At 40.7% G+C, this 238,874-nt stretch overlaps 4 protein-coding genes across 18 annotated transcripts; 2 read left to right on the top strand and 2 right to left on the bottom strand.

Annotated features, from left to right (window-relative positions):
- Positions 1 to 4,613: 4,613 nt before the first annotated feature.
- On the top strand, positions 4,614 to 71,494 carry APBB1IP (amyloid beta precursor protein binding family B member 1 interacting protein). 2 transcript variants are annotated; one of them, XM_076331727.1, is made up of 14 exons: positions 4,614 to 4,695; positions 21,769 to 21,840; positions 25,119 to 25,206; positions 27,046 to 27,332; positions 33,068 to 33,145; positions 35,973 to 36,132; positions 36,832 to 36,953; positions 45,218 to 45,292; positions 46,633 to 46,776; positions 50,244 to 50,354; positions 62,413 to 62,511; positions 63,488 to 63,605; positions 67,548 to 67,645; positions 70,038 to 71,494. In XM_076331727.1, the coding sequence occupies exons 2-14, from the start codon at positions 21,769 to 21,771 to the stop codon at positions 70,563 to 70,565; spliced, it is 1,980 nt and encodes a 659-aa protein (XP_076187842.1). In that variant the 5' UTR covers positions 4,614 to 4,695; the 3' UTR covers positions 70,566 to 71,494. The 2 variants fall into 2 exon arrangements, with proteins under 2 accessions (XP_076187842.1, XP_076187843.1); XM_076331728.1 differs by having other exon boundaries at positions 67,548 to 67,639.
- A 12,434-nt stretch (positions 71,495 to 83,928) lies between these two features.
- Positions 83,929 to 111,316, bottom strand: LOC143157145 (protein nucleotidyltransferase YdiU-like). Its single transcript, XM_076331729.1, has 19 exons — positions 111,112 to 111,316; positions 109,778 to 109,896; positions 109,404 to 109,532; positions 108,588 to 108,652; positions 108,428 to 108,484; positions 108,230 to 108,328; positions 103,387 to 103,454; positions 102,593 to 102,680; positions 100,719 to 100,788; positions 100,017 to 100,089; positions 99,185 to 99,268; positions 96,984 to 97,113; positions 96,276 to 96,320; positions 96,107 to 96,188; positions 95,924 to 96,016; positions 92,846 to 92,925; positions 91,920 to 91,963; positions 84,573 to 84,652; positions 83,929 to 84,234 (listed from the first exon to the last, which is right to left on the bottom strand). Exons 1-19 carry the CDS (start codon positions 111,314 to 111,316, stop codon positions 84,112 to 84,114), a joined length of 1,734 nt encoding a protein of 577 aa, XP_076187844.1. The 3' UTR covers positions 83,929 to 84,111.
- Positions 111,317 to 111,777: 461 nt separating this feature from the next.
- PDSS1 (decaprenyl diphosphate synthase subunit 1) lies at positions 111,778 to 134,672 on the top strand. 3 transcript variants are annotated; one of them, XM_076331743.1, is made up of 11 exons: positions 111,778 to 111,906; positions 113,017 to 113,081; positions 113,965 to 114,088; positions 114,461 to 114,591; positions 121,495 to 121,636; positions 122,444 to 122,555; positions 122,644 to 122,753; positions 129,451 to 129,531; positions 129,718 to 129,831; positions 133,377 to 133,457; positions 134,215 to 134,672. In XM_076331743.1, exons 1-11 carry the CDS (start codon positions 111,778 to 111,780, stop codon positions 134,353 to 134,355), a joined length of 1,230 nt encoding a protein of 409 aa, XP_076187858.1. In that variant the 3' UTR covers positions 134,356 to 134,672. The 3 variants fall into 3 exon arrangements, with proteins under 3 accessions (XP_076187858.1, XP_076187859.1, XP_076187860.1); XM_076331744.1 differs by lacking the exons at positions 111,778 to 111,906; positions 113,017 to 113,081; positions 113,965 to 114,088 and adding an exon at positions 119,857 to 119,951 and having other exon boundaries at positions 114,536 to 114,591; XM_076331745.1 differs by lacking the exons at positions 111,778 to 111,906; positions 113,017 to 113,081; positions 113,965 to 114,088 and adding an exon at positions 119,854 to 119,951 and having other exon boundaries at positions 114,576 to 114,591.
- A 775-nt stretch (positions 134,673 to 135,447) lies between these two features.
- ABI1 (abl interactor 1) lies at positions 135,448 to 218,589 on the bottom strand. 12 transcript variants are annotated; one of them, XM_076331730.1, is made up of 12 exons: positions 218,297 to 218,502; positions 194,827 to 194,994; positions 165,357 to 165,533; positions 155,389 to 155,403; positions 154,558 to 154,658; positions 150,956 to 151,096; positions 148,635 to 148,735; positions 147,385 to 147,465; positions 145,564 to 145,740; positions 142,601 to 142,687; positions 138,200 to 138,385; positions 135,448 to 136,499 (listed from the first exon to the last, which is right to left on the bottom strand). In XM_076331730.1, exons 1-12 carry the CDS (start codon positions 218,411 to 218,413, stop codon positions 136,324 to 136,326), a joined length of 1,527 nt encoding a protein of 508 aa, XP_076187845.1. In that variant the 5' UTR covers positions 218,414 to 218,502; the 3' UTR covers positions 135,448 to 136,323. The 12 variants fall into 12 exon arrangements, with proteins under 12 accessions (XP_076187845.1, XP_076187846.1, XP_076187847.1 ...); XM_076331731.1 differs by lacking the exon at positions 155,389 to 155,403; XM_076331732.1 differs by lacking the exon at positions 147,385 to 147,465.
- Between the last annotated feature and the right edge of the window lie 20,285 nt (positions 218,590 to 238,874).

Below are 238,874 nucleotides of genomic sequence, written 5' to 3' on the forward strand. Positions count from 1 at the left end.
AAACAAGATATGGTGGTCAGGCTTTTCCTACCTCAGCTGCAATTTGTGTTAGATGCTGGGCTCTCACAGTGAAGAAGTGGGCTGACTTGAACAGATGTTTTCGAAGAACATAAAGGGATATATATCTGCTATGTATAAACAGTCACAAGAAATATGGATGTACACAGAATGGTATTTATATGAGAGCTGAAAAACTTAGGCTCTGATCTAAAATTCATTGAACCCAGGGAAAAAGGTTCCCTCAGGCATCTCTGGCTTTTGAATCAAGGCCTTTAAAATTTTAACAGTGTAAAGCCTGGACATGTAAATTTTTGCCTGAACATATTCTATATGTAGAAATGGAAGCCATTGACTAACCTGAGGCCTTAGCAGAAACAGAGAAAAAAAAGTGGAAATCCATCTTCAAATCATCATAGTGGGCAGAACTCTAGTAACTAAGCTTTGATTATAAACTTTCCAGAAGTATTTCTGTCCTAATTTCCTGCAGTTAAAAGTGTGAATTTGCTAGCTTCACTGGCTGACATTTTCAGATAGACTTCGAACCTCTTCTTCAGCTTTTCATCCAGGTTGAGGTTTTGTTTTGCTTTTGGTTTTTCACTGTAAGAACCAATGCAAATAAGATTTCCTATGAATAGTTATGGAGAGAGAATTATATTCTCAGTTCTGAGTCGCTGAAAGATGCCATCAAAAGGATGGAAGGACAGATGGGCAGAAAGAAATTGATCTGACCATATACCTGCTCTTTAGCACATTGCATTTTAGCTTCTTCATTTGTTCTAATTTTAAAGAAATATACGTGATGTGCTTGTTAACTAGCCTCTGTATTCAATGCAGTTGTACTTAAATTCGGTTTTCTGTGATCTTTCAAAAGCTCTTTTTGGTAATTTCTCCCATATAAACTCTCAAATGAGAGCCTTCAATCTTTCTCATAGGAAGTTTTACAGTTTACAGGTCTTCCACAGTATTGCACAATCACAAAGGAATATAAAAAAACCCCCAACCTTAAATAGAATTAATTCTTATTGGAAGAACATAAGACCTATAGTCGCTACTTGCTTATCCCTATACTTCCTGCGTTTGGCCTTATCATCTAGGAAGATGCCAAACAGAGATACAAATTTTTCCAGAATGCTCTGACATCACAGTCTGATGTGGTGCTGTGATTCACTTCACACTAATTGCAACCTCTTTAAGGTTTCTGGAAAAAACAGTGTCTTAGTGAAAGAAATTATCTGGTGTACCCCAAAGGATCATCCAGTCACTGTACCAAAGATTTTCAGTGTCTGTGGAGTACTACTTGAAAAGAGGATACTCCGTCCTTTAGATATCACTTGCCTTAAACTGATACTTTTTTATCCTATTTTGTAGCTTGTATCTATGCATTTGCCCTCTATGATCAAAACCTTCATTCTTCCATCATTCTGAAAGTTGTTTTGTTTAAATAACAACAAAACAAACAAACCTTTCAATTGTTTTTTATGTGTTTTGCTATGGCAAAAGATCTAATTAATGACTAATTAATATTTATTTTCCGTTTTTTTTACTGTTGGCCAGTGGCATAATGGCTTGGCAATATTTTACACATTTGCAGCCTTTCCATTTGTAACACTGAGGGCTATGGGCTGATCCTGCATTACTCTGGGCAGGTAAGATCCTAGTCAGCACGGTGTCACATTTACCCTGTAGAGAAAATGAAGGTCAGTCTCTAAAGTCATGTCATTATCAGTGTATAAAGTGATGTCAATGAAACTTAAGGGAGTGCATATATGGTAAAACATTACTTTTTTGCCAATGAAGTGCTGGTTTCCTGACACTAGAAACATTTCTAGTTTCTAGGGAACATTTTGTTCCCTTTCAAAAACAGATGTTCTGCTTTAACTCTAAATTATCTGCTGCTTTATAGAAACTTACATTACAATTAAATGCAATCCACAAGGAGTGTGGAGGTTAATAACGCTCCCCCTCCCACCCCCACCCCGAGCTGAGGATGTATAATGACAGCATATCTACCCAGTGATCTACTCTCCCATGATAAGAAAAGGAAAAGAACAATTTGTAATTGCATGCGTTAGAACTTGAATCATACAACTGCTGTGAAACACACAATCGTAATGTGGGTGGGACGTGTGTCTCTTCTTTCCATTAGAAAACGAAAAGCTTTTAGAGAAGAGCAGAATGGAGGGCTGGAATTCAGGGGAATGATTCTGCTGCACATTCATTTTAGCTGAGAGAGGAGAAAACAAATTAAGAAGCATTACATATTTCCACCTGCTGTTGCCACAAACTTAGCCTCTCTCTAACATTAGGACACACACTGTTAATCAAGTCTGTATCTGCCACAGCACTTCCCTCACCACATTTCTTCCTTATGAATACATGATGGCCTCCACCCATCCCACTGGAGCACAATGCTCATGCTCCTGAATGCAGCCCAAAAACTTCTCAGATAGCACTCAAGATTTTCTGGGATTTCTATGATTTTTTCCTTGCTTTCTAGAGATGTGCCCTTCTCATCTCCACTGTTCCTCTTAGAGAGAATGATGCCTATCTGTTACAGCCAGGTATAAGGAGAGCTGGAAAATACTGCCATTCAACTTTCTCAGCCTTATTTCAGGATACTTGGAGAGGACAGGAACAAATCTAGACACAGAGAAAACAAAGGCTCATTTGTACAAGCAGAATAGATGTTTTCTACATTATCATAACAAATATCTTGGTCATGTATTTCAACAACAGCAAAGTAAGTGCGAAACCACTAGTGTAATCAGGGTGTGGCTATGTTACTGATAGGTCACATATAGAAGTGAAATAACAATTATTTCAATAACAATTATAACAATAATTTTTGACAACAAAATGCACCATCAAATATTCTTTTAATACATGCAAAGTGTCCACTGCAAAGGGCTGATTTCAAAATTGACTTTGGGATAATTAAAAAAAAATATTAATTGCCAATCGATCTTTTGAAATTATCTCTTTCCTTGGCACCATGATGATCCCAAAAGCCAAAAGGAGCAACTACAAAGAAAGTCGGCAAAAAGAATATGCAGTATCCATGGAATCTCAGACTCGCAAGCTGCTGAACTAATAACTGTTTATTAACTATGTGCATGATTTTTCAAATGCTAAGAAGTTTGCCAAATTTACATGTATTTTCACGTGCCTGGCCAAAGATGCAGTTCTGACCTCAGCAAAGTCTCTGGTAAATTTTAGCCAGCTTCTCAGTGAAATAACTTTGGGGTTTTTAAATACATGAGCAGAACAACGTACTATTCCCTAAATGCATTCTTAAATATGGCTGAGCTGTCTCAGCTGGAATTTTTCAAAGCAATTACCCTTTAAAGCATTGAAACATATTTGCTGTACAAAACATGGTGGCAATTTAACATGCTGCCATCCTTCTGCTATAATTATTTTATCTCCAGCAGTGTTGGAGGAAAGAAACATGGGATTTCTTGGCTGCTTTGAAGCAAAACCTGGTGGTTTAATATAAATTGCCTGTAAACACAAGATTAAGCTAAACTACCTGATGACTTTTCTAAACTGAAGTAACAGAAGTAGGAGATGATGACATCTTCACCTTTGTTCACTAACACTTCACTGTCTGTCAGTGCCTTAGATACGTAAGAAAAAATCAGCTAAAAGCATTGGTTTGGCAAAGTTATGGACAATGAAAACAGGATTTTATATCAAAAGAGGGGTCTCTTTGCATGCCACCTGCAGCACTTAGAATCTCATCTTTTTAACTTGACATTAACCCCGCCAAGGTTGCACTGAATTTTCTAACTGATGTTTGCCTTTTTTTCAGATAGAAATCTCTTTTTTTTTTCCCTCCCCATCTTTTTATGGAATTTAACGTGTTACAAAATTATTTCTACTCAGTGAATAAAATCTAAGTACGCTTCAAAGCAGCACTTTGCAATGCTACAAAATGATGTAAAAATGCCATAAAAGCAATTTGCTGCCTTGCGGCAGCTTTATCTAAAAGAGATGTAGAGTCACTATATGGAGCGGGGAAAGAAACCCATTTCTGTCTGAAAACCAGAGAGCATCTGACAGCGCTGCCCAGCCGAAAGCCACCCGTCCCGGCTGAGGCGCTCCAGGAGAGGCTGCAGGAGAGGAGTGGAGGAGGCAGGGCTGGGCTGTCCAGGCCCGTCCAGGGCTACCCCCCCGGGGCTACAGCCTCTCTGCCTGGGCCTCCAGCCTCGCAAGCTTTCGCAGGGCGAGCCTCAGGCTCCGTTTTGTGGGCAGCCCGGGTGCCCCCAAGGCTCCGGGGAGCAGGAGGCCTCTCCACAGCGCGGAGGGGACGCGTCCGCCCCGGCTCTCCACAGCCCTCGGGTCGGCCTCGAGCGGCGAGTCCCCGCGAGGGGAATACGTCGCAGGGAGCGGGCCCGGCTCCTCCTGCCTCCGCAGAAGGGCTCTCACGGCCCGGGGAGCGGGTCGCCCGCCCAGGCTCTGCGTGGCGGCTGTCCCCGGGCCGAAGGAGGAGGGCGGCGCTGCGCTCATCCCGGGGCGGCTCCCGCGGAGGCGGCCGCTCCGGGGCGCCCGGCAGCCCGCGGGGCGGCCCCACTTCCCCACAGGCGGAGGGCGAGCTCCCGCCGTGCACGGGTGCCGCAGAGCAGCCCCGCTGCCCGGCGCCTCCCGCTCGCAGCGCCTCCGGGAACCGGTGGACCGCGCCGCCCGCCCGCCAAGGTAAGACGGGCAGGGAGGGATTAGCCGGACCTCCAAGAGCTCCCAGCGCCAAACCGGGACCCCGACGGGGCGGGAGGGCGGAGGTGCGGCCGCCGCGGCAAGTGCGAGGCGCCCGGCTGTGGCGTGGCGGGGGGCGCGGGGTGTCCTACTCGCTGTGGTGAGAAATCATGCCGGCAAATACCAGTGTTCGGGGTGGGGAGTTGCGGCAATCCCCGCTCTGGGCATGCCTTGTGGTGCCCCTGGAGGCGGTAGCCCGGGGTGGGCAGCGCGGGTGCCCGCAGAGGGGAGCCCGCCAGCCCCCGCCGTGCCACTTCGCCGCCTGGGAAGCCTGTGGCGAGAGCCACCTCACACACAGGCCTCCCCCCTCGGGACAGGGAGCCTTCCGACGGCAAACGTGGCCCCGGTGGGCTGAAATGGGATAATGGGATTTAGTGCTGCGGTGCTGGGTCCCGGTGTTGGTTGTTCTCTTCGGTAGGGTTAACCTGGGTCAGACCTTCACTGTGCCCAGACCCTGAGGGGGCGAGTAGGTGATTGATCATTTGCAAGGCAGGATTGCAAAAGCTTCCCTGCAGCCTTGTGAGGCAGGTGGGATCCCAGGGGACGCACAGTGCCCTGTTTTAGGTGGCTGCGTTAGGAAAGTGAAGGCAGGCGGGAGAAACTGCACACCGAGCGGCCTGGCACGAGTGGCCAAAAAATACGCCGTGTGAATGTGCTAATCTATAAATCTTAAGCTAAGCATGTAAGAAGGTGGTGTGGTTATGGCAAAACAGCCAGTACAGACTTCCAAGGAACGCAATTTACATCTCTCTGCTGGTGGTGTATTTGGCCACGTGGTTTAGGGAAGAAATAGATGTGTCTCCTGACTTTGAGAAGGCCCATCCTGCATGATGCCCTCATCTGAATACCGTGGAGAAGTAACATGAATACAGTCTCCACACGGTTGGTGTGGTTTTTCAATCCCTTGTGCACCAAAAGAGAAGTTATTAAATCCATTCATTGTCACACTGGGAAGATGTATCTGGTAGGGTCTTTTAGGCAGCGTATCATCCAGCCTGTCTTAACTGTCATTAAAAATTTGGGTGCAGGAATACAGCCTACAAACAAAATATGCAGGGTGCCACCAAACTGGGACAGACAGCTTAACTTTTTGAGGTCCCTTCCTGCCCCAGATTACTCTGATTCTGTGATTAGCATGGCTCCAGCTTGACTACCCCTCAAAACTTCTGTTTGCAGGATTTTGGCAGTCATTTTTCCTCTTTGGTTCTAGTTCCCCTTTGTGAATTACATGACATGCATGTTTTGTCATCTGTTCCTGACTTGCTTCTAAAAAATACTTATTTCACATATGACTCTGTTGATGTCACTGTTAATTAATTACTCTGCTGCTGCACAACAGTGGTGTAAATGTGGTGTTTCCAGGACTCGATTTAGTACATCTGTTTCATTAGAGACAAATAGGTAAGCCCTAGTGCTTTAGAGGGCTATACTAGATGATCTGCTCCACTTGTGTAGGCCCCTACTCGTTTGTCTTCACTAACTTCACAAAGTTTTTGTCTAGAACCTTTGTAAAGAATGTGAATTTAGGTTAAAACTTTACGTTTAAACCAGAATGTTTAACTTTTTGCTGAACCTTGTTCAGTTCTGTTTTCCCCTGTGGGCTTTCTAAGGAGACTATTACATTTAATTGTACTTCATGCTTTGCGCAAGCATTGCTTAAAAATGGAGATAATTTGGTTTGAAATATGGATTACAAATGTCTTTGGGAGGTTTAATCAATGGAGCATTGCATATAGCTGAGTGACCCTTGTTTTATATTCTCAGAGAATTCTGATCCATCTGGGAGCACGTATAACTGGAAAAATGTACTGTCTCTGAAAGGGTACTTTTAATCATTCCCTGTGTCTTCTCTTTCTTCTTTAAATACCTCCTGTGGGTACTACAGACTCTTCTGGTGTTTGGAGGCAAATATGACTGAAGGCTCAAAGTAATTATTGAGTAAATTGTGTTTTAATTGTTCATGCTGGAATTTGTGATTATTTGATGTGCAGTATCTTCAAGCAGGGTATGATGCCTTTAAAGTGCTGGTTTATTTTGTTATAAAATGTATTTGTTCCAGCTAAGTTTGATTTTTACAGATCAAAAGTCTGATTCTCACTACACTTGAGCAGTGTCTGCTAGATCACACACTATAACTCATGCACCTGTGAATCAGGATGTAAACTTGATTTTTTTTCAATTTATAAAGCTTTAGAGACTAACACATTTGGGAGGGTAACAATTTGCACAAAGTGGGCAACAGTATGAACAGAGGGGCCTGCTGGATGTTGTAACAGCTTAACTCAGTACTGCAGCCCATGATTTCTTAGGTAGTAAAGAATTTACCCAACCCACTAAGATTTTGCTTTTTCTGTGTTTCACCTTTCCTGTTAGAAGAAATGTCTTAACAGCAATGAGAGGAACAGAGGCAGAAAGCTTTCCTTCTCTTGCTCTGCAGTATGTGGTGAAGGGAGAGGTAGGACTTGGGTAACCTGTGGATGGAGGGATCAGCTATTGCATCTCTTCAGCCCTACAAATTGTCTGAGAAAACTACCGGTCTGGAGTACTGCTGGAGCTGAGAGGAGGGGTTGCCTTGTTCAAGAAAGGACCTGTCTTGTTTGCAGATTCGTGAACATCTGTCCTTTGAGAAGAAGATCCGGGAATGTGGATTTTCTTGAAAGAGTGTTTATGTTTCAGGGGTGGCTTTACAGGAATGTAGCTGAATTTGGTTGTCCTGCATATCGTTCAGATATCAAGGCCCCTATCCTTTCGTGCTCTCTCTACAAACTACAGGTGTTTTTCTTTCCCACAGACCTTTTTTTCCGTCTTTCCTTTCAGTATGTCTTGACTTGTTTTGTTGTAGGCCCATCTGACCTGTTGTGATGATGACTTCATGTGCTCAGGTGCTGATCTGGGGTGAAAGTGAAAATAAGACCTCTTATTTGCCTGCAGCAATATAGAAGCTTTAGCTTGTTTGTTTTGGAAGGTCTCTAGTGACAATGGTAACTTGCATCCATGCAGACCTTCCAAAGCACTTCTTGGACTTTATAGGCAGGATCCTCCTCACCCAACTTTAGACATTAGCATTTTAGTTAGTCATCTGAGGTTCTGAGTCACCTTTACAGTCAACAGAGAAAGATAGATACTGCTAAAACTTGGTTCAGCTGCCCGGTTTTAGACAGCTACCGTGAATCATGCTCTATAAAACTGCCTTTCCTTCCCTTGATTGACTAAAAAGAGCCTGGGATGACCAGGTCAGATGCAGATGTCATAGAAACTCCACCATATGTCTTTTCATGATTAGGAGTGATCCATGATACAGTAAAACAGCTCTTGGAAAAGCAGGCACTTTAGGCAGCTTTCCTTATCATCCAGCCTATTGATTCATGGCTACCCGAGATAGTAACAGTATAGCTGCCAGTCTAGAAGATAGTATGTTGCATTGTGAAAGAAAGAAGCTAGGGTGCCATGTTCTTCTTAAGTTTCTGTAGGAGACTTTTGAGCATCTACATGAGGATGCATGAACATGTATTCCTCACCACCCCTCAATATTAATTTATAGCATTGCTCCTGGGCTGTGAATGAAAAGGAAACACAAATTACTTTGATCTGACTTACAACTTTAATGTGGGAATTCACAAACTAGTTTGATAATGACTGTTTAAAAAGTTTAAGTCTGTCATTAGTTTCAAAGGCTTTTTTCCAATAAAGTGACCTTTTAGATCTGTGGCTAGCTAACTGCTCTCATAATTTTTGCTACCAGAAGCTATGTCAGCCTGCACATAGCACTGTTTCTTCTTGTCGAGCATTGATCCAGCATGCCATGAGTTTAGGCTCAAATAAATTAGGGCTACAGTTATTAGGAGTATTAGGAATATTTTGGGGAGTGGATATGTTATGAATCCTAGAAGAAAAAGAAGGTTCAGTATGTATGAACCAAATTTTTCTATGATACTCTGTTTAGAAATGCATACAGAGACATTTCTGATAGAAGTTTTGCACTGGATGCATCTCCTCTGTCCATTTCCATTTTTACTTTCACTCTGTATTTGCTTGTAATCTAAAGCAGCGGATGTAAAAGTGTGGCATGTAACACTAATGTTAAAGGATGAAACTCCCTGTGTATCTGCTCTCAGTGATGGGCAGACCCTGCGTGGCTGATATCACTAACAATGGAAAGTTCTCAGTTGTCCTCAGACAATCCAACTGATATAATAAAAATTTTGGTGAAAATCTTGTCATTGTACCTACGCCTGTCGGGGAGAGTGGGGATGTATGGGGAGCAAATCTGCTTCTAGCAGCATTGCTAGTCCATGAAGCAGAGAGAACAGCTAGGAGCCAAAATCATAGAGGCACTCACCAGATGCTTTTGCTGATAAAAATTGCAAATGACCTTCTGAGTCCCCAGTTTTAGGCAAAATAATGTCTCTGCCTAGAAGGCAGCTCACCAAGAGAGTGGGCAAGCTCTACAGAATTGTCACTTACCTGCTGGCATCAAGTCCATACAGGCAGTATATGAAAACTTGCTCCTCAGTGGCCTTGGTTGATCTGTTTTGGTACTCTCACTGCATCTTCAGCAAGCCCAGACTGCAGACATGATTACTTTTCTTCCGCTTCAGAGCAAGATTTTGATGTACTTTTGAAGATTTTCTAGTACTTTTTAACAGTACTAGAAGACCCCATTCTCTCACTTGCTATGGGAATTTCATTGAAGCACAGAAATAAGAAGGTTGTATCAGCCCAAAAAGCGTTTTTGGAAGTTGATGTGTTTTTTGTCTCTGATTGCAAATTTTTAAAAATAATCATTTAAATAACAGTCAAGTCCACATTACTGTTCTCTGTGCTTTTTGATGAAATCTTCTATTTGGAAGATCTGCTGTACATGTGGCTTTGAGGGCCTAAGTTGCTGAGATAACCCTGAGCAAGTGAGAATACATGCTAAAAACATGAACACAGATAACATTCCCAAATACTTGTGGTTACAGCTTAGTTTTGTACTTTGGTGACCACATCTTCATGACTGAGGGGAAGCTGGCAGACCTAATGTTTGAGAGAGGAAATACAAATGAGCCAGTGGTTTTGGGTGCCAGTCCTAGGAAGGGTTTCAGCATAAACTTAACTGCAGTTTTGTCCCATGGGGGCCATGTTCTTCCATGAAATTCAACAAAGTCTTTCATATCTGTCACTAGATTGACCTCCTTTGTCTCCCCTGTGTCATGCTAGAGTTGCTATCTCTGACCAGATCAGTTGTTCCATCCCTCCTCCACTTGGTAAGGAAAAAAGAGACGGGGGCAGTGGCATTTCCTTCTCATGGAAAACCTTACAGAAATGGAAGAATCACACTGGAAATGTCACAAGGTTCTTCTCCTCTTGCTGCGTTTTCTTCCCATAACTGTTTTCCTTTGTGCTGTTCAGGGCTTGCTGGGCTGTGGCAAAGCAGCCACAGCCATACCAATATAACATCCCATCTGTGGTGACTCCAGGCTTCCACCTTCCTTACAGATGTTCATCTGAAACCCACTGCTTATAGCTGTTTGTGATCACTGTGCATTATATAGACTGAAAGAAACAGTTTTTCTAGGTGGAAAGTTAATAATGCACCTTGAAATTGTACCTGACTCTTCAGTCAGTAGTAAATCTGAGAAAAAGGTATAGAAAAAAATCTTAATTTAATTTTTCTACCACTCACTGTAGTGCTGAGCACTGTACTCAGGTGGAATATCTATAAATTCATATTAAAGCATTACTTGCTTCATTTGATTTTAATACACGAACTGTGTATGAAACAGATGGGTTCAATAAAATTTTTACAGATTTGTTTTCACCATTTTGCTTCACTCTTATCTGTTAGAGCATTTTATGCTAGTATCTTTTCCTCTTTCAGTCTTCCTTTCCCATACCATGTGTGCTCTCCCTTAAACATTTCTGGCAATAATAAGAACATGTGATTATAAGAGATAAGATGGTGACTTAGAGCTTTTGCCAATGACTAGGGCCTAGGAATAAGTTATTTGTATGGGTAGGCAGTTCTGTCATGGGCCCTTATAGCATATCTTGCACTTACCTGTAATGGCTCATTGTGGGAGGGAATGAACATAGGAAAAGATGAGCCATTGATTCAGTGTAGCAGGTCTTGCACTTAAATTTTGTACTGTAACTTTTCATTCATTTTTTCCTCTTCCTAAGTTTGTGCTATTATTTTCATTATTCCACACTTAACATCTCTTTATTCTATAGGGAATTGGGGAGGGGAAGGATTTTCCCCCATTGTGGATCCCTGTATGCGTTCATCTCTCATCTGTGGGCTTCCTCATCTACCATTTTCTGCTCGTTAGCCAATCTATTCATGTGGGGTCAGCCTACCTGATGGATTGTGAAGCTAAATATCAAAATCTTCATTTAGTAGAGAGCCACAAGACACACTTCCCATAGCTCAGTGACCTGCGGATAAGGGAATTCTGGGAATAGTTCAAAAGTAGCAAATGGGAATGAAATGCTTGTAGCCCATCTGTTCCATTCCAGGGTGGAGTTAGGCTGAGCATTCTGCTGGATCAAAAAATTATTAATAATTGCACTATTCTCATTTGCTGGCAATTTTTTAAAGTAAAAGACAGTCTCTTCTTGTCATGTAAGTTCCGTACAGCAATGTTGGGTAACTGGAAAAAAACAGGAAGGAAAACATTACACCAACATCAGACTACAGATTATGGGAAATAATGTGGAAACAGAACAAATTTGTGCTACTCAGACTTACATTACTTTTTCACTGTTCTGCTCTCCCATCAAGGCAGGGAATGGGAGGAACCTAGAACTGAGATTCATATTTTCTGGTAACTTGTATGTCTGCAGTTGTTTATACCTGAGTAGAGCTGAAGTAGACATGTTATCAACACAAGACAGACGAGCCTAGATCAGCTGGTGGTTCATGAGCTGAATGTAGCTCAGGGGACACACTTCCATCCAGCTTTCTGCCTTTCCCAGGAGAAGATAAGTTGGGGGAACGGAGATCTTGTCCCTGTGTGCCAGTAATCTGGCACAGAATAGGGAATTGTTTCTTCTACCAATCTGTGTGAAGACGTAGGGCTGGAAATATGTCTTCTCCTACCATTTCATTCTACACAGAGAGTTTGTGCTGCCTGTATGGCTCATGGGGAGAAAGTCCCCAAACTGGACCGTTCTGCAGTAAATAATTCTGTGACAAAGGAAAAAGAGGATGACCGAGTCTGTAGCCGTACAGTATTTCTGTAATGTTCTTAGACTCACAGGCCAGACTGAAGCACATTGTCTGCTGGGAGGATAGTATATAAACATGAACAGAAGTGGCACTGCTTTTGAGCTCTATAAAAGCAGTCCTCTTTGTGAGTTGACAGGAGTCTACAAAGTGAAGTTCTAGTACATAGAAATTGCTCCCCGGCTTTCTCCCCCCTGAGTTTGTACTTTACACTGGGGTTTCTTTTTCACCTTGCATAAGGTGCTTTTAACTCACAGTCCCCGGCTGCTCGAGTACATTTGGGATACATTTTCTGCAGCCCAGGATCCAGACTCTGTGTCTGTGCCTGAGAGTGATTCTGGAGAGGAGCTTGGTGAATGAGCTGTCTTGCACCCAGCCTGCATGCCATACCCCTCTACACTCCTTTTCCGTAGCCATAGCCATAGCATATGCTGCCTGTCACTGGTTAAATGTTCTTCCTGTCCTCTTTCATCTTAGCACGAGAGCCCTTTGCTAACCCCCTCCTCTGGCCTTGAGCAACTTCCTCCTGACATACTGTGGATAAGCTTTTATGTAGTCCCTTGTTCCTCTCAGCCTCTCTTAGCCGAGCCTCTGGGACCATTCAATAATCTTGCCGTCCCACTGCACCCTAAGAACAGGACCCACAGCTGCTTCTCCCAAACACCACTCTTGGCAAGTGGGATAAAGAAGAGAGTATGCGTTTGGGGCAGTGCATGGGGGAGAGGGGAAGGCTGGGGAGCACAGAGGTGATGGATGCTGAGGCAGCGTCACCTGAAGGACAGCCTCAGACTCAGTGTCCCATGGTGCTTTACAAACGTACTAAAACTCTTTCTCTCTCTCTCTTTCACCAATGGAAAATGAAGTACTCAAATATGTTTCACTGAAAAAGATGGTGCTCAGTTGGTGAACTCATGCATAGGAGTTCCTGTGGTGTTTAAATTATCATTATCATCTTGGCAAAATAAGGGTAAAATACAACTGCTGTCATCATTAAAGTGCAGCAGTGTAGCTTTCAGGTCTGTGAAATCTGGGTCTTTTGGACTAATAAAGACTTCTTCCTAACTGCAGGCTTGTTCCTGTAATACAAGTGAGTTAACTGAATTTCCAAAACCGTAAAAAAGGGAACACGCTTTCAAGAGGTTTAATTGTGTAAATGGTACGGTTACAATTTCTGTGAAACAGAAGTAGGATCTGTGAGTTTGGGGTGCTCTTATCTAAAGATGTTTGTGCTTACATCTGGGTGGATGATTCTGGAGTTAGTAGAGTATGAGTTACAAACTTAATTATCAGGTGTGCCTTTAGTCTTGCTAGAGTCAGTTTGAGCAATGTGATACAACATAACAAGGCAACTGGAGTCAAAATTGGTTCCACAGTGTGTGTAAAAATGTGTCTGGAGCAATCAATGGAAAATGCTAGAAGTATTTTTTGTGGCATGATCACCTGAAGATGCTCTAGTGCCCCAGGTTAACATTAGAAAAGGATTTTCTCACATGATTATATTTATCTGCCATTTTTATTTTAATCCAAAGCCAAATGTGACTTACTTTTAAACCAGGAAGGATACTTTGCAGTTGTATCAGTCTTCCTGCAGCTCCTACTGTTTTAATGTGTCGCTTTTATTCCATCATGAGCAGAGTTACGACATGTCACACCCATCCCTGAGATAAAGATGCAATGTAATTTCAGCTGAAGATAAACCTACAGTCATTGGCATACCAGATTTCCCAGAAGAATAGGTGATATGAGTAATAAACTGCTTTCAGAGTTATCTATGTGTGCAAGCTTTTTCTTGGAAAATGCCATGTGTATCAATGTTAGGTAAGTGCAGTGCTGGAAGTCTAATTGCTTTTGATCCATCCTTTTCAAATATGAGTTAGTATTAAAACAGAAGAGAGTTACAGGGTCATGTTATGTAGGTAAGAAAGAGAAAAGTCAACATGCTAGTTGCCAAATCTGATTGTGATTTTGAAAGCTTGGGGGCAGCTGCCATTTCTACTTTATCACTCCAAAACTTCAATTTCATTTCTTAGTATCTACTAGAATTATTAACTAATTGGATTATTCTTCTAGGCTGAATTCTGCAGAGATGGATATTCTCTCATATTCTACTTCATAAAAATTGACCTAAATGTCTGTTAGGGACTTTTTACTAGACATAATGCAATAGCTGGTTAAGGAACTTCCATCCTGCCTCACTTAAGCATATAAGAGACATTTGAGCAGTCAGAGTTTTTCTTGACACCTAACTGTAAAATCATGGTAAGAAACCTAGTTAGATCAAACTCAGACCTGCAGTCAATTTGGCCAGCAAGTTGTCTCCAACAGTGGCTAGCATCACGTGCTTCAGACGGAGATACAAGAAATCCTGTGCTGGAAGGTATGGTGTAACCTGTCTATCATGAAAGCTTTACTCTGATTCCAAATTGGAGGAGCCTTTGTTTTAGGTCTTGAAACATGAGGTTCATCATCCTTGCCTGAAATTCTCTGAAATACTAACTCTTCTAGCTATAACTGCTTGTAGAGAAAACCAACTCCTCAGCTTGCTAACTCACCAGTTTTGATGATGAGTTTCACAATTACACTGTGCACGTTTCCCTGGAACAGCTGTGCAGAATTTCAGTTTCATTTACTATCCCATTGATTTTGTGTTATAAGCCAGGACAAAATGATGCCTCAGTAACTTTCCTCTAGGTTTTGATGCATTTTTTTTATCTCACTACTTTCACATCTGTTTCCTGTGACAATCAGTTACCCTCTTTCAGCTTTGCTCTTTATGGTGGTGCTTCTGTCACTTTTCATGATTCTTCCCTAATTCTCTTCTTTTTTTCTGTCTGATATGGGATGATCTACTTTGCATAGTCTGCCATAGGTAAGGGTGAATCTGATTTGAGTGATTTAATCATTGGGCTACTGGTGGGTCTCTCTGAAACGTTAAAGATTTCTTCATTCCACTCTAGAAAGCATTTAAGCATTAAGCGTTAGCAGGAAGTTACAATGCTGGTAGCGGTCATTTGGACAGTCAAACAGCTAGTGTTCATTTTGGTGGACTTGGTACTCCAACGCTTACACACTGTAGTGCAAGGATGAGGAGGTGAAGGTGTGCTTTTGATCTTTCTGTGTGACTTGTAAAAATATACTTCATGTATTTTTATCCTTGCTATTTGCATATGTAACAGTTTAAGAATAACAACAGTGCTTTGAATTCAATGAATGTGTCTGTAACTGTTCACCAGATCACTAAGTGGACTGGTTCCTAATACTGTTTGTAGCATGAATACGCTGTATGTCTTTGTTCTACTGATACCATGCCGTTCCTCTTTCCTTTTTTGTTTGTAGCCCTTAGGTTGATTAAACTGCATCAACTCAACTGAGACTGAGTTGCAGAGATGGTAATCTCGTGTGCGATACCGTTGGTGTTTCCTGTTCGGTATTGCACAAGGGCTTTGAGCTTGTTTTCAGATTGCGAGTGCAGAAGCCTTTATACCATGTGACTTAAACCACTCTTCCTGTTGAAAGGGACTGGCTTTCAGTAATTCTCAGAGCTATCAGATCCTAACAGTTCAAACTCTGCTTAGTATAGTACCATGCCTGGTTTTTTTGAGCTACACCATATGATCACCATGTCAGCTTTCATGATATTTTTCAATAGTTTCTTTTTTAAGCAGGGTGAGTTTTGTGCCATTGTTTTACTACTCATTCTGTTAGCTTCCTGCCAAGTGATAATGATTCTATCAAACAATTCCATTTCCTGTGTATTGTTCATAGACATAGTGCTGTTGTCTTATGTAAATATGCAAATCACAAAACTTTCTTAATTCTTAAAAAAATAAAGTTGTTTTATTATTCTCTTTAGTATCTTAACAAATCAAAATGTATGCAACCATGCAGAAATCATATCCTGATTTTAATTACAAAGTTCATATTATAGACCAGGAAAGGCAGTTCCTGCTCCACCTGTCAGTGCATGACACTAAATAACATAGGTGAGGTTCTACTTAACCCACGTAAGATTGTGCACCTTGAGACTGAGCACAAAGACTGCTTCTCCATTCTTGCATCTAAGCAAGAAATTTCTCAGTCAGTGTTTTTCTTTGGTGCCCTTGAATACTGGACCATCCCCATGGGAAGACAGTGGTGTTCACTGTCAGCAAAGTACATTGCTCATGCAAGCGCAACAAGTTGGACCAGGGAGTGTTTCCCATCCATCTCTGTGGGCTAGCTTTCTTTCTGTGCATCTGCTAAATTTCTCTGGTGTTAGAAGTGAGATAACTTAATTCCAACTTCCTAGCCCATAGCTCAAAAAACATAGAAATTTACATCTCAATTTCAAAATACGGGTATATATATGGAGTGGATATTTAGGAGAGGGAAGAAGTTTTGTGTGGGTCTGTTGCCAAGTTTAGAAATACAGTGCACAGGAGTATTGTATTGTCATCCAGGGCAGCAGGGCTGGTTCTTGTGAAAAGGAAATGGTTGGAGGCCCCCTCACAGGGGCACCTGAATGGATGCAAGTAGGTCTTTGGAAATGGCAACAAAGCATGTGACGGAGAAAAGACAGACACTACAAAAGACAGACGCTAACAGGTAAGGAGAAGTAGGAACAAATACACAGAAACCATATTTTTTCATTGGGTGAGCTGAAATACAAAGATGCTAGAAGTGCGAAGAGTACAATAAAATACAAGAGTTTTGTTATTCACGTCTCTTAATTTAGATTTAAATTATTTTTATCAGCAAAGAGGCTGCTAAATCTGAAATTGGGAAGGTAAAAAAATAATAGGTCTAGCAGGTCTGGGGGTCTTCTGGTAAATGGTGGGGTGAATAAATGTATTGATGAGTCGAAATACAATGAGTCGATATTTATATATTATATAAACCTGTGAGAGTTTAACATGCATAAACTAAATAGCGAGACTTGGTGGTTAGAATAGCAAGCTGAAGAAAAAATGCCCCAACCCCTTAGATACACAGTATGAGAAATGTGGGAGTATTTAAAAAAAAAAAAAAAAAAAAAAAAAAGGAGGTTTTCATGAGAGCTCAATGAAGATTTGAGAATGTGAAATTTGGGGGAAATAAAAGACAAGGAATACCTTTGCCTGTATGCTTGGTGTTACTTCAAAAAGCGGTCTAGAAGACATCAATTTGAAAATCCATCCCTTTAAAAATAGGTTAGGTTTCACATGTATGCCTTCCCACAAGCCCCTCCTTAGCATGTTTATTCTTGACAACCGCAATTTCCTCTTTTTATTTTAATTCTTATTTTTTCTCTGCTTGAAATCTTATGCATAATATGGGAAACTTACTGTAAAAGTACTGTCTTTTTTTTCTCTTCAGTTTGTTGTGGTTGATAGTGATTTTAAGAGTTACTAGTAATAGTACTATATACAGAAAAACCTGACAGAAAAGTTACTGTTTAGTGGATATAGAGGAGGACTGAGCATGAAACTCAGTATTCTTCTGGGCACTTTGGTAAATCTTTTCCCCTTTTTTGTTAATAATAGCTCATACACCTGCAGGTTTCACTTTGAGTTTCTGGTTTGAATAAGTTCAAGGCTATTTATAAAAGTCAAAAGAATTTGCTGGTCCAAAATGAAGCAACATTTTCCTTGAATGGGATAGTTCCCAAATCTGCATATTGTTTTGTCTGTTTGTTCCTACTGTGGCAATCAAATAAAAGAAAGGGAAATGATTGTGGAGAGGAGTCAAAGAGGAGGAGAGTGAATGGACACTCCTTTGCAGTTCCACGTTTTGGGGACTCATTTTACTATCTTTTGCTTTTCTAGCTCTTGACAAAATCGCTGATGAATTTGGAGAGCTCTTATATCAGTTTAAGAGATCATTCAGTGTGTTTTAACATAAAAATATTTTCAGGGTATTCAGTGATTATGATGTTAATTTTGTCTTCCTAAACCCAATCAATAAAAATTCAGGAGAAAAAAAAGATACCAGTAGGGGCAATGGCTTGGTGACAACATGGCTTTATCGGTCTGGTGATGATGACGGATGTCTGTTCATTGAAAGTCACACTTGAAAGGGACACTGATGTATTTCCTTCTCAAAATATATGTTCAGGCCTTCTCCCTTCCCCCATGTGCTTAAGGTCAAAAAAACCCCTAGTATTAAATGTCATTTATTTGAATTGATAAGGAAGAGTCATCAGTGACTTACTCAGCTCCAATTTACAGTGAAAATTCTTACAGAACTCTTTGCACATTGCTTTTTCATAGGATTACATTATTTCCTTATGAATCAAATATGTCTGAAGATTCAGAAAATTATATAATTGCAAAGAAAGAAGCTCTAAATTTACTAGAACCTGTAAAAATCCCGTAATTTGGTGAAAGTGTTGTATAATCCAGTATTTGGTTCTCTTGCCTTTTTTTGTTGTTGTTGTTAACTACTGAAGAGGGTTCTTAGGGGTGTTTTTTTCCTTTTTAGACAGTTCTTACTCCTCCTCTTGATAAGGTCTCCTGGTTGTAACCCAAGAGTAATTTTTTTGCCATTTTGATATTTCTATTCTGGAAAAATATAGCAAAGCAGAATTTCAGTTTGTCAAAGGAACCAGTATGAACACTTTTTCCTGAAAGTAGATCTAGCCAGTGCTTAAAAACACCACACAAAACAAATGGCTAGAGCTGACAAGACTCCCCCAGCAGATATTTTGTTCTCCTAAATCAGAAAACAGGAAAACATAAAATTACTCAGTATTATTTAAGCACTGATGAGATACTTGTCAGTATCCTGAACTGCAGCTCCATTTTTGTCACATAACAAATCTGACTTCACTCTGCCTGATTAAAGAAGTGCCATTTTATCTATCCTTTTTATGAAAATTGATTCTCCAAGTGCCAGGTGGGTAGGAAGCTACACAGCTGTTGATTCAAATAAATGACTTAAGATTCAGTACTCATTTACCTAAACAGTATACTGCTGAATCTACAGAAATGGAATTTTGTGTAGAAAGCTCTGTATGATAACTATGATATGTACAAAGAGAGTGAGCCATCCAGTGTGGGTTTGTCAGCTGGAAGTGAAGCAGATAAGATGACTTTAGCTCTCCATTCGCTCAGTCATGTGTGACGTGTGTTCCCTGTTACATGGGCATAGCTGTGCCGTCTCCACCATCAGGCTAGGGTTACCCTCAGCCCTGCCAACCACATCCTACTAAAACATCTTTAACAGCATCCAGTTCCCAAATCTTTAAGTCTTTGATTTCTGGGATCGGAGAGAACTGTGGAAGTTCAAAGTCCAGTGCCTGGTTGCCTGTGCCTTGTTTAGTTACAGCAGCTACAAAAAAAGTCTAAAGCGGGTAGAATATGCCCCAAGCCTGACTGATGAAAGTGGTCAGGCCTACTCCTAATGAGTTCTGGTGTCGGGGATAACACAGGTGGTAAGAGGACAAGTGGAAATTAGGCTGGTCTTGCTTATGTAGATGCCAGAAAGACCAAGTCCAAAGGAGGCAGAGCATCTCAGATTGCTTAATACACAGTATTAACTATCATATTCAAGACGTGCTACCAAGTAATTCTCAAACAACAGATATTGACTTAGTGGTTCAGCGGCCTTTATCATTTAACTGCGGAATAGTTATGTGACTCAAGATGCTCTATTAAAGGAAAAGCATTAAGATTGAAGAAGAGGATACTTGCTGGTCTTCTTGCCAGTCTTTATAGTCATTAGAGTTCCTGTCCTCAGTTGATTGCTTTCTTGCATCGGGTTGGTCCTCATGCTGTAAGGTGCTGTGGTGGGTTGACCTTGGCTGGCCACCAGGTGCCCACCAAGCCACTCTATCACTCCCCCTCCTCAGCAGAACAGGGGGAGAAAATACAATGGAAAAGCTCATGGGTTGAGATAAGGACAGGGAGATCACTCACCTATTACCATCACGGGCAAAACAGACTCAACATAAGGAAATTAATTTTATTTATTGCCAATTAATAAGACAGTAGGATAATGAGAAATAAGAAAAAAAATAAAAAAATCTTCACCCCACCCCTCCCTTCTTCCCAGGCTCAGCTTCACTCCCAATTCTTCTACCTCTTCCCCCTCAAGCGGCACAGAGGGATGGGGAATGGAGATTGCGGTCAGTTCATAACGCTTTGTCTCTGCCGCTCCTTCCTCCTCACACTGTTTCCCCGCTCCAGCGTGGGGGCCCTCCCATGGGAGACAGTCCTTCACAAACTTCTCCAACATGGGACCATCCCACAGGCTGCAGTTCTTCAAGAACTGCTCCAGCATGGGTCCTTTCTACGAGGTACAGTCCTTCAGGAACAGACTGCTCCAGCGTGGGTCCCCTATGGCGTCACAGATCCTGCCAGAAAACCTGCTCTGTGTGGGCTCCTCTCCACGGGCTGCAGTTCCCACCAGGAGCCTGTTCCAGCGTGGGCACACCCACGGGCTGCAGCTTCCTTCAGGGCATGTCCACCTGCTCCAGCGCAGGGTCCTTCATGGACTGCAGTGTGGATATCTGCTCCGGCGTGGGCCTCCATCGGCTGCAGGGGAACAACCTGCTTCACCATCGGCTTCACCATGGGCTGCAGGGGAATCTCTGCTCCAGCACCTGGAGTAACTCCTCCACCTCCTTCTTCACTGACCTTGGTGTCTGCAGGGCTATTTCTCTCACATTTTCTCACTCTTCTCTTACAGCTGCTGCGCAGCATTTTTTACCCTTTCTTAAATATGTTGTTGCAGAGGTCCTACCAGCATCGCTGATGGACTCAGCTTTGGCCAGCACCAAGTCCATCTGGGAGCCAGCTGGGACTGGCTCTGTCCAACATGAGGAGCAGCTTCTGGTGTCTTCTCACAAAAGCCACCCCTGCAGGTCCCCGTGTCGTCGTCCCCCCGCCCCAAAACCTTGCCACGTAAACCCAATACAGGTGCACACAAACCCAGTGAACCAGTAGGACTACTTATATGTTTAAAGTTTGACCCTAGTTTGAATCCTAGTTTTATGCAATCAGTACCAGAGTTCTCAATCCCCTGCAGGCTTGAGCCTCTTAAGAAAGTGATGTTTATAGTTCTTGTCTCTGGCAGTGTTCCATGTCAGACACCTTTTACGCTACTTCTCTCCCTGCAAAGGAACAAATTTATGAGAAAGAGGATTATTATAGAAGCTGTATCTCCCCAGTATCTCAGCACCACCAGTGTGTGGTGCTGTCCTCACACCCCCCTCTTGCAACAAGAGCCACCGTTTACTGTCATGCAGCATGTACCCATTTTCCTTGTCTCAGTGCTCTCCCTCAGATGTCTTGAGGTTAGGTAAGACTGGAGTTCTCTCAGTGCACTAGTATTTGAAAGAAAATAGGGAGAAATAGTGAGACAAAAAGTTGGTCATGTACCTAACCATAACCAGGTCCTGCACTAGATAACACCTAATAAACTCTTGTTGTATTAGTCATGTAAGCCAAGGAAAGCAAGCTTTCAAGATGAAGCATTCAGGAATTTCTCAACCTCAAAGTTTGTTTCCCTCTCCATCTCTCATTAGCTACATTTCTTTGATGTTTAAGATACAACCATGGTTTATTAGCTAGTGACTTCCTATGAAATGTAAATAATACAAGGAGGTTGTTGGAACTCCTAATGAGTGTAGAGCCCAAGTGTGTGTTTAAGCATACAGGATTGAGATTCTGATCTGTTAGTAGTTATTTCTAAACTATGGATAGAGGTTTTTGCAAGTCATGAACAGTTGTTTCAAAGTTAATTGGGAACGCAATATAAAAGAATGTTGCATATCCTCTGTTTTTGACCATTGCTGGCTTTGAAATGAACTTGTGATGATTCCTTGTCTGTGGATTTTTTTCTTTCAGATGGAGCAAACATGTGATGATATAGATGAAATGTTCAGCAATTTACTTGGGGAGATGGACATGCTGACCCAGGTAAATCTTTTTTTCCATGAAGATTAGAAAAATAGCTATTATGTGTTAGAGAAAAGAGGCAACTTTTCTACGTTTTTCATGTACCTCCTCTCTGAATAAATACCGATACATTATTTTGAAAAACCTTCAACTAAATTTCTCTGCTTGACATTTAAAACAAGTGGACTGAAGAATAAGGTAATATCAGTGCAGGCTAGATTGTTAAAGAGAGTTAACTGCTTATGAAAGATGCCTTCTCCAAAAAAACAAATAAGCAATTTAAATTCCTCTGGACTCGATCCCAAGAAATTGAAAGATTCTGTCAAAACAGGAAGAGTTTGAGTCAGAAATTTCAGGTTTGAGTGCTTTGCATACATGGGTAAATGGGATGTAGCCTGAGTGTCAAATGTAAACTGTGGAAATGAAAGCAACATTTTGAATATGTGCATAAGAGTAATCTTTAGATATGGCAAAATACTAAGTTACAGCTAGGGTGGCATTCAAGAATTTATAGAGACATTATTGCCAGTGCAGAATACACTTTTGAGAGGAAACTATAAAACAGCATGAGCCTATTTCTAGACCTATAGTCACGGAATACGTCCTGCAAAACCTGATGAAAGGAGCAATTTTATTTTTAACAAAAACCCACAAAGTCAATAAATTTGTTGTATTTTAATAAATGCATGCTTGAAAACACTTAAGCTGTCATCTTGGATTCTGTGTGAGTTTGATTGCTTACAGCCTCTGTTTTGAAGGGTCTTTCCTCCTGGTGAGTCCCAGTGCTTGCCAAATTAAATACCAATAATTCTGAGCCACAGAATAAGAATTATGCTTAAACTGTGTGAAAGCCAAGATTTCACATGACGTTCTTAGCTGTCAAATCACAATACTTAGCCCCTTGGTAGCCTTTCTGCTTTTTAAGGGCTTTTTATAACCATGCATATTTATTTTTTATATATATATGTATATAAAGAGGGGTTTTTTTAGGGTAATTTCATTTCATTATTATACCTTGAAAAATAACAAAAGACTGCTTGTGATAAATTTTACCTCCTCAGATTGGACACAGCACTGTAACGAGTGCAGGTGATGGGAAGAGAGTAAGAGAGAGAGCCTCTTCTCTTTCCGCTCATCGGTGCAGTACTGGGTGTGATGGGACATGTTCCTGAGACGGAGACTGACTCCTCCTCCTCTCTAAAGTGCTGGCATCACCTCTTACCTGCACATTGTGTGGGAGAAGGAGACAGGCATGTGTGAAAGCCTGAAGACTTTCAGTTAACAGACTTGCATCTGTTAATTCCTTTAGACTCTTAATTTCCAAAATGAGACTGTAGATAGTTTATCACCCTTTTTCACCAATCTGTTTGTCTGTTCCTAAAGTAAGCGTAAATGATAGAAGCACACAGAGATGCCTTCACATTGCATAACAAGGCTGAAAAATAAATGCAAATTCAGAACTGGGCTTTTCTGCTATTTCTATGTACTTAATTTTAAACTTTTTTTAGCATTTTGATTGTTTTCTCTTTAATTTCCCTTTGCATATACTTTCATTTTTTTTCCTGCACTTTTATGGTCATTGTGAGATGTTACAACTTCTTGTTAGAATAGTAATGAAAATATTTCCTTTATGCTCTTACAGTCTGTTTCATCAATACATTTTGTGCCCTCCCTGTTTCTCTTTTTTTTTTTTCCTCGGGCACTGTAAAACTATATCATGTGCTTCATTTCTCCCTCTTCCCCTATTTATACCGTGTCTATTTTTATGAGAGTGAGTATTAACACAGAAACAGTGTTTAAAGTTATCACTGCTTTGGTTTCCAACTCTGTATAACTTCAGAAGAAATCAACATGTCCTGGTGGGAAATAGGTGAAAAGAACTGCCAAGAAAAACATTTGCATTAATTTTCATGGAAAATGTCTGTCAGTTTCAGCCAACTCTAAGAAATGTAAATGCCTCTGGTACAAACAGAGTATGAGCACCACTAGACAAACCTCACAGGGATGTATGAACAAGGGTATGGTTTGTGGGATATATGAAGTAATCCTTCCATTCTGCGCAGCATTGGTAAGACCTCAACAGGGCAACTGTGACCAGTGTTAGCACTGCATTTTGAGGAGAAGGATGGTCAACTGGAGAAAATCCAGAGGAAAGCAATGGGAATGATGAGAAGGAAAAGAAACATGACCTATAAGAAAAGATTGCACGAGGTTGTTTAGTCTAGAGAAGAGGAGACTGATAATCTTAAAATACATAAAAGGCAGCATCAGAGCAGAAAGAAGTACTTGGTTCCTCATGTCCATGGAGAGTAGGACAACAGCGAATGGTGTTCAGCTGCAGGAAAGGAAGTTTAGGATGAGCATCACAAGAAAGGTGTGGTGGCAGGAATAGTGATCTCAATAGTGAAGCAGTGGAACAGGTTGCCAGAGGGGATGATTTATCTAATAGGAAGCTTTTTGAATCAGGTTAGGTATACCTTTTTCAGGTATGACCCAGCTATAACTTAGAACAGGTGCATGGTCTAGACAGACCCTTGAAATTCCTTCCAGTCTTGTCTACAGTGTTTGCTTATTAGAGCTATCACCTTCCTCACTGTGGAAGGGAGAATTTATCCTTTTCTATCTCCACTGTATGCACTTTTCCTAACTTGTGAAGCACTGGTTCCCCGCCTGCTTCCTAAACAACAAGCCACAGACTAGGAATTCTCTATTTAACTATGCAGATTTGCAGTTTACATTGCAAACAGCAGCTTGTTTTGTTGTTTGTTGTGTTTGGTTGGTTTTTTTTTCAAACAGCATGAGAAAGGAACAGCTAGGTTACATTTATATTAGTAAATAAAACACTCTGGAGCAAATGGCACTGCATAGCTCAAATGTGTACACAGCTAAACTCTTTCAACACCCTCCCCGTGCCCCCCTTCAAAAAAACCACCAAAGACTAAAAATCAGTTTGGCTTTATCCACTGTCTTTATTAGAAACAGCCCTAGCCTCTGCTGTTCCCCACACCAAGCCTGGGTGTTGCCTGACAAGAGTTGCAGTTGGCATGAGTCAACATTGTATTGAGAGGCATGCAAACCATTAAACACTTGGCATGATTGTGAAACAGTGCTTGAACCCTTATCCTGGCCCTATTTAGTTTACCAGTCTAAGCATAATCCCAGAAACTAGTGTGTGTCATTCTGTTCCTTGAATTAGAATCGATTTTATTAGACAAATTCAGGTAATTGATTTACAAATGTTAATGTCTGTAATAGTGATTACGTCATCAGATACCTGTTTTTTTCTTCTACCATAACAGAGTTTAGGAGTGGAGACTGTGCAACCTCCATCCCCCAAAGTGTCCAACAATGAATTTAGCTTTACAGTTGGTTTTAAAGATTTAAACGGTAAGTAGCTGAATGGACTCTTTTCATGCTATTTATGCTTATTGAAAATAACTCACAGCAACAGATGAGAAGAAAAACTTCAAACACCCTTGATCAAAAAAAAAAAACAATGCGAAACAAAAAAAAAACGGTTTTGCTGGAGGGGGAGGTATATTTGTGTGTCTCAATTTAGGAAACTTCAAAGGGGCCAATTTTTTTTTAAAGGGACATCGCTTAGTCTTATATAGGAGTCGGACTTTTTAAAATGTCTGAGTGTAGAGGAAAACAAAAATGAGAAGTCTCCCAAATTACTTTCTAAAATGCAACCTTTTTTAGATTTAACTTAATAGAAGACCAAGTTCCTCAGTATGAGGTCAGAGATGCATAAGCATTTTTGTCCAGTGGAAGTATCAGCTTCAACTGCTTCTGCTTTACATTGCTTGTTCTCATTCTGGTTTGCACTGTCATTTTTGCATGTACAGCTGCTTGTTGAGTCTGTATGACGAACCAAATGAGGGAGTTTATCTGATTTTAAAAAAAGAACCCTCCCTTTGGTTTTGTTTGTGTTTTGGTTTTTTTTTTTCTTTTTACTGGGGGCTGGTTGTTTGCATTTGCCTGAGTTGGTTTTAACCTGTGTTTTTGTCCCAGAATCAGTTCATTATTAAGCTACCTAATGCCTCTACCAGCAAAACGGGTAGAGGTATGTAAATAGAGAGGATCATAAGCCAACTTTCCCACTGAAAAGAAAAGCTTATGAAAATACTCTGTTAGCATAACAGGTAAAGCAGAGTAAACTGAGATGGTCTAGTGACATGTTCACACTTAGTCTGATGAATGATCTATTCTTTGTTGGACTATATCAGCATTTTTGAGTATCTAGTTCAGCGCTCTCCATCTCTTTCCAAAATCCCACTTAAAGCTTTCCCAATTTGTGATTTTTTTTTTTTTTTTAACTAGACTCTTCAAAGAGATTTAAACCACTGAATCTTTTGGTTCTTAAAGAACCCTTCTCTTCTAGAAATCTAAATCATCCTATGGGATATTATTCCACAGGATCTCTTATACCATGGCTAGTTCAAACAACCAAAGAAGAAATTGTGTATGAAGTTCCAGTATAGGATTTTATCTTATACTCTGACAGAGTAGAAGACAGAAAGCAAAAGTTACAGTATGTCTATCTGGTTGATAAGATGCTTTTGAAAAGAGACTGTCTTGTTTGTTCTTTGCTTAAAAGATTCTCAAAACCCTGCATATTGCATGAGGTATGTCACAGATGTTGATCACATTACTGATGTGCTACAAATGATATCGTACCAGGCACAATTTCTTGTGTCTTAGAACTCTCTGATTCTACTTCATGTTAATTTTAGAGTTGTAGAATTGTAGTAATATATGAAGTTATTCTTGATCTATGCCTCAGTTACACGCTTTGTTGTGTGCTATACCAAAACTTGCTAAGCATTTATGTATGTACTTAACTTAAGATAAGTAAATAGTCTAATGGGAGCTACTGGAATTTCTTGCATCCATATCACTAAGCATGTGCCCAGAAACCTTGCTGGATTAGGGCCAGGTTTCATAACATCTTAAGGGCCTGAGACTGTATCACTGAAAGTGAAGCTTCCTGTCCTGTTTAATTTGTATTCATAGAGTTCCTTGTACTCTGAACTTCAGTATGACCAGATTAATGGCTATTCCTAAAACACGTTTGTTTTCTTGAACCCATTTAAAATGTTGTTTCCTTTCCCATAACCCTTATATCTTACAGTAACCATGTCTTCTGCAATTTAATCTCCACTGAACTGGAAACAGAGCGTTTTGCATTGCACTCTCTGACACATTTTGTGGTTTTCTCTACAGAATCCCTAAGTGCCCTAGAGGACAAAGACCTGGATGCTTTAATGGCTGATCTTGTAGCAGACTTAAATGATGTTGAACAGAGAACTTTACAAGCCCAGAAGGCTTCTGGCAACCAGCAAAGTACAGTCACTCAGCCTTCAACAGGCTTGGATAGTGACATTTATTCTAAATCAAGCCCCTATGTTACCATTACCGGACGGTTTGAGGATGACTTGCCCCCTCCACCTCCAGACCCTGATTTAGACCTTCCACCACCACCACCACCTCCTCCTGAGCCACTCACACAGGTAAGCCTGGGTGGAACCTTGTTCTAAGCGTTCAATAGATCTTGTAATTTTTCAAGTGGCATTTGGCATTGGAACAACAGTAGATATTCCAGGTAGAAACATCTTGGGAAGGTTCTGCAATGATGAAACATGCATGAACTGTAGAGTGAGAGTTTTCTGTTATTGTGGGCTCAGCAGTTTCTGCCTGTTCCTTGACCTATTGCCCATTCCTTCACCTTTCTAATCATCATTTTGATAGCCCAATAAGTCATTGCAAATGGTTTACTGTAATGGAAAACTTGTCATGGAATTTTTTTAATAAGCGCTGATCAGTTAATACCTTCTCATAGAGAACTTGGCTTTGGCATCAGTGCAACGCATGGCTAAAGATCCCACCATTTTGTGAAGATGTCACTGTGTTTGTTCGTGGCAGTCTGTGCTATTGGTACTGATGAGATGGTTCTGTAGACGTTTCCCAGATCCATCCCTGGCCTAACTGATTTCTTGCAATAGGAAAAGCTGTTCAGCTGTGTAAAACTCAACATTTGCTAGGAGACTGTGTGTAAGGCTGAGCACAAGAAGTACCTCTCCTAATCCCAACACAGAACCACTCTGTTCTTCTTGGTCTTGTCTTTGAAGGGAAGTATTGAAGGCCATCTGCGATATGGGACAAATGCTCTTTACTTAGGAGGTGTCGAAGTTATCAGTAGGTACTATTTATAAACAATTGGCTTACCTGTACACTAAAATTTCAGACTTACCACAACCTCCTCGATGTTTGTGTTTCTTGCAGAGCTGTTTTAACAACTGAAATCAAACATGATATTTCTAGTAGAAGCATTAGAAGTTCATTTCTTTGACATGAGGTTGTGGAGAGGGAGATAATGTAAGAATTCTGTCCTGTCACAGCCCTGTGGGGAGAGTACGTGCATTAGAGGAGTGATGCAGCCCCAAAAACATGAATCTGAAATCATGAAAGATCTAAAAGTATCTCTTTTGGTATTCATACACATAATAACTATGACAGAGAGAAGATGATTACATTTAGGGAATAGAAAGATTTTAAGGAACATGAAAAGTGCTCTGTCAGCCCATGTAGAACTGTACTGGTCAGTTTTGCTTAAAACCATGGGCAATTCATTGCAGTTTAAAAGTCCACGCAAACTGAATATGAATCACCTCAACATCACTGCTGCCTCTGTGTTTAGCATCATACAGCAAACATATTTAGCAAAAGGAACAGAAAATTTGGTAGGAAGAGGACCTTTCTGATTGTTCAAAAAGTGATTCACTGGATAAAGCTTCATTTGCTGCATAGGACCTTTCAGTGCTGTTTGAAGAGTGAAAGTTGTAAACAAGTGGGAGGAACTTTGCCATTTTTCTGTATCTCAAAGATAATAGTTAACTTCCTATCTTAAAGGAATATCAACATTTGCAAAAACAGCAACTAGACACCTTCAGAAGCTGACATCTTTTATTTAACTAGTATAATTGATACAGAAAAGATGCTATCAAGATAAGTTCTATCCATTGTTCTACAAACATCTTGATTTAGACTCATGACCTTTAAGGAAGTACCAAGCTTCTAAATAGTCTGGTTTGGAAGCTGAGGAATTATGGTTTGGAAGGGTAGTTGGTTAGGTGGGCTGAGATTGGCCAAACTGCCAGACTCAAGGGGTAGTAATCAATGGTATGCTGGCTGGTAACAAGTGGGTTCAACACTGGGGCTTGAATTCTTTAACATTTTCATCTGTGACCTGAGCGATGACATAAAAAATCATCTGCAGATGGGCTGCAGATGCTTTTAATTAAGGGCACTGACTGACAAGATGAATGGCAGAACTTCAGTGCAGGGGGACCTTGAGAAACATGAGGACTGGGCCAGCAAAACCCTCAGAAACCCAGCAAGGTACAAGGTCCTGTACCTGGGGTGGAATAGCCTCATGCATTTGTACAGTCTGGGAGGTGACAGGCTGAGCAGCAGCCCTGCTGGAAAGGAGACGGCATCCTGGTGGATGCCACATTGAATAAGATCCATGAGTGTAAGGTCATCTCAATATGGGAAACTTGTCTGTGTTGGGAGGAGCACGGCCAGCAGACTGAGGGAGCCATTATTCCTTTCTCCTGGCACTGGTGAGGCCACACCTGGAATACTGCAGCCCGTTCTGGATGTGGAGATACTGGAGAGTGTCCAAAAGAGAGCTACTGGGATGGCCAGGGGCATGGAGTGATCAGGGGCCAGTGAGGACAGGCTGAGGGAGCTGGGCTTCTTTAGTCTGACAAAGGAGGCTGGGGAGTGATCTAATGACAGCCTAAAAATACCTGAAGGGTAGCTACAAAGCTGGTGGAGCCAAATTCTTCCATGGTAGTGTTAGGTCATATAACAAGGGGCGACAGCTACATGTTGTAGCTTTGTAGTTTCAGACAGGACATTAGGAAAACCTCTTCCATTTCAGGTGGTGGTGTAGCACTGGAACAGGTGACCCAGAGAGATCACATATTCTCTTTCTTTGGAGGTTTTCCAAACTTTGCCAGGCAAAATCATGGCTGACCTGATCTAGTGTTGGTGATAGTCCTTCTTTGGGCAGAGAGCCAGACTACGGACCTCCAGACCTCTCTTCCAACCAGCAATTTTATGATGCTGTGATCTAAAGCTCACTGAAATCAACAGTGCTGCACAGTTCATTCCCTTGAGTCTTGTACTGAGCTAGTTCTCTATTAGCTGGCATCCTGCATTACCTGAGGGTCAAACAAGATTTCAGAGCAAAAAGAGGATATACTTGCTAAACACAATTGGAATTCTATATGCAAAAACGTAGCTGGAAGTCACTTCTGTCTCCCTCAAAGTGTTCCTCTGAGATTACGTGCTGAGTTAAATCTCTAGTAGTGTTTTCTGGTCTCTTTCCAGATACAGGGAGAGGACAGAGAAGGATGGGAACAGGAGGTAGAGGCATTTCTAAGGAATCTGTCTGCAGTAGTTGATTTCCTCATTAAGGCACTGGTTCTGCTTTCTCCTGCAGCCCTTGCCTCATTTTCTGATACAGGCTGTATTCAAATACTGATGGCATACCCATTGTGTGGCTTACTGTCCAAAATTGCCTATAGGGCTATTACACAAGTTTCAGTGTGAATGATGTGGGTAATAACCATTTAAAATTAATATGGAAAGAACTGATTTCAAATTAGTATTTACTGTTTTGGTTGGTATTTGCTTTTACATGACATTTCTGCTCAGTAGAATGAATTGCAGCTGTAAATGGAATGTATTTTGTTTCATCAAAATCCATGTTCCTGTTAGCCAGGATTCTTGATAAGTGATTCTTGAGCCAATCAAGGCTGATGTTTTGTTTAACACTTCTGCTTGTCTGTAGTCAAATAAGAATACTGTTAATTATTCCCAATGCACCTGTGATACTAAGTCTCAATTCTCTAACCTTTAAGTGTGCCAAAATTAAGAAGTACAGCCTTTCTTTCAGGGAAGCATAGACCTGCCTCATAGGTTTCCATCAACTCTGACGTTTCTTTTTAAAACTGTCCTTAAGCTAAATAAGACTTCTACATTTTCTATGACATTATGTGGATGACTTTTATGTGCTTCTGTTTGAAGATCCAGAAAACATGGTGATGATACTGTAGTGCGAAAACAAACTTTTTTGCCTGTCAAAGCATTTCTTTAACAGTGCTAAAATTTTGCATCTGATAGCTTATTTACTTTGCATCACTTCCTTTTTCTACATGAAGGCAGACAAAGGTTATGAAAACATGAAGGTACAATGTGTGAACTCTGTTCAACACAGGTCGCATGCAGGTGAAGCCTGAGTTATACCTGCCTAAAATTTTCAGCAGAAAGCCTGCCCACACCACAGTCAACCACTTTGGTTAAGATGCTTTTCCTGCTTCCTGCAGGGAGGTGTTTTGAGATGGTAAGGGAAGTGCCATAGTGTGCGAGGCTGCATGATCTTCCCTCTGTAGAACAGTCAGCCTTACTGCGAAAGCCACTTTTGTCCAACAGCATCCGTTCAACTACAGAAGCTATTTTTGGATTCTCGAAGTTAAGCATCTCTGAGCTGTAGCAATGCAAATTTCCATACCTGTGGAGAAAAAAAAAAGACATTTTTTAATTGATTGCCTGGTATTTGGAGAATTTGACAACAGCAAACATGCTTGAAGCCATCTCTTTCAGGTTGCACACCTCACTTTGTATTTTTGACATCCTAAAGGATGCTGCTAGTATCCAGGGGAAGCAGTGATAAAACAAAAGATGTTTAGTTCAGTGAGAGGGATGTCAGTCAGGAGTACTTTAGTTATGGTTGAACCTGCCTCAAAGTTTGGGATGAATAAGATAACCTTCTTAGCTCTTTTTTTGCTATTATTCTATGATATCTCTGTAAGAAGGAAGTGGTGGCAGTGCTTAGTTAGGCCTGGTTCCTTGCAAGTGCATCTCCCATGAGTTACAGCCATTCTGGGTTTCTCTTAGTCTGAAGACCACTAAAATTACAACTTTAGGATAGAAAATGGAGGCTGAAGGTAACACAGAGAAAAATCTTGTTGTGGAAGCAGGGCAGGAAATTTCTCCCACAGTCATTGACTGGAAGTTGGGTGTGCCTGTGAGTACCGTAGCACAAAATCTTACCCCTTTAAAACAAAGGAAACTGCAAAAGAGAGAGCGCGCAACAGGGACAGTAAAAATCAGCAAAGAGGCAAGAAAGCAAAGACAAGACAGTTTTCAATAGGGGGAGCAGGGATTTAAAGTTGGAAAGAAACCAAACCCTCCAGTAGTACTAACAGTCCAAGGCAGCCCCAGGAACCACAGTTACTTGCTGTCCAAAATGTACTCTTCCAACTCTGTATGTGACTGGGGGAAACTACTGGAAGATAGATGGCAAAAAAGAAACAGTCACATCTATACACCAGTCACAGAGGCAACAGTAGGCACTGGTATCTGGTACGTGTACCTAAAACTCTCAGCAGCTGGGGATCCAGAGTCTTCTTGGATCACAAACCTCACCGATGTTGAGAGAGGCATGATATTGATACAGCTGCTTTGTAAAAGAAGAGCCGGGTGATACTGAGATTTTTAGGAATCTTACTGTGGCATTCAGCAAAAACTGGAATGAATTTGAGTGCGCTGTCTAACTGTGTCTGTGTTAATATAAATAGGTCCATTACTAGAATAAAAAGCCATGATATCATCCAATTTAAGGAGGTGTTCCTCTCAGTAAGTATGCGTGCAATAAGAGCTCATATGTGGCAAGTGAAAGAATTCAAGTAAATTAATGTACTTAACAGAAAGTGTAAAATTGTAAGTGGTATAATTGCAAGCCAAGTTTTCAGTAAGATCCTAAAAACTCTAGTTCTCTTAACCCTATTGAGAGGCGAGTTTTCTTCCAAGTGGCTGCATCCACATGGCTGTTTCATTCGGGCTAGATCTTCCTTCATCTTCTCTTTTGTATCAGCTGTAACCCATATGGAAACATAGAAGAGTCCAGTTTTCAGGCATTCCTGGAGCATTTGAGGAATAGATCATGTAAGAGCTGCATGACTGGGCAACAAAAGGAAGTGCTGGACTTGTAAATCAAAGCTTTGTCTGGAGGATATTAGCTCAAGGAAGGCTGGGGATTCCCTCTAACTATGAAGCTTCCCATGAAAAGCCTTATGTTCTGGATATTAAAAAAAAGGAACAAGTCTTTTCAAGTAAACATAAATTGCTGGCCTTACTTAACAAGAAGTATACCAAATATCTTGTGTCTTTTCAGGAAGAACAAGAGGCACAGGCTAAAGCTGACAAGATTAAACTTGCACTGGAGAAACTGAAGGAAGCCAAAGTTAAAAAGGTGAGCCTTAAAATAGTGAAATGCTACCCTAAGAGCTACCAGCTAAGTATCTATTATCATTCTTCTCATTAATAAAGTTCTTAATAAAATCGCTAGGCTTTTTCATATTTTGTCTGTAACTTGAGACGTCTAAAGATATTCTGTGGAGCTGTCTTGTCATCCACCTGAAGAGAAGTCTCTGGGAGAATGCTACCTCTGAGGGACTTATTTTTAAGAGGACTTGGAAGGCTCTGCCTCTTTTTTTCCCAATGTTGGGGCAAAGCCCACTGTTCTGATAGGTTGCTTTAGAGAAAGTGGAATGTACCTTAAAATGTTGCTTACTTATGCTGTGCTGATTCCAGAAGTATTAAACTTTTCTTCTACAGTGGATGTGGATTTAGCTAATCCCAATTAAATTAATGAGGGTCTTCTTGCTAAATCTTTTCACAGCCGTATAGTGATGTACAAGGATAATAGAAATTATTTTAGACCAACAAATTAGAAAGCTTCCAGCCAGTGTCTACACAGTGTGTCATGTAATTATGTCCACTCATGCTAAGCTAGTGTTCCAGCTGAACTTAACAGAAGCTGCAGATGTTCAGTAACTCTGAAAAATGGATGTGAAGAAAAAACAGTCATGACCTTTCAGTCTTGCTCAAATAGGAGATGGGAAGGGCTGGAGATCAGAGCCTGCAGGGCTTCCAAGAAGAATTGAAGCTTCCAATAAATTTGGGAGTGTCCAGACTTGAGATGGTTCCCACAGAACACTTTACATTCATGTACAAATGCTACTTCTGAGAGAATGTGTTGGGAGGATTTCACCAATGTTGTCTTTGGAAAGCTCTATAACTAAACTTATGACTGCTCATTGGTCACCCTCTTTTCCTTGCAATGTTAGCAATTCTCCTTTGGGAGGAAGCATTTATTTTGAAGACTTTTTTTTTTTTTCCACTTTTTTTTTTTCCACCCTGAATATTTGGAACCATAGGGTAGAAGTAAGGCTTAATCTTCTTGTGGCTATGTCACTCTAATGAAATTACTATGTCATTCTTGAATTCTAAATTGACTAAATAATTGTCAAGAAAACTGGTCTTCTTTTACCGAAAGTGGAGGGCAGAAGCCAGGGAGGATGGTGAAAAGCAAGCTCACAGCCCTGGACTTCAGGAGAGCAGACTTTGGCTTCTTCAAAGATCTGCTTGGAAGAGTCCCATGGGATAAGACCCTGGAGGGAAGAGGGGCCCGAGAAAGCTGGTTAATATTCAAGGATCACCTCCTCCAAGCTCAAGAGAGTTCCATCCCAATGAATGAAGGGCCACGAAGATGATTAAGGAACAGGAGCATCTTTCCTATGAGGAAAGGCTGAGACAGCTGGGACTGCGTAGCCTAGAGAAGGCTCCAGGGGGATCTTGTCGATCTATAGAAATACCTGAAGGGAGGGTGCAAAGAGGATGGAGCCAGGCTCTTTTCAGTGGTGCCCAGTGACAGGACCAGAGGCAATGGGCACAAACTGAAACACAGGAGATTCTGTCTGAACATCAGGAAACACTTTTTCACTGTGAGGGTGACTGAGCGCTGGCACAGGTTTCCCAGGGAGGTTGTAGAGTCTCCCTCCTTGGAGACACTTAAAAGCCGTCTGGACAGGGTCCTGGACAATGGGCTTCAGCAGGGGGTTGGGACCAGGTGACCTGCAGAGGTGCCTTCCAATCTCAACCATTCTGTGATTCTGTGCAGTTGGAAGCTGCATGCATGTTTCTGAGCAGTCAACTATAACCAGACAAAAATACCCTTTTTTTTCCCCAGATATGTTGTAGATTATGCACGTACAACATTTCTTTTTCTCTATAATCTGCACTGAGGCTCAGTTGCTTATTTTAGAGAGGAATATACTTACAAGGGTTGGAATCAAAGCAGGATCACATTTTTTGTTACATTTGCTTTTACTTTTCAGAGATAGTGTAGATTTTCTCTTGGGGATGATCACTCTCTGCTTCTACCTGATCTTTAACAGAGATTGTCTCTATAGTACCAAAGCTTCTTACGCACACATTTTAAAATAAGGACTATACGGTTAAAACCAAGACTATATGGAGAAGTCCTCCCAACTCACCAGTTTAGTTGCAGTTTCCATGTACAGATCCTTAGACAATTTTTCTTCTGTTTTCAGTACTAATGGAGCATTTTAAATACTTTCCTTATAATGTATTTGCAGTTCTTTATCACATTTTATGTACTTCAGCATTTTCTTGCATTGTTCCTCTCTGGAAAAAAGTGCACGCTGTTTCTCATTTAACAAATACTTCACAATATGAAGAAATAATGAGTATCTTACGTTAATTTGGTCAATATAAGTAACTCATCTGTTTGCTTATTGATGGGTGTTGGACTGCTGCCCATCTTAGTACAATCTGATTTCAGGTTAGTCTGTTGGCATGGCAAGATTCTTCCATTCTTTTTCTCATTTAAAAGTAAACTTTCTGCATTTCTAGCTTGCATTAAGGACACTGTCCTTTTGTACTTGCTTTCCCTACAAGCATTTTCCTTAATTGCACATCTAGTAGATTTAGAGAGGAGATTAACTTCTGCTTTTTCTCCATAGCAAGTTCGCCTTTCCTGAAGTCATGTACAGGACAAAGTTCAATTTCCTTTTTTGAGAAAAGGTGTTTATTTTGGTTGCAATATAACGTGAAAGCTTCCAAGCTGTTTTATTCCCTGAGCTCACTGTGGGACAGGGTGCCTTTGAATCAGTAATAACCTTCAGCCTTAATCTTTCTTATCTGTGTTAGCAGATTCAGACTAGCCTTTTACTTGCTTCTGAAATTAACTGACTCTTCTGTGACTCTGTATTCAGCTTGTTGTCAAGGTGCACATGTACGATAACAGCACAAAGTCACTAATGGTGGATGAGCGTCAGGTGACACGGGATGTTTTAGACAACCTCTTTGAGAAAACCCATTGCGACTGCAACGTCGACTGGTGTCTCTATGAAATGTACCCAGAGCTGCAGATCGGTAAGTGGCGTAGTGACAGAGCATATAGCAAATAGATATAGTGCATCCTATGCTATTGGTAATCTTGAAAACTTAATTAATAACATTTCTCTTGCCCATGTGTCCACTGGTGTTGAAACATCGCAGTCTCTTAAGCTGAGGGATGCTGCAGGAATATACTTGGGCTGTTCTTGCTGTAGAAGTGGGTCTCCCATTCGTCTTGTGCTTTGAGCTGCAGAAGGCTCCTTGCGTACCACCATTTCCATTATTCTATTTTACACAAAATGAAGGAGCCATGTGAATTTCACTATGTTTGTCAAGGCAGTGACAGATCCAAAAAATTAGTGTTAAATAACTAGTGTTACAACCTGAGAATTATTTTACGGCTAACCTGGACTATAAGATACTGTTTACCCTTCAAACTGTTACTTGGGTTTTATATAGCGCTTTGTAGCGCTCTGGGCAACAGCACAGAGATGCAGGAGGAATCCAGGAGCATGCCAGGGCTACATAAGGCATCTTCTGTAGCTGGTTTGCCCTTCCACATGACACTATTTTCATGTGGTTTTGCTCCCTTCTGTGCAGGGGAAAAGAGTGCTGGGCTGTCCAGCTTCAAGTGAACATCAGATAATGATTACATTCTTACACAGGAATTTCTGCAGCCTCGGGAGAGGGGAGAGAGAGTTTGAGTGTCTTACATTACCTTTTCTGTCTCTCCAGAAAGGTTTTTTGAAGACCATGAAAATGTTGTTGAAGTGTTATCAGACTGGACTCGAGACACAGAGAATAAGATTCTGTTTTTGGAAAAAAGTGAAAAATATGCTTTATTTAAAAATCCCCAGGTAAGCCAACATGGTATTTGGATAAGAGTCTAAAATTATGTCACTTAGTCTGTATGCTGCCTATTGCATTATTAATTTGCTTTCAACTCTGTCAGTTTGGAATTAGAGAAAACAAAACTTGTACTTTCAACAAAAAAACGCCACAATGTTGAATGCAAGGATTTGAAAATTAGTGCTTTCTATTCTTTTGTGATACTATTTTAAAGTCCCATCTGCAGTGGTAAAAAATGAAGCATGTAGTTCTCCGCTGGTACAAGCTGTTGCTTAGGCACAGGTCTCAGAACTGGGGTGAGATGGCACAGCCGTAAAAACCTGGCCTTTGTCATTACTACAGTTTCTCCACTATTTCTACTGATGAAAATCAACATTTCCTTGAAGGTTGTTATTGCCAGTTGTATGTGAAACTTCATAAAGAGTATGCTGAGTACTACAGAGAGTTTATCTGGATTTCATTTAGACTGGGGAGAAGAATTGGGTGAACAGTAACTTGTGCACACTAACTTTGTAAAAAGAGGGTCTGCAGACTGAATTGCGTCAAATTATTCAGGATAGGTGTATACACAAATGATTTATTTCTTGTGATATGTGGTCAAAACCGTATTTACAAACACCCTAGCACATATAGTTGATGGATTCTGGGGCACTGGATCTTTTCCCCTTGTCAGCGGTCTGTTAGCTCACTGAGCATCTGGTTTGTTCCTGAGGGCAGCAAGAGAAAAATGAGCAATTCAGCATTGCCGAAAAAATTAGTTAAATATATAATTTGGCAGCAAATCTCACCAAGCTGCTCATTAGGAAGTTTTTTTTTTTTTTAGAATGAGCCAGTGTTTCAATAAAACCTGCAGAGAGGAAGTTTCCTTCATTAACATAACAAGTATCCACAGTCAGGGAAAGAAAACTTATCCTGCAGTGTACGTGGATTGATGTTGATTTTTAATATGAAACAGCAAAGCCAAGTTTGGAAGTAAAACACACGTGATGGCTCAAGATGTCATACTTTCTAATGCACATAAACATACGTAGCAGCAGAGGTTCGATTGTACATTTGATTCGTACACTAGTAGTGTTATTTGGGCAAGTGGCTTAGGGCAAGGCTGTGAACCTCCCATAGGATGTAAATCTTTGATGAAGATTCTGGGCATTTTGATTGCAATGAACTTTAGAAATAAACATGACCTAAACCAAAACCAGAATAAGAGTGTAGCTCTGTCCTCCCATCTCAGGACATGCTGAGCTTTATCTGAACATGTCTGCAGTCCTTGAGCTTCAGCCCCTCTGTGATAAACTCTAAAATGAACAGCCTAAGGAAACTGGATCAGTTGCGGCTATCACATTATTGAAATATTTTGCCAGCAATAAAGTCTAGCCATCTGTCAGGCTTAGTAAATTCAAACATTTTGAGACAGCCAGAATAGTACAGTCATATCATCCATTTCTCTTTTTGGCAGAAAATAATCAGTATTGTATAGAGAGAGTTCACACTAGATAATGAAACATGGTAAAATACGTGATCTGGAGTGAGTCCCTGAAAAGATAAACTAAGCGGAAATGCTGAGTTGGTGGCGGGCAAGGTGTATGATTACCTAACTAACTACTTATGGAAATTATGGTGTAACCAATGGGAAACTGAAATCCAGTGTTCTGATACTGTATTTTCAGGATATTCAGCCTCCTCCTCCTAGCTCAGTCAAGGTTGCCTCGTAAACTCATTTTGTGAGTACAGAAATTGCAGAATGCTTTTTTTGACATAGCCAGTGGCGGTAATGCAGCAGCAGTTGGATTCCGTGTTGGTCTTACTTAGTGCTCATTCTGTCGGAGGTTGTCTGTGGAGATCTCACAGTTTTGTAACTTGCAGATATTTTTCTGGAAAAAAAGAGCCAAATTCCAAAGGTGGCCAGGTGCCTACAATTTATTCTTAGACAAATTAGTGATACAAAATTTTCATTACAGAGGTTTGACACAATTAAATGCTTTAAAAAAATCTTATTATAAAGATGTCCAGATGCATTGATAAAACAAGTGGACCTCTGGAGAAGGTCTATGACCTGTGCCAATATTCATTGTTTCTTTCTGTGAACTAGTTATGTACCTGGTATACATTAAACAGCAATTAATTGAACGTGTTTCATTTTCTAAGGAGGAACTGAGGTTTTGAAATGCAGGATTTATCCTCTATGTCTGTGCTAGCAACATGCTGCTCAGCTAACGCCAGTGGCTTTTTTTGAAGATTGTCACTCTTGTCATGCAGTAGTCTCTAATATTTTTCTGCAGCTTTGTTTCTGAAAACAAATTTTTAAAGTATTTGGAATACATTTTAGAAAAAGCATCTGCAAAATCCTCAGATGTCTCCCTCTTCACGAAGATAGGCACATGTTTGCCCTTTCCTCACCGTGATATAATTTAACCTGCAGGGAACTCACAGTAAAAGACCTTCCCATGAATGGCATCAGTGATTCACCTACAGAGATGGAGTGTCACAAGTCTATGACTAAAGAGTGAAACAAAAATACATATTGGTACATGAGCAAATGAAGAAAACTTTTATAACTTAGAAAGGTGATGCTTTGTCATGCAGTTGAGTGATGCTGTGCTTGACTCTGGAAAGGAAAGGTTGTCAGGTCGCAACACCTCTTTTCAAAAAGCTCAAAGAATAATTCTTAGCTAAAAGAGACTCTAAAAAAAAGCAAAATATAGGAAATGCTTTTGCTTCATTTAAACAGGGTTATTTGTAAGGGGCAGCTGAATATAAACTCCTGACTGTAAATGCTGGTCATGCTCTTAGAACACTATATTTTACTTTTGTTTACATGGATTTTGATTTCCTATGTTTTTCTTTTGCTGATACAAGCAGACAGGATAAATTCAAACAGTGCAGGTGACACCACGTGCATGTGGGTTTTTTTGTTTTTTATTATTTTTGGACAGTATTTATGAAAAATAATGAAAATCTATACAGTGGGTACTTTATGCTTCTGCTCCCTCATATGTAAGCCAAAAGTGAGAGCTATACCCTCCAATGGAGACCCCATATACTGAATTGACATTTTATTTCTTTGGAAAAGCAAGAATACTAAACAACGTGAGAAGGAGGTGGAGTAAGAATTTGTAATGTCTTTCATAACAGGACAGCTGTAGTGAGTGTCACGCTTGAATATTTATTTTGAAGTCAGTGAAATTGGGCTAGTATCCACCAGGTGATACTTTTGGTTTTCACCACTTTGGCCACCTTTATGAATCAAGGCTTTTCTTTTGTCTCCACTGTTACCCAGTGAAGGAAACATAGAAGGGTGGCAGGGAACCTGATTATTGAGTGTGCTGGCAAATGCGCAAAGAAACAGAAGTGAGAAAAGGGAAGTGTTTTTCACTGTACTCCCACTGTTTAGTAATCTTAATTTCTCTCTCTATTAGTGTATCTCAGACCATGGTATAGTTTCAAGTTGAAGATGCTAGTTCAATAGATATTTTTCTTTTTCTGCCTTGGAACTGTAATACAGAAACAGTCTTTACACATTTGAACCATTTTGCAGGTGACTTTTAATCAGCCTATTAAGTGCTTTGCTGTTAGCTACATCCTCGCTTATGTACGTCTTTCATTTGTTCCATGTTCCTCCCTCTTTGATGATGAAGACCATCATCCTTAAGGCATGAAAGTCAGCTGTAGTAATTTCATCAAACATTATAAAATCAAGTAAACAGTTGAAAATCAATTTTTGGGGGCTTCAAAGGAGCTTTGCCTTTAGCTTCATTTATTTATTTACATTTGTGATCTTCAGAGCAATTATACGTATCTTCTAATATTTTTAATGTGCATTTTTTAGGGGACACATCATGATACAAGTTGCAGATATGACTGTGTTCTGTTTTATTTTTTCTGCACAAACCGTGCTGCATTCAGTACGCAGTTGAAATGGGCTGAAATGGGATGTGAGCTGGCCAGTTCTTTCCTCATTCTGGGTGCAGTTTGGATGAGCGTAAACAAGCAGCTCATAGCACAAAGAAGATAGTCATGAGTATGGAGTAGCTGCCTTGTTTGCTGCACGCTATCTGTTCTGTGCTGTTGCAGACCTTGCAGATCTTCTGGAAAAACAGTTTCAATAGCTTGAAAGCAAAAATACAACCTAAGTGGAAGGGCAAGCAGAGCAAGGATGCTGCCTTGAACACCTACTTTTTGCTATGTACTGACAAATAGCTGCTGCATTCCAGCTTGGATGGGGCTGTGTATGATAAAAGATTAAAGATATGAGAGAGGTGCTGTTTCACTTAGGAAGTTCTTTTTTACGAGTATAGAGACATGGAACACTGATCAGAGAGTTTGGCAGTGCAGTAAAGGCTACTGTTTCTACCATGATCCAAGTTTGTTTGCTTGCGTGCCACCAGAGATGTTCTTTGAAACTATTGAAAACACCTTCTGTCTTCCACTGTTTGAGGGTTACACAGCACAGAGAGATACAGCCTGAATTTTTTTACCAGCCTTTCCACAAAAAAGGAGACGGCTGTATCCGTAAGTGGAAAGGTTGTATGCATAGACTACTGGTACTTTACTGTACAAAGCACAAAATTAACTTAAGCTGGCTATAAAATCTTTACAGTATTTTTTTTTTGTGCATATGGAATTTCCTGCTAATGTAAAGCCATAGATGGGTCATCAGCTAGTTTTGCCACTGTCCTGCATAAGCACGGGGGAAATGCTGGCATAATGTCTCTTAAGGATGTCGTACCTGGCTAGCAGTACATGTCAAAACTGCCACTGTAGCTCTGCATTAGTCTGAGTCAGGCAGAATGGCCTGGGAGAGCAACTGGCTTTGTGTCAGCTTCAGCTGGTCTGGGGTGTGTAGGCACAGGGAATAATTCAGCAAAACCACTCGACTGCTCATCTCTGCAGCAAATAACCCAAACAGTGCAAACAAAGCAAACTCAATGACAAAGTGTGCCAGCATTCTTTGTTTGTTAAAATAACCCTTTATGTTTGCTTTCTTATGTTACCAGCCCAAGAGGATGAATCCATCCTGTTAAGTAAGCTCAGCTCTCTATCAAGAGAAAGACATTGTCCTTTGAACGTAAAAAATAGTTAACTCTCAAATCTGTAGACATATGCAGAGCGCTGCCCTGTAGCCACATCTTGTCCCATTAATGACCTGACATCCCAAACTAAACATACGTTTCCCAGTGGTGTCCTCAGACAGGAAAGAGCTTGCCTTTTATCATGACCTTTGACTACTGGACTTGGAATGACCTCTTGTGGACACATGTGGTTTGCCTCCTATAGGGTGAATGCTTCTGACCAAAAATAGGAGACCACACAGTGATAAAACAAGTACAGTGTACAGTCTGCTCCCCAGGTTTTTAGCCACTGACAAATAATAAGTACCATGTACTTCCAGATTTCAGGGCAGAGACATAAAGGAGGTAATCAGTAATAAATGAAATGTGTGTTGACAGGTGAAAGATGACAGTGTACATCTGTGTAACATTGGTTTAGGTGACAGAGCCCTGTTTCCCTAATGAAAAAGCTGCGTTGTTAGAGATCCAGCATGGATATCATTACAAACTTTCTCTCTTTACCATTGATTATGTCAGTACAGGGTGGTCTGTGTTTCTGTTAAATAAATGCCAGATGCCTGAATGTGAATCGGTTGTAATCAGAGGAGCTTTGTTTTCTTATTATCAGTGCACTGAAGGCTGACTGAGCCAGATGAATGCTCTCCCCGCTGGTAGTAAAGCTGATGAGCCAAGCCTTGTTGAGACAGTGATAAGGTGTACTTAACTTGATAAATCTTCATTGTGTATTTTAGGGGTTGTACTGTGTCTTTATAATGATCTATAGAAGAAGAAGGCTTAAAGCTTGCATGTCTCTCTACTTTCCAAATCTGTCCCAAAGTCTGGAGGCCCAACCCAGCCTAACAGTGCCCTCTGAGGTTTCTCTTCATACCTTCATCAATGCAAAAGTGGGTGTGCCAACATCAAGCCAGCAGTGCTGTGATAGTGCTCCCTGTCAAGAAGAGCTGTTGCACATGTATAGAGGACTTGGCTGCAGCTGCCTAGAACAGTATCTTTTTTTCCAGTGGGATGAGTGGAGCAATGTCAGTCAGACCTATGGTTTTGGACTGCATAGGCAGGCATCGCTATATGGGTTGTACTGAGAACACACTTTTGAGTTGGTTTGGGTTTTTTTTGCTATGAACACTGTCTTCAGATACAGTCACGAAGCTGTGGTCCTTAGTGTTTGCTTACCTTTATCCATGGACTAAAAATGTGCCTAGGCAGTCTGGAGCCAGTTATGTGCTGCTGCATATCCTAGAGAAGAACATTGCTGTATTTCCTAGCATAACTGTCTATTGTATTGAATGTTCAAGTTTCTTTTCTTATATTCATACCACAGATATGGCATCAGCATAGGCCAAATTGCAGGTGGCTGTGTTTCTGATGTCCCCTGTCTGATTTAATGTGAACTTTTAAGAAAGCAGTTTTTAAAGAACTGGTTTTGAGACCATCCACACCTCTTCCCCTTTCTCTCCTGGTGCCCCTCCAAAAACCGTCTGCTATGAGGCTTGTGTTCTGGCAGACAGCTGTTCACAGCACTGCTTGAAAAAGATGTGGTTGCGTGGAAGAGCAGGGTTTCACTTCAGATAAACCTCGTTGCTGCAAACATGGTATGCTGGCAGGGCAGATTTGCTGCTTGTTTGTTTCTTTCTTATACTGTAGCAACAGCATGTTCCTTCATTTACACACTTCTCATTTGTCTTTTGGTAATGTTTGCATTTGTGTTGCAGTTTAGTCCTTGTGGAGTTCTAGGCATGCAAATATGTTGCCACATTCTTATAGTCTTGAGACATGAAAAAATGGAGAGAGATGAAAAGTCAGATAAACTCTTAGTTTTCTTCCTACAGAATTGCTGAAGAATTACAGAATTAGGAGTAATTTTTAAGTAGATAGCTTTCAAAATTTGTCGGGTTTTTACAATTTTGTCTTTTTCCTAGACAATGGTGTGTGTTTGTTTTATGCCCTTTGTTCTGCAAACTTAACTTTTTCACTAATTCCAGGGAAATCAGTAAGACTGTCCCATGCATCAGGTATTTTCCAAACCCAAGCTCCTCTTCTACATGTACTTCTGTTTAGAAAATGATAAAACACGAGAACTTTGTGTGTTATCATTCTGGCCTCAAGCCCATAGATCCAAATGCTCCTTGATGCATGGCATAGCTCTGTGATCTACCTGCTTCCTTCATGCCTAGCTGCCTTACTGTCTGCAGGCAGCCAGGCTCTGCTATCTGGCCATGCTTGCTGTTGAGCAAAGCCACCTGCACATGCTCCAGCACACAAGTCCTAGCATGCTCCTGAGCTACCTTCCCACTGCCTGAATTTGCACATATGTCCAAGTGCTGTCCTTTTGTCTATCCCTACAATGCAGATGGATGCAAAATTGTTTTTGCTGTTTAACAGTGGGTGAATTTATTTTTACTGTTAACTGTGTGCATGAGGTGCTTCCTTGTTTGCAGGGGCAGACAGGCACTGGGTCCTCTGAGGGCGGCTGCAGCTTCACAGCCCTCTGTCACAGAAGCGGAGGGTCATTTCAAAGTATAGGCTTTTGTTTCAGTAGGCTGGAGCACGTGCCAAGATATCATGGTGATCATTTCTTCTGATTTCTTCTAGATCTTTGAATACCTTCTTCATTGCATAAAAATACTTTGCAGAACATGAGCAGGGGTTTAAAAGTAGAAAGTAGTAACTTTGGATAAAGGCTTTGGCATATAAGCACTTTTATTAAAAATTAAGAGCTGAGTTATAGACAGAGTGCCAGATAGGAAGCGTGCAAATTACCAAATTGGGTTGTTAGGAAAAATGCTTTCTAGCTTTTTGATACTGCATTGTGTTCATCGTATATCAGCATGCAATAAAATGTTATGTTCTCTACTGCCTGTAATAATATAGGAAGCGGTGAAAATTGGAATGATAAAATCAAACCCATTGATCCAGAAAAAACAGCCAAAAACATAAGCCAGTGTTTTTAAAATTTTGGAAGGCTGTGTATACATAGGCAAAAGTAATTTTGTATTACTTTTGAATTATATTCAAAATAAAGAATTAAAATTCATGAGCAGGCAGCTCTTCTGTAAGAAGAGTCCATAAGCATCTGCCTCTTGCATCTGCTGGCTTGGGTACTCAATATTGAAAGACTGAGTAACTATTGAATGGGTTTGTAGTGATCTAGTTACTTGTATTGCTGTCTTTATAATGAACATCAATTTCTTTTGTGTCTTAATTAGAATTTCTACCTGGCAAACAAAGGGAAGAATGAAAGCAAAGAAATGAATGATAAAAACAAAGAGGCTTTACTGGAGGTAAGCCAACTTTCTAGGTTGAGGATGCAAATGTCACCAAAACTCTGCCACCATCTGCATCTGCTCTGCAACGACAGCGTTTAGTTCTTTGTGGGCAAATGCGTAACACCAGGAAGTTCTGTGATGGTTGGTGTCTTTGTGTCTAAGGTTTAATATGTGGATTTTCCTCTGCATCTGTTGCTCACCATTAAAAATGCATATTATATCTCCTATTAGAGAAATTAAACGATGGAGAATTATTTTGTTGTTACAGACCCCAATGCCATGAAATGTTTTTACTTAGTGTTTCTATGAAGAGTAATGCCATGATAACAATAAAAGCAGTGTTATACAAATATGAATAACAGAAACAACTGTGCCACACCCTTAGGCCAGCCCTTGTGACTTTATATTGTTAGTAAGGTTGATCAGTAGCAAACAATTATCTTTTGGGTTAGAAGTAGATGCACTTCTCGCTACCTCAAATTATTAGCTATACTACAACAGAAAAAGAACTTTTGCACTTTTCCAGAAAGTCTGTTTAGCCTCTTTGCCTTTCCTGCTGAAGTTCTACTTCAGTTGTATGTTTGAGAGAGAAAAATCCAGAGCTATATGAAAAGAGAAGATTATCACAGTTCTCCAAGCATTTTGACTTTCGTAAAAGTTCACAAAGGAAATGCTGTTCTCGGGTGGCTGAGGATTCCCATTTCAAAATTAGTGCATCTCATGAAGGCACCAGATGTCAACCAGCAGAAGTCCTGGTAAATTCTAAATGAAAACATTAGGTGATAAGTGTGTTGGCATTAAAAATTACCCAACAGTAGGTCCTTCAAGCAAACAATGAAGTATATTTGTTTAAACAGTGTTGTAAATGCTAGCATATATTTCAAAGTGAAAGCAGAGATTGAGGGGGATTTTTTTCTTTAGCTGTAGCTCTAAGCAGTCTCTAAATAGAATCTCTCTACAGAAGTATTTCTCTACAGAACCTATAGATACAGCAATAGAGAAAAACCAACAGCAGTAGCACCAACCATTCTGTTTTATTGCCTTCACTGAGCACATCTATGTCTAGTTAAAACCTTTTGTAGGTTTTTCTTGACCCTTTAGAGAATGGAGGTTTTGCGAGCTTTCTTTTCCAGTGTGAGCACCCAGCTTGCACGGCCGAGTTACCACATTAGCTTGGAAAAGTTTCCTTTGCCTGTCTAAGGTGTTCATCTTCCTGCTTACGGCATTCCTCATGTTCATATGTTCACTGTCACAGGAGATGTCTTTATTTTTTAAAGGGAGCATTTTTATGCTATTTGTTAATAGGGTTGTGCTTGAATCAATTTATTTTGTGTATTATTATTTCTGTTGCACAGGAAAGCTTCTGTGGGACATCTGTCATTGTGCCAGAGCTTGAAGGGGCCCTTTATTTAAAAGAAGATGGAAAAAAGTCCTGGAAGAGACGTTATTTTCTTCTGCGAGCTTCTGGAATTTATTATGTACCCAAAGGAAAAACCAAGGTCAGGAAGCCAAATAATCCTTTTAGCAATAAAACAATTCATGGAGGTGAAAGTGAAGAACTCCCAAGGTGACATTTTAAGAGCACTGTCTGGTGCATCTGAGCGGGTTGGGGTTTTTTTCATTTAACTTTGACTACACCACTTGTGCAAATATTAGAATGTAGTCACTGAATCCTGTCACATTTCTCTCCTTTTGATTTCTATGGATAGATAAAAGCATTAATGAAATAGCACTCCTCCGGAAGTCAGTAGGGGAAAGAAAAACAGCACAGCACCCTTCAGCTGGTATTACGCTGCCAAAATGCTTCACTGTTGTATGGGTTCCCCGTGGAAGAATATATAAAAAGTTCTCAAGTAAACTGATTTCTTATCACAAAAAAGGTGGAATTTTACTTTGTTTGATACTGACTTTCTGCACTAGTAACCAGCATGCAGAAATGCTGTACCTTTTTTCCTACATTCTCTTTACCTAGAGAATGCGTTGTGCCTTTTAAGGCTTTTTAAGACTGCTCTTTGTGTAGAAAGAAGTGAGACAGAAGCATCCACCTGACCGAATCAAAGGCACTGACATTTAGCATTGCAAAATATTTAAAGTGTCTGAATTGCCAGCACTGGAGAAGCAAAGGGGTCCTGGACATGTTGCGCATAAGGGTGGCTGGCTTCTCATTTCTGCAGTGATAAGGTAGAATGATGGCTTCTGGGACTGGTGGTATTTTTTTTTTTTTTAATTCTGAAAACCACTTCTGTTAGCACTTACAGCTCTGCTAATGCTTCATATTTGAAAATTCTGGTGCTGCTGATGGAGCTTTACTGCTATGATTTGTGCTGTGAAACTTAACTGTTCTGCTATTCCAACTAATTACAAAGGAGAAAAAAAAATTGATAGCTTGTAAAGGAATGCCATGCTGCTGCTCCAGTGACCTGTGTTTATAACCAAATCTCAGTGAAACAGAGACCTAGATTACCTTGCTGCTTTCACGGCAATTTATTTTGACTTTACCTGACCCTGAGGTAACAGCTTTCCGTCCTCAAATCATGTTGCACATACACAACATCCTATCAATTAGGAACTAGAATGCTATTTGGAAGGCACTTAAGGTGGAAAGAGTATAAGAATAGTCAAACGAAAAGTCCATCTTTGACATTTCCTTGTAGCCTGCCTCCAACGATGGCCAGTAGCACAGCGCCAAAGCAGGGCAAACATATACTGAGTTATCCAGCCTTTTTTCATCATCCAGTGATATCCATTTCAGTGACTTTCTATCATAGTGCAAATGAGGAAAGTGCTTTCTTTTTTCAGGTGATGGACTGCAAACATAGGCTCAGGATGGAGCCATGCCATCACTTTGTAACAGCTGTTTTAGTTTAATACTTTATTGCCTGTTAGTCATTACAGCCTGTATACCACCCTGCCTATAACTGAGCCATTTTAAGGAACTGTGTGAGTGCTTCAAACTCACTATATTGCCAGCTCAGCCACTCACAGGGATTGAGGACCTTGAATCTAGCTTTTTAAGATGGTACCACAATCAACTGTTTGCTCCTGCTCCTGTAACAGCCTTCAGCAAAAGGATGCATATGTCCATGCTTCAGCCATTCCAGCGAAAGTAAAGTCTCTTAGCTCAAATCTGTGTTTAATGATGATTTAAGTTAGTTACTGGACTCTGTATTGGAACAGCTGTGGCTCAGGTACACGTCTTTTGTGGAGACAGTAATCTCTGGTGGATGAGCAGGGTGCAGTGAGGGTGCTAAATATCTTAAAGCACTGGAGCAGAATTCAGTAGAGCTCTTCAGTCAAAGCCCTTAAATTATGAGACTTCATCCCATGTCAGGGTGGTATGAAGAGTGCACATGCGCCTTGCTGCAGTCATTCAGTTGTGGGTAGAGTGATCTTTCATTGAGGTACGGAAACACACAGTTGGTGGCCAATAATATCTTCAGCTGCTGCAGCTGTTTTGAAATTCATCATGTAATCATGTCTTCACTTGTTATAAAAAAGCAAAGAAGTCTGGCATACCTTTGGCACTGCACGTTGGCCGTAAAATACATTGCAAACGTGAAAATACAGGGACACGTTCAGATAATTTTACACACATGCCTTTGGCGTTTTTTGTTGTTTGGGGTTTTTTTGTTAACAAACCAGGCACCAGTCAGCACTGCTGTCTTAATTTCTTTCTTCAGTGTTACTCTACTTCTATCCCATTCAAAAACATGCTGTTAATGGACAGGGTCACAAAACAACAGAATCAGAATTGCAGATACAATTTTAAAATTTGTTTCTGTTAATTGTGTTGCTTTGTCATGTTAACATTGCAGAAATACTAGCAATAAGTGCCTTTGTCCCTTGCATAAAAATTTGTTCCTTACTTAGAAGAAAATAACAACTGCATTCATATTGGTCTTAGTTGCCATTACCTGGTTCGTAAAGGAAAGGAACAACTCATTATACTGCATGGATTTGAGCACGTTTAGGAACTTAGAGTGTTGGAAAATCCTAGGTCCACATAGTCAATGACAAAATCCCTGACATCAGCTTCAGGGGAGACAGGGGGGAGAGAGAAGCCCTGTCTACATACAGTATGGAGTGTTCCCTCTCCCCACAAATCTTACTTGCAAATTCAATTTGTAAATAAACCCAACTCAAGGGCGTATTGTAATGGAAGTATCAGTAAGAATGAGAACAGCATAGAAGAACCATCATATGCAGAAATATAACACCATTCTTAGGGGTAGAGAGGGTTTGTGGTTTGTTATTTGCTTTTTTCTTTTTTTCACAATTTCCTGATTTCTCAGTTTATCCAACAGTGACCATGTGACACAGCCATTTTTGCATTTCCACTCAAAGGATTGCAAAAGTTATGCTTTGTATGCAGAATTCTGCACTAAGTGTGCCGGCAACAGAAACCTTGTTACTTTAGCAACATACTGTGAAAAAGCAAATATTATGATAAACAGAAAAGGAACGACGCCAGGAAATTTGAGAAAATTCAAAGCAAAACAGATGAAATTGTGCTTATTTCCTGCTGAGAGTTTGTTTGTTACATATGCCAAAGAAAAACAAGCTCCCAAAGCAATTTAGAACCCCAAACCTTCTTTCTCCACTCAGAATTGTAAGGATGTGGTTGCAAGGCCTATATCTATTTTACTAAAGTTGTTTCTTACTATGGTGTTCTATTTGGTCTTATTAGCCATAAGCCAAAATCTCCACACAAAGCAATAAAGCATGGCAAAACCAGAACAACAGCAAAATGTTGCAGTGTGTTATATACTATTCCTAATATGTACTGACCCTCTTCCAATTGTTAGTTTAAGAATGCACATACTTAAAATTCATCTTTCTTCAGTCAACTTTATGACAAAAAAATAAAAAGCATTGGCATTCATACACTTGAAAAAGGTTCTATTAATGAGTTTCACGTCAAAATTCAATTTGTTCTAACAATGATGTGCTTGGTTTTCATTTGTAGACATCACGGGATCTGGCATGCTTCATTCAATTTGAGAATATGAACGTTTATTATGGTTCTCAACACAAAGTGAAATATAAGGCACCTACAGATCACTGCTTTGTCTTAAAGGTAATGTACAAGAAAAATAAGTTCTGCAAATGTCACACACAGTTTCTTTTATATGTAAACATGTTTAAGTTTGAAGCTGCAGGGACCCTGATGAGATAGAATACCTCCTGCAAAATCATGTCTATTTTCTTCTTCGGTTCATTGTTGATCAGAACATACCTTTAGAACCTTAATTTTAAGGACTGGTAGTCCTATGGTGTATGTCTAGACTGCATCTATAAAGTTGTCTTCAAAACAAGGCTGAATATGCTTCCAGTGACTGACTGTTCAGGTGACTGGACACATCTGGACAAATGGCACGCAAGGCAGATGTATGATGAGAAGACTGCAGTCCCTAATGTTGATGTTATGAGCACTGTGGGCTATCTACTAAAAAGTATGTCTACTTTTTATTTGCAGTGTAGTCATACCTGTTGAGTGGTTTGTTGAACTGAGATGCAAAATCTTGCAGGAATAGACATCTCAGATGGCATATTTTATTGCACAACTATTTGTGCCAGGAGGGCAAAAGACATTGTTCACCCACTCATGAAAATCATTGCTTGCTGTTGAAGTATCTCATTGCTGCCTCTCCAGGTAATAGCACTGCAAATAGGCTGGGAATTCTGCATTCCTCTCAGGAAAGGAAAAGAAGCCCACGCTTTTCACATAGTTCAGATAGCAGAAATGAAGCTTTGAGGTTGCAGTTATTAGGCCTTGCTTGCTATCTGTCATTAATACAGATTTTAGAGTACAGTGGGATTACTGTGTACAAGACAAGATAATCTTGTTGCTGCTTCTCTATTTAAAGGCCTGCAGTGCAAACAAGATATTAGAAAACACAGTATCTTGCCATCTCAGGAAAAAAGTATGGGAAACATTCACATCAGAGGTCACTTATAATACCACATTTCTGGCTGTAGCTGCACACTTACAGCACTTTTTTATTCAGTTTCAAAATGTCTGCTAGCCTAATTTACACATGGCCAAGCAGAAGCGGTTTATAGACCCAGACTTATTTTCTGAAGCAGATGTATCTAATTAACACAGATGAGCAGTTTTAATACTATAGTTCTCCACAAAATGCTCTGCAAAAAACACTTTATCCTTTTTCGTAGAACAGGGGTGAGCCTTCTGAAGTTGACAGGTAAGCATTATTTCTGAAAAATACAACTTGTAGTGAGAGAAAAAAAAGGAAAAGGGGAGCTGATTTAAAATATAAGGGGAAATTTATTTTCTAAACAGACGACTGGTCAAAGAAGTGTCTGACTAATTTAATAACAGTTATTCACATTCCGTTCAGGTGAAAATAAAAGCATGATTTTTGAAGTGTATGCATCAATATGTTTAACTGTTCACAATGATTAGGAAAACTTTCTGGACTTAACTGCCATCTTTTGTGAAAAGACGTATGCTATAAATAAGAACTTACACTAAAAAAAAGTCACAACTCGACTAAAATACTTGCTTTATTGGACGTGTGATGTTAGCACTGTACCCTCAATGTGAAATGTGAAGAACAAGATCAAAAGCTCACTAGGGAAAGCCTTATGTGTAATAGGCTTATAAACGTATGAAACTTACTTAGGAAAACTATTTGCTCTGATGCTTCTAAAATGTGTTTGCAGTATACTAGAATAAACATCATATTGGTAAGATCATTATATCTGAGCAACACTACTTACCGATGAATAGATTATGTTACAGTGATTGTTCTTCATTTTAATTCCCACAAATCAGCATTTGGTAGATTCCTGACTGGCTCAGTTTCAGACTTGGCTTCTTTTAACAGTTGTCTCTTGCAGTGACTGGAGTTGGTCAGGAAGTATGGGCAAGTATTGATATCTTCAAATCTTCTGTTATTTCAGAAGTGGAAGCCTCCCACTTAGGGTGGCTTTCTGAGGGTGATGCAATGGAGAGTTTCATATTTATTATAATTTCTGTACATTAATTTGAATTCTATATATACCTTTTTGAAGGCATGCAGCTGAAATGAGTTCTGTTGTATCCTCTTACCTTTGGAGGTTGGAGCTGAGGATGTAATACATCTTGAGATCTCTGGGCTGAGGGAAAGAGCAAAGTTAAATGTTGGTCTCTCTGATTGGATGCTTGGTGACACAAAAGTGTGTGGACAGCAACATAGAGCCATTTATTACACTTAGTCGCATTTTGTTCCTGTCTGTTTTTATATGGAAGTCTCCCAGAAGAAAATATCTCTCTTGCTGGGAGACACTTGTCCTGAGATGTCAAAGGAAAACAAACCATCATCCTTGAGATATTTCTCATCCTGCCATATTTTGAGAATAAAGTCCTCAAGGTGAAATGACAGTACTTTTGCTGGCAGGTGCAGTGAGCAAAAGGCAATAGATTTAACAGGTAGACATTTGTCTTTATTATACTGGCAACCTAGTAATTTTGAAGGAATTTGGATGCCCAGCTCAGTCCAAGCCAGATGGAAATTTCTCCACAGCCAAGGCTGCACTATAAAGTGCAAGCTGGTCTCTTGCCTCTGAGCTGGGCAGTTTCTTTTGTTAAGTTTGAAACACAGCAGAGCAAGTAACTTGGCTGATGACTGCTCACTGTTTTGAGACAGCAGTTCCTAAGGGGGTCCTCAGAAAGCAACAATTCTTTAAAAAAATGTAGTGGTATGCTGTTATTCAAAAACTTTCCAAGTGGCGTTACAGCTTGCTGGAGCTAATAAAGGCTGCAGACTAATCTATTTTCCAAAATGTGAAAATCTCCTTTGATTTACAGTGAATAGCTAGCAATGGCTATGGCTGCTACTCTTCCAATTACTTTCCCCCATTTGCTTTAAAGACAGATAATCTTCTCCTGCAGCCAACACAAACAAGTAACTGGAAGAGAACCTCTGCAGAGCGCACTGTCCCGAGACACACACAGGGGAATGGAAGACCTGTGAAGATCATGCACATCATGGGCAGGTTGCTTTGATACTTAGCCAGAAGCTGGGGTAGGTTTTGCAGCCTGTGATGTTGGAGCTGCACCTAGACTAGCTATTTTATACTAGCTCAAATATAAATGTTCTTGGCTGCAGATCCATCCTGTAGGATGTTCCTCTTACAGCTAGAGAAGCTTGATGTGTTGTGAGTGCTCCTTGCCTATCATATCTTCCCATTACATCAGCACCCCATTGTATATACTGTAGCTCAGATCAAAAATGGGGAGTTTTTTGCTTATTTGTTAACCATCAAAACACTGAGGAGATAATGGGGAAAAGGGCGGTGTGCCAGAAACAGTTCAAAAGCACATCACAGTGTCTAGCAGCAAAAGAGAGAGCACTTTGCTGAGCTTACTCAGGAGTTTTCTTTCAGGATGATTCAGGAGGCAACTGCAGTAACTGAACAAAGCAGCTGCTTCCTCGTATCAGCTCCTCTCAGGCAGCAGAAAGCCCAGCTGGGACCAACCGAAAAGAGCACAGCTTGCTGGTCGGTGTCAGACAGCAGGGTCACCTTTAGCTGTCCCTGTGCAGCAAACCAGAACCGATGTGGCTGGGTCCTGAGGATGAGAGTGCAGCCTGGCACAGAGGCTCCGATGCAGTTGGCTTTCAGGAATCCTTAGGCTTTGGGGCAACTATAAAGCTTGAAGAACTGTTTGATTTCCCAGTAGCTACTTGGTCTGTGCTGAGCTATAACCTTAAATTGAATTGTTCTACATCAGTGCTAAACAAGCCTTCCTCCCTCAAAGGAAATCCCACATTTGAAAAACAAAAAACAACACAAAGAACCCTCCACATATTAAATATAGAGCCTCTGAATAAAATAAATACTTTTGGGGCATCTGCTCTTGTAAACATGCAGATTCTTCCTGTTTTCTACTCAGCCTAAATGTAATGCTTACAAAAATGTAAAGATCCCACCCTTCACTTTGACATCAGATAAAGTGAGTCGTTTCTTAATAGAGACCTCCATATGCAGAAAAGAGGAAAGGAAGGGGCAGCCAAGTGTGAACGAAGACCCTCACTCAAACCTGCATCTGTCAAGGTCAGATCTGTCCCTCTGTTCCAGGCAGAGGAGGCGGGAGAGGGTAGCAACACAGCTCTCTCCGCCACCCTGTGGATAGTGCTGGCCACTCCTGGGAGAGGAACGGCAAGGGAATAAAAATCTCTCCACAGAAAAAGTAGTTTCACACACCATACACAGCAAGTGTGCAAGTTGGAGTGGTTTGGTTCCTCACAGTTGCCTTTGCATTTACAAATGCGAATTTTTATGCATAGATTCCCTGTAGATCTTCTCTTTCACCATCTACGTTACATGGGGAATGCTGTGGAAATGGATGAGACCTTTTGTCATTTATTTCATATTCCGAAGCTGAAAGCCCTCAAAACCAAGAGATTCCACCACGGAGGAAAGGGTCTGTTCATCATGCTAGCAACAGCATCTGTTGCACTGAGCAGAAATTGTGAATGTAATGGGTTTTTTGTGCATTAAAAGTGTGTGTGTGTGCGCGCGCATGTGCGCGCACACACTAATCCAGGAGCTGGTTTTGTCACACCATGTTGAAAAATCTTTCAAAGCAGACAAATAGCAAGGTAATCTATATGCAAATTTGCTGGTTTAGTCAGTCTGATGTGCCTGTGACAAAGAGTGGATTTAATTATAGTTTATTGGTGCTGGTTGTGCCTGAGTAATCTGGATGTAATGGTGCATAATGCTGAATTAATCTACAATGAAAAAAAAATGGTTTCCTGGGGATAAACTGAGACAAAGGCAAATCATCCTCTATTTCCACAGCTGGGTACATTTTCCCGTGCAGTTCTAAACAGCTAAGTTTTCCTGGTGTGATTTGGAAACTACGATTTTTTTAAAAAAATTCAAATGATCCAAAGAATTTTGGAAGTAAATTTTCAAGAATAGCTTCTGTTTGCAACAGCGGTGTCATTCTAGCAGGTAATTTGATATTTAGTCACTCTGCTCCTGATTCCCTCCTCCCTCACACCCAGTATGCTCTGTCGCAGACCGAGTCATATACATAATGCATTCAACACAATGACAGTTAAGAATGTAGAAGGTGAGAATTAGCAGTGCTTGAGATAGAAAATGGTAGGAAAAAGAGAAAAATGGCTAGTGCAGGAAACGAGGATAGAAAACAGGAGATTTTCTATTTCTTTATGTGAAAGATTTGAAAACTGTTAGCATGAATGCTTCAGATAAATATTTCAGAGTAAAATTCATTGCTAGATAAACTGAAAAAGCAAAAGTAGAAATACTCTTTATTACAGAACACTTTTGGATATGTGGGATTATAGTCATAGTACATGCACACAGTTGTGCAAGATTAATGCTTAAACAATGGGGGGAATAAGGACAGAGAATGGACAGTGAGAAATGGAATATAATAGCTTTGGAAAATATTTGCTGCATAAAGCAGTCCTCTTCGGTTACAATGGCTATTACATATATTTTTAATGACCTAAAAATTTTGCCTCAGTCATTAGAGAAATGTAGGTCAAAAGAATAATTTCCTTACAATAGGACAGTTACTGTTTTATCTGTACAGTTCACACATGTCTTCAAAATATCAGTTAAGCCTGGTCACCTTAATGCAAGAAGTGCATAGCGTCAGAATTTGACCACGTTTAATAGTAGACGGCAAATTTGAACCACTTTAGTGTGATTTTTGAAAGGTGCTGAGTATTAATTCTACTTGCAGTCATAGGAGCCAAAAGAGTCTCAGCTTTTCTGAGAAGCTAGCTCAACATAGCACAAGTTCATCAGTAGAATATAAGGTATCCAAAAACATTGACCATTTTGTGAAAATTTGGCCTAAAGCCAAAGCTTTTGATCCAAAGTTAGTCACTTTTTTTATGCTTCTGGCTATTGTTTCTGCCTCAGAGACTGAGCAATGATCCATATATTTTGGGGCAAGGAATCCAATGAGATGCCTGAATAACTTCAGTTTACTTTTCATCTTCAGTGTTGGAAGAAGGCAAAGCAAAAGAACATTTTATTGGGATAATCTCTAATTTCATGCACACATGGCCTTTAGTCATTTGTTTTGGCACAAACCATAGAAACCACATCGTTCAGTTCCCATTTCTTCTGGTTTTCAATGTGTTCTATCTCTTTTTTCCTTAGGCAAAGAGTTTACTTTATATCTGAAAATGTAATCTGTGCACAAATATTTTTTTTAAACCTCTGCAGAAAATAAGCTCTCTATATTCAAGTGCTTCTGCGTTCTTTATCTCTAGACAGTTGATACTTGTAGAGGAGACAGTGGGTCAGAGGAGAACACTAGATTCTGTTCCAAACCTTTTCAGTGCTTTTCCAGGTGGAACATGGCACATCCTTTTGCAGCTGGACATTTGAGGTGCTCAGGCCTTAATAAGTAACTGGACAGGTGTCCAACAGTTCCAAAAATCAGGCCTGATGATGCTACTAATTCATCATTATTAAGAGTTTTTACATTGACAGAGAAAAAAGTTCACTGTAGTCAAATTATGTTGCATTTTAATACACTATTATTTTCAAAGCACTATTTCATGGGAATTTTTTTTCTGTGAGAAAAATTCTGGAGTCCCTGTCTACTTGCATATTACCACTTTTCAACTATGAATTCTGGGGTGGTTGCTTTTTAAACAGTTGTCTTTCATAATTCATTTTGGTGCTGCATGTTTCAGAGGCAAAGGTGATAAACCTTTCTAGAGGAAATGTTTTCACTTTGCTGTCAGACAGTATTAATGACCTTTTCAGGACACGGTATGCACCATGTAACAAAATAATTTATCTGTCTCTACGTGTGAGATGTGTAAGTCGTGGCTTACTGAGGTTAGTGTTACTTTGCCTAAAAATACAGTATTTCTCACGACTGTCATGACTGATATTGTTATAACCTCTGTTAGTCTTACAGAGAGTTTATTACAGGGACTGTGAATCTAGTTTAGCAAAAACAGACTTGCGTAGTGACTACAGCTCCTTATGTCTGTGGGCCAGACTAAACAGCTATCCTGAGATGCAGGAGCTGTGAAAGGAGGAAATTGGTTCACGTGGATCTTCACACCGACTCATCATTTCCAGGGACTTTCAGCTGTCCAGATTCTTCTCTGAATTTATTATCCTGAGTCAGGATTTTTATGTACTTTCTAATAGATTTTGCATGTGACCTGAAGTTTTTAGTGGAGGGTCAAGCTTGTAAAGGTCACCGTTGACAGCAGAGACTTCTGCCATTTGTACTGCCAAAGTAATTTCACTACGGTACAGTTCTTCCCAAGTGAGCAAGCTGCTGGGGTGGGGTGTGACAGTTCTTGGCTGAAACATTATACTTTCCTATCCAAAGTAGTGTGCTTCATGCATCTAAAAACCACAGGAAGCCAAATGCCTCCATCTGAGCCACTTTCTAATAATCTTTTACAAGCATAAACCTTCAGTATTAAGCTTGGTGCTGCTGGTGCTTGGTCCCATGGTCTGGCCTTGCACACAGCTGCAGTAGGCAGCCTCTGCACTGGCAGTATGCAACGGTCCTCCTTAGACCTGATCCGAAGCCCAGAAAAGGTAATGGGGATCTTTCCAGTCAACCTCAGTGGGCTATGGGTCCAGTACTAAGTTACATTTATGTGTCACTGGTAAAGTTACACATAAAAAGAGAGCCAGCGCTGCTGCTGCTTCTTGGAAAGTGAGAGACAATACAGTTCTTGGCTGTTACGAAGCGAAGATACAGACTGCCTGCACGGCTTTGAGGTGTTTAACCTTCTTCATGAGAGCTGGGTGACTAGCAGCTTGCTAGTTTGGACCCTAATTGACAGAATATACTTGTGACTCTGCATTTAATCATGGTTGCTGATTGGAGTAATTTAATCAAGGAACTGATTAGGATAATTTGGAATGGGCCCCACTGGTGAATGTCAGTAGTTAAGATGGATTGCCCAGTGGAGACAATAGCTAGTAAAAGATAGGGTAGAGGGTAAGCAGTAAATAACTCCCATGTTGTCCGGCACAGGACACTCTAGACTTGTTCACTGAGAGTTCCCTCTCAACTTCTCAGGATGGTGAGAACCCCGCAGTCTCAAAATATTCAGACAGGGTAAGCAGTGAGGTGAGGAAGCTTGCCGATGATGCTGCATTATTCAGATCATTGAGGAAAGGGCAGGCTGAAGAATTCTGGAAGGGCCTTGTGAGGCTGAGGTTCTGGACAATAAAATTGTAAATAACATACAGTCTAGGTATACACACAGTAATGTGCATAGGGACAAAAGTGACCAGAACTTCACTGGTGAAATTACTAACTTTGAGCTGACCTATACCATTCAAGAGCAGGGTGCTGATATGGTATATAACTTGATGAAAGCATCGTTTCAGTGCTCAGTAGTGGTCAGATATGTAAATCAAGCATTAGAAATGATTAGGAAAGGCATAGATGATAAAACAGCAAACATTGCCATACTGTGGCGCAAGTCCATGGTTTTCTCTCACCTGTGCAGTTCTGGTCCTCTCATCTCAAAGAGGATATAATAAACATTATTATATGTTTATAATATATAAATTATAGCAATTTATTTTTAATTAAATAAAATTAAATTTTATTTATTATTTAATAAATAATATTAAATTTATTTTATTATTTTAATAACTAATAGAGGAGCAACAAGGATAAGCAAAGGTAAGGAATGACTTTGACTTGAAGAATGACTGCAGAGACTAGAAGCCTGTAGGCAGGAAAAGAGACAGCTTGCCAGGAATATGATGCAGTTCTCTAGGCTCAGGAGTGGCATGGAGAGGTGTGGATAGGGGTCAGCCATTCAGTGTCTTTTCCAAAACAATAACATTATAAACAAAGCCAGTAGCAGTCAGGCTCAGAGCAAAAGGAGGTGGTTCTTCATAGAGTGTGTAGCAGACCTGGGAAAATTGTTGCTAAAAGATGTTGTGGATGCCAGAACTCTCTCTGGGCTCAAGAAAAAACTGAAGAAATACCTGGAGGAGAAATCCACTGAAGAAGCTAAATACGGAGAAACCCTATCCGGCTCAGAAAATCCCCTGACCTGAAAATAGTTGCAGACAGGGAGAGTACAGAGAAGGAAGTATCATATATGCTTGTCTTGTTCTTTCTCTTCCCTCAGTATCCATTTGTGACCACTATCAAAGTCCAGGTACTGGGCTCAGGGACCTTTGATCTGACACAGTACAGGTGTTCTTGTGAAACTGGTATTTCTGTAGGGTGCCCCAGAGGAGAGGTCTGCAGCAGCCCCTCTGAGCTCCCCAGCAGCAGATCCCTGTGGCAGGGCTGTGTCTAAGTGCAGCACCATTACCTAGCTTGCTCTATGCCATGGCCGCCTCTGCCTTGTTTATGCAGTGTGCACTTTCTTCCAAATGTTTGCATGAATTATCTGTTAAATTATAGAACTCTTTTTTTTCTCTTGTAATAAAGAACTGGTGGTAGGTGTGGTATTTGAAAATGAGGGTAGATACAGGAGAAAAAGAAAATTTTTTTTTTTCATTTTTGAAAGCTTTGGGTGCCATCTGCTGGGTTCAGTAGGACCTTACACACGGGAGCAAAATTGGAGTTGCTGGTTGAAAAGTGCTTGAAGAATTTAATTTACCCAGGGTTGTAGTGTCTTTGTTTGCACCTCCTGGTTCTCTTGACTCTGTTGGTGATAATGTCACCGAGGTCCATGGGCTGTACTGTGCCACACAGAGAAGTGCCTGCTTACGGTTTCCTTTTAATGATACCAGACTGAATTCTCTAATGGTTTTCACTGTGTTTGGTCGCATAATGGAGAAAGGGTGGAAGGAAAGGAGTGTCTGGCATTGTGTCCTGGCCATGTATTGCAGTAGCGGAGCCCGCTCTGAGGAGCATTCAGGCTGTCCAAGGCTGCCGGAGACAGGGACAGGCAGATGCTGGGGAGCTGGAGAAGGCTGCTTGTCCAGGGGCCCTGGTTACTGCCTCTGTCTGATACATGGCACAGGTGTATAGCAGCAAGGTACGGCTCTGTATGTTGAACTGTGTGAAGTGGTGGTGTGTGAGTGTACCAGGTAGGAGAGGCACAGGTCCATGGGATAGGCATGGTGCCTGCTCTGCAGTTAAGGCACCTGGTGACAGTGAGCTGGCATCTCTGGGCTTGCAATGTGAGATGTCCCTAGCTCTCACCTTGGGAGTGCCCAAGAGCAAGGTAATCAAATAAGGTAGGCATGGGCCCTTCCAGAGGGCTGAAGCAGGCTTTGCGTATTCGTAGTCCAGGGGAGATGGCCAGCTATGTGTTTGCAAAAAAATGCGAACGGTATGACCTGTGTGAGCAGCTGAGTTCAAACACGCAGCGAGCTGTAACACAGTTATGCACAGCACCGCCTTGGGACACATCTGTCACTGTGAGACCCCTCGAGAGTAACATCCCTTTGTGTTTTTCTTCCTCACAGTTATGTCCCTGGTGTGTTCACTCTCACTCTGTAATTTGATGATACAGGGCTTTGGCAGCAATACTGGCTTGCACGGTCCCATCCTCTCATCCATCCCTTGCTACTTGTTCTCTCCCCAAGCCACAGTGCCCCTTATCCCCACGCGTACGTGAGGCCATGCTGTGTGCTGCTGGGTTTAAAAAAAATAAACCAAAACTACAGCATGATGAAATGGGTTATATTCAACCCAGACCAGTTCCTTTTTTCGAATCACAATGTGGCCTCATAAACAGTTGGGTCAGCACAAGCAAGGGAAGCTTGGTGTCTTGCAGCGCTGAGGGGGGAGCAGGGGCATGTGGCTGAGGAGCAAGACCTCTGTATTCAGCTATGCTTTTGAACCCCTGGATCACCCAGCTATGGCCAGGGTTTGGCCTTTGCGCCGGGGATGTCCCAGCCACCAGCAGGCGTCTGCAAGGAGACATCTGGTGCCTTCATTAGTCCTGGGCTGGCAGGCTGCTCACAGCTCTCTGCACTGGAAGGGATCCTGCTGAGTTCCCCAAGTCCAGCACTGCTCTGCTCTGGGGGCTTAACGATATGTATAAAACCAGGGTCGTTGCTGCTGCTAGGTGGAGGTATGCTTTGAATTTTCAGCTGCACAGGCTGAAAAGAGAGTGGTTTGACAATAGTGAATCCTTGGAGCACATTTGGCTGCTCTTTTGTGTGTTCACAATATTTCACTAACTGTGCACCTATAATTTATAAGAATATAAATAGAAATGAACACATAAATGAGGGATAAAGAAACCTTTTCCTTTGGTTTCATTCTTTTCCTTGCGTATCAAGAGATGGCAGTATATTATTCCATCCAAGCTAGTAAAGACTTACAGACTTCTCTGCTGTAGCAAGGGAACCAAATTCTTTCAGAGCTTAGAGAGGATGTTCAGTCTCAAGTAAGTAGGCAGCCTGGCATTTTGGTGATCTGAGTTGCAATGGTATGTCACCGCATACCAGTACTACGTTGATCCATAAGGGTAAGAGATCCTAAATTTTGTCCAAAAGAACAGAAAAGGTTTAAAAATTGTAAAGGTTTCTGGTACAAACAAATGAAAAAGATTACTTCTGATGGTGTTGCATTTTGAATGATCCTCTATCTAGAACGTGGCAGTTTTACATAACTGTTGGCAAACAACAGCAAGAGAAAAGCAGAGTAAAAATGTATAGGAAGAAAGCTAGAACTCGGCCCAAAGAAAGGCAGTCTGTTAGAAGGAAAAATCTGTTTCAGCTGAGAGTTTATGCTTAAACAAATTTAACATACTCTTTGAAAGCTAATTATGTTCAGCGTTCAGTCTGGATGCCTTACATATGACAAACCACAATGAGAAACAGACTTCCTTCCAGTGTTTATACATTGAGTGTTAGAACTTGAACCATAGCATTTGTAGACTTCATTGAACTCTAGATCACTATTAGATTTCTGTAGCGCTTGAATTCATATTACAATGCATTAAAATTATTTCAAGCAAATGCTGCCAGTGGCAACTCATGTATAGTTCATAATTACCATCTTTTTTATATTTTCTTATACTCTGTTTTTGCTGCTGCTTTTTTTTTTTAAATCACCTTCATGTTAACATGGTGCCAGTGTTCTCACTGAGGTCACTGTGCAGTGCCTTCATACTTTTGTATAGTGATTTGATTTCTGTGTTTGTCTTATTTTATGAATTAATATATTTCAGCACCCCCAGATTCAAAAGGAGTCACAATATATCAAGTACTTATGCTGCGATGATCAAGCAACCCTGCATCAGTGGGTAACAGGAATAAGAATTGCCAAGGTGAGATTAAAAGTAAATTTAGTTAAATATGTTTTCTGTAAGGTCCTGTCTTCCTCAGGTTACTGACTGTCATCACCTCAACTGGAAATATTGTGACAAGAATGGACATTCATGCTAATCTTACTGTAGAAAGAAAGAGCAGAAGGGCAGGACCAGGATGGATTTGCTGAATGTTCCTGTACCCTAGTTATCAGTGTGGTTTTTTCATTAACATGGGGGTGAATTCTGTAGCTATAAAACTCATGTACTCGTAAAACTTACTCCACAGTTATCTGGCACAATAATAATACACTGTAGCTGAAGATGTGCAAGCTCTGGTCAGACCAGCTGTGACATTTTTCAGACAGTTCTGCCCAAATTGTCTGCCTCACTCTCTTCAAAAAGATCCTAATTCACAGCCCATTTTGTTTTGCAAAAAACATTAAGGGAGATGGATTTATACATAGCCTAGTATACTGGCTGTACCTGGCTATACAGACCTGCTCCTGTTAGGTATATATTCTTTTCTGCCAGTTCTGCTGCAGGGTGACATCCAACAAAGGTGTGGGGTGAACATCAAATTATTTTGTCTTACACTGACAGAGCTGTTTGCTCTGGAGCCCAGAATTCAGTGTCCCACGTCTCCAGTCTGAAAATGTAATACTTGGAAAGTATTGGAAAAAGATTTTTATTGAGAACAGTTGGTTTTAAAGCCAAGTTTCAAGATGTTTACAGATACTGAAATGAACATAAAATGTGAGAATGATAGCAGTAGGACTGTGTTTGGTGGCGGGCGTTCATGTTTTATTGTGCTGTTATGGAGATGCTTTCCACCTAGCCCTATAAAGAAATAGGCACACCACTTGTAGAAAGCTACTTTTTAACAAAACTGGGTAGGAAGGAATGGGGTCAGAAAAGTTGTCCGAGAGCAAAATGAATGCTTGGTCTATGTCAAGCTTAACACCATGCTTATTGTATTGTTTTGATTGTTTTGCAGTATGGCAAGACGCTATATGGTAATTACAAATGTGCAGTGAAGAAAGCTGGCTTGTCCTCTCGGTGGGCAAATCAAGGAACGGTGGAACCAGCTGCCCCTGCAGGATCCTTATCAGCAGGTACTGATGCTGTCACAGCAGTTGAAATCACCTTTATTGCCCTCTTCTGTCATCATCAGTGTTGCACATAGTTTTTGTTCAGAAAACTATCCCATTGATTCAGGCAGATATCGTCCTAGACAGCCCAGTGTAGCTCTGATCTATAAGCTAGCAGCAGATCTAAGTTAGAACTTGAAGAATAGAAACATAGCCCACCACAGGTCAGTTTAAATCTGCATAATTTAAGAAGGTATTTTTCTGTTGGCATCTGAATACAAATCCTTTATCTTCCCTCTACATTTTATGGACTGATGGTCCATGTCTTGAAGTTTTCTGTTTGTCCATCTCTACACTGGCTGTATCAGAGCTTTTCTTCCAGTGAGTAAAAGGGATGACTGGGGTATTCTGAGAATGATCATTTCAGAAAGAGATTATTATAGGGTGAGCCACTCTCTTTCCTAGGCTTTCACTCATTTGCGTGATAATGTGGATGTTAGGAGGACGCAGGGGAAGAAAGGATTGGGTTATTTTCTAACTTTACTTTTCCAGTAGCTTCATCATACTGCTGTTACCTGTTTTATCATTGTACAGATACAACGGTGCATGATACTAGCTGTAACTTGCATGAATGTTTTTAGTTTGGAGATGCTTAAGATATGCTTTATTTATTTGGAAGGACATGCTGGCCAAGTACTTACCATCATAAGACAGGCAAAGTCAAAATCAGTGTTGGCAGTTAATATTCTGACTTCTCATGTAGACAACTCAAAATCCTCCAAACACCTTTCCAAGGCTTCAGTTTGCCTTTTCTCAGTACCTGTGAGAAAAGGGTGGTCTTTCTACTAGTCCTTGGAGTCAAATCATGGTAATAAATGCACATTTGGGGTGGGGAGACCCAGTAACAGACTGTTCCAAGATGAGGGGATTTTCTGATGGTTGTGCATGGGGTTACTTTAGCGCTGGTGGAGGGGGCAGTCGTGGAGCATTTTGTGTTCTGGTGTTGATGGCAGTAGAGAGGTGGCTGGCCAGTGGGGCTCCATGCTGGTGCTGCAGTCTCTACTGGATATGGTCAGGATCGAGGCCTTATAAAGTATATATACATCTGTATAACTTCAGCTCCTGACTAGAATCCAGGAACACTGCATCTGATCATAAAATATACTGTTAATCTTAACTAATGGATCCCATTAAATGGTTAAGTAGCCTGGAAAGATTTTAGTCATGTATATTGTCTCTATGGAAATATCTCTGAAGGATCATTAGCATTCTAATTGAGGCAAGTCACTGTGATTCTTGCTGTCTTACAGTTATCATTACTACCCTATATAAAACCTGGGGCCCGACTGTAATACTGTAACCTGAACTGCCTGACTGTGAGCAGTTACTGGCTCGTGTTTTGGAAATGGAACAAAGTATGTTTTCTTCTGTTCTGTTTTCAGATGGCTGTATAGCTGTTTGTATGGACTGATAGCCATATGTACAGGCTAAAATCTGCTATAGAAAACTACAGTCCTGTGTGATCTTAGAAGGGGACTGTATTAACTTCAGTGGCAGCCAAAAGCAATGCTGAGGAAGGCAGGTGGAACTTCTGTTCTCACATCTCATGCAGCCTGTATTCCCTGGTCACGCTGCTGTAGCCTGCATTTGTGTGTTCGCGTATACCCCAAACTATATAGTCTGTTGTTCTGAAGTGTCCCAAGTGCCAGGTGCATCTCAGGCAAAATATGTTGTTTGCCTCTCTGCCTCACTACGTGTGTCTTTGGACACTAAAAAAACAGTGTATGTTGTATGCCAGCACAGTATCATGATGTTTGAAAGATGAAGGATGTTGCTTTATTAGATGTTCCGTATCACTACAAGATTCAATATTTTGCATTGTATGTTTTGGGTATCTGTATTTTGCATTATACTTGGACTGCTTTTTTTTTTTTACTTAAATATTAATTCAACATAAAATTTTGGAAAAATTGACTTGCAAAGAATACTATAACATTGAAATTAAAAATACATCTTGAGAATAGAATGCATGAACTCACATATTGGATTGACTGGGGGTCCTTTAGCTGGCTGACTTTGTGTATAGCGTATGTGCAGTTACGTGGCAGGAGTTGATACATCAAATGTTGCTTTCAAGTCTTGCATAGTTTACAAAATCCATTAACAGAAGAAGAAACAGATTACCATTTAGCCATGTCCAAACTTTCTGGTATATCATATTTGCCAAGTAGACCACTATACCTTGCACTATATAGAGTGGATATCTCTTTGCTCTCTTTCATTTAGTTAAATCTCAGCATGACTTAGGGCAGCAATGTCTTTGAGCAGGGTGAAGCCCAAACTCCTGCTCTGCTATTGACAGCAGACAAAGTGAGGAGAGACAGTAACTTGCTCCACTTGAGGGCGTGGCCACAGAACCCAGGGATTTACATCTCGCTCCACTGAGCACTTACAGCCACAAGATTGGTTTTATCTCTTTATTGAACTTCCACGTTAGTCCTTCAACAAACACAGACTGTAGTTTGAATGATCAAAATGGTACTTCGGATTAAATATGCTGAACGACATGCAGGCACAAGCATAAAACTCAAGGACTTCAGACCATCTTCTGTCATCCCTTGAAGCCTAAATAGCCCTAGTAAATTCAGTACACTGCAGAGTTTGTCTTACTTCTCTGTTAGTGGTGTGATTTGCAGGCATGGCAATAAAAATAATTTATTCTATTTGTTATCATCTTCATGGAATCTCTTTGCTAATCAGAAAAGTACATGTTAAGATTAAAACCATTGTTGTCCTTAGACTTATATGGTAGACCGCTAAGGGTTCACTAGAAGTACATGAGTGTAACTTTACTGGATCTCAGAACTGTAAATTATAATAGAGTTAAGGCAGTCATTAAGGTTTACGAATGTATGTATGTAGGCACCAAACACTACCTGCTACTTTGACATGTACAACTTCCAAAAATCCTAGACTAAACTGGAGAGTTTATTTAATCCTCATCAGACTATACAGGGGCTGGGGATTTTTTCCTAATTAAACCCACAAATTTGTCCTTTGGTCTGACATTCATTTACTCCATTTGACAGTACTGGGTTATTTATGTATATCCCTTACAAACACAGTAATGGTGGGCAAACGTTTTGCAGAGCTTTAACTTAGCCGGCTAGCAGATCTTCACTAATCTGAGAATACAGTGAGGTTCACAAATCTTCTGTGATTCCAGATGGGGGAGAAGTTTCAGAGCTGTTAGCTCATTTACTAAAGAAAATGGATCAGCCCCTCTGTAGGATTTCAAACCTTCAGTTCTTATGACTGTTACTGATTTGAGACTATGGCACTTTTAGTCTTTAGGCTAAAGGGAAAAAACATGCAATAAAAACTGAGAATGCAGTAATACTACAGCACACTACAAACTTCAAAACGCTGTTATGAAAGACAGGTATTTAAACAACGGAAGGCTGGAGGGTGGGCTTAACTATGCCAGTTTGATTTCTGCTTAGCTCCCCTTCCAAAGCCAGCTCCCCATCTCTATTCCCATGTCAACCTTAACAGTCCCCTTCTGTAATCACCATTTACAATAGTCAGAAGAAAAAGCTCTTCGTTTGTCACCACCTTTACACACTGATGATTTCTGTCATATGTCTTCATAATTCTGCCGCTTGCACTTCCTGTAAGATTGTCAGCTACAACCATGGAGGCAGGTATTAGTTTTAACATAAGGTATTATGTTTGTTTTCCTTATGTAATGAACTGAATATGAAAAGTCACAAAATAAGCCTGAAGTAGAAAACAGACATCCTCATGGATTTTACTAAATTATGTGTAAAACCTGTAACGAGTGGTTCCTTGGGGGAAGTTGTAAAGACGTTTTTATAGCCTTATTCTTAGTTTGCTATTCCCTGATCTGGTTAATATCACAAAAATGTAACACTCTTTTCCCTCTGTCTCCTCTCTTTGTCACAGGTGCCGTTCAGGCAAATGGACAGATTCCCCAAATTGATTGTCGTTCCGGTGCAGAATTTCCAGAGACTCAGAAGAAAGTGGATACATCAGAGGTACAGGTCAGCAGTTACTATCAGTGCACTTGTTAAATGTTACCTGTGAACCAGTTCTCCAAGTTTGTTTTTCTTCACCCACTGTCTTCCCCTCTCAAAGTGCCAGTGTACTGCTGTGACAAGGATTTGGGTCCTGGGCAAAGTGCCTGGTTCCTTGTTGCCACTCCTTATGCTTTACACACTGCAAACAGTGTGCCCGTTGCACAGAAGCAAGGAGCCACCAATGGGAGGTGAAGGCACAGCCATCCGCCACTTTCGTTCTTCAGAACAAATAGGTGTGAGTTCACATAGCAGAAATAGGAGCGTGCCTACTGGGACAGTCTCAAAGAGTCTGTGCTGCCAGAACCTCGGTGCCGTTTTCTGTCTCTGCCAGAAAACAGGTCTTGCCTTAGTAACACAAAGGATACAGTAGTGTTTTCGGCAGGGAACACTGTGCACAGCTGAAGATGAGTGTGTAAGAAAGGAGAAAGTGTGAAGAAGTAAGGGAAAACATTACATGTTTTCATTAGGCTCTAAATGCATTCCTTGCTTAAGCTTCAAATTTTGTCTACTTGCTCCATCTCTGGCTGTAAAACTATCAGTAGGGTACAGTATGAGGACTTCAAAAACATCCTACAGAAAAAAAACCCCTGCATTTGTTTGCAGTTCATTATTCAATCCCTCCATCATGCATAAAGTGCACAGGACAAGTGACATGACATTCCTAGGATTTTTCTGTCACCTGCATTACATGTCCTACGCTTCTTGTTTCTGTCTTTGAGTTCCTCCTTTAAAAAGATCTGTTTCTCTGTTCTGAACCTCACTTCCTCTGAACAGATCACGTTCTCAGAACTCAGCCAGTGGTTCCCTCCTCCTATGTCTCGTTTGCTTCCATCTTTGTAGGCAAGAAGAGTGAGGAAGAGAAGGCAAGCATGTTATACTTAGCTAATGCCAGAATTAGTACTGCTGACTGCAGGTTGCAGAGCACTTTTCTCTAGCAGAAGCAAACGTGTTGCCTTCTTCATCTCACAGCTTCTACAAGCCTGGGACCAAAGGATCAAGCTGAAGTCTTTCAGGGTGCGCTGTGCTACAGTTAGAGCACTAAGCTAGCTAAATCTAAACTGATAAATTAGCATAACTAGAAATGAATGTGTAACAAAACTTTGTTTTCAGGACAGCAGACTTCTCCACAGGTTTACAAGAATAGGTAGCATGTTTGTGTAGTAATTGTCAACAGCTACCAGTTGCTACCCAAAAAAAAAAAAAAGGGGGCAAATTATATTCCGATATCACCAGTGGGCTTTATTTATCTTCAGAGTGTCAACTAGCAAATACAATTTAAAAGAAAAGCCACCTAAAATTTTGTCAAAATAAACATCTACATAACGAACTGCTATCCTACATTTTATTTTTCTTAACTTGTATGATGGATGCTTTGATTCATTTTTCCTTCAAAAAAGTTGTCAGAGGGTTTGAACGTCTCGAGACCTTGCAAACATGGCTAGAACTTAGTGGCTTTTTGTTGCACTGTTGATTTGAACATGGAGGAGGCGTGTGCCTGTGCCTTGCCCAGCAAGCAGAAGACACCCTTCCCCAGGCTTATCAGTGGCCCGTGGCAGGTCACCGGTGGAGTATCTTTCCTTTGCTGTGCACCGCACTGAATCATGACAGACGGCTTTCCCAAGTGCCTCTCTTCACAATGCTTTGCAGTGCTCTCCCTCCCGTACAGAGGGGGCCCAGTGCACTACCCTGCGGGTGAATGCATGTCACACCATGCTGCAGAGTGCTGGGGACAGCGAATCCAGACATAGACACTTTAAATTCCCAAATCTCTCCACCTTCTTCCCAGTTCACTGCTGTTGTGTCTAATGAGTTTGGCAGAGATAGCTGACTTCATTATTTTAGCTTTATCCAGAGATCCAGCAGTCACAGCTAGAACGGGAGATGGAGATACAATGGGGACGAGAGCCATAACTACATCTGCTTTTTATGTTCTCAAATCTTGCTCAGTATTTTTGGATGTAAAAACACAGCACAGATTTTTTTTTTTTTTTTTTTAAGTCTTCATGTTCTCAGGGAATGAACAGCAGCGTGGAACATCAAGAAAGTACCTTTATATATCTTACTAACTGCAATTCTTTGAAATTTTAAAAGCACTCATTTTCTGAGGCCAGCACTCGAAGAAGCACTATGAATACTGTCAACAGGGAGGTTTCTGCTGTCAAAGCTCTGTGGGCAGCTCCAGAAAGAAAACAAAATACTATTTGCACTCTTCAGGCAAAATGTACTCTACTTCATTTCACTGTCTACTGTACTCTTCTCACATATTTTCACATCTTTTCACTGTTCTTAAGCAGTGGCATTAGTTTACATGTGCACTGACTGTGTCTTGTCCTTTTATTCCTTCTGCTTATTAAAGGCTAAGTCAAATAACGTCAGTGCACCTGGCCTGGCACAGTCAGTGTTGAGGCCACAGAAATACCAGAGTAAGAGGAACTCACTGCAGCCTCCTCCTCCACCTGAAAGGCGGTCATCTGCTATTGCTGTTTCACCAATTCTACCCTCCAAAGCCAAACGAGGCAGCAGCATTTTCCTAACAGATCCAGACAGCTTTCCAGCACCGCCACCTACATTGAAGATTGATTTTCCACCACCACCGTCTGATTTCTGTGAATCTCCTCCTGATTTTGTGCCTCCACCACCACCAGCCTCCAGCAGCGGTAATGGAGACCTGCCATTACCCCCTCCACCTCCACCTTCCTCCAGTAAGCCATCACCTCCGACAAAGAAACCTGTGCCACTTCCTTCAAAAAGGCTAGAAAACACAGGACAAGCTGGAGAGCTGCAGCCAGCTGGGCCACCTCCGATTGGGGGTGGAGGCAGGCAAGCAGATTTCATGTCTGACCTAATGAAAGCTCTTGAGAAGAAAAGGGGCAGCAGCTCCTGAACTCTGGGAACAGGTGGACTTCAAGCTATAGCTGTTTTTGTGAGGCATCATGGAAGGTCATGCTGGATCAGGCCCCACCAGGAGGAATTCTCCTTCAGAGTTCCTCCTGGGGGTCCCAAGAAGTAAAGCGGGGTGCCCTCTGTCCCACATGTTGTCTCTACAACCTGCTCCTTCCCCCCCCCCACCCCCCATTAACTACCCTTCCAGCACCAGGCTGAGGTAAGAAATGAGCTGTAGAGTCTTGCATCGCTCCATCAGGACAGCCAGGGATGGTGGAGCAGCGCTCGCAGAGCCAGCCAGCGAGTGAAATGCATCTTCTGTGGCTGCCTCTCTAGTAGAATTGGAGCTGAAGGAAAAAATACAATGTTCTCGTGAATTTTGAGAAGTGGGAAGATCCCTTTTCACCAAATTCCCCTTAAAGGTTCTTTATCAGAAACCCCCAAATTGTGGTTTTTTTTTTTAATAAAAGGACCCCATTTTTTTCCAAAAGTAGCCTGTCTTAAAAAGTAAAACCTCAGCTAGGTTATTCTGAGATGCAAGGCAGGACCAGGGCCATTTCCAGACAGTGTCACCCCAAATGTTACACACTCCTGTTTCCATATGCAACTCCAGTCATACCTGTCAGCACTCAGAGTTGCTGCCTTTAAATCTCATTTCTTTGGTTAATCTTAGACAAAGAAAAAATTTTATTTCAAAATGTTGTATGCTTCCCTTGGTAAGCAGGGATTTTTTTTTCTGTTGGTTAACATTTGTCTTCAAACTGTACCTAGAAACAGTCTGTCTTCTGAAAGACTTCGTAATTATCTTGTACCTGATATGAATGTCTCCTCCTACATTTTTTTTCATTTGTTCTCCCATTTTAATTCTCCGTTGTTCATTTAGGCAGCATTCATTATTTGTTCTCAAATAAAAATAGCTTCTATTTTATATCTGCACAAGGTGTCACAGTTAATGAACAGGCATTTTACTGGCAATTGGTACCACTGCAAGTATTTTAAAGTTTTTGCCTCTACCTTCTAAATTCTTTATTTTTATTTCTTCCAGTCTTTGTCTCTTCTCATGCACGCAATCTTCTGAGATTCCATAAATAATATATTTCTGTATTTTATGCAGGAATGGACAGCAGTGCTGGCTGGCCCCTCTCTCATTTGTTCAGATGGTTCCTACTATATTTGCACATTTCAGTGGCTGCATGAGCGTATTCCTCCACAAGACAGCAAAGAGCAGGACTTTGCTATGAAAAAGCACAAGCCACGAGCACTCAGTATCGGGGGCCAGACCCCTGACAAGTTGGAGCAATGCAAAGCAAAACGTGCCTGTGTTAGCACTAGGAGGAGCGGGCAGTACCCGGTCGAAGCAGTGGGAGTGAAGGGACAGGCTCTTGGAAGGAGCCAGCGCGGAGAGTGATGGACACAACAGGAACTTGGGGATGCACAGAAGGTGTTTCAGAAAAGGGATGTTTAGCCAGGGAAGTGCCAGATGAGTCACTAAAAAAACTTTATGTGACATCCCGCAACTTAATCTGTTTTCAGTTGAGACAAGCTGAAGCTAAGGGATGTTTTTCCTGCAGTAATCCCCAGTTACTCACGTATAGCCATGGGACAGCCGCTCCCTGTTTCCTCCTTCCTTTCTTTGCTATGTCGGCAGTGTAAGCATTGGAAGAGCAAGTAAAGCTCACATCAGGGGATGGGGGGATGTCTTACGACTGCTGTTAACCATTTCTTTGCTCTGCAGCCTATGGTTGAGGAGCTAGAGTTGCTAGCAAGATGCTAGAGCTAGTACACCTGTGTCTCTACTGCTAAATAAAAGAGGACGAGGATGCAAGCTTGAGCGCTGGCCTAGTGCTCACCCATACTGCCAAAGTGAGCCTAAGCACAGTCCCAGGCGCAACTCAAGGAACTGCCCAGGCCAGGCACCATTCCCAGAAGACAACACAGATGAGTTTAAAAGCAGGTTTCACTCCCTGTGCAGACATCCCCTGTGGTGCGGATATAGCCAGTTAGGGTACTAGTTCATGGGCCGAGGAACTAGTTCCTGGCCCTCTTACTTACCAGTATAGACAGAGCCCATGCAACTCTTACTGGTCTTCTAGCTCCCTTGCTTTCACTGAACTGAGCAAAAAGCTCTCACCAAGAGAAGCACGTTCACCAATAACACAAACGTTACCTAGAAGTTTTGAATCGTATCTCATTATCTCCAAACGGCCAAACTGAGAAATGCTGTCGAGACCAGTGCGAGGCTCATAAGCTTAGTACAAGCTTTAGTTCCAAGTGCAGGAGGAAAAATACTAACTAGCTAAAAGTAGGAGGGTTAAAACTAGGGGTTAAAAAAAAAAAAGGATTAATGTTTCCCAGTTGCTTTCCATATGTAACTGAGGTAAGCATTATGCAGAATCATTGAATGCTAAAGAGCTGGGTGTCATTTTCTGATGAGGTATTGGGAGTGCACATCTTTGACACACTTAGGTGACAACAGCTGTCTGCTATCCAACTACTTTTAAATCAAATGAATTTTCTTTTATGAAATGTACACCCAGCATCAAAATAAAGCAGAACACGTCCTTAGAAAAATGTTGCACAACAAGCTAGTTTCTCTGAATTCACAAAGTGCTAAGACTTCCACACGGCTTTCCTAGCATTCACTCTTCTCACCAGAACGCTCAGCCTCCTGCCCTATTTCCTCCCTTCTCTTCTGTTACAGCACAATAAACTCAATTTTATACATTTTACATCTGCAGTCAATCATCACTCATGCACTTAATCTTACACAAAAGAAAAGTTGAGCTTTCTTCGAAACACAAAGAATCAAAGCCTACAGAAAACTCCAGAAATCAATTCAAATGCTGTGATGATTAGACTTCTATCAACTATTTTGTGTATGTACATGGTTGCATTGAATTTCTGAAATGTAAGTATTCAAACTCTCCATTCAAAGAACGGAGCTACCATCTTAATGATACACAATTATCTGTCTTTATTTGGTACAAAAAAGATGCTGCAAAATACAAAAAGATCTTCCTTCCAAGACTGTAAATCAAAGCATTTGTAAAAAATAGAAATTAATCTTTCCACCTCTCTCTAACCTATTGCCATATGAAATTGTCTTAGTCCTGTAGATCATGGTAGTATGTACATTACTAGAGATTACAGTATTTTAGTCTGAAAAGATGTGAAATTGCAGTATGTTATTTTTAACCTTTCTCCATGCCTCAAATGGAAGCAGTCTCGGCAGCTGTCATCTTCTTTGGGCTCTTACATCACTGGTACGGAAGAAGGACTCACTTCAAGCGATCACTTTTCCATCAGTCCTTAGGATTAGAAAGGTTAGAGTCATGTGGAAAAGTCCACGTATGGGGGACCACCACTGCAGACCCTCATAACTGTCCTCTGCTACAGAAAGAGGTACAAATAAACACCTGTTTGATTACCAGCCACAGTATTTTTACTCCCCATCTGCTCTTGCATCACTGCTATGTTTATGTACCGTGAAGGAAAAGGCAGCTCCGGAACCGCAGGTGGAAGCCAAGAATTTTAGGGAATATATCATGAAACATGGTATTAATGCTTACGTTGTCATAATAAACCATAATGATTAAAATCTAGAAGTGGAAAGGGAGGTGGTACAAGACGCTGAGCATGATGTGGGCTCATTTCTCTGCTTTTACAAAACATAGTTAAAAGGTAGTGTTGAGATAACTGTATTCTTCGTGTGTTTTTCACACACTCTTTGTCAGGCACTTTGAGAGTGGAAAAGTAGAAACTTAAATACATCGTGGCAAAACTGTAGGACAGGACTGTTATTTATGGGTTATCATTGACAGTCTCACAGTAACTGGGAAACATGCATCCCTGTTTGAGGGAGACACGCAGAACAGAAGAGATTCAGTATTGTTAAGACTTACGAATTCTTACGGTCTTGCAGAATACTCTAAGGCAGGTTGATTGCCACTAACAGTCAGTACTGACTATTATGAAACGAGAATACTCAAGATGATTACTTGAAACAGGTAATTGCATAAAAACAGGTTATGTAAACTGCATGGTAAAACTGGGCAGGGGGCAGGAAAGGAGATTTGCTTTCACCATAAGTCAAGGAAAGAGGACATGGCTGAGTCTGTGAATGAACTGGAGAAGTAGGGGACCTAAGGCTCTCCGCAGCCAGAAAAATAAGCGAAACCAATTTTCAGGGCTCGCTTAGCCTTTCAGATGTTTTTCAAGAACCTGAGAAAAGCCTGACAAGAACACAGTGGCCAGTATGTACATATCACTGCTTATAAAATAGCTCCCATTTGGGATGTTCCATTTTTATATCGTGATGCTGGAGGCTTTCTTTACCTGCAACTACAGGTGAAGCAGAGGTCCACTCACTACTGTTACTAATAGGATTTAACATTTGTAAAACACTTGGAAGAAGAAAGCAGCATAAAAATGCTTTGCATTTATGCAATTATCCCATGAGGTAAAGAAGTACAGGCAGCCGTGTTTGGGCCCCACACGATAGAAACTTATCAGATGTTTGGTTCAACATAAATTAGCGTTCTTCGCTTTCACCTATGTCGTGGTTTAATCTCAGTCGGCAACTAAGCACCACGCAGCTGCTCGCTCACTCCCCCCTGCCCCGGTGGGATGGGGGAGAGAATTGGAAGAGCACAAGTGAGAAAAACTCGTGGGTTGAGATAAAAACAGTTTAATAATTGAAATAAAATGATTATAATAATAATAATATAATAATAATAATAATAATAATACACAAAGCAAGTGATGCACAGTACAATTGCTCACCACCCGCCGACCAATGCCCAGCCAGCCCCCAAGCAGCGGCCCCCCCGGCCAGCTTTCCCCAGGTTATGTACTGAGCATGACGTCACATGGTATGGAATGTCCCTTTGGCCAGTTTGGGTCAGCTGCCCTGGCTGTGCCCCCTCCCAGCTTCTTGTGCACCTCCAGCCTTCTCAGTCGGTAGAGCATGGGAAACTGAAAAGTCCTTGGTTAGTGTAAGCATTACCTAGCAACAACTAAAACATCGGTGTGTTATCAACTTTGTTCTCATCCTAAATCCAAAACACTGTACCAGCTACTAGAAAGGAAATTAACTCTATCCCTGCCGAAACCAGGACAATATCCACCCCTTATTCTATACCATCTGCGTCATGCTCAAGTCTCATATTTTCCAGTACATTTTCATTAATCACCACCCCTCTTTTTTTATATACACACACACACACACACACACACACACACACACACATCATTCCCTTCGTCTGTGGGCCATCCCTCTAAAATGTTCGGTGAGTTCATTTAGTCCATGACTTCGGGCTCCATCTGTCATAATAATCTTTCAGGGCAGGAAAAATGGAGATGGTATGTGGTGTTGGATTGTTTCATGTTGAAGTCAGTTCTGGTACCATCATCACTGTGCTTTGCTTGGTTTCACTGAAGTTATTCTTCATTAGTCTGGGTGATTCTTATTGTAATAACATTAGTATGGCATATAATATTATTAGTGTGATTAGTATATCTGTGTATTATTAGTATAACTATTATAACTATAATTAGTACTTAACATCACATAATTCAGATCATTGGCTATTCTCACCCAAAATCAAATCCCCTTGAGGTACACATCGGACTTCCCCATCCTTCCGCATTATCCACCAAGTGCACCCAGGTCCTTGAGCAAAAGCAATCCCACAGATGGGTTTGCCTTTGCCCAAGGCAGGAATAACCCAAACTGTTTTCCCCAACATATTTTTTATGTGCACTACAGGGACTTTATTCCCATCTACAGTACGTAAAAGTTCTGACTGGGCAGGGCCAGCTCGATTGGCAGATCCCCTCGTGTTGACTAACCAGGTGGCCTTTGCTAAATGCGTATCCCAATGTTTGAACGTCCTGCCACCCATTGCTCTCAGCGTAGTCTTTAACAGTCCATTGTATCGTTCCATTTTCCCAGAGGCTGGTGCATGACAGGGGATGTGATACACCCACTCAGTGCCGTGCTCTTTGGCCCAGGTGTCTATGAGGTTGTTTCGGAAATGAGTCCCATTGTCTGACTCAATTCTTTCTGGGGTGCCATGTCGCCATAGGACTTGCTTTTCAAGGCCCAGGATAGTGTTCCGGGCAGTGGCATGGGGCACGGGATATGTTTCCAGCCATCCGGTGGTTGCCTCCACCATTGTAAGCACGTGGCGCTTGCCTTGGCGGGTTTGTGGGAGTGTGATATAATCGATCTGCCAGGCCTCCCCATATTTATATGTCAGCCATCGTCCTCCATACCAAAAAGGTTTTAACCGCTTGGCTTGCTTGATTGCAGCGCATGTTTCGCATTCATGGATAACCTGCGCAATAGTGTCCATGGTCAAGTCCACCCTTCGATCACGAGCCCATCTGTATGTTGCATCTCTTCCTTGACAGCCTGAGGTGTCATGGGCCCACTGAGCTATAAATAATTCACCCTTCTGCTGCCAGTCCAGATCCACCTGAGCCACTTCAATCTTAGCAGCCTGATCCACCTGCTGGTTGTTTTGATGTTCTTCAGTGGCCCGACTCTTGGGTACGTGAGCATCTACGTGACGGACTTTTACAACCAAGTTCTCCACCCGGGCAGCAATATCTTGCCACAATGCGGCAGCCCAGATGGGTTTGCCTCTGCGCTGCCAGTTGCTCTGCTTCCATTGCTGCAACCACCCCCACAGGGCATTTGCCACCATCCATGAATCAGTATAGAGATAGAGCACTGGCCACTTTTCTCGGTCAGCAATGTCTAAAGCCAGCTGGATGGCCTTTACTTCTGCAAATTGGCTCGATTCACCTTCTCCTTCAGCCGTTTCTACAACTTGTCGCATAGGACTCCATACAGCAGCTTTCCACCTCCGATGCTTTCCCACAAGACGACAGGACCCATCAGTGAACAGGGCATATTGCTTCTCATTTTCTGGTAGTTCATTATACATTGGGGCCTCCTCAGCACGTGTCACCTCCTCCTCTGGCGATAATCCAAAATCTTTGCCTTCTGGCCAATCCATGATCACTTCTAGGATTCCTGGGCGACTGGGGTTTCCTATTCGAGCCTGTTGTGTGATCAGTGCGACCCACTTACTCCACGTAGCATCAGTTGCATGATGTGTACAGGGGACCCTCCCTCTGAACATCCAGCCCAGCACCGGCAGTCGGGGTGCCAGGAGGAGCTGTGCTTCAGTGCCGATCACTTCTGAAGCAGCTCGAACCCCTTCATATGCTGCTAATATCTCTTTTTCAGTTGGAGTATAGCGGGCCTCGGATCCTCTGTATCCCCGACTCCAAAACCCTACGAGTCGACCTCGAGTCTCCCCTGGTGCTTTCTGCCAGAGGCTCCAGGTTGGGCCATTCTCCCCGGCTGCGGTATAGAGTACATTTTTTACCTCTTGCCCTGCCCGAACTGGCCCCAGGGCTACTGCATGAACTATCTCCCGTTTAATTTGTTCAAAAGCTTGTCGTTGCTCAGGGCCCCATTTGAAATCGTTCTTCTTTCAGGTCACTTGATAGAGAGGGTTTACAATCAGACTGTAATTTGGAATGTGCATTCTCCAAAAACCCACGACGCCTAAGAAAGCTTGTGTTTCCTTTTTGCTAGTTGGTGGAGACATGGCTGTTATTTTGTTGATCACATCCATTGGGATCTGACGACATCCATCTTGCCATTTTATTCCTAAAAACTGGATCTCCTGTGCAGGTCCCTTGACTTTACTTTGTTTTATGGCAAAACCAGCCTTCAGCAGGATTTGGACTATTTCCTTCCCTTTTTCAAAAACTTCTCCTGCTGTGTTGCCCCACATGATGATGTCATCAATGTATTGCAGGTGTTCTGGAGCCTCACCCTGTTCTAGTGCAGTCTGGATCAGTCCATGGCAAATGGTGGGGCTGTGTTTCCACCCCTGGGGCAGTCAGTTCTAGGTGTACTGGACGCCCCTCCAAGTGAAAGCAAACTGTGGCCTGCACTCCGCTGCCAAAGGGATTGAGAAAAACGCATTAGCAATATCAATTGTGGCATACCACTTGGCTGCCTTTGATTCCAATTTGTATTGAAGTTCTAGCATGTCTGGCACAGCAGCACTCAGCGGTGGCGTGACTTCATTTAGGCCACGATAGTCTACTGTCAGTCTCCACTCTCCATTAGACTTCCGCACTGGCCATATGGGACTGTTAAAGGGTGAGCGAGTCTTGCTGATCACTCCTTGGCTCTCCAGTCGACGAATCAGCTCATGAATGGGAATCAGGGAGTCTCGGTTGGTGTGATATTGCTGCCGGTGCACCGTGGTGGTGGCGATTGGCACTTGTTGGTCTTCGACCTTCAGCAACCCCACAACAGAGGGGTCCTCCAAGAGACCAGGCAAGGTGGACAGCTGTTTAATTTCCTCCGTCTCCAAGGCAGCTATACCAAAAGCCCACCGGTACCCTTTTGGGTCCTTGAAATACCCTCTCCTGAGGTAGTCTATGCCAAGGATGCACGGAGCCTGTGGGCCTCTGGGCCACTCACTCCTTCTGCCACCCATTCCCAGTTAGACTCACTTTGGCTTCCAATACAGATAGCTGTTGGGATCCCCCCGTCACCCCAGAAATACAGATGGGTTCTGCCCCTATATAGCTTGATGGCATTAGGGTACACTGTGCACCGGTGTCTACTAGAGCCTTATACTCCTGTGGGTCTGATGTGCCAGGCCACCGAATCCACACAGTCCAGTAAACCCGGTTGTCCCTTTCCTCCCCCTGGCTGGAGGCAGGACCCCTCTAATCCTCATCACAGTATTCATTTCTCATTTCTTGTACGTACGAGTCAGAAGTTTCTTCATTAAGATCAGGAGTAAGATCAGCCCTTCTACTCTCTCTGGGGAACTGCCCACTGGAAACTGGAGCAGCAATTTTCCTGGAAGAACCTCTTTCTGTGATTGTTTTCCCTTGCAATTCACGTACCTGTGCCCCTAGGGCTGAGGTAGGTTTTCCATCCCACTTCCTCATGTCCTCTCCATGGTCACGCAGATAAAACCATAGGGTGCCCCGTGGTGTGTACCCTTTATGTTCTCTCTCTTGAGCAAAAGAACGCTTACTTCTAATAGCCGAGATACTGGTCCGTACAGGTGAGGAGTAGGACCTATCCTCTCTGAGTTGCTGGATCTCCCGGGACAGTTTTTCGGACAGTTTCTCCACAGCCGAGATGAGGGAGGAAGAAAGACTTTCCTCATATTGCCGGAGTTGACCAGCCAATTCATCCACTGTTTGTTCCTCTCCATCTTTCCAGGTCATCACTGCCAATGAGTTGGCGTATGACAATGGTGAGCTCCTTATAAACTTCCGCCACATGGGTTGTGTGCACTTGACTTCGTCTGGATCTTTGGATAGTTGTTCATTGTTCAGGTCATCATAAATCACCTCCAGCACAGCTAATTCTCTCAGGAACTGGATACCCTTCTCCATGGTGGCCCACTTGCTTGGGCGACATATGACATCTTCCTTAAAGGGATACCTTTCCTTCACGCTTGACAAGAGTCGCCTCCAAAGGCTGAGGACTCGTGTCCCTTTTCCAATTGCTTTGTCAATGCCCCCTTCCCTGGAAAGGGATCCCAGCTGCTTGGCTTCCCTACCCTCTAATTCCAGGCTACTGGCCCCATTATCCCAGCATCGGAGCAGCCAGGTGACAATATGCTCACCTGGATGGCGGCTGAAATCTTTTCGTATATCTCGCAGCTCACTCAGGGATAGAGATCGGGTGGTCACTGCCTCGTTTATGAGTTCTTCCTCTTCTTCCTCCCTGATCAGCGGCCGGCTCTCCTCCTGCTGTTCTCGTGATGGCCCTTCTCTAGGGTCATCTGTCTCGTACACTTCTTCCTCCAGCCCCCTTTTAGAAGAAGCTTCTTCCTCCCTTACTAAACGAGCCGACTTCCGCTTCCAAGATTTCTTCTTGTGTACAGGGGCGACCGCTACCGGCACAGGCTGGTTCTTTGGTTCAGCCACAGGGCGTGTCGCTGGGGTCTGAGTGGCCGCAGTGCATGTCACCGGAGTCTGAGTGGCCGCAGGGCCTGTCGCCGGGGTCTGAGTGGCCACAGTGCATGTCGCCGGGGTCTGAGTGGCCGCAAGGCCTGTCACTGGGGTTGGAGTGGCCGCAGTGCGTGTTGCCTGGGTCTGAGTGGCCGCAGGGCCTGTTGCCGGAGTCTGAGTAGCTGCAGTGCATGTTGCTGGGGTCGGAGTGGCTGCAGGGCCTGTCGCCGGGGTCTGAGTGGCTGCACGGCGTGTCGCTGGGGTTGGAGTGGCCGCAGGGCGCGTTGCCCGGGTCCGAGTGGCCACAGTGCGTGTCATTTTACTGTCAGAGCCAGAGACCTTCTCTTCCCTTTGAGGGCACTGAATGGTGTTGAACAGGGCTCGGTAGGCATGGGCCAGGCCCCAGCACGTTGCAATGATCTGCATCTCTCTGGAGTTGCCAGGGTGACTGCATACTTTTTCCAAATATTCTACTAACTTTTCAGGATTCTGCACTTGCTCAGGGGTGAAGTTCCAAAACACTGGGGGTGCCCATTGGCCTAGGTACTTGCCCATCTTGTCCCACACACCCTGCCACTCATAATTATTCAGCCTTGGGGCAGATCTCTGGATGATATTCTTAAATTGCTTACCAACTTTAGACAAAACCGAAACAATATTCCCAAGAAGTATTAATAGAAGTATCTTAACTGCCCAAGGATGTTCAAAATACTGAAAAGTTACTGTAATGAAGGAGGAAACATCATAGAAGAAGGTAGTGACACTGCCATTCTGTATTTCCTCCATAAAAAACCTCTCAGAAAAGTTACTGTAATTGCTAGTTGTCTCCACAAAATGGTATCCATGGTACAGTAACGGCTTCATTGCGAAACTTACATACCACACTAACGTCAAGGTCAATGTTCTAAAAACAAACCTCACAAGCAAGACATCATTATTCACTGCAGACCACAGCAAACTGCAAAAACCAACACCAATCTTTAACATGTACAGCAAAGAAAAGAGCACAATCCAGATTATACAAATCAATATCGAGAACAGAGAAACCAACATTGTGACCCACAACTATTAACAGATATAAGTTCCTTAATACACTCCGGTTAATCTGTTATTATCTCAAACCCTTCGAGCCCCACGTTGGGCGCCAAAAAGGACTGTCATGGTTTAACTTCAGTTGGCAACTAAGCACCACGCAGCCGCTTGCTCACTCCCCCCCGCTCCGGTGGGATGGGGGAGAGAATTGGAAGAGCACAAGTGAGAAAACCTCGTGGGTTGAGATAAAAATAGTTTAATAATTGAAATAAAATGATAATAATAATATGATAATAATAATAATAATACACAAAGCAAGTGATGCACAGTACAATTGCTCACCACCCGCCAACCGATGCCCAGCCGGTCCCCAAGCAGCAGCCCCCCGGCCAGCTTTCCCCAGGTTATGTACTGAGCACGACATCACATGGCATGGAATGTCCCTTTGGCCAGTTTGGCTGTGCCCCCTCCCAGCTTCTTGTGCACCTCCAGCCTTCTCAGTCGGTAGAGCATGGGAAGCTGAAAAGTCCTTGGTTAGTGTAAGCATTACCTAGCAACAACTAAAACATCGGTGCGTTATCAACTTTGTTCTCATCCTAAATCCAAAACACAGTACCAGCTACTAGAAAGGAAATTAACTCCATCCCTGCCGAAACCAGGACAACCTAATTGGAGACCAGGGCCCAAGTTGCAGTGCTGCTGTATTTACCCTGTAGGCACAGGTATGTTCATCTTCATATTGTCACTTACTTGCAGTGTAACTCATTTCACTGCAGTTGGTAATGCTGATGTTCACACATTTCATCACAACATGCTATTTTGCTTGCAATTATCCGAGAAGAGACATCAACGCCAATGTTTCAATAGGTTGGGAATGTAGCCCACTGCTGAAGGGCTTCTACAGACCCCCCAGCAGCCCACTCCTTTTACCTGGAGGTGTTGGAGGTGTCGCCAGCTCAAATGCTAATCCCAATGGCTGCAGAAGAGCACTTACTACCTGCCCAAGGAATGTTAACCCAGGCTGACTTGTGCAAGTTGCTTGAACTTCAGACTGGACTTTCAGAAAACTGTAGTTAAATATCTATATTGTGCCTCACGTTATGATACCACTATTTACATTTGAACAACTGTATTTATATTTGAACAGCTGTATATCCGGGGGAAACCATCCTGAATAATTGTGTTGATTATTATTAAGAAGTAAAGGCATTCAAATCTTTTTTTAGTCACTGAAAGATTTCTAATAATATCTTTCTTCCCCCACTAATTATATTTCTAGAAATAAATTTGTGAAATGCTAATTATACCCCTTAATAACCTCTATTTCAGAATCAAGTGGCACTCAAGAAATTTGAAGATTCTAAACCAATCCATTTTGGATTTGGGAAGAGACGAGGTAGCATCAAGAAGTAACAAAGCCCCCAGAGAAGTGATTTTTGCTGTAAATTTTCTAGCATAACATTGCACCTGATTGCTTATGTGTTAATTTTGGCTTAATTACACACTAAGTTTTGTGATGTGGAATGGGAGTATCCAACAAGGATAAATAACAGGACCGAGGACTCTGAGACTAGCCTCTCTCTGTTACTCAAAGGACTTTTATGTAACAGCTTCAGCTGAATTTTAAGTACCTTCCCTGCAAGATTTTTGTTAGTCCCTTACAGCATCAGGTGGCTGGATACAAAAGGTATATTGACCTGACTACATACACAGTGAGATACTTCCAAGAAAGTCCTTTTCCATGTCCAACCAGTGAAAATTTCCTGAGGCATTATATCCATGCACCAACAGTCTTTCTACTACTATCCAAAGACACCTTTAAAAGAGCAGTGGGCCAGGCTTGATAGCCACCTGACACCAGCAGACACCAACATTTATTTTTGGGCAAGTCACTCCCAAGACGGACATCTTTGCTCCCTATTTAATTGAATTTCCTTTAAATCTTTGTTGGTAGTCTAATGGGACAAAACAAGGTCAAAAAGAGAAAAGGTGGCAGGGTCTAGGCGTAAGATGATCCTCTGTTCCAACTCTGCAAAAGACTTCAGAATATTTTTGTCTTCAGAATACAATTATATTTGAACAGTGTGTAACAGCCAGGAGAACATTCATCAAAATACTGTATGATTAAAACTAGCTTAGATGGATTTTAAATTGACCAGCCATTAAAACTTATTGAGACCCACCTGATCAGCCATGAGTTCGGAGAGGTTAAGTGTGACAGTTTGGCAGAACTTAAATATTGGGACTCAAATTAATGCACAGCTGAACATGAAGGGCAGAATTATAAACACCAATATAATTTGCTGATGCAACCATACATAGTGGTCCACTTCTTTAATTTTTAGACTTTATAAAGTTGGTCAAGACCTTGTCTCGTCTAGCAGAGTAGCAGATTCCAGTCCACAAAGCACAAGGGAGAGAAGCTCTTGTGGCTTGATCCATTAATCCTGTTTGAAGGCCTGAGCTTTGACCTTCATCATTTTTCCCGCTTGTTCAAATTTCTCTCAGGACGAACAGCTTACTTGAAGATCCTTGGCCCAAGCCGGGGGGCGCAGGGAGTAGCCTGCTTTCTCTGCAGCCTGCTGTCTCTGAAAGGGATGTTGTAAAATCTGCTGTAGCAGATGAACCTGGAAGCAATTAAAACGGGTAAGGTTTTATACAAAATGTTTTCCTGCAAACAAGAAGAGTCTCTGCCACTTCATATTATGCACCCTCCTGGCTCCAGAAACTACTCCATGAGTTGCTTACTATTATTACTACTACTATTAATACATTCACTACTCTTTATATTATAATTAACACTATTAACAGTTTTGTTAATATTTTTAATAGTAATTGGTATTAGATAGTACAGTGTTGGTCAAAGTGTAATAATATAGGTTCAAAGTGTAAATGCAACAACTCTTTCATTAACAATTATGCCAATTATTAATAAATATGTCAAGAAAGAAAGAAATAATTTCACCTCTGAGAAATTATTCAAATTAACTTTTTGCACTGCTGATTCTGCCATCCAATTCCTAAGTATGTATCTAGGATTAACAGCTGAAACAAAAAGTAAATCATGTTAAATTTAGTTAGACATATACAACAAAAGCAAAACACAGTCATTGAAACGTGTCATTGAAATCTTCAAGAAGGCTTAATTTGCAGACCAAGAAAAAAATGCGTAAAAGGGAAAAGGAATGAATCAATCTATTTATTTTTATGAGTTGCTAAAAGGATTTTTTTTAACTTGCACAATCAGTAATGCCAAAGTGCCAAACAAAAATTCGAACAGTATAGAACAGCACATTGATACACAAAGGGTTTCCTGTTGTGAACACAAGCAGACTTTTCAAGTGAGATTAGTTTACCATGACCTAGGTCCCTGCTAGATTGTTGGAAAGTATATTTCAATGTTGTCAATACATTCCTGGAGATCATAAAAATTAATATTATATTATGTAATGTAAAAAGGAATTATTGATATATTCATTCAAGTATATGTACTTAGATATTCCTTCTTCTATATCATATATCAAAAGTTCGGCCATAAAAGCCTTTAATGTTGGATTTCAGCTGTATTTTTCAGAAACTACTTTTTCAACTTTGTCAGTCCTTTTAGTTTCATGGGAGGGCGGGGTCCACAGTTTTTTCTACAACTGTTTGCTCTATCTTCTTGGAAACACCCATGACAGTTGCACTGCTTCTCTGGCATGTTCCTGGCTGATTGTGGCTAATTAGCGGTAGGGAGATTGTAGGGACATTGAAAATGAAACTGCTGAATTAGTAACCCAGGCTGTATCTTACAGCATGGCAACTAACAACTCATAAGAGGAGTTCTGTCAAACTGTATGCCGAGGACAATTCTCATCAGCACACATGGCGTTTCTTATCAATTTTTTAGCAGGTAACATCAACACAACTCTTATTTTTGCTCTGCAATTAAAGCCTAGGATTCTGCTTCAGAAAGTTTTCCCTTTAATTAACGAATAAAACAATGTTACAGATTAATTGTAACAAACATTTCAAGCTTGCATTGTAAGTCTTAATTTGACACTGGTCTGCATATTTTCCCAAATTCAGTAGCTGATACTACATGAAGAGATCAATTAGTGATACCAGAGGCATTTCACCCATGGACTTGAACCCAAAAGTCTGTGATTTATGGACAAACTTCATCTGTTCCTTCTCTTTTCACTGGTGTCCCAGCAGGTTTTATATGAATACACATTCTTCAACCCTCACGTTTTATATATTTCTTTCAAAAAATCTGTGTAGCTTTATAAAATATTCTTTTAAATACCCTTACAGCATATTTGAAAAAGGCTATTAGAAAAAGCAGAGTATTCATCAAAACCACCATCCCAAAATTCCCTCTACTCAATTCCTCTAATCAATTTGTTATAATCTTATCTTATTTACAAATAATAAATTATATTAGGAGGGGGACAATCAGAAACAGTATTTTGGATAAAAAGATTAAACTTGATCTTGTTCCATTTCCCAATTCACTCTGTTCTTGCACCTCCTTGTACTGCTTCTTCAGCTTGCAAACATAACTTGTTTATCCTAGTTGATCACCAAGACAATTGATGTCTTTGAGAAAAGCTATGACTGGCTCCTCCTAAGGTTTTGTGGTCAATCGCAGGACTTTATTCATATTTAAAAGCTCCCCGGACAGAATGCGTCTAGCACAGTGAACAGACTTCTCTGTAATAAGCACTGCTTCTAAAAAGCACCATTTAACCAGCTAACAAACTAGAATTTACTGAAGCTATGTAATCAGTGAAACAACACTTGCATGATTATTTTAGGTATCACAATACAATTAAATTCTTTATGTTTGAAACTCAGCGATAGCCATTTTAAGCCACAAGATTTGACATGCAGCAGCATTACACAAAGGGTCTTTACGTTATTTAGAAAAGGACAAAAAAAAAAAAAAAAAAAATCACTCTCTGCTCTAAGGGCTGAACTCTGACCGCTCATGTTCCTGCCAGAAGAGAGAAGGTGAAGCCCTCTTACAAAATCAGAACATGCGCTGAAACCAGAAGCATGTCAGGTGGCACTGCCACTCCCTCCTTTATAAAAGCTGCCCGGGTAACAGAACAACATTCCGACACAATGTCCAGGTGCTGACTTCCACGAGAATGAAGACTGAGATGCCATCCACCCAGATACAGACATTCTTCTTTTTCACATTACCGTTGTTCTGTATGTACTTACATATATTAAACAAAAGCCAATAAATACAACTAGCTATTTGGAACCCTGATAACCTCTACATAGTCATAACAACACCCTGCCCTAACTCCTAAAAAAACAGTGTTTTCCCACTCGGCAAAATAATTTGCTCTGGCCAAGTATTTGATTTAATCCAGTAAATGGGTTTTCAACAGTAAAGTGTGATAACAATATAAAAAGAGTATTTAAAAGGTGGAGAATTTAACATATGACTCATACAAAAAATGATAATTCACATTAAACCATGACTCATATTAGCAGGAGAATATTTGTCCCAGAAATATATTCTTAACAATTGCAAATTGATAAGTTTCACAGTGGCATTAAAAATACCTGTAATTAACACAAGTGACAAGATAATTATGAAAGAGTAAGACAAGCCAGATAAGAATAGGACAAAGCAGAAGAAATTTTGTGCCCTTATGAGCATTTTATGATCTGGTCTACAATTTTTTTTTTCACATTTTTCTTATGTAAATAAATACAATTATAGACTTGTATTGGGATTTGGATTGTCAAAACTTTTTGATCAACTCCTAAGAAACTAAGTTTAGGCAGTACAAGATAAAGTGCTACCAGGAACTAAAAACTAAATGAAGAGAGGAAAAAAAAAGATAATGAGTAAGTGATCAACTTCAAATGCTTCAAGATGATGTACTTTGAGAAGTGAGATATTCTACTATGCTTACTAATGATGAGGGAAAGGTGATGAATAATGGCGATATATTCAAGGTCAGTCAATACTAAAGACAGCAATACAAAATTTAGTGGGACTTACCAACCCATATAAAAATCTAGAGAGCCACGACAGTTTTATCTTTAACATGAAATGCTGGGTAAAAATGCACTGTTGACTGAGTTGAGCCAGATTTCTGCTGCAAGTTGTAGTGACAAGGGACAGCTGTTACAAGCAAATACTTAAACAAAAAAACCCCAATTTTAAAGAGATCACAAGGGGCATCTAAGAGATCTATTGAAATGTATAGATGTAAAAGAGAACAACAACAACAAAACTCTGTAAGAAACTTCAGTCACACTGTAATATGGAGCAGCTAGCAAAAATGTAACAAGATTTGTTGATTTTAAAAGGAAAATTAAATTTTAAATAAAACAATAGCAAATTAACATCGGTAGCCTGTTACAAATTTCTGCAGCTCTGCTGTATGAATATAGAGTGATGACCGATTATATGGAAGAAAACTTAACTAACTTAACCATGAATCTTTGCATATCAAGTTTTGGACTGCTACCAACACTGAGACCACTAGCACAAGTGTGATCCTGGAGGCAAAACCTTTTCCTTGTTTCGTCTGTCTCCTGTACTATAAGAACCTCTGAGGTGCATGCGGAAAAACACGATGCTGGTTTGCAGAAGATCATCCCCAAACTAGGATCCTTTCTGATTTGGAATAAAAACTCAGAATGTCATGATTTTCTCTAAAAGCAGACTCAAAAAACATAGAAAAATAAGAAGCGTGTTTAGACAGTTTTCAGCATTAAATTTTAGCTGAGGAAAACAGAGGCGCTTGAAACCTCAAAATAGTAGTTGAGCTAAGAGCCTCAGAGTCCCACAGTTGAAACTTCTTAACCCTACCAAAATACAAATAATAAAACAAACCTTTCTTCTTGGTAACTGTTTTCATATTAACTTTCTAAAAATACATGTAAAATTGTAAGAAGTGTTCTCAAATAGAGCCTTGGTTAGAAAATGTAGATGCAAACTTGAAGGTCCATGTGATGATAAATTGTGCCCTATGTAGTTTTTCCTATCTTATTACTGAAAGTCAGTGCTATCTCCTGCCGTTTTCCTACTAAATCAATTAAAGCTTTCGAACACAATCAATATCTAACAAGAGTACAGCCATTTCCATTAGAAATGAGAATAAAACGCCCTGCAAAGCAGCGTAACATTGAAGCTTATAATACCTCTTGTGCAGAATTTGATCAGATCCTACATTTCCTTCATTCCCTTTTGGCCAGAGATTTTCAGTTGCTCATTGTCTTTTATAGGCAAATTTCACAAATTTACCACAGCTTACTGCAGATCCAAAAAAATCTCTTCCTGAACAATTCTTAGAATTTCATATCCACTGTTTCTGCTGTAATAGACAGCTAAATGCAGTACCTCTACCATTTTGTATTTAGAATAACTTGGAGAATCAAAGTACCTTCCTTTGACTTCCATGACTAGATAGTCCTTTCACAAGTAAGGGTATTTTTCTCCAGTTGCAGGAAAAAAAAGTGGGTGCCTATCAGAAACCCGAATTCTTTATAATGTGTAGAAAGGATCTGGACATATTTGAACACTCAGACAAATCTTAGTCTATTCAGCCAGTACAGGATGCCTACCAGAATCTTTCCTGGTATTATCAAATGTTCATTGTCGGAGAAGAACAATGTTCTTCGGAGCAATGCAAACTGACACATTCACAGACTGCTGAAGGAAGGAAGTACAGATCAAGGAAAAGATGTTGCTTGCACTCAGGAAAAGCAGATACAGCAGAAGAGGAAGGGCATCTGTCACAAGGAAATCAAATCCTACAGGCCCTTTCAGGGAGCACCCTACTTTGCAATGAAGAGTTACAACTTGGGGAGCAGCCAGAGCACGTCCACCATTTCAAGACACTAAGGTGAAGCCCCATTTGAGACATGACAAGATACAGTCAAACATGCTCCCACGGGCCAATAATTCTTAAGTTCTTAGAATCACAGAATCATAGAATCATTAAGGTTGGAAAAGACCTCTAAGATCATCAAGTCCAACCGTCAACCCAACACCACCATGCCCACTAAAACATGTCCCTAAGCGCCTCATCTACACGTCTTTTAAATACTTCCAGGGATGGTGACTCAACCACTTCCCTGGGCAGCCCGGTCCAATGTTTAACCACTCTTTCAGTAAAGAAACTTTTCCTCATGTCCAATCTAAACCTCCCCTGGCGCAACTTGAGGCCATTTCCTCTCGTCCTATCGCTTGTTACTTGGGAGAAGAGACTGACACCCACCTCGCTACAACCTCCTTTCAGGTAGTTGTAGAGAGCGATGAGGTCTCCCCTCAGCCTCCTCTTCTCCAAGCTAAACAACCCCAGTTCCCTCAGCCACTCCTCATAAGACTTGTTCTCCAGACCCTTCACCAGCCTCGTTGCCCTTCTCTGGACACGCTCCAGCACTTCAACGTCCTTCTTGTAGTGAGGGGCCCAGAACTCAACACAGTATTCGAGGTGCGGCCTCACCAGTGCCGAGTACAGGGGCACGATCACTTCCCTACTCCTGCTGGCCACACTATTTCTGATACAGGCCAGGATGCCATTGGCCTTCTTGGCCGCCTGGGCACACTGCCAGCTTACGTTCAGCCGGCTGTCGACCAACACCCCCAGGTCCTTTTCCGACAGGCAGCTTTCCAGCCACTCTTCCCCAAGCCTGTAGTGTTGCATGGGGTTGTTGTGGCCGAAGTGTGGGACCTGGCACTTGGCCTTGGCCCATGGATCCAGCCTGTCCAGGTCCCTCTGCAGAGCCTTCCTACCCTTGAGCAGATCAACACTCCCGCCCAACTTGGTGTCATCTGCAAACTTACTGAGGGTGCACTGGATCCCCTCATCTAGATCATTGATAAAGATATTGAACAAGACCGGCCCCAGTACTGAGCCCTGGGGAACACCGCTCGTGACCGGCCGCCAACTGCATTTAACTCCATTCACCACAACTCTCTGGGCCCGGCTGTCCAGCCAGTTTTTGACCCAGCGCAGGGTACACCTGTCTAAGCCGTGAGCCACCAGCTTCTCTAGGAGAATGCTGTGGGAGATGGTGTCAAAGGCCTTGCTGAAGTCCAGGTAGACCACATCCACAGCCTTTCCCTCATCCACTAGGCGGGTCACCTGGTCATAGAAGGAGATCAGGTTGGTCAAGCAGGACCTGCCTTTCATGAATCCGTGCTGGCTGGGCCTGATCCCCTGCTTGTCCCGTAAACGCCTTGTGAGCACCCTCAAGATGAACCGCTCCATAATCTTCCCTGGTACCGAGGTCAGGCTGACAGGCCTGTAGTTCCCTGGATCCTCCCTCCAGCCCTTCTTGTAGATGGGCGTCACATTGGCAAGCCTCCAGTCGTCCGGGACCTCGCCCGTTAACCAGGACTGCTGATAAATGATGGAGAGTGGATTGGCAAGCTCCTCCAGATTAAAGGGAATCAAAAGGGGAAAAAAAATGAATCAAGTCCACGAGCACCAAAGCATGGAACAAACTGTAGGCCTGACATCTCCTGAACCCCCAAATGGAAATTGTAAAACAGCGTGTAAAAAAAATTAAGAGAAAAAAGAAGTATGAAAAGGTAAGCAAAAAAAAAAAGGAAAGAAAAATAAACAAGTAGGTAAATGAGGATTGATATGGAATAGACCAGAGCTGGACAGCTGAGTTGGATTGCTTCAATGTCTATATTCACATATGGTGTGACACAGGTCAGAGCAGCCTTTGTGGATTCTGATAGGAAAAGCCTTCTTCATGAGGTCTTCATCACTTCTGATTTCAGTCACCCGAAATATGAACAGACATGTGCTCTGTCATTCCAAACCAGCAGAATCTAGAGAAGAGCAACTTGGACTAGTAGTTGCGGTGCATTTCCGTGATCTCACACTCTTAGGCCTCAGTCAACTGATATGACTACGACTGTATTCACAACAGAAGGGGTTTAGGCCAGACCAATTTCTTCAAAAATGCAGACAATTAAATGAAGGATTTATTATTTTTTTTAAGGAGGGGAAAGGGAGGATCCCTAAGGAGGAAGTGAGCCTCACTGTAGCCAAGGAACTTCTTGATCATTTAGCTTATGTAAAAAATACATATATATTCACAGGTCTAGCCATACACACGTGGCTAGATTCTAATCACAAGAGTGGGTGAAACCAGCCATAGCCACAGTGAATGTATAGTATTACAAGATTTGCAGCAGTGTAATAAGAGCTTCTCCTCTTCAGAAAAACAGTACATTTTAGTTCTCCTCAAAAGGAAAAATAACTAATGCTAAAGAAACCTATGTAAATAGATAGTTGCCATCTCCAAGCATATGATTCCTTTGGATTGTTTTACTCACTTGTCATTCTTGTTCTTCTCTTTGTGTCTGAATCACCCTTGTTACTATACATGAAAAACAAACCAGAAGAAGAAAAAAGAAAGTGCTTTAGCTAATGAGGTTTATGCTTATTTATTTTTAGAAATATTTCATTTGACTTTCATTAAAATCATTTAAGTGTTCTGCTTTTGTGTTCAGTGGAAGCAGGTGTGAATCTCTAAGAATGATTAGACTTGGAAAAAACTGCATACTTTCTTGTAGGTTTTGTATCTTGTATTGATTTTTTCCCTAAGAATTGTATTTACTGACTAAAATTTCCAAGTACCTGATATGTACTTCTTTTCACTACTATCAGCCATGCATACCATATATGACTAAGAAAAACACGTTACATTCTTTATTGATTTAAGAATTGGTAGGAAGTTCTAACATGCATGTCCCTATCTATGCAACACCAGCAGTTCCAAACACAGTCTGTGTATTCACAACTGTTCAACTTCCACCCCATCATCCTAAAGCAATATTATTACATAGTAAAAAATATGTAGAAGTGAAAGCATATCTAGTAATGAAACACTATTTACTCCTATGTATTTGCAAAGCCTGTTTGTGATTCTTGGACTGAATCTGTAGGACTGGTATTTTAACAAAAATTATTAACCAAAGAAATCTAATTGGTTGCTTATTAGTGAAGGACAAAAAATACAGACCACTCCTCCCATATCATTTTTATGTACCTGTGTGTCAAAACAGAACTACAATAGTTACTATTATGGAATCTAGCATAATCTAGAACCATAAAGACAAAAAAGGCATATGAAACCATGTTTGGGCCAGTTTACCAGACTTGCTAAAGATTACGGAAAATCATTGAAGATTAAAGGTGCCTGCTTCTGGCGAATACACATCTGGTGTTATTTTTACACTTGAAACCGCATCAGACTTACCGATTTAATCTCAAGAGGTACATAGTAACCCATTCTGAAAATAACTTGTGTTTACCCAGATCCTGGAGAGCCCAGAACTCCTAAAGAGAAAGAAACAGTTAATGGCAGGTAATCAGAATTTTGTTCCTGTTAAGCAAAAACCAAAGCAAGCAAACGAATATTAAAAGGATTTAAGAGGGAAACATATGATGACCCTTCAAGGAATTTTCTCCCCAAAAATTCTACTAGTATTCCTCTGTATTTGAATTATTCCTTTTTGCTAGCACGATACATCCATATTAATCCATCTCTATTATGGCAAATTCTACCTAAACACCTCCAGCACTTCACCCCTATTTTTCCTTGGCTTATTGTCTGACCTATTTTATTTTTTAGGCTACATAACTACAGGTTTTAGTCTCTCCTGAGTTTTGTACGTGGATCAGATCTATTTGTAGAGACTTTTTTTTTCCCCAAAATCGTAGAATAAGGAAACTATATTGATAAAGAAAGACAAGGTGTGGAGAAAAAGGGAAACTTAAGGCTACAGGGATAGGAGAAGACTGAGGAGGAGAATAGAGACAGTAGGAGAGGAAGAGGGGAGAGGAGACACAACCTGGAAAAGGCAAACAGAGAGAAACCAGAGCTTGGGGTTACTGCCTCCAGTGTTGGACAACAACCACAAACTAGGCTTCCCTGGCTAACTACACTGAGCTAACAGCTGCTTCATAATTGCTCGGTTGAGAGAAAGTAGCCAAAGCTCACAGACAAAAAATGAACTTCAGAGAAAGAACAGGTTAGAAAGAAATGGACATAGATAAAAGGAGGTAAACAGCAGATATACAAGAAAAAAAATGGGCAAAAGTTAAGTAAGGGAAATTAAAAGCAAGAACAAAACAAAGTTTTGATCACATCTGGTTTTTTTAAAGGAATGGGAGTCAAAAAAATATAATGAAAACCACATTTGAGTATAAAAATGAGTTAAAATTACAGAAGTGACTAAGAGCTGGGGGTCAGGCAGGTGGATAACAGGTGAGTCTGGGAGTCAAGCATTTGTTCAAAGATGTGCAGGGTTAGGCTGCTTTAGGAGGAATTTCGGAATGTTTCCAGTTAATACTAAATGTAAGGACTCCTGCAGTGTTCCCAAAGGATTCTGGCATTTTTAGGTCAATTTTGGTGTGCAGCTGAAAAAAACTTAAGTGACCTACAAACCGATACGAGAACTTATTTTGCTACTGACAAAGTACTAGTGTCTGAATAAACAGCAGGTGAAATTACTTTAATATAAAAAAAAATTCTTTAAAAAATTAAAACTTTTTACCAGCGTAAAATTGTACCTGCTTTACCACATCAGTTTTGGGACTCAGAACTTGTGGGCTAAATAATTTCATTGTGTGAAAAAAAAGGTCAGCTGCTACCAAGTGAAGGCTGGAAATGACCCTCGGTGTAGTAGCAGGGTCACAACTACACCACGACCATTAGTTCCTCATCCTGCACCTTCAAAGAAGGGGAGATGGGGTTGCCATAAATGCCACTACTGCAGTAGTCTGGGAGTGGCTCCATACTGCACAAGGGTGGCTTCCGTTCTTCCTACCGCACGTAGGCCCCTAAGAAATGGAAAAGTCCCTTGTATTCTATGACAAAAATACCTTCTCTTACAAACACACCCATCCTCTTCGCCCATCCTCTTATCACCCCCTCTGTACAAATGATTAATTCCAAAGCTACAGCTCTTTCTGGTTTTGTTGCTTACCACTAGAAAATCTCAACTTTTTAATTATTAGTGGCTTCAAGCTCATAGAAAAGGTCAGGTTAGACCTCTTACTTAACAGAAGAGAACAAGGAAAACCAGAGAATTTTGTCAAAATCACTTAATTATCTAGGACATAACTGGAAAAAGAAACAGTAACTCCTCATTTTCATTCTGTGCTTTACATACAGTCATTCTGCTCCCTAAAACAACCTCCCAATTCCACCTGCTCTCATTTTAAATTAGATTCAAAGACAAAAAAAAGTAAGTCAGAAGTTAGGGAAAGGCAATGAAGTTTCCCAGGCACAGTGAACAATATTCCTCACATGGAAAAGGCATTGTATTAAAGAAAAAAATTAAAAAATAATTTTGGCTCTTGCAAAAAGGCTTCCTATTTTTCTTTCCAGATTAGGTACTTAGAAGCTTTCTTTTTAGAATTTCCCCTCTGCATTTTTATCCAATTATTACTTGCCTAGCATCTCACTCCAGTTCAAACATTTCAGCTATATTTCCATGTCTAAAGATTGCACTATATCCAGGTAAGAAGTGTATCTCTTTTAGTTTAATACTCTCATCTCTTTTATGGTTATACTTGGTCCTGAAGAGTAAGTTTAGACTGAGTTAGCAGCGACACAGGATGGGGTAGCAGGCTGAGCAGGACACGGTAACAAAATGTATTCTTGCTTTAAGCTACGTTTAGAACCAATCTTGTGCCCAAGGAAGGGCAGAGGCCACTATGGGCTGAGGTTCTAGCAAGAGTTTATGACAAGATGGGATCTCACTTATCATTAGATACCGAGACAAGCTGATGGGCCTGAGAGCAGAGGTTTAGGCCACCTAGTAAACCCGTGTTAGGAATAGTTTGATTGACCCGAGGTTGAAATTTTCCTTATGAGCCCTGTTCAACTTCACTTGTGTCTTACGAAATACTATCAGAAGGTATTCTTAAGCAAAACAAAAAAAAACAAACCTGGGAGGGGAGGAAAGTTCTTCCTAGCAGACCCATCTTAAGTGTGAAGAAAATCACATTCACACCTGTGTATGAATATTTATGACCTCTCATATTGGACCTGTACCAGAGGCTGAAAGTCTGACTTCAGCACTCTTCATTAATGTATCTTTCATTAGCACTCTTCATTAATGTATCCATCATTACTAGACACAGGCTTACCATGGGGTGGTAGCATGACACAGATATATTAGTCTCTCTGTCCCTTAATAATGCTACAGTGACACATTTCCCTGACAAATCATGGCTTGAGACACCCTCTATTATATCAGGGTTATGTCCAACTTGATTTACGCATTTTATATTAAGTATTCCTAAAATTGGGTGCTTGTATTAATACCTCAGGAATATGGAGCTCCTTTAACTGGTCTTCAGTAATTTCACTGAGCTGTCGAAATGTCATTGTAAAATCAGCCTTTGTATCTTCCATAAGCTAGTGAAATAAAGATACTTCTATCAGAGTTTTTAAAGTATGGGGTATCAGTTCAGATGTTTGCCAACAAAATTAGCAAAGCAAACTCACTTTTAGGAGGAAAGCAATCAGATAGTTATCATCCTCATTCTCCCCAAGAAGACCCAATTTCATTTTGAATAGTTCTATGAAGCTGAAAATAGTAACAAAGTAAAGAAATTGTTACATAATATAATTTATAGTATTGTGACTAGAAGGTTTGAGTTCTGGAACTGCATACCGGATGTAATAGCGCTCACCATACCCCTCCAAAATCTGGGAAGCTCTGCAAAAACAAAAGAAATGTCAAATTCTATGGAACTAGAATACTATTGTGGGTACAATCCTACTGTACACTAAACAATTCAAACTTCTGTCTGAAATCTCACGAACATTGATATTCTGAATCAACTGGGATCTGTAATGGGAAAAAGACTGAGGGGAAACATTTTAACAGGCTTCAAATACATAAATAGCTGCTGCAAAGAAGAAAAATACACTGTTCTTCGTTTTCATACTGAGTAAGAAGTTATGAGTTTAAACCACACAAAGAAGATTCATATTAGGAGTCTTTACAATAGGGTATTAAAATACTACCTCCTTACTTCAGAAGGATGTATGGTCTTCATAAGTAAGCATCTTAAAGAACAAGCTAGACAAACTTAGAGTAGAAAACTACAGGCAAAGGTCCTACCTTAGTGAAAGGAGAATGGACCACACAACATCTAGGACCGCCTTCCAGTCATATTTTGCTATTATTTATGACCAATGAAAACCTTTCTCCCCTCCCTCCAACCTTATTCTGCCCAATAATTAATTCAGAATCAATTTCCACTTAGAAAAAAAGATTTTAAAAGCTAATCCCTTTCTTTCCTATGCATATGGTGATTAGAGGGTCTCACATCTCACTAGTTCTTTTAAGCATTAAGATATTTTAAGGATTACTTACAGCTGCTTTTGCCTGGGATCCAATAAAGGTTTTAGAGCTTGTAACAGCTTGCTCAGATTAAACAGCCCAACATTTGCCTGGTTTCCTATTTTATACCTCCTTTCATCATCAGATGTATTTGGAACAAAATCTGTTTCAAACAAAACATTACTTTTCCATAACAGAGTAGTTACAATAAAGAATCAATGTTAAAAATTGAAGTGCATTCATTTTTATACTTACGCAGCAAACTAACAAAATCCCTAAAGTTACTAAATATTTAAAATCAGATCACAAGGATACTTATTTACAGTGAATTAACTCAAGATCTATTATTTGCAAATCTAAGGAATACATCCTTCACGGACAAGTTCCCATGTGTCACAAGTGACATTTTCCTACTTGAAGATACAAAATAAATTCAGATGTTTAAACAGAAAAAGACCATTTTTACACTAAAAACAATGTCTTTTTCAACGTTTTTACTACATATAGCGCTACTATTTAGCACACAGACTAAGCAAACAACCGTGCAACCAGATTCAGGATTTATAAGTGTTTTTGGAGAAGTAAAATGTATAAACATGTATTTAAATAAATAGGCCACCTAAGCAAGATTCGTTTCAGTTGTACAAGCAAGCTTTATGCATTCACATAAAAATTAGGGCTACCGTATTCCAGTATGCAAATCCATTATTTGGGAGATAATAAATATCTGCTATGCAAGTTACAGGTATCCAGAAGTAAAATGTATGCATATCTACAGCACCAGTCTCTGAATGGATGCAGTATGAACCCCTTGCTCAGATCAAATGCAGATAAGCTCATCAATGCGCACAGCACTGCCTGAGTCCTCAGAGGACATTAATAACTAATGGAGCATTAAGGAGGAGACCTGTGACACATCTGTCAGATCTGGTGATTGGTTCAAATCTGAACTTTAACTCTAAAGCATTTCATCTGGTTCTAGGGTGTACTGTCTCTGGCTGGGACAGAGTTAATTTTCTTCATAGCAGCCTGTATGGTGCTGTGTTTTAGACTTGTGACTAAAACAGCGTTGATAACACACCAATGTTTTAGCTATTGCTGAGCAGTGCTTGCAACACATCAAGGCCTTCTCTGTTCTCGCTCTGCAACCCCAGCAAGTTAGGCTAGGGATGGGCAAGGGACTGGGAGGGGACACAGCTGGTGCAGCTGACCCCAACTGACCAAAGGGATATTCCATACCATACAACATCATGTTCAGCAGTAAAAACTGGGGGTAGTTTTTCCAAGGCAGTTGTTGCCTGGGGACTGACTTGGCATCAGTCTGGTGGTGGGAGGTGGTGAGTGATTGCCTTTGCATCACTTGTTGGTCGCCCCCACCCCTTTTTTTTCCCTTCACTTATTCAACTGTCGTTATCTTGACCCATGAGCTTTTTCTCATCTTTGCTCTTTCAAGTCTCTCCCCCAACCCGCAGCAGGGAGGACTGAACGAGTGGCTGGTGGGTCCTTAATTGCTGGCTGGGGTCAACCCACCATATAGAGAAAGATCTAAAGCCAGAAAAGCCCTGTTTTTTCAATACAATGGAAACAGTATGACATTTATTCCATGAGATTTCCTTAATTTGAGGCTGCAGTCTCATGAAAACAGACAGAGAGATAACCACGGCTGGTTCTGAAGCTTCCTCAGTGCAACCTCTAAACAATAATCTAATAAGATGCATTTATGTACATACTGAACCTATATCTATCAATCCCAGACTGGCTGAGTTCATACTTTCAAAGAAAGGTTGCCATGACTGGGTAGGTTTGATTTCTTTTCTTCCAACATATAACTAGCTGCTGTGACTATAAAGCTAGAGCATGATGCATGCAAAGTTACTGTATACCACTTTCGCTTTTGGCTGCTTACAGCAATAGGCAATTTTTAGTTTTCTAGGTTTCTGTTGTAGCATCTATTCAATTGATGAAGTTCAACTGGAAACATTCTCATGAAAACGGGTTTAACAGTAATATTTCATTAACAAGACTTATAGCACTTGAAATGCAACCTGTATAGTGTATCATAAAACTGGGCTCTGATAAAATTTTTTCCCCTAAAATTCTTCAAACAATACACATGCTTGGGATTTTTCTGCTAATAATGTTAGGAGTTTTCATGCACACAGAAACTACATAAATTAATATAAAACATTTCTTTTAAGTAAAAAATTATATTTAAAAACAGGTGCTACACTCACTCGGGTCATAGGAGTCCATAAATCCAAATGGACCATAATCTATTGTTATGGATAATAAACTGAAGTTATCTGTATTGCACACACCTACAATTAAACAACAAGGAGAAACAAAAGTTAAAATTCCACCTGAACCCTGTAGTCTCTAGAAAATTTACTGTGAAATAGATCCACTGAATCTAGAGAACTTTGTAGCAGTTGCCTTTCAGAAATCAGACTCTGGAAAATAAACTTGTCTCTCTTACTCTTGACCTGGCATGCATTTTAAGTATGAAAATGAGAAACTGTTCGCTACATTATCTTGCATCTGGTTTCTATACCTAGGTGGCACTGTTTCCTTTTCCATTCAGTGCTACACAGGATTGAAACTGCATCTTGCAAACTGGTCATTAGCTGCTTCCTTGCAAGTTGACTGGGTGCTGTATTAGCAAGACAATGCTATTTGATTTTTCATAATATAAATCTGAAACAAAGGTGGACAGCACTGTATCCTATACACTACAAAAGGCCAGGTTTTTATGTAGATGCATCAAATTCAGAGCAATTAAACTTATATACAACATCAATACATGGTCTTTGTACATCAGACTATTACAACAATTCTGAGAATTCTTGCTCCCATATTCTTGCTTTTGTCAGATACAGTCATGCTTTGAAAGATCTGAAAGTGCTCCTAACTCTGTTACGAAAAAACTTGTATATTAATGCATAAGAGATAACTGCTGTAGGCGAAGACATCAGAACTGAAGAACCAAGTGACAAATAAAAGCCATCTTTAAGTATATGACTATGAAGAGTCACTCCTGTAAAGCCAATGCCATCTACTGCAGCTTACCATGTGCAAACCCCACAGACATCCACAATGCAATCAGATTTGCAGTCTCTGATACGACTGTAGAGAAAAATTCCTAAAATCAAATACATCTTTTACTTCAAGTCCTCTGAATCAAAAAGATGGTACACAATAAATAACATAAACATTTGATTCACTTTAGAAATATGTCATACATTCTATTTTTAAATGTATATCTCTGTCAGAACTTTTCATTCACATTCTAAATGATGTGATGCACAATAACCTTACCCAGCAGAGACTATAGCTAAATAAGTACATACAGATACCCTAAAAGAAATTAAAAAGTCAAAAAAAGAAGCAAAGACACTATATATACTAGCGTATATACTAGTATATACCATATATACCACATTTATACTAGAAAAAGCATAATTCATCACTTCACGACCACTGCTTACTTAAAATTTGAGCAGTAAGAGAACAAAAAATAACAGAAAATGGAAGCTTCCCAATAAAAATTTCCATAATGAAAAGTGGTGAAGAAGGTTCATATCTGACTTCGAGAAAAAAAACTTCAAGAAGCAGGTTTTTACTGAAGAGAATTAACAAACTTTCGCTAATAAAACCTTGAAGCTTACTTCAAATTTTAAAACCTTTTAAAACTTGAAACTTTGAAAAGCTTTGTATAATTTTTGTTCACATGCTTGTGGAAAATAAAAATTATTTTAAAAAAAGACTTACCAGATATCTATTTGAATTATTCATGGCTATTGATGGAAAATGTTCCTGGATGATAAAGTCTAGCAATCTTCTGTAAAAGGAGAGGCAGAATTGTTTAAACAAAACTGGTACTTTTAGAACTGATTATTCAAAATTCTTGTTTTCAAACAGCTAAATGCTGACCTACAGGTTGCTGCAAACAGTTATTAGAAAACTCGGTCTATGTATTCCAATGAGTCTTGGATTAAGCCCTTGCAAATGCTTAGAGATAAAACCTAAGGTTCCAGTCATAAATATGACTGGAGACTGCCACATAGAGTTAAAATTATTCCCACGTGTTAAACTTACAGAGCACACCAGGATCTGGTTTCACATGGAGTAATATCAATTTTTTAGGAAAAAAAAAATTTTGCGTATCCAAAAAATAGTATATGATTACAAGGAATAATTCTACATCAGAATTCTCACAAAGCAATTTTTATGGCTGAATTCTTATGAAGTAGAGTTACTTGCCATAGTAACTGGCCATTCCCAAAACAGGGCTGCATAGTCCTACAAGACAGGCTCAGGAAATTGGGATACATGCGTTAAAAATTGCAATGCTTGTCAGATGCGTATCTTTGCAGACCTAAAGCTTTAAAGCAGAGCAGCTGCCGTTTAGTACATTTAGGAGCTCCCTGTAGGACCCTCTTGTGGTCAGAGCCAGCCAGGGCCACTGGCACAGGAACCATCTACACGTGGGGTAGGCAGCCTGGGCAAGGGTTGGACCTGGGCAAGGGTTGTGCGGCTGCGCACACAAATATCTAGATTTTACCTTCTAATCAGGTTGTTGGAGCAAATCACTGAACTCTCCTCAAACTGTGATGATTTTATGGGAGTACCTAGCAACCTGACCTTTAGAAGGGTGTCCAACCTATTGCCTCTGAATTTTAGCTGGTTGCTCCAGGACATCCTCTTTCAGGAGGACCTCCTCTGAGGAGGAAGCACAGGCAGTGACACTACCCTTGGCCTCCTCTTGGCCACTCTTTCTGAGGCCTCCTTCAAAGCACGCAGGAAGGAGTCATCTATTTTGCATGAGTACACATGATCTTTACATGCTCCTTAAATCCAATGGGTCACAAATACTTTAACCAAAAAAAACCAAAACAAAACTTAGAAATCAGTTCCTTAATTCAGTCTTTCAGTTTTAAAACTAAAATCTGCTGTGAGATTTCAAAAAAAGGAAAGACAGACAGCGCAGAGTGATGCGGGAAGTTAAACTGAATTATCAGTTACTACAATGTACAATTGCTGCTATGAGCTCTTGCTCATTTTTAAGCACCCAGAACAACTTCAATTGCTCCTGAGGAGAGATGACCAACTTTTAAATATTTACAGTAGACCTAAAAATTTGTCATACTAATTGCTTGACATACAAATTAATATTGCTAAGAGGCTTAAAACCGTGCAATAGTTTCTTATATAGTATACTTCTCTGGTTCTGCATGTTTCTGGAGAGCGTACTTTATACAACATACTTATGCTAGTGATTTATTTCATATTTCTGTTAATTTAGCTTCACAGACAAGTATGAGAAATGCAGGAACTTACACTTTAAATTTACAAATCTTTCCAAAACAAACAACTTCTCCCTAGTGCTTAGTTACCAGAACTATTTCAGCTATAAAACCTGTCTCATTTTGTAAGATCCAGGCCTTCAAAAACATCTAGGGGGTTTTACCCTTATGAGGTAAGATCTTTTGTATGCTTGTATAAAAATAGCGGGTTATCTTTCTAAATATGCAGTCTTCCTTTCTAAATAATTTATGTCTAAATTCCAACTGTATATATGCATTCTAATATATATTTGATTGTTAAGAAAACTAATATAGTTACTATGAAGATTAAATTCAAACCTTTGTAAGTCCAGTTCCCCAGAATGAGCTAAGATTTCTAAGGATCCTATACGAAACCATGATGTGGCAAGACGTAGCACTATTGCACCTTAAATATAGACATGTGTTTAAATGTAAACAGAGTATCAGCAAAATAAAATAGTTCCATATTAAAAGCTGTTGTGTTATTTCTATAGATGGAGAATTTATATATGCATAGTTAAACTGCTATTTTTGTAAGTATGCTCAATGCATAACAGATGAAAATGTATAATATTACTTTACTACACATACATTTTAATGATAAAACTTAATTTGCTATACCAGCAAACACAGGCAAAATTCCAGTACTGCGTTAATACTAGAATTACTCCAGAGATGCTAGCAACAAAGAAAGAACCAGCATAAATAGATTTTTCCCCATGCTGTGCCATCCCATGCTTTTTCAGAGCAGGTGTAGATGATGTAGCAGTGGCACAGCCACAGTAGCGTTCCCACCATCCTAGTATTGCTATCGGAACAATGGAAAATTTCCCTAGTTTTCAGTATCATTTTTGTAATGGCAAGTGAAAACAAAAATTATACCCCTACAACACACATGCCACAATCATAGCAGACCTGTTCATAGGGCTTCATTTCTTTAACTAGGATATGTTTCAGACTGATTTTCTCAGGAGAGGTTTTATATCTTAATAAATGAAATTAAGCCTATTTAGTACTTTTTATTACACATATATGACATATTAAAATTCATTTTTGCAATGGAGAATTAAGTGACAGTGTTGCAACATATTATTTTGAAATGTGTTCATTACCTCTTTCTTTCTTAATATTTCCATTGTAAAATTGGTCTCTCCACACGTCATCATCACTTACAACTAAGCTGTAACAAACAAGAAATGAACATGAAAAAGTTATCTCAGGAAAAATAATTTACAATGAAGATCAAGTCATATTTTATATAACTTCATTTCTTTCCTAAAAAGAAAGATCTTTTTGCTCACATAGCTTTGTATTTACAAATGACACAGGCAAACAGTAAGCCGAGGCTTACCAAGCTCCATTAGCAAGATGCCTTTATTTTGTATTTATACAATGTTGTCCAGTCTCCATTACTTACACTGTTCTTGGGGAGGGGATTGCATTCTAAAAAAGTACTGCATTCATTTGGAACCTCAGTGACTGATTAGTGTGATGATAACACTAAGTAAGTCACAATTTCCCTGAGGACAACAGCAAAATTAGAAGGACAGAGAAACTGGAAACCAAATTGTTGCATTAGATGGAGGTTTGCCCTTTATGTGAGCCAAAACTGTTGTCTCAGGAACTTCAGGGACAGATCTGGGACCCTTAGCAATCAGGATCTCTTCAAATAGTATCAACACACACAAAAAAGCATAATTTTGATGATACATTATCATTATCCCTTTCTTCTTCACTGCTACTTGTACTTGGATTTTTAAAACAATCTCTTCCTTTCATTTGCCTTAAAATTCTGCGCATCCTATAAATTTTCATGTTTATCCAAATATTGAGATTTGTGAGTGCTTGGAACAACTTTGCTTGCTCTAAAATATTTCACAAGTTACATTCATTTTACGAAATAAAATACATAATTTTACTGCATTTTCTGTTATATCAGGAAAAATAAAATGGAATCAATCCTCACAAACTATGCAACGGCATCATATTCCCCTAAGGTTAATGTGTAGGAGTTTTCTCTCCAAAGCGACTGGGATTACACTGACAATCCAGCAGAAGTAATGCTTGGTGCTATCTTCTGAAAGAGGTGGTGTCCCCTCAATAGGCACAGAAGACTTCTTGTTCAAGAGTCTAGCAGCAGTAAAATTTAGCTCATTTTGTATAATTCTTCTTTATCTTAGCTTGCTGATAACTGGAAAACATTCTTCTATTCAGGAGAGACATGGACCTGTTGGAGCAGGTCCAGAGGAGGGCCACAAAAACAATCAGAGGGATGGAACACCTCTCCTATGAAGAAAGGCTGAGAGAGTTGGGGTTGTTCAGCCTGGAGAAGAAGGCTCCAGGGAGACCTTATTGCAGCCTATCAGTACTTAAAGGGGGCTTATAAAAAAGATGGCAGCAAACTTTTTAGCAGGGCCTGTTGCGACAGGACAAGGGATAAGGGTTTTAAACTGAAAGAGGGCAGATTCAGACTAGATATAAGGAAGAAATTGTTTACGCTGAGGGTGGTGAAGCACTGGAACAGGTTGCCCAGAGAGGTGGTGGATGCCCCATCCCTGGAAATATTCAAGGTCAGGCTGGATGGGGCTCTATTCTATGATTCAAAATAGTTGGGTGGCATGCTATTTGAAATTTAATGCAGCTAAATTTTACTGCTGCTAGACTCTTGAACAAGAAGTCTTCTGTGCCTATTGAGGGGACACCACCTCTTTCAGATGTCCCTGCTCATTGCAGGGCGGTTGGACCAGATGACCTTTAGAGGTCTCTTCCAGCCCAAACTATTCTATGATTCAAAATAGTTGGGTGGCATGCTATTTGAAATTTAATGCAGCTACTTATAGCTGCTATCTATTAGGTAGTTGAAGATTGCACAGAAGACAGAACCAAACCTTCCTTGGAGGTACACAGAAAAGGACAAGAGGCAAACCTAATATTCCATTCATAAATATCACTGAAGACAATCACAGAGTTAAAACAACTCTCACGTGTTAAATTTTGAGAGTACATTAGATTCTGGTTTTACATACTTTAGCATAAAAATTTTAGAAAGAATTTAGTCGGACCAAAAATGTGGGGTATGCATATAAACATAAGTATCTACAAAAAATTATGAAAAGAAATGATTTGTCTGAATTCTTACACAATGCAGTTGCTTGCAACAGTAACTGTGGCTTTGAAACTAAATAATAATAATAATAATAATAATAATAATAATAATAATAATAATAATAATAATAATTATTATTATTATTATTATTATTATTATTATTATATTCGGTATTTTTGAAGGTATCTAGTAGCTATCCAAACTGAATGTTCTCTGTTAACTGCAAAGAACAGGCAGTGAATTGTTCCAGAAGGAGGGAAAAAGTATCTAGAAATCAGTCTGCTCCCGTTACTGGAGCTGTACTGATACAAGCAACGTTAGGGAATTTTTTCAAAAAAAGACTCTTTCGGAAACAATCATATATGATTGGTATGTCTGTAGGATTAACTACAACAAGTGCTGACATAAATGAGATGGAAGAAGAAAATCTTAATCCTTCAAGAAAAACAAAAACTTTCAAAAACAGGGAATGAACCCCAGACACTAAGAAAATATTGTGTGCATCAGAGCACTAGGGGACAGGAGTCATAATAATAATGCTACTAAATTTTACTGTTTTGAACAGACCTCTGCCAGAAGGGTTGTTTCTTTTTGGCTATGTAACTCTTAGCAGGCTCTCTGCAAAATTCCTGCAGAATACCAGCACTTCTCTTATTACTGACAAAAAATCCATGGGGGTGTCAACGTTTGGTTAGTTACTAATACAAGTTAATGGATGTGCCACACTTAAGAGCTGGCCAGATAGCTGAGCAGCCACATAAAGATACCTACATTCCCACTATAAAAATAGTTTTCAAATGGCCCCTATAGTTGGTAAGTACCATCACTTGAGAGAAGGCAGCAGGAGACCAGACGTACACTCAACCACAGAAAACAGAGCACTCACAGAAGGACGGACAGATCATATCCCTCCCTACCCCTGGCTCTAGCTTAAGGGCTGGACTTTACACTCCCAAGTGCTCTGCTTGCTGTTTTGCATGAACATCAAGCCCTGTGCAAGTAAGGGCCGCTCTGAAAACTATGCATATTGGCTCACTTTTCTGACCTAATGCGTAACACTGTTCAGTGGTAGTCACAGTATGTGACTAAAATTGTACCATATGAAGAAGTGTTCTTTATCTGGCAGTACAGTCATAAACTGTAGCACCCCAATGGGAACACAGTACTTAAAATTAACAGAGCAAACCAACCTGCTGGGTGTTCTGGGATAAGCTGTTAAGGCTTTTCCCCACGCTTCTGCCAAGACTTGACAAGACCTCTGTAAGTGCATCCCACCAGCCTCAGTAAAACAGCTCCCGATTGGGAAGAATATGGGTATCAGCTGGGATTTTTCCAAATGAAGTCTTGCAAACAGTCTGGAGAGCTTGTACAGCAGTTAAGAGAGCCAGGCATTTAACCAATTTGCCAGCAGAGATCTAAAGTACACTGTGTACTCAATAGAATTTGTGCACAGTTAAGGAGTAATTTCATATTGGTTTTACACTGAACAATTTGTTGAGACGACAGCAAAGAAAGGCTATAACCTTGCCAGATGCTTTCCTGCTGATATTCAGACAGATTTAAAGTTTTGCATTAACAGCCAACAGCAGAGGGTCTCAAGGTGAAGCCAGTGAATAAACCACCAAAAATGTCATTTACAAACACTGCGCTTCAACAGAGCAAATGTGTTAGAATTAATGCTAGAGATTTGCAGACACTTTGCAAATACAGACACCTAGCCATGTGGCAGCTGAGTACAGGCCTTTTCTGCAGAACATTTACTTTCTTTAAAGCCTGAAATGCTGGAGTACAGACATGAGACTACTTGGAACACAAACTGAACTTTACATTTTAAACACAATCATCTGAAAAATTCAGTTTACTTAATTCTGAGAAAATCATCCAAATGAGTGAATGTATTAGTCGTCTTTGGTTCAAAAGGAATTAGTTTTAATTTTTTTATGAAATCTTCCTCTTTGCTCAAAGGGTGTTTGCACAAATAAGGAATTGAGAGCAATTACCTACATTCAGTGCTACCTGCAATATTAACGTCTATTCACCTGACTGACAATTTTTCCTACCAATCTTAAAAATTGCAACTAGGTGACTATGACAATACAGAAATAGCCACTTTCAACATTTTCCTACTTGGCCTGATTCTAGAAAAATTCATCCAAATGTTTAACTTTAGTGTAATAAAAGACTCATTTATTAACCATGTAAAATGTATTAATAGACTTATTGATTATCCACATATACTAAAGGTATTATTATTATTTACAGGTTAGGAATCTAGTCCTGCTGTTTTTGCAAGTCTTTTGGTGAGCAACAAGGGAGAGAACAATTTTATTTTTTTTAAAGAGAAGAAACTCTTGATTGCAGTATCATAAATGCTGGAGAGGGGAGGTAGTGTCAGATATAATCACTCAATTTAACTTCCACTTTTTACTTTCTTTTCAAAATGAACCAGATTTCAAATTAAGGTAATTCAGTTAAGACAGTCTTACAAGCAAACAATAGCTGTTCACCGCAAGACACGGACAGTACACAACATCATATTTAAAGAAAGTAGTACTTTAAAGCATACCAAAGACAAAAGTGAATGGATTAATTGCTGGAGCTCATTATTACTGGAAAGTTTTATCCAAAAATCTGTGAAACTGGAGGGATATATTTTGTTCTGACGACACATACGAAAAGAATGCAAATACAGACACCTAGCCATGTGGCAGCTGAGTACAGGCCTTTTCTGCAGAACATTTAGATCTATCCTCTTGGAAACTAACTGTCCTGCTTTATTGATGTTCAGTGAAACTCAGTCACAAAATTACCTGTAAATTAGGATGCTGTGAGAAAGAAAAGAAAAATACCTAGCAGCTCTGCTTGTAGGAATTCCAAGATAGTGCATGGCCTCACTACACAAAAATTCTCGCACAGAAGAGCGAAGCACAGCTCTTCCATCGCCATTCCTATGGAGAACAGAGAAATAAGAAATAGGTCATAAAATCACAGTGAATTTCAAAAAGAAAACATGCAGTTTTGGTGTACACAGATTAACTGCAACTTACCTGGAGTATGGAGTCTTTCCTGACCCTTTTAACTGTAGTTCCCACCTCTCACCATGCCTGCAAAAATACCATTAGCATTTCTAACAGTACACCTCGGGCTATACATGAGTCAGCTAAACAGAATACAGAGCTGAATCAGTCACTTAAAAAAATGTCACACCTGTTTGTATATACTCCGATCAAGTGGGCTCTTCCATCACCCAGCTGACCTGCCCAGCTACCAAACTGACAAAAATGAAAATCAAGTTATTGTCTTCTATCATTTATAGCAGTTATACTTGAAACAGTACAAATTACATGTGGGTTCTCTGTGATCTACACAATATAATGACACATTTGCTCAGGTAGTCATTAAGATATTGATCCCTAAAGCTGCATTTCCACACTCACACCAATAATGAATCAGAAAACCACAGAAAAAGAATAATGCCAGTAATCCCCATTTTTTTTCTCTACCTTCCAGCTATGATGTACAGCTACAGCCCTGTCTCTTTTGTATAATGAGCCTTTAAAATGACACAGCTTGTAATTTTTTTTTTTAAATTGGAAATTACATCAAATTCTACCATTCTTTTCCATGAACAATCATACCCATTTCAATGAAACTTAACTCTTAGTAACCACGGTATTGCAGTGAGGCTCTGTCCTTCACTCCTCTGACCTGATAATACCTATCATAAATCAGAGCTTGTCAGGCTGCAGGGGTGCTAAGCAGACTCCGCAGCTAACCCAAGTTAAAAAGATAATTTGCTTCTGGCATAAATAGAAGCAGAGAAAGCAGACATGGTACCATGAAAGAATATTATAGTTCTCTTCCATCTGTAGCCCCTTACGAAGAACAAATCTGCAATCAAAATGTTTGTAAGTTTTCATATACTTACAGGCATATACTCATATACTTACAGGTATTATCAAGGTATAATTCACATGAAAAGACCTAAACAATTCCACCTGGAAGAACGAGTGCCATAGTTACCTGATGACCCCCATACCTATGGGCCAATGGAACAGACCCGAGTATCACTTTCCCACCACTGACAAACTGAAGAAAATCAGATGTTCCTTTGACAGATATATCGAGATCCAAAATATTTTCAAGAACTTCCTGGAGAAAAAAAAAAATACAGATGGTACCTGAATATGATCAAATTTTCAGTGGTAATGAATGTGTTCTCTCTACAGATTTTGTTATTAAAAGACATCTCACAATGTTTTAAATGTTCTATTTGTTTAAAGTATGTATTGGTAAGATGCTTTCACCATAAATAGCATATGAATATTAAAATATATTTTAGTACATGTATTAACAATCGCTACTAATTAGAGAGGAACAAAGTAATAATAGCCAACCTTTGAAACAGCTACAAGACGAACTCTAGATTTAAAAGGTATAGGATAGACAACTGAAAAAATGCAGTTTTTCACATTACGGACATAATTTTCCTGGATCACATCAATTGGAAAAGGGTCTGTAATCATGAAACAGACAAGAAATGTTTTTAAAAAACAATTAATCATATTATTCTTAATACCTTTCCTCTTAAATCCAATCAAAATACTTCAGAAACAATTAAAACCCAACTCTTTACCATAATGTATATTAAGGCTGCATGAAAAGCAAGCCCAAACAAATTCAGGCTTTTATTCTGTTTGGGATTTTTGAAAAGAAGGATTGAATTCTGCAGTTAAAGAAACTGGTAGGGCATGCTAGTTTTATGATCTAAAACATATTTATGCGTAGATTCAATTAACTGTGATTCGAACAGTCTCAGGGAAGTTTTATATTGCACTCAATTATATGCAACCCTAAAAGATCTTTGCATAAGACAGAAAAGTTCAGCTGCCCCCACAGCTGAATGATGTAGCACAACAGATTAAGTCACTGTGCACCAGTAACTGTGGTATACAGTCTATATGCAGTGAAGATGACCAAGTAACCTAGGAAGCCAGCTTGAAGTCTTCTCTGAGTAACGTAAACAGCGAACAAAAGTGTCAGAAGACGCAGTTCTTGCTGTAGCATAACATATGTACTCAAAAGACGTGCTTCACTCTTCCTTCAGACTTACTCCACGCCCTGATCCATGGTAACAGAGGACAAATATTGTTTCAAAACACTGGCCTAATACTGTGTAACATCTTTATAGATTTTTGCTTGCAACAATCTTATGATTCCATGTTAATTATAAAATCCCAGTACTTCATAGTCACCGTTTTGTAAAAATTGTTAGTTAGCATCTCTGAAGACTTGCTGTTAGCCATGCTTCTCAATACCTCTAATGACAAATCCTGTTATAGCCAGCTGCCACAAGACTTATCACTGATTATTTATTAATGTTCACAAGTAATTGTATCGCTCGAAGAAATTATTTCTGTAATGTTATCATATAAATTATCTTTATTATTACAAGCAATTCTGTATGCCTGAGAGCTATACAGCTTTGTGTACTTCAAATCAGGTGTCAGGTTATCAATTTTGCATTAATGCGTAATTGGGACTTCAGTGTCCCTCCATTACAATAAATTGCCAATTAAAAAAAAGAAAAAAAAAGCTCCTCATGGCCAACCTAGCTTTAATTTTGAAAGTAGTAAGTATTCGACTGCGTATGCAAGATCTTCACTTAGTAGCAGCATTAGTAGCTGCCACAACCCACCAAGCAAAAGCACCAGGGCGGAGCAGAGCGTACCTAGGAGGCTTTCGGAGGAGAGGGGCCATGCGCAGAGGTCAGCCGCCCCCCGCTGCCGCGGGCAGTGACCCGGCTCAGGGTGCGAGGCGTTCAGGCCGAGAGGAGCCCGGCAGAGCCCGCGGGAGGCGCACAGCGGGGCCGGGCGCGCCGCCCCGGCCCCACAGGCCCACGCCAGCCAGGCGGCCAGCCAGGGGGGCCACCACATGTCCCCCGGCCCTCGCCTTCACCAAATCACGTGAGAAACCGGCTCGAAGTCTCCCTCCCCTCAAAAAAAGCCTTCCTCTCGTATCTCTTCACAGAGATTTCAGGGGAGAGCTGGTGCCTCCTCCGAGCTGGAAGGACAGCGCGGCTGTCGCTGAAGCCGCTCTCCCTGCACTGACTGGGCCGGGGCCAGCCTGCCTGTCGGGCGTGCGGTGGCCGGGCCGTGCCCTGCCAGGTGGCGCCTTTCCTCCGCCCGGCCCTTAGCCGCGCTCGGCGCCCCGAGGGAGCGGCGGGAGGCGACGTGAGGAACAGCGAGACGAAGGGTGCTCCCCCGTCTTCCCGGATGTCCTCCCAGCACCTCCTGCTAGAGGGTGGTGGCGGCGGCGGGCTTCCGCGTCCGGGTCGCGGCGGTGCCGGAAGGCGGTGCCGGAAGGCGGTGCCGGCGCGGCGGGGCTGGGGGACACCATGGCCTTGCGCTGGTGGTGGCGGTGGGGCGCCTCCTCCCGCCGGGCGCCGCCGCTCGGCTCCCTGCCGCGCCTCCACCCGCCGGGGCCCGGCTCCCGCACCCCGCCGCCGCCGGCCCCTAGCGCGGCGGTGAGTGCGGCGCGGCGGCGGGCGCCTGGAGGTCACCGGGAATGAATGGGGCGGTGGGGGGGCCCGAGCGGGGCGTAGGGGTCGGGCGGTCACAGCTGCCCCGTGTCGGGGCCGCCGCTCCTTCGGCCTTTCTCAGCCCACGTCTTCCCTCCCGCTCGGGAAGCGCGAACGCCCGAAGGCGGTTCCGATGTGCGAGGGCCGGCGGCGGGCAGGCGGGCAGCTCCCTGCCCGGGGGGGGGGGGGGGGGGGGGGGGGGGGGGGGGGGGGGGGGGGGCCGCCGGGCCTTGCAGGGGGCAGGAGCGCTCTCGGTGCAAGGTTAAATGCTGGCTGAAGGGTTTTCAGGGAAGGATTGGTTACTGTTGTGGGGAAGAACCTCTCGGACTCTTCTCTAGGTGGGAGCAGGGAAAGCGATGGTCATTGGTGTGAGATTTTCAACGTGTTTGTGCATAACTTAGCATTATGAGTTGTAATGGGAGGCAGTTCTCTCACTGCATTCGTTTACACCTTCCTCACAAGCCAAGCTACTGTTCTGACCTGCAGTAAAGTGTGCTGGCTGTGATGTGTCCAGCGTCGTGCATGACCCAGTCTTACAGTGTTAAGCAGCAGTGTAAAGGAGAGAGTCTGCCTGTGCCCTCACTGAAGGAAGAATAGGAAGAGATCAGCTTCAGGGGAAAACAAGGGCATGTTCTTCTGTTAGTGTGGTAGTTTACGGAAACAGCTCTTGTCCTTTTCTGTGTGCCTTGACTGGTGCAGTCCAGATTTATCTGCAAGACAGGGAATGTTTGAAAATTGCACCTTCCACAAGTGCAAAAGCAAGGTTTCGTTAGAGCAGTTCTGGGAAGTTAACTGATACGCCTTCTGGGCTGGTCCTACGAGGGGAGAAAGTCCAACACTCCTGAGCAGAACAGTCAATTTGAGTCAGAAGCTAATGTACGTATTGGCAGTTAGTCTCATGTGATATGGAAGGAGATTATGAGACTCCCTTTGCTGCTGCGTTGTTAAAATGGAGAAGTAGAGCAGTGCTGATGAACAGACACTTGTTTTTTGTAATCAAATGTTTTCTGTTAGTTTAAAGTTCTATTAAATGAACCCTGATTTTTCTTTGTGCAGATATGTCACTTTACCCAAAGACGTTCAACTTTGTCATTTCCAAAAATATGTAATGTATTTTGGCGGTAAGTTGGAGATTCATATTGTTGTGTAATGGGTAAAGACATAGTTATTGGGTGAACTGGGTAGTTACACCTGCGAGCTGTAAACTTTGAAAATAAGGTTATTCACTCCAGTACATAGTTGGATAATTCTGTGTAGACTGCTGCTATGGTGCTGAGTCTGAATCTAAGTCCTCCATCCTGGAGAGCAACAGGCAAAGCAAGAATGCCCCAAGAAAACCCATATGGTTCACTTTGAAAAAGGAGACATAATAAGAGGCATAAACTTCAACTCCAGGGAACATAAAAAAAATCAGGCCTAAGCTTAATGCATCTTAATGCATCCAGGTGGAGCTTTCACCCTTTACTGATGAACTTTCATAGCATCGTCATGCTCCCTGGAAGTATTGATTTAATTTATAATGTAGCTGGGTGTGCAAAGGAGAATTTTCAAATCCAAGTCAGGAATATTTTTCCAGGAGGATACAGGAGAGGGAAGAAAGTAACAGGATAATTGTGTTACTGGAAGATGAAGGCTCCATCTCCAAATGTACGCTATACTATCAATAGTGTATTCAGAAGGAATACACTGAGAGCAATGTAGCTTTATGTGTCTCAGAAGATTTCTATAATCCGGTAAGGGCAGGGGTGTGTGTTATTGTTTGCCAAATGCTGCACTTTGCCAGCTCCTAAAAGTCTACGATCATCAATATGTAGCTGTGCTGTCCTTGCACCTTACTAGCTGGCTGAAAAGGGTGTTTTGATGCCTTCTGTTTATATTTTAGACATTTGGTTAAATTTTGTGTGAGGAGAAAGGAGGAGGAAAAGCTTTTAAATGTTTCTGTTTGGGGAGTCAGGGAAAGTTTGCTTTTAACAATGTTACTCTCTTGAAAAACACTGTCACCAGGTTTCATCATACAAGTATATCCCACTTGTTCAGCTGCAGTAAGACAGTTAGTGATGAAAAATACCAAGACCCTTTTCAACTTGGTAGAAAAGACTTGAAGAATCTCTATGAAGATATTAAAAAGGTAAGAGATTTTGGTGACTATTCTGGGATGTTGTGATGATTCTGGTTTTAATAGCAACCATCGCTTTGGAGGATAGTTATTGAAAGACTATTCCCTATGTTTATGAACAGCTGTCTGAAACTGAAACTGAAGGCAAAGAGAGCATTTCTACATATCTTATAGAACCAGAATGCATTTTTTTTTCTCCTGATTTACACTGCTGGAATGCATCATTTATGTTTCAGGTTACTCATAGTAATTTTGAAAACAACTTCAGCTTACATTGGGTGGAATGAATACAGACAATAACCTTATAAAAGCATACTGTTTTGCTTACACTAAACAGATTGGCTTTGTGACTTTTATGCTGATATGTTCTTTTCCTTTTTATAGGAATTACTTGTATCTACAGCAGAACTTAAGGAAATGTGTGATTATTACTTTGATGGGAAAGGAAAGGCCTTTCGACCAATGATTGTGGTGCTAATGGCAAGGGCTTGCAACATTCATCATAATAATTCCAGGTGAGTTGGTCACTTTTAGATATATGGACACATATCGTACTTGAAATTTATCATTCTTGTGTTCCCGAAAAATGTTTCTAGTAACTTCATGAAAATAAAAAGCTCCTTGGTAAAACCTGAATTTAAGTTCCATCGTGAAGCTGTATTTTTGTAGTTAGCAGTGCAAAAGGAACTACTGAGTTTATTACGTGCTTCCACGTGTAAAGTTGTGGACTATACTGCAGTTGTAACTGGTGATGGATAAATAATGTTGCCAAATTCTGATATTTGTAAGGCTTTTAGTCAATTTTACATAAATGCTTTATTAGAACCTGTAATACTCCTTGAAACTATATGAACTTAATTAAAAGTATTTTTCATTTGTAACCACTCCTGTAGCTATTAAACTCTTGTCACAGGTAGGAACTTTGCTGCAAGAAGAGACTTTCATAGCTTTTTTTGTAATTATGCAGAAAAGCCGTTAAGCAGGTGGTATGATTATATTCAAAGCTGTGAGACATTCAAAACAATCAGAGATTTCGCCACACCTCCAGGAGCAAGTTTCTATGCTTTAATGTAAGATTCTAAGCTTAGAGCTGATGTAATCCTGATGTTCTTCGAGTTACTTGTCTTTTGAAAGCAGTTTTAACTGTGCAGAACATCATCATGCTCACCCTGTACTCTCTATCACTCCTTGCTCTGGCTGATTGGAAATGCTTCTCTCCACGCATTCCTGTAAGTTCTTAAGTTTGCATTTTGAGGAAAGATGTTGGCTAGAGTGTTCTCTGCCTTCCAGCTACACCTCCAGTCTTCCTTCGTATGGAATTTCAAATATGAAATCTTTGGTCCCTTGCCAGAAGTGTTTCTAGACTGATTTATCAGTCTTAAGGGATTTCTCTCAGCTCTCACATCATTTTTTCCTTAGCGGTAGGTTAATGCCTTGTTGGACTTGATTTCTACCTCAGACCATGGCATATATTTTGCCGCTTGATATGGCACCTCTCCCAGTATACCCACTCCTATGTGAATATAATTTAGAAGGAGAAGGCAAAACCGAGTTGGCACTGTCCTGTCCTGTGTGTGCCAATTCCTCTTGTTTTAGGAAAACATTGTCCAGGATTGATGAACTTCACTCCAGCCTGATGCTGTTCTCCATTCAGTACTGCTCCTTGTCATTGTCTTAGAGGTAGCAAAAGGAACAATAGCAGTTGTGAAACTCCTCAAGGATGTCCTTTGTCACAGCACTGATTGACTTAATATTTTCATGAGTGATCTTGTAATGAAAAACAGGAGCTTGATGGTGGCACTTTTTGATGACAAAATCATTCTTGATGACTGGCCATCCACAGGGGAATGAAAGGAAGTACAATAAAACAAAAATTTCTGCTTGAGCTTGGAGGCTTATGAGTGTCCCATTAGGGTGTAATCCCAATGTGATTTGCATCCACTTTCTTTATGAAAAACCTTAAAGTAATCCTAGCATGCATCAACCATAGTATATCCAGTTCAGCTACGGCGGTGTTGATACCCTTGTATAGTGCTTTGTGAAATCATCAGCATATCTGATCCTTGTGTTCAAAAAAAGGTAAGTCCAGCTAGCTTCAGGGGTGGACTGCAAAGATAATCAGGGAGAATGAAGGACTTGTGGTCTACAAATTTGTCAGGATCAAGGGTGAAAGAGCTATTTATGACAAAGGACAATGTTGCTAAGGGGATGGAAACTTAGGAGGAGACTTTTAACAACTGGGGCAGTGAGTTTTTGGAGCATCATTCTAGTCAGAATAATGGGAAAAATAGTTTTATCTCATTCTAGTGTGTAGCATGAGAAGCTTATGAACGAAATTATGTAGTGTACATACCAAGAAGGCTGGAATTGATGTCGTATGGTGTAGGAGGTGAGCAGTGAATCAAAGACAAGAAGTAGCTGTAGAAAGAACTGAATTTGCCTTTATATGCTCAAAGTGTATTTGCTGTCTTTTGACATAGGTATATGCTCATGGGCATATTCTTGTCCATTCATTATGCTGTCTTGAAACCATCAGGACCAGTTTTGAGACCTGCGCTATGCCAGTGAGAAAATGTGATCTCAGAGTTCAAGTGCCACATATGCCTGAGGCAATTGTTTGCTTTGCAGTAGCCAACCCTCAGCATAAGCGCTCTGATTTATAGATGCCCGTGTCATTTGGCAGCTTTTGTACATCTGTTGCAGTTTTTGTCAGCACCTCCAAACTATGTTTGATGTTTAAAAGCCTCCTAATTAATCTGAATGTTCCTTGTATAGGACAGAGTGAGTCACTATCTCTGTCATGTTTCTAGAATTAAATTCTGAGTAGGGAGAACAAAAATGTTTCAGCAAATGAACAGAATGAAATCCCAGGGTATTTACCTTCCTCTTCTTTGCCTCATGCCACTTTTTTCTAAGCCTATGATTGTAATTAATTCACATATGTTTATACAAGTCTTCAGTGTACTTCTTTTTGGTTCAGTCATGATGACCAACATCTTTTGAGGGCTGGATAGGCCATGCCAAAAGAATATACTTTCATATTTTGGATACCCACTTAGAGTTGATGGATTTTTATGGGCATTTTCTTCTCTTTTGCTTTTAAGCTTCTTGAAGCAGGCTGTGTTACACCTGCTTTGTATATACATATACTTCCAGTTCACACTGATACTGGTTTCATTATTGTTGCTTCTTAAAGCAGCATTGCTTCCAGGTGACAAATTGTTCTTCCAACTTTTTACTGTTTGTGAGGAAAATTGCATATGTAGAGAAGGAAACACTGCATGTTTGTAACTCTGCTACTCTGCTATAGACCTGAGGGGAAAAAAAATACTTGCTTTCCATTCTGCTTCTCCTGATATTTTTTTAAGATGTTTTTCCTCTTTCAACTTGTCATTTCCCTTAAAGCATGTTATCGTTCTTTTCCTCAGTTAATATTGATTCTTCTCCCAGACTTGTTTTTCTTTGTTGAAGCTTTGGTTCCCACACAGGTAATCAAAGATACTGGCCAGAACATCTGTAGACCTGTGGGGTGAGCCAATATCCTGTGCTGTTCATCCCTAGCATTGTTTTTTTTATTCTGCCTCTGGGATTTGTGTTACTGATGTTGAGTTTCTGCTTCATCTTGCTGCCATTCTCAATGGTCATATAACTTGCAGGACTCAGCATGCTTTTGCCTGTTCTTTTGTTTTGATTTTTTTTTTTATGTGCAATACTATTAGAAAAGGTAATACTCTTCCTTATTTGGCTGTTAAAATAACAGGACACAACTTTGTAAGGTTATAGGTTGTGATTTTATGAGGCAGTCCAGAGAGACCTCCTTGTCTTCACAGACCCCCACCAGCATAGCTGAGACTTTTCAAGTGAATGGAGGGGAACACCCAGGTAGCTCTGCTTACAGGTTAGGTGACCTGTATCATCATTTATGTTTAGATTTGAGGAAGGCTAGGTATTTAGAATGCCCTCAGCAGGTTAACTGTCTTTCTAGAGTGAGGTGTCTTTATTGTAGTCATATCAAGGAGAATGACAGTTGTATAGAGAATCTGAACTATTATCAAAGAGATAAGTGTCTGAAGCATTCGAATTGTCCTGTGCTGGTATGTTGGGTTTTTTCCCTTGAAGATCCAAGTGTCAGAAGTCCAACCCTGAGTCCTTAGGTCCCTTGGGCAATGGCTTTTTGCTTAATGATAGCAACTTACCTTTGTGCGAGAGTGAGAATTGTTGTAAAGAGTTTAAGCTGAAGTCATGCAAACCCTCAATTTCACACATCCTCTGGCATTTCTTCACATACCTGTGTGCAGAATTTCACGGAATTATCACTTAGCCTGAATGGACCTAATGTTTCTGTTTAGGGTGTATTCTCCAGAGGTGTTTGCAAATAGGAGTTTTTATTTCTATTTCTGCAACCAAAATGAGAGAGACAAACAAATAAGAGAAGGCCCAAGTAGTACAGAGACATCTCAAGAGAGAAAATAGTGAGCACAAAAGATTTAGGGGGAAAAAGGGAAATAAACCCATCAAAATAGTGTGAGAAATACTTAAATATAATGACCTGGCTAAACTCAATAGAGTAATATTTTCTAAAGATACGAGGACCTGCCAGCAACCTTAGTCCTCTTTTCTTTCACTCCTCCAAACCATGGTTGTCAGATGCCTGTACTGTATGCTGTTTTTCAGCTGTTCTGTAATTTGCTCCTGTGTTAACACATCCCTTCTCTATGCTTCCCCTAGTTTGCAGTGTCCTTCTGTGTCACAGACTGTGTTTCTGAAATGTTCGTTTCTTTCAGCCAGAGGGACTTAACAGCAAAAGCGTACTTTGAGGAGTGTGGTCGTAACAGAAATTTTGCAAGTTCTTTTGCACGTTTCCTGTCTTTAAACTGGCAATATTTACTTACTGGCAAACACATTGCAAAGCTCTTTGTTGCAGACTCTAAATACTGTTTTGTGTTGTTTTGAGTGCTGCCCCCTCACCCCCCTTTTTTTTTTTTTTTTAAGGGGATATTTGGAGGGAAAGGTGCGTTTGGTTGTTTTTTTAACCTGTAAGATCAGCCTTGGTCTTGTTCAGTGTACATGATACAAGTTCTGTAACGGAAAAGACCTTAGGGTACTGTAGGTCTATAAAAGCTTATCACAGAATCAAGCAGGGGGTCCTACTGAAAATAGAACATGATCAAGGACTTAAAAATTAATATAATGCATGTGTAAAAGATAAACTTAGTTTTTGTATAAAAATTTTGTGTAAATATATATCATCCTGGGGTGCCTTTACTTTGAGAATGACCTAAAAATGGCATCTTTCCGCTCACTGGACTTGTGGGGACCCAGTTATCTATTGACTTGAGTTACTGCTACTTTTTGCTTTTGTTTTGCAGGCGAAGCAGAATGAAAAATGGCAGGGAATGACAAGGATCCTGTTTCCTGTGTGTTTTCCCTAAAATAGGCATGCTCTGATTCAGAATTACTCTCACAAGATGTTTGTAGGAAACTATTGCAAAATTTTTTGCCAGCGATGGGAAGGACCTTGCCTGAGACCTTGCAGAAATAGTAGTTTAAAAAAAACCCTTCAGGTTAAATTATCACGTTTGATGTAACATTCTGGGAATCAGACACGTGAACCATGAGCGTTCCTATGCCATTTTTAGTCATTGTCAGAGATGAAATGCACTATAATGCAGAACTTTTCAAAACCTGCTTTTGAAATGTCTGTCCTTGTGCTGTCTTCATACTACTGAAAGATTCTGGTGTGTTGGTGAGTGTTGCCATTTACTGCTACTTCCCAGCAGGAAGTCCAGTCTGCTGACATAATTAAAGAAAAAGGGAGTCCCCAAAAGGAGACCAGTGCATGAAAGAGGCTGGAGACCTTTACAGTTTTTTGAAGGTAAGTTCTCCTACTTAGTAACAATAGTTTATTTTGGAAAACTACTTACACTGAACTAGCATTTGACTGAGTTACTAGTCCACAGTAAAACTTACCTTCAAACAACCGTGAAGGTTTCCAGCTCTTATTTTCTGTTGTTTAAAAGCCCCATTTTCACAGCCTATGAGCCACACATCCTGCTATTGTTCAGGATGTGGAACTCCCACTGACAGCAATGCAGAGTTCTGCATAGAGGTAGGTGTCAGAACGCAGTATTATGTCAGCAGACTGCAAGATGTTCTTTCATTTTGTGATTAATTACTAGATTTTGATAGACATAGGCACTGCAAGAAAATTTTAAATGCCCTTCAGCTGAGCTGAAATTATTATCTTCTGTTTCTCTCAGTTCTTTTTCTGTTTTGCTGGAAAATAGTGTGATTTGCTCTGTTATCTGTATACCAGAAGTAAGTATATCTGTATATCAGAAGTAATTTTTTCTTTTGTTGGGCTTTTTTGGTTATTGGTTTGGGTTTTTTTCTTTTGTTGGGTTTGTGTTTTGTTTTTTTAATGTCCATGTGGGCTTGTTACAGCTATAAGGCAAGGCTGACTGAGATAGCCATTTCTGGGATCCTGCATGCAACCCATGATGAAAACAGGTAGAAAAAAGAAAAAAAGATAGATACTAGAACAAGGCAGTGGCAGTTGGATACTAGGGTAGATGGTCTTTTGTGTGAGCTGGGTTGGCTCTTTTATGTTGGTTTTTCCAACCTTGATCCCTAGATAATTGTTTCTGTGTTCTTCCATTACCTTCTTTTCACCTAGTTTAAAAAATAAAGTAGGTGTGAACTACTGAGAGTTGAATCATCAGTGTTAGATCTTCCCAAAGGCTGAATTTCGGTAAGTGTTAGGTAGTTAGTGTTTACAGTCCTAAAGTGGTTGCAGTATAATTCTGGTTAATTCCTCAGGCTTTTGAAGAACCTCTGAGGTCTTAAGGTAATGAGGTAACTCATGGACCTTATCCTTTATCTTATGTCTTTCAAATGTAGAATACAGGTTTCTATCCCTGTTGATCTCTCCAGCTTGCTGGTTAGTAGAGTTAGCCAGCTTTGGAGAGTTTGTGATGCTGTGTCTTATATGTAGAGCCACACAGAGGTAAGGAAAACTTAAAACTCTTCTACAAAGCTACCTGTCATTCTTTTCTCTGCCGTTTTCCAGATTTCCATCCTCTTGGAACTAAGCACGCTGTGCTATTTATTGCAGTCTGGATTTAGAGGGATTAGAGTCAGTAACTCAGGAGTTCTGCAGTACTGTTAATGCAGCAAGGCAGGAACAGGCCTAATAAGGATGGAAACGTCCCATTGCACTTACTGTACTGTACTAATGTGATCTTACTTTCTCTTGTCTTCCTAATTCCAGGTTTGAAAGATGGGGTTCAGACCATGAAAGAGCTGCAACAGCTGTTTTCAGAGAAACATTTTTTGTTTGGTTTTAGTAGAGATTTCTTTTAGTATTGCAGCACATGTAATTGATTTAATTATTTGACAGTTCTTGTTTTTTATTTTAGGGAGGTGCAAGCAAGCCAGCGCTCTGTGGCCATAATTGCTGAGATGATCCACACAGCTAGCCTAGTTCATGATGATGTTATTGATGATGCAAATTCTCGCAGAGGAAAAATGACAGTCAATCAAATCTGGGGAGAGAGGAAGGTGAGTTTGCTATCATGTGCAAGACTTGCCTTTGAATTTCAGCAGAGCACAAATACCTAGGGTTTTTGTCACATTGCTATCCTTAGGTACAGTCTTAGGATATGCCAGAAAAAGTATGAAGAGGTGTGTACAGATAGTGGGTAAGACAAATGTGTGTTCCTTTTTTGAATTGTTGGAAGTATTAGATAATATGAGTGTAGTGTGATTCTTACTGATTTTGCATTCCCTATGCCGTTCTCTGCAGTGCTGTTGGAATACTTTGAACTTGCACTTCATCCAGAACACTATAGGTTACCCTGATTCAGTAGTAAATACAAACAGGTTTTCAGTCAGCATGAACATTTTTTTGCTCTTTTGAGAGAGGTGTTTCTTCATAGACCGTTAAAAGGAAGGTCTTAATCAGAAAATGCAAGGAAAGAAGTACAATGCTGACGCATCAGAATTTATCATGGCAATTCAGAGCTGTCATGGCATAGCAGTCACAACAGAATGGTCAAATAGAGAAGTAATGTTCAAAAAAACTTCACAGGCAAACACGTATTCAGATATTGAATACAGGGAGGACAGTGCTTATATAGAAAAATATAAACAGCACTATAAGATAGGGAATAAAAAATGGTTCCAATTTTAATATTTGGTTATCTTCTGTTTTCTGTCTGTTACAATGAGATATGTGTGCTCTATGTAGGAAAATGATGTGACGTGAGTAGACCTGCCAAATAAAGGAAATTGTATTGTCTGTACTAACACTTACAGGAAAAGACTTAAAAGATCAATTTTTTTTTTTTTTTTTTTTTTAATTCTTAGGCTGTTCTAGCTGGTGACTTCATCCTCTCAGCTGCTTCCGTAGCTTTAGCACGAATTGGAAACACTGCTATCATCTCTGTTCTAACTCAGGTGATTGAAGATCTGGTGCGTGGTAAGGTCTTTTCCTATTTTTGTCTTTAGATTTGCTTGCCTAAGCAGTAAACCCACAAATAAAAACTCCCATCTGTGCAACTTTTTAGGTGAATTCCTCCAGTTGGGTTGCAAGGAAAATGAGAATGAGAGATTTGCTCACTACCTCGAGAAGACTTTTAAGAAGACCGCGAGTCTTATAGCAAACAGTTGTAAAGCAGTATGTACGTCTGTCTCTTCTAAAGTTAACATACCATGCTGTAAGCTTCACAGCTAAACTCCTAGTTATTGCTGTTTTCTCTGGAAACCCTCCAAAGCAAACCCTTTAAATGGTATTCTGCCAGAATGTGAATGGGTTTGAGATTGTGCATTTTATCACAGTTCAGCCGTGTAGCCTCCAATATTGGTTTTTACTCTTTCTTTTCTGTTTTATGTTCATACACAGATTTATTGTTATCCTCACTTGAATCAAAATAAGGTTCACAGTGGCATCTGTTAATTTATGAAATTCTGCAACTTTGAGACAGTGTTTTTAATCTCAGTTGATAATTCTTGAGCCTGCAATTTGATTTTAAGTCATCTTTGAGATCTGGTCCCACTCATTGGTGCCGAGTGGGACCTTACAATGATAACAGCGGGAGGAAACAACTAACTGTGTATGTTCTACATTACATTGTAAAAGAACAGAAGCATGTATTTCTTGATTTGTTTGGGGTTTTTAATTATCAATTGTTATATCCAACCCTTTCTGTCATTCAGTTCTGTTACTTCATTACAAAAAGATCTGATTCAAGATGATGTTCTTATTCACAAAACATGTTTAGTTTTAGTGCAGAAAATGGAGGTGGGCAATAATCTCACCTCAAAAGAGAGTTATAAATTTATTTTTTTTTATTAAAGGCAGTATAGCTGGTGTATGCTATAGCAAGAGGGAGTTCTAAGAGAATTAGACTAAAAATCTGTGCTAGTGTTAGTCATACTCCTTTGTTCTCAGAGAACTGGTGCATTTGTGCAATAGACAGGAGTTGCAAATTGCTTAAATCAAAAGGATCATATAGATTGAGAGACACAGATTTTGTGGGGAGGGAAAATATCTTTCATTCTAGTTGGAGGAAAGAAATTAAGTCTTCTGGATTGCTCATATTAATGGCAATATGACCCTGGCAAGAATTTCCCTTTGCAAGTCTTCATTTATACTAGTGGGCAATTGGACTAGTAAGGAGCATTATGTTATTCTGCTACCCCAATAAAAACATACAAGTTTTTATATTCACTTTGACAGTTTTCCTAACAGAACCTTCACAGATAGGAGAAGAAATCACCTTCCCACTGGGTGGATTCTCCTTACAAATGTGCTATTTTGAGTTTTTTTCCTTTTCATAACTCGCAAGAGTTAAGGATTTAAGCACTTCCCTCCAGATTGTGGCTGTGACGCTGGTGAAGGGGGTGTTTGGCTGCTTTTCTTCTAGTGGCTGTTCTGAGTTGTTCCATTGCTGAATTGCTGGAATTTTATGTGCAGTAAAATTTGTGTTATAAAAGAAAAACGAGAGAGGTCTGTCTTTATGGCAAAACCATACTTACTGCATACAGTAGCAATGACTTGTATATATATGTCTCCCTTGGTTTCTTTCTGCATGGATTAGGAGAACTCTACTGATAGCAGTGAAAAGGGGATTTTTTTTGTTTGGGATTTGGGGTTTTTTTTGGGGGGTGGGTGTTGGGGGTTTTTTTTGTTTAGATGGTTTTGGCTACTGAGGAAAAGGATGGAATCAGAAGCGAGTTCTGTTTTCTGTAGTGAAAATGATAAGCAGGATCATCACTTCTAGCTTGAAAGGAAATTCAGTTGGGGAATCAAGAGTATTCACATCTTGTTTTCAGGGACAAAGCTAAGGAGAGAGATTATTGGTTTTCAGAACATCAGTTACAACCAGACTGGTGTGTCATTAGAAGCAGTTTAGTTCCAGTTAATGATAGGAAAAAACAGTGGTTTGTTTCTGTGCATAAATAAGATAAAAGTATTAACTGGAAAGAAGATGTCAAACAAGTTCAGGTGGCATCTTAGAATTCTACAGTGTCATGCCTTAGAGATGAAAGAGTGGAGTGTTCCTGGAAAAATGTCTAAACAAGATAATAGATAGTCTGTCAACACCGGTCTAGTCACTGTAATAGATACCTTCTGCATCACCAAAGCTTTACTGCATTTAAATCAAAAGTCCTTTAAGTTAGCAAAATAATTTTTTATGGACAGAACAGTCTGTTCAAGCTGTTAGAGCCATCCCAGTCTCCAGTTTATTTCTTCAATAGTTCTGCATGGGGGAATGTTACCAAAGTTGCAGTCAAAGTAATACATTGCAAAAGGAAATGGTGGCAGATGGCCCAAGAGGGTCACTGAAGCCTTAGTTACTGAAAGGCATTTTTCAGAGAAACATGAGAGGTGACTTTGGTTCAAGAATTCAGAAACAATAAAGCTGATGTGGAATTTCTATTAGTCATCAGGCAAGCTGGAGATGGCAAAATAAGCTAAGCAGGTTCTCTTTCTGTCTTTTTTTTATCCTGCTGTAATGTGAATTCCTAACCCTCATAAAGCTGTTTATATTTTGCATAGCATACTTTCAGAAGAGGGATTAAATCATGCTTGTTTTGAGATAAGTGTAAAGTTGCACTAGAGATTCTTGATCTCTCTATTAGGAGAAAGCATGCAGCCTCCATAAGTAAGGCAAGGCTGTGTATGGAAGGTCAGCCTTACAGACTGAAGAAAAGGAATAGTCTGCAGCTCTGGATCTACCTGTGAGCTCCTGCTTTAACTAGTTCGTAGTTTGGTGTGTGCACAGGGCTCCATTGGAAGAACCTACCAGGGTGTGGAACTGGAGTCTAGGAAAATAAGACCTCTGACCACCACCAGCAAAACTGATGCCCCCCAGCCCAACTAGGCATGCAGACTACAATAAAGTCCAATGACAGATGTAGGGTAATAGCGTCAGTAGCGTCAGCTATTATGGTCAGCCAGTAAATTTCCTTATTTATTATTTAAAATACAGTAACTCCTTTGGGGGTATTTCTTCGTCATACAGTTTGCTATGAAAAAGATTAGCATAAATATATCACGGATATTCAGGCAGATAATCTTCACTTCTGCAGAAGTACAATTCTTCATAAACAAGTACTTGGTTAACATGTTAAAATATTAATTACTTGAGAAAAGGTCAAATGCATGAAAATGCAGACTCAGGACAAGATAGTTGTCTGCTGGGGGGGGGGGCTCCTGCTGGGTAGACGCCTTCCTCTCCCAGGTAGGCCTTCATTACCCCCTTCCCAAGAGTAGTTACCAGAAAGGATTTGAAGAGCCTGGAGGAAAAGTCAGGGCTGTGCCCTGCAGCAGTGAAGGATAAGCACGTACTGGGCTGCATCGCTACCAGCGCATCAAGGGAAGTGACTGTTTTCCTCTATTCAGCACGTGTGAGACCTCAAGGCTGGGCTCCCTCTTACAAGACAGACATTCACATTGTGGAGTGAGTTCAGTGAAGGGCCACCATGATGGCTGGGGGCTGGCACAAATGATATGCCAAGCGTTGGTTTTAGTCTGGAGTAGAGAAGGCTAAGGGGGAATCCTCTTGCTGTCTCCAGCTATGTAATGGGAGAGTGTAGGGAGGATGGAGAGATGCGCAGTGAAAGGACAAGTTGTACCATGGAAAAACTCAATTAGCTATTATGAAAAATTTCTCCATGAGGTTGGTCAAATGCTGGAACAGGTTGCCCAGACAGGGTGTGGGATCTTCATCCTCGGAGATGCTCAGAACTCAACTGGACACAGCCCTGAGCAACCTGATCTAACTGTGAAGTAAGCTGTGCTTTGAGCAGATGACTCGACCAAATAACTTTCAGAGTTCCCTTCCAACCTAAATTATTCTGTGATTCCGCTGGAAAGAGGAACAGTGCTCCTGTCTGGAAAAACAGTGGTGGATAAGCCGCAAATGAGAAGGCAGGATCCTGACTGCTTCAGGAGATGGGCATGGAAGAGAAAGGCTGGAAAAGGGGAAGATTTTTAGAGCCTTTTCCTTTCCATGGTGTCCACAAATCTAGAAGTATGAGAGCAAACGTCTCTTGTACTGTTTATACAAGCATATCCCTGCCCAGCAGCTGGTTTTCGTCTCTGATCTACAGGGCACTGGTATAGATGTGCAAGTGCTTTCAACTCCAGCTGCCGTATTCTCACATGATAAATAACAGAGCACGATGTATCTACCCAGAGCTGACGATAGAATATTTTATGGATGTGAAATTCAGTAAAGAGGCAAGATTGGTTTATAGTCTCTCCTGTAACATAAAAGAATAGAAACAATTTTTTATTTTAAAAAGTGTTTTTGAAATAATGCCAAGCAGATTGACTTGCTTTACTGAATTCAAAGAACCTTTCTAAAGAATTTGTTCCACTTGGTATTAGGAAGGCTTTTTCATCAGGATTTAGTGGAGGACAGGTCTGAATTCTTGCAAGATTAAATTTGTAATCAACCAGTCGTATCAGGGGAGCTATAGGATGTTTTCAAAGGGTGAGCTTTATCATTTAAACATATATCATTATATTGATATTGTTATCTTGATTTGTATTTTTAAATGCATGCTATCATCCCAGTATGGCTTCAGTTAAACTTCATCACTCTGAGTGACAGGCTGACCGGGACAAGGCTGGCTGCCTGCATCCCAGTGAGTGTCCAGATGGGGGCAATAATCCACAAGAGCAATTTGAGAAATTGGCTCCTGAAGGAACTCCCTGGTAGACAAGACCTAGTCATGTTGCAGGTTTATGACGTGGTCGTGGTCGGAGAGTTGCTCACTTGAGGTGTGATAGGCATATCGATCTCCTGGATTTTCAAATGTTTTTTGTCTTCAGAAACGTTCATAGCCTGAATAGGAGCTATGAAGGTCTTCTCTTGCAAAGATGCAAGAATTAATTTTGCATTGATGAATTTTGGTTGTGTTACATTCTGTAACTCATGCTTCTGTTTTTTAAATGTACATCTGCTGCTGTGATTCTTTACATAGGTAATGTCTGTGTCCCCAGAAAACTGTCCACCTGCAGGAATAGCTCTGCTCTGACCTTTCAGATTAAACGAGAAAGCTCTTCTCTTTGCATGGCACTTCCTCTCCCCATCTACCAACTTGTGCCCACTCTGACCCTTTGCCATTAACCAGGATTTTGTCACTGTTCTGCTGAATTCCAGATTTTTATTCTTCACGTGAAATATGGTGGTAGGTAAAGATTTCATTGAAACAGGGTAGATGCACTCCCCCTGCCTTGCTGATACTATTCGATTCATATTACAGAAGCAACCAAAAGTTTGCTAGGCATGGTGCAGCAGTAGATGATGTTAACTCTTTGGGGCAAATACTTTTATTTAAGAAACAAGCATCAAAAGGAGGATAAAAGGGCAAAATGTTCTAGTTTGATAGTCCCTAGCAATGTCTATTTAAATATCTCATATTTGCAGTTCACTCTGTGTTAATAGCCTTCAGGATTTTCTGTGATTAGACATAAGTAGCATTATTTTCCTGCTATATTATCTTCCTCTTTTAAATAAAATTGGGAAATGTGAGATGCTGTTAATGCCTCAGGCATCCAGATTCCTCTCGGTTTTAACTGTTATCCACCGATGCAGGCTGTGACTGGGAAGCGTTCTGATGCTCAGTTACAAAATGCACTGATGCACGAAATAGTCTCTAATCTTGTACGAGTTGCATCGCATTAGGATATAACATTGTTTCTTATTTCCATCTTCATGTTCACCTCCAAAGCTACTCCTGGACTCGCTTTTAGTTTGGGGTTGGTTTTTTTGGTTTTTAATGATCCTACCTTACATAGTCTTAAAGAGGAATTTTTATATATATACACACGTATTTTTATGTCGTGTGGTTTTCCTAGCATGTATTTTTAGTCTTACATTAAGTAAAATGTATCTTCACTCCTTCCGTTAGTCACAGCAGATTTGGAATGTCTGCAGTAAACCAGAATGGATTTCTGCCCCCTGTTCCTACTTGCTTTATTGAAGGCCGAAATAAATCTGAGTATTTAAATATAACCAACCTCATTTTGCAAAGTGTATAATCAATACATAAATGCAGAAGCATAAGTGCCCTTACTTTGAGGCAGGATATTAATTCTCAGATCTTAGTTTGTGTCCTATATTTTAGCTTTGTGGAGTTTATTCAGCAAAACTTCTGTCTCTCAAGTAGTCGATTCCTTTATCTGTACTCGATTAAAATGTTTTATTTGTTTATCTCAGTTTAGTGATACTTTTGTCTAGCTTGGTGCACTTTCTTCACTCACTGTCTTTTCTTTGCCACTAATTATCCCTTGATACCTTTGTCTGCAAGCTAATCAGCTCATCTTCCTGAGCAATTCGGTTACAGTTAACATCACCCTTAAAAATAATCTTATCTCAACTGTCCCTCCTGTATTGGGTACAACGCATCCAGTTTTGCAGATCTTTTATGAGGCATGTAATATTCTTTTATCTGTTGTCTGACCTCCAATTATCCCCTGGCTGATTTATATATGTAGTAAATTTAATTCCCCTGTCACTGAACTGTATATGACTACTAGCCTGCACATGCAGTGCATCCACATTTCTTCTCTCTTCATTATAATTTCTGTCTGATAAATATTTAATAAAGCTAATCTCTTGCCAGTCTTGAATATGTTTTTAATACTGCACTGCTGTTCAGCCTTGTTTTCTAATGAGCTTGGCTATTTGTGTGTATCCGTGAACAGAGATAAGCAAGAATGTGCTACTGAGTCAGCATTTTTTCCTTTCCCAGATCCCTACTGTCTGTGCTTGCTATGTCACACCTATGGTCATAGACTAAAAGTGGACGCTAACTAAAGCTTTCTATTTACTTGTTGGGGTTTTTTTTCTTTTCAGGTTTCAATTCTAGGCTGCCCTGATCCCAAAGTTCATGAGATTGCATACCAGTATGGAAAAAATGTTGGCATAGCTTTTCAGGTAGTGCTTTTGTTGAACTAAAGGGAATCTAAAACCTAAACTTTTCCAAACTGCCTTAGAAATCAAAGTGGGCTGTCTTAATCCTCTCTAGAAATCTTCTTTTAATAAGGATTATTCTGTATTCAGTTCTCATTTAAAAAAAAAGTAAGTTTTAAATTAATCTGTATGTTTATCATCTCTTTCCAGCTAATAGATGATGTGTTGGATTTTACATCGTGTGCCGACCATCTGGGGAAACCAACAGCAGCAGATCTCAAGCTTGGATTAGCCACAGGCCCTGTCTTGTTTGCTTGTCAACAGGTAAGTCAACAGGAATCTATTTCCCCAAAACGAGAAGTGTACACTGCTCTTCACAGCACACACAGAGGTCCAGCTCGATCACATCAAGTCTACAGCATAAGTGATGAGCATGGCCTGGGCACGTGTGAAAAATCAGTGCGTTCAACATCAGCTGGATTTAGTGTGCACACGCATGTTCTTTCAGATTGAGAAACACCTTCCTACACAAGGCCTCTTACCATTGGGCCCTTGTATCAAAAGCAGCACTAATCTTTTGCTGCCCCAGTTCAAGTGCTTAACCTTCACAAAGGGGCAGGTATTCAGAGAGTTTTTGCATGTTTTTTGCAGGTTATTCCTAAGTAGCTTCTTGCTTATGTTCTTTCCTGGGACATCTTGTTCTTCCCAGGCTTGACTATGTATGTAGGCTTTTTGCCAAGTTCTGGGCTTTGCATCCATCCTGGGGCCAGGAACTTAAATCTCTGCCTAGCTTTTAGGTGGGCACCTCTATTTATGGGATTTGATCTCTTCATCTCTTTGTCCTCAAGTCTTATCCAGCTACAAACGTGGGAAGCTTTCGCTTCTGAAGGTAAATGCAATAGTAGTTTGGATGAGAAAAAGGAGTATCATATATAAAATAAGCTTAAAATTAGTCAAGATTTTTAGTGGCTTAAAAATTATTTGGAGGAGTACAAGGAAAACAGAAGTGCCAGCAGCACCAAAAGAATTGGTGCTAATCCATAAAAGGGGAAGAAACTGGTTTAATGCACCTTGCTCAAGCTTCTGGTTCACCTGAGGAAAGAAGATTTGGGACTTAGAAAGCAGTCCTTCCTACCAAACTTCACAGCATGATAAAAAAAGGGGCACAACTAGTTCCAGTGGAGCTCTAATCTGTGATCTCTCATTGGAATTGCTTAGAGCTTGACATGGGAAAAGTTTTAAATAATTAAAAAAAAAAATACAACTTTATGACATTTACTTCCCCCTCTTTTTATAAAGAGCCTGGGGTGGGGGGAAGTGGAACATAGGCATGTGTTTGTTTCCTCATCCTTTGGGCATTTACAAGGACATGTATCTCAGAAAAGACAGGAAAGCAAAGAGTATCATCCGCTTCAGAATGCAGACAAATGCATGCTGAGAACAAGCTCCTCAGTGTTCTCAGTTCCTCCCCAGAGACTCATCTGGGGGATTCACAAGCTTGTTCTTGAATCATTATTTCAGAGTTTGTTGATAAGCAGCAGGATCTTGTTAGTCATCAGCAACTGGATGTTGCTGATCTCTCACTTCTAAAGAACAGTGAGAGACTCAGGTACAGAAAGAGGATGCAATTGTGAAATGGTTTGTTTGTTTGTGTGTTAAAGCTACTTGTAGAGAGAAACAGAGACATGTTGCACATACTCTGATTTTGGCAGAGCATGGGTGACACTGATTGTCTTGTGGGTGTTGAATATTCCATTTTTTTAAATTAAAACTTCATTTATTCATTTGTTTGGGTTGGCTGTCTCCGACTTTCAACTTCATCTATCATTTAATTAGCTTTATAAGATAAATGAGTTCATAATATGGAAATACAAGAAAAGAAAATCTGTCGGTTCTATTTTAAAATCTTGTTCTCTGTAGGTCACTTTTAAACGCTTTTCCTCATTTATATCTTTATAGCTGGGAAGCGTATGTTTTTGCACTGAAAGATAACTTGACCATCTTGCAAAGTTTTCCACATTAACCGAAAGGCTTCTTTGCTGAAAATTTCCTGCTGTTTTCAAGAAACTGGAAGAACAGCACTACAGACTTAAGTGATATATAAACAAAGTATAAGTGCTAAAAAAATTTGGAGCTTCAACAGAGACTTACCCATGCTGCTACTAAAAGATGTTTCATCTATTTGTATCTGAGAATAAAAACTCCTGAGCCAGGACTTGAAGATAGTCCAAAATGTAGTTGTTATGGGCTGTCTTTTCTCTTGAAATTAATATTACTGCTGTTCTGCAGACCCTTTAATGTATCTGGTAATCCTCATGTTGTTTTCTTGACAAACATACTTTAGTTCTTAATGTGCTCTGGATCTTCAGTGACAGCTGCCTTTTCTTCTTGTCCTCTCCCCTCCCTCTGAATACATCTTTTTCCATTAGAATATTAAGGAGAGGCCTTTGTACAAAAAATGTTTAGCTTGATGCAAGACCTATTTATTCAGTATTTAAAGTTAATTCACTCGGTAAAAAACCCCTCAATTATTTTTTTAAAGAAATATACTAGTATATGCTAAGTCTAAAGCCACTCTTAAACTAGTACAGCTAAAGAATGAAGGTTTATTTTTCTTATAAGCATTCCTGTCAAATGCTTATATACTGCCCCTTAAATCTGCAGAACTGCTAATAACAGCTTTGCATTACAGGTTTGGGGATTTTTTTATATCCTTTAGTGCTTAAATATAAAAAGTGAAAGCATATGCATCCTATATCATTGTAAATATGTATAATATGAAAATGGATTATATGAACATGGCAATTAAATTGTCATTACATGGGAAGAAAGCTAGACTCTAGAGAAAGCCAAATATGAGTCACCAATAAACTTCTAAATATATCTTCCAAGAAGACTACGTAAGAGTAATAGGGAAATGTCACAACAATGAGGGATGCTACATGTTTGTTCCCCAACAAGTTTGTAGATCTAGTTTCGGGACCAAAGGTGTGCAAGGAAAGCAGATCATTGTTTACAAGTCTACAGCAATAAAATAATCTTGGTTTGACTGTAACCCTTTCAGACAAGATGAACAAACAACTCTTTCTTTTAAAAATAATTCAGTAGCTGCCTTGAGTTGGGGCCTTTGTTTGTTAAGTACTAGGTTCTTCTATTTCTGGACTGTCTGAAGAAAGTGCCTGCACGTTTAGATAAGTGATGCAGTGACCTTCTCAGACAACTGCCTTTAGTTATCTACCCGATTTGTAGGGAATTGATTGTGCAGTACTAACTACAAATTCTACATGATCAAAACCAAAATACATTATAGTTGTCATTTTTCTCTTACAAAAATCTGTCCTGAGCTTTCCACAGGCAGAGCCTGTGTATATAAAATACCAGAGCAATGGTAAAGCAGAAGTGGCTGTAAGAGTTGAAGGTAGCATGAAGGGTTTTACAGGTTGGACTGTGCAACATAGATATAACAAACCGCCTGGGTTCTCTGTTGTACATATGGGGGAAGAAGTGCTTCTTCTAGGTGTGCCAACACTAACCATCATTTGTAATATAAGAATACTTCAACCAGATTATACACCTGGAAGTAGCCACATCAGAAATTACCACACTGGATCATCTGCTCAACATGATGAAATGGCAGGTGCTAACTTTCACTACCACCTGGCTACAGCCAGTTTAAGTTTTCAATGCTTGGGCTTTGCTATACTACAGTCCTATGCAGATTGCAGATATTAACCTACGGCTACACCTGTAGTAACAACAGCAGCAGGGGGAGAGGGCTGTACTTTGGTTTCTTTTTGACCTTAGCATGGCAGGCAGCTACGCGGAAAACAACTCATAAGCAGTACAAAACCTTCTCCCTTTGTGCTTAGTTTCCAGAAATGAATGCTATGATAATGAGACGATTCAGTAAGCCAGGAGACGTTGAACGTGCTCGGAAATATGTGTTGCAGGTAAGACCAATACCAAATATTTCATTCCTGAATTGCTGTCCCCATTGAAGTCAGTCTGAAATTCATTGCCTCTAAAGTAAAATAGCAGGGCTGCATTTTCAAATACATATGAAGTAGCATGCTATGTACAATAACAAGTTAGTACTCTTCAGCTGCCTTACTGGCACAGTGTTTTAGCAGAAATGCTAGGTACTGAAGAGCTTTCTTTTCTTTTTTCCCTCCAATAGCATAAAATCCACATAATAAAAGTAAAAAAGCTCATGCATGAACTCAGTTCCTTCAGCTGAAGAGTAGCTGTATCCAACAACTGGTGTAAGTGGCACGTAATTACCAGTCAGTCTTGTAACTGCAGTGCACACTCCGTATCAGTTTTAATTGAAGACTGAATAACTGCCTGTGCAAAATTAATACCTATTTTTTCAGCATAGCATGTTTTTTGTATGTCTCTAAGGGCAGGAGGGGAAGGGTTAAACCATTAGTTTCTAATCCTACTGAATAGTATTTTATTAATACCAGTGTTTGTTTTGTAAGTATACTTAAGTTTAATATGGATGAGGTTTAGTATTTTGAAGCTTTGGGGAAGAGATGTAGGATTCAATGAATACAGAATGAATGCTCTTCCTTTCCCCCTGCAGAATATAATTAAGTGTTCAGGGTACTTACTGGCCTTAAAACTTCCCCCTGTAACTGGAAGAGGCAAAAGGCAGGAGGGAGGCTGACCAGTTATCCATTACCTTTAACTGTCTTCTTATACAAGAGTGATGGCGTGCAGCAAACAACCTACCTCGCCCAGCGCTACTGCCATGAAGCTACGAGAGAGATCAGCAAACTACGGCCATCCCCTGAAAGAGACGCCCTCATTCAGCTGACAGAAATGGTTCTCACGCGAGACAAGTGAGAGAACTCCTTCCACTCGTTCTGGCAGCTACTCACCAGACTGTGCCTAAATTTACTTCAAAAGTTATTTGCTTCCAACACAGGCTACCAAAAATTATTTTTTTTAAGAAACTTTTTTTTTTGAAGTTCTACTTTTTTTAAAAAACAAAAGTTTAAAGTGTTTTATTGTGGGAAGCCATACAATTCAGAGCAAATCAGACTGTGCTGTACAATTGTTTTAGCGGGGGCTATTAATCGTGGGGGGTGGGGAAGATGTTTACATGTTGATGCACAAAGGCCACAATGAGAATAAATATAAATCAGTGTATGAGAACTGAAGTTGCTCCAAATTTCACTTGTTCACACTAATAGAGCATGCATGTTACCATCTGGTAAACTCCTGTGAAGAGAGATGGTTTGAATGCTTTCCTGGCTGTTAAACTACAGAAGTACCTGGAATTGTATATATGGTTTACTACAAAAGACTATATGTAGAGTTCAATTGGTTATGTACATCAGTGAGAAGTTTTCCAATTCTAATGAAATACAGGTGTGCTATTGGTTGCTACTTACTAGCAGTTGACAAGATGCAGAATTTGGGATTGCTACAGTTAAGAAAATGAAAGGCTCAGTATTTCTAACTCACACTAAAAATGAAGCTTTGACTGGCTGCTGAATCATTCAACTCCATCACCTTCCATCACTCAGTTGTAGAGTATATTCAATACCCTCCTAGAAGTCTGCTTTGAAGTCCCAGACACATTCCTCTTACGGTAATTATCCAGTACTACCACATTCCTTTCAGGTTATTTAAGCCACAGAATTTGTAGAACAGGGAGGTACATCATCTCTAACTATCTATCTCTGCCTGTGATCCCTTAACACAGTGGCTAAGTTCCTGTCGTGTTTGTTCCCCCTTTGTCATATCCTGAGGACAACCTGCTATCTCTGCTTAGCTGGGCACATCACCAAGCCAGATACAGTTTCCACTGAGAAATGTCAGTTACAGACAGCATCCAACCTACTGCATCTAGATAACTAGATTCAATCAAGAATCCTTGCTAAAATCAGTTTTGGAAGAAAAGAACTTTTAAGAGTTTGTATAAATGTGTAATTCAGGTTTCATATCTAATTTATTTGCCCTCTGTCAGTGATAAAGTCACGTTACAAACATTTGCTTTTTAGTACATTGTCTGGGATAACACAGCCATGGTTTTGCTACGTTAGCATTCCAAACTTCTTTGCCAAGCCAACCAACAAAGTAATGGACAAGACCTTTGGTTCACTTATATATTTATGAATGGAAAAAGTCATAATGTAAATTTACTCATTAAAAAAACTTGGGTACAAATTACACATACATAAGACCACCCATTTTTTGATTCACATGGACACCTTAGACCCAAACAACTCATTGTAATAGACTTTAGTGAGAATACTCCAGGTAAAGATTACAACAATTGGAAGCATCTTGGATTTTTAAAAAAGTATATTTCAATACATAAGTTTGTATGCATGCTTTAAACAAATATAGTTCAAGAATGAGCAAAGAGTCTAAACAAAAAGTAATATGACCAGCACTAACATTAAACTTCTCATCCAGATTTTAATATGTTAGTCTAACGTAGTGTTAGTTACCATGCTGTACTGAAAAATGTAATGGCACAATCTGAATCATGGTTCATTAAATATTATACCCTACTTCCCCAGAATATTTAGGCTGGTCATAAAATTAACAATGCATAAGTAAATAAGTATAACCAGTTATAGACAGTTGCTTGTTTTACAAATTGCCATCAGGTAAGACGTACTGTCTCCAGAGACTTAGAGAGATGGACATTCAATCATACCATTAAAACAGTATGGCCTGAAGAAACGGGCACATTTTTTTTGAAAGTGTATTAAGACAATTCTGTTAGCTTTTAGTTACCCCTTGTAAATAATCATGGTATGACTGAATACAAGACCCAACTTTGAAAAGCAAAGGATTTTAATCAGCATAGTGCATGATTGATTCAACATAATTCCCAGGAAACAAGCCAGTTACTCGATTGCAAACTCCTTCATACCAGCCGTCATCATTCTTCTTTATCACATAAATGATTGCACCCTCCATAAACGACAGCTCATCGTCTTTGTCCTTTGTATAGTCATATATAGCAACAACTGTGGATTGAACAAGGACAAGTTTAGCATTTTATTAATAGCACCAGTATTAACATTTTTTGAAGTACAATTATATTTTAAAAGACTAGTTTGCTATCCTGGGATTTTCCATAATGAATTCACATGCCTTCCCTGTTGAACATTAAGCCCAGAAAATGAAATTTCACTTTTCTTGCAACATTAGCTACCAGTAAAAAGTGGGTAGTGACTACACTGAACGCTCAGTTAAACTATTGACAGAGAGGTACAGTCGACTGCGACACAGTAAAACAGAGCATACAGACAGCTGAAAGTTAAAAGCTGAACTATGAAATAACTGGCTCCATGAGCGTGGCAGTCATTTCTGGTCAGATTAATCAAGAGAGGGATCTATATACTTTTGAGGTAAAGAAAGCAAAAACAAACAAACAAAAAAATTAACATTCTGTAGAAATGGACCAACAGAAAAAAAATTTACACTATGGCCCCTGCAGCTATATAGTATTTACTTCAGTATATGATCTTGTAAACGTAGCTGCTTAAAGCCACTGTACAGAAATGGATGGTCTTTGCTACAGAGCTTCGGTGCAATAAGAAGTTTTGGCATTACTTTTCAAGGAGCTGCAATGAGTGCAAGTATAAAAGTTACTGTAGGAAAAAGCAGAAGTGAATTTACAGCAACATCAGCTATTTTTCAGTACCTGCTTGGTGAATACATTACTCTTACCAACCTCCAACTCACTGTGTGCAATTAACAAAGCAGAGATCTCCCTAAGGAAAGTAAATGTCGCCACCAATAATACTGGCATTAAAACCTACCACTATGAATACACAAACTTTGGACACCACAGCCTTACCCTTCAAAACAGTTAACATGGATTTATGCAATTGATCAGTTTTATGAATTCCAAGAACCTACTATTTTACATATATATTTCTCAGAAATCTGATGTCTTAATGCCTAGCAAATAATGATGCCGTGTATCAGTTATTTTCATCCCATGGGTACATCCTGCACAGGGTCCAGCTAGGAGTGAAGATGGAACACAGCAGTTCTGCCAGGAGAGGTATCACAGGTACCCTACCCCATTTCATATGCACTACAGTACCAGCCAGATCATGAGAAAACTTGCAACACTGCTGTTGACAAAATGGTCGTTGTCAGAACACAGACAACTCTACAGGCAGGAAATCAGCATCTCAATTATTCATGGCAAGAGACATTCACTATGAGTTCATACCTAAGTACAGTTTATAGTCTGCTGATCTAGGGTCACTTGATAAGTCTCCAAGGAAGCCTCACTACATTTTATAGTTGAAAGTCTAATGATCCACTCCAGCTATCTAGTTTGATGGGAGAAATAGAGCTCAGACTTTCTGGCCTTTTTGCAACACTATTTCTAGATGATTACGTAGCTACAAACACAATCCAGCAGCTCAGCAACGATGAAAGCCATCTGATTTACATCTGCTTCTCATAACGAAGGATTTTTTTTTTAATCCATTCTAGAATGCTTGAAGGTATTTTATAATCCTTCCGAAGGACTATATTTTATCACATTAGGTGTAGCCACAGACAAACCAAGAAAAGAATGGTTCTAGTTCTGACTTAGCAGGGCCAATGATTGTTTTCATCAGACCCAAGCTAAGTCCTTCATTCCCTTCAGATACCGTTAATCCTCTGATACTGCAGTAACACTGAGTTGCAATGCTTCTCTTACCTTTCTCTATATAGTTTTTAGGTGCCCAAGCAGGATCTCCATCTGCATAGGGATCACTGTACTGCACAACAGCAGCCTCCTCATCCTCGTAATCCACAGGGGGTGGGGGTGGAGGAGGAGGAGAGTCATCAAACATCGGCATCTCATCGGGAGGCGGCGGTGGTGGAGGAGTCGGGCTATCAGCAACTAGAAACGTTTGGAGATTATTTTTTTTTTCTTAAATCAAAACAGTGTGGAGATGCAAACAAACCTGAGGCTGTGCACTGTAAATAAAAGGGGTGGGGGGACAACACACATAGCATGCACTATGATACCATGCACTGATTAGAAACAGAGGCTTTGTATTAACATCTACAACATACAACTACATTTGTTATTAGTGGTCAAATCTATGTATAAATGCTACTAGAGTCAAAGCACATGCTGCAGGGCATAAGCTGAACACCAGCAGAGAGGAAAGCTTCCTGCTCCGACGTCCATGCGCTGAGGGGCTAGCTGCAGCGGTTAGCGATGAGAGGACTCCGAGTGGCACCCTCTGAGCCAGGCAGCAACAGGCCTCTGGACTGGACCAGCAGCTTGATTATTTTTTAACAAATCCTTTGTCTATAACAATCACTTTAATTTATTTCTGAACACTGCTTCCTTGGATTCCTTTTCTCTCAGAGCTAGCATTAAGGGGACAAAAAGATCTGGTGTGGATCATAAAAAAAAAGTGAAGAGACTAGTGTTTAAGATTTAACCAGGTAAGAGAAAGCAAAGTAATCCTTCTGCAGAAGAAAAGCTTTGTACTGATCTTTATCTTGCAGACTAGCTTGTGCGTGTGCACATATCCAGGATTCAATTAATAAATGGAAAACTACAACAGGCAGCTACTGCTCTTGGGGAAAAAGTGCTCAAGGAATTAAGTGTATAATCCAAAATGTCAAATCTCTGCCCTGAGATTCTCCAATCAGCACAATTACAAGTTGCTTTGGGAAAGGGAAAAAGAGAAAGGCATTATGGTACAAATCACTCTTAAAATCAGTTCATCAAATTAGTTTTCAGTAACATTCACAGCAGCTGGCAGAAAAGGAGAGAGAGCACACTCAGATGCAAGACATCAAGTCACTTATCCTTTTCCTTGGGAATTGTGGTCCACTACACATGGACCTAGGTGTAAGCACTATGAAGCAAGAAGTTACTGGAATGAAGGTATTGTCGCTAAACTCAACTTTGTTACATAGCAATACAGATTTAATTACAAGAGATTTGGGAGTCTGCACATTGAAAAAACAGGCTGAAAACCACTGCTCTAGAAAGAGTTTGACTGGAAGGAGCCGTCAGGCTGGGCATGTGCTCCAGAACATGCACACTATACTAATTTTCAGAAGAAAACCCAGCTGCAGGGCAAGGAAAGAACAACACTGAGTGAAGCTTTAGCTACTGCTAGTTACAGTGGCACTGGACATTAGAAATAGGGTTTCTGTTTGGTTTAATGCTCTTTACTTTCACCTGGCCACTACTCCAGCAGTGACTAACTTTTGCTCTTCAGCCACATGCCCCTGACAAGGGGCTTGAGCACAGCTCTTGCGTCCCAGCCAAGTCAGACCAGCTGCGCTGGTGTAGGGGAAGCCAAATCTCCTGTTGCAAGGGGGCAGAAGCTGCCCCAGCCCTGGCACCCAGCCCGCTCTCTATCCCTTGAAGAGCTAATGCTATTGTTCACCTGTGAGCCCAGCTCCTCTTCAACTTGACCAGCTGAGCTGTATACCCCACAGCTCTCTCCATCACTAAGACTGGCTGCCACTGTATTAGTGATTCCTCTCCCATACAGAAGCCCATTTATGTCACTTGGAGACAGACTAACAAAGTCTTTGGCCGAGCAAACACTACGTCTTGCCCGTGTTACTGAATAGCACTCACAGGCAGGCTTTACTAATCCACCACAGACACGACAACACTGTTTATAAATGGATTGGTTTTGTGCAGTAGTTTCGGCGCATCTTTCACAAAATGTATTTCTCCCCTTAATTTCCATCTGCAGCCAGGAAAAAAAAAAAACCAGTATTGAAACAACAATCCTTTAAGGTCTTGAGAAATCCTTACCTTAATAAATGCAAAAAGTTGTATATATTGAACAATGAAGTTGCTTATTTGAAAAGAAGAAAGGAAGGCAGGAAATGCAAGTGTGAAAGCGCCAACACATACCTAACTGAGATGCAGTGCAAAAACTGCATGCTTTATGAGAAACATTTAAAACAATTCAACTTCACATTTAAACAAGGGGAGGGAATGGAACAGAAAGTTAAACAAGTGCCACCCCATGGAAGTATCCCCCCGCCTCTCGGATTTTAACCTCGATTTTTCCTGGTTCTGAACTTAAAACAAGCAGACTCTAGAATAGCATTACTTTTCCTGCAGGGAGTGGTGGAGTGGGGGGAAGCATACAGAAAACCACACTAAATAAGAAAGGGTAAAAGGATCAGTATTTATACAGCTCCAAACTGAGACATCTTCTCTTGTATGTATTCACATCCCTGTTCTTTAAATGGGGACCAGCAGACTCCTTTTGAAAGGACTGGGTGTGACAGTACAGCAACTTACATCCAGTCAGTTTTCCCTGGGCACTGGACACACTGGAAAACCTCTCTGAAGGAGATACCCACAGTTTGGGCACAGGGCGCAGGAAAAAAAGAATAGGCGTTGCATAGTTGCTAAGCCCTCTGTCCTTGTCCTCTGAAAGAAGTCCACAGAGCAGAGGATGTTGCTTTCCAAACCCACAGATCTTTATGATAAGGAAAAGACAAGCCTACCCACGTCTCCCTAACTCCACTCCCCCGTAGACTTCTTGCAGAAAATGAGGCAGATGAAAGTCTAGCACACAATGCCAAAACTCAACAACAGCCTCTACAGCCAGTTTTGCTGAGCGTATGCACAGACTGCCACACGCACCCCTGCCTCCAAAATGAGGCAGCAGCAGCTCAAAGCCATACTCATTATATAACTTTCAAACCCAAGAGACTGTTAAAAGAAAATAAAAAGAACAATTCCTAAGACCAGATTTCAAGCTTCAGCTATTTTTGCTGCAATCTCATTCACAAGTCAGCTTGCATTTTGTTGTTGCACACACGAATAAGTCTGTCCCTTTTCACCTCCGCTCTCTCAAGGGCTGCGTTATCTCCAGGAGGACAATACTTGGAACAATTCAGAAGCAGGTGTCAATTTTCTCAAGTTTATCTGCAAGTGAAGACATTCTGTAACCTTCATCTTCAGTAGGTTTACCTCCACACTTTGAATTTTGGAAACGTTCGTCAACACAATTTTGTGGCATACTATTCTACGTCAACATGATTCTTACTATTTACCTAGCGCAACACCAAAATACCTTCTTTTTGAATGAGAACCAGAGAGATGCCTCCTGGCTCTATGGGAACGTTCAGAACATGACCACTTAAAAGCTCTAATGGGAGGCTGAACAGCAGCACTAGTCAGATCTAGGGGCCCCTAAATGTATGCTGGAGCTATGGAGCTACTATGTAGTAGTAGCCCCTGCGATCCTAGCAGACTTCGCAATGGCTCCCAAACACTTTAAAAACATTTTATACTTACTTAATGCCCTATCTACACTGCATTCATTCTGTTGTTTACAGAACTGCAATGTACTCCTACAGCAAAGATGTCCCCAGATCAGGAACACAGCTTTACACCTGCACTAGCATTTGGGACAGTAACACTCACCTGAAATGAATCAAGCAGAAATAGCAAAAACAGAGTTATCAGTGTAAAACACCTTGCAGCACAGATCATAGCCAAGGAGCATACCTCTCACAAACCTAACAAGCAGAGTTATGCTGCAAGAAGCTCAGTAGGGAAATCTGGCTAGGGAACACAAAGCAATGGAAAATGAAAGGCTGATGAGAGGAGAAATACCTTACAAGCTCCTTTGTAATGGCATTAGATCGTAAGACTGCACATTTTCAATTGACTGTACAGCTTCCTGAAAACTACTACAGTATTAGAGTCAATGGTTACACAGTACAGATTTTGACAGTCCTCATAAGCCTTTCTAATAAAAACTAATCAATTATCCCTAGTGAAAAATCCTCGGGCAGGATGATTGAACATGAAATTAATATTTTTAATTAAGATACATTTCTATATTCACACCAAGCAGATGCCACATATTTCACACTGTATTTCTATAATAAATTTGCAGTTCAGAACTTAAATGGGTCAGTAATAATCATGCACATGTTATAAAATATTGAAGAGTGTGCCTTTCAGCTCCAATAGCATATTGACACTAGAATGCAAGATGGTATTAGCTTCTGGAAAAGGAAACGAAATAGAGTCTGACTTGCCAGCCATGCATGCTAGAAGAAAGTAGGCTCTACCCTTTTAACAACTCAGCTTGTCCAAACTTACTGTTTTCCTGCACCCTGGCCACGAAGCCTGTGAGAGGTATCTGTGGAGTCAACTGAGGCATAGGGGGAGGGGGTGGAGCAATAGAAACTGGTAGCAACGCACACGCCATATCAGGAAAGTCAAACAGACAAAGGGGAAAAAAAAAAGGAAACAAACAAAAGCAGCCGTCAGTAACGAGGACCACAAAACAAAGTATGTAAAGAACAACAAGAACACAGACATGGAAGAACCTTCTTCAAGCTTGTGTTTCCAACAAGGCTGAATTCGTGGTTAGCCAATCAAGGATCAAAAAGCAAAGCATGCCCCTGTGTTTAGCTGAACAAAAAGCCAAGCGCAGGCTGTGTGTCTGGAAGGTCACAGGGTGCACATGTGAAGGGACTTGTTCCGCTTCACTCGGGGAGCTCATGAAACTGAGCTTTTCATCTTGCTGCCAAATAAGGATTACTCAAATTTAGTAGTTATCTTTTAAAAGTACGGTACTAGAAGTAGAGGTGATGTTTCGCAGGATTCTGGACTACTCCTCTAAAATAAGAGTAGAGCGCTACATCAAGTACAGCAAAGCAGCACTGACACAGAGCAAAGACAACTACTTTACAAGGGAAACAATGCTGCAACATCAATACTTAAATATTCACAGAGAGCACCTCCCGTAATTTTGTTCTGCTGGCATGGGGGACAGTGGGTTGGCTTACTATGTTTTTGTTTTACATAGAAAAAGAGACCTTGTTGCTTGTTGGTAGGAAAACCAGATGGGTTTAGAGCAGAATGGATCTTTATTTTAAATTAACTCTTCTGTGGTTGGAGGCACTCAGCAACTTAAGAGGCTGGCAAAGGCTTCAACAGCTACAACTGGCTACGCTAGCGCACAGAGCTCCCCAGGAAGCACTTGCAAGCTTGTCTTCTCTGAAGTATGTACTTATTTGGTGAGTAATGAGATATGAGACACATGGCACCGGTGCTCAGAGATGCTGGGCTGACAGCTGAGATGTTCAACTCTTCCCTCTACAGGTAGGAAAGAGGCATGGTAGCAGTAGGGCATGCCATTCAAAGTATCAGCTCTGGCAGGACATCTCCCCATGAAGCAGGGGGGAAAGAAAAGAAAAAAAAAAGAAGAAAAAACCCAACAAAACATCAACTCATTTGTTTATACTGTGCCCCTTCTCAGTGGAATTTCTCTTGCACTGAAGCAAAGAAATTCCTGTGAAGGCAGGAATTCAGCAGGGTAATCCAGTTGGAACCAAATTTGAAAGAGGTTCTGTACTTCCAAGTAAGCAACAGTTTTAAATAAAGCCATAACTAAAGATTAATGTTTGATGAATAAAAATGGAACATTTAGTTCATTACAAAACCAATAATCAAATAAACTGTATGGGAGAAATGATCAATAAAAGAGGGAGAACAAACAGGTTTCTCACAAAATTGAAGTAAACATCTACAAAAAAAACAGAGTATTTGTTAGCATGAAAAGTAAAACCTTAAGGAAACATGGGACCTGGATTTAATGTCAAGACAGTAGCATTTAAAAATTAAAAAAAAATCACCAGTTATAGAAACAGAGGAAAACAGTTTAAAGTAGAAAAACACACCCATCAAAATACTGTTTAAAAAATGTTGACAATCAGTATTTTGAAAACACCAGAGAGGCTAGATTAAGGAACAGCACCTGCATTTGAGCAAAAAATTGCTTTGGACAAATGTAAGTGTTCAGAAACAGTGGTGTGCACAGCATTTAAGACAACTGAACTATTTCCAGAAGTGAAGTCCTGTTTATTCAACAGAACACAACTGTTCAAACAGGAAGGAGTTTCTGTTGTTATGGTGAATTAATCTGGGGAACAAGAGTGTGGCAGAAAATGAAGGGCCAATATGGATGAGAGAGTGGGAGGAAAGTCAGGACTGGGGGGAAAAAAAAAAAATAGGTACTGCGTCTGCAAATAAAAATGCTTTCTGATAAACGTAATACTTCTAAACCGCTGAGAAAAAACTCTTCACCTCAGTGTCTCAAACATTTTATATGCATTCTTTCCTTTAGAGTAAGTACACAACAGCAAACACTGGTCCAAAGTGATCTTCAGCCCAAACATCAACACTTCTTTTTAAAAGAAATATTACTCTGAAGTTTAAAGAGTTGGCATGCTGAAGAACACCACCAGAAACCATCAGAGGACTATCACTCCTCTATGTGTATCTGGTCAAAATTTATGGAAATGGCAAGGAAGAAGTTTCCTAACAGAAACAGCTTTCTACCAACACTCAGGTAGATCCTTATTTTGCAGATCTTTCTGCAGTGAACCTTGTTTGCCCTGTTGGGTAGGTAGGCAGGATGCTGCTGACTAAAACCTGCTCACTTGCCCATGGCATCCACCCCTTCCTTCATTCATCTCCATCTATACTACTACTAGTGTGGAAGCACAGAGGAGGAGTCTGCTAAAAAGAGAGAGACTGAGCTCTTCTTTAACAGTCAAGCTTAAAACTAAGAACAAAGGAGGAACTTGGAATCAGGAAAGAATTTAGGAAAGAGACGGAGACAGGGAGGAACTGTGTAACGGGAAAATTTTGTTACATGAGCACTGCGCTCTGACAGTACTCTTGCCACTAGCCCAGTAGTGGAGGGACTGTACTACAACCATATTAGGTCTCCTGCAAAAAAAAAAATCTGGTTTTAGTTTATGTTCTCCAAGCACACCTGAAATGTTAAGTATAATGTGCCTATGATCAGATAGGCAATCATAATTTCTTGTCATGAGTAACAGCAAACAAGTCAGAGGGGAAAACAGTATAATTGCATATAGTGCAATCACTGTACAACTTCAGTATGGTTTTTCTTGTTTGTTTTTCCTTCTATTTTAGGAAAGAAAGCAGTAATCTGATTGATGCTCTTCATAAATGAATTAAAATGCCATGCATGCTTTTACAATCATTTTGCTCAAAACAGTTTGTGATTTCAGAGCTCAGAAGCTTACTTGAATTTTGAGAATAAAGAGGCCCGCCATTAACATGAGGTTGAGCAGAAAATGGGGCAGTCACAGAAGGATTCCGTCTGTATCCACCAGAAGATGCTGAAGAAGTGGTAGAGTTGTGTCGCGAGATTTGCCTGGTCATTGTGCCATACTGGGAACCAGGAGCTGAACCCGGAGCAGCTGAAAAGCATTAGCCAGAGGAACCAAGGAAGAGACTTAAGCAGAGCATTACTTGGGATAGAATGCAGAAAATAGAAAAAAAGCCCAGAACATGGGAAATACTTGATTACAGGTCTCCAATAATTTAAAGCCAGTAACAGGAGATTAACAGAAAACAAACACCCCTGTTAAAATTAATAATGAGAAAAAACACACAGGACATAAACCAATACTCATATAAAGGGCATTTGAGAAATGCGACTTTGAGAGACTGGATTGGACTGGAAAATTGAATCAGCTTCCAACTCGTAAGCATATCTCAATTATTCTACATGCAATACCCTTTATTAAAAAGCACACAGAAAAAAAAATCCACGTTCTGCTCAAAGCAAATGTTTTCCATTGTGAACCAGAACTTGTCTCCAATCTAATATAAAAAGACACTAACAAAACAGTAAAACAAATGTCATGAGCTTCAGACACTTGGCACATTTATCAATCATATTTGCTAGTTGTGCCTTTTATATTGATGGAATTTGCACTAACAAATCAGAATCACCAATGCCAGCTGACAGAAAGACATCACTCATTCTTCAGAATGAACACCCGTTTTTACCTTCCACACGCTTGCTGCACAAACTTCAAGGTTAATAAAACAATTTAAGTTCTCTCTTGGATTAACCTCTGACAGCGAAAAGAATCACACCTTGCAAACTAATGAATCTCACACGTTGAGATCACATGGATCAATGCCATTTTTAAATGCAAAAAAACTGTTTTGCAATAAAATGTTTTGTGCTTTTATATACATATGTATATATCTTATATAAATATATATAAACATATACAAAAATGCACACACACACACACAAACAAACAGTGTGCGATCAGAAGTTTGCAGTCCTGTAATGCTATCCAAAGTCACTTTCGCTTAACTCTTCAGTAAGGGAAAGTGCAAAAGGTTATGTGGGTCAAAGCCTCCAAAGCTAGTTTCATAACACAATTAATTTTGTCATCAGCCTGTGATAGGAAAGGGTGGGGTATTTTTTTCCTGCCTGTTTTGAAAAGTACTACTTTTAGATCCCATCCTAACAGCTATATGTAATACTTGAAGCAATTTTTCAAGAACCGTTAGTTCGTATACTCAAGTCTTCCAGTTTGCCACCCACCTGCAGCATTACAGAATCAAACCCAAGCCACTGTGACAGACACTTCTGCTTTTCAGTCACCTTACGCCCACAGGATAGAATACATACATCACCCTACACATCAGCTACCATTTTTAAGCCAGGGTGCAACTGTTGTGGCTTGGTTTCAGCTGCAGGAGCGATACAGCAGAATACCAATATTAATGCTGATTTTGAGTTCTTATAGGTCAGACTAATTGGATCTGAGCTTTACTGGGAACAGATTTCAAGCAACTGGCAGCCTTTTCCCCCTTACCTTGTACATTTACCTTCAGAGGCTTTAACCACAGGAAGTTAGTGGAGATTAGATTTATTTAAAAACAAAACAAACAAAAAAAATCCCAGAACTGATTTTTATACTAAAATCACATAGAGCCCACTACAGCAGAAAAAACACCTTCACTAAGTCCATTAGGAAGAGATGATTATTGATTATGCAGCATGACTGCAATCACTTCAGCATTGACATAAGTCTCACCTATCAGACTGCCCATCGGGAGAGGTGGTGGCAATGGTGGTGCTGGCGGGGCTCCAGGAGGAGGAGGAACAGAAATGTGTGCTAATAAAATAGTTTATATTCCCAATCAGGCCATATATTTTAAAAAAATAAATAAGAAAGCACGGGCACTTGATAGGCTTCCCAACTAAATACAGAAATTCAACTTTGATCAACTGATACAAACTCAGGCCCTGATCCTACACAGGGTTCTGTACCTGCAGATCTTTATTCCCATTGATTTTTATGGGATGCCAGACGATAGTAAGATTTCATGCCTATTTGTACCACTGCAGGCTCAGAAACACCTGGGAAAGGAAAGCCTACATGTGCATTAGAAAGTGAAGACTTGTCATCTGAGGAACAGAGATTGAAGAGGTTCAATAGCAAAATTATATTACACCAAAACTCCACTGTGCAAATTAGCTTTATGTGCTTACAAAACACACAGATAGTAAACAAGTGACTGAGTTGGTTTATTAACAAGATAATAATCCTGCTGGCTTATAATAAAGAAGGATCCTACACATTCTCACCATTCATCATTCTTAAAGACAAGGGAGTATGCTTTCGATGCCGAGAGATCCTGCATGGTTCTCTTTTATTGCTGTGCTATCTGAGAGGCACTAGTTCTTCTGCCTCTCTCAATGATCTCCATCATAGCTTAGCAACTGCAGACTGTAATTGTAGCAGAAACAACACTGTTGGATAAGCCTGAATTCAACTACTAGCAGTGTTTTCATAGGTCATCTTCTGCATTTTATTTGAAGTAAAGACTTATTTAATTAAAAAAGAGAACATGTACATATCGTCATTGGCAGACGGTAAAGTTAGCAGGTTATTTCAGAAGACAACATTTCCCAAACATGTACGTAGTTTCTGCTGCTTCTCAGGGCATCCAGAAATGCCAGATTGTAGATATGCATTTAAAAATATACTTAAGCTTTAAAAGGATACACCTCTCTCCTTCTGTCCCCTCCCCCACTCGATTACCTTGTAAAAACATGGACCAAAAGTGTTTTAACCATCCACTATTCTATAAGTGATTGTTCTGCAAGTACTTTTGGTAAAGAATTAAAACTTTAGATGTTCCTCAGCACTCGTAAGAGATTTCCTGACTAGGACTGTGCTTCAGGACAGTTTCTACCCCACCGTATTCAGTCAAAATCCCTCTGCAAACACAAGCGACTGACATTGCAGCCTTAAGTTAACATAGGAAGAGTCCCACATACCTGGTCCAATGGTTGGCGGTGAAGGTGTAGGCACGGCAATGGGAATGCCAATACTGCTGCTTCCACTATTCTCTCGACTGCCACTTCCTCCACTACTACCACTATAAAAGAAAAACACAAGTATTAGCACAGCATTTCCTACAAAGTTCTATCAACAGCCACACTTCTTGTGTGAGCTCTGCTAGCCTAACTCAATTATAGACTGTTGAAAAATCCCCTATAAAATGCCTCTGTGTCTACCTACAATTGCATACAGCTAATCAAGTCTGGATGCATTACACTCCTAATAAATGGAATTAGCTAAGCTGATAAACAGCACTATGCATAAAATGTCTAATTAAATGCTTTAAAAAAATAAAGAGATAAGCAACCATACCAGTTCTAGGCAATGGAGTAACAACTGAGGGAACAGTTATGGGGCCTTGTAATAACTGAAAGTAATAAGCTGGGGCTGGAAAAGTTCATGCCTAAACTATAAATAATTATTTAAGCTTATTTATGCCATCAGCCAAAGGAACATTTCCTCTACTCAGAACAGAAGTTTAGATTGAGAACTTTTTAACTGAGAACAGCTACGACAAACCTATTGGGGTGAGGTGTGATGTGGAGTATGGGGTGTGGACACTTTTCTGTGTATGTAACACTCCCCCCCACCCATGCACATGCTTTTTGTGTACAAGAAGTCTGTTTCTACAATAGTCTGAAAGGTAACAGTACAGCCAGGTCACAATTTGTTTAAGTACCGTTATATGATATACAAATTAGGGGCCAGCAATACAGATTTTTACAGAACATGCTTCTAGTGAACTACTGAATAACATTTCTACACATGCCTTTGGAGGCCATAACACTTCTTTTCATTGAGGGAGCTGAAAAAGAATCAAGATTCAGGCAGAATCTGTCCTTATTCTTATCCAAGAGCACTCCTTAGGCCAAGGCTTGAATTTACATGGATTAAATGGATAATATAAAGGGAACTAAGTAGTCAAGATGTTTTGAAGCCAAAACACCACTTTAACCCATCCATGTTAATTAAAGAGTACTCAGTGATGTTATAGCTTATTTATCATTCCTGGGCAGCTACAAATCAGTGCTGTCAGGAGTCAAGCACAAATCATCCAAATATATCTTAAGAAGATAACACTGTTACAAAAAAAAAGAAATCAGTGATCTGAAATGGAAGCCAAGATAACGCCTTCAAAATTAGTGTTCTGTCTGCTGAAGACCTTGATCTTGTCACCATGGTTGCGGCTGAATTTCTAACTGCAGTCTACATAAAAGAAGATCTTGTGAGACAAGAGTAGGGAGCATTCACAGTAGCCAGCTAAACAGATAAACAAGATCTTTGGTGCAGCCAGATTGAGAAGTTATTTCATTCTGACAGTATTTCATGATCAACTGTGTCCAGAATACTCTCTCAACCCCCATTAGTGACCTAATGTGTTTAATTGCTTACTGGGAGTTTAAAAAAAGTTAAGACAGATGCTCTCTAAAAAATAAGCTAACATCTTACTTCTAACTACATTGAATTCTTTTGTCCGTTTTTTCCCTGCAGTTTGAAGCCTGTGATAAAAATTAAATTGAAAAAACTGAACTCACTCAAGATGTTCAGAGAAAGATCTAGCCTTGCAATTCGAGAAAAAAATTACATTAAAAAACCCAAGGTACACTCAGAACACCCTTCTCACCAAAAACACACACTAGTCTTTCATCAAAGAAAGCCCTTAAGCATGTGGGAACAACTGGCTGATACCAATACCTGCTCTGTGAATAGATTTTCTACTTCCATCATGCTAGCACTGATTATGAGCATTAAGTTTTACCCAAAAGAAAGCAATTGGCTCTTTCAGACTACCTTCATCACAGTGTTTCTAATCAACAGAAATTTCTCTTTGCAATTAGTGGTCTTGAAAACAAACAAAAAAAAGCCTAAGCATATTTTAGGCTAAAGTTAATAATGCAGCTTTAAACCCATCAGGACCCATCACTACCCTACCTTGCAACTGCATAAATTTTGAAGTTTTGCTTATTCTTGGGAAACAAATACCATACAACAAAATAAATTGATTATATAAAATGAGGCCTGTCGTTATGGAAGTAAGTTGCTAGATACAATGAGGCTTCTACAGAGTATGAAGATACTTCTATGTGTTAGAGAAGTCAACAATACAGTGAAGTTCTGTTAATGCAGAGTGGTAGAATAACTCACCTGTTGCCTTTCAACAAAAAGCCAACAGGCACAAAGCTTCAAAGCTTTTCTGTGACTTCAGTAAGCATCAGCATGCCAGGCAGGAAAGAGTTACAATGAGAAAACTCTCTACCTGTGTGTTCTTGGTCTCTGGTTCAAGGAAGCCGTCCTCCCTGGACTGTGCTGACTGCCCAGTCTGGCAGGACTGGTCATGTAGTCATTGGGGACTGTTGGCGGTTTGACTGGCTCCAGGGTTTTGTAAGGAGTATTTCGTCTGGTCAAGGAAAAAAAGATTTGAAGACAGAAAGATAAAGGATCAGAAGATCAAAAGGATAAATGAATGAAGTAATGAAGCCATTTGTTTTCTTCAGTTTTCAGGAGAGATCACTGCACAGTGACCCACATTGCAGTATATTAAACAAATTCCACCAGGCAGGGTAGACAGGTCACATTCAACTCTCTTATGGATCTATCTACATAAGAGCACTTTGAAGTTAGCCTACAGCACATAAACTGATTAAAAAAGCCTAAACTACATTTACCACTCAAAATATATTCTTTGAACTACATAACATTCAATAGTTACACCTGCATAATGTTCCAGGGTTACCTTTCAGTACACTGCATATGACAAACTCTTCCATTGTAACAATTTCCTCTTTCCTCCCTTCCCTTCCCCTCCAGATGCTTAACTGTCCTAAAAGCATTCTTGGCTAAAGGTATTCAACTCATTAAGACAGGAGAAAGGCTGAAAGATTCACAGAACAAGTTACATTTGCAATCACCAATGCTCTTCCTAGTAGCATTGTTTCACACAATAATCAAGCAATCTCATATCACTTAAACAGATCTTAAAGTGCTTCACAGATGAGCTTCGTTGTCTCCATTTTGCAGCCCAAGAAAGCAAAGCCCAGAGACTTCACCTAGCAGACTGCATCAAGTTGGAAATATAACACAGATCTTTTGAGATCTATTTGCCAGACCCATTACTGCCTTAAGAACAGTGTGTTTATTGTACTGAATTGCAGAGCCCTTCAGTTCTCACCAGTAATTAAGAGATCCCTTGCAAGACATGGAATTTGGCAATACACCAGCTAAGCAAAACCAAAAATACTAAACTACTGGCATTTAATCATTTGTTCAATTACTGGTTATAACTGAGTTGGTAAGTTATATGGCTTCCTGGTACTTTAAGAAACTTACTGACTTCCTTTTTACAACATGGAATGCAACAGTACTAAATTTTAACTATAACATTTTATTATTAAAACCTCTCAAAGAGAAAAGTGGAAATACCATAATTGTTTGCATGCACTGTGGTGTTTGTAAATTAGTTTGTCTATATAAAGAACTCCAGATGATTTTAATATGCAGACTGCCAGCACCTATAGATCTGCCAAAAGAGATCAGTCGTGGGAAAAATAAAGAAACTTTGTATTCCAGTTGTAAGTGATAGAGCTCTAAATACCGCCAAATAAAATTATAAGCAGGGAAGATTTTAAATGTGCTTCCAATAGAAATAACCTTGAAAACTAATGTTTTAAAGTACTCTACCTTGGAATGCACTGGTGATAGGAACTACTACTCAGCTCTGCAGTACTATTTAATTTGCCCATACAATTTAAAAATACTGTCAAAAGCAAACCCCGAGTACATCCTCAGGTTCAGCCATGCCTCAGTTTCTCCTTTGTTCTTCACGGAAGAATTCAAACTCCTAGGCACCAGAGAAGTAAAAAATAATTTCTTTCCATCACTCAAGTCCAATCCTTCCCTCTGCTTTTCTGCCAGCCTTATGTGGAGGAGGAAAACACTCTTTCCTGACCCTGCCCAGCGCTCCCCGCCTCACTGTCCCCCAATGCTTCAGTGCAGTGCTGATACCCATTGCCACCAGGGAGAGCTACAGGGAGTCCAAGGCCTTGCCCTGCCCCAGGACCCTCAAGGCATGACTGCAACTACTCCCTCCATCCAGCTCCAGCAATTCACTCATTCTCCTGTGGTACTTCCAACCTGAGCATCCAAGGTTTTCCACAGTCTCTCCCTGGTCCGGTGAAGAGACCCCTGCTTCCTGCAGTCCCTTTCCCTTTTCAGCCTGAGCAATTTCTGTGCAGGACTCCCTCCCCACCATACTCCTTTAGATAGTCCTGCCTTGGAGGAACAAGCTGCACAATAGGCAGCACATACTTAAAGGTCCATGTAACACACCAAGCTCATTCTGATTTTACACGCTTATCTCTGTTTTCTGGATCAAAGGGAGAAGAGTAGTATCCTTGCGGTTTCTAGCAATTTTCTCTGCATATATTAGGGAAACAGTCATGCCTATGATATTTCATGCTTTGGCAGAACACGGCTGCTCAAGACAAGAGCTGTACTTCCTGAACAAGAAGGGCAGATAGAAATCTGTTACGAACCCACATTATTCCTCCCCCTCAGCCAACTGCTGCCTCTTGTCAAGCTCATCTGGAAATGACATTCAGCTGATTAATCCTTATCAGGCATCAGCTAAGGCAACCAAACAGCTCTGGCTTGTTCGGGGGGGAGCATAGAGAGAGGCAGCTCACCAGTACATCAACGCTGCTGTTTCCAGCAGCATGTCCAAGAGGACATGAAAGCGCTACTCAGCTTCCCAGGGCTGATAAACAACTCTTTCCCAGCTGGGATAAGAGAGACAATTGGAATACTGATTGCATGCCCTTGAGCAATGGGAATTTTCACAAAACAAGCTGAGGAAACCTCTAGGGTAATTTCTCTGCAGAATACACAACAAACACTGCCATCGTGAAGCAGCAAAGCATCAAATCAGGATTAAAAAATCACTAAGTCTTTGACAAAAGGAGTTGCTGCTCCTAAATCTCCTTGACCATTCCTCCTGATCCCCATCCTGTTCCGCCTCACTATTCCTCTTTTTCCAGCTCCCCACTTCTCCCAGATAACATACCTGAAGCCAACACAACCATGCCAGCCAGCTTTACAGTGCCTCAGTCCCCCATAGCATAAAGGAAAGACCGGCAGTGACAAATAGGTAGAAGGGCTTTTTTAGGATGTCTTTTGGAAGATATTGCACAGACAAAACCATATGGCATGTGCTCTGAGCTTCTCAAGTATTAATGTTTTGGTCCCTAGCAACAACTACTTGCTGGCACACCAAGATAAGCAGATTTCACTCCCCACAGGTCCACAGCAGCAAAACAGATGCTACGGCGGGGAACTCTGGTCACAGTGGGACTCAGGAATAGCAAAATCCTTCCTCATTTAAGCATAAAAATAAAAATGCACAAGCCTGCAAGAATCAATGTTGCCAATGTGTTCACAATGCCACGAATTTTGCTTAGATAATGCAACAAATATGGCACCAACAGCCATTTCATACCTCTTATAATACTGAGGAATGAGTAGACAAAAACTTTAGCAATGAAGTCTTTCCCCTACTGAAGTTAAAACCTTACTGATATTCTTTTGTGTCACTAAGGATTTCTCCCCAAAAATCAGGAATAACAATAGCCTCCTCATTTACCCATATCTATAATAAATCCATCCCCCATGAAAAAACATTCTTTCAAAAGGTCATCATGAAAATAAGAGTCAGTGCAGTTGAAAGGGTTTATACAGAAAAGGTAACTGTGTGTTTTACTAAACGCAATCAGAATTGCCATCTATCCACGTATTTAAGAAACACCAACACCGGCACAGTTAAAACTTTCTATTACACAGGCAGGACCAAGCAGTCTTCATTCTTACCCCAGAGTTCCCCGGCCTGACATGGGAGGACTTGGTGGTTTTTGTGTAGGCGGATTTGTTCTTGACAAGGTGCCAGTTCTTGCAGGCTGGTTATTTCCATGCTGAAATAAGGGAAAACATGATTTTATTTTTATAACAGAGCAGCTCTATTATTGACAGCTTTTTTTTTTTTTTTTAAGTGTAAGAATACGAAGTGAGAATTCCCAGACAGCTGTCAAACAGCAAGTTTTCAGCTACACGCAAGACAGACACCAATAAATACAAAGAGTCTAAATACAAGCTTAATGTTGTTTTTGCTATTAATTTACAACAGACATCAGAGAGGTAGACAATTGACAGGTTCATGCACAAATCTCTTATAACCTCTTTTCTTTAAAGGGAAGCCACATTTGTGTTCATCTCCATTCGGGTGTTAATAATTTGAATCAAACTTTAACACTGACAGTACAATACAGTCAGCATGGGCCCAGAATTTCTCAATTTGTCCCTGCTATTTGACTAGCAGAGTCATTCAGGTTGTCTGGGAAGTCTCCTGCAAAAAATGTAAGTGAAGGGAATCAAGGCATCTACTGAATTCAGAGCAAAGCACTACATGTGTTAGAGAAATTAATGTATCTATGTATAAATGCAGATGTCAATGTATCGCAGATACATTGACACATGCTAAACGCTGTCAAAAAAAAAATCAAGTATAGCATGTTTAATCTAAATATCCTATGGAAAGCAGAGGAGAGCATAAGAGAGCGCTAGTTTTCAGTTTTAATGGCTCTGCAGCCTCTACTATCAGTCACATGAGGCACTGTGGGTCAAAGGAGAAATAACACTTCTTACCTTGGCTTTTAGCCACTTAACGTTGGCAAAAAAAGGGGGGAAAAAGGTACAAATTAATGGCAGATCCATCACAACTGATAGGACAGGTTAAACTACAGATAATCACATTTAAAAAAAAATCATTTGTGTCTATTCTTAATTAGCTACGTCCCAGTACACTAACAGAGATTTTACTGGCTCACTTAGTCATTGAAAGTTCTGTGTGTGACTAAGTGACCACAGGAGAAACACTTCTGTCAAAATTAAGTTTAGCTAGGCTTTGCCAGATTTGTTTGCCAGGGTCCTCATGGGCAGTAAAGGGTTGAAAAGCTCTTTGCTGACCATTCAAGTCCAAACCCAAATCAATGGTATTTCAGTGGCAACGTGCACTTAAGAATTCGTTCACAAAACCACAGTTTCAGCTATATGGCGCAGAATAGCCTTGCCTGTTGTTTTGACACTTAACCTTCATGTGTTTTGAAGAAATCCTAGCTGCTGCATTGAATGGTAAATAAAGAAAAGGGACTTCTCAAACAGGATGAGCAGCAGCACCTTTCACCTCTGGTTTATTGATTGAAATCTGATTCAAGACAGCACAGAGCTGGCTGCTCAAAACTGTGTTGGCAGTGCTCTCATGATTGTTATTCTGAAATGTTAGCTCTTAGAATCAAGTCATTATATGACTCCACTATATCACTTTTACAGCCTTCGTGATTGCAGAGGAAAAAAAATTATGAAAACTTGGCCTCATAAGGAAAACGAATGTAATATTTTAAATAAATTCAAGCTGAGTTCTTAATTTTATTCGGGGAGACGGGACTCATGTTTTTGAATGGGGAAAAGAGTTAGTTTCACCAATTTAAAAGAACAAGGAAAGACAAAACCCCAAAACATAAAATAATCCCAATGCTATTTTTGAGGTTGTTTGGAAATAAAACTGTCACTTCCAGAACAAGCCTCCTAACGCACAGCTTTTCAAACTGTAGTTTGCACCTTCTTCTCCTCCTCCAAGAAACATAGACCAGTTTAAAGGCATCCATGAACTCAGAAAAAATAATTAAAACATGCTATACAGCAATGTGCATATGTGAGATTTCTGACAGGGTCTGCAAAACCACTGAAAAACAGCTGGGGTTTACAAATCAAATGAGGTTGAAAGCCACTGACCTTAAGTTATTCATATTACAAGAACAGAAACACAAAACCCACTCCAAAATTCAAATGAAAAAGTTTAGCTGTGGTAAGTAAATTTGAAGGTCACCCCGTGCATTCCCAGTCTAGGCAGAGGTTCATCAGCAGAGTGGCAGAATTAAGGCATTTAAACCACTTCTGTCCCCACGTACCTATTTCATGGATAAACACGAAGGCTCAGTTTCCAGGATGCCGGGGTAGCCTCTCAAGTATTATATTTTTAAAAACAGGCTTCTAGCAATGAAATTTGCTTTCCCCTCTCACCGGAATATGTGACCCTTCCCCTTCACCAGTTGCCAAGGGCAATGGCACAATACAAGGGATTTGTTAAAAGAGACCAAAAAGTGAAACTCTTGGTCCCGTCCCTCCCCAGCAGCCATAGATAGAAACCTTTTAAAGGCTTAAAAGGAAGGGTGGCATGGTTTCTTACCCAGCCTCTACTACTAAATTAGCCTGCCTCAAAAATATAAAACCAAAAAGCTTCCTCTCTTTCCTTCCCTTATGCAGTGTCACTCAGCACTTATGGTGAGTCTTTCCACCTCCTCCTTAATCACTGTTACATTCTGCCTCCGCTACAGCGACAATATGAATATCAACATCTAGCAATGATTCAGGTATCTTCACCTTATTTCAAACCTTTCTACTGCTAAGTACTGTTTAACATACTAAACATGTATCTGAAGTCCAACAGCTCTTGACTTTTATTCCTATCTCTACCTCTACATCAGGTGAGCTCCATCTCTTTTGCTACCAGTTAAACAATATACAGACACACATGCTTCTTTATTGTGCAGAAGAATTCGTAAACTGTTGTCATACTGCTTTCTATAAGTAAAACGCTCTGTACATGTCCTCTCTGTTGCTGTCAATATAAACAAGAGTCATACGGGCAGGAAAACACAGGAGGAAGGAACACAAAGGGAACAGGGATTCTTATGGGAGAGGAACTCCTGATCCAAAAGACAGAAGGGAGGAAAGCAAATGAATCCAAGCGAGATGAACCATATGGCTATTTAATCATGGTTAATAAGCTAATTAATTAGGAGGAGACACTTTCTTATATTTATTGGCTGAGCTTATGAGGTCAACCTTGCTGCATTTCTTGGTCTGAAAACCAAATCTAGTACTTTCTAAGCAATTAAAAAAATTGCTTGGAACTGGGAACAGTTTAGGCAGCAGGGTCTAGACTCATTATGATTTTAAGAAAAACAGGGAAAAAAAGACAGCAGAAAACCAAAAGGAAAAGCAGGTACATGCTTAATATAGGTTCAAGCATCTGTCTACAAATGCCTCTAGGCCAGCCAGCCAGTTGGCAGAACATGACCATCACCAACTGTCTGATCAGTACCAAGAAGGTCAGTCAGGAAGGAAGGAAATGCAGGGCATGAGGAAGAGAAGCAGCAGCATGCATAAGGTTCACAGCTTGAAGAGGGAAGAGACTGTTCTGAGAGAGATCTATAAAATAAAAGATAGGAGGTGCAAAAGGAAAAAAGCTTAGTCAAATTAAGAGCAATGTTGAGAACTCCCGCAGAAGCTGTAAGGAGCACAACTCCCTTCTCTTCCCGCTAGTTATATTACTGTACACGCAGGAGACAGTTTTCAGCCAGATACCAGCATCCTGGATGACATACACATCGGAACAAAAACAGCGTGTAGGCTTGCTGGGGATGCTTGTGATGCCACAGCAGAGAACTAGACAGATCAGGATGTTCCCAGAAACAAGACAGCATGGTAAGCAGCAGTATTGGTTGGGGTTTCTTGCAAGCATCATAGCAGAGAAATGTTTTAAAGAAGCAAGAACAATTTTGCCGTTCCAGGGAAAACCCACCAAGCATGTGGCAGTCCTAGATAAAGTTTTAAAGGGTTGTCACAAAATTAGGAGAAAGAAACCAGCCTAATGTTCAAGAGATAGGAGTCAACCTTGCAGCATTTCCAAAAGATCACAGCTAAGGCAGTGGCACATCCACAGGGTTTTGACAATGTGGGAGAGCGGGTCGGCCAAGGACTGAGAGCCAGCAGTGGGCTGGAAAGGAGTAATTCAATTAAGGCAATGGGCAAAACAGGTGTTTGCAACAGCCATGCAATGCATTTAGCAAAGCCAAAAGTGAGGCTGCTTCTGTAACTGATGCCAAGAATTCAGAGCACCTGGACTGAGAATTTTAGCTGTGGGTTTGGACAGGACAAGCAGTGTTTTGGGACAGTTGAGCATTGACTGTAAGTACCAAGTAAGAGGCTTGCTTACTTGCTTAATGCAACTATTTCAGCAATTCCAGCATGCTTAGTTCTGGTAGTCTAAACAGTACAAAAATACCTGCTGACAAAGGCAGTAATGCAGGTTTCTATAACTGAGGCCAAAAGGACAAGACCAAGAACAGCATGAAAAGGGTAGGGTGTGAGGCAATCAGAAGTATCTACTGATAGCCAAAGGAGGTCCAGACATTTGAGGACTCTGCTGGCTGGCCTCAGGAGGCAGCCATCTAACTGTTTTTAATAGTTTCCATGCCAAGTAACAAGTCATGGGGGAACATTAGTCATGATTCAGGGAACCAGAAAGCTATTATTTGAGTTATAAACTGTGTTTCGAAAACTAGGGCTAGGGACATTGCACACAGCTCATTTATGTGAGCAAACGTATCTACAAGCACAGAAATACAAAAGGCCACTTGCACACAGGAGCAAAATCCTTATCACACTTATGTCCAGCAAGTTTCTCCCGCACTTTTCAGCTCTGAACTCTCCAATTTCAGTTTGCAGAAACTTCAAATCTCTATGCAGGCTGGTTGTACTTCCCCTACTGTATGTCACTCACTATTTCCCCAACTTCTGAATTTAAAGAGCCAATTTCACTCTACATCCTGCCATATCTAGGATCAATGAAAGCCATCATTAAAGACCATCCAATATAAATGCTGATCCAATGGAAATAAAGGTTTAAAAACTGCACCAGTCTAATCTGCATTAACAGTAAGTGTCTGGCAAACTCAGAACTTTAATATATATGCAGTGTAAAAGCAATAACCAGCCTTAGATCCGTTACCTTTGACCAGTAATCACAGTCATCAACCACAATAGGAAAAAAAACCATGATTGCTCTTGATGACTCTTTAGTCAACCTCCCCTTTTACTTAAAAAGGTATTTCCTTTATTAGTCAAGGGAGAATTATCTGAGACCTCCCTACAGAAAGGCAGCTGGCCATAAGACGTTTTGAAGTGCTACTATGTATCTGCAGCTAGGCAATTCAATTGCTCCACAGGCATCATCATAGATTTTTGCACAAGATTGCCTCCTGTCTCATCAGTGGAGCATTTTGGAGTACCACAAGATGACACAGTCAGAGCAGGAAAAGCAGCTGGAAGGGTACTTGTACATGAAGATATGGGATGCCTGAGGAAAGGATACAGTAAAGCACTAAGTCTAGAACATGGTTTCCTTACAGAAATCAAGATACGGACTTAGGGAGAATGTGTAATCAAAGATGTTTTTCAGAAGGCAGACTGTGTGTCGGTACAGTCAGACACTCAGGGTAACACACTTCTGCCACTAGTTCTGGGCAGTTTTAAAGATATCACTCCCGTCTCTCAATTTCCGTATCAGAATGGGTCAGAAGCCTTTTTTTGTTCTTTATTTCCTTATAGTCTATTGTAAGGCAGATTATTTTGAGGAAATTTAAGTTCCAAATCAATTTTTCTTTCAAAATTGAACATGAGTAGGTAAGTCTCTCTTCAGTGAAATTTTACCTTTATCTTTTAACTATAACCTCTCCCAGTATTATTTGCAACCTAGTAATTACATGTTATTATTTATTATTAAGTACATCTGTTAACAGTAACCAGATGTAGCCTGTCAGTATTGCTTCTCTTTTTTTTTTAGTTTCCAAACTCTGCTCAGTTTGGAAATTTTCAAGTTACATTTGACCTTAAAATGTTTTTACATATTAAACTGCTATTAACATACAAAAACCTGCTTGTGGATGATAGACAAACTTAATATTGTTCCCTCAGCACTCAATAGTCTTATTCAGAGAAAGATACCTAGATTCCTGCCTTTAAATACTTCAAGCTTTTTGAATTCTTCGAGTTGGTAACTTTCAATCTAGCTACAATAAAATAAGGTTAACATAAAAAAAAATTCTTTTCAACATTAGAAAATAAAAAGTCCCCATAGTTTCCAGTTTTCTTTGCAAGCAGAGGCTTGCAACCTACATTGTATCAGATGACACTACACACATTTCTGAATTTCCAGTAGCAAGCACCCTATGAAAAGCACACAGTGTCAACACTCACAATAGAGTCATTAGAGTTGGCAACAGGAAGAGTTACTTTTTCCCCCAGAGAAGCATTCTTTACCATACAGCAATATTTACTGTTTGGTCATGACCCCAGAGGGATGATGTGACATTAATGAAATTGGCAACATGACATCCTTTGAAGCGTGAGTGTCTGGTAGAGGCTAATACAGGGACAAAGGCAGCAGAGGCTCAGGTTCAGGATCCCTGGCTCACTTTGTTTTTATTACAGTGAATTATTTAAAAGTTAATACTCAAGTGGCCAACACATAAAAGGTCTTATCCTAAAGGGGAAGCAGGCATGAGTAGGTAGCCTTCCACTCTCACATCAGCACTTCACCTACCTTTTTGTTTTGCACTGACACAGAGGTAAGCATGAGAACTGCAGGTGAGCAGGGCACGCTGAGAAGCGTAACAAGGGTGAGAGCAAGGCTCCCTTCTCTAAGCTTAGTATTTGATAAGTTTTGGCCCAATCCCTACTTTAAGGGAGTCCTTCCAACTTCCATTTGCTTGAGAAAGATTTCTGAATGCTCATCTTCTGTTTGACTTCCTAGCCTAGAAAGCTTCTTACAGTTTTTACGCACTGAAATGCAAGTGTTTTACAATGATGAAATTCTGAATTTTTTCTTAAAACAAAGCTGAAAAGTGATCAATCTTCATATACAATTCATGTTTGGTTTTGAATAACTATTAGTTCCATAAAACAAACTTGATCCAATTACAGCTATCAGGCATTTCAGTTTAGCATGTATTCAACATTTTACCTGCCTTTACCATATGGCATCATTTCAATTCCCTACTTAGCTGCCATTTTACAAATTGCTACAATTCCACCTGCCTCCTATTAAAAAAAAATTATAAATTCAAAGGCCAACTTCAAGGCTTTTAAGGCAGCTTCCAAGCTTCCTTCTCCCTCTCCCCCCTCTTAAACTGAGGATTTTCTGTATGAGTAATTGTATTTGACCTATTTATTTGCTGGCACACTACTTTTTTTTTCCTTTCACAAAAGAAAGGGAAGAGAAGGAAGGAAATGTTAAAGTAGCCTCTGCCTAATAGTTTTAAACCAAGCTCTACACAGGAAGGTAGGCTGTCACATCACAACAGTTACTCTTATTTACCAAGAATTACTTCAGCTACACTCCCCTATTCCCACAGGGTGACAGCTGAGCAACTACTTAACAGACCAGCAAAAATGCTTGCCTGTATGTTTCTTGGAGCCATCTACAAATAATATTTGTGTTGCAAGGGAAAGCCTTCTCACTAGCAACCAATTTTAAAAGCCCTCCTGATTTTTACTCATGCTAGCCTTGGCTTCATAGGCACCTATATGAAAAAAAGCAACTTTACTCCTTTTGGAGACTTTGTATCTGCCCCTGCAAAGGGATGGGGCAGGGAGCGAAGAAGGTGGGGCAGCTTGGGGCTGCCATGGAGCTTTCAGGCTGAAGGAGAAAGCACCTCTACGATCCTAGGATGCTCTAAAAAAGCTTTTCTACCAAGAAGCTGCTGGAGAAGGAAACAGCACTGCCTTCCAAGGAGGTGTCTCCCATCAGGGAAGAAACCTGCTCTAGAGAGCAGCTGCTTACCATCACTGCCACACCCACCCTCATCACCTGCCCCCACAAAAACTGCTGCATGCATGTGAAGCAGAAGGGGGCATGTAGAGCTCTTCTCCATGCCCCAAGCATAGGCATTTGCTTTTGCATCCCCTCTACGCAGCCATGAGAAGCATCAGAGAGACACACAAAGAAAATGAGCTGTGAGTATGCATAGGAAGTGTTTCTGCATTTGCTCAGATGGAAGATGTACAGGGGAAGACAGTATTTACTCTGAGGATTACCCATTTTTTTTTTTTTATTTCTGTGAGACAGTATTTTTATTTACACTTTTTATATAAAACAATTCAGGATCACCCCTTAAGATATACTGCATATTTTAATGACATTTCTCCTAGGATCAGTATTTCATGAAATAAATAAAAGCAGAAACAGGCTATAGTCCAGCCTGTATCTTTGATTTCTCCTCCTTGTATTTTTCTTTTCTGTTTCTTTATCAAATGCTGCACCAGAACACAACAGAGTCCCATTAAGAGCAATAAACTGCCATCTACAGATTTCAAAGTGTTGCATAATTTTTATTTAATACCTAAATGTCAATGTATGTGTTGTACTGTATTTTATTGACAGTTGCCACAGCAGAAGACATTCAAGGACCTGCAAGTTAGTCAAACTGACAGTTACTCTAGGCAGAACTGAAACTTCTTTTCCTCTAGAAAAACATGGTTTCTAAGGCCTTATCGGACATGTTGGTATCCAACTTGGGGTGAAATCTTTGGTCAGGAAAATAAGACTTAACAGAGTCTGAAGCATCTTCTAAGACCATTCTGGACAAGACAAAATTTGTAATTCAATTTATTGTATGCTTCCCCCTAATTTGTATGTTCAAGAGGCAACTCAGATTCTCAGTGTCATCCGTTATTTGTGCTGACAACGGGACCTGATCCAGTTTAAGTTGTTTTGGTTTGATTTTCTTATAACAGCACTAGCTATATCTAGGTTTGCAGACAAAGCAAGCTACTTCCTTCAGAGCTATGATCTGTGTCACACTCTCAGAATCCCAGTAGTAAGATAGCTAAAAACATGTAATTATGTCATTCACTACCTCAGCCCACTCTTCTCAACAGTGGGTCCACTGAATGTCAACACTTGTGAAGGTGTCAAATGCATGACAGCCATCTTTAACTATATACCTGAGGCCTGGCTGGCAGCTTATTTCATTTGTGTAACAAGTCTACATAGAAAATACCAACATCATTTTTCTACTTCACACCTTCCACAGTTGCAAAATACTTAGGCAAATCACTCAATAAAGAAACAACAGCAAGATATAATTTGTAGCTGACTTGTAATGAGTTGCTAATTTGGTTATTACTGGAAGCTATTTTACCTCTGAACAGACCAAGTTTTTAATATAGAATTAAACCACTAACAGTTAAAAAAACCTTTACTAAAAATGTTCCCTAAGAGCTGCCTAGAAATAGGTAAACAGCACCTCATTTCCACCCTCTAAACAAATAGGGTCACATTAATAAAAATAAAGACACCAGTACCCCTAAAAGCAAATAGTCATACTGGTAAATGCAACTGCAACACCTTAACAACTTCAATGTTTATGGATCAAGCAACCTGTTTTGAGCCTGCACAATACAAGTAGTTCAGCAAAGCATTAACTTCAAAGACTAACAGCAATGCTACTTTTAAAGTCTTCTACAGCACTCCGATCCCTGGAGCACTTAAATGCAGAAACCAGTATCCTGACATTGAATTTGTGGATTCCTGTATTCTCTATTCATAGAGCGCTCTCCTCAAATGCAGAGACTGTACTGAAAAATTATCAATTTCTCTGACCCCAGTGTTTCTATTTTACAGCAATTCAGGGCATGTCTTTCAGGCTTCTATATAGGATTGTGCTTCATCCAGTCTGGCTTAAATTATTAGTGTAAAACAACCCTAAGTAGTACAGGTTTAGCTACAAACAAAAGAAAAATTCAGGTAGTCCAAAGTCACTATGTTAATTCATAGAGATGTCATGGTATAGAGCTGCTTTCTAACTTGTGTTGGAATTAGACTCCTCTGGGCATTCGGAGGGTTACTACGAAGGAGGAGGTACCCTGGCACTCTCATGCCGAGTAATTCTGAAAGATCTGTTCCTCAGAAGCTCAGCAATTCAAAGGGCACGTGATGGGCTGATCTAGCTGCACAACTGACTGACCAGAGCACATCAAGCTTTAGAGGATACACAGGTGTTGAATAAAAGCTCTTTAATGCCATTCAAGGGAAGAATGTTGTGAACTGAATATACCTGGAAGGCCTGCTCTAGGGGGATACAAAGCTATTGTTTATGAAAAGATGTCCAGGGAACAATAGGTGTTATATTAATTCACTTCAACTATGACCATTTCAAGAGAGGCAGACGTTAATTTACGAAGGCTTTTATTTAGAGAAAAGGAAAATGAGGCTGTTCAAAAGTACAAATGGGAGTGAGACATCAAATGCCACTGAGATTTAAATGCCAACTAGCTGACCCCCTTTCTCCTGACCACCCTCCAAAACACCAACAAAAACACCCACCCCACCAGCCAGTTTCCCCGAAACAGATGACTATTTCTGTTGTTATTGAGAAAAATTAAGGGAGTGGCAGAGACAATTTAATCAGAGGAGGAAGGAGTGACAATTTTAAAAGTCAGTCATGGCTTTTTTGACAAGTCATGAGCCATTATTTCCAGACACTGTGACTACCACTGACAGTCACAAGGTTATGACAAACATTGCTGAAAAAACCCTCACTGTAAAACAATCCATTTTGTTATTGAAATGTTTGTACGTGGGAGTATATCAAACCCATAATCCTTCCTACCATAAATGAACTAAACATTTTAATGTCAGTAACATTCTGCCCCAACCCTATCTCCTGGCCTGTGTTACTTGGAGTCCTCAAGTGTCCAGGTATTCTTACCTTTACGCCATGGCCAACATCATCCAGCACCGTGTAGTCTATAGGTTTTCGAATATACCTTACAGGACGTTCCATGTTCGCTGGCGCTATAATTTTGTGAGTTCTTGATGTGTTCTTATTGGTCGTCAAAATGCCTATCTCTCTGCGAGCGACCTTTTCTTTATGGATGTCCACAGTCTAGATTAAAAACAAGAAAGTATGGGTTTCTTTAGGCATTTGCTGTTTTCTTTACAGAGCTATCTACACGTTTAGGCTTCACTACAAGACAAAGAGTCTGAACCAAGTTAATGCTGCTGGAAGGATGCCAGTTTATTGACGAAATGAGTTTAATCTACATGAACATTGTTTGAAAATTACACTTTAATGAAATATCCAATATTAATAATAGAATTACAATTATACATTACTGCTTTGACACTCTAAAGATACTATGCAGATACGGTACTTGCAGATTAACCCTCAATGTTCTTATGGCTGACACTAGTAATAAATTACTCCAACTCCACAGCTGGGAAACCAGGACAGACAAGCTAGGCAATTTGCCCACAGCCCCAGAGCAGGAGTAAGCTTGGGAAGTCTGTGCAGTAATTTCTTTCAGCAAAGCCATCAGTGCATATCAGAGTAAGAGTCTGCATAGGGAAGGACTAATTTCAGCACTGAGGCTAGTTTCAGTCATAGTGTTTAGAGCAGCTTTAAGGCTCTGTTTTATTCTTTTAGTAAAGATGCGAGTAAAGGAATTTAAAATATGCTGAGCTCCATCATTTTATTAGGAAATACCTAAAGAGACAAAGAAAGGCCAGTCCAGCAGTCTGTGAAGGATCAAACTAAGCTTCACATAACAGACGCATGCTTCTACATGCAATACAACCACCGCTTAAACCCTAGCTGAAAGAGAACAAGTACAAATCAAGCATCAGATGCCATAGGAATTCGCACCTCTAGGAAGCCTATTTCAAGATTCAGGGATTGAATTTACTGGTTTAAGTACCTACTAGAACTTCAGGATCTAATTGCAGGAGATGGTATCTGACAAAACACACCACTCTAAGTGACTTTGAACAAAACCTATCAAGCCACCACTTTTTCCACTAAGGAAAATAATTCTCCATCTCTAAGTATCAATTCCTCCTGGAGAGACTGTCAAAGAAACAGTCAAGGTTCAGAAAGAAAGAAAAATCCTTGTCCATCAGTAGTCGTTTAGGTACGTCTCTAGAAATGGCCTAATCTAAAATGGATATTGTGATGTGCAAGGTTTTGTTTAGTCAAGCACAAAGATGAAGCACAAAATTAGTTTATATTTCACTCTACTCCTATATGAGGCAAGATGAAAAAAGCAAGGTAAGCACCCAGGAAATTACCATTCCTAGGAAACCCAGCATTCAGTGTTCAGAGTTCACTATGAAATGCCTTCATTTGAAATGTTTTTTTCATTAACTGGTACACACGCTCAAATAATCTTAAATTCTCCTGAGTAAGTACAGAAATAAATAAAATCCTCCTTAACAGCTTTGATACATGGCATTGCAGATTACAAGTGGGAGCACAAGTGGAGAAGCACCTAAAAGCAGCGATATCAAGCAAGCTTGTTTTCACAGCTTAAAGCTAAGTAACAGACAACTTGTAACATCGTGAAAGGTTCTTTTACTTTGGAAGCACATGGAATCTTAATAGAAATAAGAGTTGTGATTTTCCAGAGCAATGCAAGACACTAAATGTCTATGTCTGCATTAGCTTATTTGGAATAAGTTAATTAAATATCCCAATAAAGCTTTGGAGCAAGTTTTATTGTTCTAAATACTCATGCTCTGAAAAATCCCAAAGTCAGGAATAAAAAGCACCTTTCCAAATGAGACCACCTTATACATCAAGCATTTGCCACTACATCAGTATCAGGTATCAGCCACCGCACCCATGTTTGCTCTGGCAGCCAGTTTCACAAACAACAGAGCGAAGACTTAAGAACAAGACTACAGGTATTTCTTCAACTCCAGCTATTATTTGTTCTTTTTCTTTTACAGACTAAATTATACATGTTAGTTCTGCCTTCTAGTCTGCTTTCAGCGAGATCAAGAAACGTTATCTGAGTGCTGTGCTACATGTTCTTAGATTATCCCTCTTCCAATTCCTCCGTACAACCTGAACTCTTTTGTTCAATGATGATACCAGGTCTCAAACTATTTTACAGAACTCTAATCATACGCAACTCCTCATATTTTGTAATACATGAGCACTGAATAGGTGAAAAAAACCTTTATTTAAAGTCACCTAAACAACATAGCAATACGGGAGGCTGAGGAGAACATCAATTTAAGGCACATACTACAATGTTTTAAAAGAGAGTATTTTAAAATACTGCTATGCCCCTTGAAATAAATCTATGCTTCTACTTCATTCTCATGAACAGAATCTGTTGTTACTAATAAATTAATTTTTTATTCAGTGGATGGACAAAAATGCATCTTTATACTAACAGTTCTCTTAATGTTGATGTCAAAAGAAAAAAGAAACAAAACAAAACAAAGCCCTTCACAGTAAAAAAAGATACATCATCTTCTAGCAGGTAGTCCATGAAGACTGACTTTTCCTCCCTGCAATGAGCAATGAAAATTCCATAAATTACTAGAGCAGAGGACAAGAAATTCCAGGAACAGATGCTGTACCATACATGCTTTGGAAAATGACTTAAGTAATCTCACAACAAATTTGTGTTAACGGAAAAAAACGCTTAGAACAGGAAAAGAGCATATATTAATTATATCAGACAGCTTATCCAAAATTAAATATAGAGCAGCGCTTTGTAAAGTCTTGCCACAGATTTCAGTAATGTAAACCAAGCAAAGAGAAGACTATCTGTATCACAGTGCAGGGCCAGCAACTTATGGCACATATGTAAATCTTGAACGGCATGCAGGCATGCCTGTGCAAGAGACTAATTTGCTGTTCAAAGCAAGTGAGTCTGCAACTCTTACCACATCTGGTACACCGGAAAAGCAAGGCGGTATTTTGCCCTTATGCAAAGCAAAGGCTCCCAGCATATGCTTTGCCCAGAGCAATATGCTGCCCATCAGCTGCTAGACAACATCTTGCTTCTTCAAGAAGAAATTACTTTCTAGATCTATAAAGACTGCATGTTATTAATTTTTATGTGATCGTTATGCAAAACAAAGCACATAACAGTTGTTCATTTTTGTATTTTTATTTATATCTATTTGCTTGATGTTGATGTGGAAGTTTATTGTTTAGTCATAGGCAATGTTTTCCACTTCCAAAAGAGGAAAAACCCAAAACACAAGCAATTTTTAGCAGGATAGCATAGCTATCCAGCCAGACAACAGTTAATTCCCAAGAGAGACAAGCCACATATACCAGGTAACAGCCAAACTAGACCATTCTCAAAGCTCTGGGCACACTTGGCACCTGTAGCTATGAGTAAGCGCCCACTCTGATATGGTAACAAGACAGCTAAACAGTAGTTTGTGATTTCATGCACAAAACCTACTTTTAAACATCAAAGATGGAGAGGAGCAAAGTGTGGCAAACTGGCTTTGGTTAACACAGGTTAACAACCACTAGCAAACAGTCAGACCAGCTTCAAGTATGCTTGGCCTATGCTGAAACATAAATACATAGCATGATTTAAAATTTGGGGAATAGGGATGGGATTCTCACTCCTAGACAACATAATCCAGCAGGAAAAAGTCCAGCATTGTACTGATTTGGAGAAGAGGGAGAAGACAGCCCTTCCAAAAGCACAACATGTTTCCTTTGGGAAGCAAATTTAAAATAAACCATCAAACAAACCCCTTTGCCATTATAACTCGGTGCTAGGGACCATGCCAGCTAATCCCAGAGGCAAAGTTAAGCTTGGAGGTTGAAGGAACTGTTAATGATTAGCTGCCTCCACTATCTGTCTGCTTCAAACCATATGAAAAAACACAGTTGATCAACAGGATGTAGAGTTAAAATTTAACTATTTGCTTCCTCAGAAGTAGCCTCAAGGCCAAGTGCAGCACAGCAATGATACAGCAAATAGCTGTTCTTTTCTCTTCTTTTTCTGTGCTGCAGATACTGCTCTACCCATGTGCTACGGTGTGCAGTCCCAGGACAAACACTTTACAAGAAATAGAGACTGCAGTACATTTGGCCAAGCTAATTTGAGGCTATCCAAATATTTTAATAAAGCCCACATACATAGGGATATTTTAAAAAAAAAAGGGAAAAAGAAAAACAACTTCAAGCTTTGACAATCTTTTTAATCCTGAACCACTGCAACTCAAATTTATGAGCCAGATACTCACACAGCCACTGCTTCTCTCACTAAATGCACACACAGCTGGTGAAGAGCAGGGGAAAAAAGGAAAAAAAACAAAGTCAACTATCAAATCAACTCACCTAACCAGGCACTGCCAACTTCAGGCTGTCCTGAAGGACAAGACAACTCACTACAGCAATACCACAGATTTACACCAAGCAAATACCCTTTAGATTTGTGTTAAACCAACTGATACTCCAGAAGTGTTGTGCAGGAAAACTCCACTTCAGGTTTCCTACTCTGCTCTTCCCCAGTTCCTCAAGAATGAAGCTGTAACAGCACACGCACACTCACCTGGCAGAGGGGACAGGAGAAGCACTGTGTGGTGCTGCACAACTATCTTACCAGCAAGCTAGAAAAAGCTGCCAGGCTTTTGGGAAGAATTGACTAACAGTTAGGGGAGAAAAGAGCAGCTGCCCAGTCCTCAACAGTGAAAATGGTGGCTATCAGGGAAAAACAGTAGACAAACAACCCCCCCCCCCCCCCGAAAGAGAGTCTAAGACACAGTGTAGGAAGCTACAAATTAAAAAATACAAAAAAACCCCACCGCCACCCCCCCCCCCCCCCAAAAAAAAAAAGACAAACTAAACCACCACACACTCTCATCCATGAATTTGAGGGTGAGTAAAAAGTCACTTCAAGGGTATTTCCTTAATTTAAAAATATAACATCAAAAACACATTAGCCAAAAGAAATCCTAAAGTTACACCGCCATTTTTACTGACAGTTTTTCAGGCCATTTCACACAATGGTTTTAAGAACTTTTATTTTCACATCATGAACATCTTTCAAACAAATGTCCTGTGCTGCACAGAGCTGCAAGTCAGTAACTTTTCAATTTGTCCCTCACTCAGACAAGAAGGAATGTAGGCTCAAACTCCACAGGCTTCCCCAAGCTGCTAACTTCAGAGAAAGCGAGGAGAAAAGGAAGGCCAAACAGCTTGTTATTAGCAACAGCCTTCTGTAATTTTGACATTGTTTTCCTTTTTCACTTTTTCAGTTTGTGGTTGAATATAGGGTTGGGTCTGTTACTAACACTTTATTTCAAATAAGTAAAGCCCTGGTTACAGAGTAATCAGTGTTATACACATCTAAATGTTAGCAGAACAGATCAAAACTACTTTACACAAACAAAACCACAGGCATAAGACATATCAGCCACGCATGCAGCATGACCTGTTACCACCTCCCACCCCCATCTTCCTAGCATACTTAGTGTAATCACACTTACTGAGTGTCGGTAACCTGTTCTGCACAAAGTTGGTCCTGTACTTCCTGAAAGTAAACTGTTCCACATCTGAAGTACCATGTGCGGTTTTGGGCACCTCAATATAAGAAGGACATCAAACTATTAAGAGTGTGTCCAGAGGAGGGTGACCAAGATGGTGAAAGGTCTCGAGGGCAAGACTTAAGAGGGGTGGCTGAGGCCACTCGGTTTGTTCAGCTTGGAGAAGAGAAGGCTGAGGGGTGCCCTCATCGCAGTCTACAACTTCCCCAAGGGGGGCAGCGGAGGGGGAGGTGCTGATCTCCTCCCTCTGGTGACCAGCGATAGGACACGAGGAAACGGAATGAAGCTGCATCAGATTGGACATTAGGAAAAGGTTCTTCACTGAGAGGGTGGTCGGTCACTGGAACAGGGTCCCCAGGGGAGTGGTCAGGGCCCCAAGCCTGTCAGAGTTCAAGGAGCATCTGGACAACGCTCTTAGTCACATGGTTTAGTTTTAGATAGACCTGTGAGGAGCAGGGAGTTGGACTTGATGATCCTTATGGGTCCCTTCCAACTTGAGATGATTCTATGCTAAAGCCAGCATTACTGAAAGGCGAGTTAATGGAGAGAACAGTATTTCATTAATTCTATATCTGAGAGCAGTGAAATTCCCTTAACCAAAGGGCATTGGTAGCAGTATAAGAGAAAAGAATGGCATAAGGGGGGGGGGGGGGGAAGGTAAAATTTCTAGTCAAAGACAAGTCAATTGGAACATCAGATTTGACGTATCAAGTCAGCCTAGCAATTCGTCAAATATGGTATGTCCTTTCAGCAGAAACTGTGCTTGATGTTACACAAAATACTGGGCAAAGACACAGGTTTCAGACTGAACCTAGTCAATAAAACTGCAATACGTGGGACAGTGAGTGGTGCAGAGAAAGGAGTTTAGTTTCCTTCCTCAACCTCTGGGACAATTGTCTGGATTCCAAGCTTACTTGTTTATGTTTGAATATAAAAGGTAAGATCTGTTCTCCTACCTGTAAAAATGAGCCACAGCTTCAGATTTAGTTGCTCATTGCAGTAAAATACATAGTTGAATGTTACAAATATTATAAACAAACACCAACAAACATTTTCTAGTAAATACACATTTTCTATTAAGTACTACAAGCTCATACACCCAGACCATAAGCTGTAGTGTTAACAAAAGGAAACATAACTTAAGAAAAACACTAAGGTGCTTTCTTAATAAAGAAAAAAACCCCAAACTCTCACTCTTTCCAATTTGTTCCTAGACTCAGCTTTAACATTAGCCTTTATTGTCATTTTCGAAAACTGCAGATTTCATTATCTTGCTTTATAGTTTACACAATAAGCTTCCCTGAAATTAAAAAAAAAATCTGATGAGACTAAGAACATTAACCAGTTCTGTTTTAGAAATACAGATTTATTCCACTGCTACTTCCATAAAGAGAGCATATTAAATAAGACTTTTTAAATAAATGAGTTATGGTTAATTGAATAACAGCACTGAAGAGATCCTGGACAATGCACATTGTACAGGCTACCTGCAAGGAAGCCAGTTTGACCTACAAAAAGGACAATAAAATTCCCAGCTTTAATGAGCTCAGACAGACAGCTAATTTCTTCAGGGAGAGCACCATTTTATGCAGTTATTTTGTGAAGGAAATTCAAAAGAAAATGTAGTATATTCAACACAGGGAAACATGAACATATTTACACTGCAAGAGAAATGCAGTGTAAATCTGCTACAGAAAAGATCAATTATGGGTTCAAGGCACATCAGGCATGAAAAAGCCTAAGTGAGTAGTTTGAGTTTTTTAAGACATCACGTACAATCAGATGTCTACACAATGTTACAAATGGTATCTTTCATTGACTCTTGATGAAAGTGCAAGTTAGTTAAGTACTTGAGTTGATTACTGTTGCTTATATATTGTCTGATCCCCATCAAGATAAGCGTTCAAGAAACTCAAGAATTTACCTACAGAAATAAATTATTAATAAAATAATATATCTTGTCCAGGAGAGTCTGAGTGCTAAGCAAGCCTGGCCTCACTGGAGATGCAGAGAGCAGAGCACCAGTGGAACTGGTACCGCTCACCCTTGTTTATCGTTACACACGCACTCATTTATCCCACGGGGATCTTCTCTAAGGTATGAGGCTCTACTGGCATTGGGAATTATAACTGTCAATTCCATTGACTAGAAATAGTTTGAATACCCCAGCTGTGTCCGCACCAACTCAGTTATAGACCAAAACCAGGCAGTTTGGTGGGCATCTGCCTCTTCCCAGTTCTTCAGCACAGACATCTGGTTAAGTTAACTAACATCCGAGAAGCATATAAAAAACCTGAAAGAAACTTTGACAGAAGCACTGCCCTGTTATCAGTGACTGGTGGGGCCAATCTTATCTCTAAGGTAGAAGACTGATGCAACCGTTTATCATGCCCAGTTAGCCATCAGTTGTGTGAAATTCAAGTCCCTAGTTAGCTTTGAACAAATCTTCATCTGAAAGTACCATAGAAGCTTTATACTGTTTATCTTTCACTTTCACAGTAAAAAGGGGATAGGTCCTCCTTACCACCCCCCCCCAAAGAGACAAATTCAAGACATCTTTAACAGCCCCTTGGACAGTCACCAGAATCAAGTCTGTTAAAGTATTGTCAGCTTATCCGTCAAGCCACAGAAGAAAGCTAGTGCTAGCAACAAGCAAGATTTACTAGAGGAGAAGAAAAAAAGGTGCTTTTTTCAGTTCCCCAAATTCTTTTAAGAATATAAGGATTTCAAGGCTTTATTATTTCACACATACAATCCTTCAATCCAATTTTCACTAAGGCTGAGAGTTGCCTGAACACCAGTGTCTAATGTCATCTGAGAATCCTCAGAATATCCTGCCACGCCTTCTGAAGCTGCACCATGAGACAGGTCTCCTGTCACCTCTGAAACATTTAGACATTTAAGTTCCACCTTGTGTGTTTGCTTTGTATGTGGTGCTGGCAATGTAGGAGGCAACTGAAATAGATTTAAGAGTTGTTATTTCCAGAGCTGGAAATCCAGCAATGTTTTCTTGTAGGTTTATACATAGAAGTCTCTCACACACACCCTTCAGCATAAAGACAAGTTACAATAGTAGGACAGGCTCCCCAGAACGCTTCATCTCCTGAAGTCCTAGTAAATCTAGGCCTCTTAAGGTAAAAGGCTAGAGGAGCCAGATAAGCCATGTCTCATGTAATCTGATATGTCACCTTCCTTTTCTGGCACAGAGGGTTCACAATCAAGAGCTTTTACAGATTAACACAATGAACTAAGGCCATCAACACACATACAGCAACTTGCACAGTCTACATAAGTGTTCGCTGTCATGAGAGGGGCAAAGGCACTAGACAGAACAAAGGAAAAATAATGAAAGAAATACCAAGTCCTGTTTCCAGAGGTAACATATGTAAATGCACACATTTTTAATATCTTTATATACATAAACAATATAAATTTTTAATATACATATAAAAACACAATGCTAACAATGTGTTTTACTAATATCATCTAATGTCGGGGGGGTTGAAAAGTGGTGGTGGTTGTGTTTTGTATTTTGACAGTTTACCACTGGACTTCTTCAATTATGTCTGGATGCAGATTATATGCCATTTTAATCCTACGGAACTAGCCCTTGACTTAAGAATTTAATCTTTTTCTTTATATACATTAGCAGGTTTTCTCAGATTCTCCTAGCAATCGCCACCAGCATAAAGCAGACCAGATTTCAGCACAGGTTTGAAGATATTTTCTACCTTTATATATGTATTTTTCCTAGGATATCAGGACAGCTGGGGAAGGGGGTGTGTGTGTCAGGGAGGGAAGTATACCATAGGCATCCCATTTACTCAGGACAATTTGCTTGCTGTATGGTTTTAGAATTCAGAAGCGCACAATGTAAAACAATAATGCACATAGTCCACAGCATGTCCTGCTCCAAAATTATGTTTCTTAAGCTGTACCAATTTCCATGCAAGGCATACTTAACAGAAAATTGATTCCTAACCAAGAGAACATGTGCTTGCAAATGTTAAAATCTCCTGTCAAAAAAAAAAAAAAAAAGAGTGGGGGCATTGACAAGCCTCATTAAAATCAAGAGGCTGGAAACAAGAGCTAGAGAAACAGGCTTAAAGCTTACTGGCTATAGACAAATGCCTCACCTTTAGCCCTCTTGCTGTTAGGAAGCTGGAAGCCTTTCTTCCAAAAGGAAGACTAGGATTCACTGAGAATTTCCAAAACACAATCTGTGAAGTGACATATACACCTATACAACAGCATTGAAAAAGGAGAGGGAAGAGAGATCTGTTCAGCTAAAGGATTATTTATATAGATGCTTTTCAGAGCACCCTGTTGGTAAATCTAGTCACACATTCTGCTGGAGAAACTGAGCAGAAAGGGGCCATGCACAAAGGGGACACAGGGCAAGGACAGACCAGAGAGGCTGGGAGCAGGTGCATGACCTTCTAGGACAAGAATCAGAGCAAAGAAACCAGCTCATTTGTCCAAGAGCCAGACTTGAGTTCATGCCTGATTTTTCTTTCCTGGTGCCAACTGGAAATGGGAGGACTGCTATGGAGGACACATATTCATCCTTCAGACAGGACAGAAGGAAAGAAGCTTCTCACATTACTCTGTAACAACTACTTCAGAGCGTGTTCATGCAAGAACATAAAAAGGGGCAGCTGAAGGAAATCAGTAAGTCTCGCCTGTGAAATGCCACCTCACAGAATTAGGCTCTATAAATGAGGAGCATCTATGGAGAGATACAAGGGCATCTTATCACACCCTCACCCAACCGAAAGGAAGATGATGTCAACACAGAGCATAAGGAAGGGAGGTCTGCAGCAGTATCTTTGGGAACAGGGACAGGGATGGGGAAAGGAAGACTGGCAGATGGCAACTGAAGGCAAATGGAGTTTAAGTCCTACAGAGAAAGAGATTTTTAGCAGCTCTACAGAGGCCCTCATTATGGAAAGAAAACAGTTAAGACAACAGTCCTCCCTCCTCCCCATTGCATTGGTGAAATGCCAGAAGCACTTCGCTAAAGTTCACGTAAGTATGGGGGAAATGGAACTTCAAACATCTGGAGTATGGAGGTCAGACAGTGCTGCAGAAGCAGCTGGCCCTGCATGCAGGAGGCGGCTGTCTGCTGGGACGTCAGTCGAGTGAAGGGAAAAGGTGGGATGGGTCTGTGGCTTAGAGCAAGAGCCTCGAAAACGGCAGATTGAAGCTCTATTCCTGGCTCCGCCAGACTTCCTGTACTACACCAAGCAAGTCGCTTTGCTGCTTGGGCCAGCTTCTCGGAGCTGCCCACCTGCAGCAGCTTTGAGAATAGACAGACAGAGTGTAGGCGGGCACAGGTACAGGCAACGCTGCCATAGCTGTCTGCTCTGAGCACAGTGAAACACAGTGACAAAGATACACAGGACTTGTCTGTAAAACAGCTTTCACCGATGTTTTTAATTGCTAGTGAAAAATACAGAAGTGAGTTATGGATCATACTTCCTGTGCTTTGGCAAACCCTACTGCCGGTTTTAACTGTTTGAGCAAACCAAATGTACATACACTTTAGTTAAGAAGTGCACTGTGAACATTACTCATTTAAAAAAAAAGCAAGCCCTCCAATGACCTCTGATACATGTTCATAGGAAGTACAACATGAATTTTTGCATTCTAGCTAACTTTTTTTTTGCCTTTCAAATTCAACTGCTAGTTCAACTCCCTCTTCAAGAGTCTGAGTATAATAAATGGGTAGAAAAAAAATGCATCACTAATGCAGATCTCTGTGGGAGGACACAGAGAAGGAGAGATGGGGAGATTATTTGCAATTATCTTCTACCTGCCTCCTAAAGTCTGTGGCTTTTCAGCATCAAAAGCTGGGGGGGGGGGGGGAGAGAAGTAGCTTCCATGATGTTATTCCCTGTTCTAACACAAAACTCCCGATCACTCTAGAATACGCTTTCCAGCATTTGCTGGAGATTCAGCTGTGGCTGAACACCACACACCACCACTTCACAACCATTGTACGACAGGAAGTACAGACCCAGCTCTTCATCAGATCAAAACCACAGCGCATGGCAAATTAACGATTGCTAACCATCCACTTGAGTTTCATGCTGTATGACAAACACCTTTTTGAAGGACAGTTCTCTTACTCAGTCCTCCCTCTGCTCCCCTCATCTTTCCTTCACCAAGCCAGGATTCTGATAAGGGAACTACCAAGGTACATCCCCTCTCTTCTAGTGAGCTGTAGATGTTCTACACAGTGAACTGAATAGACATTTCAATGATTAACTAACACCAGTTCCATTGCTAATACAACTTTCCAGAGGAAAAAACTATCTAAATGCAACCAAAGACTTATTAATTATATTTGAACACAAGCTAGAAATGCAAAAATCTGATGATTAAAAACAGTCTTTAAAATAGAAGACACTTCAAAAGAGAAGTGTTTCACGTGTACAGTCCTACTGATTGATTTTGACAGAACAACATTTGGGATGTGCAGTCATAACATGTTACGTTCGTATTCAGTCTTAAAAAGCACAAAAAGCAGATAAATGCTTTGATTATGCAAAGTCAAAATCCCAACTGTACGTGTGAGTGTATTTCAGTACCTGAAATTAGATTTTAGTCATTTCAATTTCTTTTTTGCTGGGTATTCCTCAAGATATGCATGCACGAGGTAGGCTCATTTAAAAAAAAAAAAAAAAGAACAAAATATGCTTATGCAAGCTCCCACATGAGAGTTTCAGCATTTTAAAGTGGCTGAATGAGTCCCTCTTTTCCTTTCTGGAAGCAGTGCACTTGTCTAGAATTAAACAAAACATACAAATCTAAAGATATTCTTGACTGAAGGAAAGCACAAGGACAGAAAGGAAAAATTAAAACGGCTTCTTCAGTAGTTTGGACTCACTAAAGAACCACCATGGGAGTAGAACAAAATCGTATGTCAAACGAAAAGCATTTTGTGTGCCAAAAAAAGCAACTTCATAGGAGATGAACATGTGCAATTGCAAAGAGCACTGCAGGTGGCTGAAAAGGAAACCATCTAAAAAAAGCCTATAAAAAACAAACTCAGCAGAACAAGTTTGAACTTTCTGAAAGTTTGTCTGAGGTAAGGAACTGATAAAACTGGAATAATGACAAGCCAGAATGCTCATGCCTGAACAACAAAAAAAAAAACCCCAGAGCCAAACCCCTCACATTTAGTTGTAACTTGGCATTTCAAATTGGGGGGGAACGCACCAGAAGAGGTGAGCTAACATAGCCTTAGCTTTAATTTATCACCTCTTTAGTGCTTTATTTTATCACCTCTAATAGCAAAAATAAAATGTTTTCCAACGATAAAGGTTATGTTACATGGTTGGGATAGTGGATTTATTGCATATCTCAAAATAATCATTATGCTACAGAATAACAAAACTCCCACATAAAACCTATTCTGATTTGTCACATGTACTTACTTGAAAGTTTTCTGAATTAATTTTCAGGCACATACTTTTCTTAAAACAAAAAAACAAACAACCCAAACCCAACAAAAAACACAAGCAAAAGCCACATATACACACACAAAAATTCCTCTCCCAAGCACCCCCCTTCTCCATGTGAATTCAGGGTCTATGAGGTGTCTAAGATTGACAGTCCTGGGACAGATTGTTTCCCTAAGACATAAAACAGGGACAATATATGTGGGAACGACACTGAATATCCTTTAGCCACCTGCCAACATAGTTTTGATTACAAATCATCCAAGGCACAATGTTATTTCTATACCTCTTTGATCATATCTCATTTGATGGCAGTGATATAAGCTAGTGGGAAATCCGCTAGTTTTCAGTTGGGTCAGCACTGCACCGACAGTAACTCATGAGTATTAATTAAACAGCCATCAAATGGCTAAAGGCCGTATTATCTACACCACAAACCCTCTTGGCTTAGTGCCACAAACACAGCTTACCACACATGAAATTTCTTTTCCTCTTCTTTTGTTTCCTAAATGTTCAAAGGTTGAAGACTGCATTTTCTCCAGAAGAGAACTATTAAAGTTCTGGATTTTTTTCAAGATTTTTGTACAAAGCAAGCAAGCCTCTATGCAAGAAACCAGCAATGGCCAGTTTTTTCCCTCTTGTCCCCATTACCAGTGAGTCTTATCAGTAAAATAAGATGGCAGGAACAGCCTTTAGCCACTATAGATCCCACTTAAAAGTTTTCAGTATACTTATTCCACTCTACAGTTAACTTACTACCCATACTACTACCTTCAGCATATTATTGCCGCAAAGAGCTCTTCCACGTCACTTTAATATCAAAACAACTAGGATCTGACAAGCCCCTCACTTTTGTTTTCGAAGACAAATATAGAGCAAGACAGCTCAACACTCTGACCCAGTCTCCCCTTTCTCAAACCCCCTTCAGTAACCAGCTATCCCTTCTGAAGGTACATCAACAGAGGACAAGCTTAGAAGCATCATGAACTTCACTCAGCTCAAGCTTCTTCTGAAATCCCAGTTTCCACAGCATTGCACATGGAAGCCTATTAAGATATTCTAGCAAAAAAGGAGAGTTAACAAAAATTCCCCTCACATGTTTCCTAAGACTGCGTTACTATTTTGGACTGAGTCATACAGACTTCTTGTAATTTGGGATATATTAAGTAAATGCAGAAGACAGACAACCAAATCACAAGCATGTATGACGTTTACTAATTTAATAGGGTGGGGAGGAAGGGACAGGGCAGAGATGGAATTGCTAAGGCTGCTCTACTTCTCCATTGCCATTTTAATTTCCACACACAACTAAAACAGGAAGTTGCACACTGTTTCTGTAAATGGATTTCCCTTAGCCTCCTACTCTTGGCCACGACCAATATGAAATACTGCAGTTATATCTGCTGGGAACATCCACATGTCCTCAACAGTCCTAGCAGCACTTACTCCGTACTGAGCCACAACCTTCCCCAGCCAAAACCTTCCCAGACAAAGGCTGGGCACTCTGGCAGAGGACCCTGGCCCAAGAAGAAACCATGCCACCAGTCAACCCCTCCTCCAGAAGAACCTCTCGGACTTGTACATGCATGCACCCAGCAGTGAATTCTTGGCTCTGTCCTGTGGAAGTGCACCTGAACAGAAACACTGCAGCCTGATGGCAGGTTGAAAGGCAGTACAAGTCTTGAAGTCTTGTGCGTAGGCAGAGAAGAGGACATCGCTATGTCCCCGCTGCTGAATGCGTTATCCCACTACTGTTACAGTAAATTCATTAATCAGACTGATCATGTGTTCAGAAATTAGACATTTCCACTGTGCAGTTATTTGCATAATGATTAAACTTGATTGCAAATGCTTGGGGAGAAGAGGAGCGTCAGCCATTGGGGATGACACACAAAGAAGCCTGTAGAAAGAAGCAGCCAGAAGTCTGTAGTTTTCATGATCTTGTCTCCAGGATAATTGAGCCCACCATTCGGGGTTGGGGGGAGGCAGAGAACAAAACACTGTCCAGCACAAGAGAATGGCAGGAAAAGAAAGACTGGCCATCTCTTAATGTCACTTTAGGCAAAAGTTAGACATACACTACACAAATATTGACCAGTGAAGTGTTTAAAGCTAACTGAGGAAGGTACACTGGTGCCCTGGTAAGGGTGCTCCAAACACCATGGTGGGTTACAAGCCTCTGAACTGCACCACAACGTTTCCAGAGAAGGCCTTACAGCTCCACAATAACAACCACCATGGACTCATGCATGACTGGCCACCAACCTGTGCAATACTGGACAGCTAAACACATGCTGAAGAGTTACTGAACTTCTGCAAGAAACCTAACTGTGTGGGAAAGCAGCTGGGATCAATATACTGCTACAGTTACCTTAATCAGGGAGGTGTTGGTGAGGAGTAAAATATTTCCCTGAGATAAAGGGGTATGTCAGGACACAATTTAACAGACTACAAAGAGACAGCTGTGCAAACTTCTGTGGCCTGCCTCCTCCCCACTGCTTTGGTAAAGCCTGGTTTTCCTAAGTGAGGTCAATGTACTTTTTGGATTTAAGCGTATATCCATTCAGCAATACAGAGAGTGTTTACTCCCAGAAGTATATAGCTAACGTAAACAACAACTATGCATTTGTTTTAAGAACTACCACAATGAAGAAATCTAGGCAAATGGGCAGGAGGGGAAGAGTACACAGGAAAAGTATCTTTATTCGAATAAGATCTGCAGACTGCTCACAATCTGTTTTTCCAGGATGTTTGCTTAAGTCATGTAATTGTTTGCAGAACCTCTGCTTTCTAAAAATGGGTTTGGAAAAATTCACACCACATTTTCTTTATTCTGTTTCTACAGATTTTTAAATGTTATCAAACTAGGTGATCTGTCATTATCCAATAATGACCAGTCAGCAGCATTCTCTCAATCTTATTTCAGGCAAACATTTCACATGGAAAACAGTCTTTAAAAAGTTTTTCAAATAATTTCCAAAAGAATAAATGCATTTGATACATTTATTCCAAGTAATTCAGCCAGCTCTAGTAGAGAGCATCTCTGAATAGTTTCTGCATTGACTGAAGGACTACACATTTAACGCAGCCCAGGGAAACAGAGTTTCATAAAGACGTTGAGTTGAAAATAAGACGCAAGTAACTTGGGAGTTGTGGTCCCATCGAGCTCCTTTTGCTCCCAGGTCTGGAGGTCTAGAATTAAGAAGCAGGCTAACTGGGATTGAAGCTTGATATTCTCTCTGCCAGCCTAGAGGCACACTGCACTGCAGGAGGAATGCTTAAAGCAGCAAAAGCCCAAGTGATTGAACTTGAATTTCTCTCAGTGAGAGCTTACAGAAACCATCCCCCACTTCCTGAAGTTTAATTATTTGTTAGTGTGCCACAGCCTGTACTAAGAAAAGGGGAAAAAAACCCACATTATTTTAACCAAAACACCATGAACACCCCCAGAAGTTCTCTCCTCCAGTTTTAGCATCCAGTGCCAGAGTAGCACCAAATGCTACCACTACGTCAGGGATGCTTCAAAACTGTAATATACGAAGGACAAACACTTCTGTGGTCAGCTGCCATGCTACTGTCAAAATAAGGCACTAACGTACATGTCTGCAGGTCATATGGATGAACACCATTCATATAGCACAGAAACAGGTATGCTTAATCATACATCAATTTAGGAGGAGACTAAAACAGCGATACATAAGTGGCGAGCAGACCATCCTCAATGTGCAGAGAGGAACAAATAAAATAAAGAATGGTCTAGCTCCTATCAGCTTACAGGCTTATAACCCTGTCTGCTGTCTCTTAACATAAGATTTAGGGTCTATGAGGAAACTAAATCCAAACACAGTGGCACACGTAAGAGATCAGATAGTTGAGAAAGTCTAATTTGTTTCAGGCTGCTTGACTGGACTTCTCTTTACCTTAATGACCCATAATTACATGAAGATAGTACATTTCTGGTATGATTTAAAGGTTTCACCTCCAAAATGGAGATTGTCCTCAGTTACTTCAGCGTCTCACTCATCACCACAACAGGCAAAAAGTGCCCTCAGTTGGAGCACTGGAACAACATAGTATTTCTACCCTTCATCCACTCTCAAATGCCATGTTTCATCTGCCAAGACACACATGCAGATCAACTGCATAATTTCAAGTTAAGTTTATTTTTTAAAAAACATCCAGGTTTAAATAGTACTTGAATTTCTTCTAATTAAGAGGAATAAGCAATTTGCTAGTTCACATGAGCTGGCATGTTATTAGCTTACCATACACTACCTATCAGCTATTAAAGAGCAAAAATGTCTACACTGCTCAAAAACTTCAGTAACACCTTTTCCAGCCTAATTTAGGAGACAAGCCTTATCCACAGTACAACTCCTCTCTTTTGGTCCTGCACTACATATGGCGATTGCTGCATCTTGCCCAAGGCTTGACTTAACAACACACATAAGAAAATCCTATAAATGGACAAAGAAGGATCAGCTTCCCAAAGACAACTTTTATCCCCTTTCCAGTCAGATAAAGATTGATTTGTGGTTTGAAGGCTTATCCTGCAACCTTATACAGCCTAGTTTTGAACACAGTTCAAAAATTAACTTAAAAAGAAGAAAAAACAATCCCGTAAGACACTGAGTTCAACAAGAAAGCAGAATTTCCTACAATCAAATCAAGCCTTTGAGTCATTATTCTATATTTCCTTATTCTTATATTTTCAAAAGATGGCCCAACTGACCTTTCCTGAAGCAATGATATATTTTATTATGTCCATCATGACCTCTCTTAACTCTAAGGTCCCCATCCTACTTATTCTCACTTTGTATAGAAGCCTGATAGCTTTTAATCACACCCTTGTTGCTCCTGGTTTTGCCACGTACAGGAATTTGAGACAGCATGACAAGATCAGGTTGACAAGACATTGTTTTTCCCTTGCAAGCAAGGAACAGAGAAGCCAGTTAGAGAAACAGAAAGCTATGCTTCAATCCCCCTATGACACCCATTGAATTGTTGGTGTGGTTAAACCCAGCAGGCAGCTAAACACCACACAGCCGTTTGCTCACTCCCCCCTCGCCACAGTGGGATGGGGGAGAGAATTTGGGGGGGGGGAGGGGGGAAGAGAGTAAAAATCATGGGTTGAGATAAAGACAGTTTAATAGGACAGAAAAGGAAGGGAAAATAATAATAATGATGACAATAAAAGAATATACCAAACAAGTGATGCACAATGCAATTACCCACCACCTGCCAACCAATGCCCAGCCACTTCCCGAGCAGCAGTCAGCCCCCCCATGGCCAACTCCCCCCAGTTTATATACTGAGCATGACGTCACATGGTATGCAATACCCCTTTGGCCAGTTGGGGTCAGCTGTCCTGGCTGTGTCCCCTCCCAGCTTCTCACTGGCAGGGCATGAGAAGCTGAAAAGTCCTTGACTAGTGTAAGCACTACTTAGCAACACCTAAAACATCGGTGTGTTATCAACATTATTCTGGTACTAAATCCAAAACACAGCACTGTACCAGCTACTAGGAAGAAAATTAACTCTATCCCAGCCAAAACCAGGACATAATTGTACTGATGGATCCATTGTAAATAACCATCCCAGGACAACATGTGAGGGGGGGAAAAGCAAGTGCTTTTAGACATGAACAGGTGAAGCTACAAAACCACTGCACACTAGCATTCATACAAGGGTACATTCAGGAAGAAGTCATAGCTATTTAGCAGATTCTCAAAGAGGAAGCAAATGAAATATAAGATCTGTGATTCTGTGGTCATGTACTACTTACAGTTTCATGCCCATAAGATATAATTAGGCACAATATTAGGCAAAATTATTAAATAATATAACTATTTGCTGGAACCAGAAGTGAGCATTAGAAAGGAAAATAACAGCTTTAGTAATCTATTTTTTTGAAATTGAGGAAGAGGCAGACATACTTTTATGGGGGTTTCTTCTACACGCGCAGCCAGCATTCAAAATGGGAATGACTGAAAAAGCGAATCATTGCCTCCACTAGTTGTCACTCAAACTGTGCTAGTCCAAAACATATTCCAATTTTTCTCAAAAAAGAAAAACCCCTACATACAGTACAGCTTTCAAACAAACAAATCTACAATTTTATTTTCCACTACAACTACGATGCCCTTTCCGTGACGGCACTAGCAGCAGGGTCAGTTAAGAATCAACAATATTTTCCAGTGGAATAAGTAGTTCTGAAAAAAAAAAAATATTCATGGTAACTTATTTCTATTCAGGTGTTTAGCCATAAGTTACATCAATTAATACAATTTCACACACACTTTTTTCCATTACAGTGAAGGGAAGCTTTTCACTTTGTGCTCTGAGACTGCCCCAGTGATGCAGAGGTCATACTGTCCCTGCAGAGGTCATACTGTCCCCCCATGATGTTGGGGAATGGATACATAGCGGGGCATAGCAGCCACATGACAAGTGTTCAATAAAATTAACACAGTTGGATAGATTTCCACACTTCATTTTCAAAGTTACAATAAAACAACAGAAGTTGTCCCAACTTTAGAAGAGCAGCTAATAAGTCATTCATATACCTCCCATGAACTAATAAGATAATTCGTTCACTGCATATATATAACCTGTAAGGGGCCTTTTACAAGACATGCATAACAGATACCAATGGGTCCCAAAAGGCTACTAGTAAAGAGAATAAAGTCAAACCAGCAGCAGTATAAAGAGTGGCAGAATGTTACTGCTGACTTATAAAACACTCATGTGAATCATTACTTGGTTTTCCATCTGCAGATCAACATTAACTAAGCACTTACGTGCCCCCCCCGCCAGTAAAACCGGCCAGCAGAAAGCACTAAGCAGTTCCCTTCTAAATGGCACAAGAAGTCCAGCCACAAGCACCCAGCAGCACGTGTTCATGTGTTTGAGTGGCAGATTACAAAGAGGAGTAGCTTCAGTGATGCAGTACAACCAAGACTCATCTGCCCCACAATAAGCTTCTTGTACTTGCTTTTCCCCTCTTTTTCCCCAAATATAGTCAGCTCAAGCATAACACTACCCAGCTACCATGAAAACCAACGTCCCAAATAGTTGCACTGAATGGCACAGAATCGGTGACCGACTTAATGCTTTGGTAGCTGGTTACCCGCTGCTGTATTAAGACACAATGTTCTTATAACCATTACCTCATACACTGTATTTCCTTTTTGCTTTGCCCTTATGCCACTAAAAATTGACAGAGATAAGAAAACCATAATTCAACGTAAAGCAGGAGCTATTCACATGTGAAGACTGCTGGTTTGCTGAGACTTGAAATAGAAGGAAAAATAATTTCAGGCAACAATCTAATCAGATGCATCTGAAGAAAAAAAAAGACTCCTTGAAAAGTCCAATATGTGATTTTACAGCACGTTAGTGACGCATTTCATTTATGTGGTACATCTTCCAGATATGAAGGCTTTTCATTAAAAAAGAAAGGACAAACACCGTTGACTCCTTTGTTGCACAAAATTATCAAAAAGACCTTTCAGAGTAATGCTCACAGTCCTGGGATTTTTGGCTTTGATTTCAGAAACTAAAAGGCTGCATCAGGCCTCTTAATTTAGTATTTAATGAGGTATCTAGAGCTTACAGCCGAATACCCATTCAGCAGAAAGGAGGTTTTAATGGTCTAACACACATCGAAAACTATGCATTCAGACTGCCCTTCTACCAGACTGTAGAACGGGAATCAGCATATGAAGGAATTCATTACAGTCAACAGCTATTAAAGTTAGCAACTTCCCCCATTCCCCACAAACACGTTCAAACCCTGCATTCACAAAAAAAAAAGTGGGAATAAAGAATGATAGGAAACAAAAGTTTCTGGCTCAGTTTCTTCTTCTCCATCAAAGCAACTGCCCTTCCCCATCACAGAAAGGCTGACAGTTGTGGTTGCTCTCTCATAGGTGTACATAACTAAGTATCATGGAGGGTTTTTTGTTTGTTTTGATTTATTTTGTTGGTCATGTGTTGGATTTTTTTGACTGCATCAGCTGATCTGTATAGGAATTAGACAGATCCTATGTGTATTCATTTGTGGTCATGAAGGGAATTTCTCAACAGAACAGCTGACAAGGCAACCCTTACACATTAAACTACATTCTGAGCAATTTATGCATATCATGTAGAAGCTGATATGCCCAAAGTTAACAACAATTTTCATAAGCAGACAGATAACCAGAGCAAGCACAGTACAACTTCTTGGAGCTTTGGCCTCTATCACGGAGAGTACAGGAAGAACAAGATGTGAAGCAAAGGCCACAGAGATGACTGCCAGCACTTTATTAGGAGAGGAAAGGTCACCCAAGGCAAGGTTAACGTAAACAAAAGGTGTAAGTTTCTTCACCATATTTAGAATATTTGTGTCTGCTGACAAGCAAGGGCAGTCCAAGAGAACCAGAGAAGACATTATCTTTCTAATGTATACAACATTAGATGATGCTCTAGTACCTGCAGAAATACTTAGTCTCTTCACACACTTTTGGACGTGTGGAAAGGAAAGTTTGTGTGGAAATGGAGCTTACAAGGATTTGTAGACATCGAGTGGCAGTTTGTTCCCTGACTTTGTAATTGTCTTCCCCCTCACCATATAGTTCCTATAGGTTATGATGTGCCTTGCAAGGATACAAAGTCAGCTTTTAAGATATATACAGCTACTGCAGTGTAACACTGAGAAGAGTCACACCAGAGGGCAACCTGTTCCAGTGCTGCGCCACACCCCAAATTAAAAAGGATTTTCCCCAATTCCATGTACTAACCTGCCAAGCTTCAAATTGTGGCTGTTCGACATTACACTGTCACTACCCAGAGAAAGACTAACTGCAAAGATGACAGAGCCAGACTTCAGTATTTGTAGGCTACCATTACATCACTGCTTTGCTTCCTCTTTGTCAGACTAAACAAGCACAACTCCAACCTCTCCTTGTAGGCGGCATGCTCCATGCCCCTGACCATCTCAGCATCCCTCTCTGCTGGACTACCCCCAGTTTCCCCAAAATCACTCTTGAACAAGGCAGGGGTGACACAAAAAAATGGACACAGCACTCCAGGTGAAGCCTCATCGCTGCAGAGGAGATGATAATCACTGCCCTTCACCTGCCAGCCACACTCTTCCCAACGCAGCCTTGCCACACTGTTTCACTTATTCAGATGGCCTTGTGTTGGCTTATGCTCAGCACAGCATCCACCAGCACACTAGCTCCTTTCCAGCAGGACGGCTACTCCCAGTCACCTCCCAGCACATACAAATGCATGGGGTTATTCCACCTCAGGTGTAGGGCCTTGCACCTTGCCCAGTTTCCCCAAGGTTTTTGCTGGCTCAATCCTCAAGTTTCTCAAGGTTCCTCTGCACTGAAGCTTTGCCATTCAGCATATGAATCGCCTTTCCTAATTTAGAGTTATCCCCAGATTTGCTGAGGACATGCTTTATGACCTGAATGGTCTCCAAAGAATATTCTGAACAGTGGTGGCTCCAGTATCGACCCTTGTTAGCAGCCATCAACCATTTGCTAGTTCTGGCTAATTTTCTTTCCAGTTAACAGTCCTTTTGTCCAGCCCATATGTTCCTCAAGTTAGAGAACAAGACCAGAGTTTTAAGGATCCTCCTCTTTTTAAAGAGGCAACTTCAGGGTAAAAGTACCTGGACAGCTGTCCTTTGGAAGCACAGACATCACTAAGAGGATCTGGAGAGGTCTTTTGCTCCCATCCATAAATGTACTAAAGTACTTTACATAATTGCTTGTTCCTAGGCATGACCACCCACATTCATCAGCAGATGATGTCACATTTTCTACCCTCTTTCTCCTTCTTGGCTTTCAAACATGAATTTGAACTGTGGTGTGATCATATACCACAATCCATGAACGCAGTATCACATTAATTCAAAGGACAGACAGACATACACTCTGAAAGCTCTTTCCCACAAACTCAAACATAAAGAGTCCCCACTGTACGTGCACTGCCTTATGCTGCTTTAAGCATCACAGACCTGCTAAGCACCTACCAGCTCTTGTGCTCTTCTTCCCTGGCATCAAACACCAGTTACTGTGTTCTCAAATTGCTACTACTTAGGAGCTCACCCCTTCAAGCCCCAGAACATCTTCAGCAGAGCTTCTCTGAAACCTAATCCACATCACTCCTGACTGATTGCTCACCCAATGGAAAAGACCTTGGTATTTGGGGATGGGGGTGGTATGTATGTGTGATTCAACACAGGCTACAGCTGTAAGTTTCAGAAGTCCTACAAGAAAAGATAACATCTGTGTATTTCATTATTGCCCCTGACTTTAGATAGACAACCATACCATAGAAACAGAATACATTTGGCTTTCTGCTTGCATGCAGTATTTGAATTACACATGCAATGAATTAGACATGGATGGTGACAGGCAAGATTCTTCTAAACTAATTCAGGGATTTTTTTGTTGTTGTTGTTCTAAAAGCTTCTAACTTTTAATGGTGACAAAAGGTGCACATTTTTTTTTTGCTGAGAGTTATGCTTTCAGAACATATTGTTTGGTAATAGTCCCTATTTCACATTAGAGGAGAGCTTCAGATGCAGAAGAAAATCTTAACACTGAATGTTTAAGGGGTGCAGTGTTTCCTGGTACAAATCATCATTTCTTAAAAAGGAGTCTATTGCTTGCTTCATGCTTCAAGAGGCATAGATTTAAATATTGAGCTATTTAAAAACTGTTTATGTCCAGGAAAAAAAAAAGGAATAGTTGCTACACCCACTACTGCAGCTGCTCTGACATAAATGTGAGCACTGATCTGTTATGTTTTTCAGTTTTGACACAGTAAACAAGGATGTCCCTGTCAACCTCTGTCTCCCCTGACGAATCTGGCTGTCCCATCTTCATTCTCTTGAAGTTTGTGGAAGTGAAGCAGCAAAAACTTTATCTTAAAATACATGTTTAAGTCAGCTCTTGTTTCCAAGAGGAGGAGAAGAGGGGAGAACATCCAAAAAACAGTAAGTCAAAAGAGCAAAAGAACATAGACCCAAATTTCTAGAGGAGGAGTTTTCTCTTGTCAAATATTCAAGCTATGAAGAGCTGAATTTTTAACTCCTCTACTAAAAGGCACTGATTTTCAGAATGAAGGGAGGGATACAAGAAGATTTAATTTTATTTTTTGAAGAATTAACTCATTGGCTCAGGGACCCATGCAAGAATGGCACAAATAAACAACATGAGTTTAAACAGCAAACTAGAATTTCATTTAATACACATAGGAAATAAACATAATGAAGCATAAACTGCATTCAGGGCACAAATATACAGTGTCTTGCCTAATTCATCATCAGGGTACATGAAAAAATCCTGTGGTTATTTAGTTGCAGCACACCTTAAGAAACATCATATGCTGAATGTTAAGGTCGGTCTTCATTCCTTCCCTACCTCAGTGTCCAAGGTTCTTCCTGGTGTCTCCCACTGCAGGCTGACCCTCAGCTTTCTCCTTTCACTGCCCAGTCCATGCATCTTCCCTAAAATTGCTACAAAAGAAAATACTACCTATTCCAGACACCTTACACCTCAAATGCTACGAAGAAAGCAAAACACCTGGCTATTGCTGTTCAATCTTCTTCAAGGAAAATTTCTTTTTGGTCACTGCAACTGAAGGCAATCTATACCATAGCAGAACTGCTGCTCTGCTACTACTTAGCATTTGTAGATGGACAAGTCAGCAGTGATTGCTAGGAACCACATAGGGCTCAAGTCCTTCCTCCATTGCCTTTTTACATCAGTGTCCCACAGGGAAAATTGAGATGGCACACCATAACAGTGCAGCACTCAGGATGGCTCTGCTTTCACACCTTAGATCAATCCTACCTGAAATTTCCCTTGTAAGTATGGCCATTCTCAAGGCAAATAAAAACCAAACTAAAGCACCAAATAGGAACTGACAGAAATATGCAATGTAACCATGACTGCAACAGAAAGCTTGTAGTAGGGAGTCTAGAGCTATATATAGAATTGTTTAGGCTGGAAAAGACCTTTAAGATCAAGTCCAACCATTACCTAACACTGCCAAGTCCACCACTAAACCATGTCCCCAAGCGCCACGTCTACATATACCTCCAGGGATGGTGACTCAACCACTTCCCTGGGCAGCCTGTTCCAATGCTTGACAACCCTTTTCGTGAAGATATTTTTCCTAATATCCAATCTAAACCTCCCCTGGTGCAACTTGAGGCCATTTCCTCTTGTCCTACCACTTGTTACTTGGGAGAAGAGACCGACACCCACCTCGCTACAACCTCCTTTCAGGGAGTTGTAGGGAGCAACAACATCTCCCCTGAGCCTCCTTTTCTCCAGGCTAAACAACCCCAGTTCCCTCAGCCGCTCCTCATAAGACTTGTTCTCCAGACCCTTCACCAGCCTCGTCGCCCTTCTCTGGACACGCTCCAGCACCTCGACGTCCTTCTTGTAGTGAGGGGCCCAGAACTCAACACAGTATTCGAGGTGCGGCCTCACCAGTGCCGAGTACAGGGGCACGATCACTTCCCTACTCCTACTGGCCACACTATTTCTGATACAAGCCAGGATGCCATTGGCCTTCTTGGCCGCCTGGGCACACTGCCGGCTCATATTCAGCTGGCTGTCGACCAACGCCCCCAGGTCCTTTTCTGCCAGGCAGCTTTCCAGCCACTCCTCCCCAAGCCTGTAGCGCTGCATGGGGTTGTTGTGGCCCAAGTGCAGGACCCAGCACTTGGCCTTGTTGAATCTCATACAATTGGCCTCGGCCCATCGATCCAGCCTGTCCAGGTCCCTCTGCAGAGCCTTCCTAACCTCAAGCAGATCAACACTCCCGCCCAACTTGGTGTCATCTGTGAACTTACTGAGGGTGCACTGGATCCCCTTGTCCAGATCATTGATAAAGACATTAAACAGAACAGGCCCAAATACCGAGCCCTGGGGAACACCAGTTGTGACCGGCCACCAACTGGGTTTAACTCCATTCATCACAACTCTTTGAGCCCGGCCACCCAGTTTTTTACCCAACGAAGACTATGCCCATCCAAGCCATGAGCAGCCAGCTTCTCCAGGAGAATGCTGTGGGAAACGGTGTCAAAGGCTTTACTAAAGTCTAGGTAGACAACATCCACAGACTTTCCCTCATCCACTAAGTGGGTCACCTTGTCATATTAGGAGATCAGGTCAGTCAAGCAGGACCTGCCTTTCATAAATCCATGCTGACTGGGCCTGATTGCCTGGTTGTCCTGTATGTGCCGTCTGATGGCACTCAAAATGAACTGCTCTATAACCTTCCCCAGCACCAAGGTCAGACTGACAGGCCTGTAGTTCCCTGGATCCTCCTTTCAGCCCTTCTTGCAGATGGGCATCACATTTGCTAACCTTAATGCTTTTAGTGAAGCCTTGACACTCACGTTGGTCCAAAGTATAGACTTGCTATCTTTTTCCCCCAAATCTTGCCTAACAGGATGGGTAGGATCTCTTATACAGGAAAGGTTTGCAAACTTCTCCAGAACTGTGATCAAGTCTTCTGCTCTGCCATATCAGAGCAGCTTGGAAAGGTCAAGTTATCCTGGCAAAGCTCAAAGTCAATATCAAGGGTTTAAGCCAAAGAGCTGAGCTGTATGTGCACAGCTCTGCATATTGGGTGTAGTAAATAATTATGTGGCAGGTCACTCCAGACCCACACATTACAGCTGAAAGACAACTATGACTGCAGAAAATATAGATGCAGCTGGGCAGACCTGTGCTCTGGCTGCTATGTGAAAGCCGTTCCTGGAGCTGTTCACTGCCTCCGCGTGCTCAGAGTGGCACTCCCTCACCACTCCTGTGAAGCCTCTCTGTTTGCTCTCAACAAGAAACCAGAGTTGAATTTTTTTTCCTATAAAAGCAAGCAAATTCTCCATCTGTAAAATTAAGCTCCAGTAATAAGAATATAACACACCACTCCATCACCTAACTTCTCATGAGTGCTTTTTCCAGTGAAGAAGGTACATAGCTAGCAAAAATATTGAGTGGCTACTAATCAAGATTAGCTGTCCAGCCATTTAGCCTAGAGTCATTCTGGAAAACACGCATAGAGAACTGAAACACAGTAGGGGAACAGAAACTGCCTGCAGGTCAGAAGAGCCACAGGATTTTCTTCCATAGAAAGAAGGTATTTTAACCAGAAAAACTATCAAATTATACCCTATTTCACAGATATCTGCTCTATGTTGCAAAACTCAGAATTGAGTAATTGACTGTCAATGCCTCAGATCTGTGTTTCTAGGCAATACTTCTTTCATGGAGAAGAATTCCATTTTGAGAATACGTTCATCCTCATGCTTTAGTGGCATGAAAATATTCACAACCAATACAAGCACAGGGAAAGACACTCTGGAGACCTCGGAGAGTTTTGAAACAGTCTATCAAAGCAACTGCACAGCAGATTTAAGATACGCAGTTGAAGCATTTGAGCAGAAACATTTGAAAGCAAATAGTTAGGCTGGTATGTGTGCATTATCTGTATCCAGTTTAATTCTACAAAATTAGTCTGCAGAGGTTCATTTATAAGCAAGGATTAGTTTCAGGAAAGACCAACCAGGACAGAAACTACAAGCAAGTGACCTTGCTAAAACACTCCTCAAAAACTCTACAAAGCACTGATTGTTCACAGTCTTTAGCAAACAGTTCATGTATCAGGTGACTCAATAGCTTTCAGCACAGTGCCTTCAATTCAAGCAGCCAACAGTACAGAGGGCTAACACCTTTTGTGCTAGTATCAAACATTTTGGCTTTTTCCATGGTTAGTCATATCAGTGGGCCAATGAGAACTTAACAATAATTGCTTGACACACAACACAGCTCTGAAACACATAAGAAAAGATGTGCTCAGTATAAAAGGGCATCCAATGCTTGGGAAAGCCTGTAGGTTCAGTCCTTTATCCAGTCATTTCTTCAGAGGTAGTCATAATCCTAGCATCAAGAAATCTCCAAATACTTGACAGAACAAGAAACTTATCTACAGCAATTGTACTTCCTCCCTTCCTGTTTCCGTAGCAGGTACTTTTTAAATACTTGATACAGCTTTTAACACTGTGTAGTTCTTAGCTCATACTAACTTGACAAGCCTTTTCGAAAGGTTTGTTACTAGGAGGGCCCTTCCACATGCCCTGGAATCTTCTCCCTGCTGACATGCTTTCAGTGAACCACTGTGCTGCCATTTAACAGAAAGATTTTTTAGAAACCACAATTACTCTAAAAGAACAGTAAACAGAGGTTTAGCAGGGCCTACAGGCAGACAGACAGCAGAGGCCATGAGAAGCATTTTTCTTTTTTCTTTCAAGTATTTGGTCTAAGGTGTACAACTAACAGGGTACTGGTTGACCAACAAAGGTTTTAAATTCACCAGCTGCACTGAAGAACATTTTAGGTTGAATCCTCTGAGATTTGTTTATGAAATGTCTCAGATAGGCATAGGACATAAAGCCCAAAGATCCAACTGAATTTCAATAAGAGCACATGACAGAGTGGACACTGGGCCCTCAACAACTCACTCAAGCCCACTTCAGAACAGCAATGTAAGGGTCAAATAACTGAGTGGATCCTGTCCCTCCCTTCCTTGGCACTAGTATGGCACACACCTGATTATGCAATAAGCCACTTCCAGGTTAAACACAGCAGACTTATTTTTTGGCAGTTACCATACAATCAGACCAGTGCCAGATCAGGTACAAGGCAGGCAGCAGCCGCAGCTCTCCCCGCTCAGCAGCAGACAGCTACGGTGAAGCTTCAGCCAAGGGAACACAGGCTGCCACTGACAGGGACAGGCCTGTTCTTTCCCATCATCTACTTCCATGTCCTCCCTGCATCAACTCTAGCAATACTGCAGTCACAGTACAAGTCGGGTCAGCTCACTCATCCAACTGCCTCTGCTTGGAAAGAGTTTGGCTTGAGCAAGTAGCAGCAACATGTGAACCTCTCTCCCTCTCCACACAGCTCATGAAATTACATCCTGCAAGGGTATGAAAACAAATGAGATTACTGCATATGTTGCAACATTAATAAAATACCACTGCTCATATGGTACTTCTATCTTGATTTCCTTCAGAAACAGAATCCTTCTCTCTATCCCTCCCTCAACTGCAGCTTCAGATCTTGGAATCTTAATTAAAACTCCTGCTTTAAACCAAATATAATCCCAGCGCTTCTTGATAAAGAAACCATTTTATTTCAGTTATGACCTCCATCACAAAGTGGCTTTCATAAATATTAAAAAAGAAAAGCCTTACCATTTTCTATCATGTTACTCAGAGAATTCAAAGAAGTCAGCATAAACTATCCAGGTCAATAATACAAGAGACAAGATAATGCTTCCTCCAATGTTGCCAGTCCTCTATTAAAAAAAAAAAAAAAAGATTACCTGGGAGATATGGTTGATGGAAGACTCCATCCTCCGTAGCTGGGATGCTTGGATGTCCAGCAGTTGTAATACATTATTGGCCAGTGCATTGATCTGATAAGCAACACTGGCTAGAGATTGAGTTGTGTAGGCTTTGGTCTCTTCTAATGCTTTCCTTTTATCTGGAGCCTGTAAAGCAAAAGAACAAAATGTTTGCTTAAGGCCAGGAAGAGGGGTGGGGGAAAAGGACAGGAACAAAAAAAATACAACCTATATTTAGAAGAATCTGTAATCAAGAAGATCTGACTGTGCAGTCACAGTACTCAATCTGCGTCTACATTTTAAAAATTCTCAATAATAAAGAGCAGATAAAGTATTTGAAAAATATTTAACCATAATAAAATTACACGCCAAGAAACAATTCATTCAGGAGAAAAACCAACACTATTCTGATTTGTTGGAGTTGAGTTTCTAAAGCCTGGCCAATCCTTCATTTCCCAAAAAGCCTCCAATTCCCCAGGAACACCGAAACGCAGCTTTTGCCATCTCTTATGAGGTCATGCAGCCCAGGCCAATTAAAGACAGAAAAATATTTTCCCACAGTTGGGTGTCCCCTACTGCACATGCCACCTACAAAGCCAACCCTCCAGCTATGCTGGCTACTACTCCCACAGTCCAGGACAAGGGTGAGTAGAGCATCAGGATGGCATGCACAGAGGGCTCTTGCATGCAGGAGTATTTGTGAAGTTATCCCTCCTCACACAAAAGCTTAATAAACTTTCCTTGACAGCTGAAAAAGTTCATAATTGACTGAGAAGATGCACATACTTTGAGGTGTCAGAAAGGAGCACAGCTTTCCCCTGAACGGCAAAAATATAAGGAAAGGATCACTTCCCCACTGAAATCACACCTTGCTAAGATAAAGTCCTTATCTGTCCTGAGGCATTCCTCCCTAGTCAGAGAGCACGTTACTGCCCAAGATCAGCAACTGCTTACATGACTTGAATCGCATGGCCCAAATAAGTCCCTTCTCACTGACAGGGTGGAAGGTACCAACACCACCTCCACCTGGAAAATACACATGCACCCCACTCTGAAGTGCTCCCTGTATCACAGCTTGGGAGCTGGCAGTGGAGGCCATGTACTTCATCCGTTACCCAACTTGCGAAGTGCAGCTATCCAGAATTCTCTTTTCTTCCCTTTGTAGGAAAGGTGCACTGCATAAGGAAGGATTTGCAGTACATGATGACTCAGTGCTAGCATAGTTTCTTCCTCATTTTATTTATTTGTGGAATAGTCAGTCGATGTCAGCATCCAAAAGGAAAGGTTCATATTAGTAGTCCCTTCCAACTAGACTTCTGTCTATTTTTATTGTCGATTTCTTTGAATAACACTCAACACACATTGTATGCAACAGTTACAATATTAAGCACAAAGTCAGGAAACAAAGAAATTCCACTTGCATTCAATCGAGCCCTGTGTTTTCCAGTTTCCATGTGCTCATTCACTCTTAAATCCTGCCTCTTATTTCTTCACCTCAGTATTTTAGTTTAACATCCACAAGTGTTAAATCTGCCCCTGAGTTAAAGTATGAAAAGATGCAACAGCTAATAAGGAATCCTTCTTGTCTCTCTTGCTTTAAGGAGAAAACCAGAAGGCAAGCTGTTCATATACATTATAAAGTTGCAGCATGACCTAAATACTGCAACACAAGCTATGCTAGGCTACCTTTTACTTAAAGATTCTTTAAACAAGGGTGAATTCCTCCCCAGTCCAGTAAATTTGTTCATATTCATGATTAACATTCCTATCAGTGTTCTGACACTTATTAGAACACTTGGTTAATGCCATCCTTCAAACGGATTCACATACAGATGCCTTCTACAATGTGAGGCAGCAAGAACAGTTTAATGCAGTCTGTTGGCAAAAGGTAAAACAGCTATTGCAGGTACTAAGGCCACACTATGCAAAATTCCATTTTTTAGTATTTCCAAAGGCAAACAAAGCTACCTTTCACCTAAAAAGAATATCGAGATTTCCAGCTGTCAGAAAACATTAGTAAGAGTCATTTTGTTTCTTTAGAAAACAAACTTTGGTGGTGAAGGATCTGTAAAACAACCACTAAAGGTTCAAGAAGCAAGTTTCCCGAAGCACCCTGGCTTTCCAAAGAGGCATTTTAAAACTTCAAACCATCACTAGCTGTGACTTTAAAAAACACTGTCCTACTGAGCTGGAGCCTAAAGAAGACAACTGATGATTTATACTTGAACTTCTACCACTCTGGACAAGGGTGAAAATGCAGGTAGCAGCTTCAGTGATATCTGAAATAAAAGGTTTACTGAACTAGACACAGCCAGTAAGGCAGCAGTCAATGTGATTCTAACTTGATATAAACTCAAGTGTAGATCTGTAGTCTTTACTCAAGCAGTTTTCTTATTACGAACTTTCAACTAAACGTTAGGCTGAACACTAACAGGTTACAAAGCCACAGCACTCAATTACTGAGTGTTGTCAAATGAGAAAAATTCAGTGTATAAAAAGTTTTTCTTCTCTAATGATTTGTTGATCAAATGCCTTGCCCTCATTTGCCTAAGCACCTAACGTTTTGGTTATTTGCTCAAATGACTAGTTTGGCAGCAGGATTACATGAACACAGTTGTGATGTGGAACGTACTTCATGTCCTAGCAGAATTAGGTTAGGAACATTTTCAAGCTTTGCAGATAATTCAGGCAATTTCAGTTTGCAGTTTAACAGTTTAGATTAGAACTAACTTGACACATAGTCTTTTGCATTTTTTAATTAGAACTGCTGGCATCCACAAGATATAAGCTAAAAGCTTCACAGCCAGCAAAAGGGGGAGGGGAGAGGGAGAAGCCAAGAGCTATGTGGCAGCAACAGAAGGAAGCAGGGATTTCCAATGTTCTTCAACTGTTACTTTCATCTCCCTCTTTAAGCAAAAACTAAAAGCAGTATAGAAGATAACGCACATGTTTACATGCCCTCAGATACTTTAGTATAATACATGAGCACCAGTTAACAATTCAAATTTAAAGACAACACAATACAAAGTGTTCAAACCATCTGCCCTCCCAGCTTTCTCTCTCTCAGATTAAGTCCCACCATCTTCTAGTTCATACAGCATGCAACTACGTGTACAAGCTTCCTCCAAAAATCACATCAGCTCACACCGCAAAGTATCTTCAGAAGCCAAACTTTCTGTTGCAAGCACACTGGTCCATACCCTCATTACCTGTTCTCTGACCCATTTTCCCTGTTTCGACTTCAGTTCCATTCACTGTGCTTGAAACTCTCTGTAAGATAAATGCCCCACCAGAAGAACTGGCTCCATTTGACAAAGGTCAGAAAGCAGCTCATCAGATCACACCAAGACTGGCTGCCCTAGCAGAAACAGATTAATTTGCCTCCTCAGTATGTGGCATGTGTTGCTCCACATTTTTCGTCTTCAGCTGCTGGAATATGTGCAAACTCAAGCATAGAAAAACCCATCCAGGGTAAACTACTAACAGAGTACTGCCCTAAAGCATCCCAATAATCACCAAGCTAAACAGAGCTGTTAATTATTCAGTGCCCGATACCTGTTCAGATGCTTGGCATTCTGTTCAAGGGCTTGATCACTCTCATCAATCAAGCTACAGGGACAGCTTTACACTCAGTTTTATGCGCCTTTGCTGTATGCACATTCATATGCCTTTGCTCATGCACATTTAATGAATTCAAGTGCAGTACATTTGTGTTTGTTTCACAAGTAAACACAAGATAACTGTTTAGTTTTACATCTTAGTTGTCTTTTTAAAAAAGACTTTCACCTTTCATTAATTGATTAAAGAGAAAATTACGATTACTACAATCAGTTGCCACATGGATTTAGCAATCTCTATCATGTATCAGCATTCACAGAATGCAACTATGCCAAAGTCATCAATATGTCCATTTGTGTTCTCTTTTGTTCATGTTGTCATTTATCTATCTTTGATATTTACAGAATGCATGCGTCCTGATAAGACAGACACTACAGTTGAGGTTTCAAAGTTCTGCTTCCTTCACTAAGGTCTTGACATTTTAGCTCAGAGGTCTGGTCCCAAACTCAGGAATGAAATTTTACTAAAAAAAACACCAAACAAAACACCAAACAAACAAGAAACCCAGCCAAAACTTTTAGCTTAAGTTAGCCACAATCTACAGCACCTCATTTTTCGAGTCAATTGGGAATACTTTTATAGAATGGTGAAGATGTATATCCAGGCAGTGGCTTGGAGACTCCTAGATACCAGTACTTAACCTCCCTGAGAACTAGCTGGGGACACTCCAAGGTGGAAGGAACATATTTCTGAAAAGTGGCTTCCCCACTCAGAAAACAGGAGCACTCAAACCTCCCTAAAGCAAGAGCTTGTAACATTATGTGGAACTTCTGGATGCATCTATGAGTTTGAAGTTGATGCTTCACTGATCTGGTAAGGCTTTTAATAACTCAAAGCTGGTCTTAAGGGTTTATTTGTTGCTTCTGACTGCTAATGAGAAAAAGCTTGGATGTTTCTAAACCATTCACAATGTATGTTCAGCTTAGACCAAGTATTCCACATCCAAGCTGCAGTAATGTGTTTCAAAGGTTTAAATATGCCATACACGCTAGATAACACTTACCTACTGAGCCAAAAGTCTAATTTATATTGAATATCAAGAACTCTAAATCCAGAAATCACTGTAAATAACTGAGGAGCTACATACTGAAATAAGTAGATAGCCCATGGATACAGGTTCCCCCTTATCCATAGCTCATGAAGCTTGTTAGACTGCTTTGTAAACGCACTGCACCATGGTAGACTTTTTGGCTGTTACTGATAGTTATTACATCAGAATATCAGTTATAAAGAAGAAAGTCAAACTGGCAAGTCACAGCAGCAAGTGCCACAAGTTTCTATATTCTGAAGAACTTTCAGGAGCCAACTACCTTCCTGGAAGCCATCCAAGGAGATCTAAACAGACTGTGGTTATTACTATAGCAGGTGCTCAGCAGGGAGCATTCAGGGTTTCTCTCATCACAGATACAGACTTAAGGGATATATATCATTCCAAAGTGGCAGGGGAAACTAAGGCTTCAAAGTTTACAAATAGGGGCTGCTTACACTATGTATGCCATCCAGGTAAGGACAGAGTACGAATCAGATGTGTCAACTGTCTCCTGGAACAGGCTTACTATGCTCATGCCATGCAGCAATCTCATTGAAGAAATTTTCTCTGCAATGGATTAGGCTAGCATTTACTTCAAGGGGATGATGCACTGAGCATTTCCCCAATATCCACAGAGCTATACTAGGCCTGGTATTTACCTGCCTACAAGTTACAGACTGTTCCTCACTAATCAGCACCTCAATTCCCCCACTGGAAAGTGAAGTAAGCCATCAGGAGAGTTAGTTCAGAAGTTTAAGCTCAACCTTTGCCCAACATACTAGCATAAGAGACATCCTTCCATGGCACCCCAGATAAGACTTCAGGGGGTCACCACTACACTTCATCTACTGTCTGTCTTCAACATAATCAGTCCCAGATCAGTCACCATCAGTATTCTTGTTACTGGAACCACCTGCTTTGCCATTCATATCATTATCATCATCAGTAAAAACAACTGTGGGAAATTTAAAAAGAAAGCATTTACATGGGAACAAGGAGCAGGAAGGGTCTTAGCACAGCCTGATAAAATGACAGGGCAAACCCAGCCTCCATACAAAGGGGAACTAAAGCCAAAACCCCACACATTCCAGAGAACTGGCAAATCTCAACTAAAATCCTGCATCAAAGATCAGTACTACAATATGTGCAGTAGAAAAATGTTCAAGTGTTTTACTGAAGTGATTTGCCATAACTTGTCATTTTGTTGTACTTTTCTACCATTCCTGAATTTGTGTGGGAGGTTGAAAGCTCAAGATTTTAATTACCCAATAGCTTGGAAGCTATTAATAGCGACATATTGCAGTCACTGAATATGTCCACCTCCTGTCCAAGGCCTTCTCTCCAGGGGACTGGCAGTCAATCCTTCACTGACAGTGAAAACAAGAAATAGAACAGACTATCCAACACACCTTTCTTTACACATAGTGAGAAGTGGTGTCAAATAGAAGTATCAAAGCTCTCAACCACTTAAATAACTGGTTGTTCCAGGAGTATGAAGGAATTTAAAGATGGGGGAGGCACAAAAGGATGCCTAACCATTCAGAACAATTCTAAAACCCAAGATCCCTCTCACTACAGTAACCTCAAAATTAAAACCAGGATGATGAAATTCTTTCAAGTCCATTCTTCTCCCCATCTACAGAAATCCTCAATAAACACAGCCAGGCTAGCATCTACAATTCAACTCAAGTGAACTTCTTTCCAGCATCCGCAACAAAAAGACCCATTGGTATGAAATAATACTACGTCTGTTGAGTTTCTCCAAGATAAGATGCAGTAACTCAGCTATACCAAACGCAGAGGAACTGGTAGAACTTGAAATCTCTTCTCCCCAGGTAAAGACCTTGCACAATAAAGCTGGCATTCATTCAAGGCACCAGACGATAAGGTGATCGCCACCACAGCAACAACCACACCACAGCCCACAAGCAAGATTTCAGTCTGTTTCTTTTTAGAAGCACTGTCTTGATAAAAATCATTGACTAGTCAGCTATTCCAACTCAAGGATCAAGACACATACCAAATTATTGTAGTTTAACAACACGTAGGACAGCGTAACAAGCACTGCCTATAATTCACAAGCTCCGTTTCAGACAGGCCCTTCCCCCAAATCCTGTACACGCTAAACAATCAGCTAGAAGCAAATCCTTCATTTCCATCAATAATATTCCCCTGACCAGTCCTGAATAGCCTTGATAGCAAATTAGCATTTCTATGGGCCGAGACCAATTTAGCCAATCTGCCTGTGTCCTTGCAGATTTTCTTTTACTTGGAAGTTGCTTTTCATTCTGTTGATTAACTGTAAAAAGAAGAGTCTCAATTTTTCTAATCATTATCTCTTTTGGGGAAGGTACAGGGAGAAAAGTTTCTTCATTAAGGGGAGAAGTTCATTCCAAAGGAGAGTTTAAGGGACATGCTTATATTTTTTTAATATATATACACACACACACACACCCCACCGTAGTAAAAGTGTATGAGTCTTGATGACAAAAAATGCAAGATGAATATGTATATTGATGTTTCTAAAAAAGTGTTTAACTTTCTCAGATACACTGATACAGGTTATCATCAGATCCCAGCCCATTCTGACCTGTGTGTACATGGCAGAGAACCATGTCTTTGACTTTAAGCTTCCAATACCTACCTTACCCTCATATGTGTGTTTACTTAAACTAAGTCCACAAGATGTTGCATTCACAACACTGACATAGACTTTAATAGGTCTGTAAAGGAGGGCAGAAGTAGCCTACAAAAACACTTTTTTTAAAACAGTAAATAACTTTAAAAAAACCAACAAAAAACCCAAACTTAGGAACTCCGTTTTAATCCAGACTGCGAACACTATAGCAAGAAATGAATCTATCCAATAGGAGAGCAATTTACAAAGCAATGCCGACTCTGACAGATGGAGCCTGGGAAGATATGTGCCAGCTGCTCTGTTAGCAGCATTTTCTGCCCAATGCAGCAAACAGTGTTCATGTTGGCTCTAGACTAAACCACTCCCGTTATTAAAAAACAAAATATATATAAATACTGTCAAAAGCAAAATTTTCAATTCTCCTGCCAAATCCAATAGAGGGGATGTCATAGCAAACATATATGTTGGCACAATACATTGTTAATATCAGTTGTTATAGTCTATGTATACAACCAAAATAGCATGCAACACTGAACTAAAATGACAGAAGCAGACATGCCCATGTGTCATTTTCACACAACCCTTGTATACTGAATTAGTAAGACTTCAAGACTGCATATGCAGCAAGCTTAAGAAATTTGGTCTGAGTCTTATTTTCTGTGTTTAACATGATTTCGACAACACAAGCTCCAGGACAGAAACCACATCTTCTGTTCCTGTAAAGCACTGCACAGTATTAGCACGTACAGTTGCTTCAAGATTACACTTTTAACTTCTTTGCAGTGCCTATGATTTGCCTTATGACATCAAACACGAATTTCTTCAGAGCTGACACAAAGCAGGCTCTGACATCAGAGACATCAGCCAGAGCTCCAAATACAGACTAATGCCACCCTTGGACTGTCAGCCAGGAAAAGAAACCCTTGGCACTTCCATAGCAGTCTTCCTTCTTCAACACTAAGAAAGCTACCCAAGGCTTTGGAGCATATGATTATTTTGGCACGCTAGACAACAGATAATAGGGGATTAGCAAACTTATGTTCCATTTGTTTCCTTATGTACTGTCTCTCAAATATTGATATTTTGTTTTCCGTTTGTAATGGGGCTTGAAATTAAAATGGCTTTCTGTTTACTTTAAGTGCCAGCACCCACCCACAAATTTTAGCTCATCTAGCAAGGACATGCTCACTGATAAGTCAGAGACTTACTTTTCACTTTTTTTTGTGGGAATAGGAAGGAGACACTTTAGCATTTATTAGTTACCTTAATATCCTCTTTCTAATATAGTGGCAGCAACACAGAAACTTAACTGGAGTGAAAAATCAGCAGTGGGTAAATTTTCATGCCATGCAAGCCTTCGAATCGAGACAGCTCAGACTACCTGTTTTGGGGCAAAACTCTTCAGCTCATACTGTGCGAAAAACTTCCTTTTCATAATATCGATAACAATGGTTCCTTCTATGGATTTTATTTACCTCTTCAGTTTACTCTCAAGGACTGGTGAGTGCTTACACAGTCAAAAGTTTATCTCAGTTTTGACAAATCAAACTGAAGCAATAAGCCCAGAATACTTACAATAAATCTATATCTGAAGACAAGCAACATGCTAAAATTCAATGACCTTTTATAGATGAACTTCCAAGACTACCTTTCTTTCCAGATCCACACTCTCTAGTCCTCCCTACCCTCTAGGCAGGCCTGGAATCATACCAGACAACACTGAGCAAGCAAGGTTAAGACAATAAGATTTAGAAAAAAGGATCAAATTACTGTGTCACCTCAGCATGTCCTGCTATCACAGATTATGTGTCAACAGCGCTCTGAACCCATACAACAGGGTAACCTCAACTGCTGTTTGCAAGACAGCTTCATACTGAACAACCAGCATCTGCAAAAGGGTTGGTCCAAAAGCAAGCAGGCTCAAAGCTACGCTCTTGCACCACAACACGTTTCTCCACATGGAGATGTCAGAGATGTCGCAGGACAACAAAGCAGGGAGGGAAGTGGGGAAGGAGAGCATGGAAAGTCATTAGCAGGCCTGTCCAGCTCCAGGAAGGATCTGAGGGCACTAAAATGTAGAGCCAAGAGTTACACAGGCCTTCTGACATCCAGCAAATGTCTGGACTGCAAGTGTTCCTAATTCAGGAAGAGTTCTCATGTTTAACAAAGTCACTTTCGACACACAGCCACTGCCCAGATTTTACAGTTCAGGCAGTTCCCAAACGTCACAGTATTTTTAAAACAAAGAAGAAAACAACAGCCATTACAGGGTCAAATTCTCTTTTCATACTTTGTAGCCCTACACTGCTCACTATTTAGTGTCTTGAAGATCAATATACTCACTCCAGCAGAAAACCATCCAAGGGCTTCCACATATCTCAACACTGGTGCAACGTGCTTAGACCAGAAACCAGTGCATCCCCAGTTTTGTAACAGCTTGCTTCCCAGCACAAGGCATACTCTCACATAGCACACAGGCTATACAGTGATCTCATGGTAATAAAATAATGGACTGCGATACAAGGACTGATTGTTTTTACAAGAACTTGCATGTAAGTGGCAAAAATCAACCTAGTTTCTGTTTTTATGTGATCACATAAACAGCTGCTAATATTGCTTAGAATTTTACATACTCCTGGACCTGACTGTACAATTTTTATCTGATAGTGGTTGTAAGCACACCACATCCAGTTTCTTTTTGAAGAATTACTTTTTATTATGTTAAAATTTGAGTCTATGGTTAGCAACAGCATTCCAAAACCTTACATACATAAGCTCATTTGAGTACTGGGTTATTTCAATTGCAGCAAGTAGGAATTTAGCTCCTCAAACACACACACACGCCCCCACACACACCAGAACAAAACAGATGGCTCAGGAGAATGGAGAAGAGGAGAGGGAGAGAGGAATGGCAAGTCAATAATATACCACTGTTTCTTTCCCCCAAAAAAACACAAACAGGACAGCAGCTAACAAAAAGTAAATAAATATGGTAATCTCCACATCCAGCAAAGATAAAACTTAACTTACAGAAACCAACAGAAGACAGAAAGCAGTTCTTCAATAGGAAATAGAGCGTCAAATTCAGGAGTGAGGGGGTTGTTTAGTTTTTTTAAACGAAGTCCTTGGAGAGACAGTTGCTGTGGTGTTAGTTAGCATAGCAGTAGTTCAAGTGAGTAACTTCTAGAAATACAGCCGCAATGCCTCTGACAGACACAATTACAGCGAAGTTTCCTAATCCATGTTGAAGTTCCACTGGTGTTTTGATGCTGCTCCTTCACATGATTTTAAAGACTGCTTCCCCTTCATGTACAATGTAGAGGAGGGCAACTTTAAGCAGGTGCAGGAGGTGCAGAGAGTCATACAGATGACAGCAGTGCTTGCACTTCCATAAAACCAGATGCATGAGAATAGTCACATCCACATCACTCCCCGTCCCCCCCCTCCAGTAGTAACACAACCCCTGAACTATTCTATTTCAGCACCTGTAGTAGGGCCACCAGGACACCTTGCTATTATCTTGTCTGTAATCACCTTGACAGATGAGTGGCCTTATTACAGCCACAGAGGAGCTGTATTCAGAGAAACAGTCCTTTCACAACAGGAACACATCAGCCACAGTTGCGTATCCATCCATACCCACACAGCCATCTATCTGCCCATCTGTGTGCCCCAGAGGAAGCTGAGCACCTGCCCCCCTCTAGTTAAAACACAGGGGAGGCCAAGGGAGGACACACACACCATGGAGCAGCATGTAGGACAGTGTATCTGGCACATCCAGCTGCTTCAAAGCTTGGGATGGCCTCTCTATGCTGCAAGAGAGGCAGAAGAAGTAGTCCAAGCAAATTATATGCCAATTAAGTCTGCTGGCAAGGCTTAGCTACCAGAGATAAGATTCCTGCTATGATGCGAGCAGATGCAAGCAAGCCGAGGACTGGAACTATTACATTTCATAAGCTCTGTTCGAAACTAATCTAAAACAGCAAGAAGTGGCTGTGTCAGTAGCAAAAAGAAGTTATACCCTAAAAACATGCTCTCAATTTTACCAAAGAATATACAGTATTTACATGTAAATAAAATCCTGCATGAATAGGGGGATGGAAAAGGAAAGACTTTTTATACAAAAACAGCCTAAACACTTGAAGATATGTCCAAAGCAAAACTGGAGACTGGTCTCTTTACCACCTCCCCTCCTAACCAGCTCTTACAAGAGGAACTGCTTTTCAGCTTCCCACCTTGTCATTTTTTTAAAGGAAATTGGAAAGAAAAAAACACCTTTTCTGTTCAACAACTACAGAAATTCATTCTCCCAGTCACAAAAAGAGAATTTTCTTATCATCATGAATGGCTACATTTTTGCACCCATTATACTTGATGATGATGTATTTTTCTTAACTTTTGCAGTGGTTAGTTTGCATTTAGTCATTTTCTGAGGAGGCAAGAAGCTAAATAATGAGCAAAAGATACTCATTTAATGTTTCTATTTGCATAACTCCTTCACAACTGCTCCATTAAACACCTCTTCCCCTCCAAGGCCAATTTTAAAAAGCCTCCTGCTTTATGAGACTGACAAGCATGACTCACAGTATTCCCCACATTCATTCCCCCAGGCCTCATGGGACGTTATACAGCCAGTAAGTACCTGCTTCAGTTCATACTCCCCCACTCCCAGTACTGCTGCAGTAACCCCTTACAGCAATCTGGGAAAAAAGTAAAGCCACCTCTCTAGCTGTCTGCTGTAGGTAGGAAGCAAAGAGTAACAATATTTGCTTTTAATGTTGTCCTTCTACCATGTCACAGTTAGCAAGAGAGTGGCTGAAGAGAGGCATACAGTGAAGAAGGATTACATGCTCTCCCCCATTCCTCCTGTGCTTTTTACTCCTACCAGAAACAGAGTTGCTCAAGACCCTCAACTTGCTTTTCAATCATCTTTCAAACCATTCCCATTTTCTGTCAGCAAGGCAGAAAGTTATTCAACATAGTTGTTTTGTTGTTTTTTTTTTTTTAAATCGACTCTTAAGCCCTCACGCTCAAATCCCCCATGCGTCCCACGTTCAGGACCAAACCCAGCAACTTTTCTCCCCTCAGCAGAGGAGTAGCAGCCCACAGGTACCATATCCCTGCATACTTGGCTCCTACCCCAGTAAATGAGCCTCTCTCATAATTACAACAAATACCTCCCTCAATCTCTGAATGGTCAATATTCACTGCAGAGTGCTGACAGGAGCTGATTTCACAGTTCTTGTTCATGGATAGTAGATTTCCAAAGAAGGAACGTGTGCTAGAAAGCTTTCCATTGACTGTTATCCTTCTCCATTGGTTTAAAGGACAGACTGCTAGAGGAATGAAACACACATCTAGAAGCGACACAGCTACTAAAGTGATACAAGACTTCTTATAAAGTAAGCAGCATTGTATGAGCCCAAGCTTCAGCTACATCTATGGCAACAACTATTTTCTCTAACATTCAAAGCTAAAGACACTTTAGAAATTAGATACAAAATCTGTTGCCGTTTAAGACAACATGTACTTGCAATGCACCCAGACAAGTCTCAGGGCTACTGCGGCAACCAGATCATTTCAGTGCTAGCGGAACATACAGTATGCTGCAGCAGGAAACACACCCACGATATTTGAAGAGAGCCCTTGTAGAGCCAAGCGCTTCCAAACCAGACGCACATTTTATCTAATGCAGCTAAAGCCAGGAGTTTGCATCACAGAAAGACTATCTCCTCCCAGAAATTTAGAAATCCTGCAAGTCAGCCAGCAAATCAAAAGCCAAACAATTCCCAGCCAGGTCTCCAAGGATCTTGCCAACAGAAGTACATTGACCCATCATCTCTCTATTAGTTAGTCTGATACTCTCTGGACTTTGATTGAAGCATCATCCAAGCCACCTGCCACAAGGCCTCACAGCGGGAACTCTGGAGGCTACAATCACATTTCATAAAACCCCTTCAGGATCAGGTCCAGCTCTGCTTTGTGAATACACACCTACTAACGTATGTTAACAGAACATCATCTCCCTCACTGCTGAGAGATCCAAAGCCCTCCAAGCAGAGACGTTTTATCAAGCCCTTTCCACTCCTTGGTTTCAGACTAACAAAAGGACCAGCTTCCTGAACAAGACAGATTTCTTATAAAGGAAAGCCCTGGCCGCATATATCTGAGAGGCCTCCTAAGAATTTTACTAGTAGACAGAATCGTATCAGTCCCACCGCATACTGCATGTCCCCAGCTGCCTTATGTTTCCTCTGTATCCTGCTCATCACAGCTTCCCTAGGTGGTTACAGACCACTTCACAGCCAAGGCCTTAGCCTCAACTCTGTGCCAATAAATATAATCTAAAAAAGAAGTGTATATAAATGCCTTCAGTAGCTGCAGGTTTCAAATTATTCAAACTCATGCTAGTACAAGCTGTTTGTCTGAAAGGTATCATGAAAAACAGCTGCATAATTTAAGCTACAAGGCAGTAAAAGATGCAGTTAAATAATAGAAAGAGATTAATTAAGAGAAATAGGCAAGGGAGAAGAGGTTTTCAGATGAGATCTGAAATGAGACTGAAAGTCAATGAGGTAGAGAGCAAGCATGTGAGTTTCAGAGGCAGGTGCTGTGATGAGAGAGCACTCTTGCATCAACGGCAGCAAAAGAGAAAGTCCACGGTATTTGGCAGTAGGAGAAGAGTAAGTGAGACAACAGGTCTAGGAAATGGCCTGCAGCAAGCAGACAGGAGACTTTATCAATGAGAGAAATCAGCAAATACACATTAAGATCAGAGGCTAGGAGAAGCACCTGGAAAGAGAGAAATGTTGTCACTGGTAACATTTAGTGACATAATAGTGACTAACATTATTAGGTGTACAAATGTGAAAAGACAAGCCATGGCATGGCATTCTGCAGCTTAGATGTTACTGCAGCAGTCTGATGCAACTGCCTGGACACCTTGTTCTTCTCTTGTCTATTTGTTTTATGCAGACGTTTTCTTATCTTAGGCTCCAGAAAACACAGAATTATTGCATGAGGACCACAGTTCAAGTATTAATTTGTAGCACGCCCGCTACAATAAAGTCAAAGAAGATGCTCAACTGACAATGATTGCCGCAGGACAAATAGTGGTTGGCAGATTTGCTGACCCCAAAGTACAACAAGAAGATCAGAGGATGAAAGTAAAGATATGCATCTGGTGAAACATTAGCTGGAAAAAAAGCCAACAAAAAACCCCCCATGCTTGCCTGATAAAGTATAGCTTACAAAAAACATTATCTTGTGAAACACTGGTGTGAAAGTAGCCAAAAGAGTCTACACTTCACTTTTTTTCCCCAGGATATCAAAGAATTGTTATGCTTCAAGTAGTAAACAAGAATTTTTTTCCTTGGAACTATTTATAACCTTAAGACCACCCAGTTAAGAACATTACGTTCAACTCTAAGGATGTCAAACCAGCATTTGTTTTAGTATGCCTCCTCTGCCCGCGTTCTGAGAGGCCTCCCTGCTTTCTTAACAAAACTAAGAACAGCTCCACGTTTTACTCCTATTTGTCTGTGAGGTTACAATAAAGTTTGGAAAGCGATGCGGAGTCTCTTCCCCATGAGTTCTTTCACTGCTCATCACTACAGTATCAGAGCCTCCTTGCACACGGAGCAGCATGCTTGCTCTTTAACTTCTGCTGTAGAAAGAGTACACAGAGTTGATTATTTTGGGCTCTTTGGAGAGGGAGGGAGGAAGGAAGAGGGAGAGAAGACACTGTTACAAATATATCTGCTATTTTAACATAAGAAACATAAGGAACATAAGAAAGCTGTATCTCATTGCAGAAGACACGACCTTTACTGTTCTTTTAGAATATTCCACCCATGGCAGAAGATACAGCACAGCACACATCATCCGCGGCTGTTACGAAGAGACCTTATCGTAGGAGAGGCCCAAACCAAGAGAAGTTTTGAATTTCAGAGCCGCCTTCAGTTTGTCAAACCCAGCACTTCCTAACTAAGCATATTTGATCTGGAATCTTAGACAAGAGTACTATTAATAATAAACTCACCTTGTAAGCAATCTTTTTCAGAGTAAAACTAATTTGTTTTGTCAGCTTAGCCAGCAGGTTGGCTACCAATTTCATCTCATGTTAACAGAGATTGTTGAATTTTACAAGTTGTATCTGAAAATCCTGCACTCATGTTTCACTCCAAGCTGAAATTCTACTGCAGGATGTTCCCCCCCGCCTTTTCTTCTAAAATATCAGCATCATAGTAACAAATCTACACTCTGCAAAGCATACATGGCTCCTGTTAACAGCATTAAAAGCTTGCACAAGTAATGAGTAACACTACTTGCGTAGTTTCAAGCAAAGGTGGCATCTACACTCTTATTAATTAACCCAAGGAAAAAAGGCATTCCCTCTAATACCAAGAGGAGGAGTTTAGAGTTCTGCTTTCATTTGCTGTACAATAAATGTATTCCTCAAAGAACCCACCTGTTAGAAGTGCTGTATCTTTTATTTCACTACCTGGCCCTAAGTTGATGAAACACTTGAGTGAGCCCCTCCACTGCAGTCAGAAGGGCATGCTGACAGGCTGGAGGTGAAGGAGGAAACGCACCTGCAGATACCATCTTGCTCAGAGTGCTGTTCAAGAGCACATCGTGACCTATTCTCTACAGCACCCTGGTCTTGGCCCCCAAGGGCTCTGTGCAAGTTTTGAGCTGCAAAGGGTTATTTCTACAACCCACAGGGGACATGAAGTCTCTGTCTGCAGCAGTTGCCTCACCAGCAAGGTCAGGAAAACGGAGGAACCACACTGAGGCACCGTATCTACTATTACAAATTCAGCAGTTACTTCCCTTTACTTAGGGGTGGAGGGAAGGGAGGATCCCTGTGACCAAGCCCACCTGCCTCTGTCACCAGTGCTCAGATTTTTTTTTTTGGGGGGGGGGGGGGGAGGGAGTTGGAAGGAATAGCATCAGAGGAACACTGCTCTGGGTAACATAAATACTAAAGAGACCAAGAACACTCCAGTAATTATGAACAAGCCTGGACACTGAGTAACTGAGGGCCCACAAGTCATTTCCTACTGAGTAACAACAAAGAAAAACCACACCATGCTCTTTTCGACTCCAAGTTACTAATTAAGGACCAAACACAGGCACAGAGAGAGCAAGATACCCTCTTATCCCTCAAGGATGTCTTGCTATACCAGAACTGAGACTTCGTCCCCACAGCTGCCACCCTGTTGTTCTGCAGATAAATAAGATTTCAGTCACCAGAACTGTCAAACACAGGCTGCTTTCACTAATGAGAAAGAGTGCGGTATCTTCTAGTGCCTCTGCAAGACAGAGAGACCCACCAACATGCAGACAGACAGTACTGTGAGCATTATGTAACTCCAGAAGTTTGCAAAGCCAAAAATTAAGAGTCTCAAGGGTCTTATGAGAGGACATACATAAAACTCCTAAAAAGTAATTGCTGCTAATGAGTTCAATGATGGTTTCAGGTGCATCTTTTGCCAAGGGATTCATTGCACTGTCTCTGTGGACACTGTCACTGCATTTCTGCAAATAAGCACTTTTTGCTGTGTTGTCTATACCAGAGGCAATTCGGAAAGGGGGGGGGGGGGGGGGGGGACGGGGACGGGACGGATGACCCTCGTGCACAGCACTGGAAGTCCAAACAATCAGGTTCTGTTCCCAAATCTGACAGCATGTCCCTATATGACCTTCCACGAGTCAGTTATAAATTCTATGCCTCCATTTATGCTTCTGTAAAACGAAGACCGTTCGAAATACTAAACAAAGATATTGGGAAGTTGCATCTTTTTTTTTGTTTCAGAGTTTGGGATTTTTAGTTGTTAAACCGAGATCAGTAGCACAGATACTAACAGGAACTTTGCCCTCAGAGGTACAATACTTCCTACTTGTATACAGCCTGCTCCTGTACTCTTACCTTCATTACAATGTGATCTATTTTATGAGCCCTCCTCAAGACCCATCTATTTTCTCTTTACCGTAAGAGCTACTTACTGCAGTAAGCTCCCAGAGATCCAAAGGGAGGGTAAGTATTAGACAGTTGCCCCTCCTACTCACATCTTCTTTCTTCCTTCCAACAATTCCACAGGGCTGGGCACAGCAAAAGCAGCACAGAGAGCAAGGATCACACTTAACATACACTGACAACAGACAACCTGCAAGCTTCTCCCTTCCAACATATGTGCAAACGGAAGGGAGCGGACAGCGCTTCCTTTGTGGAAGAAGCAGTATGCACCTGTAAAAGCTTATCCCAATCCATTTTACTCTGCCTGATTAAGGTAGCACAGTGCCGACACAATCATCTGCTGAAATACTAATAAAAAATGGAGCAGGAAGAGCAGCTGACATCTTGCTGGCTTCTTAAACCAAATGTACCAAAATTAATGGAAACATTCCAAATTTGGAAAAGCTGGTCTTGTATCATCTACCTCCTTTGGACACAAAACAGACATACAGCACTCGAGGATCCGTTTCCTGTATATGCAGGGTAATCACTTGCCGATTCGGTGAAGTTGCACTATTGTATTATTGCTGCTTTCGAGCTAAATATACAGCTGTATTTTCCAAAACACAGACAATACATTGGCACAGAAGACCTATACAAGGCACAAAAGAGCTACAGGCCTAGCTCACCAACCTGTACCCAAATTATTATTATTATTTAAAAAAACCAAACACACATGCATGCAGAACAGCCAGTGCCTTTTATACTGATGGCAAACGTTTGCTTAAACTGCCTTAAAAGAGAACAGTGTTTAAAAGTATAAGCTAACACCTTTTCTTAAAGAATATGATTTAAACCCACAAAGGATAGTGGATGGTACATCCATATTTTATCTCACTGCTCTCAAGCTCTCTAATTTTGAATTATATTTTGATGTTACAGAAAGTGAACTAGCTTAATTTGCTTTTTTTGTAAAGTGTTCCAAATTTAGCAATGAAACCAGAAAAAAAAAAACCCACTGTATTTACTCTCGATACAAACTAATTAACCTATGAACATAAAAGCATGCAAGTTCTCACAGCACGTAAAAGGTTTGTATTAGTGACAATTTAAGAAGTCTATCCTCTTAAAGCTGGTCATTTCCTGAATTCAACATTCTGAGTGAACTTCTTTGTACTGAACTAAGCTAAGCCACTTTCCACACACCAGGCAACGAAACCGAGTGTCAGATCAGCTACCAACACTGAAAGAAAGAGAAACACCACAAAAAAAGTTCTTTCCAATATGTACTATCTACTGTATAGGAAGTCCAGAACATCCAACCTATCAAACAGAAAGGACTCCCATATGCATACTGGAAGATAACATAAGGATTTGCAAACCTTCTTGCATGCAACACTTCTGCTCAATCCCACACATTTATTTTTCTACCAACTGGAAAGAGACTTTATTTTTTTTGTAATAGCAGTCAAACTGAAATCTGTCCCTGCTTTTGTCTGTTTTACCCCAAATAGCTTGTTAACTCACCATTCAGTTTCCACATACCAGTTGGAAGCTGCAGAAGGAAGTAACACGACAACAAAAAAACATGCATTTAGGCAACATGGCACTTACTTCCTTAAAAGGTCTTTCACTTAATTTATTTTCTAAAGCTGCTAAATCTACCCACTAGAGACCATCAAGATCAGAATTTACACAAGTAGTACATATTCCAAGCTATTCATTTAGAGGTTCTCAGAGTCATACTAAAATCATATTTGAGCTTAAAAAAAAATTACAAATAGGTCTTCCCAAGTGGTCTAGAAGCAGAGAGACTGATGAAAACTATGTATCTGCCTATGCATAAACAAGACTATAAGAAATATTCGATTTAGACAGTAGGGGAGAGTTGTAAGCAGTGTTTTAAAGTGTTGTAAGCAGTTTTAAAAGGCACAGAAAGGCCTCTCTGCACTACACCAGTCAACTGAAGTTGTTCAAAAAGGAAGTCAGTGACAGTAACACTGGAGACACTGGTTTCCTGTGTCATTCTACCCCTTCATAAGCCAGTTATTGTAAATAAGTTCATTAAAAACTGAAAATAATTCAATTCTGCCAGGAAACTGACTGAAGAATCTCTCTGGAAGTTAACATTTTCAGCCAAAGAATCATAATTAGAACTGTAAGTGCTTTAACTCCATATGTTATTTCTGTATTAGTACTGATAAAGTTCATACTCTTTAGGATACTGATGAAATTCCTCACTAGTATCTTCAGCTTCATGCTACAGATTTTCAGATAACCTTTCACAGTTACACGCACACCGAAAGGGGCTAGTCCCAGATTTTATTTGCAGGCAAAAGGATCTGGGGAAGGCATTAGGTACTGGAACTTACATTTATATGGCATCTATGAAGAAGTTTCATTTATTTCCATTATAGGACAGTTTCCCCACTCCTCCCCCCACTTAATCTCACTGTACATTATTATAAAGGCATGCCAATCCATAAGCAAACGTCTCTATCATAAGAGAGCAGAGTCATACCAGTATTCTAAAGTGTCAGAAAAAAACATTTAGAAAATATTAAGAAAAAATGTAATTTCTCTATATTTAAGAAAACTTACTTCAGGAGACAAAAAACATGCTTGCAGTTAAAGATTCAAGGTTCAAAACCTGCTCTTAAAACTGTTCAGAGTATAAGTCTCTGATCTAAAAGAAAACAGGAACCTAATTTTCTACCTGCTTATCACTGAAGCTTCCAACCAGAAACATAACAGATTTTAAATCGTGTCACAGATTAAACACAGTAATGTATTTATAATGCCTTTTTCCTTCTAGTCAAAGCCAAAATCCCCACCAATAACATCACAGCTTCCTTCAATTACTACTTCTACATTTGGTTTCCTTTCCCTTTTTTCTGTCTCCTTCCCTCTCCCATCCCCCCCAAGACTGCCACCATACTGTACTTTCCTTTTAGCAATGCAGATCTTCCTTAGAAACTTATTTGCTCTGCTTCTCCCGAATTCTTTTCCCTTCCCATCAGACAAACCTTCTAGATAACCAGAATACACATGGTCTGGAGGGCAAACTGTGTTACTGCCTGGCATTCTGATTTATTCACAATTTGTCTTAGGAAGAAACTGCTTCCCACTTTTCCAAGAACAGCTATTTTCAACTTGAGAGTCGCAAATGCTGTCATCTTTCCTAAATGCCTCAGTAAAAGGATGCTCACTGTCAATAGAGCTACATTCACCATTAGGGAGCCAAGTTCCACCCAGGTGAGTTTTTTCCCCCTGTCCTCCCTCCCTTCCCCACCCCCCACCCCCCCCACCAATCCCTAAAGACATTGAAGACAAATTCTCTTCAAAAGATCAGCAGGACTGAAATTTTACCAGAATTATTCCCAGATTAAGTGAAAGAGACAAAACAAGATTCATATGTTTTCAGATCCAAAAAATACAGATATAGTTTGAATACAGCAATATTGGGTGTGGGAAATTGCTTTCCTGCTTCCTGCAAAGAATATAAAACATAATAATGAGAACATCAAGAATTCTGAATAAATATCTGAGTGCTATTACAATTACTATAAGTTGTTAGCACCAACACTCAGAATAGTCAGACAAACTTGTTTCACCTCAATGCCACAACGCAGAGTGGGTGACAGTGCACAGCAAGTTTTCCTACTAAGAAGCACATAGCCTTTCCCACAGAAAGAGAGAAAACCCTCCAAATTAAAGCTATCCAAACTCAAACAGGCCAGACTGAATCAGTTACGTGCTATGAGATAAATTACAATGCACAGCCACTTCTGAACTATTTTAACACTCACTTCATGGCCAGGTTCTCTGTTCTGGCCTGCCTTTTTTATAAAATGCTCAATTACATTAAATACAAACACTTTGTATTATGTGTTGGTTAGCCTCTTCCTCTCCTTTCGTCCCTTCCCATCCCACAATATACACACGCCCCCAAATCTCATAACCCAGTGCCCTGTGTCATATTGCCTAATCCTGCAGTGGCCCCACCACAGGCACTGGAAGTATAATCTGTTCAGTAGTCCAACTGGAGAGCAGATGGCTTTGTATAAAGTGCTGATTAAAAAAACCACCTCCATCACACATTAAAAAAATATGTAATTTATCAATACGTTTGCCATCTTTACAGAGTAAATGAACAATGCGTGTACAATACAAGCGAGGTATACATTTTTCAAAGCTACTGCGCAAGTCCTCATCAGGAATTTTAGAACTCCAGCTTCCTTTCAAAAGGGGTAAACACAGCTGTAGACAGATAAAACAGACCATACCAATCCCACATCCAGCTGACCCTGATACTAGAGGTGAAAATGAGCTACCAAATTAAAAAAAAAGAAAAAGAGAAGAAAAAAGAAAAATAAAACCCACCCCAAATGACTGGATAGGAACTAGCTCACGCGTTGGGTTTTTTGGTTTGTTTGCTTGAAGGGGGGGAGGAGGGGGGAAAGACAAGTTTTAGGACTCTGAAGAAAATGATGTAACTGAAGATTCTCTGTAACTTTCTGACATAGGGAAAAAGTCAGGAGTGGGAGACAGGTCAAAACTTGTGCTGCAATTACCATGCTCATGTATTTTGTCATATTTCCCATGAGTAAAACCAAATGAACCTCGCCTCTTAGAAGCATTTATATCAGCAGCTTTCTTTGGGTGGAGCAAACAACTCGGAAGAGTAAATAGACATTAACTCATACTACCTCACATACCACAAAAGAAAAAAAAAAAATCTCAAAAGTATGGCTTGTTAGAGCAGTTTTAATCCAAGTGGCTCATTTAAAAAAAAAATTCACTTCATGTTATTAAAGCTGTGTTTTCAAATTTGCTGCTCCATTACTAAAAACAAAAAACAGTAAGACAGCTTACCAACAACGATGGATACCAGAGAATTTAATAACCTGTATTAAATACTCATCACAGGTAGTCTAGTATTAGATTCAACAAGTTCGCTTTACAAGATGTCTAGTAAGTAAAATGGAGTTTATTTGCTTTTCCCCTTCAATTTTTTTACTAAAAAAAAAAAAAGTTGAATTTGAGCATCTCTGGATGGTTCTGTATTCACATCAGCATGACTACATATAGACTTACAGAGTTATGTGCTGCAAATTCTGAAAAAATAATAATAGTAAATCGTGCTTAAAGTAGCTTCACAAAAATAGACTTAAAGCCAGGCCAAGAAGTACTGGCAATCTAAAGGAAAAAAAATCCACACCGTCTGGTGGAGACACGCTACAACCGATGGAGCCTCTTCCAGCATCGGAGACCGGGTCTGAAATTATTGTTGTAGGGCGTCTGAATTGCTAAGCCTGCGAGAGGCACAGATTGCCATTTTGAAACACCACCTCACGCTCGCACATCAGTGCCTGTACACGGGAGCTTCCTGCCCCCACAAACCGCCCATTGCAGCGATGCGGACCCTCAGCGCGCCACGCCAAGAACGCGGTTCCCTCGGCCTCGCCGAGAGCCGCACGCCGAGGAGGACCCAGCGCACGGTTCCCAGCGCGGATCCCCCCCTATGACTGAACTACGTGATGTCACGGGTGTGCGGGGCCCCTTCCGCTCCCCAAACGCCCGCCGCGCCGCTGCGGATGGCGGCCCCGCGCTGCCGGCGCGGCTCTGGCGGAGCGGAGGGGCCGCCCGGCACCCGCGCCTCGAGCTCCACGTGAGGCGCGGGGGGCGCGCGGAGCGGAGCGGCGCGGCCCGCCTCAGCAGCCGTCACCAACCGCCGCCCCGGGGCCCGCCGGCTTCCCCCGGAGGGAGCCGCGCCGCCGGGAAGCGAGGGGGAAACCCGAGATACCGGCTCTGAGCCAGCCACACGGAGAGGCTCACCGGCCCTCACGCCCCATTCACCCCCCAGCCCAGGGAGGTCTCCGGGATGTGACTCATAATAAATAAATATGGGGAGATGGGGGGGGGGGGGGGGGAAGACACACCCTCCGAGCCGGGCTGACATAATAACCCCCACCCTTCCCCTCCGGAGCGGGGGGAGGGAAGCCCGTTCGTTCGGCTAGAAAAGTTGAAAGAAAAGGCAAACCCGAGGGAACGGCTGCGGGGCGAGGAGCCGCGGCGGGGGCAAGCGGGCGCCGCGCTGCCCCTCAGGCGGCTCCGGCCCCACCGCCCGCACCGGAGGCGAGCCCAGCCGAACCTCCCCGCTCCACCGCCGGCCCCCGTGCGCTGCCCCGCCGCCCCTCACCTGGATGTAGTTGTTTTCGCAGTAGTCAGCGACTCGAGTGAGGTTCTGGTAGCTCTCGAGCAGAGCCCGCTTGCCAGAAGGGATTTCCTCCTCTAGCAACATCTGCAACTCTGCCATTTTCCACCCCTCCGCATCGCTTCCTCTTGCATTAAAGAGACAGCGGCAGCGCCGCACTCGCAACCCGCCTGGTATTGTGGGATTCCTCCTCGCCTCGCTTTCGTGAGCTCTCGCTTTCCCCACCCATCCTTCCCCCTCCGAGAGGAGGGGAAAAAAAGGAGGAAAAAAAAAAAAAAAAAGAAAAAGAAAAACACCCCCGCTTTGCAAGGCAAGCCGGGAGCTGTAGGCAGCGCCGCGCCGTGCAGGGCGCATGCGCGGGGTGAGGCGGGGCGGGCGCTGCTCATCGCCACCGCCCGCGGCCGCCGCGGGGAGGTGGCGGTGCCTGGGCGCCGTCTGCCGCGCCTGGCCGATGCGGAGAGCGGCGGGAGGGCGGCACGAGGGTTGTCGGACCGTCGGACCGTCCTTCTGGGCGCGTAGAGATGAGGGGAGACGCTTGTGTCCTTCCCCCATCCCCCTCAAAAAAAGCCCCAGCCCCACCAGTGCTGCCCTGAGGCAGCGCCTCTCTTCAGGAGAAGCCAAAAGGGTCTGGGAGGGAAGCGCTGCCCTGGTTATCCGGCCTCCTGTCAGGCTAGAAATTTGTAAGATGATAACAAAATCGGTAAAACGATAGGAGCATCGTGATTAGGGGCAATTAGTCCCTTCCCAGGGGGTTATCCCGAGGGAGAGGGAGAAATACTGAATCTAAGCTGTGTAGATCTTTGTGAAGGCCTGCCCATGAATTGACAATTAGTGTTTTTCTGGTTTTAGTTTCATAAGAAGAACTTACATATTTGGCTGAGGTAAATACATCATTCCTGCCACTCTTTTACTTCAGTTGTTAATCATCATTCAGGGCCTCCTCTGGTTGTTGCAAGGATATGGAAAGTAAGGGTCTGGTGATTATTTAGTACAACCTTTCTTGCATGTGGTTTTTTTTTTGCAAGCAAGATCCTGTTTCTGTGATCATACCAGAAGAAAAGCCAATAACAGCAGGTGGCTTCTATGCTGGGATGTCCAAGCCTGCCTTTGCAATGAGTAACAGGCCCAGAAGAAGCTGTCTCCAAGGCCCGTTATTCATACCTTGACTTTGTGTGCTGCGTGTGCGCAGTTACAAATGTGTTTTAGTAGCTGCCCCAGAGAAACCCACAGCAGTGAAAAGTTGGCATGTTTCAGAAAAAAATATTCTCAAACACATTATAGTAAGAGCAGACTGCCTCATCTCTGCATAATCGTGTGGTATTTTGCTTGTCCTCTGGAGTCTATCTTCTGTTTGCAGCACTGAAAACCGTTCTGGTCAGGATCCTTTGGTATACCTGCTGGTGTCTCTAAATCAAGGTGGAGAGAAGAAAAATAGATCTCACTTCCCCTCCGAGGTCAGCAAAGTCTAGCATCTTGGTCTAGAACCGTGGAAGTAAGGATTAATGGTAGGGAGCCTGGGAAGGACCGGTGGGCCTGGGAAGGTCTTTGCAGCTGGAGTTACAAAAAACCACCCCCTGGCTGGGAACAGCTAGACAGGTGCTGAGAGCGGTATTTGAGAGCTGTCTGGGACAGCAGAGGAAGGAGCTGGTACATTCACAGCACTTGCTGTGGGGTAGAAATGCATCTACATTGCTATCTTCTGGTGGTTAATTCATTTGGCAGCTTAGCAAAATTGTTTCCAAAGTGCCTTCAATAACTCTTTTTAGGACAGCATGTAGTTTCCAATAAAATTTTATTTTGGATTCCAAGTACCCTTTTAATGTAAAAGAAATAAATATGATCTGCAACAGTACTGAGACATAGACAAGCTTTTAATGGGTCCCAGGGCAAGTGTGATCAGAAACCACCTTGGGCACTGGCTTCTCCTTGTTTCCAGCTATCATAATACAAAGACAAATTTGATTTCTCTATTCAGTCTGGCTGCAAATTGCTTAACACCCATTGGCTTGGATGAGTCTGTAATTGCCTGTAGATCATAGACTGACTTCATGGAAGCTGTTAACATCCTCAAATGCAGCACAACTGTTGTCAGCTCTTCTTAAAATGCTATTGCTGCCCCTGTACCAAGAGATGGCAGATGTGTGGGGCCTTGCACATCAACTTTTTTCAGTATAAGAAAAATCAGTGGTGTGTGTTGTGCTTCACTTTGGCCGGCAACCTGGTCCTACAAGCAGATGGCAGGACAGCAACTGAGCGGGGCAGTGCTGGCTCCCAGGAAACACACCCGCCCCAAGCAGTAGAGCAGAGGCTCCAGGAGGGCTTACAGCCCCTTTCCCTCCAACGGATCTCGACCCAAAAGGCCTTGCACGAACCAAAAAACCTACCAACTCTACCTCAAAATGTGCTTTCAACTCAAGACGACCTTGGAAGACCGCGTCAAAGAGCGCCACCTTGTGACAGCTGCATGGTGACTTTTCTTCAGCCTTCCTGGCACAGCCGGGCGTTATCCCGATGCCTGGTGGATAGACCTGTGGTAGGTACAGAAACTCCCAAACTGGCTCCACGGTGAGCTAAGTCAACTCTAGCAGGACTTTTTAACTTAGCGCCATACAACCACGGCACAATGGTTGTATGTGAGGACCCCACAATGCAAGATGCACTGGGAATTGTGGTGCGGACATGCTGAACTGATTAGATCAGCAGGCCTTATTAGCTCCTGCCCCATGCTAGCCCTCCTGCTTTCAAAATTACTCTCTGCAGGGTCACTTGAGTGTCTTTGCAGTTCTGCTTGCTCATGTCTGAGGTTCTTGGAGGGTTTATTGACTCATATGCAATAGACCCAAGCTGGCTCCATGAGTGTGCATGGTGTGTACACTGAGCAATTCCAAAGTACCTGAAAGCACAGTGGACATTCGGGTAGCTATGCAAGTGCTAGCCAAATCTAGCAGAACCAGCACTGAGCCAGAGCCAATAAACCTTGGACTTGAGCTGACATTTGCTGAAGACACTAGTGTGCGTCTGAACTGCATTCACTGGGTTTTTCTTTAGAAACTGTTTTATTCTGGGTTGTTTTTTTGTAATTATCACACTTTCCCATTGCTGCAGACAATAAACTGCTGATCAGAAGGAAAAGTTAACTAACTTACTCAAAATACCTCAAGTGTGCAAGAGAGCTGGAAATGAAAATATTCCTGGCCGGAGTGGCTGGACTGGTAGAGGAAAAAATGTAATGATGCTCTTCAAGCTCCACCCAAACGATCACCTGAATGAGATCGCATCCAGAGTAAAATGTGCTTATGTACCTCTCAGTGTCTCAACTGTCCGTCTGAGATTTGTTCCTCCTCAGTGGGGCATGATGATCTCCAGGGGCAATACTGTCCTTCTGGGACATAGACCATTTTTGACTGGGAGAGAAAAATGTGACTATATTCTAAACGCACCTGTTTAGAACAGCATCAAAGTAGCAGCATCAAAGCAACTTCTCCTGCACTGTAATTTCTGTAGCACTGTAACTGTCTATTCCCTTTTCTAGGCCATAGATTGACATGTGTCTTTGTTTTTCCCTTGGGAACAGTACTTGCTTCAGTAGTATTGATTGGAAAATAACTCTTTAATTTTTGTTGGACTGGTTCTCAGCTGGATCAATTCCTGATTTGGTTGTTTAGCTGCACAAGCACTTTTGACAGGGCAATGGAAAGGGAGATGAGGGGTCTGAGGGGGCAGCTGGAAGCACAGAGGACACAGGGCCTGTTCAGATCAGCCACATCAGCTCTACTGCCAAATGCCAAGTCTCATGTTCTTGTAATAAAATTTTTGTTGATTACAGCGATATACTTACACAAGTGTGGCTGTACTGGGGCAATCCCGTGTGAATACTTAATACTATAACTTTAATGTTTCTTTTCTGGGACCAAAAGTTGCCTTTTTGATATCTCCTACACCAAATTAGAAGTAGCTGCCCAAGAAGGTACATAGCTGTGTTGGTTTGCTTTCCTGTGCTTTAGATCCAGCCCACAGAGCCTTACTTAAGAACCAGAATAATTAACCATATTGATATTTCAGTTATCATCACGGGGTGTCTGAGTATCGCAGAGATGAATGAGGCTGTTCCCACTTCTCAGAGACAATTTGTCAGGCTCTCTGCACTCTCATGGGCAACTCTGCTGCCCTTTTTTCCAATTAATATTTAAGGTTTTCATCACAGCTGTAACAACTGGAGATGCTCCCTCCTGCCCTGCCGCGGGAGCAGGGGTGTTTGGGGTAGGGCTGCATCCCTGAGCCTGGTCCAGGGACCCCATTGCACCCCCCTGCCAGTTGCTAGGCAGCTCACGAGCTCTGTGCGGCAGAGCCAGCACATGCCAGCCAGGCATTGCTAGGCAGCCTGAGCTGCTGGAGAGCACAAAAATAGTAAGATTCAAAATTGCAGCTTCAAGAATGCACAAGATAAGAGCAGCACAAAAATAAATAGTTTTACCGTATTTTGACATGACCTTTCTCCTCTAACATATTTTCACTTGCAGGATTTGCCTTCTGTCTCAACCCCATGTTTCATAAAAGTCTCTCCTCTTCATCCCTCCTGCATGCTTATCTTTGCTCCTCAGCAGTGCTCTGGTGTCAACAGTCCTTCATTTTCTCTCACCTCCGCTACCCTTTTCTGAATCTGTCATCTCGGTTGTTCCCCTCCGATGTTCCGCTGGATCCCCTGTTCCTTTGGCCTCTTTCATTTTGGTCTTCATTCTTTCATCTTTCTCAGCTCAACCTCTGGCCACCAGGTTGCCTCCTGACTTTGCCTTTCCATTTTCACTGCATCAAAGAATTCCTCCCATATCTTCTCTTCCCAGCTCCCTATCTAGGTCCCTTCTGCTGCTGTCACTTCCAGCTGCCCATCACAAGGTAGGCTTATCTTCTTAATCCCTCAAAATACTGCCAAGGCAGAGGAGGCATCCACTGCCCTAAAAGCATGGGAAAAGTGGAGGATTCAGACCCTGGTGATGCAGCCATACATGTGCAGAACCTCAAGAAAGACCATTTCTTTCTTCTTAGACCTAAACCAGGTAACATGGGTATTGTGTGACACATGACAAGATGGCCTGCTTCTTAGACTGATAACAAATGAAGCTAAACTATTTTGTCATAAAAACATTTTGAGGAAAGGCTGGCTTTAAAGCAACCGCTTAAAGCAGGAGGTGGATTTCTGGCAGTAATCCTTTTTATTGATAAATGGGTTTTGGCCTTCTTTTATTTAATGGCTTTGGAGGGGTAGTTTAAATATGAAAAGAATCAATCCTGTTGCAAGGGGTAGGCACTGAGTGAAAGTCAGGTTTCTGAATAGACCCATGCAGGTTTGGCCTACTCATTAGAGGGCAGGTTGGAATTTCCTGATGAAATATCTGTTTGTTGGAGGATGCCAGTCCTTTAAAATGGAAGACTTTTTGATATGTGTATGTGAAATAAAACTTTCCCTGGGAAAGGTTTTTCACCCTGCATAGAGCTTCTGGTCAAAAGCAGACAGAGAGACACCTTGCCCAGGAAAAAGTAGTATTTGGATAATGAGCAGTGAAAGGGAACACAGCAGATCCAAAGGCAAGTCTCCTGTGTCCCTGACTTGAAAACTGGCACTGAAAGGTGGATGCCCCATGTCAGCAGTGTCCTACTTGCTTAGCTCTTTGGAGTGAGCGTCCCTAGCAGGAAAAAAACACTGCTCAAGGTCTTGAGAAACGTTTTGAAGTCTGAAAACACGATTAGCACCATTTCTGTTCCGTTTTGCACCGCTTGATAAAGGCTATGAGTATAACACAAACAAAAATGTTCCAGAGTGAATGCATATACCCGTAAAGCCACCCCAGGCTTAGTGGGGCTTATTGCCTCAGACATTATTTGCAGGGTCATCAGAAATATAACTGCTTCCTTGAGATATAGAGGCTAAGATGGCTTTGCAAATTCATGCAACACTGCAAATGATGTCTTGAGGCCACTGGCTAGTGCTGAACCCAGAGTTAATAAGCTCTTCTGGACTATATTTACTATATACAGAACTGAAGTGTCTCTGGTGTTCCTTGGAGCATCTCTAATATCCATTTTTTTCTGTTCTACATCAGTTCCCAGTCTCCTATGATCCCAGATAATGGAGAGTTGACTGTAATAATACCATCATCTAGTTTATACACACCTCAAAATTGATTAGTCCATGCTCATGCCTATACCTAACTGCAATCTCTAGCCTAATTTATTTCCTATCTTCAGTACTAAGTTTCTGTAGATTAATTGGATGGATAAAAACCAGAATGCAGTAAACATCTATGTTTCAGTTCTCAGTGTTTCAGAGCTAACATTTGATCTATCTCTACAGATTTTTTATTTTTTTATCAATTGAAATTATTTATGTATGTCCATTTTTATGCTAAATAAAAAGAAATCAAAGACTCATCAAAATGTTCTTAGCACATTGCAAAGACTTAAAAGAATACATTATTGTGAAGATAATTTAATTGCACAATTGCAATTCTTCATTGTATTTGAGGAAATGTGAGCATGGATAGGAATTACTTTTATATACTTTCTATTTAAAAGATTAGTATTTTTCTAAGCCCCACAGTTTTTTTGATGCAGATTAAAAGCATTTGTATTCTGTACTGATTAATTGGTATGCCTCTTTTGCATTTAAATATATACTTCATTGAATTGCAGCTTTCCATCACAAAGCAGCAAAAGAGAAAATAATTAAATGATAACATCATGCTACATCATAGAAAGAGTGCTATTTCCCCAATAAAAAATAAATATTTGACAGCAATTCTGCAGTGATAGTATTTCTCAGCACAATATTTGGATGGCAAAATAAGGCACAGCATAATAGTATTTTTTTTCAGCAAGTAAAAACACATTACAGTTATTGGGTCTGTTCCAGCTCCCAGTGAAACAGTAAAGCTTCAACTCGAAGCAATATTGAGTCTGTGGGGTTGAGCAGTACTTGAAAAGGAGTATCTTCAATAGGCGTTGAAAGCAAAAGGAATGGGATTGGATGCACAGCAACCCTCAGATGCAGTTGTCTACTAGAAAATCATTTCCACGCTAAGATAACATTGACATCCCCCTTGGTATTGTCCCAGTCAGAGCCCAAACACAGACTGTGCAGATAATGAGGGTAAAAAGTCATTACACATAGACTGAGGCTATTCTCTGTTGGGAACATTTAAAAATAAATCAGGCCATTTAGTGCAATCCAACAGAATTTAAAGGGTAAGCATTGGCTATTCAGAATAAATAGGGGTTTTCTTTCCTATTACTTTTCATTACATAACAGGAACAATCTCTTGTGCCTATGAGATTGATTACATGTCTCAAACTTAGTTTAGATATTAATTAATCTCAGCAACCACTTATTGTTTCCTGTAGCATAATGCAGTAAAAATTGTCCTTTAATTACCACTAATGAAAGTTACCTGCAGTGAAAGTGAATATATGCCACTGGAGAATGACTTGGTTCAGAGGGCAGCAAATGCAAACATGAACAATCTTTATGATGCACAGGCACAATTAGAAGTGAATATGTAAATTACCAATGGCAGCTTCCTGCTATGCTCAACTATTTGATGTCAACATTAGCTGTGAATGTTTCAATTTATTTGGTCATAACTATAATAATCCCACAGTATTTTTCTGGCCAGTGTGTTTCCTAAAGGGCTGGGGACTTTTAAACACTGTCATGTAATATATACGTACTTACTCAGTATTAAAAATGTTTCTGACATTCTTTAAAATAATTCTGAGTGCGAAGTGGATTAATTATGCTTGCCATCACTTCTCTTTAAATGTCTGACCCTTCACTCTATGTCTGACATGTTTGTACTTTTCAAAATTGCTTTGGTGTGTAAGGTGGAGCCTAGGTTTTTACATCAATTGGGAGATGTCTCATAACTAGATACCTTTGTTTATACACTAAGGAAAAAAAGGATTTATTTAGTACTGTTCTGACTGCAAAAGAGATCAAGATGCCTTTTTACATGAAAGATATAGCATAGACACCTCACTGTACTGTATGTGAAATTCGTAGTTAAGTTTCCCCTTGTAATGCTTTGCTTTCAGTTGCTTATACCTTTGTCAGTCTTAATTTAGCCCTAGTAGCACATATTTCTATTTCAGACTTTATTTTTCCTCTTCAGGGACTTTGTGAGACGGAAACAAGAAATGCTTTCTATTGATTCCATTACAAATGTTTCAGCCAAGAGGTTAAACCCCCAACAGCTCTATATTTTGAATGAGGACTTTCAAATTTGGCAGAAGGTAGTTTCAGGACCGTACCTCCTGCTCTTCCTGAGAATGACAATATTTGGTTAATTCCTAAGTTTCTAAAAGCAATATATTTGCATACTCTCAGTAGAATTTTTAAGTTAAGATACATCCGCTGAGGAATTGGGCTACGCTGATGATGTTTCATTGTGCACTGCAAGGGCCAAGAGATTTTCTCTGCATTTATGTTTTTTGAACACACAATATCACTGTGATGGATAATGGTATAGGGGGATTGTATCCCCGGGCACCTGGAATGTAACAGCATGATGAATTCTGGGACAAGAGATAGTGGAGGGGTTTGCAGGGGCCAGAAAGAAGGGGCATGTACAGGTGTGGAAGAGGAGGAGAAGAAGAATAGGTCAAGAGGAACTATGATGGGACGCAGATTGTTTAGGTATGTGGTAGAACAGGAAGGGCTGATCATGGCAGAGAACAGGCGGGCTGAGAAGAGCACTAAAAAAGTAGAGGCATTTCCCACACGGGACATAGTCTTGGGCTCAGGAACTTACTTTCTCTCGTTTTCTCACAATAGCCAAAAAATTCACAGAAAACTGTGGACTATGGTTTACAATCATGGCCAGTTACTCCTGCTATGTAAAGGTCATTTGCTGTAGATCTGAAAAATCAAATCCTGATGTTAGTACTGATGTTGACCACACACTGAACTCTTAGCAGGTTGAAACAATACATTGACCAGTTAATTACCTAGTGAGTGCCATCATCTTACAATCTCATAGACAATGTGATACTTGGCTGGGTATCATCATACAGGCTAATAAAGAGGGCAGGTCTTTTTTATCCCAGAAATTTGTTGAAACAGGCTCTCTTTTGAAAACTCTTTTGGTTTCCAGTGGAAGAAAAAATGTTTTGTCAAAAAAAATGGGCTGAATATCTTTGCTCAAATGGCTAATATACATAATTTTTAATTATTTTTATTGTGTGGCCTGAAAGGTTCCTTATCTCATTTCAGATAAAAGAATTCAGTATTCAAATGCTTTCTTGTTCTGCATTAGGAAAAGAGCAGCAAATCTGACGTATGGTACCTCATTCAAAGATATTATGTCTTCATAACTGAAAAAGCCTCATTTCAGTTACCTCTTTAAGTGTTATTTACAATAGCCTCATGCTATAATAGTCTATTAGAACAATAAAATTGCTATAAAGTGATTTTCCATTACAGTTCTGTGGTGAATATAAACTACATCAACCTTGTAACACAAGCCTATAGCTTAAGTTATTCTGTTGCTGCAGTTCAGCTGAAAGCCAGGTGGTGTTGGTTGAAGTAGCAGTGAGTCAGTCGCAACCCTGCTACCTTCCAGCATGGTCACCACCGGCCATCACACACTAGCGTTAGGCTGGTAGCTACTAACCATTCCCTTGGCACATGGCAGACAGCTGCATTTTCTGGATCAGAGTATCACTTATTTTACCCCTTAAGCAATACTAGTAGGAGTTAGCAAATGACTATGAGAATATTGTGTATATCAGTAGAAGATATTAAGAGGAAGGCCTAGCAGGTCATCCCGTCCATCTCTTGAATATGGCAAAATTGTCCTCTATACTTCATAGTCCAGCTTTTTATTCTCTCCAATTTTAAATGTCCCTACCAAAAACGGCCTGGAGCTTCCAACACATCAGCTGTCAGACTGTTCCACAGTCCACTATGGTACTGCACAAGTTGTGCAATGCTAAGGGTGACATTGCCATATGACTTTTCACAGATTTGCATACAAATGTACTTTTCAAAGGTTTAGTGAAGCCACAGGGGAATATATTTATTTATAAGTGCCCAGGAATAAGGGTCACAGCAACAATCTAACAATTCATGTTTAATCCATTGCTAGGGCTTAGTCACAAAATAGATTGTATAAATTATGCTGTCCAATGCATAACCATTTTTGTGTGAAAGTTTTTAATCAAATAAAAGGAAGTATTTTGTCTCAAAGTAGCTCACAAGCTATAAAAGATAAACTAAGCAAAAAGGCTTATTCATCATGAAATAAGGGTTTTCCTATGCAGGGTAATACCAAAACAATTATATCAATTTCAAAGTCATGCCTTAACGTATGTCAGAAATCTCACAATAGCAGGCTGGTTTTGTGTGTTTGCCCCCCCAAAGCAGATCTCTCATATAATTTGTCTTCTGAATTTGTATAAGAAAACTTCAAAATTATGAAAGAACATGTTTTGCCCTCAGTTGGCATGTATTTATTTATTAAAGCGATACACCGGTTGTTTTACATGATAGTGGCTAACACTGCAAACTGTATTTGATATAATTTATATTTCTTAACCTTCTCTGTTGGTTAGTAGGAAGAGATTTAGTCACAAGAGGGTTTGTTTTCATATAAATCAGTAATCTGAAAGCTAAATTCAGGACACAAAGGCAATATATGTGTCTCTGATTCTAGCTGGAGGGTTGGTATGAACAGTATTTCTTCTCACTATTCATGACATTTAGAAATCTGTTTTGATATTTGATTATATTACTCAATAATTAATCCAGGATAATTTAGCACATCTTCTCCTACCAATTAATTTGGTTTTGCTCAACCATTTCTCAACATCATACCTGTAGAAAGGGAAGTACAGAAATCTGTTTACTATAAAACATATCGCCACATCTATTATTCAGGGAGGGCCACATTACATGAATGAAATTATGTCACAGCGGGATGAAAGAATTGATCCTATCTACCTACCTAATCCAGATGTTTAGGACACACCTGACTTCTGTGTTGGTGTGAATGAATGAGCATATCTACATCATAAATACAAAAGCACCGATAAAACAAAAAGTGTGCTCCAGCAGGACAGAAATACCTGTTACTGTATTGCCAAAGTGCTTCAGCTCAGCTGCGTTCTTCACTATGGGACGGTGTAACTAACCCCGGTGACAATACCAACTGTGCCATGACCATGGAGGTCTGCTAAAACATCTGCAAGAGGCTTGTGCTGGCACAGTTTTGTAGCCAAGGCTTGGCCATCCTCACACAGCCCCACCAAGACAAATTTGTAGCGAGGACTTGGTCAGCACCTTTAAACTGTTTAACTGAACCTGGTTTACTCTGGCTGAAATGAGTAGAGGAGCATTTATGAGAGCAGTTCCAGAGGCAGATCAGAGGGCAGCAATCAGCAGCTGTGGATGTGCAGGAGATGGTCACCTCTTCAGCCATCTCGGAAGTAGCTGGCAGGGAATGTGTGAATGCAGCCTGTGTTCATGGAAAGAGGTTTAAAAATGTATTTACTTTATTAAAATGTAATTTAACTCTGTCAGTTAAAAGGGGGTAAAACTTGAAAATTAGTAATTTGTGTCTATTTTGTTTTTAATTCCCAGCCTTTGACTGAAGGGAGAATTCAGTTTCACTACAGAGTGAGTTGACACCCTTGTTCTAGCACCATTCTGCTATTCTGAATAGTGCCTGATCTGTGAGCTAATCTGATAAATGAAGACATTTTGGGCACACATGGTATGCATTTTAAAGAGCTTCAGTGTGTTAACAAACTGCTCTGAATATGGTGGGCCTCTCCAGGAAGCATATAATTTGAGGCACATGAGGAGGAGATGCAGACCAGAGGAAGTAAAGACGGTCCATTTGGAATGACTGAGCAGGCACCACAGAGCTGCTCTCTAGGGTGGGCATGAGCCTTAATTTACTTTTAATACAACTGTTTTAAATGTGTTTTCTCAAGTCATTCCCAACCCCTTTTCTATACCTCTTTTCAATAATGTAAAATATCCAGATCCATTGATTTGGGGACTTATCCTGCTTCTTTGTACCCCTAAATTTCCCATTTCAAGACATGTAAGACAACCTCGTATTTTCAATATCTGAGGTCAAAATGTAATCGTTTTATCATTTTTGTGCATATTTATTCTGTTATCATCGATTCCCTATACCAGTTATGCCACAGAGATTCTTTAATGAAATATACCACAATGATGTTTTAGTGATGCAGATGACAGCATCCAGCAAACATGAAACTCCTTCACAATGATTTAGAAAATATCCACCTCTGAGTCCTACTGCGAATGCAAATCTGAGTCAAGAAATAAGGGTAATGGCAGGTGGCAGAAGAAAAACACAAGGCCAGAATTCCTGACAGCCAAGGGGTCCACCTTGTAAATGTACACAGGGCTTAATTTTACTAGTGTGAAATCAGTGGGATGCTCAGGATGTTGAGCTTGAACATGGGCATAATCACAGACAGCGCAACTGCTATTTTGTCTTCAGAAGACACGTATTTGGCCTGTGGTTACAGTGGTTTAGTCTCTGTATTGTGAATGTCTCTTGTTCCTTCCTCTGCCCCCCACGCAGTTTTGGATTTGTTTATGCAGAAGAAAGGGGGAGCTGTGGTGGGAGTGGGGTCAGGCGGCTTGTGCGGCCAGGAGAGCACCCCACTGCCACGTGAGCCACAGCTCAACCCACCTAATCCAGGGAGGAACGGGCTCTCCAGTCTCTTCCTTTGATCTGTTTGAAATACATTGCTTTTACCAACAGCTCATAATGTATTCATCAATTTCATATATAACATCACTACTTTATGTTATGTTTGTACAAATATATGTGTATATAGATGGTCATTGCATTGTTTCCTCTATTATAAAACAGAAATATGTTCGTGTACTTTCTCCAAAGATTTAAATATTTTAAAAATTTTTTGAAAAAGAAAGTCAGTAAATAGTGTCCACAGTACATTTATCATGACATAGAAATTTTGACTTTGGGATAGACAACCCTACTAATCAAAAGCTTTAGTTTTTAAGACTTTTTTTTTTTTTAGAACTACCATGCAAAAGAATGAGAAAGCACACCGAAAGTTATTAAGTGAAAAACGAACAACAACCACCTCCTGCAAAGGTTAGAAACAGGACTGAGCTGCTTATAATGCATGATTTGCTAAGGTAGCTGACAGGCATTTATCCCAAGGGTTTATACAAGTCAAAGGTAATCTGCAAATAAATGTGTATCTCCCTTTTTAAAAAAATTCTTTAGAAATTCAGAGGCACTTCTACCTGCAGGTTTTCGAACAGACAGCGATATGGTAAAATACCGGGAGAGTGAACAGAGCAACAAAAAGAGATCTTTAATCACAGTGTTTAAAACCCAATTTTTTATTTACATTAAAAGGAAAATCAAGGGAGATCTAGTTATCTGCAGGTTCTAAATTTAGATCTTCTTAAATCAGCATGTACAGATTAATCACATCCAAGAGTTTTAAATGAGCCAGCAAAGAGCATTATGGACTGTTAATATTCATTCTCAGTCAGTTTTCAAACATTGGAGAAGTTCCAGAGCACTGAAAGAAAGCAAAGGTTGTGCCAATATTGAAAAAAAGATATACAGCTGTTGTAGTCCTATCAACTTAATATTGACCCCAAGTATACGACAGAATGACTGATAGGAGATTCCATTAAGAAAGAATTAAAGAAGGATAATTTAATGAATGCAAATCAATAAGAATGTACAGAGTATATATATATATATTCAGGATAACTCAATATCCTTTTCTGTGAGAATACAAGTTTGACAGATAAATGTAACTGTGTTGTAGAAATGTATTTATACTTCTGTAAAATATCTGACTGCAGAAAATTGTCACACACCCCCCACCATAAAAATTTTAAAAATAAATTCTTATTGTAATAGAAAATCATTATGGTGCATATTAAATAAAAAAATGGCTGACAGACTTCAAATGTGGTCATAAAGGGTGTACCGACCTTGACTCCTTGTTGTTTAACTTATTTTGAATAACCTACAAGAAAACAATAAAATAACTGCTGATAAAATTTGCAGAGAGCACAGTGATTAGGAGAGTGACAAATAATTAAAAGAACAGACTGACATGATAGAATAATCTGATAAGCTAGTTGCAAAACCAGCATAACTGAATACAACCAAATACTGTTCCATCACTCCGAACAAAAGCTGTAAGAGTACACACTTATAACATGGGTCCTCAGCTACAAGTAGGGTATGAGGATCCTGTGCTTTGAGGCCTTCATCCACCTCTACATCCAAAAGGGTCAATGAATTCTGGACATACGAATGAGAATGTTGAGTTTGGAGAAGGCAATACCTCAGTCCTCTATTGCCTCTGACATTAATACAAGTATTACTGCAGCATTGTACCTAGCAGTAGTATCTATGATTCAAGAAAGATGTTAAAATATTGGAAAGACATAAGAATGGAAGAATGAATTCACTGGAGTGAAAGCATCAGTGAATTCAACTCTAAATAAAAGAAATCAAGGGGTTGCTTGATCTCTATTTATAAGGATTCGTAGGATTGTTGGAGAACCCTTCAGGAGGATAATAGTGAGCTCTCTAATCCAGCAAACAAAGCTACAGAAAGATTAAAAACTGATAATAAAAGCTAGGCAAACAAATAGAAGAAATAGAGCATATTTTGTTGTTCCGTTTCTTTTGTATGGCAAATTTGTAGTACTAACTTTTGATTTCAGGATATTTTAAAGCGATCTATGTGACACTGAAGACTTGAGCTCTTTAATGGGTACATCTTTGGTTAAAGACTTACAGTGCCTCCCAAAACTGCCCTCTGCCCTCTATTAGATTACTCAGTGTGACAAACAGACTCCAACGTAATTGTTGTCACAGTGACATGGCTGCCCGGCTCCCCGCTGAGTTTAGGGCTGCATTTCTATCTTTATCTGCAGCAGAGTGACTTGACCTTTAAACACCTCTGTTTAGGTGCATTCAAAGGCTTCTATGGATTCAATGATCATTTTTATTTCATACAGCTCAATTTTCTCTGTTTCTTGGGTTTTTTTAGAAACCAACAGTAATTTACTTCAAAAACTATTCAGCAGGTTCCTTGATTTTTTTTTCCTACTTTTTGGGGAACAAAAACTGACAGCTGTCTTTCCTCATTAACCTTTCTGGCATTTACAGAAGCTTTGATATTAAGCTTCTCATGCTGAACATATGTTATAGTAACCAGAACATTTAGTGCAAAGGAAGGTAAAAAACCACTTAAGACACTTAATTTCCTAAGTTTTCATCCACCCCATTTATTCATCCAATAATTTTCTGCTTAAGAATTCTCAGCCTAAGAATGGCAAAAATGGCAAAACCCAGGAGGTTCTGATCTTGAGATGCTGTACGTTGCTGTAGTTCACCCATCTCCCTCACCTCAATGAAATGGACAGAACTTACCACCCCAAAACTCTGAAGCAGAGATGACTCCTTTATTTCAGTTGAGCAGAAATGGTCCAACAGTATAAACTGAAACAGTTCCTGAATGTCAAATTTCTTTCTCAGTAAAGCTTCCCAGATAAACTTCCTTGGACAATGTCCAGCACCAGACTTGACCTGAATATCAGAGTGCAAAAGCCATGGTTTATAGCTGGAAAAAGTGTCTAGCTGGCACTGACTTCTAAGGAAGTCTGATTTTTTACTAGGACTCGCACAGCAACAGAGCTGGGTGCTTATGGGGATTATAATGGAGTGGTGGTCCTGTGCTGAGACACCCAATTAAACTCAGTCTTACATCCTTCCAAGAGCTTGTTTGTTGGAGGACTCACTCCAGTAAATCACCTCTACTTTGTTAGATTAGGTTGTTGAAACGCATTGACCAAAACCACAGTGGTATATTTTCTGCCCAAATAAATATCCAAAATGATAGACACGGGCCTGAAAATGCTTGACTTCCATTATCTTTGCCAGCTATATTCCAGGTTTTGCACACTGGTAAACATGTGTCATGAAAACATTTCCACAAAGTGATTTTTCAGATTCGCTAGAAAGAATAATAACCTTCCTTTGCCAGAATTTTAAAAGAACATGCATAAACTAAGGGTGTTTTGGTTTTTTCCCTTCCAGATACTGAAAAAAAAAATATCACAAGAGCTGTCTGGCTATAAATATGCCATTGCGTAAGCACATTAATATGATACAGTCACAGTATTTTGCTATTCCCAAGAGGCAAATTACACAAGGATAAGCTTCTAAAACTTTAGCAGCAGTAGTTGTGAAGATAAGAAGCACAAATGTCAAAACAGAAATAATATACCAGACATAGTTAGATTTTTCAGAGTCAAATTCTACTCGTTTGCATTATGAAAATGTGTAACACCATAAATATCCCCAAATCTACCAAGTAACTCCAAATTTATATCACTGTAAATGACAGCACAATTTGACCTCCAGATATTGTATTTTTTACTGAAGGGAAAAGAATAAGTATTTGTTATGAGCTGTCTGCTGCTGTTGTTTATAATAAGACACAGTTTGTCATTGCTGCAAGATGAAACTACATACTTTTCAAAGCTCAGTTCATGGCTGTGTAAGGGAACAGGATTTTTTAAATGTTCTTTCTAGAATATACAAAATCTGAACAATTGTCTTGTAGCTATCTGCTGGCTCTACAAGAATAATACCTTGAGGCAATAAGGAAAACTGAACTTTATTAAAAATTTCATAAAAGAAATTAATAGTAAGCTTGGAGAAAAAAAGAGGGGCTTAAGACACAATATGGCACTGCATTATACTTTAGACCTCCAAAGATATAAAACTGTAAAAGGTTTTGACTTCATAAGTACTGTATAGTTCAATGCAGAGTCAAAAGCTGCTAAATGTCTTTGGAAGTATGATCATATTTTGTTCTTCAAAGACCATTTTATGAAATGGATCTAAGCTTATACTTTTGTTACTGCATCCTCTTTTTTGAAATATGTCAGAAGTGGGGAGGCATGGGGGAAACAAAAGTATAGCTCAAAATATTGATTACTGAAAGACCTGAGATACCTGAATTGAATAGCTCAAAAGAGATTTGAAATGGGATATATTACCTTTAACGCCTTTGACAACATGGAGCCTAGTACTTAGGCAAAGCAGCTGCCATTAATAATGGTTAAAAATAATTCCATTACTTAATCCCCAACTGTGAAACGAATCAGTATTTCTAGTTGAGTTCTTAAGGAGTGTATCTTAACCTCACAAGGAAACTTCCATCCCCAAAAGCATTCTTGCTTGTGTCAAACTAGTCCTTTGCCCAAAGGGCTTTTCCTGAAGAATAGGGATTGGTCTACATATGTGGACAAACTTCAGCTGCTGTTTTTGCCATATTCATGCTAGGCAAATAGTTCTCTTTCTCCAGAGCTGTTGATTTTGACACAAATATCCTTCATGATTTCACTAAAAAATCCTGTAAGTAAATGTCATTTGATAAATTAGCCTTTCTACTGTAAACAATGTAGAAAACTACTCCTTATGAAAAGCTCTGCCCTTCTTAGACAACATTTTTCCATTCTTCACCAGCATGTAGATTTTACTTAGAAATTGTAATGCTAATTTAGTTCTTCATAATTATGACTATTAGGTTTTAAATAATTCATTCTCCCTCCCCACTGGATTACATACTTCAAAAAGTAAGCTTTGCTAAAATTACATGCTCTTGGATCTGGTAGCTTACAGAACTTGCTTATAATGCATTTGAGACTATGGTCTACTTTCTTAAGAACCATGTTAAAATATTTCTGTAAAATACACTGCTATGATTCACACCCTTGAGGGAGCAATAGGCATAATTGGTTCCTGTTTCTGCTTTCACTTGCATAATTTAACTGACTCCTTTGTCCCTCAAGTAAAATGAAGGTGCTCTTCAAGCTGGACTGGGGTGTAGCTTGGCACTGGAAGCAACTGCTAGAAAACTAAGGCAGACCTGGGATACAAATGAGAACAACATGAAGGGGCAGTGGCAGCTTACACACAGCACAGAATGAGGACTGTAAGGTAGCTCAACACATCAGACTTTGATAGACTATCCTGTGCCATAACACTGCTGAACTCGATAACCATCCCTAATCCATCTGTGAAGGATGGGTCCAACGTTACACTCAGGATCACACTTGTCTGCCTTTTCTCCAGGCATCCCCTAAGTGTGCTCCTTCAGGGACTATACAACAGCATGTTTCCATACAAGATTTTATGTGTCTCAACATTGCCAGGAATGCCTCGTATTAGCAATTCACAGGGTCTCCATAAGTAGTTTGTGAAACACAAAGTGAAGAGAAGTGTGAGGACATCAAAGCGCTCAGACATGTTAAGTGTCACACATTGCGCTCACTGCCAAATCACACTGGTAGCAGAGTACCATGGCCTCTCAACTGATGGGCATCACTGGTCAGTCTTTCTATCACAGCTCCCAATGTTTAGCTTCTCATACATTGGATCAAAAAAAGAATAAGAGCTGGTGATACTTATGACTGCTTTGGAGATTGCTCTTGCGGAGCAATAGAAACACAGCCCAGCTCAACACATAGATGATAATTAGATTTTACAAGCATGTGGTCATTCCCAATAGGTACTCAGCAGATGACAGAGAAACGTCATATAATTTTGTTCCCTAAAGAATGGAGTCTAGATCCTCAGCTTGAGATAAAGCTGCAGATCCATTCCTGGATGTCTGCAACAGATGAGAGGGTCTCCTTTATTACCTGTACTCCACATTTGATTATTGTTAACCCTACATGGAAGTCACTGCAATGAGAATGCAAAATGTATACACAGGGACAGCTAATAGCAATGCTAATTAGTATTATATATGAGCATTTAAATTAACTAGTCATTTGTGATACGTTCTCACAGGCTCACCAGTACTCAAAATTTGCCTTTCATTTATTATTTCATCCTTGTCTCAGGGCATGATGGTACTGATTATTTTGAATTACTTCAAGTGCCTTATTCTGGATCTGCAGATCTCACGCTCTCACACATCTTCAGTGCAAAGAGGGCAGCTTCTGTTTCTGTGCACAGCCATTAAATAGGTTGTCATTTGCATCTCTTTTAAAGCCTACTTCCAGTGAAAGTCTGGGAACATTCATTATAAAAATGCAGACTGCATTTCTCTTAAATCAATTACAATGGCAAAAAGACATTATAGATTTTCTCAGGTAAATAGAATTTACACATCAGCCAGCCTCACAAGAGGCCCTTGATTTTTTTATTACTTCTTTGCAATTAACTCCTTGCATGCTTAAAGAGTCCGTATTTATACAGAGACCCACTTATCTTCAAACAAACACTTCCCTTTGATCTGAGCTTCTGTCATTCCTACCTTCATGGATAAAAAAGATGATAGATCTTAGTATGTAGCTCACAAGAGCTTTAGAAATTTAGCACTCAAAACGAAAAATTCAGAGAAATTCATCTGTAATATTCACATGAGTGGAGCAGTGGTGTTCATAACATGGGTTCATCGTTTGCCCAGTGTGGGGAATCCTATTCGAACACCTCTGGAAGTGTCAGCTTCCCTCCAGCAAAGCTCTCCCCTGGCCAGCTGGCTGCTGACCTCGTGGAATGTACTAGCTCAGCAGAGCAGGGGCTGATCTGCTCTAATTCCCTCTCTCTGGAGCTTTTCTTTCCCACCAGAGGGCATATACTGGGAGCACAAAACTGCCTTCAGAGGAATTTAAAATATATATTGTGTACTAGATAAATGAACTGACTCAAACGCCAAGATTTTGTACTTGATTCTATTCAAAGGGGCTATTAATTCATCCTGTTGCTCACTGGGTAAATTATTCCACTTGCTACAAAAGCAGTTGGTTTAGCATACTTTTGTTTGACTTTGTAGAGTGCTGGATGCGCAGCGCTTTTGAATAAGGCCATTCATTTATTTAGCTACTGAGCTAGCTGGTGGTGCTGTAGTGGTATTCACCCTCATCTCCGAATACCATGGAAATAGTTACTCCCCAGGTTCTAGGCTTTTAAAATTTCGTACCTAGAATTTTAATGTAAATAGAAGTCATTAAAGCTATCACAAAAATATGTGGCTACAGTGGTAATTTAGGTGAATTATGTGGAACTAGGTGTGGGTAGGAGGATGGCTGTGAGGAGGGGAGGAAGCAGCAAAGCAGACTGCCAGGGTGGTGGAGGATCTCCCAAGGACAACCGAGGTCCATAAAATGGGTGGAATATGGCATGTTTCGAAAAGTTCATTACCATGTAATTGTAGCTATACAAGCAGGGAAGAGAAAGGGTAGAAAGGAAGCAGAGGAAAAGAAACAAGGAAAAAAAGTTGAAAAAAATAAAGGAGAGAAACGTTTCCCCAGTCCACACAGGAGACACTCCCCGGGATCAGCACTTCAACGGCTTCTCGGGCCCCAGGATTGAACCCGCCATCACCCAGAGCAGCTCTGGGAGGCCCCTGGGGACAGGCTGGCCCGGGGGCTTCTCCTCGGCCTCAGCCTGGCCGCCGGGGCCAGCCGGCCGCCTCCGCCCAGCCCTCGCCGTCCGCTGCGAGG

Source organism: Aptenodytes patagonicus, chromosome 2 (assembly GCF_965638725.1).
Source record: "Aptenodytes patagonicus chromosome 2, bAptPat1.pri.cur, whole genome shotgun sequence".
Lineage (NCBI taxonomy): Eukaryota > Metazoa > Chordata > Aves > Sphenisciformes > Spheniscidae > Aptenodytes > Aptenodytes patagonicus.

Bases quoted from the DNA above. Each gene is read 5' to 3' on its own strand.
- APBB1IP (XM_076331727.1), top strand. From the start codon at position 21,769: ATGGAGCAAACATGTGATGATATAGATGAAATGTTCAGCAATTTACTT. The intron at 21,841-25,118 runs GTAAATCTTTTT...CTACCATAACAG, and splicing joins AGATGGACATGCTGACCCAG to AGTTTAGGAGTGGAGACTGT. The intron at 27,333-33,067 runs GTAAGCCTGGGT...GTGTCTTTTCAG, and splicing joins CTCCTGAGCCACTCACACAG to GAAGAACAAGAGGCACAGGC.
- LOC143157145 (XM_076331729.1), bottom strand. From the start codon at position 111,316: ATGTGGTGGCCCCCCTGGCTGGCCGCCTGGCTGGCGTGGGCCTGTGGG. The intron at 108,485-108,587 runs GTGTGACATTTT...GTATTTTTGCAG, and splicing joins ATCGGAGTATATACAAACAG to GCATGGTGAGAGGTGGGAAC. The intron at 91,964-92,845 runs GTAAGTCTGATG...TTTCATGTATAG, and splicing joins TACCTCTTGAGATTAAATCG to TAACAAGGGTGATTCAGACA.
- PDSS1 (XM_076331743.1), top strand. From the start codon at position 111,778: ATGGCCTTGCGCTGGTGGTGGCGGTGGGGCGCCTCCTCCCGCCGGGCG. The intron at 121,637-122,443 runs GTGAGTTTGCTA...TTTAATTCTTAG, and splicing joins AAATCTGGGGAGAGAGGAAG to GCTGTTCTAGCTGGTGACTT. The intron at 122,754-129,450 runs GTATGTACGTCT...TTTTCTTTTCAG, and splicing joins TAGCAAACAGTTGTAAAGCA to GTTTCAATTCTAGGCTGCCC.
- ABI1 (XM_076331730.1), bottom strand. From the start codon at position 218,413: ATGGCAGAGTTGCAGATGTTGCTAGAGGAGGAAATCCCTTCTGGCAAG. The intron at 194,995-218,296 runs GTGAGGGGCGGC...TTTGCTTTACAG, and splicing joins GCGAAAACAACTACATCCAG to GCTCCAGATAAAAGGAAAGC. The intron at 142,688-145,563 runs GTAAGCTTCTGA...CGTTGCTACCAG, and splicing joins TCTTTATTCTCAAAATTCAA to TTTCTATTGCTCCACCCCCT.